At 43.1% G+C, this 288358-nt stretch overlaps 2 protein-coding genes across 2 annotated transcripts; one reads left to right on the top strand and one right to left on the bottom strand.

Moving 5' to 3' along the window:
- The first annotated feature begins 20179 nt into the window (after window positions 1-20179).
- On the top strand, window positions 20180-31251 carry DYNLRB2 (dynein light chain roadblock-type 2). Its single transcript, XM_008139689.3, has 4 exons — window positions 20180-20270; window positions 22429-22504; window positions 29970-30137; window positions 30998-31251. The coding sequence occupies exons 1-4, from the start codon at window positions 20268-20270 to the stop codon at window positions 31039-31041; spliced, it is 291 nt and encodes a 96-aa protein (XP_008137911.2). The 5' UTR covers window positions 20180-20267; the 3' UTR covers window positions 31042-31251.
- A 43938-nt stretch (window positions 31252-75189) lies between these two features.
- On the bottom strand, window positions 75190-235130 carry CDYL2 (chromodomain Y like 2). Its single transcript, XM_054711032.1, has 7 exons — window positions 234873-235130; window positions 124641-125229; window positions 100128-100345; window positions 91810-91982; window positions 85477-85687; window positions 83033-83176; window positions 75190-75906 (listed from the first exon to the last, which is right to left on the bottom strand). The coding sequence occupies exons 1-7, from the start codon at window positions 234894-234896 to the stop codon at window positions 75748-75750; spliced, it is 1518 nt and encodes a 505-aa protein (XP_054567007.1). The 5' UTR covers window positions 234897-235130; the 3' UTR covers window positions 75190-75747.
- Window positions 235131-288358: the final 53228 nt, after the last annotated feature.

Here is a 288358-nt window from a genome sequence, read left to right as displayed (position 1 = left end):
CTAAGTGAAGAACTACATTGATCCTAATTATAGCTTATCCTAAATCCATGGCATAGGCCAAAGGTTCATCAGAGGGCATGATGACATCTGTGGGGGCAGTGTGCGTTGTCATGTGATTGGGAGGGGCATGTTATTTAGTGGGCCGGGGTTTGCACGTCTAATAGTAGATAGAACTCCCCCCACCCCCGTGCCATTCCTATAGGTGAAAAGATATGTTTAGACATAACTAGCCAGGATTGAATTCTATTTTAGTTAAAAATACAGGGGAGTTTTTTGCATGAGGTTAATGTAAATGAATTATCTAAGAAAGTAACTACTGTGTAAATCAAAGGAGAGGTGTGCTTTGTCTTATTCAAAACTTGAAAAGCTGTTCACCATTCTAGAAAATCACGTCATGTATCACAGTGCCACTGCTGCTGGTGTTTGAGTCCAATATAAAAGGTGTCAACACTTTTCAGCTGAAGACAGTCTTACTTCTCTTAAATCCAAACTAATTCATTGATACCAGAGGCAAACAACAGTAAAATCAGTTCTGATCTAACACAATATATGTGTTCCTAAAAAGTCACTGCACTACACAAAATTGCACACTGGACCTGTGGGGAAAGTGGAATGAGTGGCACAACACGCAAAAACTTCCCTAGTGACACATTAAAAAAAAAACAAAAAAAGAACCTAGTAAAAATGGTTACTCAGTTTTACATAAGTACTACAATGAAAGGGAAAGACCTGAGGTTTGCTGTAGATGTGGGGGAAATGGAAGGGCTGCAGCTTGTGAATTACTGGGAAGTGGAGGCAGAGAGATGTCTAATTGGGAAGGAAAGTTGGAACAGCAGATTGGGGGAGAGGGACTTCCCATTAGAGGGGTCTGGATGATAGCTGAGTCATGTGCATACTCCAGTTTTGTATATACTACAAGCTGAACTCACCTGGGTGCAGTTTTCTGTGCACCTTGTGCTTCTTGTGGATAAAATCATGCATAAGCAGCCCTAGCTGGTTTGGCTCAGTGGATAGAGCCTCAGCCAGTGGACTGAAGGGACCCAGGTTTGATTCTGGTCAAGGGCACACACCTGGGTTGCGGGCTCAATCCCCAGTAGGGTGTATGCAGGAGACAGCCGATCAATGATTCTCTCTCATCATTGATGTTTCTATCTCTCTCTCCCTCTCCCTTCCTCCCTGAAATCAATAAAAATATATTTAAAAAATCATGCATAAGCAAATACTAATGCTCAAGTTGCTCCCTAATATATCAGTCACGTTGGAACAAATTCACATTTTTAAAAACAAGTATGACTGATAACAGAACTGACTGTACTTCATTATGTCCCTAGTGTAGTTTTATTCCAAAATCACTTTCCTTTTATTTCTCCTTTATATTACACTGAGGGCATTACATATGGAGTTAGGAACTCCATAGGTTATGTTACCTATGATCTTCACTTCACAATAATAAAAGTGAGATTACAAAATATTTCATATAAAGAGGGCATTTGGCCTGAGAGGGTTGAGAACCTCTGTTCTAACCTACTGGGTGGTTGTTAAATAATTATTTCTCTATACATTTGTTATTCCTCTTTAGTGGGTGTTATCCATAGATTTTTGCCATTCACATTATTGTGACATTCAAACTATCAAAACAATTTTTTCCAGGATAGGACTAAAGAAGGAATTCAGGTCATGCCACTAAAAATCATTCTCCAACACTCCCATTAACCAGCACCCTATCAGGCGTCCTCAAACTACGGCCCGCGGGCCACATGCGGGTGTTTTTGCCGTTTTGTTTTTTTACTTCAAAGTAAGATATGTGCAGTGTGCATAGGAATTTGTTCATAGTTTTTTTTTAAACTATAGTCCGGCCCTCCAACGGTCTGAGGGACAGTGAACTGGCCCCCTGTTTAAAAAGTTTGAGGACCCCTGCGGGCCTAGACGTTCATTCAGTCCTCAAATCACCTAACCTTTCGTATCTGTCCATCTTGTTCAGAGCCTAGCAAAAGAAACCCTGCCCAGAGCCATCCTGGTGTCTAGCCAGGCCACACGGCCTTCCCCGTTCACATCGGCCTGAAGTCTACAGTCCTCACCACGGAGAGAAGCGTGCTTCACAGAACTTTCCTTAAAGTGCCAGTGCCTGCCGACGTTCCTGTTGGAAAATGACACCCTGAGTGGAAACCAGTGCTCTCTGGTCTGATGGGCACAGAAAATGTCAACAGATGTGTATGGCACTGATTTTGGATTTTGTTTCTGTTTTTAATAAATGGTTATTTTTAGAAGAAAGGGGAAGTGATTCTTGGCCTGAAGCAACAGTTCTCGAATCCAATCACCTGAGGAGCATTTTAAAATACATAATCCCAGGCCCTACTCCAGATCCACCCAGGTAAAATTTCTGGAGGTGGATCCTACAAGTTAGTATGAAAAATGATTTTTGCAGGAGTTTCTGGTGTGGAGCAGTCATGCTCAGAAGCAATAATCTCAATCATCTATTCCTTCAAGTAAATTAACTTGTGAATGGCAAAATGTGTCAAGTGGTATGCAGAGGCTGCGCTTTCAAAACCTGGTTTTCCTTCCAACTTGTAAGACATACACAGTTTAATACAAAGTAATGATTGTCAAACAAAGGACAAGTGTTATGAAAAAATAGTGTTTCTCAACCATTTTTCATTATCACCACCCTAAAATCAAGCATTTTTTAAGATATATTTTTCCTAATCTTTACACACACACACACACACACACACACACACACTATTAAATTTTATATACTGTATATCTGACTATGTATTATATGTATATCTGTGTTTATACATTAAAAGAATAATTTTTGTTCTAACTTTTGCCTCTTGGGGACAATATTGCCCACATTGAGAATGCATGTGACCGAGGTACAGAGAAAAGATGGTGGCAGCAGAGAAGAGGTGGCCCACCGCCTGGGACAGGGAGGGCCAAGCAGGAAGTAACATGTGAGCCTGGTTTGGTTGGATGAATAAGATTTCCCATCTGGGAAAAGGGAGGGAAGTAGTTCTAGAAGGCACATCTTCCAGGCATGTTTACTAAATGTTTCGTAGCATGTGTGCCCTGAGATCTACACATCTACAGAAGGAGCAAAGAATGTAAAAATATAAATGTTAGTACAATTCTATATACAAACTGACTCTTATAAGGCATCAAATCCCAGAACCCTTTTAGGGGTGGGGGGTGCACAGGGAGCAGAGCTGGAAAGAACGTTGAGTTATTAAAGGTAGGCATTTGGTTCCTTTAATTTCAGTCTATGTCTCAGATAGAAAGACTCCTGAGTAATAAATAATAGAACACTCTTTGGGCATAGTTCATTCACCACACTCCCAGACACATTTCGAATACCATTCAAAGTGAGTTGTGAAAGCTCTGATTAATATACAACACAGAGCTCTCTCTATATACTCTCAAGGGTAAAAATACTGCTGAAAAGCCAGTTCTTTTAAAAGCTGAGCATCTAACACCACCTTGTGAATGATAATAAATGGCAGGCTGAGCCAGAGGTAGACTGCCCTCTGTCTGGGTCTGTGAGTTTCATATACACAGAAATACATACCCATTCTTTGGCCAAGAGAACAGAATGGTCTTCCGGTGAGATAAGATTTCCTGTGAGACTCCTGGTATTTCCCAATCCTAACTTGGTCAGAAATAGCAACCCCAACTCTCCCGGGGGATTTTCCTTTCCTTTTTCCCCTTCCATATTACCCATTCAAACTCTACTAAGAACGTGTATCTATTTGCTATTAAAACAATGTGGCAGTTATTTTTCCTAAGGTCAGAGACATTTAGGATTTTTCAGCAACCTCAGGTCCCTCTCTGGCCCCATGGAGCTTGTCATCCACCAAAAGAAACAGGCCTTGAGCACAAAACTACAAGACTAACTTCAGCTGTGATCACGACAAGGAAGAATTAAATACTATTAGACAAATGCAACAAACATAACTTAGAACCTACAACTTTGTGTACAAATCAGGATGTTTCATCCTGTGCAGGACACCATGACGAATATGAATTTATATCATGGGTGAGGAAGCCAATCCTCATAAAAAATATAACCATGTTTGCACCCTCTAATTATTATAATTAGAACTCCATTCATTGGAATAAGTAATATCCAGCAACAGATTTATTTCTTAATTATCATCATGGGCCAAAGAGAATTAGGCAAAGATATTACAGCATTGTTTGTAGAAAAAGTACTAATCCAAGTGCCCTTCTAAAGGGGATTAGTCACATGCATAGAGTACTTCTATGCACTATTCCAAAAAACGGACTAAGTCTATATATCCTATATAATAAAGAGGTAATATGCAAATTGACTGTCACTCCAACACACAAGATGGCCACCCCCATGTGGACACAAGATGGCCACCACAAGATGGCCAGCAGGGGAGGGCAGTTGGGGGGAACCAGGCCTACAGGGGAGGGCATTTGGGGGAGACCAGGCCTGCAGGGGAGGGCAGTTAGGGGTGACCAGGCTGACAGAGGAGGGCAGTAAGGGGTGACCAAGCCAGCAGAGGAGGTCAGTTAGGGGTGACCAGGCCAGCAGGGGAGGGCAGTTGGGGGGAACCAGGCCTGCGGGGGGGGGGGGAGATATGGGGGAACCAGGCCTGTAGGGGAGGGCAGTTGGGGGCAACCAGGCCTGCAGGGGAGGGCAGTTAGGGGGAACCAGGCCTGCAGGGGAGGGCAGCTGGTGGGAACCAGGCCGGCAGAGGAGGGCAGTTAGGAATGACCGGGCAAACAGAGGAGGGCAGTTGGGGACAGCCAGGCCTGCAGGGGAGGGCAGTTGGGGGAGATCAGGCTTGCGGGGGAGAGCAGTTAGGGGTGACCGGGCTGGCAGAGGAGGGCAATTGGGGGCGACCAGGCCAGTAGGGGAGAGCAATTAGGGGGGGCAGGCCTGCAGGGGAGGGCAGTTGGGGGAGACCAGGCCTGCAGGGAAGGGAAGTTGGGGGCAACCAGGCCAGCAGGGGAGGGCAGTTAGGGGTGACCAGGCCTGCAGGGGTGGGCAGTTAGAGGTGACCAGGCCAGCAGGGGAGGGCAATTAGGGACAATTGGGCCAGGAGGGGAGGGCAGTTAGGGGTAACCAGGCTGAAAAGGGAGGGAAGTTAGGGTTGACTAGGCCAGCAGGGGAGGGCAGTTGGGGGCAATCGGGCTGGCAGGGGAGCAGTTAGGCGTCAATCAGGCTGGCAGGGGAGTGGTTAGGGGGTAATCAGGCTGGCAGGCAGAAGCGGTTAGGGGCAATCAGGGAGGCAGGCAGGTGAGCGGTTGGGAGCCAGCAGTCCTGGATTGTGAGAGGGATGTCCGACTGCCCTGCATTGAGTGTCTGGGATCGGCCTAAACGGGCAGTGGGATCGGCCTAAACGGGCAGTCGGACATCCCTCGAGGGGTCCCAGATTGGAGAGGGTGCAGGCTGAGCTGAGGGACACCCCCTGCCCCAATGCACGAATTTCGCACACCGGACCTCTAGTCTATATATATAAAAGCCTAAGCAACCATTACCACCAATCGACCGAACGACCAGTTGACCGGTCGCTATGATGCGCACTGACCTCAATGCAGACACTCAATGCAGGAGCTGCCCCCTGGTGGTCAGTGCGCTCCCACAGCCAACCTCCCATGGCCAGCCAACCTCCCACGGTCCCTCTCCCTGGCTGGCCGGCCCCGATCGGCCCAAATTAGGACTGGGTGAGACAGCCCCAATCAGCCCCAATTGCCAGCCAGGCTGAGGAACCCCACCCATGCACAAATTTATGCACCGGGACTCTAGTACTAATATAAAACTACAACAACAAAATGTTATTGAGCCTGGCCAGTGTTGCACAGTGGTTGAGTGTCAACCCATGCACCAAGAGGTTGTTGGTTCGATTCCCAGTCAGGGCACATGTTCAGGTTATGGGCTCGATCCCCAGTGAGAACAGTGCAGGAGGCAGCTGATCAATGTTTCTCTCTCATTGACGAATTGTAGAATGACACATAGAGTGTGCTTCCATTGGTGTGAAAATTACAGGTTCTAGTAAGCTTGTGCAGACACAGAATATCTCCAGAAGAGCAGGTAAAACATGGTGACAGTGGTTGCCTCTGGAGAAAACTGGGTGCATGAAGGTCAGGGGTGGTAAAGAGACATATTATTCACTATACTTACTTCACTATTATTGGAAATTTGCCACATCTGATTAGAGAAAAACTATCTCCAACAGCAAATACAGAGAAAAGCAGTGTTAAGCAACAAAAAAAACAAAACTATTTATTTTTAAGCTGCCCTTCATCCCAAGTGTGCTTGCTTTACAGGACTCTCTGCATGTTTAGAAATAAGGTAAGCAGAATCAGATGGGGGAGAGTAAGGTTCAGATACTACTGAGGCAAAGTAAAAGGGGGCCAAAGGTTCATATGAGCAGCACACAAAGACACATGGGCTGTTGATCACCAAGGTTGGAGGAACATGATTTTAGGTGGTATATGGACACTTTGTTGGAGAAAACTGGTCCACATAGTAAAAAAATTATTCCTTTTTCAAATACGTTTTTTACTCCTCAGATGTAATGAAAGAGGAAGTCTCCATTGGTACAAGTATGTCCTCATGACCTCTAGATTTTTTCCTGGAGTTAAAATTTGATAACAATGTTTAGATTTAATTGTATTTCTTTTCACTCATATCCTTAGAGCAAGTGACTCTGGTTTCCCATTCATGATCATGAAACAAAGCTTCCTTCTAAAATGAAGGTATTTCATTTTAATTTTTTTAATGCACCACTTTAAGTGAAAATATTAAGTAACACTAGAGGTATGGGAGGATGTTAAAAATTGTGCATGGGATACATGAATGACAGTAGTTTAGGAAACAGTGACTTGAAAGAAAAAGGATTCTCAGCCTTGGATAGAGAAGTTGTACTTGAGTGGCTGTGATTTCTTTTGATTTCTTATTTGCATCCCACAGAACAAGCACTGAATAAAAACGAAGGGGATTATTTTTAAGGAAACTGCAGTTTCATTCTCATCGCCGATAGTATTTAACCAGAATAGCATTAGTTTCCTAGAGCCAATTCTTTGGGTGACTGAGAACACTTAGAACTAGAAACGCAGCACACACTCACTCGAAAGGCCTAATTAAAAGTATGAGCCCTGCCCCCGTGCACAACACTGGTCCTTTTGTTAGCATCCCAGGAGACAAGGAACACCTCAACTGAAATCACTGCTTCCTACTCGCTCCCTCGCTGGTCCACCTCTTTTTCATTAGCTAATCCCAATTAGAATTTTTGTTTTTACTAAAACCATAAATCTCTGCCACTCTCGATAGCCTAAATTATACAGTAAATAACTGTGTTCTGTGTGTGTCCAGAAAAATAAAAACCTGTTTTTCTTCAGTCCATGGGACTCAGCTGCTACATCAACAGTCACGCCTTTTCATTTAGGGTTTCCCCGCGTCTATCACGCCTCAATAAAAGCAACAAGTCTTTTCTAAAGAAAATTACCTCCAATGCCCTTCTCTTAAATTAATCATAATCAAAGTAGTCTTTTTTTCCTAATTGTGAACACTTTACAGTAGTGGGAAAAGCTTGACCATTGTGTTAAAAATCTATCTTGGCCATTTACTGGCTGATTGACCCGGGACATCCATGCTGGCTCAAATCCAGGCCTGAATCATCCACCCAGGACACAGACAGACCCCGTAGGATTCTGTGTTAAAATAAATGAAGGGACTTAAGAGACAGTGTTTAGCACAGTGCCTGGCACAGGGTATGTGCTCGTTGATATTAGTTGTTCAAATCACATAAATAGGAGTGGTGATTTTTTTTTTTTTTATTGTTGTTCCTTTTGGGGTCAGTAATTCCTTAACCCAACATTTCATGTGTTAAACTAATTAAAAGAAACATACCTTATCCCGTGATTGATTTTCAAATTCATTTATTACTCATTTCTCTATGGTTTAATTAAATTGAGCAGGAGATCAAATATTGATTTTAATGAAATCTTGATTAAGATTTGAGCAATTATCAAACACAATTTTTCATATCATTCCTGCATTTCAAATGGAACCAACCTGAAAACCAATTTACTTTTAAAATAAGTGATTTTTTTATATATATAAACCTCAGGCCATTTTCAAAAGTAAAGGAAAAATGGCCTCCCAATCCTTTTATTAGCAAAGATAAGCGGCAATGTCTGACTTGGGTTTTAAAAAGCTTAATCTAGTTAGTCATCTCGTCTCCAGCCGTGAAAGGGGAAAAACAATAGAATCAATTCTTTCGGTAAACATTAATTTAGCATCTACTATGGACAAGGCACTGTCCTGCACTAACCAACACTAATAAGATAAAGACGAGCTGATCCTACAGCCAGTTTTAATGTGTGGAAGAATTAGGCCACTCTTGAATTTTATTAAATAATAACCAGAGAAGTACATGTATCCCAACTCTCAAAATTACTGTTGTGTAATTTATGTGTACAGGCTCAGTCTTGGGAGAATATCTGTAAATGTGATAGCATAAATTATCAATAGTATCACACTAGCAATTAACCATAAGTATAGACGTTTAATAAGTTAAATATTTGGTTTGATGGTTAAGTGCTAACAATTTCTAGTCCATAGCTATTACAGCAGCACCACCTAGAGGACTCTAAAAGTAACACAGGTTCATTTCCCCCCAACATGCCATTCTTCCCATTTAGAGGAAGAGAAAGGTAACTCCTGAGTTTCAACACCTTATGTCATTCAGAGCATTTTAACTATCCACATCATTTGGCATCTTCTTAAATCCTGAAGTGTTTAAATAGCTAAATGAAATTGAATATTCTCAAACTCACAGTGCAATTGGGCAGAGGATTCCAATTCTCCTCCTGGAAGGGCAGGTGGTACTGGTGTGTGTGCAGGAGTATCCCAGGCCCAGGGGCATGCTGACCTGACCCATGGCTGCCCCCCCCCTCCCATCCCCGACACACACCTCCTTGTTCTGTCTTGATCCAAACTAAGCACATGAGTGCCTAAGCTGACTGGACATCAGGTAACACTTCAAAGTCATATTCCAAAGCTACTGTCCAACATTTATTTAGAGGAGTGGAGAAGAAATCAACTTTCTTTTGTTAAAATGGCTTACACCACATCCACTTACAAATTCCCCCTCCACTGGCCAAAGCTGAATCAATGTTCAGGGAGTGGGGTTGAAAGAGCAATAGCAAAACATTTCCCTTTTTTTTTTTTCTTTAATAGTTCTCATTCTGTCTCCCATTATTTTTTCTCAAGCAGGAAACTGCTTTGGAGGCATAAGAACTAGCACTCCTTGTGTTACTTGGTCTCAGAATTTCAGCAGACTTTGCTGACTCCAGGTGACTGCCACCTTCCAGGGGAATGGCAACAATTCATTTAATACTGTTTGGGGCCAGTAAGGCCCACGAGGAGCGCTCATCTTTATTTCCACGGGAGGGAGCTGTCTGCCTCAGTGACGTGGGACTCACTGGCATTTTGCCTGGCAAGGCATTAAATATAGAAATCTGAGTTAACCTGCACTTTGAAGTCATGGTTCCTACCTGAGCACACTGTTAAAGTTGGGGGGAGGGAGGAGAGAGAGAACAGTAGCTCATTCATGGCAATTCTCTAAATGTTAGGTAATGTATTTGGACCCAGTTTACCAAAGGAATAGTAGGTTTTGCCTAGAGAAATCTCTTCCCCATTTTTTATGCTAAAGCCATCGGTAAAGTCATACCAAACTGTAATAATGTTAGTTCTTTGAATGTCCTCATTTTTTTTTGTACACGCTTTCCCTCTATTCCACCTCCACACTTATTCACCTAACGAGTGTCAGATTCTCCTTTAGGACTCAACTAGATATCACTAACTCCAGAAACCTTTCCAGGACCCCTAACACTGGGTCAAGGTGACCTCCTATGTGCCCCAATTGCAACCTGTATTTCTCACATAAGAAACCCTGATGTACAGTTTTGTAATTACTTATTAACCATACTCCCCCCCCTCCTCCAGGTGCCATGAAAGCAGGGCGTATTTCTTTCTTATTCTCATTCCATACATCTCCATGGTTCTGGCTCAAACACTCTATCAGTATTACTGAAGGCACGCTTGCCCTCTCTCAGTACAACTTACCTTGGGAAGGACTCTGAAGTTCCATACATAGTCTCCACTTCTTTGCCTTCCAAGCATGTGCCTCATTACTCCCATTTTGCTTCCCCACTTACCTTGTTCTCTTAATCCCTGAACTGGTCAGAAGGAAGGTCCATGATTCTACAAGGAAAGCTGCTTCTTGCTAGTCAAGGTTTATGGCAAATTCTGTTTGGCAACCTCTTCAGCATCTCCAGACTCATTCTAGGATCCACAGACAACTCATCTCAATTCCTGAGTCAGCTGCAAGAGAAGTAGTCACCCAAAATGTTTAGAGAAGGGATCTTTCTGGGATGGCTGGGTGCTATTAGGAAGCAGCAGTCAACTGGCAGGGAGATGAGACCACTTCCTCTTTCCACGCAGGTAACAAAGTGCTCTTCTCTCTGGTATGCAGTTGGCATACTAGCACAGAAGGAAGACAAAGGAGTTCAACTTTGTGTCTATTGCGTCCATGGAAGAACTAGAATCTTTGGGAACTAGAAGAGTATAGGGCCATCGACATAACTTGAAGAGTATACAGTAGGCACTCAAATACAGAGTCAGAGCCATCCTAGAATTTCCAGACTGGTATGAAATGAGATTTACCACTCTGGGTCCTTATTCTGTCATTTGACTTCTTTGCCTCAAAGACTACATCTGCAAAATGGAACTAAGTCTGCCAAGCTCAAGGAGCCATTGTGAAAGCAAATGAGACAGGGCACATCAAAGGCATTCAAACTATGCCCGGCTAATAAACACTGAGGGATTATTAAGTGTTAATAGAAGGGCCACAAACTGTTCCCCATCTAATAGCTGCTGTCTTTAGTTGTTAACCGTCTGGATTTATTATTAATTGTTTTATTATTTAGATGACATTTCACTGTTTAGATCCTGACAGAAGTTTAATTAGGGAATAAAACTTATAGCAAAATTATTCTAATATATATTAAATGACAACCAGTAAGTAGATCCTGAGACTAAGAACCAGTTAGAAATCATTAAGGTGTAATCAAGGGGAAGCGATACATATAGCTGTATTGTTTTGCTTATTTTCACACTTATAATTGTGTAGATGGGAATCTACATTCAGAGTACAACAAGTAAACATTTTTCAGCCAATTCCTTTAAATAAAGTCTTTATTCATGCATAAAAAAATTTTTAAATACTGGAAACTGGCAAAACAAAAGACGAGCATGTTACAAAACTGACAAAAGATACCAAGTCCCAATTTCAGGAGGTACAACGAATCCCTAGCAGGATAAATACAAAGAAAACCACACCAAATGGAGCTGCAATGTATGGGTGATCCAGTTTCTCCACATCCTTGCCAGCATTTGGTAGTGTCATTGTTTTTTATTTTAGCCATTCTGATAAGTGTGTAGAGCCATCTGTGTATCCGCTTCAGTAGAAAGTCTTTTGCCCACTTTCTAACTGCATCATTTGTCTTTTTACTGTTGAGTTTGAGAATTATTTATTTTATTATTTAGATATTTAAATAATGTACTTAAATATCATTTATCATACATGGTGTGCGAATATTTGCTTCCAGTCTATAGTTTGCCTTTCATTTTCTTAACATGGTCTTCACAGAGCAAAGTTTTTAACTTAGATGAAGTCTAATTTATCATTTTTTGTGTGTGTTGTGCTTTGTTGCTAAATCTAAGAATACTTTGCCTAACCCTTGAATAAATTTTTTCTTAAAGTTTTATAGTTTTACATTTTACATTTACTGGTAAGTCTGTACCCCATATTGAGTTCATCTGTAAGGGGTGAGCCTTAAGTCAAGGATTTGTTTTGTTTTGTTTGTTTTGTTTTGTTTACAGATGTTGAACTTCTCCAACACCATTTATTGAAAAAGCTATACTTCCTCCACTGAAAGCTTTTGCACCTTTGTCAAAAATCAGTTAGATATAATTGTGTGGGATGATTTCAAGGTCCTCTATTCTGTTGCATTGATCTGTATGTTTACGCTCCACTAATACCATGAAGACAATATGTCTTGAAATTGGGTTCTGAGCTTTCTCCAACTTTATTCTTCCTTTTCAAAATTGTTTTAGCTATTATATTTCTTTTGCTTTTTGATATAATTAGAATAACCTACTCTATGAAAAATCTTGCTGGGATTTTGGCTGAAATTGTGTTAAGCCTATACATCAATTTGGAAAGAAGTGACATCCCCTCATTTATTTTTATCTTCTTCATTTTCTTTGATCAGCAGTTCGTAGTTTTCAGCATATGCACGTTTTGTTAGATTTATACCTGAGTATTTTGTTTCTAGGAGTTGTTTTTGTAGATTCCTTGGCATTTTCTCCATATTCAACCATGTCATCTCCAAATGTGAGTTTTATTTCCTTACTTCCATCTTTTCTGTCTTTTATTTCCTTTTCTCGCCTTATTGCACTGGATAAAATTTCCAGCACTAGGTTGAACAAGAGCAGTGAGAGAGTACAGGCATCCTTTCCTTGTTCTAGGTTTTAGGACGAATTCAAGTAGTCTTTCAATATTAAGTATGTTAACTGTAGCTTTTTTATAGATGTTCCCTATAAAGTTATAGATGTTTCCTTTATTACTAGTTTGCTGAATGTTAAATCATATTAAATACTGCCAAATTATTTTTCTGCATCATGTGATTATTTTTCTTCTTTAGCCTGTTAAAATAGTGAATTACATTACCTGATTTTTGAATGGTAAAACAGCCTTGCATCCCTGGGATAAACTCAAGTTCACAATTGTGTAATATTCTTTTTATATATTAGTAATTCTATCATCAAATATTTTGTTAAGAATTCTACATGTAACTCATGAAGGATATTAATCTGCAGCTTCCTTTTCATTTTTCATTTTTGTATGTATGTGGGGGGAGATACTGTCTTTGTCTGGTTTTGTGTCAGAATAATGCTAACTTCATAAAATGTACTGGGAAGCTTTCCTCCTATTTTCTTATTCTTTAAACATTTTATAGAATTCTCTATTGGGTCTCCAATGGAGATTTCTTTGAGGGAAATTTTCAAACTATTAATTCAATGTCTTTAATAGAATAGGGCTATTCCAATTATGCATTTGATATTGGATGGATTTTTGTGGTGAGTAGTTTTAAGGAATTGGTCCATTTCAGCTAAGTGTGGGATGATTTCAATGTCCTCTATTCTGTTGCACTGATCTGTGTGTTTACCCTCCACTAATACCATGAAGATAATATGTCTTGAAATTGGGTTCTTTCTCCAACTTTACTCTTTTTCAAAATTGTTTTAGCAATTATATGTGAAATTGTTCATAGTGCTCCCTATCTTTTTTATATCTGCAGAGTACTATGGCATTCCATCTTTCATTCCTGATACGGCTAATTTGTTTTCTCCCATTTGTGTATTTGTCCATCTTGCTAGAGGTTTGTCAATTTTAATGATCTTTCCAAAGAACCAACTCTTTGTTTCACTGGTTTTTCTATGTTATTTTTCTGTTTTAATTTATTTCTGCTCTTATCTTTATTAAATTGTATTACTTTATGAAATTACTTTGGGTTTATTTTGCTCTTCTTTTTCTAAGTTCTTGATGTGAAAGCTCACATTATTAAGATGTTTCAACTTTTCTAATGTAAGCACTTAGTGTTATAATTTCCCTCATCATTGTTTTAATTGTAGCTCACAATTTTGATATGCTACATTTTTATTTTCATTCAGTTCAATGTAATTGTTTTTATTTCCCTTAAGGTTTCCTCTGTGACTCATTAGAAATGTCTTGTTAATTTTCCAAGTGTTTGGAGATTTTCCTGTTATGTTTTTGTTTTTTGTTTCTAGCCTGACTCCACTATAACTAGAGAACATACTCTGTGATTTCAACTCTTTTAAATTTATTGAGGTTTGTCTTATGGCCCAGGATGTGGTCTATCTTACTATATGCTCTATGGGCACTTGAAAAGAATATGAATTCTGCTGATGTTGGCTGGAGTGTTTTATATCAACTAGATTATGTTAGTTGATGATGCTGAGTTCTCATCTCTGATGATTTTCTGTCTGATTCTTCTATCAATTGGTGAGAAAGTGCCACTGACATTTTCAACTATCATTGAGACTATGTTCACTTCTTTCAATTCCATCACTTTTTGCCTTACATAATTTGTAGCTTTTTTGTTTAATGCATACATTTTTAGGTTTGCTATGTCTTCTTGGTAGAGTGACCATTTTATAGTTATATAATGTTCTTCTCAGTATCTAGTAATTTTCTTTGATCTGGAGTCTATTTATCTGATACTAATATAACCACTCTTTCTTTAGATTGTTTACATGATAGACCTTTTTCCATAATTTTATTTTCTACATGCATGTGCTATTGTATTTGGAGTCAGTAACTTATACACTGCATATACCTACGTCATGTTTTTTCATCCACTATGACAATCTATGTCTTTTCATTGGTGTATTTGGGCTGTTGATATTTAATATATAACTATTTATATGCTAGAATGGGGGTGGCAATCCAGGCTTCCCACCTGGACTTCACTAAAACTGCTGAAGGAAGTGGGGAAGGTAACTATAACATGCAGTGGGATGAAAGTACTGACTCCTTACTCAGCCTTCTCTGACAATACCCTGGTGGGGGATGGAAGGAGTTTGCAGGGTGAGAGCGGAAGTCTATACTCCCCACTTGGCCTCTGTGGCATTTGGCTGGAGAAGAGTGGTTCTTTTCTAAATTTCCATCTTGTTGGCTATCCCTTCCCTGGCCTTTTAGCTAGAGAATACGCTTTTGTTGGGGCTGTTGGAAATTTCTGTGCCTGCCAACATTTCTGGGTTACCAGATTCTTCAGCTTGAATATATGAAGCAAAAAGAAAACCCAGGTAACTTACAATCATTATCATTCTTTGGATCCAAAGCTCCCTAGGCAATCAGACTGATTCTCTCCATCTTTCAGAGTCTTGTGTTCATATAATTTCCAGATTTTCAGTTACATGTAGTGGGAGAATTAGGTAAAAGTATATCTACTTCATCTTTCCAGAAACAGAAACCACTGATGATTTTTTAAATTAATGCTGACAATCTCTTTTATAAGTGTGCTTAGACTACTTGCATTTAATGTAATAAATGATGTACCAAGATTTAATTTATATTACTTGTTTTTGGATTTTTCCATTTGCTTTCCATTTCACTGCTTTCCCTTTTATATTATTTGAACAATTTTTAGTATGCCATTTTAATTTTTCTATTTGCTGTTTTACTCTGTCTGTATAGTTTCTTATTGGTTACTCTAGGGATTACATACCTCATTCTTCACAGTCTATTTAGAATCAGTACTTGAATTTCAAGTGGAATGTAAGATGCTTACCCTCATATAGGTCTCTTTATCCTCTCTCCTTTATGTTGTTACATGTGACATTTGCATATTTTGAAAACCCAGAACAATGTTATATTTCTTGCTTTCAACAATTAAACATATTTTGAAGATGAAAGAGAAGAGGAACAGTCTATTATGAGCATCAGCAAATTTTTTCAGTAAAGGGCCAGATAATGAATATTTTTACAACAGTGTATTGATTGTTGGGGGAGTGGGGGAGGGAGCAGTGGAAGAGGGAAGAGTGGGGATAAATGGTGATGGACGGAGACTTAACTTGGGGTGGTGAACACACAATACAGTGTACAGATGACATGTTGTAGAATTGTGCACCTGAAACCTGTATAATTTTGTTAACTAGTATCACCCCAACAAATTCAATAAAACGAGATAGATAGATGATAGATAGATAGATAGATAGATAGATAGATAATAAATTTTTTGGCTTTTCAAGCCAAACAGTGTGAGAGTAATGACTGGCAATTGCCACGTGGAATATTCTAGAATGTGGGCAGTGTTCTATTTCTTGAACTGGCTGGGGGTTACACAGGAGTTCACTTTGTTGTAATTCACCCAACTATGCATTTTGTTTCATACACCTAACTTTTGTTAGTAACTCACTGACATACACTTGTTTTGTGTACCTAAATTTTGTGTGTATTATACATACCAGTAAAACTGAATAGATCAAAAAGCTTGAAAAAAATACATCAAGGACCTTGGGACTAGTTTATCAGAAAAAAAGAAGTTGTACATCAAGTGCATGGGATTTATTGCACCCATCAGCCCTTCCTTCTTTGAACAAAACTGATAGATGAAAAAATATTTATGGTTTGCCCCCAATGCTCAGATACTGAGAATATCTATTTAATGCAAGGCACTGAGATGGGAATTGCTTGTGGAGCTAGAAATTTTAAAAAGGGACTTTTTAAAAAAAAGAGATTAAAGGGAGATGAGTTACATTAGGTGAAAATTCTTAGTGAGTAACAGGACAAAAAGAATGAGAGAAGAAAGGGAAAGACGTTCTTTAGTGACAAAATCAACAACACGAATTCTGGGTATTTTTCCTGGGGAGGGCATGAAGGAAAAGGAGGTTGAAGAGAAGGTCGTTACAAGGGAGAGAGGAAAGAAACGGGAGAGAAATAGAAAGGAAAAGGCTAGAGAGATAGAAAGATGATGAGGGAGGAAGGGGAGAAGGAAGGATGAACTAAAGAAAGGAAGGCATAAGAAAGAAATGTGCTTAAATGATCCATACTGGGCACCTGGTACGAACCAGGCATATTACCCATATACTATCAGTTAAACCTCACATAAATCCTTTAAAGTAGACATTATCTTTCCTATTTTATAAATGAATAAACAAAAACCCTGATAATTCATTTTGCTCAAAGAAATACATCTAGAAACATCAACCCTAGCTGCAAGTAATTCCAAATTCTGTGATCTAGGAAAGAGAGGATGCCTTATGCTTATGTTATACTTGAGTTCTAGAAAGAATTACCCTAGAAGGTGTCTTTGCCCTTATAAGAATTAGAAAATCTTTGATCTTCTGAATCCCTAAATCTATAATCTGTATTTCTATGGCATCGGGTCAATCATGTGAAATACTTACTGATATCACTGACATCATCTAATTCTGCCTTACTATTATAAAGGGACATTTTCAAAGAATCTAGTACTTTCTGGAGTGAAACCAGCAGAGTACTAAGAGATGTTCTGTTTAAGTTGGGAAACAATGCCTTACCTTATGAGAGAATGGGCACAAAATATATTCCATTGCCCAGTTTATAGTATTTGCCAAGTAGGAAAGAATACCAAAGACATATGGGGTGGTATAGAAAATTCCAAGAGAAAACTCAAGATTATCAAGTTACCTAAATTTCATTAGGCTAAGTAGAGAGCAGTAGCAAATTATCAGAGAGAAACCTCAGAAGAAAATAATCTTATTTTGACACAATTATGTGAAGAATTGTGGACTTTGTCTCTGTATGTACCACAAATTTGGGGGTCATTTCAGAGTACTTTCCAAAAGTATTATTCATTAGTTATTTCACTTAAATTCAAAGGTATTGAACAATTACCATGGGCCTAAATAAAGGGTGGGAAAAGGAGATGAGAAAGGGATAATTCACATGTATTAAGAATGGGGTAGGGAATAGGTTAGACACTGCCAGGATACTTTATATAGCACAGCTCTGGATATTCATTATAGTCCCAAAAAGGCATAAAAATTAAACCAAGCTACCTCCCAGGAATAATTAGAAGTGAAAATCAATAAGGAGAAAATGGCTCATATTCTCCTCATTGATTTCCTGTGCACAGTGAGTCAAACTTGACTGTTGGTTAGAAGTCGGTGTGGCTACTTCTTATTACTTTTTCAGCAGTTGGGCACTCCTGTCAGGGCCTTTCATGCTGGAATCTTTCTCTGCTCTAATCACAGCTGTCAGCTATCGAACGAGTTTGACACCCTGACTCCAGAAATGAGGGGATTCACACTTCATGCATATGAAGTCAGGTTCCTTCATTAAAGCTGATTGACATCACAGAAATGGTGCACGACCACTGATTTTTATAAGCAAAACAAATGGCTACACAATCAAGTGTAGGGGTCTCCTTGATCAGGAACACCCAGAGAGTGCAAAAATCAGTCATTATACAGTCAACACTGTAAATATCTATACTTTTAGTACTTAAAATTGTATATACATAGCCCTGGCTGGTGTTGCTAAGTGGTTAGAGTCAGCCTGCACACCAAAGGGTCTCAGGTCTGATTCCCATTAAAAGGCACAGATCTGCCCTAACCGGTTTGGCTCAGTGGATAGAGCGCCGACCTGCGGACTGAGGGGTCCCAGGTTCGATTCCGGTCAAGGGCATGTACCTTAGTTGCGGACACATTCCCAGTGGGGAGTGTGCAGGAGGCAGCTGATCGATGTTTCTCTCTCATCGATGTTTCTAACTCTCTATTCCTCTCCCTCTCCCTTCCTCTCTGTAAAAAATCAATTAAAAAAAAAAAAAAGGCACAGATCTGGGTTGCAGGTTTGATCCTGGCCTTGTTGGGGCGTATGTAGGAGGCAATTAATTGATGAGTTTCTCTCACATCAATGTTTCTCTCTATATATATCCCCCTCCCTTCCTTCCACACTCTCTAAAAATCAATGGAAAAAATATCCTCAGGTGAGGATTAACCAAAAAACAAAAAAACAAAACAAAACAAAAGGTAGTTATAGGCAATCAATCAAGAACCAGATGGGCACACACACACCAGACTCCTCCCCCACAATCTTCGCTGCCCATCTTGGTTGGACTTCTAAGTGAGGAGTGAAAAGGACCCTACTCAGCTATTGTGACCTGGATTTTTGAGCATCATAAGTTTCTTGGAGGAAAAAAAAAAAAGAGGATGACAGTGATCAGAATCTCCTCCTCTGTGGGGGGAAAAATGAAACAGAACTAGAGCGTCTCAGGGTGTTTCGGTATATAACTTAATGCCATAAAATGAAACACTCCGGGCTTAAATGGACCTTCTAATCCAAAATTACCAAAAAGCTCAGAACTCTTTCAGAACATCTCTGACAAGGGCCCATTCATATTCTAGATGACATTCCTAGCAGTAAGGACACCTTGTTTGGTCTGAGACTGCTTTCAGAAAATGAGAACCCAGACTGAATCCGTGTTATCGTCATAGCCTGGTCCCTCTGGGGATGCATTCCCAACCTACAACTTGTATCTATAATCAATATTTGCCTTCTCAAACCCCAGGATTTTGACTCCAGACACAAAATTTTCCTGCTGTACCTCACACAACAGTCGGTTCCTGCCTCCCAGGCTACAAAGATATTATCAATGCCTTTCAAGAGGTCAAGTGACTTCTGACTATCCCTGATGTATCTTTAACTTGTTTCCCCCAGCAGTTCCTTAAATACCCAGTACAATGCTCTGTTCTATGGTAATTTGTAGAACTTCCACCACTGCCACCTGCAATTTTTCACCAACTCGGAACTGTTGACAAATATAATGACCACAAAAGAAAGATCCTAAAGGATTAAACAAAAATACTGGTAAGCAGCAGCTCAACTGAGTGAAAAGGTGAAAAGCAGTGCTACAACTAGATGAGAACCCAAGATGTAAGGTGGTGCTTCCCAAACGTATATATGATTGTACTATTCGATGCTGAGATATATTTCTCCTTTAATAAAAACATTGTTTTTAAAACCTATCCGTGCAGGGCAAGGGAACAAACGTTACCAGCGCTGCACAAGGAAGTAAGCAGAATGTCACGAGGCAGCCGGGTCTATTCCCAAGTGTCTAAAGCGGCCCAACCCCAGCGTCAGAGGGCCCCTCCCCGTGCTCGCTCCAGAGCAGGTACCCCATCGGAGAACATAGTTTCTGTTGTTGCATTTTGTCTGCCTCCCGACAGAATGTACCCAGGGCCCTGAGGACAGCCTGGCACGTGGTCGGAGGTCTTGACTGAGGAAGTGGCTGCGACATTAATGCATACCTCAAGGGGCGAGTGAATAAATGAATGAATGGACGAAGGAATGATCCCGAGCCGGCCTACGCCCGGCTCCAAGGCTGCAAGCGGCTCCTCGCCCCGCGGGCGTCGGTGAAATGCGGGCGAGCGCCCCAGGCCACGAGCTCCAAACTCCGCCTACGGCGGCCGGGAGGAGCCAGCCAGTTCCGGGCGGAAAAGCCACCTCTGGCTGCTGCCCCGCCCTTGCGCGCGCAGGCGTGGGGACCGACGCTTCCCGGAGGTCACTTCCTCCCCCGTCTCCTAGCAACGGCTGGAAGCGTTGTTGACAGCCCAGGCAAAGGGAGCGCCGGACGGAGCCCAGAGTTTCGCCGCCAGTGAGATGGTAAATCTGGGGTCTCCGCCTGCGACCCGGCGCTCCAAGGGCGCCCACCCGAGGGGGCCTTCGCCGCCCGGCTCCCGAGGTCCATCCAAGGCCGGACCGGGGCCGCTGCGAAGGCTGGGTATCCAGAAGCTTCTTGGAAGGGCGAGGGTGACCGTGGAGGCGGGAAAGATATCTTGGGGCATAGATACCTAGTGGGGTGATTTCTGGAGGTGATACTTGGTGAGGGGAGATATCGAGAAAGAGGAGATACTGAGGGGAGGATGAAAGATTCTGTGTGGGATGAGAGATCTCCACTGCGAGAAAAGTGTGACAAGGAACGAGATGGAGAGAGAAACCATCCTGAACGGAAGAGAGGGGACTGGGAGCGCAAGGCAATGGATAGAGGGGAGAAGGAGATATTGAGAAAGAAGAAAATTAAATAAAAAGAAAGAAGGAAGGTGAAAAGGGAGGAGAGAGAATAAATAGGAAGAGAGGGGAAGGAGGAGGGAAGGAGGGAACTGGAAAGTTTGAAGGAAGAGCAAGGTGACAGCAGAGTTTTGAGAGGAATGAAAAGATGCTGAGGATCAAGAGATTGTAACAAGAGGGCTCAGAAATCACGAAAGTAGAAAACTGGGAAGAGAAGGAAAATCTGGAAGTCTGGGGAAAGCAAAGAGAAAGGCGTTGGGGAGAGAAATAAAAGAGAAAAGGAAAATGAGGGCAGTGATTTAAGGGGCTGTGAACATTGTAGAGGTGGCAAAAATATAATAAATTATTGATCCCCTCTACAGCTGTTAGCTTTAAATGCAGTGTTTCCCAAAGTGAGATGCAAATATTGTTGCTATGTGAGATGGCTCAGAAACACCAAATAACAGAGTAAATCACATCTGAGAAAGTTATTCCTTTTTCATTTGATTTTCTTTTCAACCTTTAGACCATATCCAGGAGAAAGTTTCTGACAATATTAGGTCGTTAGGCCCCTATCATATCACAATTTCAAATTTTCACTAAAGAATAAACCTCAGGCTCATAGGTTTCAGTAAGGTAGAATATAATAATATTTGCCCCCTTTTTTCTTGGTTATTTCTATTTATGACCAGATTTTCATTTGGTAGTGATGTATAGTTTCCTTTGAAAATACATTCATTTAAGCCTTTAGCAATATAATTTTAAAGAAGTGCTAGATAAGTAATATAGATGGTATCCCTAATGTCAAAAATTGAGAATCTAGTCCATAAATGACTGAAATTCAGAAAACACTTATAGAGTGATAACAAAAGAGGAAATAAGTTTTCCCACCCACATTAGGTGCAAAAGAAAACTGTCCTGCCTAAGTAACATAATGTTCACTTGTATGATGTTGGGAGGGAAAAAAGATCACAAAACCTTATCAAGAGACTCTGCAGAATGATGTTTCAATTCAGAATATCCAGTGATTCCTCCGTTATGAACAATATGCAGGTTTGGAAAAGATCATTCTTGGTTTTAGAATTTGTAGAAGGAAAGAAAACCAATACAATATAGTTTATGCATAAAATTCATTCAGAAACCTGTGTTTAAACCCAATAATGCAATTCCAATGTAAGCATTCATGGTTGAACATTCAGCTTGCACTGAGAACCAGGTCATAGTTACCAAGAGATTCTTGGAATCTTGGAATATGTTTTTACAGAATATCCTCAATTAATCATCTGAACTCCCAAATAGGTAACATTTAGGACTGAAAATAAGATTTCTCATTAAGGGATACTTTTAGACAGAGGACGACAATGATATAGCTCTATAAATATTAAAATACTATAATGTAGAAAGGGAATTTTTTATACAAATATGGAAAGACCAATCAGTGAAAGATGGTCAGGAGCAGATTTCTGTCCAATGTAAAGAATGCTTTGCCAGTAAATAGATAAACATGGAGTGAGCTCTTGTGAGGCAGTAAGCTTTCTGTCTCTAGAAGAGTTCAAGCCAAGAGATTTGTCAAGGTTGTCTGCCAGGGGTCCTATATAGGCCTGTATATGGGACTTGACAATTTCAAAGCTCTCTTCCAAAAGTCTGAGATTAGTATATAGTACCTTACGATAAAGAGAGAGGTGGGGAGCGATCTTTCCAAATATTAATTCTCTTTAGGATTGGGGTCACCACAAAGAATCTTTTGGTTAATTTCTATCCTGATCTCTTCCAGGCAGAGGTGGAGGAAACCCTAAAGAGGATACAGAGCCATAAAGGGGTGATTGGAACGATGGTTGTAAATGCAGAAGGTAAAGACATATGATGAGCTTCCTTCCTGACTTGCAGAAGCCAGCCAAGCCCCTGTTGGTTGTGCCACGCCTAAGACAAGCATCTTAGAATTTGGAAATCAAAAGCACATTTTGTATATTTTAGCTATAACATTTACTTATAAAACATCTATTGAGTATTACATGCCAAACACTCTGCTAAGAACTAGGGATATAAATATGAAGAAGACATGTCTAAAAATGTCTGCATATTGCTAAGAGACACTATTGCCTTGTCTAATTGTGAAGGCTTTGTTAAGTGTCTTTTAACATTTCAGGCATACCAATAAAACTTTTATATTGAAGATAGGGAGAGTATCATTATTGGCAGTTTGTTTTTGTTTTAACATCATAGAGGGTACAGGGTTTCAGTCTTCATTTTAAATGAAATTGTTCCTTTGCCACATTTAATAAAATCTTTGAGAATTAGTTGTAATTTCTAGTATAGTCTTTATGGTTATAGTATAAGAAGGGCTACTACATTTCCACCTTTGAAATCTGTAGACTTATCCCAGAAACCGGCTCTCACCCCACAGTCCATATTAATCCACAAAGCATTTCTCTAGCACAGCACACCGCCTGCCTCAGGCTCAGCTATGGTGTTACCTCTTAAAGGCTCTTGCTCACTTCATTGCTAATTCAAGCATTTGTAAGGGCAATAAATAGGTGCTACAGATCCCAGAGTATTAGTTGAAGTAAGAGTAGTTACTTTATATAATTCATGGTGCAACCATGGGATTGGCACATTGTTAACTCAGTGCTTGGCAACAGAATCTCAAAACTAATCATTGTTTTGGAGCAAATCCATCAATATTTATTGATGGCTTTAAAATTTAAACAACTAAAAGTCTGTTTGAACTCTGACCTTCAATCCCTTATTATTAAAAATGGAAAATGACCCCCTTTACTGGTGGTTGTGATAAGTGAAGTAATAACTGTCAAGTGCCTGCCACAATACCCAACACTTAATAGAATCCTATATAATAAGAGCCTAATATGTTAAGTATCTGACTGTTCAACCGTTCAGTTGCTATAGCATGCACTGACCACCAGAGGGCAGACACTCCAACTGGTAGGTTAGCATGCTGCTGGGGTCTGGCTGATGAAGACTGGGCGAGACAGGCTGGACATGCCCTGGAGCCCTCCTGCAGTCTCTCCCTAGACCCAATCATGCACCGGTGGAGTCCCTCAGCCTGGCCTGCATCCTCTCACAATCCGAAACTTCTCAGGGGATGTCAGATAGTCAGTTTCAGTCCAATCCCCACAGACCAGGCCGTGGGACCCCCACTGGTGCACGAATCCATGCACTGGGCCTCCAGTTATAAATAAATAGTACTGAGAATGCAGGGATTTTTAGTTGATTTGTACAGGTAAAACATATAATGTGTTTCACAAAATAAAGTTAAATTAAACATAACATCAAATGAATATAATAAATACACTCAACTAGAGTGATCAGGAGGGAGTGGATTTAAGATCAGCCCTACAGGTAAGTCCAGATCCATGCCTAATATTTCCAGGAAGTAATCCAACCCTAGTGCATGGTTCTGATTAAACTGATTTTAGGTCAATGCATTTACACAAACTCTGCCACACCCCCTCAGATGGGTTAATCTTCGTCATTCCACAGAGGTACTACTGTATTCCTTTCCTTTGGCTGCCATAACAAAGTACCACACACCTAGTGGCTTAAAAAACCAGACAGTTGTTCTCTCAGTTTTGAAGGCTAGAAGTTGAAATCAAGGTGTCAGCAGTGCCAAGCTGTCTTTGAAGGCTCTACAAGAGCATCCTTCCTTGCCTGTCTCCCAGCTTCTGGAGATTCCCAGCAATCCTTGGCATGCCTTGGCTTGTAGACTCATCCCTCCATTTTTTGCCTCCATCATCCTCTCCATGTCTCTTTTTCTCTTCTTATAAGGACACTAGTATTGGATTAGGCTCCACCTTAATCCAGTGTGACCTTATCTTAACTAATCACATCTAAAAATACCCTATTTCCAAGTAAGGTCACATTTGGAGGTTTAAGGTATACCTGAATTGGGGGCATGGGAGTGCGGCACTATTCAGCTCAATACAGGTGCATTCACCTATGACATCCAGGTCAACTCACCTATGTGTTACTTTGGAAGATCTTAGTCTAAAGTATGCAATTCTGGCAATATGCATCAAATGTCTGAACAATATTCTACCCTTTGATCTGTAATTCCACTCCTAGGAATTTATCCTAAGAAGTGATGAGGGAAATATTAAGTCCAAAGGATAATCAGTGAGGCCTAATATAGAATACCAATAAATAAACACATAAATAAATATATTCCAGCAATTTTAAACTGGTGTGCCTCAGAATTTTTAAAACATGCAATACCTGCTCTTTTCCCTTAGGTTGTCAAATAAAGAAATGACAACAGCCAATACAACAATAGCCATCTGGTGTGAATGAATCAAAATTAGACCTATTTTTTGTCAGATTGGCAAAAAAATATATTTTTTGGTGTGCTGCAGAATTTTTGTAATTAGTTTATATGTGCCATGAGATGAAAAAGTTTGAAAATCGATGATCTCTCCCAACAGTAGGGAAATTTTTTAATTAATTATGTAATATTGATGAAGTATTTCTCTACTTAAAATGTTGAAGAATATTTAGAGTCATGGGAAACTAATCACAATAGTAGATGAAAAAAATCAGGGAACATAGCAGTACCCAGCATTTTCTAATCAAAAATATTGCCAGGCACACATATACATTTAAAATAAATATGGAAGAAAAGGCAGAAATATGGTGATTATCTCTGAGTGATGGAATTAAAAGTGATTTTTATGTTATCTTCTTGGGGTTTCTCAACACTTTTTCTCATCCAGACAACAAAATATTATTTTTAAGACCCATTAACTTTTTCTAATTAACCTCTATTATGATAAGGTTGTGTTAGGATTCAGGGCACTTTTCTGAAATCCAAATTAACCTTTTACCCAAAAATATAAATAGGGGCTTATTTTTATGGTCATATTATTAATAACAGAGTATATAACAAGGATGTTTATTAATAGCATGTGGTATAAGTTGTATGACCAGAATGTAATAAAATACTCCATTTCAACAGCCTACTCAATTTTAGATGAACGGGTCATTTATTATAGTGCAGTGTTGTAGCTTTCAGAAGTCCCATGAAATTTGATTCTGAAAATATTTAACTAAGATGGTGTTTATGTGGTCTTGTATTCTGCTAATGATGTTAGTCCACCAAGTCTAGGAAAATCATTTTAACGTACTTTCAGATGGTTACATAGGCCCTCTATCGTGTTTATGCATTGAGATCTTTTCATGTGACAAATTAAATAGTTTTTTGGTTTCACTGTTATGGAAGCATATACTTCTTATTCATGACAATAAAGTAGACTTACCATTTTAGTCCAATGCTGAATGGTATAGGTTTTTGTTAGAGAAGATTCTTTGGTAACATTGATTTCCCATTTATAAAACCATTCATTATTTACAAGCTTACAGCACTGATCATTGAATTAGATACTAGTGAATATGCCTGTGTGTATACAGGGTATCCCCAAAAATGTATACACACACTTTCAACAATTATAAAGACAGTGTTTATTAAAATACACTTCATTTTCAAAATTGAGCTATCAGCTGTTAAAGTGTGTATACGTTCTTTTGGGACACCCTGTATGTATGTATATCCGTCACATCTGTCATCTATTCTTACGGATATAAGTCTGACTTCTATAGGGTCTTAATTTGAAATGTTCTTGACATTTCTAACAATCTATCCTTTGAATTTCATTAGATTTTATCAGCCATCCAGCCAACTCCTTTTATAAATGTACAGCGGAAGAGTACCAGCTTACTGGGATCAGAAAGAATCTTTTTAAAGTAGTGCCATTTTAGGAATTTATACTATACATATATGCAAATGTGAAATGGCATGCACAAAAACATACTCTGTAGCCTTGTTTATAGAAGTCAAATATTGGGAACAGCCTAGATGCCTGTCAGGAGGATGTATTAGTTATATTACAAAGCATCCATTTGACAGTCACATTACATACTCATTAACATGAATAAACTAGCCTTATTCATACTGAATGGAATCGTTTCCAAAGTGCATTAGATGAAAAAAAAATTAAGTGCAGAATAGAGAATTATACAATTGTATATAATAAAAGGCTAATATGCAAGTAGACTGAACGGCAGAATGACCGGTCGCTATGACAAGCACTGACCATCAGGGGGCAGACGCTCAATGCAGGAGCTGCCCCCTGCTGGTCAGTGTGCTTTCACAGGGTGAGTGCCACTCAGCCAGAAGCTGGCTCATGGATGGCCAGTACAGCGGCGGTGGTGGTGGCAGTGGCAGGAGCCTCTCCCACCTCTGCTGCAGCCCTAAGGATGTCCGACTAACGGCTTAGGCCCACTTCCTGTGCCACTCACTGCACTGCTTCCCTGGGGGAGCAGGCCTGAGCTGTTAATCGGATATCCCCCGAGGGCTCTCAGGCTGCCAGAGGGATGCCTGACTGACTGCCAGCTTAGGCCCAATCCCCTAGGGAGCGGGCCTAAACCGGCAGGTGGACATCCCCTGAGGGGTCTCAGACTGCAAGAGGGTGCAAACCAGGCTGAGGGACCACCCTCCCCACCCCCATTGCACAAATTTTTGTGCACCGGGCCTCTAGTTAAAGAATATAACCACAAACCTACTTGAATAGGCTTAGAGGACCTCTGGAAGGATCCCAAAGAAACAGAGAGCAGTGGCTACCTCTCAGAAGGGGAAGTGGGAGAATTTCATACCATGAGCTAAAATTACTTCTTAATAAATTATCTTTTAATTACCTTGCATGGTACCAAGCAGGAGCTTCATAAATATTTGTTGATTGATTTTTCTCAAGTGTCTATAGGGGATATGAAAAACTCCAAGACTTTCCACAGTGTGCACTTACTATTCAGAAAGGCTAGCTGTTTTATTTATCGCCTTGGATCATGAATAGACTAACTAAATAGACCTGAGCGTCTGATTCATATCTTGTCATCTGCATTTTAAATAATTTATTCTGGTTGTATTTCTTGTTTTGACACTGAGCAGTGCACACTTTAGGTAGTCACTATTTAGGATGCAAAATAAAACTGTTTCTCAAAGGTGCTCTTACAAGGTTGAGTGCTTGCTACATTCCACTCTCCTGCTTGTGCCTTGGGATGTTTCATCAGGTGTGAAAGACAACACTGACTTCTGGGGGAAAGTGGCCAACAAATCCTATCTAATAATAGAGTAATATGTAAATTACCATCACTCCGCTATGCCCACGATTGGGCGGCAAGAGGCTGGGGGGCGGGACTCGGGGTGGCCTATCTGGCCATTGAGAGGCACAGATCCGCTGCCACTGAGGGGGGCTACCCTGCTCTTGAGAGGCACAGGGGCAGGACTCCCGCCCCCTGTGCCTCTCAACGGCCAGATCCGCGGCCGCTGAGAGGGCCTGCTGCGGACACCCAGCTATGCCTCTCAATGGCAGGGTAGCCAGGTGTCCGTGGCAGCCCCCCTCAGCGGCCGATGAGAGGCGCAGGGGACGGGAGTCCCGCCCCCTGCACCTCTCAACAGCCGGGTAGCCCCCCTCAGTGGCCGCGGACCATCAAAAGTGGGGGAGCTGGGTGCCTGTCTGCTCCGGCACCAGGCCTTTCAGGAGCTTCCGCCGTGCCGGAAGCTTCTGAAAGGCCTGGTGCACCAGCGGACAGGCACCCAGCTCCACCGCGAAAAGCGAAAGCGTGTAGGGGACCCTACACATGCATGATTCAATCATGCACTGGCCCTCTAGTAATAATATAAAAATTAACAAGTGTATATAAAACCTGATTCATTGAGTAGGTTTTCCTGTAAATATTGTCCTGGTATTGTTTAGCTAGACCTATTCTAGAGATAATCATTTTCTTAAAAGAGAAAGCAATTAATCTATTTCAGATTCAGAATTAAGGCTCTCAAAGGGTTTCACGAAAAACTAGTAAAATCCCAAGTTTGTAATTCTGGTCCACTCTTGAAGTGCTCATCTTGAGAGTTTCTGAAGTTATATTCTCGGAGGAAAAACCAAGAGTCACTCCAGCCTCTTTTATTGTTTGTCCTCAATTCAGGTACCTGAGGAGTCTGACAATAATCTCTAATTCACCTATGTATGTCCCCCTAAATTAAAGACACATTTGCAATTCAAATTCCTGGGATTCCCTGGCCATGTGGTAATCCTCAAAATTATAAGAAGGCCATTTCTGATTAGATACAATATATGCAAATACCTAGCACAGCACCTGTTACTTAATAAGCACTGAGCGGTGAGTGACCCAAATTAAGCTAGATTGATCTGAACTGAATTGAATTATACTTGCATATTTGTCTGTCTAGACGTTTCCAGTTAAATTAATAGGTTCTGTTTTAAACATGTATCATGGAGCAATAGAGCACACAAGTAGCCAAATTTAATAATGCTTAACCCAAGAATGAGTTCAAACCATGAAATGCCCAGCAAAACTACAGTGTCTTTGTTGCTGTGTTCTCTAATATAAAATTTGTTTTTCTAAATACTGAATGTTACAAAGAATTTTTGAAAATCCCTTTTGATATGCTGTCTAGCATGTGCAGTGATATCCCTTTCTAACTCTGGCCTCAGGAGAAAATGAGCATCATATCACAGACCAAGCATTTCAAAGCAGGCTCTGTAGACAGGACACTTGGGGGAATTCATTTTGTCTAGTAATATGCTCACCTAGTACTGAAATAATCAGTTAACAGCTTCCAAAAGATCTGTGCACAAAAGCATTCATCACACCATTAGCTACAAAAACAAAGACACGGGACCTAATAATCCAATAGTAGGGACTGATTATGATATATTCATATAATAGTAAAGGGTACAGCCATTCAAAAAAAATATTGATGACATGGTCACCAACAAGGACAACCTGTATGCTGTCATTTAAATGAAGACAAAAACAATTATCAAATTTGTAATTATAGTTTGACCCAAGTATTTTTTTATCTTCACTCAAGGTTATATTTAGAGAGAGGGGGAAAGAAAGAGGGAGAGAGAAAGGGGAGGGAGAGAGAGAGAAGGAGAAAGAGCAGGAGAGAGACAGACAGACAGACAGACAGACATTGATGTGAGAAACATAGATCAATTGCCTCCCATATGCACCCTGACCGGGGATCCAAACTGCAACCTTTCGGTGTAGCAGACAACACTCCAACCAACCGAGCCACCCAGCCAGGGCTGATCCAAGTATTTTTTTATATCTATGTAGAAACAAGAAGATTGGAAGGAAATAAACTAAAATTGTTACCAGTGGGTAATACCAGCCATCACTTTTTCTTCCTCCTAACAATTATAAGTAGTTTCCACATTTCTACAATATTCATATTACTTTTAATAAACAGAAAAAAAATTAACCCCAAATTAAATCTTGTACCAGGTATTCCGATTCGAACAACCTTGGACAACTCGACAACAGTTCAGTATGCAGGCCTTCTCCATCAGCTGACCATGAAAGCCAGGAGCACCGTTCGTGACATTGATCCTCAGAACGACCTCACCTTTCTGAGGATCAGATCAAAGAAACATGAAATCATGGTGGCGCCAGGTAATTTGGCATTTTATTTCACATTTCAAGCATCTTCCTACTTTTACCATATAAAAAAGCTTTGTTTCAAAGAACAAGGAGTATAGATTCTAATACGCAATATGACACATAATGTTCTTCAATTACAAAATGAAGACATGTTTGAATCTGAAATTTTCAACTTGAAAATTTTGTGACATTGGTGAGGAATCTGACCTCTGAAGAAGTTGAATTTTGCCCACTTGCATTTATTATTAGTAATCAAAAAATTTAGGAGCTGTAGGCCTCATGCTAAGGTGAACTTAGCACACCGATTTTCTGGAGAGCGAGAGAAATGTCTCCTGTCCAGGGGATAAAGTAGGGATGGATCACAGGCCTGTAGTCTTAAGTGCCCCCTGTGGAGAGCTCACACTCACCTGGCCTACCTAAAGACAGCAGCCACCAAAATACTTCTTTCCCTGAAGGAATTACATTGCCAGTGTTGGTAGATGCCAGTGTAAAACAGGACTCATGCTCCTAGATCTAGTCTAGAATAAAAGTCTCCATAGTAATACACCCGTATGATCAGAATCACCCATAAACTAAATAAAGCTTTTTCTCACCCTGGCTGCACATTGGAATCACTTGGAGAGCTTTACAGAAATAATGATTGATGCCTGGACTTCACCCCAGACCAATGAAACCAGAATCTCGGGGCTGGGCCCCAGGTAATGGTATTTTGTGAAAGTTCGACAGATGATTCTGATGCAACCAGGGTGGAAAACCATTGGTCTACACAAGGTCCAAGTGCTGTTTCAAAGAGAAAAAGCAGATTAGCTAATGTATTCATTTATGACATTTAATTTTTAGAGTCGGTTAATTCTGCCCATATCTTTCCACAGATAAGGAATATCTTCTGATTGTCATTCAGAACCCATGTGAATAGTCCTGCTACGTATGGCCACGCCCATCCTGTGACCCTGGGTTGAAAACACTTTACTCTTTAATGATTACTAAGATTCTATCCCAATAGAACTGATCTTTTTTTGACATTCTTTTCTATTTTTACATTTAAACTATTGTACATGTCTCATTTAGTTCCTTTTGAATGTATCGTAAAGTTGTGTTTTAGCTATATAATAAATAAGTTCTGGTATGTATGTCTCTTTTCTTATAATACACAAACTAAAAGAGTCTAGTGAGAAGACAGCCTTCCTTACTAGTATAATAGCCCTTTCAGTCGAGAAGTTAACTGTCACCAAGAATCAGTAGGAAAGTAGAATTTTGCCCATTTTGTTGACATGTCAGGGGGACGCAGTGGGGCCCTGCGGGAGCCACTGGGCAGTCCCAGCCCTCCCGGAGTGTTGGGTGCTTTCCCAGGTTCGGGGAGGACAGTAAGAGGTCAGAAGGGTTGTCCTCAGCTGGGCCGGCACCACCGCCAAGCACCACCTCCCATCCCTTGCAAAACCCCTCAAGACTGTACTTTGGCCACACCAGCCGGGGGACCAGGAGCAGGTGTTGGGCAAGGATGCACACTTCAAAGGCTGACTAGGTAACCCAGAGGGGTTTGTTTTTACTAAATATTTCAAGCATTCAGAAAATAATGAAAATCAAACCACAGATATAACAGATTTTCAAGACCCATATAGAACAGATATTAATAGTTTGCCATATTTGCCTTATGCCCTCTCTTTTTTAAAATTAAGCTTTTTTATTTTGAGATAACTGAGGATTCAAATCACATTGTAACAGATAACATAGAGAGAGATCCTGTGTACCCTTACCATTTTCCTCCATAGCAACATCTTTCTAAATTCCAGTACAATGGCGCAGGCAGGGAATTAACGTTGATTCAGGCTGAATACAGATTATTCCCATCACCACCAGCGCCTCTCATGGTGCCCTGCACCAGCAATCCACCAGCCCCTGACCCCTGGCAACCACTAACCTGCCCTATTGCTGTAATTCTGTCATATAAAGGAGATTATAGAAATGAAATAATATAGTGCATAGCTGACTTTTTTTGCTCAGCATAATTCCCTTGAGATTGATTCAAAAACATAAGAAATAAAACATTGCAGATAGAGCCGAAGCCTGCTCCTCCTCTGGTTCCTCTGTCCTCTCCTCCCCCAGAGGATTCTTGTCAGAGGCACAAGTCACTCTCCACCAGGGCCCATAAGAGCCCACGCCCGAATTCCCGAAATGCCTCCCCAGCAAGCCAAGCATGAGGAATGGTGCACAGTAGTTTTACTAGTTCAACTAAACCTATGGCCCCAGCTTGCATCCTGTCAGGCACCAGGGCCAACCCAAGCAAACAGTGTTTGGGGCAGAAAGGAAGGGCTGGGGCCAATCCCTCAGATTAAAGGGGTTTACTCTCCAAGTGGGAATGGGAGAGGAGATGGATCGCAGATGGAACTCACTCAAGGCTCAGAGAGAATGATCCCAAGCCTGTCCATGCAACAGGTGTCTGATCCAGTACCGCTGGGGGTGGGTCCCCACATGAATATACTTGGAATATCCTGTCCAGTTAATTGCAATGACCTCCAGGCTGAGATCAGCTGAATGGTGGTCAAGGACAAAGGTTTGGGAGTCACGAGTCCTGGGTTCTTCTCATTCTGGCTCTGCCATTTGTAAGCAAGTTTTGTTGTTGAGAATCAACTGAGCTGCTGCAGCTAAAGAGCACTCACTCGAGTGCCAACAAGCGTTAGCAGAAGCTGCCTTCAGAACAACTCCACAGTGGCTCTCACTGGGGTGGTGAGGAGAGTGGCCCACGACATATAGAAATATGAGTTCCGGGAACAGCCTTGAGGTTCCCATATCATACCAGCCAGCTGAGCCCGAGATTTACAAGGACGATGCTGACTATCTCCAGAGAGAACAGAACAAATGAGGAAATGAGCTTAAATTACAATCGGAGTGTGTTCTTCTTAATGTGTGGGATGGATAAACACAAAGGAAACATTACAGGAATGGAGAACCTATTCTATAGCACATATCTGACTTCCGAGCAATTTTCTAACACTTTATTTTTTAAAATTTCAGACTTGCAGAAGAGTAGAATAAATAGCATAATGAACACCCATATAAGCTTCGCCCACATTCACCAACATTTTGTATTTTACATTTGCTTCATCTCTCTGTGTGTGTATATATATACATCTATAACAATAACCCCAATTTCATACTTAACAATGTAATACTGATATCCTCTAATAGAGTCACTCAGATTCCCCCCCAATATGTCTTTTATGTGTGTTTTTAATCCAGGATCCTATCAAGGGTTACATGTTGCATTTGGTTGTTATATCTCTCATTTTTAGCTGTTTTCAGGACCCCGTTTTTCTCTCTTCTTTACCTCCAGGTGGTATCGAATTTGTATTTGCTCTCCCCAGAGTCCCCAGAGCCACCTGCTCCCCGTCCCCCTAGAGCCCCTGCTGATTAGACCCAGATGCAGCCTCAAGGAGAGGAAATTCAGCTCAAGAGCAGGTCTTAGTCACAGGTGTTAACCTTCCTTCTGCACCTGACTCAGACCAGACATCACCATGGACCCACCTCGTGCTTCAGCCCAGGGAGGTCTGGCTACCATAGTACCCACTCCCCCAGGGACAGCTTTAGCATCTGCTGACAGTTTCCAACATAAACAAGATCTTGTTAGAATACAAACAGCAAGGAAATGCATTATTGCGGGAAAGGCCCACAGAGATCACCTATCCAGCCCCTTGGTTTTACAGGTGAAGATTTCACCTGAGCCAAGGGCTCGGTGTCACAGGAATCAGGTATGTGGGTTTGTATTGCACTGGTCACGTCTATGAGCAGGTGCTTCGGATTTTATCAGAGGGCTCCTCTCTTTTGAGACCCCCCTCCATACCCTCCAAAAAAAAATTAGGAAGTATATATTAGCTCATTGTTATAAAATGTACCAGAGATAACATTTGATTCCAATACCTAAATGTCATCTCCCCACAGTTCCCCAGCCCACCCAGAGCTCATCGGCAGATGCATGGCTGAGTGGGAAAGCCACTTCCTTCCTCCTGGCCCAGCCAGAATTTCAAGCCCCATCTGCGATGCAGCCGTGGGAAATCTCTGGCAGATGCAAAGGACACCGCTAAGTGCCAGGGCTCTGGGTGGGTTCTGCTGGGAAAGACAACCCTTCCATCCCACTGGGCAGTGAATTCTGCCATGGTCCTGCCTGCACTTTTGCATCCAGAGGAAACTGTAACCCTTCGTTGGAGACAGTGAAGGTGGCAGCAAAAAGTAGAACTTGCCAAAGCCAATTACATCGAAGGATGATATGACCTTTGGGAGTTTTTACAACCGCTCTCTGCCTTCCCACACACGGACATTCACATTCCCCCTCGGATGCACAGCATAGTTAATTAGCTCTATTTAAAAGATGCCTGGACTGCCCTGACTGGTTTGGCTCAGTGGATAGAGCATCGGCCTATGGACTGAAGGGTCCCAGGTTCGATTCCAGTCAAGGGCATGTACCTTGGTTTCGGGCACATCCCCAGTGGGGGGTGTTCAGGAAGCAGCTGATCGATGTTTCTCTCTCATAGATGTTTCTGACTCTCTATCCCTCTCCCTTCCTCTCTGTAAAAAATCAATAAAACATATTTTAAAAAAGAAAAAAAAAAGATGCCTGGACTTAAAGATTCACACCTATACAAAACCATTGGTAAAGCACTCGTTTCCTATGAGAAGTACAAGCCTGGGCTCACTGGTGCCTCCCCTTAGTCCAATGTGGTCAGGAATTTTACCTGAACAATAGGAGAACTGTTTGCAGAATGTCTGGAGGAACATATCCCCACCATAAATATGAATGATAATGAACCTGGGAAGGCCAGATTATAAAATAGCTAAAATGTATTTATACATTATTATCATTATACTAGAGGCCCGTTGCACGAAATTCGTGCACGGAGAGGGGGGGGTGTCCCTCAGCCCAGCCTGTACCCTCTCCACTCTGGGACCCCTCGAGGGATGTCCGACTGCCCACCGGGATCGGGCCTAAACGGGCAGTCGGACATCCCTCTCACAATCCAGGACTGCTGGCTCCCAACTGCTCGCCTGCCTGCCTTCCTGATTGCCCCTAACCGCTTCTGCCTGCCAGCCTGATCACCCCCTAACCCAGTGATGGTGAACCTATGACATGCGTGTCAGCACTGACACGCGTAGCCATTTCTGATGACACGCGGCCGCTGAGTCGGCCGCATGCCGAGGATGAAACATTTGCTGCTCCTGAGGATGAAACATTTGCGAAATAATGTTTTTTCCTCAAAGTGACACACTACCCGAGTTATGCTCAGTTTTTTGGTGAAGTTTGACACACCAAGCTCAAAAGGTTGCCCATCACTGCCCTAACCACTCCACTGCCAGCCTGATTGATGCCTAACTGCTCCCCTGCCAGCCTGTTTGCCCCCAATTTCCCTCCTCTGCCGGCCTGGTCACCCCTAACTGCCCTCCCCTGCAGGGTTGATCGCCTCCAACTTCCCTCCCTTGCAGGTGTGGGTCCCTCTCAACTGCCCTCCCTTGCAGGCCTGGTGCCTCCCAACTGCCCTCCCCTGCTGGCCATCTTGTGGTGGCCATCTGTGTCCACATGGGGGCAGGATCTTTGACCACATGGGGGCATCCATATTGTGTGTTGGAGTGATGGTCAATCTGCATATTACTCTTTTATTAGATAGGATAGAGGCCTGGTGCAGGGGTGGGGGCCAGCTGGTTTGCCCTGAAGGGTGTCCCGGATCAGGATGGGGATTCCCTTGGGGCATGGGGCGGCCTGACCTCTGGACAAACACACAGGTGTTGGGTGTGGCCATATTTTGCACAGGGGAGAAGCAGAGAGAGGGGCCTGTGGTGGTTTGCAGGCCAGCCACACCCCCTGGCGACCCAAGAGGAGGCCCTGGTATCTGGAATTTATTTACCTTCTACAATTGAAACTTTGTAACCTGGAGCGGAGCCAAGCCTCCTGCTCACTCCGTGGCCGGCAGCCATTTCTGTTGGGGTTAATTCACCTTCTATAATTGAAACTTTGTAGCCTGGAGCAGAGGCCTGGGCCTGGCCAGGGTGTGCGGAAAGCTTTGCTTTCTCCGTTGCCAGGGGCAACCCTGGCCTGCTCTCTCCAGCTCCGTGGCTGCCGCCATTTCTGTTAAGATTTATTTACCTTCTATAATTGAAACTTTGTAGCTTGAGTGGAGGCTTAGGCCTGGCAAGGGCGGGTGGAAAGCTTGGCTTCCTCCATTGCCTGGGAAACCTTGCTCTCTGTGGCTGTAGCCATCTTGGTTGGGTTTATTTGCATACTCGCCCTGATTGGCGGGTGGGCGTGGCTGGTGGGCATGGTTTAGGTGTAGCGAAGGTGCGGTCAATTTGCATATTACCCTTTTATTAGGTAGGATGCTCCCAAATCTTCGTCACCTAGAAGAGAATGGGTGAGAGGCTGCCCAAAGCTCCCCCAGGTGCCTGCCTCCCACAGCCTCTATTGGTTTTTCTTAACATCTGTATGCACTTCCCTCATATTTGTCAGTGGTGACCTGGTCCAGATAAGGCCAATGAGAGATGCTTCCTTGGTATTTAGAGTTAGAAGAGAGTCAGAGAGCACGTCCCCATGTGGCTGGACCTCTGGACAAACACACAGGTGTTGGGTGTGGCCATATTTTGCACAAGGGAGAAGCAGAGAGAGGCAGTTCTTAGAAAGAAAGAGTACAGAGGCAGGGTAGGATGATGGCCCATGGGCTCTCTGTAGGTCCCCTGCTACATTTTACCCTTGGGTTCATAAGACACCTCTAAAGCCTTCCAGTAGGTTTTCCTCTTTTGTGTACACTGACAGGGTGGATTTCATCTGTTGCCTGAAACCAAAAAGGCCTTACCTAACACACGTGGGCTATATTTGGTTCATCCAGGCTTCTTTAATCAGACACAGTCAAGGAGCCCAGTGGCTCCCCAGGACATGTATATTAATCAGAGGCCCTGGTTAATGTAGGCCCTGGACCTTCAGGAGGCAGACCTCTGGGCAGGAGAGAGGTGCTGAGACATCACCCTCTCACTGGGAATATTATCTCTAGTTCATTTCCACCTGGTGAGTTGCCTCTGCCTCTGTCATTGGCAGGAAAGAGAAGTGACCACCTGGACACTGGGCAGACGCATTCCCTAAGCACCACTCCAGGTGGCCCAGGGTGAATGAATAGGCAAAAAGTCACTTGAGAGATAAAAGGGATAAAGAAATACAGAACAGACTCAGCAGATAACATACTACCACCTTGTCCCTAAAGGCAATGTGGTGCTGAAACAAGGACATTGCTTTGTGGTTAGACAGGTCTGTCTTTGATGCCTTGCCCTGCCATTAATGATGATGATGATGATGATGATGATGGTGATGATGATGATGATACTTTGTTATTTTCAGAAGAAAATAGGAAGAGGAAGGAGGGATGAAGAACAACAGCAGCTAATATTTGCTGATCACTTACTATGTGACAGGCACATTGGATTTTCACAACAGTCCCATTTTATAGACAAGAGCACCAAGGCTTAGAGTAGTCTCATGGTTTGCCCAAGGTCAATCAAGCTTTTAAGTGCCAGAGGAGGAACCAAAACCCCCATAAGTGACTGGGGCACACACTCAACCATTCCCTTAGATTGTTGACTCACCAGACATGTGACAAGGAAATTAACATCTATGAGCCTTAGAATCTTTACCTGTAAAATACAGACCATAACTCCTACATTATGGGTTGTTGGGAGACAAGAATAAATTATACAAAGAACCTGATGCTTAGTAGATGTTTCAAAAAAGGTAGCTGCTGCCCTAACTGGTTTGGCTCAGTGGATAGAGCATTGGCCTATGGATTCAAGGGTTCTGGGTTCGATTCCAGTCAAGGGCACATGCCCAGGTTGCGGGCTCAATCCCCAGTAGGGGGTGTGCAGGAAGCAGCCAATCAATGATTCTCTCTCATCATTAATGTTTCTATCTCTCTCTCCCTTTCCCTTCCTTTCTGATATCAATAAAAATATGTTTAAAAAAATAAAAACATTTAAAAAAAAAAAAAAGGTAGCTGCTATTATCACCATCCCCATCAATACTACCTAGAAGATCAGTAACTGCTGGGAGATGACCATCGTAGCAGTTATGTTAATATAAATATGACCAATGTCTCAAGGTTTACTCGTATATTTGACAATATTCCATGGGGTTCATCAGGTTGAGTGGTTACTCCTAATACTTTCATCAAATCCCTAAATCAACTATCAACTATCCATCTGGTTCTACAGGATGTCAGCCTCCTGTTCTACTCATGAAATGTCATCACATCAGGAATTGCTCATAGGACTAATCTCTCCATCAAGAAAGCATCTACTGTTTCGTGCGTCACTAAGCCTATGTTTTCTCTCACTCCCATTGATTCTACACATAAAACTAGTTTGTACTATGCTTTATTCCCTTCCCATTCTGTCCCACTTGTAACCAGTTTGAACCATTCCTTCTTTCCCGTTCCCCACTCTGCCTACACATAGAAACAGCCTTTCTATTTGGATGGGTCAATTCAACATATCAGACTGATTTTTGGTCTGTTCTAACTCAAAAATCCAACCATGCAACGTTGTGCATTAGACAGTCTGTTAGGCTTACGGACAAAATCTGTCTTAGTCTTACCCCTAGTACCTGGCAGAAAATCTGGCACAGTGTCTGTGTGGTAAATAGTCAACATCTCCATTCCCACCCAGGCCCTCTTTTGGAAACAGTTCCCTTTGTTATGGGATTGGTTGCAGAGGGTCCACCGAGTTAATGTGCACCTTTCAAGTAGACATAATTAGCTACATTCCCCGAGAACACTCAAGACAGGGTTCTGACCAATTAGAAGCTTTAACACTTCTCAATTCAGATTGCAAAATGAAGTTCTCAATTCAGGTTGCAAAATGAATTAAGGCAGGTCATTGACTCCCATGGGCTTCCTTCCACATCTGCTCCTGCACACTTTCTGCTTCCCAAATAGCCCCAAGGAAATATCTGGGGCCGCCCCACCAATGCCAGGAGAGCGGAAGGCCCAGCTCTCAGAATAGGTCCCAGCACTCACAGCTGCACCCTTTGTAGAGCAGGGATTGGGAGACCTATCCCGGCTAGTCCTAGACCTCTGGGGAATGGGCTGACGCCAGCTCCATCAGATTACAATGCCCCAAATGGTGCTGTCAGCCAGATCCTTTATCTAACATGAACTTTAGGTTGTTCACAAACTCTGAACCTTTCGGTTGGGTATTTGATCATATCTAAGGGAAGTTGGGGGAAAGTAAATGTCTACTGTCTCCAGGAGGAAAAAAAAAAAAAAAAGCACACCAACATCAGTGATGTCAGAACAGGATAGAGGATATCATCTTAATGAGTTTACCTGCTCTCGCCAAGCCCAGCAATTTCCGGGAGATGCAAGCAGAGATGAATAACCATTTATGAAATCTCAAATTAATAATAATACTGGCTTCCTCTGAGAGTTTACAGGAAAGGAGGTATGCTTCTTAACCAGGGAACCATTTACCCAGGTGGTATCCCATTCTGCAAGCATCTAACCAACAATTAATTCAGGCCAGGCACACTCTGTGCCCAGGGGCAGACAGGGGTGATGTCATCCCTGCACCAAAGAGCTCCTGGTGAATAATGGAGATAGGTGTGCAAAGAATACATTCTCAAACAGTGAGACAATAGCAACCAAAGGCGTATGCGTGAGGGACGGAGCAACTGCAATGCAGACAAAGGACTGATAAAGGCATGGTGTTCAGGAGGCTGCATTCAAGCAGGCACACCCGAACTGGATGTTAAAGGTGAACTAGTTTACAATGTTAAGAAGAGGGAAACAGGGATCTGGGCAGAAGATGGCAAAGGGAGGCATATTCTCGGCCAGTGGTCGGCAAACTCATTAGTCAACAGAGCCAAATATCAACAGTACAACGACTGAAATTTCTTTTGAGAGCCAAATTTGTAAAACTTAAACTTCTTCTAACGCCACTTCTTCAAAATAGACTCGCCCAGGCCGTGGTATTTTGTGGAAGAGCCACACTCAAGGGGCCAAAGAGCCGCATGTGGCTCGCGAGCCGCAGTTTGCTGACCACGCTTCTAGGCAGTGTCTTCAAACCTTGCTTTAGGAATAGCGACCTCCTTTACACACAACCCTGAGGAGAGGTGAGCAGAGCGGCTTGCTCTCCATGAAGCAGGGTGTCTCCTCTTCCCTTCCACCTTCTCCTGCCCTTCCCCACCCCAGACCTGCGGAATCAGAATCTGCATTTGGGAGGAGTCCCAGGCGACTCTTGTTCCCATTAAATTTGAGAAGTGCTACACCAGGATGAGGAAATCTATTTTCCCCAAGTACCCGGAGGAGAGAGAGGGGTTATGATCAGTTGAGTTAAGAAACACTGCCACTCTACCATTTCTCTCTTCTGGAAACCATCCTCCATCGCCAAGCCCAGGCCACCCAAAGCCACAGTTAACAACAGGCAGGGAGCGATGTAAAGGAGGGTTGCATAGAAGGCAACTGCATCCCAATCCACAATAAAAGAGAAAGGAGACGCACTGTGAAATCCAACCAAAGCTGATCCCTCCACCAGGATTGAGGTCCCCTCGGGCTGCCAGTGAACCAGTCCAGCCAGTTTCCATGTTGCATTTCCATGACCTTCACCTTCGCCTGCTCCAACTCTCTCCCCTTGACACTGCCACGTCCCTAGGATGCTGCTGCTCCTACCAGAACTACTGGGTTCAGAAGATCACGGACACCCTGGGAACCACTATAGTAGAGGCACTGCCCCCTTACCTGCCAGCACCATTTCCTCCCATGCCAGGCACACCTGCCACCAGTGAGATCTGCAGAAGGGAGTCCGACAGCTCGGGCTCTTCCTCTCCTTCCTGGAGCCCGTCAGCTCGAGCTCCTTGTGAAGGCTGCCCTCTCGGTTTGCACATACCACGTCCTTCGTGGGTGCAGACCCCCTTCTCTAACCAGGTGGCTCTTCCACTCAGAGAAGTGAGGTGTCACTGGGTTAATCCTAGGTTTTCTCTTGACTTCCCCTTCACTGAGGGTGAGTGCTCATTCCGGAGGCTCCGAAACACCCATGCAAGCAGGTTTCTGACAACAGCAGCCTACCTGTCGGCTTGACACACCTGGACCCCCGTGAAAGCTGAAACCAGGCTCCTACAGACTTGTTCATTGTCACATACAGTCCTGGAGCCCAGGCTGTGTTCCAGGTTCTGTGTGATCTTACCCCACTGGTCGCAAAATAACCTCCCCAGGTAGACTTTATTATCTCGTCTTTCCTAATAAGGAAAATGAAGCTCACGTGAGGTTATCTTGCCCAGAGTCACGCTGCTTGCTCACCTCAAAGACCCTCAAGGACAGAAACCAATTCTTACTTATCAACCCCTCCCGTGCATTGTTCAGAGTCTGTATCGAGTCCACACTCAGCATAGAAAGCTTGGATGAAGAATAAATGAATTGTGTGCGTATAATCCATAGCACCAGTTTGGGGGGGTGGGGGTGGAGAAAGACGGGCACACACTTTAAATAAATAAAGGAAAATTTATCACTGGAGCACAAGCTGTACACTCTCAAGAGTAGGGTGATTGGCTCCGACACAGTCAGGAAATATGTCACATGTGTTTGTATATGTGTGTGCATGTGTGCACACACATGTGGAAAGATTATTTATTTATTTATTTATTTATTCCTCACCCAAGGATATGTTTTCATTGATTTTAGAAAGAGAGGAAAGGAAAGGGAGAGAGAAAAAAAACACTGATGTGAGAGAGAAACATCAATCAGTTGCCTCATGCAGGCACTCCAACCTGTGTTAGAACCCAAAACCTGGGTATGTGCCCTGACCGGAAATCAAACCCGTGACCTTTCAGTGTATGGGATGACACTCCAACAAACTGAGCCACCCGGCCAGGGCAAAAAAAAAATTCAAATCCACACCAAGACACTAACAATAAAGATTTCTGAGTGAGTAGGATTATGCTCGATTTTATTTTCTCCCTTTTGCCTTTCTTTCTGGTCTGTTTCTTACACTTTTTTCGGCAATTTGAATTGTTATTGAACTATGAGATGCATATTAAAAGCACACGTATCTTAAGTACACATCTTGGTGATTTTTCACAAACTGAACACACCATGTGACCAGCACCCAAATCAAGAGACTAAACACAGCTGCCCCCAAGAAGGACCCCTGGGCTTCCTTCTGGTCTCTAATGCCCACCCTAGGGTCACCAAGAGCCTGGCTTTTGTCACCAGAGGTTAGTTTTTTTTTTTCCTTTTTGTGTACTTTGTATAAGTGGGATCCTACTCATTGGTATCCAGCTTCTTTTGACCATCAGTACACTGGTGAGATTCATCCGTATTGTGTGGGTAGGAGATCACTCATTCTCATCGCCATGTTTGTTTGTTTGTTTTTTTAAGCATAGAAATTTTAAACTTTGTTTCTTTGGTGGCTGGCAGGAAGAAGTCTATATAGAAGGAAGTGTGGAGCCAGATCTGTCCCCCCTGCAGAAGGGCCGGGGTAGCTCAGAGAGATGCTAAAAGAAAGGGGAAAGGCCCATGCTTTCAGCCACTGGTTCCTAGATGCCAACAAGCCCGCCCACCATCCCTGTACAGTGGGAGGACATAGGCTTTGAAAGCTTAGGTTCAAGTCCTGGCTTAGCCATCAACTCTCCTGGGAGTGCTGTTTCACTCCTTTGTTTGTTGGTTAATATATTTTTATTGATTTCAGAGAGGAAGGGAGAAGGTGAGATTAAAACATCAGTGATGAGAAAATCATTGAGCGGCTGCCTCCTGCACGCCCCCTACTGGGGATCGAGCCCCCACCACCTGGGCATGTGCCCTGACCAGGAATGGAATCCTGACCTCCTGGTTCATAGGTTGATGCTCAACCACTGAGCACACCGGCCAGGCCTGCTGTTTCCCTCTTTGAGCCTCAGTTCCTTTATCTGCAAAATGGGGGGTCTTGATTGCTCCCTATAGCAAACCCTGTTGGCTTCCACCCAAGTTCCCTTAAATCCTTTGTATCATTTCTGTGTGCTCTGCTGCTGGCTTCGGGGGTTTTTTTTGCTTCCACCTGTCCTTGGGTTGTGACAGCCACTTTGTAAGCACGCCGAGAGACCACAGGTGCCCGGGAGTTTGCTCACGCTCACCCTGGAAGCCCTCGTCTGGCCAGTGCTGGGTGCCGGATGTGTAATTCCAGCTCCCTTGCACCCAGGGCAGGTGCAGTGTGCCTTCCAGAAGCCCCTGCAGGAGCCGACTGCAGCTCCCCTCCACAGGTCTTGGCCTGAAATGACACCTTGCGGGACTCCTTCCTCTCCGGCTGCCTCCTGTGGGTTCCCCCAGGAGATCTCCCTGAAATAGTTACATGCACAGGAATCCTTAAGCAGGGCCCACTTCTAGGGACCCTGCCCGAAGACGCCCTCGGGGTTGTTGTGAGGGATACATGGATAATTGTGCAAACACCTCCCACCACCCAGTTGGAACTCACACCTGTTAAATCTCTTCCCCTGCTGTTAGCCACAGGCTGGCCTTGCTGTGTGGCCAGAGGCCCCGAATCATAAAATCCCCAGGGTTCAAAGGGACCGTAAATGTCTTGGACGCCTGGAGTCCTGAATTATCTTGAATCACTCCCATCTCTCCCTGAAGAGTATTACAGTAGCTTCTAAATGAAATAACCAGGGACAGTAGAGACACCCCTATTACCCCAGCTTTATTGCGCTACAATCAGCACGGCCATCTCGAGTGGAGATGAAGCTGTGGGGAGCGGATATTAAAGGCACCGGCTGCGCTGAGCTTCCCAGATCAGAGGCCAGATTTTCGACTGGCTGCTCCGAGCAGCATTTGAACCCCCTGGACCCTACCCTGGCCCGTGGGGAGGGGGCTCAGTCCTTGGGCCGTGTTGGCAGCTCTGTGTGTTGGCGCCCACTCTTCCTGGGAAGGAAATCTTCCTGCGTCATCAGCTAAGAAGAGCAAAAAGCTGCATTAAAAAGAGGTGGGGGGAGACATAGCACACGTGGAATTATCCTCTCTTTTGAAAAGAAAATTCATTGTTTTTTAATAATCCATGGCATTGTTCCGTATTCTAAGAGCAGGCTTTAGACTGATTCCCCCAAACAGGAAGGGAGCATGGGGGCCAGATACTGACAAGGAGCAGTTGTTGAATATTAATTGTTGCCATTTGTGCACCAGGCACTGCTTGAAATGTCTAACAGTCTTTGAAGGAGGTATATTCACCTTCGATTGACAGATGAGGGAATGGAGACTCCAAGAAGGTAAATCACTTCTCCTGCCCATGCCACTGGTAGTAATGGAGCTGAGAATCACCCAGGCCACCTGCCTCCAAGGCTGGATGGGTTCTTAAGCAGAGCTATTGCCAGTGACTTGGGTACAAAAGCTGCTTTAGTTCCTAGGGCTGTTGTAACAACAGACCACAAACTGGGTGACTTATGATGACAGAAATGATCTCCTCCAGTTCTGAAGGCTCAGATCCATCCTTGCCTCTTCCTAGCTTCAGTTGTGGCCAGCAATCTTTGGCATTCCTTGGTTTGCAGCTGTATCACTCCAATCTCTGCCTATGTCATCACGTGGCCATCTTCCCTCTGTGCCCCTCCCTCTGTCTTCTCACCTTCTTACTAGTATAAAAACACCAGTCATGCTACCTGAAGGGCCCACCCTACTCTAGTGTGACTTCATCCTAATTAATTACATCTTCAAGTACCCTATTTCCAAATAAGGTCACATTCTTAGGTATTGGGGGTTAGGACTTCAATGTGGGTTTTTTGTTTGTTTGTTTGTTTGTTTGTTTGTTTGTTTGAAACACAATTCAATCCATATGGAGGACAAGCAGCCAGAAACTCTGTTTTTAAACAAGGAGATTCAGAGAGAGCGAGGAGGGGGTTGGCCTTTCTGACAGAGGAACCCCAGGATGGTCACTCAATGCCTTTGATCTCGAATCTCCATCTCCATCTTTGTCCACCTGCTACTAAGCAGATGGCCCCAGAGGAAGAGGCCAGTTCACAACTGCATTGCAGCAGGAATAAGGAGGAAGATAGGTGGTTTCAATCTTTAAAATGTAGCACCTTGCAGTATTCTAGGACAAAAACCTCTGTGAACCTACTCTGGTTAAGACTCTACTTTGTAAAACCCTTCTTATTAAACTGAGATGGCATTCTCAGCTGCAAGCATGGAACTCAACTCTGGATGATTTTAACTTGAAGGAACCCATTTTAAAAATAAGATCTACTCACACAACAGCTGGGAAGGCTGAAGGACCCAGCTGAAACAATTGGCAGAAACAAAGGAATCTGAGAGATAGTCAGGACTACAGTCAGAATCAGAACCAGCCCAGTGAGAACACGGGCACCACTAGCCATAATTCCCACTACCATGGACTCATCATCATGAAAGCCCATAGACCTTGGACATTCTGAGGTCACCACAACTACCCCATTGTACCTGATTTTGGGGGCCTAACTCCAGATTTTAAGTCCTTGGTTGAGCTTAGCTAAAATATCTGAGGTATAGCTGCAAGGGAGTCTGAGAAAACATGTATGTAGCTTTTTTAGCTTTAATAGAGACAGCCTCTGCTTCCTACAATGAGCCACACACCAAGGAATTCCACAAATATAGGAAGGAGGTTCAAATGTTGGGAAAATAATGAAAAATTGCTCTTAGGAAGTATTAAACCTACTTTATCCAGGAGCAAAGGTAAGTTAGGGGTGTCAAGGCCAAAGCTGTTAAAAATGAAGATCATGACTCACAGACTTGAGATATTGGTGTCAGAAGTTTCTGAGGGACCGTAGAGACAGAAATTAGATTAGGGACTGAGTGGGCTGCAGATGTGGGAATGGGGGTGCCTCCTAATAAGAGAAGGATTTCTTTGTGAGTCAAAATAATATTCTGGAATTAGATAATGGTGGTACTTGTACAACCAAATTGTACACTTTATGGGGGTGAATTTTATATTGTGTGAATTATATCTCAATTTAAAAAAAAAGTCTCAGAAAGGGATCCAGACCCTTCAAATCTGCAGGGAAAAGAAAACTTTAGAAAAACAATGGGATGGACACTGGGGCAGGTGTATATGGGGAGAGCTACAGTCCCTCAATTTTCCCATGATGGTAATGCAATTTGGCGGACATGTGTTGGCCTGGGGAAATGGAGCACAGTTGGCCAAATATGTCAGTGGTTCCAAACACCCCATTTTCTTTGAAAATTCTCCACATCTCTACTCATTGGGTCACAATGAAATACACATTCCCATTATTTCTGCTCAGAATCATAGAAACAGAAGCCCAGTGGTTATGGTTTTCTACTTGACATGGAAACTTTTTTTTAATGAACTCCTTTGGGGGCCGTAGTGGGGCAGGCAATATAGAACTAAAATATTGATTATACCCCAAATGTCCTAGATCCTGTGCTAACCATTGCACCACTGAGTCCTCTCCCAAATTCTTTGCGGGGGAAGGGGATAATTATCTCCCTTTTGTAGATAAGAAGAGTGAGCACCAGAGAAACTACGTGATTGTCATCTAGGTCCTCCAACTTCAAAGCCCTACTCCTTATAGCTCCTCAGCTTCCTCGCATATATTTAGACAAGGATGTACATCCCATGAGAGTAATTGAAGTGCAGGGGAAGTGGGGAGGCAAGAGGAGGAAGGAGGGAGAAATAGCTGTAGGAGATAACAAATGACTTTAAGGAGTGTTTAATTTTCAATTTCTAACTTTCTGGGGTATGCCTCCCCAAATCTCCAGCCAAGTCTACTGTACAGACCAAATTCTTGGGTAGGAGGGAGCTTGGGGGGCAAAGTTTTGGCAAAGGCTGGTTGACTGGTAAATTAAAAAGGTGTCTCCCATTTGGACCAACGCTGGCAGAAATAAAGCAACAGAGATAAGATTTAGAGATAGGAACTTCCTAACAGAAGCCAGAAGTCTGATCTAAATTTGAACTTGAGGTTATAAAACTGCCTTGGAATTCACAGGTGTTCAGCTGATCAAAACTAAACCTTAGGGGCAGGGACACCCCCTTCATAATGAGGATTCCACATTTCTTACCTCCCACATTAAACTTCGAGCTCTTTCAGGGCAGAGTCAAAATCTGATTCATTTTTCTGGTGCCTCTGCCCAGCACATGGTATGGACTCAATAAATGTTTGTTAAATGAATAAATTCAAGGGTGAGGCCCCACATGATAGATCACTATATACATCAGAAATTGTACTTGCCTACAAGTAAAAAATATAAACCAATTTCAGTGTTAAAATGGACGAGAGGTCTGAAGGTGAGCAGTTGAGGTGTGTGTCACCATGTCCCAAATGTGCTTCTACTGTTCTGTTCTTTCACCTTTACCCCATCTTCATGGTCTCAAGACTGGATACCATGCCCTTGTCAGGAGGAAGAGACCAATGGATTCCTCCGAGCCAGATTTTAATTGAGGGGGAAGCCTTTCCCAGGAACTCTACATCTCACTGGCTAGAACAGGCTACTAGAGGTGCTGGGAATTTAGGCAGAGGAGAAGAAACTAAATCAGTGGTCAGCAAACTCATTAGTCAACAGAGCCAAATATCAATAGTACAACGATTGAAATTTCTTTTGAGAGCCGAAAACTGATGTCTGCGCATGGGCCACAAAGTTTCCATCGCACTGTACGTGTGTGCCTGCACATGGTATTTTGTGGAAGAGCCACACTCAAGGGGCCAAAGAGCCGCATGTGGCTCACGAGCCAGTTTGCCGACCACTGGACTAAATAAACAGATAATTAGGAGTATCTGAGGGAGAAAGGGTCTCCCGTGTCATTCTTTCCCACGGAACTGGGATTCTGCTTGGAACTCAAGTACTGTTCATGTTCATGTCCTTCCAAGAGTGAAAATAGCGATAAGAGAATGGTAGGAGCCTGCCCAGGAGGAAACCAAGGCTTGGAGAGATTTAGCTGCCTGAAGTTACATGGCTGGGGCTCAGCACCACCTCTTGGGGACTTAGAAGCTCAATGTCTTTCCATTTCCTCCCTGGGCCAGGCCTCTGGGATGCTCAGGGCCCGGGAGAGGATGGCATGGGAGGGAGACTTGCGGAGCCCCTCATTCTCTTATCCTCAGGCTCTGTCGTGTGTGTGTGTGTGTGTGTGTGTGTGTGTGTGTGTGTGTATGTGTGTGTGTGTGTGTGTTTGTGTGTGTGTGTGTGTTGCCAGGCTTCGCTGGCAGTGCACACCATCTGGCGGCAAGTCTTACATCAAACAAATTAAAGGCCTCTCAGGTCTGCAGCCCCGCTCCTGCCTGGCAGCCAGGGATGGAGGGATGATGCCAGGGCTACCGGGACTCTGACTTATCCCAGGAAGCGGGCAGTATTGAATATTACAGCAGATTGGATGGGGCAGCGGCGCTGTCAGGGAGCAGGGGTCGGGACTGGGCTGGCCCCTGAGCTGTGGAGGACTCTTATGGCCTCCCCCTCACTGGCAGCCAGGCTGTGGACCTGCTGCTCTGCCACCCTTCCCCCCACTTCACCATGGAAAACCATCAGAGGCTGGGGGACTGCCTCCTGGGACTCACCCTAGGACCCAGAGTCAGCGGGAGGAAGGGGGCACAGCAGGGTGATCACAGCCTCTCCGAGCAGCGGTGTCCAACCTTGCCTTGGCCAAGACCAGCCACAAGAAGCAGGTTTTAAATCACAACCTGGGACTCCCATCTACAGATATGCCTATGAAATGGAAACATCTACACGCAGCTATCCTTACCTTTCCTACATACAATACCCAGTGCTATATTTTCTTCTATCTATCCTGGTCCCCCCTCCCCCGTTTTTTGTTGTTTGTTTTTTTACAAATGCTGGCTGTGACCCACAAAAAATGATGTCCAGAATCCATGAGGGGGAACCTGCAGTTAGAATTCAGTGGCTTAGGGCATGGGCTTTGCAAGACAATGGAAACTTGCTGGGTTTGAACTTGCTGGTGTGGGAACTCAGCCAAGTGGCTTAGCCTCTGGCATCCGACCAAAGTTTCTTAACTAACACCGTGGTCCCATGTCCTGAACCGCCTCTGGACCGTGTCATGGTCTCCTGATGGGTCTCCCTAAAATGCATCCTGGAAGCCCCTCCTTACACATTCCGCATGCAGCCTGGGGCACATTTGTAAGTGTGGGCAGGCCAGCCCCTGCTCGGTGCCTTTCCCCTGCCCCTTGGATCTCTGGATAAAGACAAAGCTTCTACCTTGGCTGACAAACCCACAAAGCCTAGGTGGTTTGGCTCCTGCCCACCTGTTCCACCCCCTCCTCTCCCTTTTGTCTCCTCCCCACATTCCCTCCTACCTTCCCCTCCCCACCTCCCCTCCAGCCCATTCTCCTGGCTCCAGCTATGCCCTCTCCTCCTGGGTGCCTTGTCAGTGTCCTTAGGCTCCCTCTTGCCACAGGGCCTTTGCACATGCTTTCCATCACCTCTTTACCAGGTTCACTCCTACCCGCCTATCCTTCAAATCTCAACTCAAAGTCACTTCCTCTGAGAAGCCTTCTTTGACTTCCCAAGCCAAGTCAACCCCTCAACTATCCCCTCTGGACTCCACTCCCCACCACCATGGCACTTGTCAGGGTGGCCGTGTTATATTATTTAGAGTTGTTGGGTTAACCGCCTAGACCAGGACCTCTCAGTCCCAATGGGCATTAGAACCAACCAGAGACATTTCAAAAAGTGCAGAGGCCTGACTCCCCATCTCCACCACCCCAAATCCAATTCACTTGCTCTGGGGCGTGGACATCTGTACTTTCCACCAAGAACAAGAGCCACAGGACTTGACTCTCAGCTTCATGATGGCAGGGTCAGGTCAGCTTCCCACCCCACTGCGCCCGTGTCTAGCTCTGCTTATGCTGTCTGTGGAAGAAGGGGAGGAAGGAGAGATGAAAAAATGGGAAGGAGGGAGGGAAAAGAAGGGAGAGGGAAGGGGGAAGGAACGACAAGCAGCCTCCTTATGGAGGACACAAGTTTCAACACCAAGAAGCAGAGGCTTTGCTTTCCTCGGTACCAGCCCCTGGGAGGCTGGCAGCTGACACTGTGAGGACCTGAGCTCTCAGGGGCCCCAGTTTACTGGGGAGCATCAGCTGGCCTTGAAGCCTCCCCCAAAGCAGAGAATGTGTCCCCACAGCTGGTGTAGGGGTGCAGGTGAGGTGGGGACATAGTTCTAAACAGCTATAGGAGAGGACAGGATTTCACCTCCATCCTCCTTCGACCTCACACAATGGGGGCGCCACAGCTCTGACTCCTGTCTGAGTCAGGGGGTGCCCGGAGCCTGGGGTCCTGGCAGGGCAGGGCACCACCGGTTATGGACAGAGCCAGTCCCTCAGCTAGGGTACTGGGAACAGAGCACGCGACAAAATGACTGTCCTCCTGAGCCTTGCAGAATGGCAGGGCAGAAATATGTCAAATATTCTATGATAACCAATCAATTAAAACATTATAAATAAAATGTAAGTATTGTAGATAGACAAAAGCTGCACAAAATGCTGCCCAGGGAGGAATGAGGAGCACAGGCTTTGGAGCCACTCAGACCTGGAGCTGGGACATGCCTTCCAGCTGCAAACCCTTGGACAGGAAGCACCATCTCAGCCTCACTTTTCCTAACTGTAAATGGAAATAATCATATGTCCTCAGCAGACTGTTTGGAGGTGAAATGGAATAACGTGTTTAAAGCCTGAGCACTTGTCTGGAGTGAGCACCCTGTCAGGGTTAGTGTTCTCTCTGTTCCCAAGTGTAGATGTCAAAACTAAGTCTCAGAGAACCGGGGTGTATGTGGCACATGGTCAGCTCTGTTCTAGAAGCATAATTCTTTCAATGGCTCCTCCTCCTCAGCTTCATCTTTAAAAGTCCATCCCCACCAGGCTGGTGTGGCTCAAGGGTTGAGTGTCGACCTATGAACCAGGAGGTCATGGTTGGATTCCTGGTCTCGATCCCCAGTTTGGGGCATGCAGGAGGCAGCTGATCAATTATTCTCTCTCATCATTGATGTTTCTATCTCTCTCTCCCTCTCCCTTCCTTACTGAAATCTATAAAAATCCTATATAAGTGTAATATGCAAATCGGCCAAAGGGCAGAATGACCAGTCGCTATGACACTCACTGACCACCAGGGGGCAGATGCTCAATGCAGGAGCTGCCCCCTGGTGGTCAGTGTGCTCGCACAGGGGGAGCGCCGCTCAGCCAAAAGCCCAGGAACCCGGCTCATGGCTGAGCGCAGTGGCAATGGCGGGAGACTCTCCCACCTCCATGGCAGCACTAAGGATGTCTGACTGATGGCTTAGGCCCGCTCCCTATGGGGACATCCTTGAGGGCTCCCAGACTGCAAGAGGGCACAGGCTGGGCTGAGGGACTCTCCCCACCCCCAAGTGCACAAATCTTGTGCACTGGGCCTCTAGTACATATATATATATTTTTTTAAAGTGCATCATCTCTGCTCTTCCTGACACTTTTCCTAGGTGGCCTCATCGAGTCCCACAGTTAAAATTTCATCCACAGGCTGATGACTCCGCATTTATATCACCGTCCCTGGCCTCTGCTCTAACCTTACACTCATCCACCCAGCTGCCTGCTTGATAATTCCACTCGACTGTCTAGCGGGCTTCTCAAAATAAACATGGCCAAGAAAACCTCTTGACTGGCACCCCCACCCCCAAGCCTGCTCTCTTCCAATCTAGAAAAGGGCACTCCTCAAGTCCTGGGTTTCCCTCATAACCCACAGACCACCCATCAGCAAGTCCTATTGGTTCTGGCTCTAAAAATAAATCCCAAACCCATTCACTTCTCTGCATTCCCACTGGCATCATCCAAGCTGCCATCATGCTCATTTCCTGCAATCAGCAGAATAATAGCCTCCAAAGGTGCCCATGTCCTAATCCCTGGAATCTGTGCACATGTGACCTGACATGACAAAAGGCACTTTGCAGATGTGATTAAGGATCATGGGATGAGGGGATTATCCTGGGTTATTTGGGTGGCTCCAATGTCACCAGGAGAGTCCTGTGACAGGAGGGTCAGAGACATGACGGTAGCAGCAGAGGTCAGAGAGAGACTGGAAGATGCTACAGAGCCAGCTTTCAGGATGCAGAAGGGGCCACAAGCCAACAAATGCTGGCGGCCTCTAGAATTTGGAAAGAAAGGCAAGGCCTGGATTCTCCCCTAGAACCTCTAGAGGAGCCAGTGCTGCCTAAACCTTGATTTCAGCCCAGGGAAACTCATTTCACATTTCTGACCTGCAGTCTGTAGGATAATAAATTTGAGCTGTTTTAAGCCACCAAGTTTGTGGTAAGTTGTTACAGAAGCAAGAGGAACCCAATCTGCCTCCTCACCACCCTCACCTACCTGGTCAGCCTGGGTTCACTCTGTTCCCTTCAGTCTACTCTACACAGCAGACAATATGGACTTTAAAAAGCATCTCTCAGATCACCTCATTTGTATATAATGCCCTCTAATGGCTTCCATTGTACTTAGAATAGAAGTTCATGGCCTTTGCCAGACTCTCTGATCACCTACCTGCCCCTCCTGGGGACCCCCTGGAACCCCCTTTTTCTCTGGGCTCTAGTCTCCCTGGATGCCTTTCTGTTCCTTGAGTTATTCAAGTTCATTGCTGTGGCGCCTTATTTGCCTAGCCAGCTCAGCCAGGTTCAGTGAGCCTGAGTGGGGGCGGTGAAGGATTGAGAAAAGACAGACAAGAGAATGAAAGCTGGGTTCTCGGTGGGTCGTTGTCCTCTCTTACGGAGAGCTAGGGACAGTGCCATGGACTATAAGCCTTGTCTTTATTTTATAGACAGATTCCACGACGCAAAGTAAGGGCGTGGTCAAGATGTTCACAACATTCTTGAGAGTTTCAAGCCTACTCAACTACATGCACCTGAACTCTATCAAGCCCATATGACCCAGACACGTGGGGCCACATGTTCGGACCATAAGTTCAAGCTTACAACTATAGCTGTTGGTTATAATTGTGCTGGGAGGGCTCTGCCCTCCAAGCTGGGACTTGCACGTGGCCATGAGAGGACTGTGCCCTCTCATTAGTCCGAAGCTTGAACCTGTCCAAACACTGTAGCCGCTCTCCACACATTGCCACCTCAAAGCATTTGCTCTGCTATTTCTCTTCCAAGAATTCTTCCATCACTTGTCATTAGGGCTCAGTCTGAGGGCTTCTCACATTGAAACCCCTTTCACTTTAGCAAATCTCTGCCATATTCCTCCACTTTATTTTCTTCCTAGCCTTTATCAGTAGCTGAAATGCTCTTGTTCATTTATTTATATTTTTGCTTGCCATTGTGCAGTTGTGGGGGAAGGGTTGTTTTTTTTACTCCCCTCTTTATCCCCAAAACTGTCAGCTCCCTGGGAGCTGTCTAATTGCTTGTCCAGTGGTTTCTCACTGCTCCGGCACTATAATGATGACTGGGGTACAGCAGTGCTCAGTATTTGTCTGTGTTTATGTGTGAATGCATGAACGAGTGAGTGAATGAACTGTGCAGCGGTGGGCAGAGTCAGTGCTCAACGAAGGTTGTTAAACTAACTTTATCACCAGGATCACCGTGAGAAAGCTTGTTAACAGCAGAACCTGCACACGTGTGTGGCATGCTCGTTAACGTCATTAGATCCCCTCTAGGGGGGGTCAGCTAGCTGGGATTGCTTTGGGTCTCAGCAACCCCCAAGAGTCAAGTTGAGCCACAGGAGCCTGTGATGGGGTGCCAGCTGGGCTGGCCAAGACCCAGTCTGGTGGCCAGATGTGAGGACAGAAACTTCCTTGGGGGAGGCCAAGTGTTATTACAAGTGCTAACTCAGAGAGGCAACAAGTGGCCACTCTCAGTGCATGGATTCTCTCTCTCTCTCTCTCTCTCTCTCTCTCTCTCTCTCTCTCTCTCTCTCTCTCTCTTTCACACACACACACACACACACACACACACACACACACACACACACACTCTTCCACCCCTCCAAGGCCCTGCCAGGTAGATGCAGCAAATAAGGAACCCCTGGAGGATGGAACCCCCGGGAGACGGCAGCCACCCTCCCATATCTAATACCCCACACAGCTGAGCCCATGCTTTTCATTGGGATGGGTATAAATAAACAGCAACAGGGTCCTTGAAAGAAAATGACCCCCCAGAGGAAACCTGATCCTGAGGCAATTAGAACACTTCTGTTCAGATAATTGCCTGCTGAAACCATGAGCTGGGTGCCAATCCTCAAAAGGCTCCTGCACTGCCACCCCGGGCTGATGGCAGCCCCCTCGCCCCCCACCCCCGTCCAGCCATGCACTGGACACCCCGCCGTGTCGGTTGCATGGTGAAGGGAAACAGGCAGCGCTCAGGCGTGAACTGCACCTGTGCCACTTCCAGTGAGTCTAGGGATGAGTGTGGCGAGAGCAGGGTTTCTCACCCAGAGGTGCGGAGGGGAAGTTTTAACCCCCGGGGACAATTATTTTTGGTTGTTCCAACTGGTAGTTAGTGGGTAGAGGCCAAGGATTCTGCTAAACATCTTGCAGCACACAGGACAGCCCCACCACAAAGAACTGTCAGCTCAGATGTCATTCGCGCTGAGGCTGAGAAGCGCCTGTCTAGGGTGAGGAGACAGCTGCAAGGCAGAAGTTTCTAAAGTGCTCCGAACACCCACTATGGGCCCCTTTGTCAAACATGGACCTCGGTCATTGAGTCATCAAAACATCTTTTATGAGGTTTAATTATCATCCTCTTTTTACAGATATGGAAACCGAAACTTAAAGTGGTTTGTGAAAGCTCTTAAGCAACTTGTTCAAGATCCCCCTGCTAGTCAGCACAGAGCCAGATTTCAATGCTAAACGGGTGCCACAGAGCCTGAGCTTCCACCACCACACTGGACCACCGCCCACAGTTAGTAATCCCCTACACTGTGCCTGTGAGTCTCACGTAATCATCCCCTGGACCCAAGGGAAGTGTGGAATGCTGGGAGAAGCATGGCCTTTGGCTTCCTATAGACTGGAGTTCAATTTCCTGCTCTGCCATTTTCACCTGCCATGAAACCTTGGGCATGTGAGTGAAACTCTATGGGCCTCAGTTTCCTCATCTGTAAAATGGGCTGACTGTGTGACCCACCAGAGGGTTTTTCCAACATCGCATATCAATACCATCAAACACTGCCTAGTGCATCAAGGACCTCAAGGATTGTGATTGGTGTTGTTAAGTTTGAAATTCAGAATCACAGAGATGCTGCTTTTTTATTAGGAAAGTGGAGCAGTGTGGGGCAAATAGGGGAATCTAGGGGTGAAGGGTGAGAAGGGAAGGAGGGGTGAGGGAATGGAGGGAGTCCATTCCCATGAAGGCCAGAGTCTTGCCTCTAACTCCCTTCTGCACTCCTTCCTTGGTGGGAAAGTGTTACATTTTGTTTACTGGTGAAGGTATGATTCTCTGTCTCACAAAATGCCAAAACCTATAAAAAATAAGGTTCTAAACAGGACCAACTTGGTCTAGAAGAGTATGCTAAGGAGAGGGTGGGAGAGCTTCTCTGGGCTGCCTGGCTTTGACCTTCGCTCACCTGGTCTTCTCTCCGGTGGAGGGAAAGAAGATAAACACTTCTTCACAACCTGTTCAGTGCAAGTGCTTTTGACTCAGCTTATCTAATTTTCCCAGAAGGCCCTGTGAAGTTGCAGCATCCCCATTTCACAATCGAGGAAACTGAGGTAGCCCACAGTTGCTCAGCTGGGAAATGGAGGTCTGAGCCCAGATGCCAATGGTGATGCTTTTAACCCCGTCACCTCAAGCCCAGTGAGCCTCTACTTTACACGATGGTTATAAGACTGATGGGCCCACAAGAAGCTTCTCTCTGGGTCCTCTCTCCATCCCACTAGTGTGTGTTGGCCACAGTGAGCATATTTCCAAAGCTCCAGACCAGTCCCGTGGTCTGAAAAAGTTAGTGTACTCAGAAGGCACAAGATGACTGAAAATCAGAACCTTCTAGAATGGCACCAATAGAACTTTCTGCAGGGATACAAATGTTCTATATCGATGCTATCCAATATGGTAGTCGCTAGCCACAGGGGATGGACTATTTGAAATATGGCTAGTATACCTGTCAAACTGAATGCTTCCTTTTATTTCATTTTAAATAATTGCATTTTTAATTTAAATATTCACAAGTGGCTAATGGCATCCATATTGGACAGTGCAGGGAAAATTTAGGACTCTTCACCTCTGGGCTTTTTGCCAACCATGTGCTTCCCAGAGCTCCCTTCCATAGAAATGTCAGGTTTAAGATCCACTAGCCCTTGACTTTTCTGAGCACAGGGGTGAGAAAGCCTCTTGGATGAGCTGAGTGCATAGAGGATCCCACCATTCATGTTTCCAGTCAGACATAAGTCATTCAAACAATCCACACACACACACATACACACCGTGTTGAGATCCTACTGTATCCCAGGCCCGAACTGGGTGTGGGTACCATCCCTACACTGAAGGAGCTCAAGGGCTAATGGGAGCAGCTACAGAATAACAATAGTGAGGATCTAATAGTAGTGATGATGATGAGGGTAGGGATGATGGCAATGGTGATGGTGAAGGTGATGATGAATGATGATGCTATTGACGACAAAGGCAGTATAGATGAGATAAGAATATGAACTTGGAGTCACTCTGGATTCAAATCCATATTCCACCGTGTACTATTAGCTATGAGATCATGGGCCAGTCATTTGGCCTCTTTAATCCTTAGATATCTCTTTGAAAAATAAAGTTAATAAAAGCATGCCTCCTTAAGGTAGCTGAGAGCATTAAATAAAATAGTAGTGTGCATAGCATAGCCTGACATGTAGGAAGGAGTGAATAAATGTTAGCTCTTATTATTACTCACTATCATTTATTCTGGGCACACTATTTCCCAAGTGCATGTCTTAAACAATCTCAGTCTTCAAACTGACTCGGCTCCCATTCCCATTTGACAGATAAGACGACTGAGGCTTAGATAAGTTTAGAGAATTTGCTCAGGTTCTTAGAGTAGTGCTGTGATTTGAGCCCCAATCTACATGAATTAAAAACATGTGAAATTGCTTAACTGCCCAGTAAGCTACAAATTAGAGATGATAGAGGCTCTCAACATGGCACTGTGGGAAGAGAACATTTTGGTGTTTACCATGCACCAACTGTGCGAGTCCGAGAGAGAAGTCACTTCATTTCTTGGATCCTCAGGACAATTTCAGCCCCTGGGTCATTGTACAGATTACGTAGAATTACATGGGTGAGCATATAAGACAGTCCATGTAAAAAGTGTCACGTGGAGCTGGCATACATGGAACACTCAATAGAAGCTCACATTACCAACATCAAATTATTAGCACAAGCCTGGCACACAGTACTCTACAAATGCTCCCCCCCCCACCTTTTCTCCATGCCCCGCCCCTTTAATGACACACAGCACTAACCTCCGAACCCCTTTATCTGAGTGGGACTAAGGCAAGTGTGATTTTCCCCACTACAACTTCTGACTGCCTGGCAAGGCCCTGGTGAGGAGGGAAGCAGCTCCGAGAGCTGTGCTCTGCAGGGTCATGCCACGCCTCTGCCACAGACCCTCCCTGGGACTGGGGGTGCAGAGACTCCCCCAGAGACTCTGAAACTACTGACAACCAGCTGGGGTCAGAAGCGCCAGGGAAGAGAGAGGGTATTTATAAACCTGGCACCGGTGACTGAGCCCTCAGGAACCTGAGAGGGGAGCAGCTTCCCCACCCGCGGGGAAATCAAAGAGGAAAAACACCAACACATTCCAAGCTTAGGCACCCGGCAGAAGCCACAGAGGGCGCATCCAAGTCCCCTTCTAAATTTAGAACATTCGGCCAAACCAGTCCTCCAGCTCACCTGACATCTCTCCCCATGGCTGGACCAGGATGTTCTTCTGAGAGCCAGGGACACAGATGGGAGCCAGATCCCAACCCACGCTGTCTCCATTTCTGTTCCATCAAACTGAGTGCCAGGACCTCCATGGCTTTATCACTCACACCTGAGACAGCACCTGGCCATAGGAAGGGATCTGAAGTCGGAGATGGGAGTTCAAATGTGGGAGCTGGCTGCTGACTCAAACCAGCCCAACATCGTAGACCAGTGTCTCAAGCTTCCTACGTCTCAGTGACCTCATTTGCAGTGTGATAGAACCTTCGACCAGCAACTTCATTTCATTGTCTCTTTCAAGGGAAGAACAAGATTTGCAAGGGAATCTCCCAGTCCATAAGCCTCAGTTTCTCTACCTTTCAGAGGGGGAAATTGCACCTCAGAAAAATTCTGTGAGGACTGAATCCAATGGCAAGGAAAGAGTGCCCAACACAGGGGCATATGGTGAGCCCCCAAACCGTGTGGCTGAACCAATATGCAAAATGGAACCAGCAAGTTCCTTTAATGAGTCTCTTTCTCCATGTTTTTGTTTTTTTTTTTACTAATTTAAACCCATTTATTTAAATATTACTTATGTGTTTCAGGCTCTATTTTTAGTCTAGGAATAAAACCAGGGGTCATGTCTAATTGTAATCAAAAGGTATTTCTCTATCCTTGACCCCATCTGCCATTGAGTACAATCTAGCCCATCTTTAAACACTTCCTGCTATTCTAGCACCACTACCTCCATTAATAATTGTAATAATAATAGTTAAAAGCACTTACTATGTACAGACATTGGCTTAAAGGTTTTACATGAATTATATAATTTAATTCAATTCTTAACAGTATATATATATATATATATATATATATATATATACATATATACATATATACATATATATATATATATATATATATATATACATACCAAGGTTCATTTGACACAACAAAAAAATATAAAGCAGCAATATCAATACCAATGATTATATTCTCTCATTTAGTCCTCATCTTCCTAGTTGGACCCACAGGGGGACTGAAGAACACGCCCCTCTTGGATACTGCATGGAGCCTGCCATGTACCTCTCCTGGCCAGCTCCAGTTTAATCTCTCTATGGGAGGGTCACTAGTTGCCCTGAACTCTAGCGTGACATCACTCTGTGCTCCAACAGCCACCCCAACTGGGAAAGTACCTGTTCCCATATGTGCTACATCCTGTTTCCTTGGGTACAAACCACTGTAACTGTGGGCACTCAAGGCCTTCCCAAGTTAATTGTGTAGCAGTCCTTGATTCTGTGTGCAGGTTTTGTTGTAGATGCCTTGCCCGAGGAGTTCAGCGAGCATGTGCATCTCACATACTGACCCTTGTGCATGGACCAAGCTTCTTGGACTCGGCTCAATCTTCCCTCAATGTTTCTTTCCCACAGACCTTGAGCAAATAAGTCCATGAGTCCCCTACCATCCTCTAGACTTGTCCGGGCATTTTTTACTTCGGGATGAACATAACAGTTTGCACTGCCCAGCTGGGACTTCCACTCAGAAGATCCAGCTGCAGACCAACCATGTCGAGGCTCAAGTCTTTGGGTTCGTTTCTCAGCATTAGCTTGGTTTTATAATGCCTCATCCAGAGTCCCTCTCTGCTATTGTGAGAAACCTTACGTACTGTTGAGACAACTGGTTGGCACTAGGAGTGCTTCTCTGCTCAGGATGATGGTTCTGTAAGTACTTGATGACTTAGACTCGCTTCCCTTCATGTGCCATGCGCTCACCAGGTAGGTAAAGGATTCATGTGAGGTCAGGCTCACCACTTCATCTCTCCAATTCCATGTCCCAACAGCCTGGGCTACTTGGAAGGAAGGTGAGGTTCTGAGCCAGGAACTCCAAAGATGCGCTTGAACTCTGCACATATTTGAAATGAAGAAGTGTCCCCCGGCGTGAACCGACCATCATAAACTGTGAAAACAGCCTGGCCTCTGAGACCGACAAACACAGCATCGCCAAGATGACAACTGGCTGATGAAGTGTTCTTGCAGGAAGCAACCCGGGCCACTGGGCTCCCAGCTTATGAGTCAGCAGCCCTGGCTACTGCTTCGTACTCACCACAAAATAGTACGTGTTTGAAAATTTGGTGACATCTGGAGTTTCAATCTTAATAAGACTGCTTTTGGCATTTCCCTTCCTGGCATGGAACTGTTTCTGGGTATTTTTCAAACTTGTATATAGGGAATTCCATAGAAAAACCCCTAAGCTGAATCCTACCAAAGCCACAGCTTGAAATTCCATGCGTTGCACACTTGTCTCACAGTTTGAAGGGTATCCACCCCGGGAAACACTGACCAGAGACCGTGGAGGTATGACACTAAGCTGTAACTAAGCAGAACAATCTCCCTCCGCCTGCTGCCTTCAGACCCAGCTCTGCAATGCACCAGGTGTGAACTTGGCAAATTACTTCTCTAGGTTTCTCTTATTTCATCTTAAAAAATGGGGTGAGGAGAAAGGGGGTAGGAGATCAAACAAAGGACTTGTATGCATGCATATGAGCATAACCAATAGACACAGACAGTAGTGGGGTGAGGGCATGTGCTGTGGGGTGGGAGCAGCCAGGGAGAGGTCAATGGGGAAAAAGGAGACTCATGTAATACTTTTAACAATACAGAATTTAAATTTTTTAAAAATGGGGGGAATGCTGATTTTCTGATAATAGCCATTCTGACTAGTGTGAGATGGTATCTCATTGTAGCTTTGATTTTCCTAATGATGAGTGATGTTGATGTTGAGCATCTTTTCATGTCTATTGGCCACTGTATGTCTTCTTTGGAGAAATGTCTTTTCATGTGCTCTGTCCATTTTTGATCAGATTGTTTATTTTTTTATTATTGAGTTATATGAGTTTCTGATGTATTTTGGATATTCACCCCTTATTGGATATGATCTCTCCCAGTCAGTAGGTTGTCTGTTTTGTTGATGGTTTCCTTTGCTGTGCAGAAGCTTTCTCTTACTTGAGGGGATGTATCCAAAAATATATTACTCAGACTTATGTCAAATAGTTGACTTCTTATGTTTTCTTCTAGGAGTTTTATGGCTTCAGGTCTTACATTTAAGTCTTTAATCCATTTTGAGTTTATTTTTGTGCTAGTGTATGTGCAAGTGAGTGGCCTCATTTCATATTTTTTTAGCATGTATTAGTCCATTTTTCCCAGCACCACTTGTTGAAGAGACTGTCATTACTTCATTGTACATTCTTACCACCTTTGTCATACATTAGTTGACCATATAAGCCCGGGTTTATTTCTGTGCTCTCTATTATGTTCCTTTGATCTATGTGTCTGTTTTTGTGCCAGTACCACACTGCTTGATTATTATAGCTTTGTAATATATTATCAAAAAGTCAACAAATAACATGTGCTGGTGAGGATGTGAGAAAAGGTAACCCTTGTGCACTGTTGGTGGGACTGCAAACTGGTGCAGCCACAATGGAAAACAGTATGGAATGTCCTCAAAAAACTAAAGATGGATATACCATACAAATCAGAAGTTCCACTTCAGGGTATTTATCCAAATAAAATAAAAACACTAATTTGAAAAGATATATGCACCCCTGCGTCCATTACAATAGCTAAGATATGAGAGAAACCTAGGTGTCCATTGATAGATGAGTGGATAAAGAAGATGTGGTGTATATATACACAATGGAATATTACACAGCAATAAAAAGGAATAAAATCTTGCCATTTGTGACATGGATGGATCTAGAGGATATTATGCTAAGTGAAATAAGTCAGGCAGAGAAAGACAACTACTATATGGTTTAACTTATATGTGGAATCTAAAAACAAAACAGAAACAGACTTATAGAAACAGAGACCAAAGGGATGGTTACCAGAGGGGAAGGTTGGGGGATGAGTAAAAAGGGGAAGAGAAATATAGTCAGTAATACTATAATAAGTTTACATGGTGACAGATGATTACTAGAATGAGTGGGGTAATCACATTGTAAGGTATAAAATTGTCAAATCACTATATTATACACCTGAAACTAATATAACCAACATAAGATTGTATACCAACTAAATTTAAATAAAAAAATAAAATAAAATAACCTTCAAAATGTAGGAAATTATATGAAAACTAGTGCCCCAGTGCACGGATTTGTGCACATTGAAAGGAAATTAATTGGATGGTGGCTGGTGAGGCAGGACTGGGTGAGATGGGCTGGACCCACCCTGGAGCCAACCTCCCACAGTTCCTCCCCGGCAGGCCACACCTGGGGTGGTGCCTTGGCTCAAAGGGCGGGGTCCCTCCATCAGGTGGGGTCCCTCAGCCTGGCCTGTGGGGATAGGGTTGAAACCAGCTCTCCAACATCCCCTGAGGGTTCCCAGATTGCAAGAGGGCGGTTCTTGGGTGATGGACCCCGGAATTGGGCTCCCTCCTCTCTGGTTCTGGGGTACATCACCAGAGAACTGCCACTGCCCAGTCACCACAGTTCAGCAGCTCCTGCATTGAGCATCTGCCTCCTGGTGGTCAGTGCATGTCACAGCTACCTGTCGGAGTGTCTGCCCCCTGGTGGTCATTGCACAACATAGCTATTGGTCAGATGGTTAGACGGTTATATATATATCACTTACAAATTAATGAAATACTTACTTAGATATTTCTAAAATGTAAGAACTTTTTGTTTGTTTTGTCTTTGTTAATCCTTACCTGAAGATACTCTCTCCATTGATTTTTTTTTTTTAGAGAGAGTGGATGGGAGGGGAGAAAAAGAGAGAAAGGGAGAGTGAGAGAGAGAGAGAGAGAGAAGGAGATTGGTTGCCTCCCGTTTATGCCCAACGGGGGGTGGGGATCTAACACGAAACCCAGATACTTGCCCTTGACCAGGAATCAAATCCACATCCTCTCTGTGCATGGGCCAATGCTCTAACCACTTAGCACACTGGCCAGGGCACCTAAAATATAAGGACTTTTAAAAAGCATAACCACAGTGTCATCATCCCATAAAAACATTACCAACAATGCCTTAATAATTGACACACACAGACACACACACACACACACACACACATTGATTTTTACACACCCAGGATCAAAGCAGACCTAACTTTTATTTAGAAAAGAGAAATAGTTATTTAAAAAAAACTTTTTTTTTTTTTTTAGATAAAACAGCCATTTCTCCCTTCCTCCTACAGGAAGGATTTAGTTTCATTCACTTCAACTTCATTGAGCACCTACTCTTTGCAGGCACCATGGAAAATAAAGGGACAAATAAGGTATATTTTCCTGAGAATCTCATTCATTCGTGCATTCATTATTTTATATATTTACTCATTCAAAAAACATCACCTTAGCTTTTTCTCTGTGGGAGGCACGAAAGTGCTGAAGATTCAAAATTGGTTTTGCCATCCTGTAACCTCACAGTGTAAAATCAACATTTTGAATTGCAATATCATTTAATATTATTTCCAACTGCTTTAATGCTAGTATCCATTCTGGCAGTGTGAGTACGGTATACAGAAATCAGAATGTGGGTAGCACGCTGTACTTGAAAGAATCTAAGCCCAAATGACTAAGTGAATGTCACCAGCAGGGAATGAATGGACATGATGTGCCTCCTGATATGATGGGCTGGGAGAGACATAACATCGCTTCTGCGATTTTCTTGCCAAAACATGTAGCTTGAATTTAATAATGGGCATAGATGACTCAAACCCAAATTGGGGGCATTTTACACACTATAACTAGCCCGTTATAATCTCTTCAAATTGTCAAGGTCAAGAACATCTCCTAAAGGTGAAGACGCTCTTCCATATTAAAGGAGAATACGGAGAAGGAAATGTGAGGCATGATCCTGGGTTGGATTCTGGACCAGAAAGAAAAAGGACATTTGTGAGATGACCAGTAAAATCTAAATAATTAGATCATAATATTGTTGTTAATGCTAATTTTCTGATTTTTATAATTGTGCCATCATTTAGGGGATCTCGGTATGTAGGATTTTTGCAACTTTTTTTGTAAATCTGCAACTATTTCAGAATGAAAAGACAAACACAGAGACACTAAGCTGGAATTCCTGCTCACCGCTTTACCACTGTGTGTCTTGGGGTTAAGTCACTTCACCTCTCTGAGCCCATTTTCTCTCCGATTACATGAAGGCATTAATAGAAATTGGGCATAAAAATACCTTTTAAGTAAACTAGCCTGAAATAAATATTCAATGCTGCATGTTATGTCTTAATCCTAAAAAACAAAACAAAACCCTAGAAGAGGTATGTGAAGCCAGGAGGAGCTGTGTCACCACAAAACATCACAGGTGAGGGAGACAGAATTTGAACCTAGCTCTATTTGATTCCAAATGCCATGCTCTTCCTGCTGCCCCAGGGCTGTAGCTATGAGGATAATATGATGAACAACACAAGACTCTGAGAGAGAAGACTCGCAATCAAACAGGAAATGTGGCCAAGAGTAGATACCATCTTACAGACACAACCAGAAGACTTCTAAAAAGAATTGTCAACCACAGATCTATTTCACCAGGAATTGGTCCACCAGGTCTGAATTTTCCCCTCTTTGTCAGGAACTGCTTGTCACCATCCAAAATGGCTGTGAGAGCAGCTCACGGCCTCTCTTTGAAAGTGAAAGTGTAAACAAGTGTGTCTGCACAGGTGGCATCCTGGGACAGTGAGTGTGCCATGAAGCTAAAACCCTTCGGGTCCCCTGGTCACCTCGAGACAGCCCATTTGCCATCTGTCCTGGCAGAGCCAAGGGCTCCATGTTCAACAATAGCTGGAAAGTCTCAAGGACCACCCTTCCCCACCCTTGCCCCACAGGCATGGCCCTGAGTGTCCTATTATGTGTGCCTGAGAGCGTGTTCCTCTGCCCACAGTGGCTAAACCCGGGGACTCCAACCACCCTACAGCCACAGATCATTTTTAAGGCACTTAATCCATGAGGTTATTAAGTTACACCCCACAAGTCACCATCTGGCTTGGGGGGGGGGGGGGGGGTTTCCCACGTGGGTCTGGTCTCCTGGCACTACTTGAATTACACCAGCTTGAATGTCAGTCCCTGAAGACAGTGTAAGAGACCCTCCCTTCCTCCTAGTTCCCTCCCTCTTCCCCCAGGTTTCCATTGTTTTTAAGGGAAAGGTGAGGAGATGGATATCAGGAATCAGCATTTATGGGACACCTGCCACGTGCCAGCCCCTCTTCTGGGTACGTTCTGCATGTAGCTCACAAAAGCTTCATAATAAACTGTTGTAGGAGTTAGCGTGCCCATTGTACAGATTAGGAAATCAAGATCATGTCATTTATTGAAGCCAAACCAGAGATTTAAATGCAAAGTTGTCTGACTTCACATCATGATCTCTCCAGTTGCTTCTCTCAGCAAAATCTCCCCACATTTCTTTACAAAGTGACAGCCCTGGAGGAGGAATTAGCATTGATTCATACACACCTTGGCCCATCCCACCTGGATGGTCCCCTCCCCATCCTTGGACAAGATGGCAGCTGCCCTCTAAAAGTGCCCAGAGTAGCCCTGCCCCCTCCATCCTGAACCTCCGACAGTGGCCCTTGTCCCTGTTGTCTACTCTGTCACGGGGTGCTGGCTCTTGGCTAGTACCCCAGGCTCCTCTGCTCCTGGATGCTGATCTCGACTTGGCTCGGTGCCCAAAGGGCTCTCATTCTCAGCCCAGCTCAAGGAGGGTCCCACTCCATCCTGGTCCAGTGCCACCACATCTACATCTCCAGCAAGGGCTCTGGAGGATGGAGAAGTGTAGACCTCAGTGGAAACCTCAGAACTCAGAGCGTCTGATGGGGCTGCTTTATGGAATCCCCAAGGGGAAGTGCTCCAGGTCTCAGACACGCACAGTTAACCCTCACGGTCACCCTGAGAGGCGGTGTGAGCCCATGTGCAGGCAGGACATGGAGGGCAGCGAGGAGGAGCGGAGGACGTGCCAAGGCGGCCCGGCCAGGGAGCTTCTCTGGAGATGACGCTCCGGTTGGCTACCAGCAGAGACGGGTTCTCATCTGAGACCAGAGGGTCTTGACCGCATCCTGCCCAACTTTCTCTTGAACACAGGCTTGCGTGTGCTTGCACCAAAACACACCTGTGTAGAGTCCCTTGACTGGCATGTCCCAGCCTCTTCCCATGACATTTGCCAGCGTTAAAGTACTAATATGGCTACTATTGATGCAACAGCAATGCTGTGCCAAGACTGGTCCTAAAGATGTGTGTGTGTACGCATGCACACGCACGTGTGTGTATGTAGGTAACCATCTAATTCCATATTTTCAATAAGTCTACACATATAATCTCATACATATATGTAAAGCTCATTTCATCACTAAAGAGTGATGATGTGCTCACAACTGTTCTCGACATTTCATATGTAGATAAAATAACATTTATATATCTTTCATAGATTTGTATAAATCGTTTAAAATCTCACATACATATACACATATGTAGAAATCACATTAAATCATTAAACAGTTACTATCTGCCCCAAGATTATATATAGAAAACTGAAACACCAATCATAAAGAATGTATGCACCCCTATGTTCATAGTAGCACAATTTACAATAGCTAAGATCTGGAAACAGCCCAAGTACCCATCAGTAGACAAGTGGATAAAAAAACTGTGGTACGTTTACACCATGGAATACTGTGCAGTAGTAAAAAAGAAGGATCTCTTACCTTTTGAGACAGCATGGAGGGACCTGGAGAGTATTATGCTAAGTGAAATAAGCCAGCCAGAGAAAGACAAGTATCACATGATCTCACTCATATGTGGAATCTAGTTAACAAAATAAACTGATGAACAAAAATAGATCCAGAGACACAGAAGCACAGAACAGACTGTCAAATCTCAGAGGGAAGGTGGGTTGGGTGGGAGGGAGGGAAGAGAACAAGCAAAGAACTTGTCTGCATATATGCCTAACCCATGGACACAGACATTAGTGTGGTGAAGGCCTGGGGCGGCGGGTGGGGGCAGGCTAGAATGGGTCAATGGGGAAAAAAAGGAGACATCTGTAATACTTTCAACAGTAAAGATAACTTTAAAAAATATACAGTACATGTCTATTGTAGTGTTTATAAATAGACACTTTAAAAACAAAAAGGATATGAAATGTAAATGAAAATTTAACAAAAATGAAAGGAAATGTACAGTAACCATGAAAATTTAACAATAGTTATAAGCAGCAACAAAAGCAAAAACACATGAAAATATTCAGAGCACAATATCCTGAGATTTTAGCAGTGGTAAACTGACTCATATTCTCGCATTCTCCCCTTTGTTTGTCACCTGAGAGATGTGTGACTCATCATACAGGGATCAGCATGAAAGGGTTGTCAGGTTGACATTAGAATTGTTCAAGATGGGAGACATTCAAGAAACGATGTTTCCGTGTGTGTGTGTGTGTGTGTGTGTGTGTGTGTGTGTAAATCTTGTTTAATTATCTAAAAATTCCCTACGAGGCAGACACAGTTGTAACCCCAAAAGGCTGAGGGAGGTGATACCATGGATGTGATACAAGGTCTCAGGTGAGCTCTTGTCACTCCGACTCAGACCTGCTCCCCCAGAGTCCAGAGCTGTCCCTGCCTCAGTTGGGGACAATTCCAGCTTTCCAGCAGCCCGAACCCCATGTTGCCTTACCACCTTTGACTTCCTCTGACTCCACAACCAATCCACCAGCAGATCTTGGTCTGCCTTCAAAGCACACTCAGACTTCACTCCTCACCACCTCGCCATCCCCTCCCTAATTCAAGCCTCTGTAGAGGACAGAGGGACAAGTGGGAGAACCTCACGTTAGTCTCCTCACCCTCACCCTGCTCTCACCTGGAAAGTATGTGAGGAGGCCACCTTTTCATCTGAAGTCAAAGGAGAAGGGGACTTCAGTAGAGATTTGTGTGTACCTCCTAAAAAGTAGGGGACATTGTGGGTTGGCATCTGACTCATGCCTGAGAAATGCACTGGACAAGGCAGGGAGGCAGACTGTACTCCACCAGTGAGGCATTCGCTGCTGTTCAGAAGTCATCTGTTTGGGCTGAGGGGGTGAGTGTTTCCCATGAGCCACATGTGGTCCAAGGCATGGCAAAGAGCTGGCTTGGGGATTGATTGTCTTGCCCTAAAGGGACCAATAGACCTCAATTGGAGGAATTAGCAGTGGACCACTAGACTCCTAGGGGCTGAAGAGGGAGTAATGGGCTCACAGAGTTCGTTTGGCGATTCTGAGACTGGCCACCATCAACTGAGGGAAATCGCCAAGAAACCCATACAAGTTGAAAGACACAGAGAGAGAGACATCTATGAGGCCCAGAGAATGAAAATGCCCATCTGCCAACAACAACATTTGGTCCTTGTAAAATCAATCTTTCTTGCTTCCCTCAATCAAACCAGAAAAGGCATCTAGGGTCAGCAAGAATGAGGAGAGCCTTCACCTGAATGCAGTTGGAAGCATTGATATTTAAATAGAACATGACCATTTTTGATTTTTGAATTGAAGCTGTGTTTGCGACTTTAAGGAACTATTATTTACCAAAAAGGTCCTGCCGCCTACATGTCTTGTCATCTAGGGTTAGGAGAGGGCTATTCCATTAAGCAGACTTCACGGGGTGGTGAGAGAAAAATAAAGTTGCTTTTGGAATTACATTCACCATTGTTCAGCATAGTGGTGAATCACTTAGTTGTTGATGTATCTGACTAGATGGGCATTTCAACTCACTTCACTCTTTATTTTCTCGCTGTTGGGCAAGGGTCCTTCTAGCATGATATCACACCAGTTAGCCTCGAGAGACAAAGGAATGTGGTTTTTGTCTTACAGATGTCCCACTCTGAAACATCCCCAAGGCCTCGTCCAGTCTACTGGAAGGACCAGAAGCAGTCAGGAGCAAAGGACTTTCCAGGTGTGACCTTGACTACTCAGGATGGAACCAGGACCCTGGAGAAAGAGCAAAGAGGCACACTAAATGACAACTATGGCAACCACAATGACACCAAGAATAATAAAGAAAAAGGAAAGGGAGACCAGCCAAGGCTAGCCCACAGACTGAAAGGGAAATGAAAAATGAATGGGGCATCATATCCTAGACCCTGAGGGTGTTTGTGCCTGTGTGTAAGGTGTTCCCTCCAGGACTGCCTCGAGGGCAGTTCAAGAATCAGGACAGGATTACCTGCCTTCTCACATTCCTGGACCCCGAGTTTCTTCACAACAGGGACTGAGTAATCCGGGCCTTTCTGCAGCTGTGCAGCACCCAAGACAGAGCAGTGGGCTGACTATGGCTGCTGGATGGATGGTAGAGCAGACAATGACCTTATGCAAATCCCTCTCCCAGGATTATTCATTGCCATGAACCCCTGAAAGACTCCTCTTCCTCTTTCCTGCAGCCCCTGCAAAGTCTTGGGAAGCCAGAGGCCCTCAGCAGTGTGCCTCTCATAAGAGCCATGCTGCGATGGTCCAGGCAATGAGAGAGTGCGGCGGAAGGACTTTGCGTAAGTCCACAGTGACAGATATCTCTGTTAGCCATGTGTGGCAGTTCGGGTTGTACAAGATGGAACTCCATGAAGGTGTACTCCTGTGCAAGGAAATTTTCTGGGCATACCAGGGAAGAGGTGAATGCCCATTTCACGCCCCCCAAAAAAAATAATCCTGTGCTCCCCTTCCAAGGTCTTCTGGAATCAAGCTGGTGCTGCCCAGTGACAAGTTGCCTGAGTAAGTAAAGCCTCAAGCCAGATGTGGCTGGGCAGGCCTGTGCTACCCAGGAACCCAGACACAACCTAGAAGCATCAGAGGCCTCAACCCCCTGGAGGCCCCAGAAACTTCTCTGTTCAGAAACCACAGAACCTGTTTGTGAATTTCATGCACAGGCTGCAAAAGGTGGCGGGGGGGAGAAACAGGCAAACACAGACGAAGTTTCAACCTTTTTATTCAAAGCAGCTTTTCACAATGTATAAATACTGCATATTAGCACACATGAAAATACAACTTCTAAGGCACCCAGAAATGTGTTCATACACGTTACAGGACCATTCACAAAGAGAGTGTACAATTTGCTCTAGACAGTCAGCATTTGATAAATCAGATTATTATCCCCCAGTACTGCACCCAGTCTCAGGAAATATTTACAACATGGTGAGAAAGGGTCAGCTGTACCTGCTTGATAATTCTATGAAGTACTCATACTTACAATATTCAGAACTAGTTCAAGACTCTCCCATGACAAAAGAAAACGAGTAGCCTAATTTGCAAAGGTCTCCTTGGATTTTGGTGTGTGTGCTACATCCAGGATCAAACCCAAACACTCCTAGGGTGGGCTGGATAAGTTTTTGGTAGCCTGCTTCATTATCAGAAGTTTGGTAATAAGCCTTACCACTAGAATACCACTTCTTCAGCATCAAGCATTTCTCAACCAGTTAAAGGATCGATGATTTCATCATGAATGAGAATGGAGAGCATCACCTGGTGTGAGAATAGAAAGAAAATTCTTCTCACGTCATCAGGAACTGGAATGGGTCAATGTAGAACACAAGGAAGTGGAAATTTGGCAACTGTAGGATGGCTGTTCAGTGTAGTCACATCTGAAAAACTCGCCGTAGGGGTTGTTATTCAGATGGAGCCGTCCACACTGGCCAGAGAACCTGGAAGAATGCCAGACCTCCACTTTTGATCGTAATGGATAAAGGCTGGGACTGCACAGCAAAAACACCCACCTGAGATAGCGAGTTTCCATCTGAGAAACTCATCTTTCAGAGCCTTCTCCAGATGACAACACACCCCTCTGTATGGCCAGCCAGGGGGAGCATGCAGTTGGTGGAAGCGAGCAGTTTCTTTGTGCCTTGAAGCATGCACACCTCTGTCTAGATGTGCCTACGATCTATGAAACTCATGCTTTGTTGAAATAATGAAATTCTTTGGTCCTTGGTTTTATGAAAGGCAATATTTTCACAATCCTGTCAACATGGGCATCAGCAAATGACTTCAAGCTGGGACTAATGGCGCAGGGACAAATTAAATAGTAGATGGAAAACTCTACACCCTCCAAACTTCCCAGAATCCCCTGAACTCCAGCATCAGGTCAGGTGTGGGGCTAATGAGGCATGGTCAAGCCAACAGATGCCAGAGCTGAAGCTTAAAACTAGATGTCAACTTTTCATACTGCAAACATTTGAAGCATATCTCCATCCCAGTGGTAGATAAGTTGACTTTATGAATACTATTCAAGATGAACCAAATAGTAACTTGACTTTAGCCAGGCTGTAGTCTTGGTCTCAAAATCATCTTTAAAGCCTAGGTAAGGAGAATCAGTTGGTGCTGTGACCAACTGAAAGGAGTCATAATTTTAAGGGAATTTAAGTCCAATTTTTAGTTGGTTTTACTAGGTCCCAAGCACAGTGGACACACACCACCAATGAGCTCCATGACTCGCGCTCCATTAAAACGGCCTGGGTTGGATGGACTCAGCCATTGCGTATGTTCTGCACCTAGTTTGCCTTTGCCCTGCTAAACATGGGTTTCGTATGGCTTAACACACACAGTTCATTGATAAGACGCTCAGGACACATGGGAATGCTGATTGTATAACTGAAATGAACTTCAGATTGTCTACACAAGACTCACATGTAAACTTTATTAACATCTCTCAAGGAATGCTGATCTCAGCCAGGTTGGACGTTTCCAAGTCACCCACAAAGAACCTGGGGTCAACCACCAGGGTCAGGAGCAGGAAATGCCATTTGTTCAGAACAAATGATGGACCAGCAGCCCTCCCTGTGACCGTGTCTAAATCAGTACAAAGGTGGCTCCGGAAAACCTGTCCTTGGTCTATGTATATGGCCAAAGACAATCACCAAGGTGCCTTTCTGGCCCCTGCAGCCATCAACTCAACCAAACTCTTCAGATAAGCCATAACTTACAGACTGCATGGCGTCCATCAACATGGCTTACATTGCTTGGAAGAAACAACCCGTATTACCCTTTTTTTTTTTTTTGCAACAAGCTTAAGGCTCTGTTCACAAACTCCATCAACTGCCACACAGTGAGAATTTATGGGGAGATCTTAAACTACATATGTAGTTGTAAAGGTTGGAAAATTTACTGATCCTAATGGTAAGGCTTATTCACAAATGCAATACATTTTCAAATTACACTTCAAGAAAAAATAATTAACCTGCTCTCTAATAATATAAGAGCAGGAGAGTCTAATGGGAAAAAAAAAAACCACACAAAACCATTGGCACCAAACCAGTATGCTATTTTTTGAAAGAACAAGTGATATTAATGAAAAAGATTGCCTAAAACGCATATTCTAACTTACCACAGAAATATAAAAGTTTATATTCTGAAAATATATACTGTATTAAAGTCTGTAAGCATTTCAACCAAAATTTGCAGAAATAACTAAGAGACACTTATCTACAACAAAAATATACATGCAAGACAACCCCCAAATGGTTTCCCTTAAATATCTACAAAGGCAAAGTGTAGATTTTTAAAGATTATACAAAACCATTTACAGAGAATAAAATAAAATACTTAAGAAATCTCATTTAGAGTCTTAAATACTGTGTATATTAGTGAGAGTGTCTAAACTAATATATACAACAGACCTAAGTATCTGAATATAGAAACACAAAGGAGAAGCAAGTCTGCATTTTAAATATTCACGTAGGAACATTTGAAGATGTTTGTATGTGTTTCTCTTTGTTTAAAAAAACTTCCACAGAAACTAGATTGTAAAACTGCATGAATGTAACTAAATTTCAAATTTTAAAAAGTTTACAAATTTTTAAGCCAACAGTTAATAATGGGAAATGCAATTCAGCCTTCAGTCAAGGCTATTTTTAAATGTGGAAATTCAGAGATACAGTTGCATTGATCAAAGTCTATTGTGATTATTACTTTTCCATCCTCATACTAAACTTTATATGAAAAAAAACAACATATTTCCGTGATTCAGAGAGAACATTTCCTAACTTAATCTAAATTGAACAAGAATAACATTTTAAATCATTTCTCTACCACCTTCTCATAGTTATCCAATTTCATCCTTAAAGGGTAATTTTTGATGTTTTTTTGCCCACGGACATTATTCCAAAGCCAGAAGAGACACGTGGGTACATCAGCATTAGTCGGTGGCTTCCAAATGGTGAGGAGCTCTGACCACCTTCTACAAAAGGCCTCTTGGAATGCGGCCGTTAACTCACGTGTTTCCATTACAAGACGCTGATACCAATCTCCAGGGACTGGAGCAGAGAAGAGTTCTAATGCATGGCTAACAAGATGGCAAGCAGTGGGTTGCCTAGAAGGTTCCTTGACTGAAGAGGTACCCTTAACTTCCCACCCACAGCTGTTTTTCCAACCCCACAGGTAATTCTGGAATGTGGCTGCCAAATCAAGGCACAATTCCTCAAAGACTTGCCCAGGAATTGCAGACACAGGGTGGGGTAGGGTGGAGTAAGTTGGGGCAGGGTGGGGTACAGGCAAAGCAGGGTAGAGAGTGAAGAAAAGGACCCTATGGGTAAAGAGAGGGTTCTGGGATAAAAGATAACAAGTGGAAACCTAAGCCCTATTTCAAGAAAGCTATTAGACAAACCCCGACACACCCACAGGTCTGGTATTTTCCATCACAAGTCAATTTGCTATATGTTACCTGGATTTCACCTACACGTGATCGAAACAACTACCCAGAAAGTGAAAAGATCCAGAGCTTCAGTCTAAACAAATTTAACCAACTTTTGCCCAATTTGTGGAACATCCTTCTTGAATTGACAATATGGAAACAACCAAACACAGACCATCATTTGAAACACTTCCTGTTATAACCAGAACCTAGAAATTAACGGGAATTCCACCTTAGTAATGGTTTCACATTCCTACCTTATCACCAGAGATCCTTGAAATGTTTATAAGCTAAAATATTTCTGGTGTTTTCAGCAAGGAACAAAGATGGACACTGATTGAAAGAAATTTCCAAACATTCTCTTCCATCTCCAACAAGAATACTGACACTGCTTCTACGGTAAACACGTCTGCCCCTGGAAGGTAAACAGAAAGCAAGGGTCTCTTTCTTTAGGGGACTTAGCAATGCTACACAGGTTATCTGCCACAACACACAAGAATGAGGTTTGTCTAGGGGCTTCGGAGAAGCATACACTTGCTTTCTCAAAGGAAGAAATAAAACCAAGTGGAAATGTGATAATAGGCATTTAGGCAAAAGCAGGTGTTTCTCTAGAATAATTCCCTATAGTCTAGGTCTGCAGTTCCTACAGGATCCCATGTGGACAAAGGGAAGGGCACATAGGACTTCAATTTGATCTTCCTCTGGCTAGACTCATCCAAGGTGACTGTCCCCTGCCGGCTCCCCATGGCCAAGACAGCCCTCGATGGAGAAAGGTGGAAGATAAGAAGCTTCATGAAGTCATGGAGAAACTCAAAAGCAGAGATGCTGTCTACAGAGGGAACCAAGGCCATCTTAAGGATCAAGAGTCCAGATAAACCTCAGATTCACTGTCTAAAGGACCATGTCTCTAGTCATAAGACTAGACACTCAACGTGTCTCTGAAACACAAAGCTCAGAGCCATGAGCCTCTCTATCTGCCTGGTCACCTTCCAGAAAGAAAAAGGACCAGACAGAGGTACATAACCAACTGTAGCAATGACCCTTCTTTGCTCAGCCCACCTCCCTGTCCCCAGCTATGCCCAGCTCTCGCTGCTTCACTCAACTCTCCAAGGAAGGGTCATGAGAGACGGGTGACTAACATAGGAAGAGAGAAGACAAGTGAGCAAAGAGCCTCTGAGGACACTCAGGGGCTGCAGAGTGAAGATAAAGCTCATCCCTGGTTTCTCCTAAGAACAAGGATTCCCTCATTACACCAAGAACCATTCTACAAGCCGAGGACCTGGCACAGAGCGATTCCTTTCAGCCACAGACATCCTCCCACTTTTATCTCTCTGAATTTTATTTCTACATGGTTCCTTGCTACAGTGCACCAAACAGCATAAACCTCACATGGGATTTGGTCCAGGGCAGTATGAAAATAGTATCTGTGTGAAGACAGATATCATAATATATAAACAAAAATAAATAAATTAAATAAGTCTGATTAAAGAAAAAAAAACATTTTCCTAGGAGTTTATGTTTTTGCAAAACTAGCTTTACATATAATACACATAAATTATCAGAATTTCCACTTACATTGTTTTAAAAATATATATATTTAACAAAACATTCCTAAATGTACAATATCTAGTTTTGTAAATCACTCGGGTGGATTTTAAGACCAAGCCCTAAAAGTTATACAGATTTGCATCAGAGAGGAGACTGAGGCTGGCTCTACACAATTGTTTTGCTCTTCAGTCTGGAAATTCCCTAAGATGGACCGTCTCCCTTCCCCTGATCTGCACTTAACCAGAACGAGCATGCTGGCCCAGTCTCCAGAAGAGGCACTGTGCAGACGCAGTCTGAGTCAGAAAAATGGGGAAACTGGTCTTCCCCTTCCTGGACTTGGATGGTGCATTTCAACAAGTGGGGACAGAACAGTACCTGGCAGAGGCCTGGGAAGATATAGCCCTCATAGCTCTCTAGCCAGGGGGGTAGGGACACTGGGGAGGCCAAGTATACTGCGTTTCCCATCTGTTACACAAAGTCAAACCAATGAAGAACAACCAACACAAACAAAGAAATTTACACAACCCTAGGTATAGAGACACCTTGACAAACTCCTTGGCCGGGCTTACACTGGGCTCCGATTTCTGAAACACAGGGCAAAGCTGGAAGTCAAGTGCCCTTGATCATTGTGGCAAGTGAGCCAGGGCCCTTTAGACTTCGTAAATTTTGTCCTGCAGGTAGCTGAACAGGGAATCCAGGCCTTTGGAGGAACTCCAGAGCTGCTTCAGCATGAGGCATTCTTTCTCATTCACATCTTCAAGCACCGATTTCAGGAAGCTGCGGACAAGGCATTTCGACTCCTCCAGTACCTGAAGGGAAAGGCACAGGCCTCGTTAGCCAGGCACCAGGGACTCTGCTCCAGAAGAACACACTTGGCCTGTGAGGCACCACTCAACCTCCTGATGCCCAAAGGCAGAGGAGGCTGCCTACTGCAGTCTGGGTTTCCCAGGCCCGTGTCCCCAGCAATGCCAGGAATGGGTTCCAGGTGTGCTATGATGTTGAGCCCACAGTCCCTGGGATGGCTGAGTGGAGCCCACATGATCCCCAACCCCAAGAGCTTTGACTTTTACCCAAGGGCAACATAAACTCAGTATCACTTTCTATGGTGTCATGAAAAAGTTTAGAAAACACTACTTTCACCTCCTTCTTCTTCGTTCTCATTATCTGTGAGAGGGCAGTAATGATACCTAACTCAAGGAGGGTTGGGATCACAGAGTAAGGTAATGACATGAATTAAAGGTTGTCCAAGCATCCATCTGAGCCACCTCAACAGCAATGCCTCTCCTTCAAGCTTAGTAGTAAGAGCAGTGGTAATAATGGTAGCAATCACTGTAATCCTATCTAATAAAAGAGTAATGTGCAAATTAACCATCACTCCGCTACACCCAATGGCCATGCCTGCAAGCCACGCCCACCAGCCAATCAGGAGCGAATATGCAAATAAGCCCAACCAAGATGGTTACAGCCACAGAGAGCAGGAGGGAGGCTTGGGTTTCCCAGGCAATGGAGGAAGCCAAGCTTTCCACCTGTCCTTGCCAGCCTAGGCCTCCACTCAAGACTGCAAAGTTTCAATTATAGAAGGTAAACAAATCCAAACAGAAATGGCGGCAGCCACAGAGCTGGAAAGAGCGGGAGGCTAGGGTTGCCCCTGGCAATGGAGGAAGCCAAGCTTTCCGCACACCCTGGCCTGCCCAGACCTCCACTTAAGGCTACAAAGTTTCAATTATAGAAGATACATAAACCCCAACAGAAATGGCTGCTGCCACTGAGCAAGCAGAAGGCTTGGCTCCACTCCAGGCTACAAAGTTTCAATTGTAGAAGGTAAACCCGATACCAGGGCCTCTGCTTGGGTTGCCAGGGGGCGTAGCTGGCCTGCAAACCATCACAGGCCCCTCACCCAGGTCGCCCCAGACCCCAAAGGAACCCCCACCCTGATCTGGGACATCCTTCAGGGCAAACCAGCCAGCCCCCACCTGTGCACCAGGCCTCTATCCTATCTAATAAAAGAGTAATATGCAGATTGACCATCACTCCAACACTCAAGATTGCTGCCCCCATGTGGTCAAAGATCCTGCCCCCATGTGGACACAAGATGGCCAGCAGGGGAGGGCAGTTAGGGGTCACCAGGCTGGCAGAGGAGGGAAGTTGGGGGTGACCGGGCCTGCAGGGAAGGGCAGTTGTGGGGGGACCCAGGCCTGCAGTGGAGAGCAGTTGGGGGGGGGGGGACGAGGCCTGCAGGGGAGGGCAGTTAGGGGTGACCAGGCTTGTAGGAGATGGCAGTTAGGGGCAAACAGGCTGGCAGGGGAGTGGTTAGGGGGTGATCAGGCTGGCAGGCAGAAGCGGTTAGGGGCAATCAGGAAGGCAGGCAGGCGAGTAGTTGGGAGTCAGCAGTCCTGGATTGTGAGAGGGATGTCCGACTGCCCGTTTAGCAGGCCTAAACAGGCAGTCGGATATCTCTTGAGGGGTCCCAGATTGGAGAGGGTGCAGGCTGGGCTGAGGGACACCCCCACACCCCCGTGCATGAATTTCGTGCACCGGGCCTCTAGTAATGAGTATAATTACAATAATTGTGATAATGAGTGAGAATAGTGAGAATAAAAATAGTAGGAAAACTGTAGTATTATAGAAGTAATAATAGTAGTAATGTTGTTAAAGGAGCAATAGTAGTAATGTCAGTAATATAGTAGTGATAATGGTGATGATACTAACAATACTATAGCATGATAGCAGTAATTGCAGTAATGATTATTAGTAATGCAGTGGTAGTAATAGTAACAATAATCATAGTAATGAATAGTAACAATTATAGTCATCATAGTATTAATAATAATACAAATGCCACTGCAATCACCATTAACCAATAAGGTCTATGAGCAGTACTTTTCCTTCATTCTGTCATTTCTTGCTCATGATAGCTCCATGACTAAGTAGTCTCCACAGGATAGATGAAGGACCTACACTCAATAAGTGAAGTTGCCAGAGTTGCCTGATGGACATGGCTGCAAACATCTGGCTGATTCTAACAGGCTTCATTGCTGCCTCGTTCTGGCAGAGGCTCTGCTGGGAAGTGCAGCATCCGAGCATCACTCCTTTGGCCTCCACCATCTTCTGCTGATGTCAGAACTCCAGTTCCCATTCTCCAAAAGCGTGTTCACATAGAAAAAAGCAAGACAAGAGCTCCCTTGCTCAAGCAGGCTGGGAAGGGGCTGTGATCTTATTCTTCAGCCTGGGCTAGAGGCTAACAGGCAGTGAGGATGGGCTGGCAAACCAAGACTGCCTCTTTCCTCCCAAGAATTCCTCTGAAGAACACCATCTCCCAGAGGCTGTGGGTAGATTCCTTTCTTGGGGAAATCAACCCGAAGCTCCTGAATTCATAAACATTAATAGGAGAGATTTCCTTGCCATATTTAACAGCTGGTTTCACCTGAAAACTTTTATTGCCCAAAGACCCAACTCCTCAGTGGGGCTTGGAGGCCTTTCTCCCACCTTCCTTTTCCTACTTTGTCCCTTGATTGCCCTGGGCACCTGCTCACATCACCATGAGTTGCTACTTAACCTCCCCATAGGTTTGGAACTCGTGTGCTCTAACTCACGCTGCTGCTGCTTCTTAGAATTTCTACCTGCCTCTCCAAATTGGAACAGAAGAAGTAAAATTGTCATTATATGTGGATGGCCTGATATTATATATGAAAAACCATAAAGACTCCACCATAAAACTGTTAGATCTAATAAATGAATTCAGTTAGGTTGCAGGATACAAAATTAATATTCAGAAATACGTTGCATTTCTATATATGTAAAAACAATCCCATTTACAATTGCATCAAAATGAATAAAATACCTAGGAATAAATTTAACCAAGGAGATTAAACACCTTTACTCAGAAAACTCTTAAGACATTGATGAAAGAAACTGAAGATGACACAAATAAATGGAAGGATAGACCATGCTCATGGTTTGGAAGGATTAACATTTTTAAAATGCCCATACTATCCAAGGAAATCTACAGATTTAATGCAATCCCTATAAAAATGCTAATGACATTTTTCATAGACTTAGAACAATAATCTTAAAAGAACTTTTTAAAATATTTTTATTGATTTTCAGAGAGTGAAGAGAGAGAAAGACAGAGAGAGGGAGGGAGAAACATCAATGTAAGAGTAAAACATCAGCTGCCTCCCCTACCGTGTCTTCAGCCTGCAATCTGGGCATGTGCCCAGACCAGGAATCAAACAACAACCCTATGGTGCACAGGATAATGCCCAACCAATCAAGCCACACCAGCCAGGGCAATAATCCTAAACTTTATATAAAACCACAAAAGATCCCAAATTGCCAAAACAATCTGGAGGAATAAGAACCAAGTTGGAGGTATCATGTTCCCTGGTTTCAAACTATACTATAAAGTTATAGTAATCAAAATAGTATAGCAATGGCACAAAAACAAATATTTCAATGGAACAGAACAGAGAGTCAGAAATAGACCCACAATTCTATGGTCAATTAATCTACAACAAGGGAAGCAAGAATATATAATGAAGAAATGACAATTTCTTCAATAAATGGCGTTGGGGAAACCGGACAGATACATGCAAAAAAATGAATATAGACCACCTTCTTCCTCCATATACAAAAATAAACTCAATACCATAAAACTCCTAAGAAAAAACTTGGGGTGTAAACTTTCTGACATCAGTCTTAGAGATTTTTTTTGGATATGTCTCCCTGAGCAAAGGCAACAAAAGCAAAAGTAAAAAAATGAAATTACATCAAACTAAAAAGCTTTTGCACAGAGAAGGAAACCATCAATAAAAAGACCACCCACTGAATGGAAAAAGATATTCATAAATGCTACATCTGATAAGGGATCCAAAATATATAAGGAACTCAGTTTAACACACACACACAGAAAAGACCCTAAAAACAATCCAATTAAAAAATGGACAGAGGACCTAAATAGATATTTCTCCATAGAGGACATACAGATGACCAAAAGACACATGAAAAAATGCTCAACATCACTAATCATCAGGGAAATACAAATCAAAACTACAATGAGATATCACTTCACACCTGTCAGAATTGCTATTTTTAAAAAGCCAACAAATAAGTGTTAGTGAGGATATGATGAAATGGGAACCCTCATGCATTATTGGTGAGGTTATAAATTTGTGTAGCCACTGTGGACAGTGGTATGGAGATTCCTCAAAAAATTTAAATATAGAACTGCTATACAGCCCAGCAATTCCACTTCTGGGTATCTATTCAAAGAAAATAAAACACTAATTCTAAAAGATATATGCAGCCCTATGTTCACTGAAGCATTATTTAAATAGCCAAGATATTAAACAACCCATGATTCCATCAGTGGATGAATGGATAATGAAGATTATACACATACACACACATACACACATAATGAAATATTATTCAGAAATAAATAGGATGAAATATTACCATTTGCAACAACATAGATAGACTTACAGGGTATCTATGCTAAGTGAAATAAATCAGAGAAAGATAAATACCATATGATTTCACTTACATGTGGAATCTAAAGAAAAAAATAAACAAACAGAAACAGACTCATAGATACAGAGAACAAACTGATGGCTGGCAGATGGGAGGAGGGCTGAGGGACTGGGTGAAAAAGGTAAAAGGATTAAGAAGTACAAATTGGTACTCACAAAATAGTCACAGGGATATAAAGTATAGCATAGGGAATACAGTCAATAATCTATATAATAAAAGCATAATATGCTAATTAGACTGGACAGCGGTCCTTCCAGACGTCCTTCTGGATAAAGCCGGGGCTGCGAGGGCTTAGGCAGCTGCTGCGGCTGCAAGGGCTGAGGACCTTTGCATGAATTTCGTGCATCAGGCCTCTAGTATTATAATAACTATGTATGGTGCCAAGTAATTATCAGGGGAATCTCTACATAAATTACATAAATGTCTAACCACTATGCGGTACACCTAAAACTAATCTACACTAATAAAAGAGAAATATGCAAATTGACCATACCTCTGTGACACCCATCAGCCAATCAGGAGCGAGTATGCAAATTAACCCAACAAAGCTGATGGGTTAATTTGCATACACAGGCACGGAGCAACCGGGCGGGGCGGGACACCTGCTATGAGGAGGAGGACGGGAGGGGAGGGGGCAGAGGGAGCTACAGGAACAGTGCTGCGGCTAGGAGCGAGGACTTGCAGGCTCCCGGGCGGCCAGGAGCGAAGCCAGGGGAAGGAAGGCCTATTCTTGCACGAATCTTTGTGCAACGGGCCTCTAGTATAAAATAATGCTGAATGTCAAAACTAATTAAAAAATTAAAAACACAAATAAAAAATAAACAAAACCAAAGAATAAACAAAACACAATAACAACAGACTCAGATCCAGAGAACAAACTGATGGTTGCCCAGAGGGAACGGGGTAGGGAGGTCAGTGAAAAAAGTGAAGGAGATTTGAGGTACAAACTTCCAGTTATAAAATAAATAAGCCATGGGGATGTAATTAATGTACAGCGCAGGAAAGAATTAATAATATTGTAATAACTTTGTATGCTGACAGATGGGGTACTAGACTTATCAGGGTGATCACTTTGTAAGATATATAAATGTAGAATCACTATGTTGTATACTCAAAACTACTATAATATTGTATGTCAACTATACTTTAACAAAAATATTCTTTAAAATTTCTACCTGCCTATGCAGCTGACTCTAGGGTCATCAACCATCCCCGTTTGCCCAGGACCAGGGGGTTTCCTGGGAACAAGGGGTTTCCAGTGTTAAAACCAGGAGAGTCCTAGACAAATGGGCACAGTTGGTCACCATAATCCTCGGGAAGATTTAAAGAGAATCCATAAGTGTTCATGAGCAATTCAGGACTATCACCACCCATCATCACCACTGGCATAGTCAGGCTTCCAGGGAGCAGAGTTTACATACAGTAGGTGCCAAATAAAGACTGGTGAGTCCAATCAGGAGCGCACAGCAGCTCAGTGGGGGTTCAGGATAGGCAGGGAGAAGGAAGGGAGGGTCCCAGGTCTGGCCCCATAAACCCAGCACAGAAAGCGTCCCCTGGCCTTATTCTTCAAAGCTTCTTTCTCATTTCCTGAGCAGGCCCTGTGGTTGCAGGGGTGGCCTTTCCTCCACCTCTCAACAGGATATTTCCCCACGGTGCTCAGAGTGACTTTTATGAGATAAAATCAACACTTAATTAAAAATCGGCGCCTCTGAGGAGGTGTCATTTATTTATCTATTTTTCGGTGTCTTCAGAGTCCAGCGGCCAATGCTTGAAGGTGCCAAGTGCTCAGTGGGCAGGGAAATACAAGGAACGTGTGCGCTGCTTTCTCTCATCCCTCGGCTGGTTTCATACACTCTGCCCTTATTTGCCTTTGCTTATTGTTTCTTTGAAAACTATAGATGTTTTGTGTCTGGGGAGTGTTGAGGACTTTCTTTTAAGGCAACACCTTCTTCCCCAGAGTATAAATCTCTTCTGTGAGGTTTTTCAAATTGGAGATGATGGGGAATATTAATAATGCTGGCCATCTCCCTCCGGATTTAAGCTCTCAACACTGAGACAAGGCATCTGGTAAATTACACAGGGCCTCTCAAGTGCTCCCTGCATGGCCTGTAGCAAGTCCATTAGTCCCTGTGAGCTCATTGCTTTCATCTGCAAAATGGATCTCTGTTTTTTTAATGACATCAGAGAGGAAGGGAGAGAGAGAGAGAAACATCCATGATGAGAGAGAATCATTGATTGGCTGCCTCCTGCACGCCCCCTATTGAGGATCAAGCCCACAACCCGGGCATGTGCCTTGACCAGGAATCAAACCATGACCTCCTGGTTCATAGGTCGATGCTCAACCACTGACCTACACCGGCTGGGCTCTTGCACTGACAAGAACACAAGAGACACAGGACTCACCAGTGCACTGCAGGACGCCATCTCCTTGACGCGCAGCATGACCTCCTGGCTGAACGTCGTTGGCCAGAAGACCTGGGACACCAGTCCTCTACTGCAAGCCTCCTGGGCAGTGAGCTTCCGCCCACAGAAGAGCATCTCATTGGCCTGAAAAAGCAAAGGCAGGGGAAGGCTGAGAGCCCGGAGCCCCTCTCGTGTCTGCTAGCGACGCCCGCACTTGCTGTCAGTGTTCCAGGTCTGGAAGGCCCAAGTCTCAAGTGGGTCCAATAAGCTTTGGAAACTATAATCAAACACTGTGTTTATGTGCATCTTTCTGAGCAAAGAGTCCACGGATTTCATTAAATTCCCAAAGAAGCCATGTACCTACTGTAGCTTTGTTTGCCCAATTACCCCCCACCTATATGTCTGGCAGCAGACCCACAGAAGTAGGCACACACCTCCAACTGGGTGCATTTCTGTGCTGCATGGTGACTGGCCTGGGGTTGACCAGATGATCCACCCTAGATAATCAAGCTCTCTATGGGGTTTCCAAGCTGAAGGCCCTGGGGAAGAATCTTTCTCCTTCTCTGGTTGCCGGCAAAAGTCAATGAGCCCAGGCCACCGACTGCTGTGTCCCCGCTCTGTGGGGTACTAGACTTATCAGTACCTGTTTTCATCACAGGCAGCCAAAAAGGTCTTGTGTAACTAACCCCATAACACCAACACAGAGCAGTGTCTCTCCTGGTGGCCCAGGGCTGTGCACAGACACTGCCCAGTCTTGAAAGGTGGGAAGTAACCCCTGCCTTCTGAGGACTCCTCTGAACCCCACTCCCCAAAGAACTTCCTTTTGCTTTGAAGTTCACAGCTGTCACAGACTTCTGGGAGGACTTCCGTGGATAAGGTCCTGGGCACAAACAGAGCATAGTGCTGTCACCGCTGAAATTTACCAACAGGTGACTCTCACACTGGTAATTAGGGCGTGATGGTCATGGCCATGTGACAGGGTCCTTATCTCTTTCAGGATGAGTCCCTACATCCTTCACAGGGCAGACAACCGCTCCCTAATCGGCCATCCACCTGCCTCCCCTTCTTCCTTCCTGCCCCATATGCTTAGCTGCTCCATGATAGACATGGAAATGCCAAGCTCCCTGAACCTCTGCTTCCATGCCCGGCTTCCCCCTTTGTTCTGGTTGTCACTGATGGGTCATGATGACCCATAGGACAATTTTTCACGCCAGAGTGGAAAACTTGGTCAGGTCACAAGTCCATAGAATGCATCTGGTTAGAGGTTGGAAGACAAATATATATATATGTCATTATACTTATTTAGGGACACCTCGGTCTCAGGAGAAATGAAAGGAACTCAGTAGAAGGAGCCAAACAGGATGCAGTCCACAAGAAGAACATGTCTCAAACAGCCACATTCTTGGAGTTTCAGAAATGATTGCAGTGAAGGAGAAAAAGAGATAAGACTGTACAAAGTTAACATTTCTGTGACCACAGAGGACGGGGAGGAACTGGAGTGGCAGTGAGCTGGGGCAGAACACAGTGGCTGATATCAAAAGGGAAAGCGTTGCTTCCCAGGCTCCCTGCCTGCCTCATTTTTCTGCCACCCATGAGACTGAGCGGCCTAGAGCAGCCCCCAGGGAACTGCTGAATCCGAATGGCCTTATCTGTCCCCACGGTAGGCCCTGCTGCACAGACGTGGTGCTGGTGGGTTTGAGGGCTGAGGGTAACCTCTGCTGGTCTCTTGGTTGCTATTCCTGCTTCATGCTACCATCAAAGAGAGACAGCCCACCCAGAAGCGGTGGGAGGGGGCTCCCATCCTTCTAGACTCATTCAAGCAGTGCCCCTGCTGGGAGCCTCCTCACCTGCCCCTGTGGGGTTTGGCCCTGTCATCTGGATCGTGACTCTTTGGTAGTTTTCTGGGGTCTCCCAGGACCACCAGCATCTGCAGGCAGAATGCTCCCAAGCAGTCCTGGGGGGTCGAAGCAGACCTTGGTGAAGCCTGCACCACATCGAATCCATCTCAAAATGCTACCTCTCGGACCGAGTAGAACCACCACTTTCTGAACCCTTTCTATATCCTAGTGGTGCTAGTCGCAGACTCACTCATCAGAGACGGGTTCCGTTTTATAGCATACTGGTTAAGAGCACAGGCTCTGTGTTCATATTCCACAACTTCCATTTCTACTGTGTGACCTGAGACAACTCACTTAACCTCTCTGATTCTCAGTCTCCACATCTGTCAAGAGGGGATAACAATAGTCCTACCTTGCAGGTGTGTCTTGAGGATAAACTGAGTTAATGGCTGTCAAGCACTAGCCCCAGTGAGTGCTCTCCGAGCTGTTATGACTCACCCCTGCCCAGACTTGCTTCTGGCTGCTGGTGTTGAGTCTGACCACAGCCTACAGTGGGTTCTATGACCTTGCTTGAACACCACTTTGCCTGCTCACGAGGAGGCTTACCAGCGCGACACCCAGGATCTGGGGGAAGGTGTACGAGGAGCAGCCGGCGGGCGTGAGGCGGATGGTGGCATAGGGGGTCTGAAACCAGGCCTTCTCGCTGGCCCACACGATGTCGCAGAGGGGCAGGATGGAGGCACCCAGGCCCAGGGCGGGCCCGTTGATTGCCACCACGATGGGCTTCTTAAACTGGATAAAGGCCTTCACAAAGTCCCTGGGGAAAAGAGAAGACCCTCTTTAACAGGTGGCCAGGCTTGCTGAGACCATGTGACACCCTTGATTGTAGTGAGGCTGAAATAAGCTTCCCCAGGTGCAGTGAAGCACCTGTAGGTCCTCAGAGAAAGAGCGGGTGCCAGGCCAGGGTCTCATTCTCCCAGACGCTGGGCCACTGAGCTGCAGTCACAGGCCTGCCACCCCCTGAGGTTGGTGCCAGATTCCCAGAAGGGACCTAATGGGTGACCACATGTCGGGGTCTGCCCAGATGGCCCCAGGTTATGCCCATTGAGCCAACACTGCCCTTCCACTCCCTACACACTGACAAAAATCGTACACATCCCTAGAAAGACAACCTGAATGTTAAGATACAGAACCAGAACTCGAACCAAAAAGAGGGTGTTACAAAGAGGCATATTTGAACTCAAGGAGAGAAGGAATGTCCCAACAGCACTGGCTGAAGGTGGGGTGATGGCTCCAGGAGGTGTGAACTCCTCATTATCAGAGATAACCTTGGCTCGATGATAACTTTAGGTGAAATTATAGAGAATTCAAGCTTCGGATGGTGGGCATGGGTAGGGATTGGTGACATCTAAGATTTCTTTCAATTCCAGGAAAATTGTGAATTACCTAAAGGGATGCCAGATTCTCAAGGGTAGTTCTAGAATGCTGACGAGGGTCTATGTGTTAGGGTGACCAAAATTGAGGAAAGATGGACTCCCCTGGAGGCATGAGGCAATTGGAATAATGGCTACAGGATTAGGCAATATTTTTTCTCCATGACCTTCTGCATTGAGCAAGGTTACAGCTTGCATCTTTATCCATTATGCAGAGCCACCCGAAATAACCTCTATTTCCTTTTCCTTAGACACTTTTTGCCTCCCTGCTACTTGCTATATAAGACCTATAAAATTTTAATATTCAACCTGACATGGAGGAAAGATCCAAGATGTCTAGAAAATCTGCATCCTTCATTATTCTCTGGTGATATATTGGAAACTACCAAGAACTCACAAGAATAAAATCCAAACTCCCAACCGTGACCTTGGTCTACCTCTGCTTAGGTCTCCAGGCTTATCTCGTGTCTACGTACCCCTGCTCTCTGTGCACGAGCTGCACAGCCCTTCTGAGAGTTCTTGGAAAATAGCATTATCGCAATTTGCAATTATCCTAATCACTTGCTTACTTACTTGTTTTTAAATTCTCCTCCCCTCCAGCTCCATAAGAAAATCCATAGGTCTGCTTTGTGCACGCTTGGCTTCATACATATTGAAATTAACACTCAGTAAATAGCTGTTGAATAGATACAGGGTTCTCCCAGAATGAGAGCAGACTGCGGATGTGTGGCAGTAACATACTATTTCTTCACCAGACTTTATCCCCCCACTTCCCTTTCCCTCTTCTTCCTGAGTCTACTGCTAGAACACATTTCCCAGCCTCCCTTGAAACTGGCTGTGGCCAAGTAACCTAGTGCTAGCCAAAGGAATGAGAGTGGAAACCATATACACACTTCTAAGCCTGGTTTGTGGAAACTTCTCACCATGCAGTCCTCCCAGTCCTTTTCATCTTGACAGGCATGGCAATCTTACTGAGCCACAAGATAGAAGGAGTCTGGATTCCTGAGTCATCACTTTGAGGCAAGCCATGGGCTCATCAGTAACATCTATTTTAGGTTTACATATGCTAGAAGTAAATTTCTATCACAACTGAGCCATCATATATATTTGGGTTTATTTGTTACAGCAGCTAATACTTAACTAATACAAACGTAAACCTGATTCATCCCTGCTCAATGGTTACCATCCTCCCCAATTCTTATCAAAATATGTGGTTACCATGGTGATATGTTGGGACTTAATTCAATTGTGAAAAGACTTCTTAATATTCTGTTGGGGTTGGGGATGCCTTATGACCCATATGTCTTCATGAAAGAATGCACCCTTGACCCAGGCTTGAGGCATCACATTTCCTGACTCTTATATGATTCTGGAGTAGATGATGGACTTATCCCAGCCACTTCTGGCCCCACTGCAGCTGACCCCAAAAGGACACTGCCACAAAGAAGAGTGCTGTCACCATGGCCTTCTGATTTCTGATTTTCCAGGCCCACTTTCTGGCTTGATTTCTCAACCTGATGGTCTCAGTCACTGGTTTTAACAAGTGCTTTTAACCAAATGCAATTTGGAGTCTGCAGGGATATGGGGCTTGTTTACAGGATCCCTGGACCCACAGGGTTTGGGTGACTTTTGACAGACATTCCATTCCTAAAGATACTCGCTCAATTACAGGATCCTGGATCTCAGAGTGGGAAGGACTTCAAGAGTCATCGAGACACATCTTCCACTTGGTACAGAATTCTCCCCACAGCATCCTGCGGGTGCATCCTCTGGCCTCTGTTGGACATTTTCAAACAAGAGGGCCCTTCCCTATCAAGACGCCTTCCTATTGTGACTTCATGTGGTCTTTCTGATACTTGCATTCACTCTGCTCCATCATCCACATGACAGTCCTTCAGGAATTCAGCTCCATTCTCACAACCTTCCAGAAGCTTTCCCTTCCAGACCCCAGAGCCTTTTACTTGTTGGTTTCCAACCTGAGCTCCATGCAGGGGCATCAAGGGCCCCAGAGAAGGGCTAAGGGGACTAAATGTGCATGGCTCCCCGCGACCCCTCCTGCAGTCCAAGCAGTTCATTTCCTTGACATAAAAAGATGATGCACAGACCATCTCCCCATCCTTCTCCTCTCACCTCAAGCAGATCTCTATCACAAGGGCCCAGAGGGTGTAGAAGCCAGATAGCAAACAGGATATTGCATTACAGACGCTGCTCAGATATCTGATTCTGGATGGCGGGGCTGCGCTAGGGAGATGACTCCCCATCTTCCCCAGCAGCCATGTCTGCCACGCTTACCCTGGCCCTTGAAGCTTCCTCCACTCAACCTGAGTCCTGTGGCTTTTGCTTGCCTGAGCTGCTGGGCTGTTCAGAGGCAGCAGAAGGAGCAAAAACTTTGGGATCTGAAAGACTTGCGGTCAAGTCTCAACTGTGCCCGTAAGTAGGGGTGAGATCTTGGATGAGTTACAAGGTCTCTGCAGCCTCGTTTTCTTACTGGGAAAATGGGAAAGCCACTGGTGCATCCTCACAGGAATTGCATGAGGCATCCACCCAGGGCACCGGCACAGTGCCTGACACAGAGGCACCCGTGATCGCTGCTGCGGAGCATGGACGCAGCTTTCATTCCACATTCAGTGGTCTGTGAGCCACCTTCCGGTCTAAAGGACACTCAGAAGCAAAATTCTGCTCACAGGGGTGTCTGGATTTTACCAGGAGCAACTGGCATTTCTTTTGTGAGCCAGTTATTCATTCCTTTTAACCAGAGCCACGGGGTGCAGCCCTCCCACTGCCAAGTCTGCTGGTCCAGGGCCTGTGAGCTCCTGATATACATACAGGGCACTTTGGGAGCCCACTCCATCGTCAGACTCAGGCTTAGCTAAAACTGGGAATAACATGAAAATAATTCTTTAAACTTCTTCCAAGTACTTATTACGTGCAGGAACAGGCCAAGTATTTCATGTGGGTCATCTGATTTCTCTTCGTCCTAGCACCTCACCAGCAGGCCACCGCCTCACCTGTGAGGAGTTCAGATGTGGGCAGCCTCTTTCAAGATGGGGCAGACGGCTTTGTTTGGGGCTCGGGGAGAGGCTTCTGCAGAATGAATCACCCCAGCTCTCCCCACATCTGCTAGTTCATTCAGCAAACATCTGCAGAGTGAGCGCAGTACACCGGGTCGTGTGTAAGAGCGCCGCTGGGGGAGTGATGGCTGTGGCTGTGTGGCATGCTCAAGATCCTGCAGGTCAGCGCAGCCCAGCGCGTGCACTTCCCAAGAGAATTGCAAAGCATTTAAATAGATTATAGGTTCTATGGCTAAAATATGTTTCAGCCATGCTTGAATTTGAACAACGTTCTTTCCCAAGAATCTTCTCAGATTGTAAACATGTTAACATGCCTGGGAAGTCTGTGTGAGCGGGGACAGAGCTTGTAGCGTGGCCCAAACTCAGTTAAGACAGTGCCCTTTGCTCACGATGCTCCTCTGGAAATCTGAAGATCGTTCTCTGGGAAATGTTTCTCTGCCACATCGTGTCCTCAACTCTGGAGTGTGGCTGCTGGAAGGAGCACTGCAAAGTCAGCGGAGCTGGGCCTTCCTGGGGGTGTGTGGTGGTGATGAGCAAGCCACGTCACTTTCTGACCCAGGGACACCCTTCTCTACTAGGCGTACAGTCTGCACCCCACCTGTCCCTTCTTGAGACTCCTCACCCTCCCTGTCCCTTCTATCACCTTCCTCTGCACCTTCTGCTCTTACAGCCAACTTTCTTCTCTTGCACAAAAATAGGGGCCTTTTTGTTTCTACAGCCTTTAGTGCTCTCAGTCACTGGTGCTCTCGGGTTACCCGCTTGGTGGGGATGGAGCAGGGGTTCTCAACCCTGGCTGCACATGCGAACCACAGAGGGAACTTTAAAACCAAAGACATGCTGGCCCCACAACATGCTCATTAACTCAGAATCTCCTGGGGGTGCTGCCTAGCAGCTGGGTTTGGAAAAGCGCCCTGGGGAGTCTCTGTGCTACTGGGGCTGAGAACCTGTGGTCTAGGGGACACCCCATTCCCCATCCCTCCCGCGTCCCTGGCGGCTCACGCATTTCGAGCTTCTGCTCCCTTTGACACACTGGAAAGAATTCCCGCGGCCCTCTCTCCCTCCATTCTGCCTAAGAGAAACTCACCTTCCCGATGAGAAGGCAAATGTTTGAATGCCACTGGCCGCCTTTCTCCGGCGGTGAGCTAATGTGCTCAGCCTCTCCTCAAAATTGGGACCTCTAGAAATCAGCTAATGCCTCCACAGAAATTCATAAACCAGACGAAGGCTATGGCCAAGGTGCTCCTCAGCTATAGAGATGGGCACCCCATCTCCAATGGTCCCATAAATGAGGAAGGAGGCTTACTGGGGACCCTGCTGCTCCCCTGCCGCCTGACAGGAACAGAGAACAAACCACCATGGCTATGGCCAGGGCTGTCTGCACCCGGAGAGCCTGAGAGCTGCATGAAACCACATGCTTTTTCTAATAACATCATTGGGATTTTCGTGTCTCTTTTGGGGGAGACCTGAGTTCTGCAGCAGGAAGCACATAGGTGTTTGGAGCATAGACTCCAGTGAGTGCATCACCCTGATTGGGACTCAGAACCCCACGTGCGTGTGAGGCCATCCCCGTGCCATCTCTTGGAGACTCTGTATAACCTGAAAGCCTCCCACAGCCTCATGGGAATCAGCCTCCGTGTGACGATGTCACAACACAGTGAGGCTGGGGGGTCCAGAAAATCCCTAACCTGTGGCCCAAGGCTCCCTGCCAGCCTGCGGAATAAGTGTTCCTTCTCAAGAGACCAGGCAGCATTACTGAACTGTGACTCCTGTCCCAGCACTTTGCAAGGTGAGCAGTGAGTGAGGGTGCACTCTGGCAGCCCTTGCTGGAAATCACACGAGCTCACCTGCTTTTGATAAATCTCTAAAGAAGGGGGACATAACTACCCATTAGTGTCCCAAAAGAGATACTGATTGTTAGGATCAGATATCACCCCAAGATCCCAACTTTTGCCCCAAAGGCAACAAGAGAGGGGAAAATACTCCCCACACTGCCCAGGGAACCCATCCATCCTCCTCCCCGGTGCTGAGCCATGTCAGCTCCAGGAACAGAAATGCCCAGAAAGTCAAAGATTTCACCATCAGACAGAGGGCAGGAGAAGTGTGGATAATGATGGGCATTACCAGATGCTGGGCTGAATATGAGAAAATAAAATATTTGGGGGATCAAAAGAATAAAATGCAATCTTATGGAGTAAAGGCGTCCCTAGTTTGGGCTGGAAAATACGGGACGTCCATCAAACTCCAAATTTCATATAAACAACAAGTATTTTTTACTGTAAGTATATCCCAAATGTTGCATGGGACATACTTATGCTAAAAACAACAACAGCATTATTTGTTGTTTGAAGAGTTTAACTGAGCAGCCTGTATTTTTATGTGCTCAATTTGGCAATCCTAGGCGGGTCCCCTAGTGTCCGAACAGGAGCAGAGCTCACCTGATGGATTCTGCAATGCGGGTGCTCTCCTTTCGCCGGTCACTGGACAACCGGCCAATTAGGTAGGAGTAATCCAGGCCGCTGCAGAACACGCTGCCCACCGCACTGAGGAGTAGCAGTTTGCTGTCATCTGTGGCCGCGTTGCAGAGAGCTCGCCGGACCTCCTTCATGATCTGTGGGCAGACATGGATTTGCGGAGATGTTAAATGTCTGTCTGGAAGCCGGGGCAGAGGTGAGAAAACCTGCTCTGTCTGAGCAGGGAGCCTCCCCTGATTATGAGCCATGTCCAGACCTCCCAAAGAAACAGCAAAACCGGAGCTTCCCTACACCCTCCTTGAAGTAGGCACAGAAGGCTAAGGAGGTGGCAGAGGGGTCATTGGCTGCAGACTTGGAGGCCTGGCTTGGAGTCCTTTAAGCCCTGGTAACTGCAAATCTTCCAGCATTTGCTTGGTTAGCCCTTTTCAAGGCAAGGGGGAAATTCCTGCGCACAGCAGGTGAGCTATGTAAGCCATCTCTAAAAAGCCAAATTAATTCTATACTCTTGCTCATCCTTAATTCAACAAAGACCCTTACACAGCTTATGGGTGGGAAGTGGGCTTTGCCATCAGACCCATAAAATGTTCAAGGTACCAAGAAAATAACCATCCAACATAAATTCTGTATCTAGCTAAACTATCATTCAAAAGCAAGGGTAAAAAGTAGGCATTTTCAGTAAGAGAATGTTTCTCACTGAAAGAACTAAAAAAGGATGCACTTCAAGAAGAAAACTATATTCAGAAGAGAAAGAAAAAAACACAAAACCTCACATTCAAGGAACAAAGCTGCCAAAGAAATGTGTTAATAAATCAATATAAGAACTGATGATAAAAATCACCATACTGATATTGACTAATGGGGGGTGCACAAGGTAGATCTATGGTCCTGGGCACTAATATTGTGTCCGATGCGAGAAGGGGTGACCAGAGTTAGAGCATACCTAGGTTATGTATCTGGGAGCGATGGACAGGTAACGATTACATTTGGGTTTTACTATGTGAACATAACTTATGGATAACTTCTTCAAAGTACATAAGGAAAGCTCAATCACTCAATCCAACAGGAGTTATGGGAAAAGAAAAAACAAGCTCAGAAAGAGTATGGTAAGAGAAAACAAGGCGTGCACTTACCTGGGTAAAGCTGAGAGTGCCTTGGGGGAGACAATAAGTGAATAGGCTTTTATTTTATTTTAAAGATTTTGATTGATTTTTAGCAAGAGGGAAAGAGAGAAGGAGAGAGAGAAACATCTGTGTGAGAGAGGAACATTGCCTTCTATCAGGGATCGAGCCCACAACCCAGGTATGTGCCCTGACCGGGAATTGAACCAGCAACCTTTCAGGACATGGGATGACACCCAATCAACTGAGCCACACCAACCAGGGCGTGAATAGGCATTTAAGGAATCATTATTGATTATTCAATAGACATAATCATAGGATACAGTGTTGAAATGTTCTGAAAGTATTGTTTTTTAAATATACTTTTTAGGGAACCTCCATTTGTTAAGCACTTAGAGGTACCAGTGTAATTTCCACACAATATTTTATTCCAAACAGAAATCCTGGAAGAAATGGAATAATGGAATAGCATCCCGATTTTGTAGGTAGAGCAAGGAAAACTCAGAACAGTGAAGTTCTCCAAGGTCACCAGGAACAGGCAGAACCACGATGCGAATCTCACCCCAACACCCCTTCTCTTTCTACTGCTCCACACTGTAGAATGACTGAAATAAATGGATGGATTTGAGTGAATAAACAGAGCTGGACGTCCATCGGAATCAGCATCTGCCGGCCTACGCATGCTCTGTGAGAGGGACGGAGAAGCACTTTCCACTCTCACAGGGTGTGAGCCACAGGTACCCATTTTGAACTTCAAAAAAGGTAACAGGCCACTATCTTGTGGGTCTTTTCATGTATCTGCCTCCAAAAGCAGACAGTCTGACCCACACGTGAATCTGCTGTAAGGCGTGATTCTACTCATGACCCAGAGAGTAGTCTCTCTCTGAGGTCACACTTGCTTGTCAATTAGTAAAAAAACAAAATCAAACGAAGCAGCCACCTCCTTTGTGAATTAAATGAAAAGCAAATTTGTGTTTTGTTGATGCAACAAATGTACAAACCACATTTCTTAATTTTTTTAAAAATCGTGTCGAGTGAGTATACTATCTATGCCTTTGCCTGTCTCATGTTGATAATCCAATATGGACTGACGGCTGGGGACCTTCTTGAAGGACCTGACTTTTATCATGTAACTGGTTTGTTTAAAGTAAAATGTGTTAAAAGCATCACCGTCCTTTACCTTCTTACACAGAATACACTGCCCACTGTCACTACTCGGTGGCCACTTGCTGGCCTGAAACAGACCAGTCCCCTCAGGGGCTCCTGGGTTTGCCCCTAGAACAAATGCTCCCAGACCTCTCTACATATTAAAGCCCTAAGTCTGTTTGTGAGAATTATTCCCCTTGCCACTCACTCCTGCTGTTAGTGTCCACTAGAGAAAGCACCCTCCTCCCCTGCTACTTCTAGCTTCTGACCTGCCATGGGTTGGAACCAGATAATCAAATGCATTCGAAGGGGTGTGAAATGAGAGGAAATCAGGGTCCCCCTCTCCACTTCATCTTTACTTGCTGAGCTCAGTCACCCAGGGCCACCTCCACTGCAACCACCTTCCGGAAGGCCTTCCCACATATACCCAAGTAAATGCACACTCTTCCTTCTCCTGACAGCCCAAGTATTTAAACTCCCCGCTCTGACACTCTCCCTTGTCGAATGTGTGCATCCTTAGCTAATCCTGCCTCCTAGCTAATTTAAATCCCTGTGTGGGCAGCCTCAGTGAAGGCCCTCAATGATCCCTGCCTCTGGTATTCACGCCCCTGGGTAATCCTCAACCCTGGACTGTAGCCTGGACCCAGTGACTCACTTCTAGCCACGAGAATACAGCAAAGTGATGGGATGTCCCTTTCACAAGAAGATTTGGACACAAAAAGACTATAGCTTGTCCTGGCTCTCTGCTCTTGCTGACTTCCTTTTTGAGCTCTCAGTCTGGGGGAAGCAAGTAGCCAGCTAGTGAGTAGCTCTTGGAGCAGTTACTCATAGTCCACGTGGATTAGCCACATAGCAAGGCACTAATGTCTCTGGCCAGTGAGGACCTGAGACCTGCTGACACTGGGGAAGCTTGGAAGTGGATCCTCCTCTGTTGAGCCATTGGTTGAGGCTGCAGCCCCAGCCAACACCTTGACAGCAGGCTTGTGAGAGAGCCTGAGCCAGAAGCATCAGCTAAGCCACGACTGGATTCCTGACCCACAGAAACTGTGAGATAATAAATGTTTGTTGTCTTAAGATGCTAAGTTTAGGGCACTTTGTTATGCAATAACAGATTAATACAATCCCTTAGGAGCTGAAATAGTATTCTATTCATCTGAATAACCCTTGTAACACCTAGTCCAGAAATTTGCACATACTAGAATTTAATAAACAGTTATTAAATTGAGTGAATGGCACAGTATCCAACCTTCAAAAAGTTTATAGGCTAATGGGGGGAATGAGACATTTAACAAATTATCAGACAATTACATGTACACTAACAGCTGCAATAAGTTCTGGTAGGCAGGGGTGCACAGTGCTAGGAAGGCATATGAAAGACCTGATCCAGTCAGGGAGGTGAGGGAAGACTCTCTGGTGGAAGTGATGGCTGAGCTGAGATCTGAATGAAGAGCAAAGGTCTGCTAAGTTAGAAGGAAAAGAAAAAATTTTCGGTCAGAAAGACAAGTATATACAAAGGTGCTGGGGCAGATGTGAGCATGGAAAAAGGCCAGAGTAACTGGAATGCAAGAGGAGAGAAGAGTGATGTGTGATAAGAGATGGAACTGGAGAGATGGGCAGGGTCAGAATGCATCAGCCCCCCAGGCCACATTACGGTTTTTGATTCTTAACAAGAGTGATCAGAAGCCAATGATGTGTGTACGTGTGTGTGTGTGTGTGTGTGTGTGTGTGTGTGTACAAAGTGTATCTTGATCAGATTAGCTCTTCCAGCTGATCACTCTGCCTACCCTGTGGTGAATGGATTAAAAGGCAGGACACGTGAAAGGGGGCAGACTTGTTAGCAGTTTATTACAATAGTCCAGAAGAGATAGCCTAGTGGTCTGGACTATAAGTGTTATAAAGGAAACTGAGAGGAAACACATTTGAGAGCTAGTCAAGATACTCAAGTTAACAGGCCTTGGGGATGGTGTGGGTACGGGGTATGACCAAGAGGGCCGAGGGTTGGCTCCCACATGACGGGTGTGCCCATGGATGCTGGGGTGTGTCTCTGAGCACTGGAGAAAACCAGTTGAGTGAGGGCTTGGGGTCCTCTCCTAATGGGGTAGCTGATGAGCTTTGAATCACTAAGATGTTGGGCAATCTATGTTGCTGGCTCTTTCCTTAAGGAGCATTCCATTATTTTTCCTGGTTCTTTGCTTTATTCCAGAGAGGAGAATTATTATAACATACCCACTGGCCTCAGAATCTAGTTAACAAACCTAGTAATGTATGAATTTTTGCCCATGAGGCCACTGAATTAGAAAAAGAAATTCAATGATGACCGTGAAGGTGGCCCTGCTAGTTCCTCCAAGAGTGAGCAAGACCGAGTCTGCTGGTGGCCATTAAATTGCCTCTGTTTCCTCTTAACAATGATAGGAACACCCATTGAATACCTCCTATGTGCCAGGTACTCTGTGAGCCTCTTTGCAGACAAGCTAGACACTGTATAACTTCTATAAATGAGGGAGCTCAGGGAGGCAAACTAACTTCCTAAGGTAACAGAAGTGGTGAGTTGGTGCAGGCAGGACTCAACACCCAGGTTGGCTAGAATCCAAAGTCTGCATTCCTCCACTAACACCACCTCTTCATTTCAACAGGACCTTTCTCCGGGACTACTTTACCCAGTTGCCGGGTTATCCGTAGTCAATCCACACTGGTTGTGAAGACAGCTAAAAACAACAGATCAATGTGTTGTTGTTTTTTCCATTTTTCTACCATTCTGTTACCAACAGACACCAATTAGAAATGGACCTCTAATTAACCAAGCCCACAGGAGGTAAGAACCGATGCACCTTACATCAGTCAGAAGCAACACATTTTCCATGATGAGTAACAGTTAACACACAAAGCTACTCCAAAGGGACAGGATGAACTGGGAGACTTCGCACTTACTCGATTAATCGAAGGAAAATGCTGTGTCTTTTAAAGCCTGCTTTTAAAAAGCAGTGAAGTAGGAAAAAAATCCAAGAATTGGTCTCAGTTGGATGCTTTATGATGAGCTTAAAAATAACAAGGTTTGCAGGTGTATAACTTGTACAGAGCAGCCTTCGAGGGAAGCCACGCTCTGGACTTCTCTGAAGCCGACACAGAGGTCTGCCCAGCACAAAACCCCCAGATGGTTCCTGAAGGTGGAGGAGGGAGAGAGCCCAGAACACCATGCTTAAAGGAGGGGCAACAAGCAGCCACGAACCCCACAAACTGCACAGACTTTAGCCACATCCCTTCTCTTACACTTGGCATCATTCCTGAGGGTCACACCCACAATCCCATAAAACAGCCCTAGCCTATGATAAGACATGTGACTGCAAGGTCAAGGACTCAGCAATTGCCACCCCACCCCACCTGGGCCTCCCTAAGTGTACTGGATACACTGGGCAATGCCAGACCATCCTACCAATCCCAGTCTGGGTGGTCAGCCACTCCTTGACCCTTGATTGTGTCCCCTCAAACACACCCCTATGTTAACCCTCCATGTCTTCATTGCTACTATGGAGATAAGAGTGCAGGATACTGCAGGGACAGGAAGATACCACGCTAAGTGCGAGAAATGAAATGGGGGCAAACCTGACAACAGTCCTGACCTTCTGAAGCGAAGCTGTGTGAGCCTGGGCCTGTGAATCTCTCTAAGCCTGTTTTCTCATCTGTGAAGAGGTGGTCACAATAACCCTACATCAGAAGGGTGCTGGTGGGATGGAATGGGATAAAGAGCAAATACAAGGCCTGAAGAGTCGCAGCTAGCTGGAACGGCCCTGGTTTTTGTCCTTTACCACTCTGCTGCCCCAGAGCTAGAGAGGACGGTGGAGCTAGAGAGGACTGCTTGGAAGAGTGCTTCCCACATCTGCACCACTAAGAGTCTCTCAAAAATATATATATATATTTATATCTTCTTTGTTCCTCCTAAGTACTCCTTATTTTGAGTGATGTTGTCTCCCTAACTGCATTAAGTCGTCATTGTTTCCCTGTTCTGTTCACCTAGGATGTCAGAATAAATAGCATTAAAAAAGTTACCTAGAAAAAATAAATTGGACTTCATCACAATTTCAGAACTTGTATGTCCAAGGACACTATATAGAGAGTAAAATGACAACCCACAGAATGGGTGGGAGTACTTTCAAATCATATACCAGATAAGGGTATAGTATCTAGAATATAGTATAAAGAACAATAAAGACACAATAATAAAAAACACCAATTTTAAAAAAAAAAAGTATTGGGATGAAGGCTTGAGAAGGGGTGGGGGCTACATGGAGGGGGTAAAGGAGAGAATGGGGGACATCTGTAATAGTTTCAAGATAAAAAAATATATAAAAATAAATAAAAATAAAAATAGGCAAAGGATTGGAAGAGAAATTTCTCCAAAGAAGACAGACAAATGGCCAATAAACACATGAAAAGATTCCCATTAGGAAAATGCAAATTAAAATCATAAGATACCACCTCACAACTAATAAAACCTAATTACCTAGCATGACTAATAAAAAAGATACAATAGCCCTGGCCAATGTGACTCAGTGGTATGAGCATCGGCCTGCGCACTGAAGGGTCATGGGTTCAATTCCCAGTCAAGGGCATGTATCTGGGTTGCAGGCTCGATCCCTGGCTCTGGTTGGGGTGAGTGTCAGAGGCAACCAATCAATGTCTCTCACATCAATGTTTCTCTCTCTCTTTTTCTCTCCCTCCCTCTAGAAATCAATGGAAAAAATATCCTCAGGTGAAGATTCACAATAATAAAAAGATACAATAACAAGTGTCAGGGAGGATGTGGGGAAATTCGAATCCTCACACACTGCTGGTACAAATGTAAAACGGTGAGTACCTGTGGAAAATAGTTTGGCAGTTCCTCTGAAAGGTAAACTTAGTTACCTTATCACTCAGCAATTCCACAATTAGCAATATACCCAAGAAAACTAAAAACGTATGTTCAGCCCTAACCGGTTTGGCTCAGTGGATAGAGCGTCAGCCTGCGGACTGAAAGGTCCCAGGTTCGATTCCGGTCAAGGGCATGAACCTTGGTTGCGGGCACATTCCTAGTAGGAGGTGTGCAGGAGACAGCTGATCGATGTTTCTCTCTCATCGATATTTCTAACTCTCTATCCCTCTCCCTTCCTTTCTGTAAAAAATCAATAAAATATATTTTAAAAAATTTTTTTAAATGTATGTTCATATAAAAACTTGTACACAAATGTTCATAGCGATATTATTCATAATTGTCAAAGTGGAACCAACCCAAATCTCCTTCAGTTGAAGAACTAATTCACTAAATGGAAAACATCCATGCCATGAATATTTTCATGCAAAGCCCTGGCACACGCTGCAGCACGGGTAAACTGTGAAAACGTGATGCTGAGTGAAAGCCTGTCATGGAAGGCCACCTACTATATGATCCATTTCTATGAAATGCCCAGAACAGACAAATCTACAGAGACAGGAAGTAGACCAGTGGTTGCCAGGGGCTGGAGGGAGAGAGAATGGGAGTGACTGCTAATGAGTACGGGGTTTCCATTTGGGGTGATGGAAATATTCTGGAATTAGTGGTGATGGTTGTGCAACTTCGTAAATATATTAAAAATATCACTGAATTGTTCATTTTAAAAGGGTGAAATTTATGGTATATGAATTATATGTCAAAAAATGTAAGTGAGCTGAGTAAATATCATTCCATCTGCAACAATGAAATTAGACTTGCTTATTATAATGCAGCCTGAGGCCTCCTCTGGCTAAGTTCTGACCAGCTGACTGAATCTCTCCATTTACCAGCGTCTTCATCTGTAAAATGGGACAATAACGTTACCTAGTCAGAAAGATCAAATGGAAAATGCACGAAAGTGATGAGCAAATTGTGTCCTGCCATCAAGTGTCTGTGTGCACACTGGCTACTTCCATCAGAGGCTCCCTGAAGGAACAAAGAGAAGCCAGCACCCCGAGCTGATGGATGAGAGGCCCTCCCCAACCTGACCCTCCCCTCTGGTCCTGCCCCCTCACCTCGGGGGTCAGCGCGTTGTTGTCTGAGGTCTGACTGGACAGCAGGATGTGTGTGAACCCCTCTTCCTTCCGCACGACAATGTCCCGAAACCGACAGTTGCTTTCATTCTGGCGGACGCTGTACCTGAGCCTCTTGTCAAAGACGTAGTCCTTCTCCGTGTCCAGCTTCCTCTTCACCGAGCTGTGCATGTTCAATCCCCCGTTGGTCAGAGCAGAGCCTTCCAAAATCAGATAAACCAAGTGAGACACTAAGACAGGAACCATCGTGCAAGAGCAAGCTCAGAGAGCATTCAGATTGTCACTGGAAGGGTCGGATGTGGCTGGGACCCCCAAGCAGCCTCTGCTCTGGGTGGTGTAGGGCCTGGGCCACACTTGCTAGATCTCCAAATTCAGAAGAGAATAGAGAGGGCTCTCTGAAAAGAACCCCATGTGATCCTTGATTCCCCTCTCCCACACACAGGCCTGCTTCTGCTTGGACGCCTTTTAGCAAAAAGGAACCACCGCTTTGAAAGCGTACGGCCACAAGACAAAACAAAAGACTTGCAGCTCTATTTGTAACCATCAAAGATTGGGAGCAACCAATATGTCCTTCACCAGGTGCATGGACAAACAAACAATGGTCCATTCATACAATGGGGTATCATTCTACAATAAAACTAAGTTAGCTATCAAATCACAAAAATACAGGAACGAATCTTAAACGCAGACTAAGTTAAAGAAGCTAGTCTGAAAAGGCTACACATTGCCTGAATCCAATTATACAACATTCCAGAAAAGGCACAGTGTAGAAACTGTGAAAAGGTCAGTGGTTGCCAGGAGTTCGGGTGGAATGAGAAGAGGTGGATAGGTGAAGCTCAGGGGATTTTTTTTTTTTTTAGGGCAGTGAAACTGTTCTGTATGACACCATAATGGTGAATACGAGACATTACACATTTGTTGAATCCCAAAGAACTTTACAGCACAGACAGCGTACCTTACAGTATACAATTTTTTAAAAAAATGAAGAAACTGGGAGATTCCCAGGATGGAATGCAGCATGTGATCAAAGAATGTAACTGTATTACAAATGTAGGAAACCACCTCGCTGAAGGGGGTGGGGAAAGGGAAGCCTAGGGCTGAGAGGAGTCTGTAAAACTACTGGCAAAATAACCTGTACAGAAGTGTGTACTCAGTTGACAAAGCTGGTTCCCATGGGAGTAGGTAGGAGTTAAAATTTTTGATACCATGATACATCTGTGCTGGAAATGAACAGCTAAGTAGACAGTGAAGCAGATGACGGAACAAGTTTTCTCACTGTCAGCGTGAGACTTACAGATAAGCAAGGGAAGGAGGTTAGAATGATCCACGTGATGACGGATTAGAATTAAAGACATCAACGTGAGCTCAGATTTATTAGCTTACTACAGTTACAGATGACTACATACAGAAATATTTATAGATAAGTGTATGTACACAGGTTAATATATACGCATGTATTTCCTTATTCTGTCAGCTGAGAGAATCAATGACATGCCAATAGCAGCAAGCACACCCAGGGCCCAGATCTCGATGTCTGATACCGTTCTCAAGAAAAGGAACCAGGGCTCCCTGGAGAAATGGCTGATTCTAGGAAACACATCAGATAGGCTTGTCATGGCTGAAAGAAAGGAAGCACTAAATTTATTTTTTAATTACCTTACGATGATGGGGTTTTCTAAAAGGACACAGAGCAGTTAAAGAGCTCATGATGGCCAAGGATGGAGCAATTTGAGCAACAAAATCAAGTAGTATTGCATTATAACTGAAAGGGTAAAACCAAGATCCACATGTCCACACTGATATAAATACATGACGGAGTAAGTGGGTAAATGGGAGAGAAGAGACAATTCTCCCATACACAAAAACTCGATAGTTTGTGCAGACACTCTGCCTTCAAGGGGGAGGAGCGTAACATCACACTTCCTAAGTGTGGGCTGCACACAGTGACTCCTTCCAAACAGTACAATATGGAAAGTTGGGGGCTGGGGTGAGTAACTGACAGCGGAGAACCCTGATGGACAGTTGGAGAAGCCAAGACCACCTCAGCCAGATGATCAAGGTCAACATCCACAGTGATAAGTCAAGGTGACAGCATGTACCCTTGATTATGATGGGAAGAGAGTGGCACTTCACCTCTGTGGTCTTCCTCTCAGTAACCCACATCATGAGGCCATTGTCAAACAAATGCAGATGGAGGGGCGTTCGGCAAAGGACCTAATCAGTTCACTTCAAAGCTGTGAAGGAAAGTCTGAACCTCGCCATGATGACTAGAAAGCCAGGAAAGTCTGAGAAACGGTCACAGCCAGGGGGGACCAAAGGAGATGTGGGGATGAAAAGTAATGTGGGATCTAAGAAAACCTGACTGATGTATGGACTTTAGTTAATAATAATGCATCAATACTGGTTCATCAACTGTAACAAATGTACTACACAAATGCAAGATATTAATAATAGGAGAGGCTGAGTGTGGGCATATAGAAACTCTTTGTATTAGCTTCCAAATTTCTCTGTAAACCTGAGCCAGTTTAAAAAGTGAAGTTTATTTGCCCTGGCCAGTGTTGCCCAGTGGCTTGAGTGTTGGCCCACACACTGAAGAGTCAAGAGTTCGATTCCTGGTCAAGGGCATGTACCTGGGTTACAGGTTCAATCCCCGGCCCGGTTGGGGCACATGTGGGAGGCAACCAAATGATGTGTCTCTCTCACACATCTATGTTTCTCTCTCTCTCTCTCTCTCTCTCTCTCTCTCTCTCTCTCTCTCCTCCCTCCCACTCTCTCTAAAGCAATGGAAAAAAAAATATCCTTGGGTGAGGATTAACAACAAAATGGGAAGTATATTATAATGAACACATTTCAACAGTAAGTTAATAATAAATTTTTTAAAACCACAACACACTTCTCGGGTGATTCTGACATGCAGGCAAGTTTGTCGTGGCCCAGGAGTTCTTACACTTGAGCAGGCATCAGGACCCCCTGGAGAAAACCCAGCCTGCCGGGCCCACCCCACAGTGCTGCCATCACTCCCAAGACCAGGCTCTGAGAAGCAGGGTCCAGACAACCCAGGTATCCTCCATCACCAGGCAGTTCCCCACCCCCAGGCGTGAGAAGTCTCCCTCAAGCCCTAGACTTGGAACAGTGATGAAGGCCTGGAAGTCTTGAGTTCAGCATTTCTGCTGGGGGCACGGGATGGAGCCCCATCTCAAAACAACCTCACTAGGCTGCAGTGATGTGGGAGGAAGACTACAAGGAAACAAAGAGAAGGATTTTACTCTGTGCTAAGCATTACTGGACCTTTCATTTCATTTTTGGCAAGGAAGGGAACGAAGTCACGATGGAGACGGCAATGCTGCATCCCAACCAGGAGCTGGTCCCCTGAGGCCAAACCTGGCCCCCTTAGGAAAATTACTGTGGACAGAGTGGACTCGTCCTGGCTGCTTATCCTCAGAGAGCAGGATCGAATGACATACATATTTAAAGGACCCATGATATAAGTAAACAAGGAATAAATGTTAGCTTTTGTTTTCTAGTCATCGTGGACCGGCTCGACATAAAAGTATTTCAATGATCCTCTCTCTCCAGCAACATTGTAAGCATTGTGAGGGCAGGGCCACTGTCACACACAACGCAGGCCAGCATATCACCTGTGCACCGGAAGTCCACGGGAATTGTTCCTTGGCCTCTGGAGCCCTGGGTCCGCCTCTGGGTGGACTCAGATCCTTAACTAGTATTGGGGGTCCTGGAAGCTCAAGAAGCAAGCCAAAGGCAGAGACCAGGAAGTACTTCACCCGACCCCTCCTCGGGAATGCTGGGTCTCCCCGAGGTGAGCGCCCAGCCTGGAAGGGGCACGAGGCAGCGGTGCCTGTGTCCTCCCCGCTGCCCCGAAGCTGCCTAGTCTTGTACTTTTCCATCACTCGAAGCAACTGGGCTTTGTCAAACACCACAATGCCGGTAAAGTGATTCAATGAACTCTGGAAAGTAAACTTGAGCATTTAATTAAAAGGCTTGTGTAAAGGGAGCTGTGTCTTCAGGGTAACCTCAAAACCTTCAGCTCCTAGGAGGGACCTCCTAATTGGGGCTGGCCACAGTTTCTGCAGGAGCCCAGGCGGATCCGGATCCATGGGGCGGTCCTGGGGGCAGAGGTGATCGCGTTACGGCCTGGGGAGAAGTCAGAACCTCAGGGTGCTGGTACATAAATGCTTTCCAAGGCTGGGAAGGGTCTGAATAAAATCCTCTCATGCCCCAACCAAACTAAGATGCTAATTAACAGTGATATCAAGGAGGAGGATGGGAGGGTTAGCTGTGTTGAGCTCTATATGTTGTCTCTAAATTTCTCAGCAGTCTGATGAAATCACCACGGTGAGTCCATTTTGCAGATAAGGAAAAGTGAATACTGTGCTGGAAGCCACAGAGGTAAAGCCAGGATAGGAGGTAGCTGTCTCTCATTGGATTCATTAATTCACTTAAAATCTATTATCACCTCCCTATGGGCTATCACAGTGTCCTGCAAACTCATTAGCCAACAGAGCCAAATATCAACAGTACAACGATTGAAATTTCTTTTGAGAGCCAAAGTTTTTAAAACTTAAACTTCTCCTAACGCCACTTCTTCAATATAGACTCGCCCAGGCCATGGTATTTTGTGGAAGAGCCACACTCAAGGGGTCAAAGAGCCACATGTGGCTCGAGAGCCGTGGTTTGCCGACCACTAGTATCATACTAGAGGATGGATATCCAAAAAATAACTGAAAAAATAAGATCCCTACCCTTACGGAGCTTGCTTGGTGGGGGCAGTGAAAAGTAAAAAAGTCAATTAATACTGCATTAGATCCTGTTTCTGATTGTAAGTGGCTACAACGGGCCCTGTGTTTTAGAAGGCCCAGAGGAAAGTCATCCCAGAGCCCAACAAACTAACTTCACACAGAGCTGCCCTCAAGCCTCTCCCCTTCTGGGGCATTGAACCTTCGAAAAGACTGCAGCAAGCTGGCAGGGAAGACGCCATGGGAAATAGAACATTCCAGAAGCATGGAAGTCTAGGGCTTTGCTGCCAGACAGTGTAAGAAGCCCAGCCCTACATTTGCTAATTGGGAGAAGCTATGAAGAAGTCACATGAGCTTCTTGAGCATTTGTGTCCTTGATTATTAGATGGGGTCAATAGTACCTGCTTTTCAGGGTTGTTGAGATATTTCAATTAAAGAACTGATATGGGATTTAACAAGTGCCCAGCTCATCCCAGGCACTCCGTAAGTGTTAGCTGAAGGACACTAAGTCATTTCACAAAAGAGGAACTAACTGGTGAGTCCTCAAAGCCTGACATGCCTGTTCCCAGACCACACCCTCCCTCTAAGCCTGAGGCACAGACCCAGGCCAGGCGATGGGGCATTCCAGGCACAGGGAACTGACCGCCCTGCTGAGCTGGAAGTGAGGGTGAACCCAGTGACAGGCCAGCGTTCAGGCCTCCCCATTCCCTCTCATGAGCTGTAAGGCTGGTGGCTCAATATCCACTCTGTGCCCCCCACTTCCCACGTGTGGAATGGCAGAAACCATTCCTGCCTCACAGAATTGTCGTAAAGTAAAAGGAATGATGTGCGCTGCACTTCTGGGACATAGGAAACCCTCCATCATGCTCCCTCCTTCCATTTCCTTCGAACCTTCTCACATGCCTTCCTTCCGAATACAAAGGACTATCTGCCATTAAGAAGACTAAAAAAAAAAAAAAAGAAGGCTCCATAACATCAGGCTCTGACACAGACCCTCTGCTCCAAATACACAGGTAAATACTGGGCTCACCAACACGATCACAGTCTGTGCGTATGAGAGGGAGAACATCAACACAAAGTAGGAAGTGAGGCTGAGAGCGGGAGTGGTGGGCAGGGGGTAGATTCAGGGGCAGCAGAGAGCACATTTCCCATGAAAGATGGCAGAGGGGACCCAGGCCCTCGGCCTGACACGAGGGGGTGGCATGAGGCCCTGCCAGGAAAGCACAACCACAATACCAAACCATGTGTTGCCCAAGGCTAAGGCGTTATCTGGACCAGGTGGAGGCAAACACAACTATTAGAGAGAGAGAGAGAGGGAAAAGAAGAGAAAGCAAAGAATAACAAAACACTTCCTTCTTGAAACAAGCCTGTACTCCAAAATTCCAAAACACGAAGCTATCTAATGCTTAGAAATCTAGCCCACAAAATCAACACTTGTGACATGAAATATTCCAAATAAAATAAAATGAATATCATAAAACAATCTGACAAGGACTTTAAAACAGGAATGTTTAGAATGCTCAAAATGAACATGGGTAAGGTAAAGAATTAATTAAAAACCAAACAAATGGGGCAAAAAAAATATTTGCATATCACAGATAAAAGACAAAGGTCCCCAAATTGTAAAAGTATAAACACTAAAGACAAAAGGACCAAAATGTCCTCCAATAAAAAATGAACAGACATTCTTATTAAACATAAGAAAAGATTTCAGCCCTAGCCAGTTTGGCTCAGTGGATAGAGCGTCGGCCTGCGGACTCAAGGGTCCCAGGTTCAATTCCAGTCAAGGGCATGTACCTTGGTTGTGGGCACACCCCCAGTAGGGGGTGTGCAGGAGGCAGCTGATCGATGTTTCTCTCTCATCGATGTTTCTCACTCTCTATCCCTCTCCCTTCCTCTCTGTAAAAAATCAATAAAATATATTTATTTTTAAAAAGATTTCAACTTGACTCAATAATGCAAATTAAAAATCATAGGAAAAGAAATAAAGATTAAAACTATACTGAGATACCATTTTACCCACCAACTTGGCAAAAGTTCAAATTCTTGACACAATACTCATCTAGAGAGGATGTGGGGAGTCAGGCATTCTCTTCATTGTGGGTAGAATGCAAAATGGTACAACTGCTAAGGAAGAAAATTTGGCAATATCTAACAAAACTACTATGCACTTATTCTCAACCCAGCAATCCCACTTCTAAAATTTTAACATGATAATATGCTTCTAGCAGTATAAAATATATATGTGCGTAATTTACACTGCAAAATATGGGAGGAGGAGAAGTAAGGAAGTGATCAAAAGAATAACCATTCAAAAGGACATAAGAGGCAGCTCCAAGGGCCTCCCACTAGCAAACTCTGGGATAATTTGAACATAAAAATAAGTAAGGGCAGTAAATGGATCATAAACTGTTGCACAAAATAAGAATCCTCAAGTCTGCAATGATAATAGATGAGATGACAAACAGACAGACAGACAGACTGACAAATGATGGATGGATAAGTGAGAGCAATATCATATTAAGTATTTCAGTTAATCTTCAGACAACATTAGACAAACCCAAAGTGAGGAACACTATGTAAAATAACTGCCTTGTAGTCTTCAAAAATGTCAGAGTCATTAAAGACAATGGAAGACTGAAAAATTGTTCCAGATTAGAGACTAGAGACATGACAACTAAAGTGATCACAGGATTCTGGACTGAACTCTATATTGGAGGGGAAAATTATCTAAAGGACATTATTGAGATAATAGAAAAAATTGAAATATGGACCACAAATTAAATAAAATTATTCATCAATGCTAACTTCTTGAAGTTCATAACTGTACTATGTTGAGTTACGAGAATATTCTTTTTCTTAGAAAATACCCTTACTAAGTATTAAGGGGTAAAGATGCATGACATACACAATCTACACTAAAATGGTTAAGAAAACAATAACTTGTATAACCAAATGGTTCAGAAAGAGGATAATCATTTGTATAATAATTTGTATATGAAATATAAGTGTGTATGTATGTATGAGTATATTTACACACACACGTACATATGCACACATAGAAAGGGAGCAAACATGGCATAATGTTAAAAACTAGTAGATCTGAAAAGGATTTCTTTACAATGCTTTCTGTAAATTTGAAATTATTTCAAAGCAAAAGGTTAAGTAGATTTAAAAACAAATATTCTGCAAATAAAAATGAAATTAAAATTCAATACAAGGGATAATTCTAGGAAAAGAATATTTGAAGAGGTAACAGCAGAATATTTTCCAGGACTTAAAAAAAAAAAAAAAACAGGTTCTTAGCTTGAAAGAGCACTTTGAGCATGAAGCAGGATAAAAGATAAATGATAATAAAACTGCACAATGTCATGGGGAAAAGAAAAGATCTTAAAATATAGCATGGAGAGAAAAAATTATCTAAAAGGAATGACAGACTAATAGCAAAAGCAATAACAGAGTGCTAAAAAATGAACTATCATCAAAATGCTGAGAGAAAATAACTATAAAATTCTTCAACCAAAAATGTCATACCCAACTAAAACAGCATTTAAAGGTCTAAGTAAATGGGCATCTTCAGATATCCCACAACTATGAAAATTTATCTACTGCAGCCTCTAAAAGAATTATAAAGAAAAACTTCAGCAAATCAAAAAATTAATTCACGGAAAGACAAGATAAAAGAAAAAAAATAATTTTTACAAATGTAGTGAATATAATTACTGGCTGCAAAAGATAATAAAAATAATGTTTGGTATTTAAACAACATTGGGAAGACAAAACAAAATCAAGATGTACAGAGAGAAGTTAAAGTAAAAAAAAAAATCCTCCTTGCTATATTCAATAGGAGGACATTATATTTATTAGAAAAAAATTACAGTTAAGTATGTATGCTAAAAGTTAAGAATCAAAATACAATCTATACCCAGCTTTCAAAACAGCCCAGGGAGAGGGAATATATAAAACATATCAACACAATAAAAAAAGCATAAAAAGGTCAGGGGATAGGGACGGGAGAGGGAGCAGGGAAATAGAATGATAAAAGTAAAATGCAAAATAGGAGAGAAAAACCAAAATAATATATTAATAGATCATTAATCTGAATAGATTAAATTCATTTATGAAAAGATAGAGATAAGATTGGACAAAATAATAAAGGATCCAGGTGTATTGAAGATTCCCTAAGGAGAGACTCTTAAAGACAGAAAAAGGCATCTTAACTCAGGCAGTGGGGGAAAGACACCTGCCCAATGCGCCAAAAATTGGCAGAATAACTCCAAAATTGTTAAGAAATGGTACATGGCTGTCAATGTGCAGCAAGAAAAGCTGTGTGAGGAAATACACTACAGTTGGTAGGATACCCAAGCACAAAAACAAACCTGTTATCTAACAGACAAGGGGCAGCTGCCCTGAGACTAGGAGGGCAGAAGGTAAAGGGCTGAAGGAGGCCACAGAGGACTGGACAGACAAGGGACAGATCACAGGACACTTCTGCCACGCAACCTCAGTTTCAGGAGACACGGCCACTCTACACAGGGCTCAGAGTCCGTGCTCATGTACCACCCAGAACATGTCACACCCCCAGGCACAGAAGAGCATCAAGCTCCCTCTGGACAGGGAAGAGAGGAGAAAAAGCTTAGACAGAGGATGCTATCCCCCAGTTGAGAGATGTGTTGTCCTGCTGGTTCCACATGTACAAAGTCTTTCTTTTATTATCATGGGCAACAGGAGCCATCTACACATGCCCAGAATAATCCAAAATGGTGACTTCCAGGGCCGGTACAGCATCAATCTCAAAGTCTTTTCTCTCAATTGCTCACCATAATGCAACAATTCTATTTTGTTGAGTGCTTACTGTGTGATTCACATTGCTTACCTCATTCAACCCTAATAAAAACCATGTAAGGCACTATTCTATCCCAATTTTACAAAAAAGAAAAGCAAAACTCAAAGTCATGCCACTAGAAAGTGCCTGGAAGGGTCCACACCAGCAACTCTAAACTTGATGTTAACTTGACTCAAGCATCAAGACTCTGAAACCTAACCTGTTCTCAGGCCATGCCCCTGGTGTTGGCTCTGAGGGATCTTTTGCTTTTCTTCCTAAGATCCCAATCTTTGCTAAAAAAGAATGAAAGAAGATTTAGTCATTACACCTGGCTCTGGTGTCACATGATATTGTTACCAAGCCACACTCGTTTCCCGGCATTATCATCATCTGTACACCTGCCTGATGCCCCCACTAGATGCTGGGCTCTTTGGGGAAAGACTGAGAGTTATTCATTTTTGTATCTGAAGCACTGAGCTCAGTGCCCAGAAGATAGAAACTACTCAATACACCGTTCAATCAAGTGAACGAATAGGCGAATAACAAATGGAGGAAACTACAGTTTATGATCCAAAAAATGACTGGTGTGGTATTGTCCTGTGCACCAAAAGGTCACCAGTTCAATTCCCAGTCAGAGCACATGCCCAGGTTTTAGGTTCTGTCCCTGGTCAGAGAGTGTGTGGAAGGCAACTGATCAATGTTTCTCTCCATCTCCCTTCCTTTCTCTCTCAAATCAATAAAAAAAATTTTTTTTTAATGGAGGAAACTAACTTATGCAACACATACTGTATACAACCTTATTGTACTTTGTACCAACCTCATAATTAACTCTCCTGAGGTTGGCCATTCTGTATTCATTTCTCAATGTGTTGATCACACTTCCAAACCTTTATATTGGTTATATCAGTGGTCAGCAAACTGGGGCTCGCGAGCCGCGGTTTGCCGCTCTATTGACTAATGAGTTTGCCAACCACTGGGTTCTATGTATGAAAACACTGGTTTTCTAAATCAGGTTGATCTCACACCTAGATGACACTGTACTCATATCACACCTGGCCCTCCTGCCTCACAACAGCTGAGTGAGATATCACCTCTCAAAGATGCCCCGGGAGAGAACACAGCGTGAGTGCTATGAAGTTTCCTTCCCTCGAGAAGAAAATAGTAACACCTTGGGTGGTTTGAGCTACTAGAATACAAAAGGGAGAAGTCAAGATCCCAGAAACATTCTCTCTCCTGGGACGCTCTTCCTCTCTTGCCCTCATCCTCCTCACTGCAGCTCCACTGTTACCTGCTTAGGAATTCTTCCAGAACAGCTCACCCCTCTTCTCGTGGCTGTTTGTACATCCTTCTCTTTTAACAGCCTTTACACTACAAGTAATCATTCTGCAGGATAATTATCTTGCAAATCCTGACATAACTTTTCTCACATGTTTGACTCCCTCCTCACCCTCACACAGATTCTTAAAAGCAGGGGCGCCCTGATGGGTTTGGCTCAGTGGATAGAGCGTCGGCCTGCAGACTGAAGGGTCCCAGGTTCGATTCCAGTCAGGGGCAAGTGCCTTGGTTGGGGGCACATCCCCAGTGGGGAGTTTGCAGGAGGCAGCTGAATTGATGTTTCTCTCTCATCGATATTTCTATCTCTCTCTCTCTCCCTTCCTCTCTGTAAAAAATCAATAAAATACATTTTTTTAAAAAGCAGGGGCTATGTTGGTCATTCCTCTATCTTTAGAAACAGTGCAGCCCAGCACATAGAAGGGGCTCCATCACTACTGAATAAATAAGTGAGCAGATAAACAAGTAAGTGCTACATGTATAATGGAGGGCCTGCAGAGGTTCCTACCTCCTGGCCAGAAAAGGCCACGTGAGAGTGAGAAGCTGGAAAGCAGGGTAAGGAAAGTGCAGGGAATCGGCTCCCAGCCCCATAAAGGCCAAGAGCCAGGTGCTTCCCTTCCTGTCCACTCTCCTCAGCTTCCCAGTCCTGATCACTGACTTAGGAAGCAGATACAATTCGCAGACAGAAGTGGGGACTGGGACCACCCTGAGGGTTGGGTGAAGGGCGAGCTTAAAAAAGCAAGAGAAGACCCATTGGGGTTAGGGTTTTCCAGCTGCAGTTCTCAGAAGAGAGAGTGATGGCTCTTGTGCCTGAGAACTGTTCCCTAGTCTGTGATTGACTCACCAATGATCCCTAAAGCATGGCCAACCGTTCTGGGGGGTGTACCAAGAGGGGAAGTGAGAGGGTGAAACGTTTACATGTCAAGACTATTTTTCTGGCCTGGCTGGTGTGGCTCAGTGATTGAGTGATGACTCACGAACCAGGAGGTTACGGTTCCATTCCCAGTCAGGACACATGCCCGGGTTGGGGGCTCAATCCCCAGTGGGGGGCATGCAGGAGGCAGCCGATCAATGATTCTCTCTCATCACTGATGTTTCTTTCTAGCTCTCGCTACCTCTCCCTTCCTCTCTCTGAAATCAATTTAAAAAAAAAAAACATATATTTTAAAAACAAGGCCCTTTTTCTGTCTCAGCATATCAGATTCAGCAGCTGGGACAGCAGCTTCTTTCAACAGGAGCCAGCTGGGTGGTCAGGATCTTTAGAGGTGGGAGAAGGGAATAGAAATTGGGAAAAAAACAGCAGTCACTCCACCTACTTATGTCATGAGAGTTCAAAATGCCTAACCTGCACCTGAACTCTGTGTTTCATGGCTGCTCACTGTCACCATATACAGAATCCCTGATCTCGGGGCTGAATTCAACAGCAATGCTCAGATTTGCAGGTAGATTTTTAAAATCTTACTTAGCCATGTTAGCCATCATCTAGCATGTTATAATTATGCCTCCTGAGATAATTCACACACTACAAATTTCAAGGAAGTTTAGGTTCAAGGATTATTTAGAATTGCTAAGAGTAGCGATCATACATCTTATGATGTTTATTGTCAGGCATCTAAACAGCAGAGCAAAGCATGAATTTAAAATGCAAAGGAGACTGATTAAAAGGACCGTTTTCCATGGGTTAAATGTCTTCTGTGTTATAACCCTCCAAGGCCACGCCAACCCTCAAAGCACTCCGAGGCCAGAATCCTTGGCTCACAGAGAAAGATCCCCTAGGGCCGTGGTCGGCAAACTGCGGCTCGAGAGCCACATGCGGCTCTTTGGCCCCTTGAGTGTGGCTCTTCCACAAAGTACCACGGCCTAGGCGAGTCTATTTTGAAGATGTGGCATTAGAAGAAGTTTAAGTTTTAAAAATTTGGCTCTCAAAAGAAATTTCAGTCGTTGTACTGTTGATATTTGGCTCTGTTGACTAATGAGTTTGCCGACCACTGCCTAGGGTCTTCAAAGTATAAAGCAACCCTACTGTAAATTCATTTTCTCATCTCTTCTTGCCACTCCTCTACTCACAAACTCTACCTTCTGACCTTATCCTGTTCTCCAGACTGAACTCCCTCTCCTGCCCCTGAAATACCCTAATTTCCAGGGCTGTTCCAGGTTCTCTAAAACACTGCACTTTCCTGCTTCTGGAGCTTTTGCTTCAGCTGTCCCCCGGGCCTAGAATGCTATTGCCATTTACCTTCACACATCAAATCCTCAGGGCCACCAGCATTGCTTCTCTTCCAGACAGCTGTCTCTTTCTCCCCAAGAGCCCAGGAATGGGGCACCCCTGGGCCCCTGAGGCGGTCTGCCCAGGCCCTTCCGGAGTTCTCAGCACACTCAGCTCTGCAGCTGGTCATTGGGACCATCTGATCCCTTAATTAGCTTAATGAGCTTCAAGTTCTTTGGAAGAGAGGCTAGTCCTCTCTCTATTCCCAGGTGCCAGCACCCAGTGGGAGCAAAGTCAATGCCTCTTTGACTGTATTGTAAGGGGGGGAGGGAGGGATGGCAGAAATGATCTCAAAAGGCTAAGGGAAGAAAAGGGTTTCCAACCATGAGGCGGCTCTCCTCTGCGCATGCAGGTAACAGCAGCAGGTAAGAATATGGGCCTGGAGCTAGAGACCACTAGATCTGAATCCTGGAATAGTCACCTACCAACTGACAGACCACAGCACAGGTGGGTTACTTGCCTCCATATGCCTCAGTTTCCTTATCTGTAAAATAAGAGAAAGAGACCCTACCTCCTAGGACAAACTGAGTTACTGTGGCTTAGAACAGGGCATGGCTCCTGGCACAGGCTCAATAAATAAATGTTGGCTTTTTCTGACATGGTATGTAAATTGTTTATTTATCTGTCTTTTCCTTATTTATTTGCTTTCTTCCCTAAATTGTGAGCATCTTGTCTCATTCATGGTTATATTCCCAGAGCGACGCACACAGTGACTCACTTCTAGATGCATAGAGCTGGCTTCTAGCAGTCACTAAATGTTTGATGAAACAAGCATAAATGGAGTTTATTGGTGATGTCACATACTTTACACAAACATTTTAATAAAATACAGTTCTTAGCATCCAGAACATTTCCCCTTCTCTTTGCCTGACCAAACGCTTCTCATCTTTCAGGCCTCAGGTTAGACGTGGGCCTCTACCACCTGGAAGTCCTTTCTCTAACCTCCTAATTCCAGTGGGTTCTGCACTCATGCAGGGCACTCGCTCGCACATCACTGTGTGCTGTAAAGTTCAGCCACTTTCTCAGGTTTTCCCAATGGAGTGTGAGCTGGGCAAGGACAGCAACCATCTCTTACACACATCCATGGCCTCGGCACCCAACACCATGCCTGGCACACACGGGTACTCAGTAAACCTGTGGCCAATTGTTTCTCTTTCACCATCAAGTGCCAGGAGGAGTCGTTGGTGGGAAGCCAGACCAGCAATGGGACGTCGCGTTTAAACTCCAGGGGATCAGCACAGATCCACTCCTCACCAGTGTGAAGAAGTGCGAGAGAATTGAGAAAGGGGCCAAAGGTGGGAAAAACCACCTGACTTCTTTTTTACAGAAGAATTAAGAACTTGGAGACAGGAACCTCCAGCCCAGTAGCACTGTCACCAAGATGGCAGGTGGAAGACTCAAGACTGACTTCCGTCGAGGACAGAAGTGACGGGGCCAGTCGTCCCGCTGCCCAGAAGTGGGGCCTCTTGAATTCACTTTGCTGGTTTTCTTAAGCAGATTAAGAATTAATATCCTAGTATTGATGGCAAAGCAACAGGGCATATGGTGGGAGGGTAAGAAAGCATGCCTCTGAGGAAAGCAAGGGGCTCCATAAGCATCGCGGTCTAAGAAGGGGGGGGGGGGGAGAGAAATTAACATTCTCTCAGCACTGACATGAGCCGGGACCCATCATTTAATCCCTTGTGGTAAGTACTGTTATTCCCATAGTGCAGAGGGGAAAGCCGAGGCCCCAGAGCTGGTGAGAGCTGCCCAGTCAGTGACTCAGCCAGAGACAGTTTGCACTTGAATTCAAAGCCCACACTCATGCCTTCCAGTTTCTTCCTCACCACGCTGCCTCCAAAGTTCACAGCAAGTCTTTGTTTTTGTTTTCACAGCAAGTTTTAAAGAGAAATCTCAAAATCCTTTCTGTAGCTGGGACTTCTACTAAGAAATCCACTGCATTTCCTCTTCCATCGCGAGGGACTACACCAAGAACAGAAAATACTACCCAAATGAAATGCACTCTGCTGCACATGATCCCGCACAACCCTTGATGGAGCGCAGTGTGTGTGTGTGGGAGGGAAGGGGGGCGTGGGGGAGTGGAATGAACCCAGGAGCTTAATTAAGATCTGGTGAGACTGTGTGAATATTAAGGGTGAAGAAGCGTAGCAAGTCGGGCCTTCATGGCAGATGGTGAAAACAACTCTCAGATGAGACAGGGGAAAGGGAATCCTTCAGCTGCTGCAAAGAGCCCTGACAAAACACTAGCTCTCCATGACAGGCTCAGGAGCAGGAGCGCAGTGAGATGGCAAAACAAGCCCAGGTGGAGGGGTGATACCGCGACAGTGCGGGGAGCATTTAGCAGGTATGAGGAGAATTCACGGTGGGGCCTCAGGACCCACATCTGAAGCAGGGAAGGCTTCTTGCTTCCTCTTTTGTCCATTCATTCATTCACTCCATCATGTGGCGGGTATTTCTTAAGCACCTACTCTATGCCTGGCACTGTTAGGTGCAGGAGATGCAACTGTGAGGGAAAACAGAGTCCAGGCCTGCCCCAGCGGAGCTCATGGCCTAGTGAGGGAGGCAGAGATTATCCAGGTAATCAGGCTGTGGCCATTTCAAATGGGGGTGAGCGCTGTCAGTGAAGTAACACGGTTCTACGTGTGCAAACGAAACTGGAGGCTGACCTACAAGGGGGGTCAGGGGAGGTTTCCACTGCTTGAGCGAGCCATGGAGGATGGAAAGGTGAAGTACTCACAAGTGGGCTGGAGGGGAGGGGAACACAGGGAAACGGTGTGGGGAAGGGTGGGAGGCAGACCTGGAGAGTGCAGGCTGCATGAGGGCTTCCTTCCGCCTTCCAGAAAGAATCTAAAACATCATCCTGGCTCCATCTGTCTGGTTCTTCAGCCGACCCTGACGTACAGGGAATTCCCCGGGGGCCTCCAGTCTCCCCTGGGGGTGGTCTTTGGAACTGGCTGGGCTCCCACAGTCTTTGTGACCTGGTGTCACACACCCACATGCGGACCCAGGCTCTGTGGCCCTGTGCATGCTGTCATCTGTCATCCCACCATTCATTCTGGCTCATTCTATCAGACTCGGCTTGCATTTCACCTCCTCCAAGGAGCCCATTCCTAACTCCCCTCCCAAGGTGGCTTAGGACTCTGCCTACAGCTCCCTCAGTGTCTTCTGCATATCTCCATGATGGCATAAGGTATTTCAATGATTTGTCTGCACAGTGTCTGGCATACAGCAGTTGCCCGGTGAGTACTGGTTGAGTTAACATATATAACAAAGGATAATATGCACAATATGTAATGTGCTCTAAAAATCAAATAGGAAACTACAAAGACCCAGGTAGAAAAATGGGCAAAGGACTGAAATAACAATAGCTAATATTTATCAAATATCAATCATATGCCAGGCAATATGCTAGGGGCTTTTTATGAATAAAATCACTTATACTTTATCCCAACTCCATGAGGTATGAATATATCTGCATCTTATGAATGAACAATTTGGCCCAGAGAAGCTAAGCAATTTGCCTGAAGCAATATGGCCAAATGCCCTTGTCCACCCATCATACTGAGTGTCACCTTCTCTATACTTGGCCCAGCTATGCTTGGGCCACTCCCAGGGAAAGAAACACAGCGGCGGGAACATGAGAAGATGCTCACCCTCGTCTGCAAACTAAAATCAAAACAGCAGAGGCTGGGGAAGCAGGACAATGACTGGCAATGCCAGGGCTGGCAAGAGTGTGCGTCCTTGGAGGCAGCCTAAATGCCCATCAGAGAGAGGACCACTTACCTGCACACTATAAAACCCTGGGCCGCTAAAGGGGGGAAGCAGATCCACACGCCTGACACAGACAGGTTTCTGAGTTTAAAGCAAGATGTTCTCACCATCTCCGACCTTTACTCAGATGTCATCTTCTCAGTGGAGGCCTTGGTTTCTTACCTGTGCGCGTGTGTCTGTATGTCTTTTCATCTAAGGCCCAGAGAAAAATCACTCAGGACCGGAGGGTCCAGCCGGCACGCCAAGTCGGCATCAAAGGAAGGCTGCCAGAGCTTCCTCAGGACCCAGGGAAAGGTGTGCTGATTTGAACCTAAATCCTGGAAGTGCCTTTTTTCCTGTATAAAATGGCTCACAGACCTCTGACAGCTTCAGCATCGCCAGACCTGACACCACATCCCAACGCCTCGCCTCGGTGTTCTGTGTCTACCCTGAGCCTCAGTTTCCCCACCTAGAAGCAAGACCATTCGTAGCTAACCCTGTTATGATGCTATGTAGTTAAGTTGCTAAACCCGCAAACCACTGAGGAGATGACGTAGTATCCGGACAGCAGACACAAAGAACGAGGCTTAGACTGTGGAAGGAGTTCAGCATCACCATAATCATCGGGGTGGGGGTGGGGGACAAGCTGTGAGTCTGGGGGTTCACCCCAATGGAAAGGAGAAGCTTTTCACTGATGGTGGCAAACTGATCTTTAGTACTGTTTTGCAACCCTCTGCAGGCTTTTACTGCTTGCACCTGGGGGTGGACTTCTACCCCCCCCCCCACCCCACTTACGTTGGTTTACCACTGATGATGAATGGCAACTTGGAAACAGCTCCTAAGGTGTTTTGTTTTGTTTTTTGGTGTGCTGCTTTTTTTTTTTTTTTTTTTTATGTGTTTGAGAGAAGAAAACTATCTGAGCTGGCAGGGAAAGTAATTAGTCCATTTCCGAATCTTGACAGTGGTCAAGATTCCATCTGCCTCTTTTGGATGCCAAAATCAAATCCAGGATCGGGGAACCAATTGGGAGCATGGATTTCGCCCCTTGGACCTGCCATGGGTCAAGTTCGCAGTCAGATTTTCCATCACAGCCTGGCACTTTCCTCTCAGAGGCGGTGGCCAAGTTGGACCGGTCTTCACATTACCACATAAAAGGGTTTCATTAGCACAAGTCACTTACTTGCCACACGTTGAAAGACAAAACATAAGAACCCCTTAGTTTTTTGTTGTTGTTATTGGTTTGGAAAATGACCCACTTTTGAAAAAGAAAAAGGTTGGTCAAAGTCTGTTGGCTTGGGAGTGGGTGTTTGAACTGTGTTAAAAGAACAGCTGTGCCCAGGGAAACACATACCTGTGTTAACAGAGGCCGCAGCATGGACACCCTCTGTGGACTTCCTGTGATTTATTAGATGTCTTGGGGCCGCTGCCCATGACACATGGGCTGCCCTGAGCCAGCTTCCCCTAGGCCTCTTCCAGGGACAAGCTGGGCACCATCAGAAGCAGTGGTGATTCTAAAGGTCATGAGCTGGGGTCCAGTTCAGGGCACAGAGTGAGAAGTTCCTGGCACAGTCATGATTTTGAGGAAGTATCGAGGATATGGTAGCAGGCCCGGGAGGGTTATTCAGGACTTTGACAACCATATCTTCAAGTGAAACTGACCTATAATTTTCCTGGCTCCTCCTCCCGTCTGGTCTGGAAATCCAGGTTATACTGGCCTCATCAACGGAGCTGGAGTGCTTTCTCTTTTTCTGTTCTCTGCAACCATTTGGATAAGAGAGGGGTTATCTGTTCTAGAATATTTGGTAGACTTGCCTGTAAAACCGCTGGGCCTTCTGAGCCTTCTCCCCTGCTTTTTTATGAGAGGTCTATAATGGCTGAGTTAATGACTTCTTCAATAGTTACTGCTTTATTCAGGCTTTCTAGTCCTTGTGTCTGTTTTGTTAGTTGTATTTTTCTACTGACCATTTTATCAGGTTTTCAAACTGAATGACATAGAGTTAGTCATAGTATCTCAGGCTTGGAAGGGTTACATGCATCCAGGGCAAACGCAAAAGGGTGAGTGAGCCCAAGAAGTGGCTCCTGCCCCACCAGCACTCCCGGCCCCATTCACGGCACGTGTGCGGAACCGACTGGGCAGTGATCTGGGGGCCAGCTCTGCCTGGGTTTCTCTTCTAATCCCAACCTGAACCTTTGTAACCTCAGTCTCCTCGATGGAGTGGGTACATCAACAGCTACCATTTAGGACTGCTATGAGGATCACGAAAAGTACTTTGTAAACTCCAAGGCCTCATCATTCCCATACTCTCAAACTTTCAATTTATAAATTCTCAAGAATGCAAACTTAAGGTCCAGCCCAAAGGCGCTTCAAATCTCCCCAATGCCACCAACTGGTATTCTCCTTGTTTTTCTTGAATTTATTGGGGTGACCTTGGTTAATAAAATTATACAGGTTTCAGGTGTACAATTCTGTAATACATCATCTGTATATTGTATTGTGTGTTCACCACCCCAAGTCAAGTCTCCTTCCATCACCATTGATCCCCCCCTTTACCCTCTTCTACCTCCCCCCACCACCTTTCTTCCCTCTGATAATCACCATACTGTTGTCTGTTTCTATGAGGTTGTTTTTTTTTTTGTGTGTTTTTTTGCTTAATCCCTTTACCTTTTTCACCTAGCTCCCGAACCCCCTCCGCTCTGACAGCTGTCAGTCTGTTCTCTGTATCTGTGAGTCTGTTACCACCAACCAGTATTCTCAATCACTGTCTGGAGCAGTGGTTCTGAAACTGGGTCCCTGGCCCTGCAGCAGTATCTGGGAACTTGCTGGAAATGCAGATTCTCAGCCCCCCTCCCCCAAACCTACTAAATCAGAAACTCTGGGGTTGGCACAGCAGTCTGAGTGGGGGGTTTGTTTGTTTTCTTATTTGTTTTTTCAATTTTAGTAATCTGTGTTTTAACCTCCCCCTCCGCCAGGATCTGATACTGGTTTGATGTTCCAGAGCCCTATATTCTTGAAAGTCCCAGGGCATGTCCCAAGCTCATGCTCAGTTCTGAAGTGCTGTTAAACTCCATTATGTTCAACAAAGAAAAAAAACTATAATCATGTTGAAAGAGTGCGTAGGAAGAGATAAATAAACATTATACAAGTGAAAGCTGAGGTAATTTTAAAGATCAATGGAGAGAACATGACGAATGCTGCACGTTGGTGTGGGATGACTCACTCGATGATAGGAACAATGCTGAAAACACGAATCAAGCACAGTGTCTGGGATGCAGTGCCTGCGCGACAGACAACAGTCTCGGGACACAGGGAAAATGATCTCAAATTCATAGAAATGTGAACACAGGGCCACAGGCTCAGCACCAAGAGTGGAAACTCACTGGCTTCATGGGAGCCCAGAGAATGCTGGGCATCTGTGTGTTGTGCTGGGGTTTAGAGTGACAGGTTGGCTCCTAGTTAGGGATGTTTCCACAGGTGAAAGGCTCACCTGAATCCGTAATGTGTCGATGCTCTAGCCCAGGGGTCCTCAAACTTTTTAAACAGGGGGCCAGTTCACTGTCCCTCAGACCGTAGGAGGGCCGGACTATAGTTTAAAAAAAACTATGAACAAATTCCTATGCACACTGCACATATCTTATTTTGAAGTAAAAAAACAAAACGGCAAAAGCACCCGCATGTGGCCCGCGGGCCGTAGTTTGAGGACGCCTGCTAGCCTATTTACTAGTAGGTCAGAGAGCACGAACCAGTCTTCCTGGACCAGACCACGGGAGTTAGCTAACCGAAAGTTTTCCCATACAGATGAAACTGCTCTGTTTTAGAGAAAAAGAGATGCCTGGTAGGAAGTGCATCAGCAAGGAGAAATTATGTCAGGTTTTAAACTTTGAAGGACCAAATCACATTCCCATTTACAAAGTGAAAATCCAACCATTATCTTTTGGATCTACCCCAATGGATCGATAAACCATCACTTACAACCAAACGCATCCACAGGAACTAATGGACATACATACCCAGGGCCATTAAAATTCAGCATTTAAAATGCAGAACCCCCCACCCTGTCTCCTGAGATCCCGATTCATTCAATTGGGGTGGAGCCCGTTTTTAACAAGCTCCCTAAGGGATACTGAGGCAGATGGTCCCCGGACCACAGGGCCGACTGCCATTGTGGAAGAAAAATTGGAATCAAGAGCCGTGCTGAGTCGCTTCACAAACACTGCTGGGGAGAATGCAGCCTGAAACCAAAACACCACCCTCCGGAGCCCCGATTTAGCACTTGTTCCCACAGCACAGATCAGGGAAGTCAGCAGTAAATGAGTAACGTGTTACATAATTTGCTTCTCTGTATGCAGAACCTTAATCCACCAAAGAGAAGTTAAAATCATATAAAAAGCAACAGCCCACCCCCAAAACAAATGTTGGGAAAGCGTAGCCAGGATCTCCCCAGCCACCTTCTGCGACACAAAGATGAGTCCTCGGTGCTGAAAACCCCATCAGCTCGCCCTTGTGCCACTGGGAAGTGGACCCTTTGGTAAAGGTGGCCAGGAACAGCGGGGGGAGAGGGGGTAAAAGAGGAGGAAGAGGACGTTCGTTCCACATGAGCACTGACATGGCATCATCAAGGCTTCCCTCTTGTTGAAAACATAAGTGGAAACATGTACTTGAGTATACCTCTGACCCGTTGCTGGAAATTTCTGGAACCACAACACACCTTCTGCCTTGGATCTTGTCCAAGAACCCCAAACCACCCTCTCTCTCTAGAAAGGATTCCCAATCTTTTGCTCTCCCCAGTTACCCCAAGACCTGAACAATAAGCTAGTTCTCACCGGAGTGTTAAAGGCTGACAGTGGTTGGGGCATTTATCACCCCAGCGACCACAGAAGATGTCCAGGCGGGAATGGCAAAGGCACACCATGTATATAACGTATGTATCACTCCTAATGAGCCAACCTCAGGAGTTCTCAACTGGTTCTAGACTGAGGTAGAGACATCCACTTTGAACTTATTGGAGCATATACTGTAAGTTTCAGAGGAATTAGTCCTTATCTATCTTTTTATTATGCTACTCCAAGCAGCTAAATAGTGACTAACCCTTAGGAAGTTTTCAAAAAAAATAAGTATTGAATTGACTTACACTGACATCTGATATAAAACTTAATTGCCACCCATATTGCCACAGTGCACTAGAGTTACCCAGGGTACTTGTGAGAAAAACCATCTTCTCCCTGGCCACTGTGGCTCCGTTGGTTGGGTGTCATCCTGTGCACCACGAGGTTCCCAGTTTGATTCCCAGTCAGGGCACATGCTTGGGATGTCGGCTCGACCATCAGTGGGGAGCGTGCAGGAGGCAGCTGATCTATGTTTCTCTCTCTCCCCGCCTCCCTCTCTCTCTCTAAAAAAAAAAACAATAAAAATATATTTAAATAAACAAATACAAATAAAAGCCCATCTTCTGGGCTCCACCCCAGACATAGTAAATCAGACTCTCTGGGACCTGCTTTCTTAACAAGGTGCCAGCCAATCTTACACGTGTGCAATCTGAGAACCACTGCCTCCACCTTATGGGGAATCTCCAGGACACCAATGCTATGGGATGTAATTAAACAACAGGGCCCTTTGGGAACACTCAAAGCAGAACACAACAGAGGCAGGCAGCTTCCTCCTCTCTACCAGGGATGGGCCCCAGTGGAGTACAGAACGCAGGAAAAACTGGGGCCAACAAGACACCCGAGGTGAGAAAGGTCTGGAGAAGCATTCTGGAGTTCAGGCTGGACATGAACAAGGCCACCTCTGATCCCAGCAGGCTTGTCCTTGCCCATTTCCCCCAATGTGGGGTAGCATGCCCATCACCAGATCATGAACCAGGGGGCACCGACTAGGTCAAAGGATGGAGAGCAAATGGCTAGCACTCTGCCCCACTTGGGAAAGTTGCAGAAGACGAGAGGTACACCTTCATCTAGACTTCTCCACTGCCTTCTCTCCTTCATGCTGCAGTGTGGCAGCTTAAGTGAGCAAACTATCCTCCCTCATGCTTCTCCCATCTCTCTGCAGCCACATTTTGAGCCAGGACAGGGCACTTCTACCAGCCAGGGTATGAGGAATCATGCCCAGGTTTCTTCTGTCTGCATCCCAGGAGCCTCAGAAGCTCCCCTCGCCAGCCACCCTCCCCAAGACAGGGAATGCCTTTACTGCCAGCAGTTGTCACCGGAGCATCAAACACGGGTGTTTGTGCCAGGCCTCATTTACACGAGCCCACTCCTCCTGGAAAGGTGAATTTTTTAAGCAAACAGCGTTTACATATGGTAGCAGGCAGAGTCAAGTCAGCATCAGGAATCCCCAGTCGGAAACGGGAATCAATCTGGGGCAGAGACTGCTAAATAAATCCTGACTGGGTGAAACTCCTCTCTGGAGAAGGTGGAACCTGCAAGCGATTGCTCAGATTCCCCGGCAAGAGTCCCTGAAGACATCACACTCTCCCCAGCGGGACAAGCTGAGCACTCGGAACTCTGAAAGCACCATCACCCATCCCTCCGGGAGCTCTTCCAGCCTGTCCCACCGGTGTCCACGCACCCCTGTTCCCACTCACACCCTGGTTCCACCCAGGCCATTGAGGGCCCTACACTGTTGGGCGCAGGCACTCCACACTCGTGCAAGATTTCCTGACATCCCAAGGCTCAGGGTTCTGGCAGCTAAGGAAAAAAATGCCACCACATAAACACACAGGTATCCAAGAACTGGGGGAGTGCACGTAGGAGATACACACAGCTAACCTGGAAGACTCAGCCATAAGGACTCAGTCTGGGAGCAATTTGACTATTAGAGAAATGTCCGACTTGGGAGTGTGAATTACCTGGGTTATTGCCTCCTCTGTCTTTAAGTTTGCCTTTGGGAACTCGGTAAGGGGGAGGAATTCTATCATCTTTGCTGTTACCTCCAGGATGGAGTAAGAAGTTAGGGGCCAACAAAAAGAATGTGCACAGGATGGGACAGGGCAGCATGTAGGATGTAACTCAGAAATGGGAAAAGGTCATGCATGTTAGCTATAGATGAGGGGCAAGAGGCTCCAGCTTACAAATGAGTTAGTAGAATCCAAGTCCAAACTGGGTCTGAGGAGGACCAGACCCCAACCCAGACCTCACCTCTGTGGGCTACACTGCCAGGCACCCCAGGAGATTGAAAGCAAAGGGCTCTGAGAGGTGTGTGCCACCCCGAAAAGGCACTGGCCCTCAAGGGACATGAGCCTCAGATCCTGGTAGGTCAGGACTTTGAGATACCCTCACAGGAGAACATCTAGGATGGTTACCATGGCCTCGGGTGTCTTCAAGTGCAGTCAGGAATTTTGGACCCATTCCAGCCCTTGGCTGGAGTACCACTGGCCTGCCCTCCCCTACATGCATGGGTGTCTGTAACCAATGTGAGCACATGCCCAAGTCCACATGGCCCTAGGTGAGAGAGACGAAGGGAGAATTACTGCCTAGCTAAAAGTCAGGGGCAGATGGGGGTCTTGTGCACGCATGCAAAGCCCCCACCGCCATGGCTGGAGCCAAACGCAGGAGAAAGACAAGCCACATACCGAGCCCGTTCTCTGCCAGTGCCGCATGGGTAATATCACACTCGCCCAGGTCTTGCTCGCCAATGTCATTCAAATCCAAGCCGGGCTGGTGGGACCCGTTTCCAAAGTGCCTCTCGTCCTTCTCGGATCCAGTGTCCCCATTTTCCATTCCATTTTGAGCCTTTTTCAGGGGCATAATTTGCAAACCACTGGGGGTAGTCCTGTAAGACACCGTCTTGGCGGCCCTGTCGCCTGCCGCAGGGGGCTTGGCTGGATACCCTTTCTTCGGCTTGGACAGGGAAGGGTTGATTCGCTTCCGTTTATGAGAAGTCCCCTTGCTCTTACCAGATTCTGAAGGTCTACTGGAGAGTTTCTCCACCGATGGGCCTCGGCTGTCGCGCAGGAGCTTGGAGGCGCTGGCCTGCTTCCCTGACTTGATCCTCTTGTCCTTGGACACGTGCAGCCCGTTGAATTCATCGATAAACTCCTCACAGTGCAGCAGATGGTGCTCTGGCTCCCACGTGTCCTCTGTGCTCCCGTAGCCTTTCCATCGGATGAGGTACTCCCATTTTCCTTTCTTGTTCTTTCTCTTGTCTACAATCCTTTCGACCTGGGATACAAGATGAGAGCCAGGAAAGAGAGAAAGGAAAAAATCAGTCCCAGTCAACAAGGACAGCACAAAGCCCTCGGGACAGAGGCTACGTCCTGGCCAGGGGCAGGGGGCAACGCTCCAAGGGCACTTTCAGGAGCGGTCAAGGTGGCTGGTTTATTTTAGGACATCACTGAATGGAACCCAAGGTACATGGTCATTTCCCATGATTTACTGATGCTATGCCTGGCTGGTGGCATCTGTCTGTCCATCCATCCAAGGCTCATTCTTGCTTGAAATCACATTGCAAGTTTTCATTAAAGATCTTTATTCTTTTCATTGCACCAAAGTAGAATCAGACTTTTAAAGGCCAATTTGCTGTTGGTTTTTCACCCCTACTGCTGCTGCTGCTACTACTACTACTACTACTACTACTACTACTACTACTAATAATAATAATAATAATACATAATATTTATTAAGCATTTATATGGTAGGCACTACTATGCTGATGTATCCTTACTTATAATACTAATGATTAGTAACATTCATTGGGCACATATGAGGCAGACATTACACTAAATGCTGGGCATGGGTGTCCCCATTTCCTTTTGTCCTGACAACAACCCAATGCGGTAAGTATTCTTTCTAACCCCATTTTACAGTAAGGAAACTTGGGCTCAGAGAGATGAAATCACTCACCAAATTCCAATCTGGTAAAGGTAGGGCTGGGATTGGAAGCACACTCTCCCGAGATGTATTTTCTTAATCATTACGCCATACCAACTCTCAATAACAAAAATCTTCCATATTGAAAAAAATGAATTGATTTGCCAAAACCCAATTCCCCCCATTCAGAGTCCCATGCTGTAACACAGGGGGTGAAACTGAGGCAAGGTGATAGGTAATATTTGCAAAGACCCTATTATGTGCCTTGTATAACCCCATGAGTGTATTCATACTATTATTACTCCCATTTAATAGAAGAAGGGATTGAGGATGGGGCAACTCCCCTACAATGCAGGGCTAAGAAGGGTGAGATCTGAACCTAAATCCATCTGGCTGTAAAGCCATGTGCTACTGTCTTCATACCTTCAAATGTAAGATAATCTCCTCTGTCTTCAAGTAATCCCATGGAAAATCACACTTAGGAAAATGCCAGTCCTAACGCTAATAACCAGTGTATCTAGGTGAAGGGTATGTGAGGGTCATTCATTAACCTTTCAACTTTGCTATAGATTTGAATTTTTTAATTAAAAAAGTGACAGGAAATTTTAATGCTCTACCCCCAACAAGCAAAATTTTAAGGCAAGATTAAAAAATTATATTCAAACATTTATTATATTTCAATGTCAACATAATGTACTTTTCTAGAATAGAAATTTGACATTAAGTAATAACCTAGAAATTTATAAAAAGAAAAAATAATATGAGAGGGGGAAAGTGGGTATATAGTTGATAATTGTTTAAGGTGGAGAATGGGTATGTGGAGGTTCATTATATGACTGTTAACATGTTTAAATTTTTATGTTTAATTTTTTCCATAATAAAAAGTAAGAAAATTTTGAACACTGAGATTTTTGTACCACAACAGAGACTATGAAAAATAATTAAATGACTTTCATTGCTTTGCACTAAATAAATAAGCAAATAGCTAAGACATACTGCTTCTTCATAATACTGCTTCTTCATAGACAATTTTAATTATATCCTTAATTGATTAATCTCCAATCAAATAGGCTTACTTCTATTAAAATTTCTTTCCTTATAAAATGCCCTGTGAACATCTGTTTTAAATTTAGTAAATAATTTTTAGCAGTATAACACAAACTCCAACAGTTTTAAAAAGTAAAATCATACAAAACTAATATAACTTCCAATCTTTGGGTCAGGGAATGGGACTAGCTAAGCATTCATTTATGACAATGTTCAGGAAGTCAAGAGTGTTTCTGGAAGAGCCTGCAGTTTGCACATTTGGAGGATGTTGGAGGGGGAAAACCTCCACAGGTTGACAGAGGGAGGAAAGTGAATAAGCAAACAGCAGCATTCCTGAGAACACCAACCTACGAGAGTCAGGAGCAAGCCCAGATATGTCTTGGGAGCTAAGGAATTTGTGTTGACAAGAGGGTCTCCAGCTCCAGAAAGTATACGCTTGGCCCCCAGGATGGAGAAACTTCTTCCCCAGATGAAGCAGAAAACCACGCTAGACAAAGAGCCAACACAATGAATAGGTTTGTAGGTGGATGGGTAGGTGGACGGGTGAATGAATGGGTGAATGGAAAAATGGATGGTTGGTGGAAGAATAAACAGGTGGGAGGATAGTAGAATCAGGATGAATAAAAGGATGGGTAAATGGACTGATGATGGATGGGTGATGGGTAAAAGGGTGAGTAAGTGAATTCTGGAATAAATGGTGGCTGGATAGCATTCATTCAACCAAATGAGTGTGGCATAGTATTTAAGAGCACGGGCCATGGAGCAAGACTATCTGGCTTCAATCTCCTGCGAAGCCTTCTATCATGTGTTCTTGAGCAAGTTACTAAACCTCTTTGGGCCTCAGATGACTCATCTAGCAAGGGGGAAATAACAGTACGTCATAGGGTAGTTGTGGAGAGTATACAAATAAGTAGTTTTGCATTCCAAAGTAAAGGTCACTTAATCTTGCAAATTCTCCTGTGAATACAAACCTTGATGGTAATCTAAAGACAGATTATTTCCCTATCCTGCAGAATATGACTCTCTTAGAATACACAATGCCTCCCGGGGAAGAAGACAAAGTCCACCCACTTAGATGGCTCTCAGAGTAGGGCTGCTGGAGAAGCCTGGGGAGTCGGCAAGGGTGCAGTGTCAACACCCCTAAATGGAACCACAACAAAGGTGGGGAAAGCTTGGTTTTTCCCCCTCCACATTACTGGAGGATTGAGTCACAGAGTCACAAGTGACTTTATAGGTGACAGAAAGGTCACTGCTGTCATCTCTGGTCCCATGCACAAATCCACTGCATGGCTTGACCACCATTTCTACTCAAATTAACCCAATGCCAACAATGAACCCTATTAACAGGGTTGTCCCTAATAGTCTGATGTGTGGGGAGGAAAAACTGTGGGCTCTACCACTTTCTACCCACATGACCCTGGGCAAACTGCCCAACCTCTCTGGACCTCAGTGTCCCCCTCTGTAAAGAAGTAATAGCAATAATAATAACAACAATAATAATAGCAATGGCAGCAGCTACCTGAAAGATTATTGGAAGAAAGAAAGGAATACAATGGGGAGAGTAAAGTGCCTGAACACTACAGAGCGCAAGGAGGAGAGTGGAATTGCTCTAATACGTATGAAACTTCAGAGGACAAAAGTGCTGTTATATACATTATTTCCTCCACACTTTAAATGTTTTTTTAAAGTTTTTTTTCAGGTTTAGAAAAACAATTGTTTTTTTCTGAAAGACCAAAATGCCCACAAGGAATTCATACCCCATCATACTCCGAATGTGCCATCTCCTGGGACTTATCTCCTCCCTCACATACCGTGGAGGTTTTCTGACCCTCTTCTCCTTGTTTTCTCAGGAGCATCACAAATAGAATCAGAATTCTAATTTGTTCTGTTGCTAACCAAGGCCCATGTTATTCATGATGTGACCTTGCGAAGGATTGCAAACTTCTCTGTCCGAGAAATTCTTTCTTCCTCTTAAGCTCCCCCAATCTCCACCACTATCTCCTAACTACACACACCTGCTGACAACAGGTGCTGGGGGCTGGTTCCTGATGCCCCCACCCCCTACCTGCACAGGACCCCCTCCACATAGTGACAACCCCATCAATCCCCTTCCCTTTTCCATGCACTTGATAACCACCACGTGGGTGATATTTTAAAACTTTATGCTCACACACACCCGCCAGCTTCTCTTTTCAAAGACAAGCAATCTGAGACTATGGACTATTCCTTAGAGTTCAATCAAATCATTAATAACATTTACTCTCTGTAATTGCAGCTAATATGGCATGCCATTCTACTGCAGGTGGGGGCAGGAGAATTCTGATGCATTATTAGTGGTGCCACAATGACGAGTGGATAGCTATCTCATTAGGAAAACTAATGATGGCAATCACCATTATTAGAACACTAGTGGCCTGGTGCACGGATTCATCACATTGAAAGGAAATTAATTAGAAGAAATATTTTAATATCGCTATTCACCCTTTCTCTATAATAGAAGTGTCAACCAAATTCACGATCAACAATGACAGATCAAAACACATGCATGCGATTGGTGCCAGCAAGAGCTTTATATGTATCATGCATGCGTGAGTCAACTTGGCCTTTTATATATACAGAATAAACTTGCTTAATTAGACCTGCTTCCTGATTTAACTGAACTTTTTCCAGCCCAGTGAAGCACCCAACTTCTCTTTCAGGTAATTGTTAGCAAACAGCAGTAAATATCAACATGAAGCAGATTATTATTGTAGATCACGCAGGGAGAACAAAGGGTAAAATATTTAACTGCAGCAGTGTTTTAACTATATTCTGCGCAGTGAGAAACCCTGAAGTCATTTTCAAGGTCACCATTTCTTACTTCTTTTCAGTCGGGTCAAGTTTCTGAACTTTCTAAATCTGTTTTCTGGCTAATGAAAAGAAAATAGGATTCTACTGAGTCTCCTATCTACATACTCCAGGACTTCTGTGTGGATCAAATGAGATGAGGCACAGGAAAACACTTCACAGACATTTGGTTAAACACTTCACAGACATTTTCACCTGGCTATAAAGCAAGTCAGGTTCCTACAAGGAGGCCAGTAGCCAGGGAGAGGAAGCCAGGCGTTGCTATGTAACGTCATTACCCAGCGCCCACAGTGACTGTTTTGGGCTGGGCTGGGCTGGGGGCCGCATTTTGCGCCATGGGGGTCTCAGCAGCGTTGGCTGCAATTTGGTGGACTGTCGCTCCAGGGGGCGGCAGGGCCTGTGTTCCATTTGGGGGAAGCCGAGTATTGCTTTGTCGGTGCCAGGTCCATAGTGCCGTTTCTTTGTAAATGGCCAGTGTGCATCATGGCAGCTCCTGTGTTGAGCATCTGCCCCTGGTAGTCAGTGCACATCATAGTGACCGGTCAGATGGTCAGAGGGACACTTAGCATAGTAGCCTTTTATATATAAACTAGAGGCCTGGTGCACAAAACTTTGTGCACTGGGGGGGAGGGGTCCCTCAGCCCAGTCTGCCCCCTCTCACAGTCCAGGAGCCCTCAGGGGATGTCCTACTGACAGCTTAGGCCCAATCCCCGAGGGGAGCAGCTGCTGCTGTCACTGCCGGCTGCCGCAGCCGCCAAGGTGTTTTCATCAACACAGACTCTAGTCCCTTCACCACAAAAAAATTATAACTTTCTTTAGGCATTTTCAAGATGTCTCTTTCATAGGATATGACATTTCTTTCTTTCTTTTTTATCCTCACCTGAGGATATTTTTCCATTGATTTTTAGAGAGCACAGAAGAGAGAAGGAAAGACAGAGAGAAACAGCAAATGTGAGAGGGACACTTTGATTGGTTGCCTCCTGCATGAACCCTGACCTGGGCCCCAGCCAGAAAAGAGCCTGCAACCTAGGTACATGCCCTTGATCAGAATCGAACCCAGACCCTGGGTCCAAAGGGTGAGGCTCTATCCACTGAGCCAAACTGGCTAGAGCAGGATATGACATTTCTTAGCCACTCCAGCAGCAGACCTTCATTTTTTCCTCCAGGACTGCAGTGGAAAACCCCTAGATCACCTTTTTGGATTCTTATTACCCAAGTTACCAAGAACACTGCGAGTGGCGTACTGGGAGCTTAGCCAATGAGCGGTCAGAAAAGGTGTTTCCTCTGCAGCTCACGCACAGAGGCGGGACTGCTGGCGCGCCGCAGCTGGCAGGCCCCCGTATCTCCACTCTGGGCCTGCTCAAGCCACTGCGGAGGCTTGGGCAGGCCCCGTCTCCGCTCCAGGCCTGCAACATCCGTGGCTTGCCTTACCTCGCACACAGTCCCCTCCCGCCCACCTGCGCGCGCGGCCTCCTCCTGAGTGGTCATGACATTACAGCGTCCCGGACAATTTGTTTATTACCTCTTTATATATAGATAGATAGATAGATACTAAGTTCCAGGAACTGTGCTAAGCACTTACCTATAAGGTGTTAGATTTTGCCTCCACACCCAGGCTTTAAGCTATTATTATTCTAATATCATTTGACAGGTGAGGAAATTGATGCTCCAAGAAGGTAGGTAACTTGCCCTGGGTCACACAGTCAGTAGGTGGTTAGCCAAGATTGAAACCCTAGTTCCGTGGTTGGCAAACTGCGGCTCGTGAGCCACATGCAGCTCTTTGGCCCCTTGAGTGTGGCTCTTCCACAAAATACCACGGCCTGGGCGAGTCTATTTTGAAGAAGTGGTGTTAGAATAAGTTTAAGTTTAAAAAATTTGGCTCTCAAAAGAAATTTCAATCGTTGTACTGTTGATATTTGGCTCTGTTGGCTAATGAGTTTGCCGACCACTGCCCTAGTTCGTCTGATTCCTCAGCCCAAGCTTTTAGCCACCTGGCCACACTGCATCAGTGAGAAACCATCAGGCTGGTAGGGGACACAGCCCTTAAATGAATGATCACAAAATACCACATAGTAACAAAGGATGGAAAGTGCTCTGATGGTGAAGAAAAAGGTGCTGTGAGAAAGAATGGCTTTGGGGACAAAGGTACCTCATATAGGATAGGCAGGAAGGTTCCTCTGAGAAAAAAAACAATTTGAGCTGAGACCAAACTGGGCCTTCAGAGATGGAGCAAATTTGGACCAACGAGAGGCCTGATCAAGCAGAGAAGGTCACTCCCCACCTTCCTCCTCAGTTTCCCACTGGTAGACTAACCAACCACCTCTACCACCTAACATGTATTCCACATATACCAAGTGCCAGCCACTTGTATGTGATCCCTGCATATTAACTATCTGTTACACCAGGGGTCCTCAAACTTTTTAAACAGGGGGCCAGTTCACTGTCCCTCAGACCGTTGGAGGGCCGGACTGTAGTTTAAAAAAAAACTATGAACAAATTCCTATGCACACTGCACATTTCTTATTTTGAAGTAAAAAAACAAAACGGCAAAAACACCCACATGTGGCCCATGGGCCGTAGTTTGAGGACGCCTGTGTTACACACATGAACTCGTTTGATCTTCAGAATAACCCAATAAGGCAAGTAATTGTATTCTCTTTTTTATATGATACAATTGAGGCACCAGAGGTGAAGAGCCTTGGCCAAGGCCCTGTCTCTAACAATCAGCAGAGACCTAAGTAAGACTTGATCCAAGGCATCTTGGCTCCAGACCCATGCCTTCAATGACCTCACTATACGTAATCCTGTCCAGTGGGCCCAACCTGATAGAGGCTGGCAGCATATCTGCAGCTTCAGACGCTCACCTTCAACCCTTGCCAAGGTCACAGAAAACCTACTGCACCTTTACGTGGCCTCCTGAGCTTGACTCTCCTGAGGAGCATGCCATGTGGCTCCTTCCCCTTCTGCTCCAACTCTCCATTGGCCCAAATGGAAACAGACATATCATCAATCATATTTCCTATCCCAGCTTCCCACAAAGCGAAACAGCATATCTATAATAATAAAAGCATAATATGCTAATTAGATCAGACAGCCGAACAACCTTCCAGATGTATTTCCAGATGACCTTCTGGATGAAGCCGCGGCAGCGGGGGCTGAGGCAAAGGCGATTAGGGGTGATCAGGCAGGCAGGTGAGTGGTTAGGGGTGATCAGGCAGGCAGGTGAGTGGTTAGGGGTAATCAGGCAGGCAGAGTGGTTAGGGGCTATCAGGCAGGCAAGTAGTTAGGGGTGATCAGGCAGGCAGAGTGGTTAGGGGTGATGAGGCAGGCAGGCGAATGGTTAGGGGCAATGAGGCAGGCAGGCAGAGTGGTTGGGGTGATCAGTCAAGCAGGTAGGTGAGTGGTTAGGAGTCAGTGGTCCCGGATTGCGAGAGGAATGTCTGACTGCCAATTTAGGCCCCATGTGGGATGGGGCCTAAACCAGCAGTTAGACATCCCCTGAGGGGTCCCAGATTGCGAGACAGTGCAGGCCAGGCTGAGGGACCCCCACACACACACACCCCCGTCCTGTGCACTAATTTCGTGCACCGGGCCTCTAGTAAAATTATAACAACTCAGGAGCCCAGGATACCAAAGATTTTCCAGACTTGAAGGAATGCCCGCACACCAAAAAAGGTTGGGTTGAGAAACTTTGGGTTACTAGTACATGTCTGAACCTCTGAACGCAAAGAGCAAGGCCATTAAAGAATAAAGGAAGATGGCCCTGGCTGGCATCGCTCAGTGGTTAGATCACCGGCCCAGGCACCAAAGGGTTCGATTCCCAGTCAAGGGCATGTACTTGGGTTGCAGGTTTGATCCCTGCCCTGGTCAGGGCACGTGTGGGAGGCAACCAACTGATGTCTCTCTCTCTCTCTCACATCAATGTTCTCTCTCCCCCTTCTTCCTTTCTTTCCACTCTCTCTGAAAAAGCAATGGGAAAAATATCCTCAGGTGAGAATTAACAAAAAGTAAAGAAATGAGGGAGGGAAGGAGGGAGGGAGGAAGGGAGGGAGGAAGGGAGGGAGGGAGAGAGGGAGGGAGGAAGGGAGGAGAGAGGGAGGGAGAGGAAGGAGGGAGGGAGGGAGGGAGGGAGGGAGGGAGGGAGGGAGGGAGGGGAAAAAGAATAAAGGAAGATGACCATGCCTACTGTCTGCTCAGACATATACCAGAGCAGCCATCCCTAGACAATCCCTGATTCTGGATCTCAAGCCACACATCCACCGGACCTCTCTTTGTGTATCCTTTCAACATCCTGGGATGGCTCCCTTGGGGGTAGAAGGGTACAGGGACCACATCATTACAATTTGAAGTTTGAAGTCCATGGGAAAAATAAAGACAAGAGAATTTGGGGAGCAACTAGGTATGGGCTGTGTCAGATCTAGAGGACTGATTGCTTCAGATCCTCTAGTTAGAGAAGGCAGTACAAAGAGGTGGCACTTCCTGTTCCATCCAGCAAAACTACACCAGGAAAACAGACCAAGACACTCAGCTCCATGCCATGTAGTTCAAGCACCTCTGGGTGAGAGTCTGAATGGGAACTCAGTGGCATCCAAATAATGAGGGGCCAAGAAGAATCCCACACCCACTCTATTGGAAAATGCAAAACCAGAGAGACCTTTCTTTGATCAAAACCACACAGAATAAATACTGGTAATAGTAATCTCATTGCAGGACATATTTATAAAAACTCCTAAAGCATATAAGAATATAATCCTAACTAAAAATTTTCAGTAAAATCTAAGAAAAGTATTACTATACATTTAATGATAACATTTGTGTCATCTTTTCAAATACTGCAGAAAATATAAGCTCTGTTTTTGAGAGAGGCAAAAAGGATAAGTGATGAAATAAAACCAACAGGTAGATAAAGAAACGGAAATAAAAGAAGACTCATTTACATAAGAAAGGATGCAAGGAAACCACAGGGAAAAATGCAAGCGAAGAAATAAAATGTCCATTGGAACCAGGAAAGGACAGAATCCAAATGCTGAGAATCAAATCAGTGAGAAGGACAACATACTTGAAAAGCTCTCCAAGAATGCAGAAGAACACAGATTTTTAAAGAAAACATTAAGGAAAATGAGAATAGGTATCAAGAGAAGTTAACAGACACTCTGCCAATGTAAGTCTAGCAGAGGGAAAAATCAAAATGGAGCGAGAACACTAAGAAGGTATATAGAAGAAATCTCTGTATCTTGAGTCTGTCTGTCAAAAAAAAAGATCTCTCTGGTGGAAAAGGCAGAGGTTGAAAGTCAATCAACTTTACCTCTACTCTTGCAAAACTTCTTCATTTCAAAAAATTAAACTCCACACACACACACACACACAACAACCCTACCCCAACCAAAATGGTAGGACAAAAGCAGACAGACTTCAGAGAGCATTAAATGCCAGATCACAAGTTGAAAAAATAAATATTGTAAATTTAAGAATTTTAAAACCAGTTCAATGAACCTTCAGATGAGAAGGAGGAAGACAACGCATGTGTAAAGGGACAAAATAGTAAGCTACTCATTTGAAAAATGAGCTTGGAGGATCGCAGAGTGCCAGAAAATAAGAAAGTGTTCAAAAATAAGTAAATAAATAAAGTCAATGATGGGGGAGTGCCTAAGGAGCCCAATGAAAATGTTCCCAATGGCAAAAGCTAAAAAATTTGAATAACAAAATAAACAGTTGTAGTACTACATTTATAACCCCAAGAATAAAATAAATATCTGTGAGTTCCTCTGCTATAAAAAAAAAAAAAAAGAATGAATGAATGATCAGAAGCTGGCCTGCAAGCCAAATCTGGCCTGATGCCTGTCTTTAAAAAATGAAGATTTATTGCCCTGCCCTTGGCTCGGTTGATAGAGTGCCGGCCTGTGGACTGAAGGGTCTCAGGTTCAATTCCAGCCAAGGGCATATACCTGGGTTGCAGGCTCAGTCCCCAGGCCTGGTCAGGGCATGTGCAGGAGGCAACCAATCGATGTGTCTCTCTCACATCGATGATTCTCTCTCTGTGTCTCTCCCCCTCTCTTCCACTCTGAGAGGATTAACAACAACAACAAAGATTTTTTGGAAGATAACCATGCCCAGCCATTTATGTATCTATGGCTGTTTCACACTAAAGAGCAGAGTTAATCATGTGACAGAGACCTATGGCCCACAAAGTCTAAAATATTTGCTATCTAAAGACTGCTTATTCTGGAATAATTAAATAGGGAGAAGGGTTGGACAGTCCTTATAGAAGTATTCCAATAATAAATTTAAAAAAAAAAGGGACACAGAGAAATCAGCATTAGAATACACAGTAATAACTGGTACAGGCAAGATTCACACAAAAAAATGCTAAAAATAAGTGGTAAAACTTGAGAGATACTCACAGTATCTCCCCTGACATATTAATTAACCACCATGATAGTTTTAACAGATGCCCACCAATGGATATACCTCCCTTTAGGAGGCAGAACTTAATTCCTCTCACCTGAGTGACTGCACTTGAGTACTTTCTAACGGAGTGGGCAAAGGAAAAACAGTAACTGTACAGCTGAGAAATCAGGCAAACCCCAGTGATCAAGGTAATAGCACTAGTGATAAACCATGCTGATGTCATATATACTCTGATCTGATTCACTGAGAAGGCCACTTCCCCTTGGTGATATGATCCCCAAACCCATAACCTTATGGGAAAAAAACATCAGACAAACCCAAATTGAGGACAGTCTACAAAATACTTGACCAGTACTGTTGAAAAGTGTCAAGGTCATACAATGCAATGAAAGACCAAAATACTGCCTTAGATTGGAGGTTACTGAGGAAAAGTAATAACTAAATGCAATATGGATTGGATCCTGAAACAGAAGAGGATATTCAAGGAAATACTGGTGACTCCTAATTAAGTCTGTAGTTCAGTTCACAGTGCAGCACCGATGTGAATGTCTTCGTTTTGATAAATGTACATGGTATTGGACATAAAGAATCATGAAACCTAGTTAAGGGAATATATGGGAACTCTTGTGTACTATGCAACTCTTCCGAAAAATACATAATTATTTCAAGAGTTTTAAAATGTACAACTATGGGTTGTACTACAACTTTTTTACTGTAAAAGCATCTGAGTAATAGTAACAACAATCATAAAACCTAACAATTGTAAGAATTCATTACATACTTATTCATTTATTTTGTCAAGAACATCAAAGTAAAACGGAGGAGCAAAATGCATTCAATTAGAAAGGAAGGTTTTTTTAAATTAAAAATACTCGCTAAATACATAATAGTCATGAACTTTTCTGCATTGAATGGATAAAAAATTAACTTTAAAAAATTCAACAGAAAATGGAAACAATCTGAAGATTTAAACTCAATACTTTCAGACTGAGACAGATCAAGAAGATAGAAAATATGGATATAAAGAATCTGAATTATACAAAGATGATGGTCAATCTGGTAAATATGACACATATTTGAATCAGAAATTAACTGAAAGTGATGTAAGAAAATATTCTCAATCAATAACTTGATAGCCAACAAAAACTTTTTTTTTAATGAAAAAGAAAAAATTCCTCAGGCAAAAACTAGGGGAATTAATCTCCAGCAGACATACTCTATACAAAACGTTAAAGGAAATTCTTCAGACAGAAGGAATATAATACCAGACAGAAACTTGGGTCTACACAAAGAAATAAAGAGCACTGAAACTGGGATAAATGAAGGTAAAAATAAACTCTTTTTTTCTTACTTTTAAATGCTCTAAAGTTCAATGCCTATCTTCAACAAAAAGAGCAGCAATGTATTGTGTGTTCGTGGCATATGCAAAGGTAACATGAATGACAACAATAGGACAAAGGCAGGAGGGAAATGAGAATATACTGTTGCAAGGCTGTTCAATTATATGTGAAGCAGTATAAGTTATAAGAAGGTACACTGAGTAAAGATATGTAAAGTAAGCTCTAGGACAATTACTTTTTAAAATAAACAAGAGATAAATAATTATACAGATTTTTAAAATCATGAGAAATGCTGAATTTTTAAAAATATTTTAAGTCAAAAGAAGGCAGGAAATTGAGCAAAATGTCTGTGCTAGGGATCAGTGAAATACATCAGGGACACTCTCTGAATATTCACCAACTCCCTTCTTTCCTTTCTTTTCTTACACTTCCCTCATCCAAGCCAGACATTGCTACTCAATCACAGCACTTGCCTCAATCAGTCCAGACCAACCCAAGATGCTCAGCACAGGACCCAGTCCACAGAAGCACTTGGTAAATTCTTATTTTTTAATATAATACTCTAGACAGCCACAGCTACTCTCTCAGAAGATATAAAAGAAGGCGTTCATTCATTCATTCATTCATTCATTCAACAAATAATTACTGAATGCGTAACACACACCACTGTAGTAGACACCAAAGGTGCAATGGTGAGTAAAAAATAAGTGTGGTCCTTACTCTCATGGAACATAGAATCTGAGTGGGAGCCGGTGGGAGGCAGATCCTAATCAATAATGTCACCAATCAATACATAATGCAAAATGAGATAACTGCCCTACACAAAAGGATGATGTTCAATGGTAGCGGACCTGTTCTTGGAGGTCAGGAAAGGCTCCTCTAAAAAAGCAACACTCTAGCTGAGAATGGAAAGAGGGGCAATAAAATGCCTTTAACTAAAAGGGAGTGTGGGGGCGGGGTGCAGAGGGAAGAGAGTGTCAGTCAGAGGGAACAGAATGTGCAAAGGCTCTGAGCCAAGTAGGAGTGTGGTCAATTTGAGGAATAGAGAGGTGGTTGCCTAAAGTGAGGAGAGGGATAGGGGTAGGTTGATAAATGAGACTGAGAGGTGGGCAGGAGCCAAACACTGCCAGGTCTTCAAGGGCATGTTAAGAACTCTGACCTCATAGTTATCCTAAGAGCAAGAGAAGCCACTCCAGGGTGTGACAAATAAGGGAGCAGGAAAAGGCGCAGTGACGTTTCCCTGGCCCAGGCCTGATATGCTTATCCTCTAGGTAGGCGCTTTCTTGCCTCCAGCTTCGTGGAAAGTGCTCATTCTTGTCTACTCTGTATCTTTCCCTCAGGATCACACACAACACTCAGCTACCAAAGATCAAATACCCAAATCAAAAGCTAATAAAAACTTGTTTTACTCTTACTAGTTGCCCCTGAACCACAGGCCTAGCAACCTCCCAAGAACTTTCAAAGGGTTTATGAAAAGCAAATGCCCCTCCACCCTCTCACCAGAGCATGAGCTCACAAATCAGACAGCAAAGCTGGACCCATCCTCTCAGAGCTGGTGGTGCAGGGCTCAAGCTCAAAACAAGATCAACCTGAGCCTGGATCCGGGCTCTGATTCATGGGAGCAGAGGTGAGTGTTGAGGGACTTAGATGAATCACACCTTCAGATTCATCTTCTGGATGACAGAGTGATGGTCTGAACCGCAGCCGTCACAGGTTTTCCACCTGTGTTCTAGAAAGCCGTACAAATGGATGGAGGGGTCCCAGGAAGTCAACTCGGAGCAGAGAGGGCTACTAAACTCCCCACTTTCAACTCCCTTCACTAGGAGCCAGCCACTGTGCTTGGGTATAGATATTGGGAAACTGCCTGGCATTGCATTTGGTGCTAAAAAGAACATTTTTAGACAATAAAAATAAATGTGAAACGCCTTGAACAAAATGATCCTTGTTCAAGGAGCCTTCCACAAGTTTCCTTCCAGTTCTATAATTTTAAATGCCTTGTTAGGGGAAACAACCTCAAAGAGACCAGAACACAAAGATTTTCAGGTTGGCGTCTCTAAACTCCAGACACTTTAGTGGTATCATTCGGATGACCAGACCCAAAGCTGAAGTCATAACCCTTTCCTAGGTTTTAACAGAATTAATGTTTGTACAAAAAAAAGATCCCTGTTTGTAACAGAATGGTCAAATCCAGCACTCCAGATTGGCACCCCATAAAGTTAGGGGCAACCAGGCCAGCGGGTGGGGGCAGTTGGGTGGTGACCAGGCCATCAGGGGAGGAAGTTAGGGGTGATCAGGCAGGCAGGCAGGCAGGTGAGCAGTTAGGAGCCAGTGATCCCACATTGAGACCACTTTGTGAGATAGGGCCTAAACTGGCAGTTGGACATCCCCCAAGGGGTCCCAGATTGGCGAGGGTGCAGGCTGGCTGAGGGGACCCCCCCCCCCCCGGGCACTAATTTCATGCACCGGGCCTCTAGTGGAAGAATAAAAGGAAACCGTCATTTCCTCAACTGGAATTAGGGAAGTTGTACCTATTACCTCAGTAAACCCTCCATATCCCTTATGAGGATGCCAACTTCATCCCATTTTGAGGATGCAGTTCAGAGAGGATTCCCATCAAGGAAAAAACTCAACTTGTCCCATGAGACTGTAAAGAGCCTCACTTTACCCAAGAGGTAATCAATAAATATTAGCCAGTAGTCAGACTTCCATGTTTAAATGAATAAATGAATGGGTTGTTATTTAGGAATGGAAAGCACTAGAAGCCCATTGTGTAGTTCAAATTGTCCTCAGTCCCCAACTAAGAAAACAGAACAGATGGGAATTTGATAATGATGGAATCTTTATCATACATAAAAACTGATGCAATCTTTATTTATTATAAAGCAAAGTGAAGCAATTATCTATCTTCGTATTTTTAAATACGAAGAAAAAAATGCTCTTTTGGCAACACAGTTCCTGTTTGCAAACTGAACAGGAGCGTAAGATGCCAGTCAAACAAAAGGCAATACAAATAGAAAGCATGGTGAGCTCTGCTGTAACTTGTTTTGAAAACACAAATTTATTCCAACGCAATTGATATAAGGGAACAATCTGAGCCTAGCACAGATTCCGCACTGGCTTGTGCATGATTTTCGTCCATCAGAAACACTGGGTGAATGCAGAGACAATCACCCAGCCGAAATGAGACACGTAGGGTACTCAAAATGTGCACACACCTCACATGTTCACCACGTGTTCTGAGCCACACCTATCCACATCTTTCCTGGACTCAGACAACCATCCTTCCTCACGACACAATCACTCAGAAGCTGCAATCCTTCTCACACTCACTCGCACAGGCCGACTTCCAGTCACATTAATTGTAGCATGTATGTGTTTGTTCCTTAACCACTTAGCCTGTGCAGAAGAGTGCTACCTACTTTTTTATTACTGTGTCACTGGTAACGTTTTTTAATGTTGTGCCCTAACCCCACTTTCCCCATAAGCCCTGTGGGTTTTTTAATTGCATGATTCTGGATAGCACAGTGAATTTTAGGAACACCCAAGTCACAGGATAGCAGAACTTACTGTTCTCCCACAGTTGGTTAAATTTTGAAAAAGGAAATCTATAGCATTATTAATTGGTACATCCTTCTAGCAGTCAGGTGGCAATACAAGGTGGTGCGAAAGCAGGTTTACAGTTGTGAGTACGTGAAACAGTTTATTCCTGTATTATCATTTACTAATTATTATATTATTTTCATATGAACAATTGTAACCCTACTTTGGCCCCAGTCTATACTGATCAAGCTATGTCCATAGTAACCCCATTCTAGGAAACACAAGACATAATTCAACAGGGATTATAGACATAACTCAATAGGAAAAAAGAAATGAGATGAATGCATTAAGATGTTCATTGTAACATTGATGTGTGTGTAAAGCCACCAAACTTTAAAATTTATAAATACTATGTAACCAAATAGTAAATGAAATGATATATTATACATTAGGTGAAAAGGGGGGGGTTATATAAACCGATTAATAGTATGAAATAAAGAGAAAAAATATTTGTTTATACACACATATATAGAGTTGTGTTTTAAAAATATTTTAAAGCTAAGTTACCCAGAAGGGTTTTAAATATGCTAATTTTCCATCTTTTTAAAAAATCAGAAATAGTTCTTCACTGCAGATCACATACCCAGCACACTATTTCTAGATGTGAATGAAGTAATTTGAAATTTTAGTTTCATGAATACATATTTTTGTAACCGTACAAATCTGAATTCTGAACTACAGCTGGTTATCTTCATTTGTCACTAAAACTAATTTGCAGCCCTGCTGCTTGCTGTAAATATGGACACAATAGTCCCTTTGCAACATGCAAACACACAGGGCAAAGCATGCCAATAGAAAGTAAAGGTTTTATTGAACAACAGGTAAGCTGTTGCTTGCACACTGATTGTGTCGATGGGGGAAAAAGAGGTGGTAGAGTTTGATGCAAGCAAGGCCACTGCCAGGAAGGCTACTTTCTGGACAAACCAGATGGTCAACAGGAAGTGGGGCATTTTCATGTTTAGCACAGAAGGTACCGCCCAATGGATTCTGTGAAAAATATAGAGTCCACATCAGAGTCTCCAAATCTGCCCAAACTCTTACGCAGGGAACCAGACGTTCACATTGCATGTGGGTCTTGGGTTGGGCAGACACGCCTGCCTGCACACTGGGGAGGGGATAAAGATGGGATTACTTCGAATGTTTTTGAGTGTTTTTACTGTGTTTACTTTCTATTGGTATGCTTTGCCCTGTGGAAAACAGTATGAAGATTTCCTCAAAAAATTAAGACCGTATGATCCAGTAACCCCGTTCTGGGTATCTACCCCCAAATTTTTTTAAACAAGACATATGCACTCCTACGTTCACTGTAGCATTATTCAGAGTGGCCAAGACATGAAAATGATCAAAGTGTCTTTTGTTAAATTATTGGATAAAGAAGATGAGATACATATATACTATGAAATATTTTTCAGCCGTAAGAAAAGATGAAATGTTGCCATTTGCAACAACATGGGTGGATCTTGATAATACCATGCTAAGTAAAATAAGATGGAAAAAAAAAGTCAAGAACTGTATGATTTCACTCATATGTGGGATATAAAACTGAAAGCAACAAATGATCAAACAAGATGAACAGAAAGTCATAGATACAGTAACAGTATGGTGGCTACCCGGGCGGAAGGGGAGGTAGTAAAGGGCAAAGGGAGTCAAATATATGGTGACAGAAAGATATTTTACTTTGGGTGGTGGACACACAATGCAATATACAGATGATATGTTATATAATTGTATACTTGAAACCTATGTAATTTTATTAAGCAATGTCACCCCAATGAATTTAATTTTTAAAAAATTTTTAAATCACTTTATCATCTGGAATCTGTTCCTATAACCATTGGTGTAAATTATCACTGCCTGGTGTCCTTTGTCTGCCCTTGAAATTCTCTCTGATTCATTTCTCAGCATCATAATGATGTTGGTTGCTGGCTCTGCTACATGGCAGCTAGCCCCTCACGTCTCTCTGTTGCCTTGCCGCAGCAGCAAGAAATTGAATACTCACAGATAGGATCCCCTCCCAAACAGCAGCCCAAGGGCAGCCATATCTCCTCCCTCCACTGTGTGGGAACAGGTGGGCTACTGCTAGGAGGACTCAGTAGGTCTGAGCAGAGTGTTTAGGAAAAAAATCATAATGCCGCACCCCCTCCAGCCGGGTGTATATGGAGCTGCAAAGCAAGAGCTCTGAGATGAAAGGGAAATATAGTGGCTAAGAGAAAATGCAATTGCTAAGAAACACATTTCCCTTCATCTGATTTATGTAGTATGCATAGCTGGCTCTGTCACTTTGGTATACCCACTGGCTGTCACTAGATAAGTAACACCCAGCCCAAAGGGGCACTGCCCTCCTTAGTAGCAAGCGAGTGCTTTCTGCTGATACCTAACAGAAAAGGACAAGAGGAGGAGGCCACCGGATATTGCAAGCCAAGGGCACCATTGTCCAGGGGTGTGTGGCTTCATTAATAAAGTGTTTAGATGCAAACAAGCGCCTTTCCATGGCCCCCAGCTACGCTACTTACTTGTACAAGAGTAATTCTTTACGACGTTACATTCCTTGAGCGCATGGTCCCTGATCTACTGAGCTCCGTATTCTCCTCCTTCTCATACCGCCTCATGCAATGCCTGGCACACCATAGGCACTTAATAAGGGCTAGGTGGATGGGTGGTTAGGTGCATGAGTAGGCAGAAGCATGGATGAATACATGGAGGGTAGCTGGATGAAGTTTTCAAACAAGCTAAGAGGAGCTGTGAGTTCAGTGCACTGAAAGGGAAATTCTAAAATCATTCAGGTGGCAATCAGATTGCCATCTGCTATTTGTAGACAAACATTCAGAAGATTGGCAGCATTTTAATTAAATCAAATGGCCATTGAGATGCACTGTAACAACAGCCTGGGCTACTGTTCAAGAGGTTCTATTGGAATATTGATGCTTAGCCCAGAGCTCAAAAGATCCCTCTAAACCTTTGATTAGCTTCAATCAGAGATTCAATAGACATCTAAGGATGACCAAGACCTTGACATTTGTTCCACCATCCTGCCTCTATCAACAGATTTATGAAAGTGACCCCATATGACTAGATCATAGTCATTCATTTACACCATGCTCTCTTGGGACACTCATTCTTGGAACCCAGCAGCCATGCTGTGAGGAAGCCCAAGAGAGCCCAGATGGGAAGAACACATGTACGTGTTCCAGCTGACAGCACAGCTCAGGTCCCAGCCAACAGCCAGGACCAACCACCAGACATGCAAGTAAAGATGCTTCCAGATGATTCCAGCTATCAAGTTACCCCAGCTTTCAGGCCTTCGTGGTGGAGGCCCTAGACACTGTGGAGCAGAGACAAACCATTCCCATGTTCCCTGCCTGAATTCCTGACCCACGAGCATTCATGTTTTCCACCAGTAATTTATGAGGTGGCTTATTTGGCAGCAACATTAATTGGAACACTAAAACTGAAACACTGTCCCCAAATCCACGCCACTTAGCTGGAGCCTTGACACTGAGCCTCCATCCTGTTGGCCCCAAAATGGCAGAGGTGACCCTTTCCTCCTATACTTTTAGATATCTGTTAAGGTCTTACTATCTAACACCAATAAAATAAATAAATCAAGAGGCTGCTGCTCACCTGGTTTACTGCCCATTTTTTATACATCTGTTCCTGTGTCTCATGCATTAGGTAGGACTTCCTTGTATTTGCCATAAGTTCTGGCCACTTCAGTAAAGTCAGTTACTCTATCCCTGACCCCAGCTCTCTTTGCTTCTCCAATTGTTCTGGTCCATAAAATCCAGCATACTTCACATAGATGCCAACCTGGGAACCCTCAAAAGGAAATATCACCTCCGCATTTCACTCTCAATCTAACTCCGAGGCTCACCTGAGGCTGGCAGTGAAAGGTAAATTACTGTAAAAATAGGTTATTGTCATATCTGATCAAAAGCTCCATTTTTAGATAGACATGGAAAGGTAAGCATTTATAAAGCTCCTTAGTGGACAGGCAGATTCCACAGAACCGCATCAATATGATGTTTCAATCCATCCTGCCAAGTGGGACATAACCAGAGCCTCAAAGCATACTCAGAGCCCATGACGTCACTCAGGATCAGAGACATAATCCCCAGGCAGAAACATCAGTAGAAACAGAGGGGGTGGTTAAGGTTATGCAAATCAGTAACACATCTTACTCACCCAGAGGAGCAACTGAGAGGAGATCCAAGTAAGTGTAACTGAAGCATGACACACAAACACAACTAGGGCCTCAGTCTTAGCCATGAACTTGGCTGTGGCTGCAAGAACCAGAGCAGTAGAGACAGGAAGAAATGTATGGCTCAAGCCCCAAAGAAGGAGAAGCTGGAGAGGACATATTGCACTCCTGTATCTTGGCAATGGCCTGAGGATACAGGAAACCTTGTGGAACCTCAAGTTATGACCCTTCCAAAATCAACAGTGACCGATGGCTTTGGAAGACCATAAGTACCACCAACACCCTGACTAAGCCAGCCATTCAAGAGGAGAAGTTGAAAACCAGAGGGTTTTCCTCCTTGCCTCCCGTATCCAACACCTACTAGTTTACTTCCTCAATTTCCTCCCAAGACACAGTTCTCCACTGGTACTGCCCTAGGGCAATCCACCAGCAGCTCACAGCAACCTCCAAGTGGAAAACCCTCCATTCTCCACACTACCTCCAGATTTTTTCATAGTGAAATATAATCATGTCACACACACACACACACACACACACACACACACACACACACACAACCCTTCTTAAAACTCTTCGATGGAGTCCCACAGCTCAAAGGAGAAAGTGCAAAATCCTTAATATGGTCTTTAAGGCATTGAACAGTTTGTCATCTGCCTACATCTCCTGCTCAGTCATACCCCTCCCCCCCATACACACACACACACACATTCAGCTTCCACACACTCTCTACCCTCCAACCACTTTCTGGAACCATCTATGCCCCCAATCCTCACCTCAGGGCCGACCTGATGCCCTGAAAGGTGCTTTCCTTTTCCATCCTTCTTCTCCTAATTAACTGCTACCCACTTCTTAGATGCAAAAAAAGAAAGGGGGGCAGGGAGGTTCCGAAGCAGACTTCCTGGATTCAAATTCCAGCCCTGTCACTGACTTGCACAGAGCTAAAACTCTAGGCATCTCGGGTGGGATAAATAATCATTCCTACTTCGTGGGGTCCCTCTGAGAAGATAAAGAATTAACATATATAAATTAAGTTAAAATGATCATAAGTGGGCCTAACACATCAAAATCACTAGGTAACTATAAGCCCCTTATTTTTATTCCAGCTGAAATGTCACTTCCACAGAGAGAAGCTTCCTCTGTGGCCCCACACACTAAGATTTATCCATTAAATGCTTTCCTTCAAAGCATTTAGTGCCTCATAACTTTAGTGGGACTATTTGATTAGTATATGTCTCACCCACTGGTCACAAGAGCAGGGTATGTGTCTGGTTTTGCTCACATTATATGCCAGTTCTTAGTATGGCTCCTGGCATACAGTAGGTATTCAAATTAAAACCACATGAATGGAGTGATCAGTGGGTGGGTGGGTGGATGGATGGGTGAATGAATGGGAGGTTGAACGGATAGATGGATGGATGGATGGAAGAATGCATGGGTGGATGGACAAAGGGATATATAGATGCAGGGATGGATGAATATAAAGACAGCCCAGATGACACAGAATGCAGAAGCTAGCCACTCTCACTATCCAACATTATGCCCAGCAGCTTCACCTTCATGAGCTACCATAGCCCTGGACTGTCTGTGTATCTTCTATGATGACCTTGAGTATCATCAATTCTCTTTCCCACCTCACTGTTTTTGGTGGACTCCATGTTACAAAAAGACAGCAATAGGGCCAGAGGGAGGTGAATTTCCTCATAGCAATAGAGTAAGGGACTCCAATGATGATGCACTGAACACGGCCACTGCAGCAAAGGAAGGTCGGTGAAGACAGTGGTATCCTGAGACGGGGTGATCAAGAGCCCCCAGGCCTTGTCCAAGATTCCACCAAGGCAGCTTCAAAGGAGGCTGATTTACCTCCTTGGGAGCGATGAAAAGAAAATCCTGTGGAAAACTGGAGATTGAGCCAGATCCCTTCTCGGGTCTCCTCCACTCTCAGGGGTACAAGAAGTATTCATGAGAACTGCTGGGGATGTGGAGCAGTGAAGAAGAGAGACGAGGCCCCTTGGGGGTTACTGGGATACACGGAACACAGAAAATAAATAATTAAAATAAATGATTAGTTAATTGCAAGTTTGTGAGGTGCAAAGCAGGCAAGGGGGGCAGGGAAGTCTCTGTCATATACTAGAAATCCCTGACATGTAGAATGTGACATGGCTCTTAAAAGAGTTATCCCATACCCTAACTGGCTTGGCTCAGTGGATAGAGCATTGGCCTGCGGACTGAAGGGTCCCAGGTTCGATTCCAGTCAAGGGCATGTACCTTGGTTGCAGGCATATCCCTAGTAGGGGGTGTGCAGGAGGCAGCTGATCGATGTTTCTAACTCTCTATCCCTCTCCCCTCCTCTCTGTAAAAAAATCAATAAATATATATATATTTTTTTTAAAAAAAAGAGTTATCCCATGTGGTTTTGTGGAGGCAAACCAGGGGTGCATTGAGCAGGTCTGCTGCTAATAAGCTTCTCACTTGAAATGCCAAACAGTGCTGTAAGGCCCTCATAGAGAGGTGCAGAGGTGCCCAGCTCTCCCTGCATGTGCAATGTGCCTCAGCTGTCCGGCTCCTGTGCGGCGCCTTCCCAGGCACTTCTGGGAAAGGCAATTATCCCCCTTAACAGATGTAGCAATTGAGGCTTGGAAGTGTTAAATGACTGGGTCACATGCTGAACCAGAGTGAAACCCAATACTTATCTCCTAAGCCCATGCTCTTACTGCTGTACTGGGCAACACGAGGCGTGAGAAGTGGGTTTTGTTTTGTCTTTGCACAAAATGAGGGGCCTAATTTAAAATGAAATGTTAATGTACAATAGTCATTGTCAAGATAATCTGTAAGTAAAACTCACAACTTGTTTAGAGATAGATGGCAAACTGTCACATAGTTAAAACAGTGATAAACTCATGGCCACCTTGACACTAAGGTGGCTCAGAAGCCACTTCTTGCATCCAAGGAATGGGTAGATGTTAATTAGGGGAAGAGAGAAGGGAAATAAAAGCACCTTATATGCACAATTCCACCTACTCTTCACATCTCCCCACTGAAGGCGAGGTTAGGACCATCATACCTAATTTACAGATGTGGAAACAGAGGATTTAAGAGTTAAAGTGCTAAAGGGTTAAGAGTTGAACCACTCCAGCACGTAAGATCACCTAACCACTTGTACAGAGGTGACTTACTGCTCTGAGGCAAGGCAGGCTGGAAAGGTTGGCCAGGCTCAGGTGTAGAATCGGCCACTCTGGAGAAAGGATACATCTGAAGGAACCGGGCATCCAGTCTAGCTAGTATAGCCTAACACCCAAGGCCCCAGCAGCAGGTGGTAGGTGGTGCTGCCTGGCAGGATGGGGAACCCAGAATAGTGGGCCTGCAGGCGTCATCAGGAAAGGCTGCCCCAGTAAGAGAGTCCCAGTGGCCAGGCCTGTATTGGAGACAGAAGCCCAGTATCTAAGAAAGGTACTGACAGAGCAAGGGAGGGCCTGGTATCCAGAGATATGGGGAGGGTACAAAGGAGGCAAGGATTGGGGCCAGGAAACAATGTAGGTTCCAGGAGCAAAACCAGGAAACCAGACAGAATTATTCTTGGCAATGAGACCAAAGTTGTCAGAGCACAAGTTCTGGGCTTGATGACACAAGGAACTCCCACCGGACTCGTTTGAAGAGAACAATCTTTCGTTCCTTCAGTGAGTATTGACTGAGCACCTGTTATGTTCCTGGCCAAGGTGGGACCCCGGAGATACAGCTTTGAACATGACAGACACACTCCTGCCCTGTCCCCCCAACCTGAGTTTCAGGTCCAGGGCAATGTCTCTGAAGCCAGCAGCTGAGGGCCCTCTGAGGGGGGGGAGGGGGAGCGGGTTATACAAATGCAGATTCCTGGGCCCTGCACCAGAGCTGCTGAAGGAAGTTAGGAACAGGAGTCTGGACTTCTCAGAGCCTCAGTTTCCCCATTTGTAAATAGGACTAGGAATAAGACTGGTTCAGGGTAGCTATATTAAATGATTATACCCTGCACGTGGGTAGGGATTTGACACAAGCCAAGATCATCATGATCTTCATTTTAATTCTCTGCATCATCATCATCTAGGAATAGGGTCTCTTCATTTCAATAAGACCAGGAATCATTGGCACGCACTAAATTTTGAGAACCCCGCATTGTTTTTAGCTCTACAGGCAGTTCCTGCTTTTCCAACATAGGGACCAGCCAACAACTCAGAATTAAGACAAACCAGCATCTGCACCCAGGCTGCCTGGACTAACACACGGTTATCTGGGACCCCAACTCTGAACCACCACCACCACCACCACCCCCGCCCAGACGTAACAACAGGAAACAAGGCGGCCATCCAGATGAGCTTCACGCTGTGCAGTCAGGGAGGACAGGAAGCACCTTGCTCACAGCTTGTTTCTGTCTGTGCAGAGATTATAACAGCAGAATCAGCCCACGGGGAAACCAAGACGTGGCCGAGGTCTGCCTTCATCACCTTCTTTCCCACCCCAGCCCTCCCCTGGCATCTCTGCCTCTCAGCCCTGCTAATTGAGGGAGGAGTTTCAAAAGCATCATCCATATTACCTGAGCTGAATCCTTTCGCAGAAATGTCCCTGTCTCCCGGCCTCTAATTATACAGCAAAGGGACATTTAGGTAGAAACGGGCAGGTCACAAATGAAGGTGGGAGGAGAGAAAATATGGGTTTCTCCAGGGCCCTGAAACTGTGCAGACTAAAGGGGTGAAGGCACTCAGCCTGTTCAGGGAGCTCCCTCCACTTCCCTTAACCACTCCCCTCCCTGTGGACACCCAGATTCCATGCTGGAACCTGGTATTCACTGAAGGTCACCTGACCTCTAAGTGCCAGGAAACCAAGGAAGCAAGGAAACAAAAACTAGGGACCAGGTTGGCCCATGCAGATTTGATGCTGATTCGTGCCACCTTTGTGGACAGTCACTATTTAGGACCAGGCAGTGCAAAAACAACCCATGCATATCGATGACTCCAAGGAACTTGGTGGTTGCTTTCATTTGCTCCAACAGGAAATACTCTGGCAATGAGTGAGCGCTCTTCTACCAGAGAAAGGAACTCGGTGCTCTGCTGATTTCTTCAAATGTTAAGGGCACTTTGCTCAGGACTATCTACCCATCCCCTCAACGTGGCCTCTGAGGGAGTTGTTGCTGCAGGGAAGGCATATTCCTAGCATTTCTACCTGGGATCTGAGATGCATCTTCCTCTTGGGCCAACATACAAACAAAGGTAGGCTGCAGCCCATACTATTAGCACTATTATTATGTGTCAGCAGTGAGTGAAGACCTCAGTGGGCTGGCCTAGGAATACAACTTGGAATACTATTTCTAGTATAAATTTAAATCTTGAGAGCCCAACCACTTCATAAATTGCGCATGTGTGGTTGCCGAAAGGCTTTCTTTAGAGTCATCAGTGGGGTAACTTTTTTTTTTATTATTGATTTCAGAGAGGAATGGAGAGGGAAATATAGAAACATCAATGATGAGTAAGAATCATTGATCAGCTGCCTCCTGCATGCCCCCCACTGGAGATCGAGCCTGCAACCCAGGCATGTGCCCTTGACCAGGATCAAACCTGGGACCCTTCGGTCCACAGGCCGACGCTCTATCCACTGAGCAAAACCAGCCAGGGCGCTATCTTTTCTTAAGAGAACAGACTAAAATAACCAACGAGAACCCACATTATATCATTAGAAGGAAGTGGCGGAGAAACCAAGATGGCGGCATAGGTTAAACACCTAACCTGCAGCCGGGCACAACAATTTCAAAAATACAACTAGAGGTCAGAACGGACATCGTCCAGAACCACAGGAGAGCTGGCGGACTGAAATGCCCACAGCTGGAGGGAAGGAGAAGGCCACGGGGACAGTCGGGGAAGCCGTAAAAGCCTGAGGTATGGAGAAACGGGCGGAGACACGAGCACACGCGCCTGCGGGGAGGATGGAACCGGAGAGGAGGGGGCGGCTGATGACCTGGCCGGAGTTCACTGGCAGGAAGGAGATAAAGGCTCCGGAGTGCGCTGAGCACCGGCGCCGATTGCACTGAACCCCATTCCGGGCGAAACCCTGGGAAACTCACTCACTTTCGCAACTCCGCCGCCCCCGCAGGCTGCCCGGCCCGGGACGCTGGGGACGCCGCCGCAGCGGCGGCGCCCGGAGCCCGGCGGCCTCCCAGCACCCGTCCCCGCCGCAAAGCCCCCCGCGCGCCTGGTGCCGCGGGCCGCGCGCCCCGCACACCGGACGGAGGCCCGGGCGCCCTCTCCGTGCACCTCCCGGCGGCGCTAGACTTCAGTAGAGTTGACTGAATTCAAGGGATTAAGAAGTATAAATTGGGGGGACGCCGCGGCGGCGACGTCCGGAACACGGCGATGGCGGTGCCTGGAGCTCGGCGGCCGCCCAGCGCCCGTCCCAGCCGCGCGGCCCTCGCGCGCCTGGTTCCGCGGGACGTGCGCACTGCGCACCGGACGGAGGCCCGGGCGCCCTTTCCGTGCACCTCCCAGCGGCGCTAGACTTCAGTAAAGTTGTCTGAAATGAAGGGATTAAGAAGTGCAAATTGAGAAGTTTGAAAAAGATGGCGACGGAGGTTAAAGGCTGTTCTGTTGCCTCGCACCCAGCGAAATCGGAGGGGATGAGGTGTGGAGGTGCGTGGGTCTGGCTGGTGGCGGGGGAAAAGGGCTTTTGTTCCAAACCTAAGGGAGATTAGCTCTCCATCACCCTGAAACCCATCTTCTGGCGAACTCCGGGAGACCCAGATGCCTGCGGGGAGAGGCGGGACTCTTGCAGAGGTGCGCCCAGCAATCAGTGTTTGCTGCGCTGGAGTGCGGAACGAGGGGACTTAGATACATGGAAGGCAGAAGGACCAGACTCACAGCCATCGAGGCTCGCCGCACCATGGCCTGTTGGCGCCCTGAGACCCCGCCCCGCCCTGGGACCCGCCCCGCACGTCTTGAAGACCTGCCCCGCAAGTCTTGCAGGCACACCTGCGCCCCAAGCAACGGCTTATGCATGTGGGTGGACTGCCCTCTGGCAGCGGACCAGATGATCTGCTGTTCTAGTCGGACTGCTCCAGGCCACTCAAACAGGAGGAAGAAACTACAGTTTTTGCTGTAATCCTTGCTGAGTGCCTAAGGCAGTAGCTGATCTACACCCCATTGGAGACCCAGAAACGAGGGCATCTAGTGGTCTGTGGGAGATGACACCAGATTTCAACCACGTGCATAAGGGACACATTCAACGGGAATATTCAGTGAGCGCCAAAGCTTTGCTGCACCAAGACCCGGCCCATAAACGTGTCTCCTGCACAGCAACTCTTCCTTTATAGACAAAGAGAGCCCCCCCAGTGACACCAACAACAATCAAGACTTAACTATACAAAGGAGGACCAAGATGGAGGCATAGGGCGGAAGCCTGATTGTTGCCTACCACAACAACTTTGAGACTACGACAAGAGAGCAGAGCAGACACCATCCAAGACCACCATAGGGCTGGCTGAGTAGATGCTCTACAACTAGAATAAAAGAGGGGGATGTGGGATGATGCTGATGCCGGTGACCCAAAGACCACACTTTAAGAACTACAGCTCAGGCGACACAAAAGAACTATGGCTCAGGCGATACAACAGCGGCCTGGAACGTGCTCGGCGCAGTTCCCCCGGCGGTCTCCGGCTGAGGGGACGGCTCCACTGGCAGCCAAGCACGGACAGACGAGCCCCTATGAGACATGGGGTGGGAGACTCCGCGCTTGCTGACCTCTGAGTCCGTCAAGAATCTCAACGCCCCAGAAGCGGCCAGGTGCGCATGCTCGGCGACCGGCCACCGATGCAGACCCAAGGGCCGACACAGCGACGCCAGACTGGCCCACCGCCATGCACCGGGTGCACTGGAGCTTCGCCGAGCCGCCGCCCAACGAGTTCTGCAGCAGCCATACTGGAGCTCCGGAAGGATGGCCAGGGGAATTGCTGAGGGAGGATTGACCGGCAGGAATTGGGATCGGGAAGACGGGGCCCCGCTGAGACCCGGGTGCAGGCGGGGTTGCGCGCCTCTGGGCTCGGGTGTGGTCACACGCCTCTGGGTATAAGTGAGGCCTCACGTCCCTGGGTCTAGGTGAGGCCACATGCCCCTGGGTCCAGGTGAGGCCGGACTCTGGGTCCGGGTGAGGCCAAGTGCCCCTGGACCCGGATGACGCTGGATCCCGTGCCCAGGCGAGGCCAAGCGCCCCTGGGTCTGGGAGAGCCCACACACCCCTGGGTCCAGGCGAGACCATGTGTCCCTGGATCCGGGTGAGGCCGCGTGCACCTAGGCCCGGGTGAGCCCAAGTGGCCCTGGGTCTGGGAGAGGCCAAGCACCCCTGGGTCCGGGTGAGACCATGTGTCCCTGGATCCGGGTGAGGCCTCGGGCACCTAGGCCCGGGTGAGGCCACGTGCCCCTGGGTCTGGGAGAGGCCAAGCGTCCCTGGGTCCGGGCGAGACCATGCGTCCCTGGATTGGGTGAGGCCTCGTGCACCTAGGCCCGGGTGAGACCATGTGTCCCTGGATCCGGGTGAGGCCTCGTGCACCTAGGCCCGGGTGAGCCCAAGTGGCCCTGGGTCTGGGAGAGGCCAAGCGTCCCTGGGTCCGGGTGAGACCATGCGTCCCTGGATCCGGGTGAGGCCTCGTGCACCTAGGCCCGGGTGAGCCCAAGTGTCCCTGGGTCTGGGAGAGGCCAAGCGTCCCTGGGTCCGGGTGAGACCATGCGTCCCTGGATCCGGGTGAGGCCTCGTGCACCTAGGCCCGGGTGAGCCCAAGTGGCCCTGGGTCTGGGAGAGGCCAAGCGTCCCTGGGTCCGGGTGAGACCATGTGTCCCTGGATCCGGGTGAGGCCTCGTGCACCTAGGCCCGGGTGAGCCCAAGTGGCCCTGGGTCTGGGAGAGGCCAAGCGTCCCTGGGTCCGGGTGAGACCATGTGTCCCTGGATCCGGGTGAGGCCTCGTGCACCTAGGCCCGGGTGAGCCCAAGTGGCCCTGGGTCTGGGAGAGGCCAAGCGTCCCTGGGTCCGGGTGAGACCATGCGTCCCTGGATCCGGATGAGGCCTCGTGCACCTAGGCCCGGGTGAGCCCAAGTGGCCCTGGGTCTGGGAGAGGCCAAGCGTCCCTGGGTCCGGGTGAGACCATGTGTCCCTGGATCCGGGTGAGGCCTCGTGCACCTAGGCCCGGGTGAGCCCAAGTGGTCCTGGGTCTGGGAGAGGCCAAGCGTCCCTGGGTCCGGGTGAGACCATGCGTCCCTGGATCCGGGTGAGGCCTCGTGCACCTAGGCCCGGGTGAGCCCAAGTGGCCCTGGGTCTGGGAGAGGCCAAGCGTCCCTGGGTCCGGGTGAGACCATGTGTCCCTGGATCCGGGTGAGGCCTCGTGCACCTAGGCCCGGGTGAGCCCAAGTGGCCCTGGGTCTGGGAGAGGCCAAGCGTACCGGGGTCCGGGTGAGACCATGTGTCCCTGGATCCGGGTGAGGCCTCGTGCACCTAGGCCCGGGTGAGCCCAAGTGGCCCTGGGTCTGGGAGAGGCCAAGCGTCCCTGGGTCCGGGTGAGACCATGCGTCCCTGGATCCGGGTGAGGCCTCGTGCACCTAGGCCCGGGTGAGCCCAAGTGTCCCTGGGTCTGGGAGTGGCCAAGCGTCCCTGGGTCCGGGTGAGACCATGCGTCCCTGGATCCGGGTGAGGCCTCGTGCACCTAGGCCCGGGAGAGCCCAAGTGGCCCTGGGTCTGGGAGAGGCCAAGCGTCCCTGGGTCCGGGTGAGACCATGTGTCCCTGGATCCGGGTGAGGCCTCGTGCACCTCGGCCCGGGTGAGCCCAAGTGGCCCTGGGTCTGGGAGAGGCCAAGCGTCCCTGGGTCCGGGTGAGACCATGTGTCCCTGGATCCGGGTGAGGCCTCGTGCACCTAGGCCCGGGTGAGCCCAAGTGGCCCTGGGTCTGGGAGAGGCCAAGCGTCCCTGGGTCCGGGTGAGACCATGCGTCCCTGGATCCGGGTGAGGCCTCATGCACCTAGGCCCGGGTGAGCCCAAGTGGCCCTGGGTCTGGGAGAGGCCAAGCGTCCCTGGGTCCGGGTGAGACCATGTGTCCCTGGATCCGGGTGAGGCCTCGTGCACCTAGGCCCGGGTGAGCCCAAGTGGCCCTGGGTCTGGGAGAGGCCAAGCGTCCCGGGGTCCGGGTGAGACCATGTGTCCCTGGATCCGGGTGAGGCCTCGTGCACCTAGGCCCGGGTGAGCCCAAGTGGCCCTGGGTCTGGGAGAGGCCAAGCGTCCCTGGGTCCGGGTGAGACCATGCGTCCCTGGATCCGGGTGAGGCCTCGTGCACCTCGGCCCGGGTGAGCCCAAGTGGCCCTGGGTCTGGGAGAGGCCAAGCGTCCCTGGGTCCGGGTGAGACCATGCGTCCCTGGATCCGGATGAGGCCTCGTGCACCTAGGCCCGGGTGAGCCCAAGTGGCCCTGGGTCTGGGAGAGGCCAAGCGTCCCTGGGTCCGGGTGAGACCATGTGTCCCTGGATCCGGATGAGGCCTCGTGCACCTAGGCCCGGGTGAGCCCAAGTGGCCCTGGGTCTGGGAGAGGCCAAGCGTCCCTGGGTCCGGGTGAGACCATGTGTCCCAGGATCTGGGTGAGGCCTCGTGCACCTAGGCCCGGGTGAGCCCAAGTGGCCCTGGGTCTGGGAGAGGCCAAGCGTCCCTGGGTCCGGGTGAGACCATGTGTCCCTGGATCCGGGTGAGGCCTCGTGCACCTAGGCCCGGGTGAGCCCAAGTGGCCCTGGGTCTGGGAGAGGCCAAGCATCCCTGGGTCCGGTTGAGACCATGTGTCCCTGGACCCGGGTGAGGCCTCGTGCACCTAGGCCCGGGTGAGCGCAAGTGGCCCTGGGTCGGGGAGAGGCCAAGCGTCCCTGGGTCCGGGTGAGACCATGCGTCCCTGGATCCGGGTGAGGCCTCGTGCACATAGGCCCAGGTGAGCCCAAGTGGCCCTGGGTCTGGGAGAGGCCAAGCGTCCCTGGGTCCTGGTGAGACCATGCGTCCCTGGATCCGGATGAAGCCTCGTGCACCTAGGCCCGGGTGAGCCCAAGTGGCCCTGGGTCTGGGAGTGGCCAAACGTTCCTGGGTCTGGGTGAGACCATGTGTCCCTGGATCCAGGTGAGGCCTTGTGCAACTAAGCCCGGGTGAGGCCACGTGCCCCTGGGTCTGGGAGAGGCCAAGCGTCCCTGGGTACGGGTGAAGCCAGATCCTGGGTCCGGGTGAGGCCGTGCGCCCCTGGATCCATCCTGGTGAGGCTGTGTCCCAGGCCTGGGTGAGACCACGCGCCCCTTGGGTATGGGTGAGGCCACGTGCCCCTTAGTCCAGGTGACGCCGTGCCCCTGGGTTCGGCTGAGACCAAACCAGAGGGAGTCGGACCTCCATTACCACCATTTGTCCACCATCCAGAGCTGAGGGGTCAGTGTTGACATGTACACATAAGGAACTACTGGACATCGAAATTGGGTCTCAAAAGAACTGTTGGTCCAGGGGGAAGCTCGCTACAGATTGATTCATTTGCCTGTCAGCATAAATATTATTGCTCGTCTCACATTCAGTTCTTATTAGTATATATCTAGTGACATTTGATCTCATTCATCTAGAGGAAATGATGAACAACATAGACTGAGGAACAAGAACAGAACCAGAATCAAGGAGGCATCGATCGGACTATCGGGCCTCAGAGGGAGGATAGGGGAGGGGAGGGGGAGGGGGGGGGGAGGGGGAGAGTTCAACCAAAGGACCTGTATGCATGCATATAAGCCTGTCCAACGGTTAAGTTCAACAGGGGATTGGGGCATGCGTGGGGAGAGGGGTGGGATGGGAATGGGGGGATGAGGACAAATATGTGACACCTTAATCAATAAAGAAATAAAAAAAAAAAAAAAAAAAAAAGAAGGAAGTGGCTACAGAGAGATGTGCTCATTCTGAAGAGACTCTAAACACAGGCAACACAGTTTCTCTAAGACCCCAGGGGGAAATGTCACCTCCTCCCAGGCGGTATGGGCTTCCTCCTCAGTGTCCCCAATACCCGTTCCAAACAAGGAGCACAACAAATCACAATGAGAACAACCCCCAAAGTACAAGAGCACTAAGAAAAGCCATCACTGGCTTTGGCTGGCTGTCCCATGGGCCTGACTCCTGCGAACCACTTCACCTGTGGTAACTTGCTGGCTCTGCACAACAATCCTCAGGGGTACCTACTGCTATCATTCCCATTCGACAGGTGAGCAAACTGAGGCTCTGAAACACTAAGGGGTCTGCTTCAACTCGTATAGCTAACACGTGCTGGAGCCAGGATTCAAAGCCATAACTGACTCAGAAGCCGGGGCTCTTTCCCAAGGCACAAGCAAGGCTGAGCAGAGAAAACACTGCCCCTCAGGAAGTCCTTCCATCAGGAATATTGGGTAGCGGTGATGACTGTCCAGGCTGCTCCTAGAGCTGCGAGTTCTTCCTTGTCTGCTGGAGTCAAACACAGCCCTGGCGCCTGCTGCCCGGCTGAGACACCGGTGACCACCTCCTTCGAAGCAGGTTTATCATCTAGCATAAAATCTGCCATATTTCAGCGATTCTAAAAAGCACACCATTCTCCATTAGATCATCTCTGCAATCAGGACTGAAATCAAGGCCGACCTTCTGCCTCTCCAGGACTGAGCTGAGAAGCACCCCCAGGGCAGACTCAGCTGTCCTGTCCCCTCCCTACCATTGAGCCTGAGTCCAGGAGCCCCTGACTGCACGCTTGGGGACTGTGTACCGGGCAGGGCAAGGCAGAAATCTGACATCTCCCAGCTGCACCAGGGGCCCTAGAGAGACCCTTCTGATGAAGAGGTGGGTGGGGAACACCTCGGGAGTTAAGAGAACTTCTAAAAGGGCTCCATAAACAAAATAAAACCCAAAAAAAATGCCAGTGATAAGGATGCACTGAATCATCATATAATGAACGGAGCAGTATTTCTTTTAGTGCAGTGGTTCTCAATTTTGACTACACACTGGCTTCATCTGAGGAGTTTGGTTTTTTTTAATACTGATAAAAAATAAATAAGGTGGGAAATGAATGAATGAGAAAATGAATGTATGAATAAAGCCCATGCTTAAATCCCAACTTATTGGTGTAATTGGTCTGGGGTATGGCCTCGAAATCAAGATGTGTGAGAGCTCTCCTGGAGATTCTAAGGTTTAGAGGTACATAAAAGAAGAGAGAACCTTAGCATTAATGGTGTTTCAGGTTACAGAAAACAAATGCAATGCTGAACTTTCAGAATTTGTCCAATGAACTCAACCACACCCCCCAAATATGCCCCAGCTCCTTTTAATGAGATACTTTATCAAGTCAGCAATGGCCAAGCTGCCAATAATAGCATAGGTACGCAAGCTTCATGTCTATTTTATCTGTAATGATCAGGAGATACCTACGACTAGTTTTACTAGGCCCATTTTACAGATGAGGTTATTGAGGCTCAAATCAGTCCAATAACTTACCCAAGGTTACAGAGGAAGTCATTGGCAGACCACCAAAACATATGTCCTTTGCAAAATATCAGGCTGGCTGGCCGATATATTGTGTTCCCTCCAGGAGCTAGAATCTAAGGAAGGACAAACCACCATATGTTCTAAGAGTTTATAATGCACTCCAGGAGGCAGACTGGTACCCTAGTCATGGTCATACAAGCTGCCTTGAGCTCTCCAAGTACAAAGGGCTGAGGAGGTCCACAAGAGGGGAAAATATTCTTGACTGGAAGAGTCAGTCTCGATAGAGAACACTGGGCTTGGTCCTTGGAGGGTCAGGATGGTTTCCATTGGCCGAGCAGAGGAGAGGGCTCAGGCATAGAGGGACCAGGTGTCATGACCCATCCTGCTGCAGGAAAAAGGCCTCTTCCCTGCCAAGGACAGCAGGAGCGCTCTATATCCATCCTCCACGCCCCTGTGAGCCACAGTACCCATTTCAGGCATATGTTCAGGCCTACCATTTCCCTCCAAGTGCATTTAGGTGTGTGGTATGGGTCCAGGAATTCCTGGAAAGAGAAAAAGCAACCCCGGGGAGCCATCTCACACCATCTCCTTTTAGAAGCTGTTTCTCTGGGCACAAAGGCTGCATTCCCCAAAGCGTGAACCTAAGAGCAGGGAGCTTTGCCCAGAAGGGCTGTAGTAATTAATCGCTGGCCTGGTATCAAGTCCAGCTTCCGCCTCACAGCCCTGAGGAACTGAACTGAACATCTTACAATTCGCATTCTGCCTGTGGCTAAATCTGAGGCTGGAAGATGGGACATCTCTAAGTAAGGACCTTAACTCCAAATGTCTCTGCACCCCAGACTCCCCAGATGCAAAACTTCCAAGTGCCAAGTGCACCTTGGTCCCAATGGGTCTCCCTTGGGAAGGGCCACCACACTCCAGTGCTGTGACCTCATTGGGAGGCCTGGTGGGGCAAACACCAACCCCCAGCACACTGACTTTATCTCAACAAGCCCTCCTCCTTTCTTACTGATCCCAAATGGGTTATTCTCCTCTGTTCCTCAGAACAGGGGTTGGCAAACCACAGCCTGCAAATGTGGCCCACCATCTGTTTTTTTAAATAAAGTTTTATCGATAACACAGTCATGCACATTTATTTACATATTGTCTATATGAGGTTACTTTCCCCTCACAAGAAACAATGCCCCTGAAACCAGTGCTGGACATGTAGAGTGAATGAGAAATTGACCTTTTTTAATTCAGTCCACTGAGAGTTGAAGTTGTTAACCACAGCATAAATTAGCCCATAATAACAGTTACACTCCATCCAGGGATGGAAAAAAAAAAACACAACACACATACACGTAAGGTGTAAATATAGGTTAAAAGGTAAGAGAAGACATACTGAGAATTATAAACACATAAAATGAGTTGAAATATGACAACAAAAATGACACTTTTAATGCTGAATATAATTGGTTGCCAATCTGTTTTATCAGGAAAGTAAAAATAAATATGTAAATAACCTTTTTCATAAACAAAAAAAAATCTGGGATTCAAATTCAATAAGTCACTTTAATCTACTTTGAAAATTTTACAAGAGAATTTTATGAGGACTTTTATTGCCCATCTTACTAAACACATATGTGCTGAGGTAAGGATCATTAAAGTTTTCAGCACACTAATAAATTTAGCATTGATCTAGTTGTTAAAAGAATGGAGTGAGAGTTGAAATATTGGGCACTTTCACATTCTTCGTTTCATATTTTTGAAATACATTTATTTTCATAAGAAGTGTCTGCTTTACTATATGCAAGGAAAAATAAAGATGAAAACAAACAAAGGATTACGTTTTTTAAAGAAGGTTGCCAACCCCTGCCAAAAACAAATAAGGAGGAAAAAGGAGAGACCTGGAGAAATTATTTGTCTTATGTCCCCTGTCAAAGAGCTCTTTTATTTTTTAATTGATGAGAGACAGAGAGAGACAGAGAGAGAGAGAGAGAGAGAGAGAGAGAGAGAGAGAGGAGAAACATTGATTTGTTGTTCCATTTATTGATGCAGGGTTGCTTGTATGTGCCTTGACCAAGGATCAAACCTGCACCTTGGCATATCCAGACAACACTCTAACCAACTGAGCTACCTGGCCAGGACACGGAGCTTTTTTTCTATGCTTTTTTTCCCCCTCTCAAATAATAAATTTACTTCAAAACTTTGGAGATATCCCATTTTGTACAGGACAAAGATCCTGATTCCTCAGCATGGTTCTTAAATTGCAAAACAGTCTCTGCCAACCTCAACCACATGACAAGCACACATAGCATGGCATGACATGGCATGAAATAGATCAGTGTGCCTTGCCAGTAGTAAATGCAGCACTGTGTAAAATTTTTATTTCCTACACATATACACACACACATATTTGTGCACTGAGCCCACGATGCAAATTATATTTCTTTCAGTAGGTAAGAGTCAAAAAATTTTCGAAAGCCACTGGACTAAATTCTATGGATTTAATCTCAAATCTACCCACTTCTCTGCATCACCAAGTCACAAAACCTCTCATCGGAGCCTTCCCTGTAAGCCCCACCTGGTCTTCCTGCTTCAGTCTTGACCTCTACCAATGGGCTTACACATGGTGACCAACTCTGAAAAACCCTGTTCTGAAGCCTTGTGGGGTTTCCCTCCATGTTAAGAATAAAACCCAGGCTTCTAACTACAGCCTAGAGCTTAACCATGGTCTGGAGCCTGCCTGCCTGCCTCACTCCTGTACCATATTCCAGCCATGCTGCCTCAGACATGTTCGGCTTGTTCCCATCATAGAACATTTGTGAGTAGCATCCCCTTGAATACTGGGGTTGAATTGATCTTAAGTTAAATTAATATATTAACCAAATATATTGAGGATATACTGGACGTGGATAGTCCCAGTGCCCGTACACCCACCCCCAACACACACACCCACCCCCAACACACACACACACATATACACACACATACACACGCCTTGCTTCACCAACTCCAATTTATCCCATAGATCCTACTTTAATATCACTTCCTCTGCACATCTTCCCTGACACCCTAGACCCGTGGTCGGCAAACTGCGGCTCACGCGAGCCACATGCGGCTCTTTGGCCCCTTGAGTATGGCTCTTCCACAAAATACCACGGCCTGGGCGAGTCTATTTTGAAAAAGTGGCGTTAGAAGAAGTTTAAGTTTAAAAATTCTGGCTCTCAAAAGAAATTTCAATCGTTGTACTGTTGATATTTGGGTCTGATGACTAATGGGTTTGCCCACCACTGCCCTAGACAAAATCAGGAATGCCTACATTTTCAGTACCCTTTTCTATCCCTTAAAACATCATTCAATTGTAATTAGCAATTTGTGTGATTCATAGTGACTATTCCCTTTTACCCTTGGATTGCAAGCCCCATGGAGCAGGATCTATGTGTATCCCATCCAACACTGTGTCCATAGCAACCCCCTGGCCCACAGTAGGTGCTTAAGAAACGTTCATTGAATGACTGAGTCCACACATCTCATCCCACAGTCTGCAAATCTCAGTCTACAAATTTCAAAGTTCCATCATCACGTCATTCATTATGGCCTAAACCAGATGCAGAATTTTGAGACATTCGCAAGAAGTTCTGGCAATGGGTATTTTTGACTGATCTGAAAAACCAGAACCCAGACAGAATTCGAAAATACTTGACATATTTGGCTCCTGAAAGCCTGCCAGCCCCAGTGTGAGTGGGCATGCTTTTAAGACGAGCACGTGCCTGCTATTCAAAAGTGGGATCTGAGTTCTATGGCCTGGATTAGTGAGCCCCCACTTTTTTCAAATTCTCACTTGTCACAAACATTCTTGGTGTCATTCTACCCACAGGCTTCTCATATTCTGGGGCATGTATCTTTCATCTTCTGAAGAAGAATGACAATTAGTCACTCATTGGCCTTTAAAAGGGCCACTTGTGAAATGTTCCTTAGCATTTATTTAAGCTTCCTCCATTATGTGTATCTGAGTCAAACAAAAAGCAATGAAATCGACTTCAAGTTCAAAAATGATTTGCTAATCAAGAAAAAAAATGTCAGGTTCAGATGAATTAAGATTGGACATGAGTTCAAACTGTTGAAGCTGGCTAATGGGTTCTTATAATATTCTATTTTTGTGTATGTTTGACATTTTCCATGTGGACACTGAAAAATTATTTGATGAGCATTTGGTGACTCAAATCAATATTCATCCATATTTTTGCTCCCAATAATAAGCATTTGTTATTATAATCGGCAAATGAAGGAGTACATAAAAAAAAGAGAATGATTTTAGCCCAGCAAACAATAATTGTATGACCCTATCTCCAATTTAATTATAACACTTTACTAAAATAACATTAAATTGTGAATGAATTTCTAATTACTCTGCGTAAAAAGTTAAATTCCACTTAGATGAAGTTTTAAATAACTGAAAACATGAACCTAAGTACAGAGCTTAGCATTCAATATGTATTTACTGAATGAAAGACCAGCTGAGGCAGCTTTCCCAATTAAACTACAACTATTTTTAGCTTAAGCAAAGAGAAAAAGGAGATTAATAATGCCTAGGGTTCATATCTTGGTTCTGATATCATTCTCTAATAAAAGCAAAAAGGGCTCCTTGGAGAAATAACTGATTCTAGGGTGTTGGGGCAAGGATATACAAAATGAGCCTGGAGCATCTTATAATGGCAATGTAAGAAAGTGACATTAAAATAATATTTTTGTAAACGCAGGCATGTCAAAGGCACAGAGGAGCCAACATGAAAAAGCTTCCAACGGCTAAAGCTGGAACAATTTGAGCAAACAAAATAAATCATGTAGCACCCAATTTATAAAGTAAATATCTATTAGTCTGATTATGTAAATTTGTGATTAAATAACTAAATAAATTAGGGAGAAGAGACATAGCTCCCATACAGAATTCCAAATAAAATTTCAAATGTAGATTTCCCCATACGAAGGTGGAGCTTAACTCTTCACTCTGGAGTATGGGCTGAGTTTGTCACTTGCTTTCAAAGAACAGAGTATGAAAAGAGGAAGGGGAGTACCTTTACAGTGGAGAAATTGAACAGACATGACTTCAGTCAGGTGGTCAAGGTCAACATCAACAGTGATAAGTCATGTACCCTTTTAATATGATGAGAATGGCACTTTACCTCTGGGGTATTCTTGTAAAAACCTATAACCCAATCCCATCAAGAGAAAAACATTGGACAACCCTAAATTGAGAGACCCTATTCTACAAAATACCTGCCTGTTACTTTTCAAAACTGTCAAGGGCAGTGGCTTGAGAGTCTGAGAAATTTTCATAGATGACAGATGGCCAAGAAGACATGACTAAGTGTGATGTGTCATTCTGAATGGAATCCTGTGTTCTAGAAATGAGCCACAGATGCCCCCTATAGATTGGCCCCTAAGTTGTTTACTTCTTCATAACAGGTTGTGAAGCTTGCCAACACGAAACTCAAAATTTCACTTACCCTATTATTTTAAACATAGCCCAAATGAGCAGATTTTTAGCCACTTAGAACCTGCTTGCTTTGCATACTCTCAAAACTGCACCTAACATCTGCCACTCATAGATTAGATTAACTCCGTAACTACAAAGACCCCAAGCCCCTGCTGCCTTTCACAGCTCTCAGAACCAGACCTTCCACTGGCTGCTGAGCAACGTCACCTAGACATATAAGGCCCCTGTCCAGTCCTTAGCCCTCCCCGGGAGTTCTTTTGTCCTCCCCCGTTCTGAGTAGTGGCCCCTTACCATAGCCTCTGGATGACTGTGACCAACATACCATAGTAATCTAAGATGTTAGCAATAGATAAAACTGGGTGAAGAGGATAGAGACACTCTCTGTAGTATTTCTGTAGATTTTCCATGAATCTAAAACTATTCTAAAAGTATATTTTAAAGTTAAAGCTTAAGCAAAGAGGGAAAATAGTATATTTAAAGTTAAAGAATGATAAGAAGAGGCAGAACTTCTGTAATAGCTGTGTGAGCACAGCAAATTCTCTCACCCAAAAAAACGACCATGTAACTGGTAAAAATTATAGAAGAAAAAATAACATTTTACATCTCTGGAAATTGTCCTAAGTGCATATAGAAATAATAGAAACATTTATCAAATAATATCTACTAAATCTCAATAACAATAGCGAGAGTCTATGGCACTTGATTCATGACCTGCCCAGTTCTAAGTTACAGAAGCTCTACTGTAAGAAGGAGGTCTCCCCAGCTCCCAGTCTAGAGCTACAATTCTTCCCTAGGGAGGGGCAAGCCCCCAGAGTCTTCATCTTCCCTTCCTGCCCCACCTCTCCACCAGCTCCGTGTTGAAGAAACTCAGGTACAAGTGAGGGACTAGGAATTCCCTCCCTAACACAGATCCTACTAATAGGATGAGGGCTCTACAGATGCTTGACAGGGGTCAAGAAAAATGGGGATTCAGTCACCTCCCTCCAACTCACATTGCTTGCACAATAGAGGCTACATGCATGGAGAGGAAAACTGAGAAGACCAGGGGCTACCATTCTTTCCCCAGTGCCCATGCACAGAGTGGAGGTGTAGCTCTGGGAAATGTGAGCTTCTGTCCCCACCTCCAACCTTGGTGCAGTGGTGGAAAGGTTCTGCCCAAGGGGAGAGAAGCCATCAGAGAACCAATGTTGTCTAGAACAGAGCATGGAGAAAATCATGACTAAGGACATTGTTGAAAACAATGAAGAACTTGGTGGCAAGCAGTTAAGAGAGGATGGTAATTCCATGAAATCAGTAGCAACACACAAAATGGCACCCGAGTCTTAAGTTTAATAGAGAGAATCAGGGGAAGGGACAAATTCACAAAGTCCCTGGGAATCCAGAAGCCTGGCGCATGTGTTAGGCACCACCCACTGGGAAGAATCAAAGCTAGATATGGAGCATTCTTAAATGCACTCCCCGACATGAACCCATCAGCAAAGGGCCTTACTGGTTGTAGGAGTTTAACCATAACATCAGACCAAACATTGACCGAATAATAAACTACAATGATCCTAGGAAGCTAGGCTTAAAATCACATTCCTCTCTGCTGGTCTGGAAGACTGTGCACATGCCCAGTGCTGCATCCTCTCAGGAGTGACCAGAGAGGAAATATCTCAGATACCAGTCACCAGCATAGGACAAAATTGTAAACCCTCTGAACTGTGAAAATAGTCTCCTAGCCACAGGCAAATTCCAACAGTAAAGAGTGAAAATCTAACTGGCTGAAAGAGTATAAGCACAACTTTTGACCAATAAGTGGCTTATGTTGACCTAGGAAGCCAAGCTCATAGATAAAAACAAGAGGGAAAAGTGGAGCAGAGACATAAACTGCATACTGCAAAGAAAAGAGACTTCACAGAATTAGTTCAGCCTAGTCATTAAACACATATAAATGACTATATATAAACAAAACAGGCCCTGGTTGGGGGTGGAGAGGGAGAATCAGTATCCATATTTGCTACATGCATTATCTAAAATGATCAGTTTTCAACCAAAAATTATGAGATATACAAAGAAACATGAGTGCACTGGGGGAGGAGGTGAAAGCAGACAACAGAAACTGTCTTTGAGGGGGCACAGATGTTAGACATAGTAGACTGAGACTTTAAAATAGCTATTCTAAAGATGTCCCAAGAACTAAATGAAACCATATTTGAAGACTTAAAGGCAAGTATTATGACTATGACACATCAAATAGAAAATATCAATAAGATGGAATTTTTTTAACAAAGAACAAAATGGAAATCCTGAAGTTGAAAAATACAATAACCAAATTAAATTTATCATTAACAAGGCTCATTTGAGTTGATAAAAAAAAAAAAAAAGGATCAGTGAACTTGAAGGTAAATAAGTAGAGATTATGTAATCTGAAGAACAGGAAAAAATAATAAATAAAAATGAACAAAGCCTTAGAAAAATGTGAGACACCATTAAGCATACCAACATATACATAATGGAAGTAACCAGAAGGAGATAAAGAGAAAATATATTAAAATAAATAATAGCTGAATATGTCTCAAATTTGATGAGAAAAGCTAATCTATACTTCCAAGGAGCTCAATGAACTCGAAGTAGAATAAACACAAAGATATCACACCCAGACCTGTCATAGTCAAATACTGAAAGCCAAAGATAAGGAGAAAATCTTTAAAGCAGTAAGAGAAAAATGACTCATCACATACACGGGAACTACAAGATTAACATATGATTTATCATCAGAAACAATGGAGACCAGAGAGCAGTGGGGCAACACATTCAAAGTACCAAAAGAAAAATGCTGTCAACCATGAATCCAATATCTAGCAGAGATAACTTTCAAAAATTAAGGCAAAGTTAAAGACATTCCAAGATAAACAAAAACAAAGCATTTGTTGTAGAGCTAAATAAAATAACAAAACAACAATGTATAGCTAATACTCCAACAATGGAGATTTACATTTTTTTAATTATTCAATTAATAAAAAAGAAGGTAGAAAAGAGAGTGAAAGAAACAATGTTCATATAGGACAAATAGAAAACAAACATTATGATGAAAGAACTAAGCCTAACCACAATAACATTACATATAAATGGTCTAAAGACCCTAATCAAATTGGAAAAAAGAAAGAACCAACTATATTTTGGCTACACAGAACACAATTTAAATACAGATACATAAATTGGTTAAATGTAAAAGGGTGTGAAAAGATATGTCAATGCTAACACTCAAACAAAACCAAAGGCCATATTAATGTCAAAGTTGATTTCACAGAAAAGTATATCACCAAAGAAAAGGAAAGACATTCCACAATGAGAAAAGGGTCAATTCATCAAAAGGATATAAATTTAGCATTTATGCACCTAATAATAGAGCCTCCAAATATAAAAAGCAAAAACTAATAGAAGTGGAAGGAGACAAGCCCACAATTATTGTCAAAAGCTTAAATATAACTCTCAAAAAATAGTGAAATAAGAACACAGAAAACCAATACATATATAAAATCAGAATATAAAAAGAAAAATCTGAACACTACTATCAACCAATTTGACCTAGTTGGCACGCCATCATTACTAGCAATTCCTAGGTGACGTGTACGCACTAACCAGTAACAGTAGAATGAACATTATTTCCAAATGCATAAAGCATAATTGCCAATATAGCTCACAGACAGAGTTATAAAACAAGTCTCAATAAGGTTAAGAGGACTGAAGTCATACAAAGTATGTTCTCTGACCAAAGTGGAATGTGGAATTAAATTAGAAATTAATAACAGAAGGATATCAGAAAAATCCCAAAATATTTGGAAATTAAACAATGTACTTCTAAATAATCTATAGGTCAAAGAAGAAATCAAAAGAAAATTATAAAGTATTTTAAACTGAATAAAAATAAAAATAAAGTATATCAAATTTGTGGTATGCTGTTAAACCTACATTAGCAAAAAAGTAAGGTCTCAAGTCAATTACTTAAGATTCTACCTTCAGAAACTAAAAAATAAAAATAAATTAAAAACAATTAACCCAAAGCAAAATAAAGGAAATAATGAAGAGGAGAAAATAATGAAAAGGAAAACAGAAAAATGATAGCAAAAAATCAATGAAACCTAAAGCTGGTTCAATGAGAAAAATCAATAACATTGATAAACCTCTATTCAAATGGATCAGAAAAAGAGAGAAACTATAAATTCATAACATTAATTATGAGAGAGGTAACATCACCACAGAGTCTATAAATATTAAAAGGATAATCAGAGAATGTTATCCTTTTAACTTTTTTTCCAATAAATTTGGCAACTTTATGAAATGAAAAAATTCTTCGGAGAGACACAAAGATAAGACGCTTGAATTCGAGAGGAAATAGATAACAGGGATGAATTTGTTTTGTAGTTTAAAATATTTTCACAGTAGAAACCCCATATTTACCAAACATATACTACCACTAATAATAACAACAACAACAATAGCTCCAATTCAACACAAACTCTTCTAGAAAACCGAAGGAACTCATTTGATCAGGGCAACATTATCCTGCCACCAATATCATATAAATATATTACAAGAAAAGATATCAAACTACAAACCAATACCTACCATCCACATAAATGCAAAATTTCTACAATTTTAGCAAACAAAATCCAAAAATATATAAAAAGGATTATATATGATAACCAAGTGGAATTTCCCCCCAGAATGTAAAGTTGATTTAACATTCAAAAAGAAAATCAATGGAATTCACCATACTGACAAACAAAACAATAGAAGTCATACAAATAACTAAGATACAGAAAAAAAAAAAAAAACACTTGACGAAATCTAATATCCATTCTTGATTTTAAAATTTCAGCAAATTAGGGACAGAAGGAGATTTCCTCTACTTGATGAAATGCATCTACAAAAACAAAACAAAAAACACCTACAGTTAGCTATCACCACACCTAATGCTGAAAGACTGAATGCTTTCCCCCTTACACCATGAACAAGTCAAGGATGTCTCTCACCACTTCTAGTCAATATTTAGTAGAGGTTCTATCCAGAGCAATCAAACAAGAAAAAGAAATAAATGGCAGCCAGGTTGAAACAAAGAAGCAGAACTGGTTTTATTCCCAGAAAACACTGTCTAGGTAGATAATCGAATTGAATTTTTAAAAAAATCTACTAGAACTAATGTTTCATCACTCTGCATGATACAAGATGAATATATAAATATCAAATGTATTTCTACATGCTAGTTATGAACAACCAAAAGTTGAAAAGTTTTTAAATACCATTCACAATAGCATCAAAATATGTGAAATACTTAAAGATAAATCAGATAAAAGATGTCAAAACTTATACACTGAAAACTACAAAATACTGTTGAGAAAAATTAGAGAATCAGGAAATCCAGCATCTAAAAAACAGGAGTTCATGCCCTGGCTGATTTGGCACAGTGGCTAGAGTATTGGCCTGCGGACTAAAGGGTCCGGGTTCAATTAAGGTCAGAGCACATGCTTGGGTTGTGGGCTCAATCCCCAGATGGGGGCATGCAGGAGGCAGCTGATCAATGATTCTCTCTCATCACTGATGTTTCTATCTCTCCCTCTCCCTGCCTCTCTGAAATCAATAAAAATATATTAATAAATAAGAAAATAAATAAACAAACAAACAAATAGGAGTTCAAGAAAGTAAAAACAGCCCTGGCTGGCGATGCTCAGGGGTTAGAGCATCAACTGCGCACAAAAGGGTCACAGGTCCAATTCCCGGTCAAGGGCATGTACCTGGGTTGCGGGTTCAATCCCCAGCTCTGGAGCTCTCTTGGGGTACGTGCAGAAGGCAACTAATTGGTGTGTCTATTTCTCTCTCTCTCTTTCTGTCTCTCTCTGTCTTTCTCTCATCACCCCCCCCCCTTCCTTCCTCCCTCCCTTCTGCTCTCTCTAAAACTCAATGGGAAAAAATATCTTTGGGTGAGGATTTTAAAAAAATGAAAAAAAAAAAACAGAAAAATTAAAAGGGAAGAAATCAATAAGATAATTCTGAAAAATTCACAACAAATAATATAAAGTTTCTAGACTCACAGAGCCCACTAGGTATCCCATACAATGACCAAAAGCAGGCTAACCCAAGAACTGAATTTCACAGATAAGTTCTGGAATCTTTCAAAAAGGAAAATAAAGTTTTGCATCCAAAGGACCAGGAACCAGAATAGCTTCAGATTTCTCAAGAGCAACCCTGAACACCAGAAGCAAGAGAGCAATACTTTTAAAATCTTAAGGAAAAAGATTTCCAACCTAGAATTCTATACTAAGCCAAAGCAACAATCAAGTGGTAGAACAGAAAAAAGGCATTTTTGTAAGTGGACAATCTCAAAAAATTAACCTCCCATCCATCTTTCTCAAGAATCCTTTTGAGAATATGCTCCACCATTACAAGTGTGTAAATTAAGAAAGAGAACACATACAAGATGCATCACAGTTAAAAAGGCAGAGACTCTCCAAACTGATAGTGAAGGGACTCAGGATGACAGCTGTGCACTAGACCTTGAGGGAAATCAATTCAGACTGGAGCAGGTGTGGCAATATTTTTGGCCAACAACAGCACAAGGCTCTAGGGCAGTGGTCGGCAAACTCATTAGTCAACAGAGCCAAATATCAACAGTACAACGATTGAAATTCCTTTTGAGAGCCGAAAACCGACTTTCAATCGCACTGTACGTGCGCGCCCGCACGTGGTATTTTGTGGAAGAGCCACACTCAAGGGGCCAAAGAGCCGCATGTGGCTTGCGAGCCGCAGTTTGCCGACCACTGCTCTAGGGACCCTTTCTCTCCAGAATAAACAGGCATAATGAAAGTCACTAGACCCATCACTTTTAAAATTTTATTTTTCAACTATAGTTTACACTATTTATTTTGTATTAGTTTCAGGTGTACAGCATAGTGGTCAGATAATCATATACTTTATAAAGTATTCCCCCCAATATTCCCAGTACCCACCTGACACCACACATAGCCATCACTTATTATTGATGAGATACATAATGATAACACGTGTACGAATGGCACTGAATGATGAGAAAATAAAGTACCATATTTCACTGATGCTGACACCACTTTTTTCACACTTTAACATCCCTGAAGTCAAGATATATCTTACAAGTGAGGGAGTGTCATGGTTTAACTGGCTGCATATTTTCTGTCTTAGTGGTCAATCATTATCATTGACAGCATTTTAGAGTCAATGAAATACAGGATGTTCCCTACAAGACTGGCTACACTCATCTGTAGGCCCCTTCCAATCAAAACCATGGCAAGAGCCTTCTTGCTCTCTATAGGCTGCAATACCAAGAAAAAACACAAATCTGTTTCATCAAGAAAAAGTCTCCTCCATACACATACAAGCCTGAATATGCACAGAATTTCTTACACCAAGCTAGTAACTCATGTGGTCATGTCTGGGAGATGTTTAAGCAGTGCGACTTTCCCTATGTACCCTTTTGACCCTTTTGAATTTTGTACCATGAGTATGCTTTGCCTATAAAAAAATAAAAGTTCAAAATAATTTAGTAAATGAATGTATGAAAAATATTTAGAAGGAAGTCTAAGATTCTGGGCATTAGCTGTGATGAAGATGACACTGAACTGCCAAATAGTGATACAAGGACTTCCTTTTGTTCCATTTGTTATAAAAAAAAAAAAAAACTAAACTAACCTCTCTCTTACTTATTTTTTATTTAAGTATAGTTGGTATACAATCCTATATTAGTTTTAGGTGTACAATAAATACAGTAGGTCCTTGGGTTACGTCGGAGAGCCGTTCCTACAGCGCGACGTACCGCAATTTCCGCTGTAAGTCGAAACCCACCTACATAAGCACCTATGTCACTCACATGAAGCACATACACAGCAGCAATGAAGTGAAACAGTAAAAAGAATTTTAAAGAAAGATAATAATTCCTGACCTTTACTTATGGTAAATAAATAATAAAAAACATAAAGCACATATGTACATACGTCGAAATGACGGAACTTTTTTTTTTATAAATACTGTAAATGGGAGATGGCGACATAACCACGAAACGATCAGCCCACCCTAAGTAAGAGTCAAGTTGAGAATGCTGAGGAATGATAAACCACACACATTTTCATTCTGTCGCCTGTCTCAAGGTGTGATGATCCATTCAGTCTATCAAAAGACATGAAAAGGCCATTGAACAAAACAGACTCAAAGACATCTTTAGAAAAGGGTGAAGACTGTAGCAACAAGCCCATGTATCCCATGTCTCCCGATAACGTTCCTCCCACAGCCACTTCCACCCACCCCCACGGCACTGGCATCTCCTGTAGGAAGGGTTAAGGTCGTTTACTGGGTGGGTGTGGAGTTAGGAGGACACTGAGGAAGCTGAATTCATAAAATCAGTTGTCAAAAATGTATAAAGCTTTTGATATTATTCCAGAATTTCTGCTGCATGTATTTTAAGTTACCCTGAGAATATCGAAGGGGCCATAGCTGCAGCCTGGTTGGCGAGTGGGATGGGCTGAGTAGGAAGCCAACTTCTTTATGTGCTGGAAGCACTCCGAATAGTTTCATAATGCCATTTTGGCTAAGCAGTGGCCTCACCCTATTCCAACATTCTGAAAATTCTGGGCATTCTCCAAGGCTCCCTGGACAGGTTTACGGCAGCTTCCTGGAAGGCATTTGTGACCTCTCTTCATAATCAGTAGGATGTGGCAGTTTCTAAACTCCCTCTGGGGACATCACCACTATGCCAAGATGGAGAAATGCCTGTCTGAACGAGAGGAAATGGAGTGTCCTGGATGTGCCTCTTCCCCAGTGCTTTGTCAAAAAACGCAAGTAAAGCAGTTGTCACCACAAAAAAATGAGAAAGAAAATAATCCCACTACCCTGAGGATCAAGTATGCAGTAGTGAAACTGGGATTTTAGATGCTCCCATAACAGATCACAGACACAATGACTACCTGTCACCAGAACTACTAACTGATCTTCTACCTACAATCCCCTGCCTCCAATCTCATGGCCACGCAGACACCAGGCTGGGCTTTCTAAAATATAAAACTCTGCAATGGCTCCCCAATAGGATTGAGTCCATTCCTGATGGCAAGACAGACAAGGTCGCCCATTATTCTGAAAGGGAGACTGGCTTAGCTAAATAATTATGGCCAGAAATAAAGACAACAGATAAATTAGCATATAAAAAAGGTATATTCAGTGAACTTAATACCAAACCATCATAATTTATTTAGCTACCTGGGTGGACATTTCATAACAGTTATCTTCTCATAGACTACATTAGGAAATGCCACCATGCAAGATGTGGTATTTCAAGAGTGTTGCTTTGAGACTTTATTTAGCCAATGTGTATGTCTTGTTGAATCTAATGGTGGGGCTGGGGGCAACTTTCAAGGCAGAACCACGGTAGCCGGGCTACACAGAGTAGAACTTTGGGTCAAAACCACTTACAAGTTTGTACCATGTAGTTTTTGGGAAACATTTTACCTGGGCACGAGGTTATAATGGTTGGAAAGTAGGCCAAGAAGACAAGAGTATGCCAGAGGCACTGGGGGTGACGTCGCAGTTGGAAACCAGACATACTGTGAACAGACAGGACATCTAGGTAGAAAGCAACTGGACAGAAACTCGGAAAGGGAAGTCGGCTTGGGAAATGGGATAAGAGGAAGTCAATCTGTCTGTCAATTAGAGGTATGGGGTTTGGACTCATTCCTTCAACAAGGTTTATTTCATTAGTACCTACTATGTGAAAGACGCTGTGCTGGGCCTTGGGGATATGGACATAAATTCCAGGAAACAGATACTGAATGACTCACTGCCACATGCACATGCCCTCCAGAGCTGGTCCCCAGTTTTGTAACCCAGCACTAGTTTCTTCAATTTCAGGTGCAGGAAGTCACGATAGATCTTCCACCATAGTATGTTCCAGCTACTGATAATCATTGGACATCTAAGGCTGTGATACTGCGGATGTCCTTCCATTCAGAGGCTTTCCAGCAATCCGCAGGTGCTGAGCTCATCCTGTCTCCTCCACCCATCTTGCCTAAGTGCACCTGCCGCCAGTCACCACAAAACTTGCATTTCTCTCCAAGCTAGAGCCTCTTTCCTGGTACTTGGTTGGTTCCTCTGGTCATGCCTCTTGTTTGCCCTCTCTCTGCCATCAAGGGCAAGAACTCTTCAAAAGAGCATGAAATAATATCAGGAAAAAAAAGTGAGGAGCCCTGACCGGTTAGGCTCAGTGGATAGAGCGTTGGCCTGTGGACTGAAAGGTCCCAGGTTCGATTCCAGCCAAGAGCATGTACCTTGGTTGCAGGCATATCCCCAGTAGTGGGTGTGCAAGAGGCAGCTGATCGATGTTTCTCTCTCATCAATGTTTCTAACTCTCTATCCCTCTCCCTTCCTCTCTGTAAAAAAATCAATAAAATATTAAAGTATATATTTTTTAAAAGTAAGGAATATGCTAGACCCAGCAGCCAAAGAGATAATGGTGTCCAAGCTACTGAACTTGCCAATAAGCCATGGAGAAAATTACATTGATTGTACTCTTCTGCATTGTAACAGGTGTGTACATAAATCATTAAAATATCTGAGATGAAATGGTGTTGCATAGGGAAATTCTAAACAAAATGTAGTCCTTACAGACTTCAGCAAGTTTCCCCCGACTCTAAGCATCAGTTTCCTCATCTGTACAATGGGGTTAAGAATGACCTCTTCACTGTCAGAACTAACTGGCCTAATTCATATAACCACTTAGCTCTGTGCCTGGCACAGAATATACCCTCACTGAATGGGGTGATTACCGTTATCACCATGGCTAATATCATAAGGTTCCAGAGGCCCGGGGGGTGGGGGGGTAGGGGGAGGGCTGACAGGAATTCTCAAAGGCAGCACAGACCCCATTGCCACAGATTCCAACCAGAGCTCTGGTGACTTGGTCTGAAGGAGCACCCCAGAATTTTTGCTCATAGACATCACAGAAATAATTTTTCTCAGGGGCCTCATAGAAATGATCACGGGTCTCTTACAGAGCGCTCTGCAAGTGCACTGCTTTCCGTCCACTCCTTCCATCTGAACAGTCTCCAAAAAAAAACCTAAGCCAGGCAGGGAGCTTTGATCAACACCTACCTTTGGACAAGATATTTGTCTCTCACTGCCTCCAACACGGCCTGTCCACAACAGAGTCTAGAGAAAGTAGTGAAAAAGCGGGAACTTTGGAATCACCGAGCCTGGGTCTGTATAGACCAGCTCAGGGGCCTTGGCAGGTCAATAACCACTCCCAACCTCAGCCAGCTCTGGCCTCTGGACTAAAGGTCTCCTTCCCAGCCTGCTCTCAGTCGCCAGCCCTTCATGGCACAGGACAGTGACCTTGAGACTGTGGAACACCCAGCTGTGACTGCTGGCCACAGGCCCAGGGGCAATGTGTGTAAACTTCCGTCTTTGGGGCCATTCGGAGGCTCCCAAATCTGATTGCAAATGGTGACACATCCCCATCATCAATACGCTTATAACTCACATTGTTTCCAGGCCCTTAATGAACATTTTCTCATTTGTCTGTTCTTGTTTCTAATGGCAAAATATGACACTTAACGGTCACGCACAGAATACAAATACGAATAACCCCTTGAGTGAGTTTAGTTTGCAAAACTGTCCAAAACACAGCATTCAACAAATTAGGCACACATTGTTACTTTACTAAATGCTTACTATGTGCCACAACATCAGTGGGAAACAGAAGTGCAAACTGAATGCCCATCTAGTGCTGTGAGGGGGAGCTGGGAAGATACAGCCGGACAACATAGCCAGCGTGAACTTGTGTGTTGAGGGGAGGCAGAGTAGCAGTGTGGCTGAAAGCTGGGACTGGGTTCAGGTTTCATGCACTCAAAAAGTAACTTGGGGCCCTAAAAAGGAAAAAGTACTGATACTTGCTACATTATGGCAAGTGAAAGAAGCAAGAAACAAAAGACCATGTGTTATATGATTCCATCTATATGAAAAGTCCAGAATAAGCAAAATCCACAATAAGACAGAAAGTAGATTTGTAGTTGCCAGGGGCTGGGGGTAAGAGGGAAAAGAGGAGTGACTACTAATGGGTATGAGTTCCTTTTTGAGGTGATAAAAATGTTCTAAAATTGACTCTGATGATGGTTGTGCAAGTCTGTGTATACTTTGTGGTGGGTGAATTATATCTCAATAAAGGTATTATTTAAATAAAGTGACTTTGGGAAAATATACTAACTTCTCCAAGCCTCAGTTTCTTCATCTGGAAAACGGAGATAATGATAGTGGCAAGTTTTTAATTATTGTGAAAAGTCAGAGTTGGATAACTTCATTAAAATTGCTCCCTGCTTTAACCAATATTATTATCAGCTATGAAAGATCAGGGGATCATTCATAATAGGCAAAAGGTGGAAGCTACCCAGTGTCCATCAAGGGATAAATGGATAAAGGAAGGTATATACATATCATCAAAAATTATTCAGCCTTAAAAAGGAAGGAAATCTTACAATATGCTACATCATGGATGAAACTTGAGGACACTGTGCTCATTGAAATAAGCCAGTCATAAAAAGACAAACACTGTATGATTCCACTTACATGAGGTGCTTAGAGTAGTCAAATTCATAGGGACAGAAAGTTGAAGGTGATTACCAAGAGCTGAGGGAGGGGAAATGGGAAGTTAGTGTTTAAATGAGAAGACAATTCAGTTTTGCAAAATGAAAAGACCTCTGTAGATGGAGAGTGGTGATGGTCATGCAACCATGTGAATGAACTCAATACCACAGAACTGTACACTTAAAAAAGGCTAAGATGGCAAATTTTATGTTATATGTATTTTATCACAATTTTTAAAAATGCAGAAAGTGGGGGGATATAGGAGATGCGGAAATGGATCGTTGTGCAGTGGAGGGAGGAACGTGGAGAAGGCTTCATAGGACACAAAGCAAAGCAGACTGAGCGAGCCCCTCAGTGCCAGCAGTCCCAGGACAGAGCCAGGACAGAGCCAGCACACCAGACGGACCCCGGTGCTGCCTTCCAAGTGCTCTCTGCCTTCCTCCCACTCTGCCACCTAGCACCAGGCCACAGAGCACGAAGTACCAGCTGAGAGCTCGGGGGCATGGGAGCAGGAGTGAGTCACTAGAGCTCTGTTGTCAGGCAGACTGACTCCCTGCCAGTCAAGGACACTCCCCAGAAACAGAAGCCCCACACCTGGGGCGTCCTAGCCACACACAGGCCCTACAAGTCCAATGATCCAGAAATGCTGATCTGGATACTCCCAACAGAACAGCTCAAATCTGCTCAGAGTGAAGTCCAGTCACACGAATGTTCAGGAAGATAAGGCTTTGGCATTATTCATGGTTTTCCTTTGTTAGATGTCCCCCCATGTGGCTGTGCCGGGTGTGGGTACAGGAGGGTGCTGGGGAGAAATTACAGAAGACAAGGGAGTTGTTTATAGGACTCTAACTCAGAAAAAAAGAGACTGACTAAATTGGGCAGAAATAGCAACCACAGTCCCAGTTTGTCCCTTTAGTGTCCCGTGTCACTCTGGTGTAGCCTGAAGAATAAGCATGTCCAGGAAGATGCAGAATAAAAACAAACAGTTGCCTGAAATTTGGCCCTTATGTTCCCTACTGCAACCTCCATCACTTAAAGGCCCACACACACTCATTTTTTACCTTTATCTTCTAAAGTGGTAGAGGTTGGGGGAGGGAAGAAGGGAGTACAAAAACAGCCAGACATAAGCATGGACATATGTATCTGGGAAGTACTTGGACGGCCTAATCCAGAGGTACACTATGACACCCACCCTTTCAAGTTCTATAATGCATGAAACTCCACCATTAAAAATGCAGCCCTGATGTCCAAAACCATTATTTTAAGTATTATTTTAGAAACTCTAGCCAATGCAATAAGGCAGGAAACAAACATATAGAGGTAATCTATAGGAAATAATCTAAAAATATTATTTTCATACATCATCATAAATCTAAATAGCTCAAGAGAATGAATTGAAAAAATTTTAAATGTATAAGAAAATTCAAAAGACATCTAGTTACAAAATAAAGATATAACCAACATTCAGCAATAACTAGTTAGAAAATATATTAGGCAAAAAATCCTATTTATGGAGGCAACAAAAAATAAAATGCCTAGAAATAAATTTAACAAAAAATGTGCAAGATTAAATGAAGAAATCCATAAAACAACTGTGATACATAAAGAAATGATTTCACCAAGTAGAGACACTTCTATATTTATGGATGGGAAGTTTCATTACTATAAACATGTTAATTTTCTTAAAATTAACTTTACATTTAAAGCAATTTCCATCAGAATCCCATCTGGATATTTTAAACCTGACAAATTTATTTTAAGTAAATAAGAAACAGTAATAGCCCAGAAATTTTTTAAACAAATAGAAAAATGAATTCAGAACTTGCATCACGATTTATTAAGACATAAAGCTACAATAAAGTAGTAACTAGTATAAGCACAAAAAATAAAATTGCACAAAAAGCTCAGAAATGGACTGATGTATACGCATTTACATGATTAGAATTTTGAATATAATAAAAATGGCATTTTAGATTCTAGATTCAGCAAAAAAAAGTGGGTCATAAGTACAGTTTAATTAAAGAATTAAATGTAAAAAATATATGCACATATATGGGATAGAGAAAGGTCTTTTTAAGCTTAAAGGGAATTTTAAAAGCATTTATTACATAAAGATTTTAAATTTTTATATATCAGTGTCATAATCTAAATTTAAAAAACATTCTAAAGTAAAGATGTATAACATAAATTGTAAGTAAACATTTATTTCTAATATTGAAATGAATCTTATGATTCAGTAAGACACAGATGAACACATTTATGGAAAAGAAAAAAGAAATGTGGGAGGGTAAAGAAATGTGAAATGACCAGGAAACAAACAAAACATATTTAAACTCACCAGTAATAAAAGTTTGAAAAACAAAACAATGAATTGGCTTTTTTTCCCCCCCATAAAATTGGCAAAAGTTAAAATAACTGACCAGCACTGGCAGTTATTTGACTCAATGGGCACCCTTACATATTATTGGGAAGGTTAATTTACAACATTCCTGAAGGGCAATTTTTTTTTTTTTTTTGCAATACCCATTAAAAAAACCCCTTTGAAACAGTCACATCTTCTGATCAGTAATTCCACTTTTAGAAAATAGCCTGAGGAAATAGCAGAACTATGTGCAAAGTTTCAACATCATCATCACATGCTATGGACACCATGTGCACCTACTTATTCTGCACAGTTCTATGCTCTAAATGGATTGTGTAATTTAATCTTAAGAAAATAATATCTAGATCCTGATGTCATCTTCATTTTTACAGATGAGGAAGCTGAAGGATAGAGAGATGAAGAAAAACATCCAAGGTCACAAAACTACTATCTGGTACTAGTAAAGCCGATATTCAAACCCAGGCAGTGTGACTGCCTAACCCCAGACTCTTAAACACTAAGACATCATTGGGGACGCATCAATATCAATAGCAAAACGTTTACATCACCTAATGTCAAACCACAGGGGAGTGATTAAATATATTCTGGCATGTGCACATAATAGGATGGATGGATGAATGGATGGCCCAAATCACAAAACATTTGTTTAGGAATCTGTCCTTATTTTTATTGCCACTTCTATGTATTGAACATTAACTTCATGGCAGGCAAAGTTTCAGGTACCATTTTAGCCCTTAACCAAAACAGGCAAGAGACAAACAGTAAAACCCAAGGCTTCTGCTCCTAGGAGTAAAGAGTGGGCACAGACATTGTGAGGAAGACCTGGGGCCAGAAGGTGTTCTTTCCAAAGTTCTTAAAAACTCTTTGTTTCATAAGATAGGGAGAGTTCAAAGAAAGTCACAAACTGTGAAAGTCTTTATTTAAAGTCTGGGTCTCAAAAAAAACAACAACACACTGAGATCCCAACAATTGTCTACATTGATACAATAGGGCTGATAGAAGGAGGCAGCACCCCGGTGAGGACGGAGTGTGTGGGATACAGAAGAGTTCCAAGGACGCTGTAAAAGTGAGGACAAGATGAGAGGATGCGGATCAAACCAAGAGAGATGTGCCCTACATCCTGCTCTCCCCCAGGTCTCTCCCACGCCCGACCGAGGAGGAGCAGCATTAACCCCCAGAACCGTATGGCACTGTGAGCTCTAGGCACATTATTTGTTGTTACCTTAATACAGGGAAGATTATTTTCTACAACAAAAATTATATTAGGTTGAACCTTTCTAATATTTATTTTTTAAAACATTTAATCCCTTCAAATACAATTAAGTATGAACACAGGCAACTGAAGGCAGCATCCTGGTGCCCAGAAGAAACCAAAAGAAATATAAAGTGCCTCTGCCGAAACCGGTTTGGCTCAGTGGATAGAGCGTCAGCCTGCGGACTGAAAGGTCCCAGGTTCCATTCCGGTCAAGGGCATGTACCTTGGTTGCGGGCACATCCCCAGTGAGGGGGTGTGCAGGAGGCAGCTGATCGATGTTTCTAACTCTCTATCCCTCTCCCTTCCTCTCTGTAAAAAATCAATAAAATATATTTAAAAAATAAATGAATATATACATATATATATATATGTGTGTGTGTGTGTGTGTGTGTGTGTGTGTGTGTGTGTATGTGTATGTATATATATATATATATATATATATATATATATATATATATATATATATATATAAAGTGCCTCAACACGTGAGTGGCACCTACTAAGTGCTCAATAAATCAGAGTGGTTGGAGTGGTGGTGGGACTATGCTTTTCATACTGGCTTCCTTGATACCTCTAAGGGAAGAGGGAATATTCTACTTGAGTCATGTAAATACTTCACACCCACTGACTCATTTAATAACTCATTTAATACTTCAAATCCGAAAGTTAGGTATTATTATTCCCATTTGAAAAATAAAGAAACTGAGGCATAGGGAAATTAAAGCAACTTATCAAAGTCACACCCTTAAGGCAACAAGAGATTCAAATCAAACCAGCGTGCTTCTAAGTCCAGAGATGCAGAAAAGGCCGGTGTCCTGGGAAACTCGCTCCAGGAAGCTGTCAGCACATGTGGGCAGATGTTACCCTGTTCTCCATGCTTCCCTTTCCTGCCTGATGTCTCCACATCCCCATCCCCTGAGCAACTCTGGTAAACCACAACAGAGCTCCAGACAGTTGTCGAGGACTCTTCCGCCCCTCCACATGCTGAATCCTTTAACGCCCACTTCACAGTGGACACCATGAGAATATCTTTCCCACAGGAGCCCCAATTCTGTAGTCCTGATCTCAGAAGGCAACAAGGTAATGACCAAAGAGGAGAAAGAAATTACCACGTAGGAGCACCCTACACTAAGTACTTCACATCCATCATTTTATTTAATCCTCCCAACAGCCTTTCAAGAAAATGTCACAGTCCCCAACTTACAGGTGAAGAAACTGAGGCTCCGGGAGGCTGAGCCACCTGCCCAAGTGATAGGTGTCACAGCAGCTTACTAAGACCTGCAGTGAGAGGCCACACGGGGGTCTCAACCAAACTAAGGTTTTGACAGCATGTGTCAACACAGCAAGGGACTTTCTAGTTAAGTGAGCTCCACAGGCTCTCTCCCAGTTGACAGGGTGGAGAAGCAGTGACTTTGTCCTGTGACCACCAGCAGCACACTCACTCGTGATCAGAAAGGTGACAATCTTGGACCACCACCCACCCTCCTGCTATCCTATATAATAAAAGGCTAATATGCAAATAGACCGGAACAACCAAACAACTGGTCGCTATGACGTGCGCTGACCACCAGGGGGCATGTGCAGAACATAGCAGGCTTTGGCCATGGCGGGATGGTGGAGAAGGTGAGTGGGGGCACCAGACCAAGGTGGGACACTGGTCGCTGTGAGCCTCTGGTGGTTATTGGGGTGAGCCTCTGGTGGTTACTGAAAATTCTTTGCTCCCGCACAACACGGTGCCTGGTGCTGGTCCTGATCACTTGGTGCCATCAGCGGGTGCGAGTGGCAGCTGCTGGCCCTGATCACCCGAGGGCTTCCTCACCTCCCTCTGCTCCTGAGGGGCGATCGGGGCAGCAGCCGCCACTCCCATCTGCTGACAGCACCAGCCCCACTCACACCCGCTGCTGGCACCGGCCCAAATTGCTCCACGTCATCAGCAAGTGCAAGTGGGGCCAGCGCCGTCAGTGTGTGGGATCAGGAGCAGCGGGAGTGGGGCTGCCAGCAGATAGGGAACCAGGGGCTGCAGCAGGAAGGGCCAGGCAGGGGCGCAGAGGATGGGCTGAGACCCGTCCCGGAGTCTACCACAGCCTCATGGCCCACAGATCCTTTCAAGGTGCACAAATTTGTGCACTGGGCCCCTAGTAAGTTATAGAAGACCAACAGAAGGAAGCAGGGGCACTGAGCCACCTGCCCCTCTCCCCTCAGGAAAGCTCTGCAGACAGGCACCCCAGAAGCCCTCTGGTGCCATGCACATGCAAAGCCCTACAGAGTGGGCGATGGACATGGAAAACTAAAAACACCACTGCTAGAGGCCCTCCAGCTATGAAATGCTTTCCCAGAACTTGTTTCCTTCACCTGCACAAGTATCTCAAGAGCCAGGTGTTGCTAGCAATCCTGCCCCTTCAACAAAACAACCAAGGTAAGAAGGGCCCAGGGCCCGCAGTTTCAATATTGGGGTCTGGGATTTGTACCCAAGACCCTCTGATTCCAAGTCCCATGGTTTGTGCATGACACCAGGGAACCTCTTTCGTATGAACTGAGCATCTGAAAGCCAGATGTCCACTCCTTTATGACGTTAGTGACCCTGCACCCAGGAGTCAGAGGAAACCCTGTCACAAATACTCAAAACCCCCAACGCGAAAGGCAGTCCGCAGTGGAATCAAGAGCGCCTGGGGTGCATAATCCCAGCCAATCACTCACTAGCTGTGTGACCTTGGAAACGCCACTGTGCCTCTCCGGGCTTTGGGTTTCTCACCCATAAAAGGAGAATAATAACAGCAACCACCTATTAAGTTGGTCTGAAGATTAAATGAGCTAACACCTACAATACACTTCAAATAATGTCTGTTACTATAAGCACTCAGTAAATCAATATAGGTTAGCAACTATAATTATTACTATTGTTACAAACCGATGACAGTGCGCAAGTTACCGGCTTGTAACAGGAGGTGACACTGCTGTAGATTTGGCTTTCGGGAGCAAAACAACACAATTGTAACATTACTCAGTGATGGCTGTGGGGGATTTTTTGTTGTTGTTAAAAATCCTCACTGGAGGCTATTCTTCCATTGGTTTTGAAAGAGAGTAGAAGGGAGGGGGAGAGACAGAGAGAGAAACATGGATGTAAGAAAGACACATCAATTGGTGGCTCCGCCCCCCTCCTCCCACCCCTTGCCCCCACCACTCCCCGCCCCCACCCCCACCTCCACACACACACCGCAACCAGGGCCTGGGATGGAGCCTGCAACCGAAGTACATACCCTTGACCAGAACTGAACCCGGGACTCTTTAGTCCATATTCGCTCGGAAACGTTTCTGCACTGACCTTTCATTCGTGCTGCCCTCTTGCCTCAGAGGACAGGGGAGGGCAGGGAGGACCAGTGACCCCACTGGCTTCCCCAGAACAACTAGCACGTTGCCTCCACCTGGTTATATAGCCCTTCGGGTGTGAGGATACCCTTCCTACTGTTGAGCAGCATGCCTGCCCCTGAGCCGCGTCAGCTCTACCCCCACCCCATTCCTTGGAATCTGAAGAGTGGAGGGGAAAGGGAATGAAATACACCTGTTCCCAAGGCCTCCCTTCTACCTTCGGCTCTGGGGATGCGGCACCTCTCCAGCGGGTACCACGCAGGGTGTTAGGCTGCACCTGGGTGAAAAGGAAGGGCAGTTATCACTCCCACCATCATGAAGACTGCAAAAGGCGGGAGGCTGAAATTGCACTCTGTCTGTCTGAGTGGAGACATGGGCTGAGAGTGTGACAAATTGACACAAAATTATGCTACTCCGCTGACCAGGCAGATCTGACTTGATCCCCAGCTCTCTGAACTCAGCAGTGACTTGTGCTCCAGGAAGAAAAGGGCTTCTTGAAACGTGCTCAAAACGTTCCATTTGGCACTGACTCCAGTAGTGGCCACTTGTTTCCTTCTCAAAGCCAGATTTTTAAAGTGCGGATCCTAAGCAATTTTCCTTGCATCCTCTCAAGTGTTCTGGAACCTTCTGACTGTTCAGAATTGGTGTTGAAGACAGGAAAAGTAACCCCAAGAATGTAGGGCTCAGGAAATGAAGTGCCCAAGACAGACTGAGAACCATGCCTGGCTCGGTCCAGACAGGATCTTCACGGGGCACCAGACCTGCCCGGGAAGAACCACCTCTCGCAGGTCAGCAGGTCCCCTCCCCCGGGTGGGAGGGAGACCTGTGCGGTTGCAGGAGGGTCTCTGCAGAAGGGCACAGCTGGGAGGCAGGCTTTTCTTCACAACCGTGTCACTGTCGACTCGGGGTCATCTGAACATTGAACATTTAAAAACTGGCTGACTTCACTTAAAATCCAGATTCCCAGCTTCCCTTTTAAAATAAAAATAGTAATAGCAGAAAGAAAGAAAGAAAGAGCTGGCAGCCCTGTGTCTACATTCCGACAACTGGCTGGATTTTAACAACCATTACCCTTCCTGGGTGTGCCACAGCCCCTACTGCTGCCTACGGTGTCCCAAAGCTGAGGGTCCGTCACCGTCTACTAGCAAATGTGGACTTGTCAATATACTTATGGCATCGAAATACTTATGGCATCAAAAAAAAATATGAATAAAACGAAAGGTAGACAAACAGGCCACATTTCAAGAAAAGTGGGGAACGGTCCACCACAGGGCATTTTCCTCATTTGTACTGCCAGCCTGGACCCCCTGGGGAAAAGCATTGCCTCTCCTGTCGGAGGGGCCTGGGACCAGATCCTGGCTAGGCACCTTCTCAGTGGTGGGACCGTGGGTATGTGCTTAACTCTCCAAGCCTTGGGCTCCTCAGTATTAAAGTACCTAGGCTCCACAGGGCATGGGAAAGGGTTTGAAAAGATAATGCATACGAAGTGCTAGACACGGGGCCTGGGACCCAGTAAGGGCTCAATAAACGCTGGCAGTCCTTGTTACTGATGTTGTCAGGAGCAGCAGTGGGGTGGCGTGGGAGCTGGTGGGTGCAGGTGGAAGTTTTCCAGTGGGGTCCCTTCTTCCATCAGGCATGGGCTTGCTCCCCTCCTAACTTTTGAGGCTGGAGAAGCATGCGCCACTCAAAAGAATCATGGCCACACCCCAGGGCTGCCCACACCGACTCCTCTAGACCACTGAGCATGCCCCCAGTTTCTTTGCCTTGCAGCTTCATCTGTTTCCTGCATGTACACCTTTTATCCGGCCTCTCCTGCTCGTCTGAAAGGAACACCCTTCCCAACTCTGCCCACCTGGCAGGCCCTTACTCACATTTAGACTCTGGTCAGACATCAGCACCTAAAAGCCTTTCCTGAATTCTCAGTCAAGATTCCTGAATCCCAAATCCTATTTTCTATCTGTTCATCTCCCCACCTAGACCATGAGACCTTTAAAAGCAGGGCAGAGTCAGCTCTGTGACCCCAGCCCCAGGCCAGTGCCCAGCACAGAGTGTACACAGCACCCAAGCTCAGCCCCAGAGCTGTTCACACCACTAGGTGATTCTGGAAAGACAGCAGAGTATAAAGGAAAGATGCGGCTTTGGGAGCCAGAGCTGTCTCCTGGCTCTGCCATTTAAACACAGGGTAACCCTGAGCCAGTCCACTTAATCCTCAGAGTCCTGGTTTGCACAAATGGAAGGCTGGATTAACATGAAGGATCTTTGTGAAGAACAGATAACATTAGCAAAACAACACAGTGCATTATTATCAGCAACCACCAATCACTATCAGATCCCAGCACCACAACCACCAAGAACAAATCCCTCCCTTCCCCATCCCCAACTTAACTTGTGGTCCCTGAACTTGAACTGTCCCGTCTCTCACTCTCCTAACCTCCACCTCTGCACTGAGAGCTCTAAGGAACATAATGTGGCCATGGGTTCCATATAAGCCCACCCTGACATAAAGACATCCATCAAAGAGGGGAATGTCACAGAAGGGAGCTAACTGTATGTTCTCTCTGTACATAAAGAACATTTAAGATACAGGCTTCAGATATAAAGTGCATGTAAAGCTGTATGTACAATGTGGTCCCAATTGTGTAAAATATGTAAAGCAAAACAGACCCAAAGAAACTTGCCCAAATGTTGAAAGTGGAGAATGATTATGGGTCCCTAGTATTTATTATTTATACTTTTGTTTTCCAAATTTCCTCTAGTAATCACATTTTATTTTATGACTAAAAAGTTAAAACTCTATCAAATTCCTAGCAGTGTTTTATTTAGAGCAAGTAATTGATTAATCAATTGTTGAAAAAGTAAATTATTAAAAATATATAAAGCAATTGGTGATCTGTCTATAGTAGTCTTACCAGTGGTCGGCAAACTCATTAGTCAACAGAGTGGCAAACCGCGGCTCGTGAGCTGCATGTGGCTTGCGAGCCGCAGTTTGCCGACCACTGTCTTAGACCATTCACAATAATAAATGCAAAACATAGTCTTTTTAAATGTCCATGGAACATTTACAAAAAATATTGAGCAAGTATTAGTCCACCAGAAATACTCAATAAATACCAAAACCCAGAAATTAAATTCTGTCTACAAAGCAATAAAAAGAAAAATCAATAGCTAAAAAATAAGCAAACCTCAGAACACCCCGATAATTAAGCTTTGGCTAAGGAAGGTAATCCAAACAAATTATGAGCTATGTATAAAATTATGGTAACAGCTCCAACATACACCAAAATGTACAGGATTTCACCAAAGCTGATCTCAGAGGGAGGAAAATTAGCTTTACATGAAATTTGTTTAATAAAACAAGAATGAATGAAAATTTGGGACGTACTTAGTACAAAAAGCTGAAAACAACAACAAAAAAAGATCCTAATCAAAGCAAGAGAAAGGGATTAATTTTTAAGTACAAAATAATTAAGAGAAATAAACAGTAAAAAAGATAAACTGGGTCAAAAAATTTAACTATTAGTGCCTTTTAAAGGGGCTGATAAAAAATATAAACCTCTAGCAAACCAAACAAGAGAGAGAAACTCAAAACCCGAAACACTATTTATGAGAAATAGGCTATAAACACAGAGAGATTCTCAACTATTATATTTCCTCTGCAACCAATAAAATGGGAAATACAGAAGAAAGTAATGATTATATTTTTTTTAAAAAAAACATCAATTTTCAAAAGACCTGACTAAACCAATAACCAAGAAAGACATTCGGAAAAGGTGCCATGAACAACTGGAGCTGGGGGAGGATGAGCCATGTCCAAGTGACTATGTTAATAAATTCAAACTGTCCAAGGATAATGTAAAAGCTAGTCAATAGAATTTAGATTATAGAAAAATACGGGAATCCCCCAATGGATTTTGGAATCATCATTCTGGTTCCAAAATCAACATAGACAATGCAAGAAAAACAAAACCAAACACAAAAAGACTTTAAACTCCTATCCCAGCCAACACAGAGCAACTTTTAGGAAACCAACGTCTCTGCCAAGAACAACTAGGAAAGCTGCTAAGATACATCACCTGAGACATTCGAGTGCTGCCGAGGCAGCCAGGATGTGAAGCACCACAACCTCAGAGAAAAAATTCATGGAGGTGTGCCTGACATTCTGCATTCCTGCCGCCCCCTTGGGTACTTTGCCAGTCTTTAACAGGTGGGGTTAGATGCTGCCAAGCTTGGCGGAAACACACACACACAAAATACAGAAAAGCACATGGAAGCTAACGGGAACTTCCCACAATCTAACAGGGCTAGGAAGACAAAAAAATATGGTTATTAGCACCTAGCAAGGGCTTGAGAGGCCAATCAAGACTTGCGGGTCCCAAAGATGGGACAGAAGGGAGGCAGAAAGAAGCGTGCCTATACTCTGTGCCTGCTTTCCTTTCAAAGCAGTTGATGATTCCTAACAAAAATAAAAAATGAGAGACTAAAGTGCTGAGCAAAAAGAAGCTGAATAGCTGAGCTTAACTTTCAGGAGGCTTGTGGTGCTGGGGAAAATTCTCTTTGGAGTTCAGGATCTACTAAGGCAGAAATAAACACCAAGGCTCTCAGGGAGAGGGGGGTAATCAGAAGTAGCCAAGCCTCACAAAGACTGCAAACCAGCCTCAGTTTCTGATCAAAGTGAGGTTATCTGCCGCTTCCCTGCCCGATGGAGGACAGGGTAAATCCTCTCAGAAGACAGGCTGGGTGAATCCTCTTTGCAAGAAGGGCACATCATCCAGGCCCTGAATAGCTGACCAGCATTCCGACACACCAAGAAGTAGGACCACAGGGGATACAAATACTGGAGTTATCAAACGCCTTTAAAATATCTGCCCCCAAAAATAAGCATGTGAAGAATTTAACCAGAGCAGAATTACTCTAAAACTAAAAAACAATAAATGAAATTAAGAATTCAGCCCGGCTGGAGTGGCTCAGTTTATTGGGCGTCATCCTGTGCACCAAAGGGTTGCCAGTTTGATTCCTGGTCAGAACACATGCCTGGGTTGCAGTTCGATCCCTGGTCAGGGTGCACGTGGAAGGCAACTGATCAATGTTTCTCTCTCACATCAACGTTTCTCTCTCATTCTCCTTTCCTCCCTCTCTCTTTCCCTCTCTCTCCCCCTTCCTCACTCTAAACATGTCCTCAGGTGACGATTTAAAAAATAGTAATTCAAAAATAATAATAATTCAATAAATGAGTTTAACAGCATATAAAACATAGATTGAATCAGTAACTATATTAGAAGAAAATATTCAGATGGGAACAGAGAGCAAAGACAGGTAGAAATGGATCAGAAGAGAAAGTACTGATTTGTAGTTTCCGATTTCTGTGACATAAATACACCCACCATCGCTGATTTTAAGCTGCCAATGTGACATCACTGAATGTAGAGTTGGAAAGAGATGTGCACAATCAGCTCTCAGGAGCACACCATCATTACCAACAGAATTTGAAAAAGTTAGAAAGAAGAAAATTTCTGAAATTTGGAAATGTAAAAAATAATGAAAATCAACAGAAAAAAATAAATACTGGGAGTAAATATAAATTAATATTTAATGTATAAAACAGTAAGAATGGCATGTGGTCTTTAAAATAACTGTAGAATTAAAAGCATGACAACATTAACAAAAGAAGAAGAAATGAGGTAAATGGAGTCAATGTTTTCTAAGGTCTAGGGAGTGGTAAAATTCTCATTTACATTAGTCTTTAATAAGTCAAAGGTCAATCAATCCTATATGATCCTATATAATAAAGATGTAATATGCAAATTAACCCTCACACCATCACAAGATGGCTGCACCCACAGTGGAGGTGGGGGTTCCTGTAACACAAGATAGCTACGCCCAGAGCGGAGGTGGGGTTCCCGTAACGAGTGATCAGCAGGGACCTGAGGCTGTGTGGCACCTGAGGCTGCACCCCCCACCTGGCAGGGCTTGACAGGGGACCTCAGGCCATACCCCCTTCCCGGCACCAGGCCAGAGACCTCAGGCCATGCCCCCGACCCAGCAGGGCTTGACGGGGGACCTCAGTTCACGCCACCCCCCCCCCCGGGCGCCAGGCTGGGGGACCTCAGGCCGAGCCCCACACCCCAGCGCCAGACAAGGGGGCCTCAGGCCACACCCCCTGCCTGGTGGGGCTTGACAGGAGACCTCAGGCCGCGCCATTTGCCCCAGGCTGGGGGCCATGAGACCTTGCCCCCCGCCCCAGCACCCACCTGGGGGACCTCAGGCTGTGCCCACCGCCCCGGCACTGGCCTGGGGAACCTCAGGCCGAACCCCCCGCCCGGTGGGACATGACAGGGGATCTCAGGCCTTGCCCCTCACCTAACAGGGCTTGACAGTGACCTCAGGCCACGCCCTTCACCCCGGCCAGGGAACTTCAGGCCGTGCCCCCTGACCCAGTGCCGGGGGACCTGAGGGTGCACCGGAAGACCTGAGGATGTGCCCCCCACCTGGCATGCACCAGGGGACCTAAGGGTGCACCCCTCCACCCAGTGGGGCTTGACGGGGTTGGGGCCAGCCGGGTCTGGATCTCACCCAATGGGGGTGGGGCCATCCGGGTCTGGGTCTCACACAATTTCGAGGCGTGCGCAGGTGGACGGGGACTTGACTCTGGGTCCTGCGGCATGCCCCAGACTCTGACAGGAGGAAGATTTTCATATACATTTTACTAATTTTCTTTCATCTCCAACACTTCTATTATAGAGAAAGGGCAAATAGCAATATTAAAATATTCCCTCTAATTAATTCCCTTTTAATGTGCATGAATTTCATGCACCGTGCCACTACTTTATTATAAAGGGAACACTGCAATAGGGAAAGAATGGCCTCTTCAAGAAATAGTAGATTCCCAATTTAAAAAAATTTTTTGACCCTACCTCACACCATATACAAAAAAGTCAATCCAGATCCATCACCTACCTAAATGCAATCGGTAAAACAATAAAAATTCTAGAAGATAACATAGGAGAACAGCTTCAGAACCTTCAGGTAGAAAACCATCTTAAAATAGGACCCAAAAAGCATAAAGGAACAATATAAACAGAAAGGGCTGATCAACTGAACTTCATTAAAACCAAGAACTTGTACTTATCAAAAGGCACAATTAAGAGAATAAAAAGGTAATCCATAGATCATGCGAAGATATGCAGAACACATATTTCTGACAAAGGATTTATTTCCAAAATATATAATCCACTTGGTGAAAGCCAGGATTTTGAGAAGAATAGTCACAGGAGAGGGGGTTATAGTGAGATAATGATGAAAAAGGCATGTCTTATACTTCATCATATTTAATCTTCACAATAATCCTTTGAGGTAAGTGCATTTTTTTTATCCCTGTTTTATAGGCTTGTCACAATCCTAGTCTCCAAAATGCACCCAAGAGCAACTACCACTGAGATGCTTGGCTAGACACAAATTGTAACCAATCCTTGCCAATCTGTAATATACTAGGAAGGGGGTGACTATATCACAGGTCCACCTGGGCAGAGGGGCTGCAACCAATATATGGGTAGACTATATTAAATTTAGACTATATGGCTTTCTGAGGGCTGTGTAGACAAGAGTCTGGGATTCAGGACAAATGGAGATTAAGCCAGGAGCAAAGGCCACCCCAATATCAGATATTAGAAGACACTGCCATTAGTGAAAAGGATGTTCTGCAAAGGAACTTCGTGTGGCTTGGAAAATATGCCAGAATCTGAGAGCTGTCACATCCCTCATGATCCATAAAAGGTGGCCTCATGTGGCCAAGAGTAATACCGTGGGAAGGGCAGTCCAGTGTCGGCCCAGGTGTCTCCATGGCCTGTCTGTGGTGTGACTCTGGACAAGTCAATTTGTCATTCTAAGCCTTACTTCCCTTATCTGTACAATGGAGAAGATAACAGCCCCCCATCAGAGAGGACTCAGCAGGGGAAGCCGCATGGAGCCCTGGCATACAGTAGGAGCTCAATAAATTACTAAGTTGGGGTTTTAAAGTTCATTTGGGAGTGTGATGGGATTTAGCCTCTGTCCTTCCAAAGATTAATGACCTGCTGATTGGCCGGGGAGGAGGGGGGAGTGGAGGCATCCTCAGAACTTCACTCCTGCACTTGGGAAGTGGCCCACTTCATGAGTGGGAAGAAAAGAGGTTGGTTGGTAAGGGGCTCAAACTCTTACTGGCTGCCTACCTCACTTCCATTCTCAGAGTCTGTCTTCTCATCCACATCCTACTTAATGTGTGTTTTTTTAAGATGGCAAAAATATGTTAAATGCCTGAGATATCCTGTTTGCTCAGCAAGTGTCAGTACACTTCTGTGTGTCAGCAGGAATGTGTGGAGACTCCTTGCAATTGGAGAGCAAAGATAACTGTGAATTCTTCCCCTTAATCTACCAAGGAGTCTAGGTATCTCAGATCTATGTGAGGATGAATAGGAAGGCTTCCCAACCCCCTCACCCCAGAGCCCTCCTCAGGAAGAGGGGAAAGCTGTGGGGAACCAGAGCCCATACTCAGCACTTCACCCTTTGTCTACAGAGAACTGGCATCTGTGGGAAATGGCTTTTAATACCTACACCAAGAAAAGGCATAGCTGTCCTTGATGACCAAAAGGGCCAATAAAGGATCTGGCCATAGAAAGCAGAAGCCTGGAAAATATTCTTACCCTTTGACCTGCTAATCCTGCTTCTGGAAACCTATCCTAAGAGGATAATTTCAGGCACAGAAAAATGCAGAATATTCATCACAGAGCTATAAAGAAATTTCAAACATATAAACAAAAGCCTCCACCATGTAGGAAAGACTCTCTTAAATAACTATTGGGCCAATGGATAAAGAAACAAAATTACAAATTAATTAGAAAATAGCAATAGTGATAATATAGCATGTAATGATCTAGGAGAGAGATATGGCAAAAACTATAATCCTAAGAAAATGATTAAGTAATTTTATTATTTAAAAAGAAAGTAAAAAAATTAATGTAGCAGAAATCCAATTCAAGGAGTTAGAAAGAGAACAACAAAATAAAACCTAAGAAAAACATAATCAAGGTATTATTAAGGTTAAAAGCAGGAATGGATTCATTAAAAACTAAAAAGCAGAATTCAAGAGGTGGTTCTCTGAAAAACACTACTATAAACAAAAACTACCACCAACAGGCAAACCTCTATCTACTCTAATGAAAACCATAATGAAAAACACACAAATAGGCACAGTAAAGAATAAAAAAATAGTATTTAACAAAAAATATGGCAGCAACTCACAAATGAGGGGAAATTATTTAAAATTTAATAAATTTGAAAATGCTCAATAAAATGTAAGATTTTCTGAATAAATACAAAAGAACACAATTTACTTAATAAGAAATAAGAACATCAAATTAAGCAAAAGCTATAGATGAATTTGAAAATGTTGCTAAAGAATGCTCTCTAAAGCTTTATAAAATGTTCCCAGCAGAGTAAAAAAGGAATGTTTCCCCATTCATTTTATGACATTTAGTGACCTTGACAGAAAAATCTCTCACACACACACAGTAAAACCACAGCCCAGTATCACTTATGAATATACATGAAAGAACTCTAAATAAAATAATTTTGAAATCCACTAGCATAATAAAAGGAAATACACATCTATTAGCAAGAATTTGTCCTAGAAAAGTATAAAAAATTAATATAATCATCATATCCATTAGTTTTAAAAAATCACATTACTTCAATAATTTTTAAAAGGCATCTAATACCATTCCCTATTTTTTAAAAACAGCAAACCAGGGCCAGAAGAACATTCTTAGCCTTAAACTAATAGCCAGCATCAAACTTAAGCTGATATAATATAAGCATTTCCATTAAAATCATGGGTCAGGATCCTATCACAACTACTATTTAATACTGATAAATAAACCTAAAAGTATTTAACACTGGTAAACAAAGCAAATAAAAGACATGAGCTCCCATTGTCAGGAAGGGCAGGGAAATTGACCATTATTTGCTTAAGATAAAATGGGAGAATTAAGCAGAAGACTATAATAATTAATAAGAGAGTCAAAATATTGCAGGTTATAAAATAAGTATTCAATAACCAACAATTTGCCCTATAGAATTAATTTTTAAAAACATAACAGGGAAAGATGTATTCTCAATAATAAAAACAAAACTGAACAGAACAATATGCCTGGGGGGAGGGAATATAACAAGAAATATATAAAATCCAATGAGGAAATAAAAAAATTATTGAAGGATATAACTGAGGCCTGGGCAAATTAGGAAGAAAAGCCAATTGGTCTATTATAAATAAGTCAGTTTTTCCCAAGTTTAACAATAAATTAAACACCATTCTAATCTCAGCTACTAAGATTTTATTTTACTTGAAATTGATTCCACAAATCCATATGGAATATAAGTTGGCAATAAAATTTTGAAGTACAAGAATAAAATTGTTATATATATTAAATAGAAAGTTTAGTCCACAGTAGTATGATTTCTTTTTATTTATTTTTTTTTTTTTGGCAAGCCCTTCATTATGAGCTGGCCTCTCATGTGTTCTCTCAGGTAACTGAATGATTCTAACTACTGATTAGAGTCATGACCTATATACCAACTGAATATTATCTCATTTAAAAATAACATGCTAAAAGAATAAATACCTTGCTAAAAGAATAATGAGGCAAAAATAATAAACTATAATCATTTTAAATATAGGAGTACTTTTGTGATGACGGCTATGAGCACAGCAATCAAATCATTCTTTTTTATTGATTTAAGAGACAGAAGGGAGAGGGAGAGAGAGAGAGAGAAACATCAATTTGTTGCCTCCAGCAGGCACTCTGACTAGGGATCCAACACACAACCCAGGCATATGCCGTGAATGGCAAACAGATTGGCGACCTTTTAGTTCATGGAATGATGCTCGACCAATTGAGCCACACCAGCCAGGGCCTTTTGGTCTTTGGATAGTGTTTACTGCTTATGTGGATAAGAAGAGGGTGTTACAACCTCCCCTTGCCCTGAAGGTAGCAAAACAGACCCCACTTAAGAGTGTAAGACGATACCTGGAAGTTGCATAGGTAAAACTGCACTGAAAAAAAACCCACAAATAGTAATAACAAATTCAGGGATTGCACAAACCACTTCAAGTCTAACCACATTTGCACAAGTTTCCCTAAGACCAGGAAACTCACGGGGGAATTCTAAGATTCCCTGAAACATGTGGAAAGCCTTGAACTATTTTTTTTTTTCCTTTGAGGTCCTGTCCTAAATTCTAAGAAAATGGACTCAGACTGTTTTGAAATTAATAGAGCTATTACAATTACTAGAAATTACTGTCTTAGGGTAAATTAACTGTAGAGGCACAAAGACTCTATTTAGAGATTAGTGCTTTCATTTTAAGGAAAAGGTAAAAATCTACATTTACAAATGGAGTGTCACTATTCACTATACAAAGATGGTTTAAAGATAGCAGACTGCCCTCCTGCAATTACAATATTATGCAAATTGGTGATGCATTCATCTATTGTCCAGGCACCTGGGGTAGGCAAGAACTTAATGTCAATAGCAATTGCCCCTAAGAAAGCATCCTGCTATATATCCAAAAAAGTCCATTGCCTCTGGTATGTTAAAAACACTGTCAAAATAGTTGAATTCCTTGCAAGCATCTTCTCACCTAGGCTTCTATTATTGGTGAGAGGATAAAAAACTTATAAAAGTAAATACATCACTAACTACAACACTGGGTATTTAATGCAGGAAGAATGAAATGAGAGCAAGAAGACTCGGAGGTGACCAGTTATCCAGGGCTGTATTCTTGAAATCATTGAATACGAAACCGTAGAAATCATAATTCCAATCCATCTCCTAAGGCTATGTGACTTTGGAAAAGTTACTTAGCCACTGTGAGCTCCTGTTTCCTCATCTGTAAATTTGTGTTCATCAAAGCATGTATCTATGCCCAGGGGTTGTATTAAACACACAAACAGCTTAATAAGGAACCTGACACCTGGTAAAGGTACCATAAACATTGACGGTGGTAGTTTTGATGGTTATTATTTTAATCATTGGCAACCTTACCACAGCTCTCAATACAACTGGCTCACAAGCCCCTCCCCACCCACAGATCAGAATCACCTGTGGAAAGTTTTTAAACACATCTATACATAGACTACACCCCTGGCAATTGTTGACTCCGTTGGTTTGGGGCAGTGGTCGGCAAACTCATTAGTCAACAGAGCCAAATATCAACAGTACAACGATTGAAATTTCTTTTGAGAGCCAAATTTTTTAAACGTAAACTTCTTCTAACGCCACTTCTTCAAAATAGACTCGCCCACGCCGTGGTAGTTTGTGGAAGAGCCACACTCAAGGGGCCAAAGAGCCGCATATGGCTCGCGAGCCGCAGTTTGCCGACGACGGGTTTGGGGCAAGGCCAACATCACTGTGTTTTAAAGACCCTACAGGTGACTTACATGTGCACCTCCATTTGAGAACCCAAACTTTAGGAAAGCAGACTCAAAACACTTTTGAGATTCAAAGGCTATGTCCATTGTCCAGGGATGCTAAGAAGAAAGATGATTCAAATGAACTTAAGAGCCCCCAGAGTGAAATTCTGACGGTGCTAGTGCAGATGATCCCAAGAAAGAAAAGGGAAGAAAAGTTACCTGAGGAAGAATGTGACTGTGCAAGGAGGTGAGCGTGGGCTCCAAAGGGACATGAACCAAAGGCAGAAGAAGCTGAGTAAGAACTACGGTCAAAAACAGTAGGCAATGCTAAGACCCAAAAGGAGCTGACAACTGTCAGCCTGTTAGTATCAAGTCATTTCAGACCACAGGGTAATACAGGGAAGGCCCCTCCACTACTTGGAAAAGATACTAGTCACACCAAATGAAACTATGATTCGCAGACTCTGTATTTGTAAATTTGTTTACTAGATAAAATTTATTTCTCACCCCCTCCCCCCCAAAATCAATACCCAAGGGATTTTGTGGTCATTCAAGGATGTGCAAAGAGCAGGAAAATTTTTGAGACGTCCAACATGCACGTGTTTCCAGCGGAGGTTGAATTAGGCAACATCTGCCTTCACAGTTCAGCTCTCATACTGTAAACAAGTGTCCTTCTGTCTATTTAGTACCATGTTCTTTGCATTTTTGTGCTTTTTGTTGGTAATTTCACTGTTTAAAACAGCCCCCAGGTGCAGTGTTGAAGTGCTATCTAGTGTCTGCAAGAGCAAGACTGTGAAAATACATGAGTTAGATGAGCTTTCTTCAGGCATGAGTTCAATGGTAATGAATCACCTATGTGTATTAAATAAGCTGTCCTTGAACAGAAACACAGATAAAACGAGGTTATGTATTGATCAGTTGACAAAAATATGACCAGAGACTCGCAAGAACAAAACCATGTATTTCCTCCAGGGAAATGATTCAGTATCGGCTAATCGCATGTTCGCAGTGACTTTATAAAGAACCTGACTATGACTAAGAAGCACTGCAAATATTGAAAACCAACTGTAGCCACTCAAAACCTGATTTGCTTCCATCATCTCCAACAAAGACTAGGACCCTGAGTAAAACAAAGTCAGAGTAAGGGAGCACCAATCCACTTTAAAAGTTTCAGACCTCTGAGCTCAGATTAATCACAATCTCGAGTTCCAAAATAATGCAGATTCTTCCATTCAACAAATATTTACTGAGACATAAAGGCAGGTGCCGTATGAAGGGATACAGTGGTGAAGAGGAACAAAAATCGCTATCCTTGGGGAGCTTACATTACACTATTTAAAAACTTTTTAAATAAGGTTAAAGAAAATATATAGTATTTCAAAGAGGGTTAAAAACTAGGAGAAAGGGAAAAATAGAGAAGGGAGTATCAAGTGAGAAAGGAGTGTTGAAAATGAAATACGGTACCCAGGAAAAGCAGAGATAAATAAGAGATGTAAAAGAAACGACTCATAGGAGAATCCAAGATGGTGGCATAGGTAAACACCTAAACTGCTGCCTCGCACAACAATTTCAAAACTACAACTAAAAGACAAAACGTCTATCACCCAGAACCACGGGAAAGCTGGCTGAGTGGAAGTTCTACAACTAGAAGGAAAGAGAAAAGAGCATTGAGATGTGCACAAGCGCTGAAAAGCTGAGGTACGGAGGCGCACGAATCGGGCTGGCGGCGGGTGTCTGGGTGCACTGCTTCTTTCAACCCGAAGGGAGACAAGCTCCCAATTACTCTGAACTCCAGTTTCTGGGGAGACGCTGGGGACCCAAACTCCTACAGGGAGAAGCTGGACTATGTGCCATCGGGTCGGAAAGTGAGGGCGGCTTTCTTGCAGAGGTGCACCCAGCAATCATTGTTTACTGCGCTGGGGCACGGGACATGGGGACTTGGAAACGCAGAGACGGCTGACTGGCAGCCATCACCGTTTGCCACGCCCTAGCCTAGTGACTCCTTGAGACCCTGCCCTGCACAATCTACAAACCCATCAAAGCTCCATGCAGTAGCTTTTGCATATAAATGGCCTGCCCTATTGCAGCTTAACCAAACAAACTGCAGCTCTAGTCAGACAGCTCCAAAACTTCCAAACCCCAAGCAAAGAGGAGAAAACTGTAGTTCTCACTATAGCTCCTGTTGGGTGGCCTCAGACAGTAGTTGACCTGCAACCCATTGGAGATCCAGAAGCTAGTGTATCTAGTGGTCAGTGTGAGACGACACAGATTTTAACTACTCACATCCATTTGTGACACAATCAAGAGGCAGACTCAGTGAGCACCAAAGCCCCACTGAAGAAAGTACTGCCCCATAAGCGTGTCTCCAGCGCAGCAGTTCTTCCATTATAGACACAGCGGGTCCTCACAGCCAATTGGCCTGGAGGTCAATTCCTCCCAGTGACACCAACAATCAAGACTTAATTACAACAAGGCTGTACACACAGTCCACAAAGGGGTGCACCAAGAGTGTCCACCTCAGGTAACGGAGGCAAACCCACTGGCCCATATAGGACACCTAGCACACAAAGCCACCCTACCAACTCAGGGAAGCAGCGAAAATGCAGAGACAAAGAAACATCACAAACGAAAGAAATGGAGGAAAACAAACGACTGGATATAGAGTTCAAAACCATGGTTATAAGGTTTTTCAAGAATTTCCTAGAAAAGGCCGATAAATTCAACGAAACCCTCGAGGATATGAAAAAGGACCAACTAGAAATTAAACATACACTGACTGAAATAAAAAATATTATACAGAGACCCAACAGCAGACTAGAGGAACACAAGAGTCAAGTCAAAGATTTGAAATACAAAGAAGCAAAAAACACTCAACCGGGAAAGCAAAAAGAAAAAAGAATCCAAAAAGTTGAAGATAGTGCAAGAAGCCTCTGGGACAACTTCAAGTGTACCAACATCAGAAGTATGGGGGTGCCAGAAGAAGAGAGAGAGCAAGATACTGAAAACCTATTTGAAGAAATAATTACTGAAAACTTCCCCCACCTGGTAAAAGAAACAGACTTACAAGTCCAGGAAGCACGCAGAACCCCAAACAAAAGGAATCCAAAGAGGACCACACCAAGACACATCATAATTAAAATGCCAAGAGCAAAAGATAAAGAGAGAATATTAAAAGCAGCAAGAGAAAAACAGTTAATTACCTACAAGGGAGCACCCATATGATTGTCAGCTGATTTCTCAACAGAAACTATGCAGGCCAGATGGGAGTGGCAAGAAATATTCACAGTGATGAATAGCAAGAACCTACAACCAAGATTACTCTACCCAGCAAAGTTATCATTCAGAATTGAAGGTCAGATAAAGAGCTTCACAGACAAGAAAAAGCTAAAGGAGTTCATCACCACCAAACCAGTATTATATGAAATGCTGAAAGGTATTCTTTAAGAAGAGGAAGAAGAAGAAAAAAGTAAAGATAAAAATTATGAACAACAAATACATATCTATCAACAAGTGAATCTAAAAATCAAGTGAATTAAAAATCTGAGGAACAGAATAAACTGGTGAATATAATAGAATCAGGGGCATAGAATGGGAGTGAATTGATAATTCTCATGGGGGGAAGGAGTGTGGGAGGTACAGAAAGAAACTGGACAAAAATCTTAAACCTATGGATGAGGACAGTGGAGGGAAGGTAAGGGCAGACGGTGGGGTGGGAACTGGGTGGAGGGGAGCTATGGGGGGAAAAAGGAGAAACAATTGTAATAATCTGAACAATAAAGACTGATTAAATTTTAAAAAAAAGAAACGACTCATAAATATTGAAAAGGACAAGACAAAAAGTAGTCTTTAATGTGGTATGATTTAATATGTTAAAAAGTGGGTGAAATATAAGCATCTAATAAAAACAAGCATTTATTGTATATAATATAGTAAGTCCTCAATGTCGTCAGTAGGTTCTGCAACTTTAAGCAAAACGATGCATAAAGAAACAAATTTCACCACAGGCTAGTTGATATAAACAAGAGTTAAGTTCCTATGTAATCTCATCAACATTATAAGGAAATGATATTGAATAAAACGACGTTATTTGAGGACCTGCTGTATATAAAAATCACTTACTTTCTCATATTCCAGCAATCTATATGTATAAAAGCCTAATATGCAAAGTGTCCTCTCAGGAGTTCGAACAACCAGGAGTTCGATCACTCGCTATGACATGCGCTGACCACCAGGAGGCAGCACAGAATGAAGGAATGCCCTGGTCGGCAGCCAGCAGCCGCTAGGTACCCTACCCGTGCATGAATTTCATGCACTGGGCCTCTAGTAGCCTCTATAAAACACAATTTTAAAACATTCTCTACTCAGTAGCTTGAAAAGCAATATACAACCTAAGACTGGCCTTAAGAAATACCCATGACCTATATAAAGACAACTGCAAAACGAAATGTAAAAAGCGATTTAGAATTAATGGAGTTAGGTGTCTTATTCCCGAGAGGAACACTAAAGAGAAAAAAGGATCAAAATCTCCCCAAATTACATTTTAAGAATGATGCAATTCCAATCCTCATTCCAAAGGGAGAATAGAAAAAATATTTTCCTATAAGAATTAGAAGAGACAAGTATTATCAATACCAAAATATTTATAATGAATAAAAGGGTATGTTGCTGAGACAAGAACAGACAGAGCTATGGAAAATAATAGAGATTGAAAGCTAGAGCATTCACGCACTGTAGTGAGACACCAGTGAGATAAATGGTCTTTGATATATACTGCAGGAGTCATCTCCATCTGTGGGAAAGGAGTTTAGTAAATAAATAGACCTGGGACAATTGGTTAGTAAGATGGAATGGGTTGAATTTAGCTCCTCGTACAATATGCCTGAATTAATTCCATACCAATTATACACCAAGAAAAAACTAAATAAATGTTGCATAAATGATTCCTTAATGTTCTCCTATTTTTATCTTACTCCAGAGGATAAGCAAAAGGGCAAAGCATCAGTCTGGTAACAAGGAATTGTCCACATTATTATTATGATTATTTCCCTTCGGAAATAGAACTTAAAAAAAAAAAAAAACCCTGGCCGGTATAGCTCAGATGATTGGAGTATTGGCCAGTATACCAAAGAGTGCGGCTTTTACTCCCAGTCAGGACATGCCCAGGTTTGGGGTTTGATCCCCTGTCGGGGTGCATATAGGAAGGCAACCAATTGATCTTTCTCTTTCTCTCTCTCCTCCCTTTCTCTATCTTTCTCTCTTTCCCTCCCCTCCCTCCTATCCCCCTCTTTCTAAAATGAATAAGCATGTCATAAAACCAATAAACAAGAGTTAAAACCAATAAACCAATAAACATATCCTTGGGTGAGGATTTAAAGTATTTGCACCTCTTCCACAAAATGTTAAAATAAGGATAAGATGGTGCTCTGACTAAATATAAATTACCAAAAATTACTCAAGGAGAAATATGAAAAATTCAACAGCCATTGAAAATACTATCAAAAATTGTCACAGAAAAATAATCTAGACAGAAAATATAACCAACTTATTTGTTTCCAAATACATTCAAAAGAAAGTTTAATTGACATGTTGTATAAATTATTTCTAAAAACAGATAAAAATAAAAGGTTAATCAATTCCTTTCCTAAAACCAGCATTATCCTGACATTAACAATTTGACTAAATTAGCACACACACATTTATCAGTATCAATACTAAAATTCTAAACACACACAGCAGCGAGCTAAACTTAACAATACTAAAATAAAAACTGCATTATCACCACATGTACTTATTTCAAAATAAGGAAAGTTAGCCTTAGAAACTTGGTTACTAAATTATATGAAGAGGTAAGGAGAAAGATTATATGATCACCCCAGTAAATATGAAAAAACATGTAACAGCCATTCCTTGTTAAAAAGAAAAATAGTAAATGAGGTATAGGAACTTTAACAGAAAATATATCTGCCTTTTATCAGTAACCACTGCCTTAATTAATGATGAAATAAAAGGCAGTTTTATTAAATCAGAAACAAGGTATAAGACACAAATGCTGGCTATCACACTACTAATTTTCATAGTGCTTTCTGAAAATTATGGCTAATAAAATAAGAGTAGAAAAATATACAAGTGTATAAAGATGGGTGAGGTAATATAATCTGAGGATGATGTGACCACATAAAATTCCAAAAGGAACTGAATGAAATATATTAGATTGATAAGAATTCAGAAGGTGAATAGTTAAACACAAATATTAAAAAAAAAAAATGTACTCTTCTAATGTACAGTAGTCTCTCTGTATCCAAGGTTTTGCTTTCTGTGGTTTCAGTTACCCACAGTCAACCGAGGTCTGAAAATATTAAATGGAAAACTCTCCCTCACTTCATCTCATCACATAGGTACTATGTCATCTCACATCATCACGAGAACAACAAGACATTTTAAGAGAGACCACATTCACATAAGTTTTATTACATTATATTGTTAGAGTTGTTCTATTTTATTATTAGTTATTATTGTTAATATGTTACTGTGCTAATTTGTAAATTAAACGTTATCATAGGTATGTACAGGGTAAGACAAAAGTAGGTTTGGTTGTTTGTATGGAAAATAATACAATTATAAATAAACTAGAGGCCCATTGCAGGAAGATTCCTGCAATAGGGCTTCCTGCTTCAGTCACCGCCCTGCCTGCTCCCTCCCTTCTCCCCTGCCCCGCTTGCTTGTTTCTCTGTAGCTTCACTCCCTTCTTCAGCGCTTGGCTTCTTTCTATGCTGTCTTCAGTCTTCACTCTGGCCTGGATATGCAAATTAACCACCATCTTGATTGGGTTAATTTGCATACTTGCCCCGATTGGCTGGTGGGCATGGCTTGTGGACATAACTAAGGTATGGTCAATTTGCATGTTTCTCTTTTATTAGATAGGATATATATATATATTAGAGGCCTGATGCATGAATTCGTGCATGGGTGGGGTCCGGCCAGCCTGGCCAGGGGGAGGGGACATGGGCAGTTAGCCGGCCTGTGTGCTGGTCGAACTTCTGGTTGAGGGAACAATTTGAATATTAGCCTTTTATTATATAGGATAATTATACAAGGATAAACTCTGTGTTTCATGTACTCACAACTGTAAACCTACTTTTGCCCCACCCTGCATATATAGAAAAAAACAGACATTATATATAGGGTCCGATATTATCCGTGGTTTCAGGCATCTTTTGGGGGGTTCTGGAATGTAGACCCCTGTGGCTAAGAGGGGACTACGGTATAAACAATAATGAATTATACATAAAAACATACTCACACGAGCAACACATTTTTAAACTACCTAGTAATAACCTTAGGATCTGAATCTCAAAAACTTTACTAACACACTTAAAATAAGTTTTACTAGGGAGAAATGTTTTATTGAATGAGAAGACTCTAATCACAAAGAAGTCAACTTACCTCAAAGTGATCTGTAACTCTAGTGCAATTAAAAGAAGAATCTCATTGGAATTTTATTTTAAAACTTTATCAACAGAAATAATCAAAAGTACTTTGAGAAAAGAATTATGAAAGTGAACTTGAATTACCAAATAAAATATTTTTAAAAGAACAATAATTCAAACTGTGAAAGACAGTGGAATGTCCATAAACAAAATCATAGTAATATATGAAATAATCCCATCAATACTAGATATGATATTTAAAATCAGAGGAAAATAATTATTCAATAAATAGGCTGAAACAATAGATTAACAATGGCAGTGACCGTATCCCTACTTCACACTATACAAGCAAAACAAATTACAGCTATAGTAAATGTGCATTTTAATGTATAAAAATTGTGCCATAAAAGACTAAAGATGAATGGTTAGATACTTTGACATAAGGAAGACTTTGTCCTTACTTCAAGAAAAGAAATTAGTAAGAAAAGAAGGAAGAGAGGAAGGAAGGAAGGAAGGAAGGAAGGAAGGAAGGAAGGAAGGAAGGAAGGAAGGAAGGAAGGAAGGAAGGAGAGGGAAAGGACAAATGAGAAGGAATCATAAATATGAATATATTTAATCTGGTATAAAATTAAAGTTACTTTCCATATTTAAAAAACACAATAGGCAAAATTCACAACTAATCAGAAAAAAATATTTTTGTTAATGTATGCTATAGACAAGGATTAAACTCATTAACAGTTTTTTGAGTCTTTACGTATCAATAAGAAATGAAAATACCTCTCAAGTTACTACCAGTAGTGCTGAGAGCCTAGTGAAATAAACATACCAGTCAGCACTGGCAATATCTGTTCTGGATGGCAAGCAAATCCCTTCTGGAGAACAATTTGGGATTAGCAAAAGTCTTTATAAAGGGCATACTCATTGATCTTTCACACCTAGAAACTGATCATAAAGAAATAAAAGCAACATGTACCAAGATTTCTAAAAAAAAAAATTGTTACACTACCATTTAAAATATGTAATGAAAATTTCAAAACAAACTAAGTAAATAATCTAATATACTACAACAAGGTGATAAATTATATGGTATAGCACATTGAAATTATGTCATAGGCACTACTGAAAAAAGTAAGGAAAACATAAAATATCACTAAAAAGAGTTACAAGCTATTCTGCATAGTATGGTCATAATTTTGTATTATATAGCTATTACGTATGTATTTAGATATCCCTTATGTAATTAGAAAAAGAGATTAGATGGATATACATCTATGTTAACAGATGTATACTACTAAATAAAAGAACTGGTTTTTCCTTTTCTTTTTTAAAAAAATTTGACAGGAAATACGTATTTGCTTTATATCTGATTTTTAAAATATATTTACAAAACATGAAATAGGGAAAAGGAACTGAGTTAAGATAGTTGAGAATAAGACACCTGAACACCTATTACTGCAGCCAATTTCAACCCTACAGACCCAAATTTACTATAATCTGAGGACTTGACAACAATCTTGTAAAGAAAGTTTTAGAACAATGACTGGCAATTTATTTTTAATCCTGAAAAATAAGAATTGCATGGAGAAGAGTTACACACCCTGCTTTTCCTATTCTATAAACCGCTAACTCAGTAACTTTCTGTAAATTCTTGGTAAAAATCCTAAAATGGATTTTTGAAAAGTCAGTTTATAGGTCTATATGAAAGTATGAAATTATTTATCAACTAGAGGCCCAGTGCATGAAAATTCATGCACTGGAGGGGGGTCCCTCAGCCCAGCCTGCCCCCTCTCACAGTCCGGGAGCCCTCAGGGGCAGGAGGCGACCCAGCTATCAGGGGAAGGCGATGCCCCATCGCACCTCTGCTGCTGCCACTGCCAACAGCGCAAGCCTCAGCCGGCCCTGGTTACCTGCGCCTCGGGCCAGCCCTGGGCGGCTGGGAAGTTGCCATCCGAGGCTTGCCTGCACCTCAGGCTGGCCCTGGGCAGCTGAGGGGCTGAGGGGACTGGAGGACTCTGAAGGCAGGCACGCCAGCAGGGCTGAGGGGACTGGGAGCCGCCATCTTTGAGGGTGTGACAGTCAATTAGCATATTCCCTCCTTATTGGCTGTGGGCCCCACCATCTTTGAGGGCGGGGCAGTCAATTAGCATATTCCCTCTTTATTGGCTGTGGGCACTGCCATCTTTGTGATGGCATGAGGGTCAATTAGTATATTCCCTCCTTATTAGATAACAACATTGAGCCACTATAACAAGCAAGACCCTCATACCAATCTCATTTCCTCCTTTAATAGGATTCACATAGTTGACACAAGGAAAATTATGCAGATGTATATCTTAAAAGCATGTGACAAAATTTTCAATATCATTTAGATTAAGACTGAAAAATGTTACTAACAAAGGTAGTGTCAGTAAAAAAAATAGTAAACTAAGGACCTCCAAAAATTCTCTCCTCCATAAAAGCAATAAGAAAACTTGCAAAAATTATCAGAACCAACTTTTTCAGATCCCTGGAAATTAACCAAAGGCTTGCAGCAATCCTAGGAGTATTTATTCAAGAAACATAGCTTAACCCTTTGCACTCGCTTGCTTTTTTCTTGATTCCTTTATTCTACTCGGGATTTAATTTTTTAAATACCCCAGATTTTACAAAGCGCAGCAGTAGAATAAAAAACTGGAGTTTCTTTTCATACAAATTTATTTGGATTTTTTTATATTTCAAATTATTGATACATTCAAAGAGTATAAAAAGAGCTGCTACTGATGCTAACCGTGTCGAGTCACACTTGATATCCGAGTGCAAAAGGTTAATTTCAGTAAGAAAAGCTCTGTGATGTTTTAACTTGCCCTATTTTATGCCTGGTATTCACTTGTCCAAAACACTTCTCTATTTTATCTGTGTTAAAGCCCAGAAATTAAAAAAATAATAATAATACAAACAGGAGATAACATCCAATCGATTTTCAAAATAATTTCAAAAAGCAGAAAAGTGGCAAGGTGCTCACTTAACAGAAATAATTGTAATATACATATTTAGGTTAGAGAACCAAAAGAGAAGAACAGGCTCTAGATCCATTACTGGGAACTGTTCGTGTTAAAAGAAATTTAGAAGGTTTTCAATGACCTCAAGATTCATATCACACAATCAAGTAACAAAATGGCATTTTAAAAATGCCCATTCTGTTCAATCCATAAAGAAAATATAATGATTATATACATATGTACACCTAACAACGCAGCCCCAAAATATCTATATGAAGCAAAACAACAGAATGGAAGGGAGAAATGCACAGTTCTACAATAGCTGAAGACTTCAATAACCCATACTTAATAAGGAATAGAACACAGAGATCAATAATGGAACAGACGATTTGAAGAACACTATAAACCAATTATACCAAACATACACATAACAGAATTCTCAACAGCTGAATATACAGTACATTCTTCTCAAGTGCACATGGTACATTCTCCAAAACAGACCAATTGCTAGGCCACAAAACAAGTTTTAATAAATTTTAAAAGATTTAAATGACACAATGTCTCTTTTCTGACCACAATGGAATAAAGTTAGGAATCAATAATAAGGAAATTGGAAAACACAAATACTTGAAAATTAAATAGCACTCAAACAACTAATGAGTTGAAGAAAAAAAAATCAAAGGGAAATTAGAAAATATTTTAAAGCAAAAACAAAACATATCAAAACTTAAGAGATGCAATGAAAACAGGACTCAGAGGGAAATTTATAGCTATGAACACCGACATGAAAAAAGAATAAAGATTACAAATCAATAACCTAACTATTTACCTTAAGGAAGTAGGTGGGAAAAAGAGCAAATGAAGTCCAAAGCAGAAGGAAGGAAATAATAAAGATGAGAGTGAAAACAAACAAAATAGAGAATAAAAAAAGATAAATATCATATGATCTCACTTATATGTGGAATCTAATGAACAAAATAAACAAAATAACAAACAAACAAAATAGAAATAGAGGCATGGATACATGGAACAGACTGACAGCTTTCAGAGGGGAGGAGGGTGGTGGGGACTGGATGAAAGAAGGTGAAGGGATTAGCCAAAGAACATATAGGCATAACCCATAAACACAGACAACAGTATGGTGATGGCCAGTGGGAAGGGGGGCAGGAGCTGGGTAAAAGTGGGCAAAACGGGGTGGGGGGATGGGGATATAATAGTGTCAACAACAACAAAAAGAAAAGTACAAAAAAACAAATTTAAATAAATAAAGGCTAAAGATTTTAATAAAAAAATAGGAAAAATAACAAAACCAAAAGTTGGTTCTTTGAAAATATCAAAAAAATTGCCAAATCTTTACCTAGACTAAGCAAAAAAGAGACTTAAATTGCTAAAATCAGAAATTACAGGACATTACTACAGACCTTACAGAAATAAAAGAGAATTATGAGAGAATGCTATAAAGAAAATAGCATTGTTCATGTAGGTTATACAATTTGTTGGATACCTACTTACATAAAAAAAATTGAATAACCTACATGAAATGGAAAAATTCCTAGAAACTATCCAAACTGACTCAGGAATAAATAGACAGCATGTATTTGAGTGTTTTTTAGTTTTTTTATTGTAGTTGATTTCTAACTTCATGCCATTGTGATCTGAGAAGATACCTGGTATTATATCAGTCTTCTTGGAATTTGTATAGACTTGTTTTGTGTCCTAACATGTAATTTACCTCTGAGAATGTTTCATGTGCACTTGAGAAGAATGTATATTCTGTTGCTTTGGGGGTGAAATGTTCTGTAAATATCAGATCCATATGATCTAGTGTGTCCTTTAAGGCCTCTGTTTCCTTGTTGATTTTTTTGTCTGGAAGATCTACCCAGTGATGTTAGTGGGGTGTTAAAATCCCCTACTTGACTGTATTGCTGTCAATCTCTCCCTTAAAGTCCATCAAGATTTCTTTTTTTCTTTTTTTATATACTTAGGTTGTCCTATAGTGGGGCATATATGTTTACAAGGGTTATATTTTCTTACTGAATCATTCCTTTCAATATTATATAGTGGCCTTCTTTGTCTCTTGTTATGGCCTTTGTTTTGAAGTCTATTTTGTCTGATATCTCACGTAGCAGAATTTTTGCCAATGCATCTCCTAGGGCAAAGGAAACTAAGGAGACAAATGGACTACATCAAAATAAAAAGCTTCTGCACAGCAAAAGAAACCACCATCAAAATGAAAAGGAAACCCAGTGTATGGGAGAACATATTTGCCAATGATACATCTGATAAGGGTTAATATCCAAAATATATAAAGTACTCATACAACTCAACAAAAGACAAACAGTACAATTTAAAAATGAACAGAAGCCCAGCCAGAGTGGCCCAGTGGTTGAGTGTCTACGTATGAACCAGGAGGTCATGGTTTGATTCCTAGTTGGGGCACATGCCCAGGGTTGCAGGCTCAATTCCCAGTGTGGGCGTGCAGGAGGCAGCAGAGACATATGAAAAAATGCTCAAAGCCACTAATCAACAGAGAAATGCAAATTAAAATCACAATGAGATATCATCTCATACCTTTCAGAATGGCTATCATCAAAAAAAAAATCAACAAACAAGTGCTGGCAAGAATGTGGAGAAAAGGGAACACTAGTTCACTGCTGGTAGGAATGCAGATTGGTGCAGCCACTATGGAAAACAGCATGGAGTTTCCTCAAAAAAATTAAAAATGGAACTTCCGTTTGACCCAGCAATCCCACTTCTGGGAATATATCCTAAAAACCCCGAAACACCAATCAGAAGGAATATATGCACCCCTGTGTTCACAGCAGTGTTATTTACAATAGCTACGATTTGGAAACAGCCCAAGTGCCCATCAGTAGATGAATGGATAAAAAAGCTTGGGACATTTACACAATGGAATACTATGCAGTTGTAAAAAGAGAGAGAGAGAGAGAGAGAGAGAGAGAGAGATCTCTTACTCTTTGGAACAGCATGGATGGACCTAGAGAATATTATGCTAAGTGAAATAAGCCAATCTGAGAAAGACAAATATCAAATGATCTCACTAATTTGTGGAATCTAATGAACAAAATGAATTGACCAACAAAATAAGACCCAAAGCATGGAGGCATAGAAGAGACTGACATACCTTAATGTGGCAATGGGGGGGGGGGCAAGAGGAGCTAAACCAAAGAATGTATATACTTATATTCATAGCCCATGGTCATGGGCAATAGAGTGGTGAAGACCTGGAGGGGTGGGTAGGGGCTGGGAGTAGAGGAGTATCAGGGGGGAAATGGGAGACTTCTATAATACTATCAACAATAAATATATATATATATATATATATATATATAAATATATATATATACTAGAGGCCTGGTGCACAAAATTCATGCACAGGGGAGGGGTCCCTCAGCCCGGCCTATAATGATGCCAGCATGCCACACCCCGGCCAGCCTCTGGCCAGAGGCCCACCGGCCCCCTCCCTCCGTGGGCCAGGGCACGCGGGATGCTAGGGCTCATTGCCAGGGTGACACCACCAGCATCCAGCACCCCGGCCGCTATGGGCGCTGCCATCTTTGTGATGTAGTGATGGTTAATTTGCATATTACCCTTTTATTAGATAGGAGGGTATTTAATTAATTAATAACAAAAATGTCCTAACGGGTTTGGCTCAGTGGATAGAGCATCAGCCTGCAGACTCAAGGGTCCCAGGTTCGATTCCAGTCAAGGGCATGTACCTTGGTTGCGGGCACATCCCCAGAGGGGGGGTGTGCAAGAGGCAGCTGATGGATGTTTCTCTCTCATCGATGTTTCTAACTCTCTATCCCTCTCCCTTCCTCTCTGTAAAAAATCAATAAAATATATTTTTAAAAATTAAAAAATAATAATAAAAATGGAATATACCAATGTGATTTTTTAAATATATATTTTATTGATTTGAGAGAGGAAGGAGAGGGAGAGAGACAGAAACATCAATGATGAGAGAGAACCATTAATGGGCTGCCTCCTGCACGCCACCATCCTGGGGATCAAGCCCGCAACCCAGGCATGTGCCCTGACTTGGCATCAAACCATGACTTCCTGGTTCATAGGTTGACGCTCAACCCCTAAGCCACACCAGCTGGGCACAAGGTAATTTTTTAACAATAATCTTTATTTGTGTTCTTTCAAAGGTACATATATTCCTGAACATTTATATAGTTATCATTTACTCTTTGAAGTTGTTTACATATATTTTCTTCCAAACTGTATAATGAGTACATTTTTGTACTAATCTGAAACATAAATTAAAATATTGTTCTTTAAAAAAAGAATAAATAAAATATCTGTATAGACCTATAACAAGGAGATTGAATCAGTAATCAAAAATTCCAAAAAAAAAAAAAAAAAAAGGCCAGGTCCAGATGACTTCACTGGTAAATTCTACCAAATATTTAAAGAAGAATAAACACCAATCCTTTTCAAAATCTTCCAAAAATTTAAAGAAGAGGAAATACTTCCTAATTCATTTTATGATGCCAACATTACCCTGATACCAAAGCCAAACAAGACATAGCAAAAAAACTAGACCAATATCTCTTATGAATACAACTGCAAAAATTCTCATCAAAATACTAGCAAATCAAATCCAGCAGAATATTAAAAGGATCATAAACTATGACCAAGTGAAATTTATACCAGGAATGCAAGGGTGGTTCAACATATAAAAACCAATAGATATAATATACTACATTAATAGAATGAAGAAACACATGACTATTTCAAGTGATACAGAAAAGGCATTTAACAATATTCAACATCCTTTCAAAATAAAAAACATCCAGAAAACTAGATACAGAAGAAAACTTTCTCAACATGAAAAAGAGCATTTATGGAAAATCCACAGCCAACATCATACTCAATGGTAAAAGGTAGAAAGTTTTTCTCCTAACCTCAAGAACAAGACTGCAATGTCTGCTTTCTGCCCTTCTATTCAAACTGAATTTCAACTCCAAATCTAACACCAAAACCACGGGCAATGAAAGAAAAAATAGATACTGAATTAAAATCACAACTTTTGTACATCAAAGAACATTGTCAAGAGAGTGAAAAGACAACCCATAGAATTCAAGGATATATTTTCAAATCATTTATCTGATAAGAATTTAATATCCATCTCAACAAGGTGGGAATAGAAGGCTCATACCTCAACATAATAAAAGCTATTTATGATAAACCCACAGCAAACATCATACTCAATGGGCAAAAACTAAAACCATTTCCCCTAAGAACAGGAACAAGACAGGGATGCCCACTCTCACCACTCCTGTTTGACATAGTACTGGAAGTATTAGCTATCGCAATTAGGCAAGAAGAAGAAATAAGAGGCATCCAAATTGGAAAAGAAGAAGTGAAGCTGTCCTTATTTGCAGATGACATGATATTGTACATAAAAAACCCAAAAGATTCCATCAAAAAACTAATAGACTTAATAAATGAATTCGGCAATGTAGCGGGATACAAAATTAACGCCAAGAAATCTATGGCTTTTCTATACACCAATAATGAACTTACAGAAAGAGAGACTAAAAAAGCAATCCCATTTACCATCGCACCAAAAAAATTAAGATACCTAGGAATAAACTTAACTAAGGAGGTAAAAGACCTATACGCAGAAAACTACAGGACACTGAAAAAGGAGATAGAGGAAGACGTAAACAGATGGAAGAACATACCATGTTCCTGGATTGGTAGAATCAACATCATTAAAATGTCCATACTACCCAAAGCAATCTACAGATTCAATGCACTCCCCATCAAAATACCAACAGCATATTTCACAGACCTAGAAAGAACTCTCCAAAAATTCATCTGGAATAAAAAAAGACCCCGACTAGCCTCAGCAATCCTCAGAAAGAAGAATAAAGTAGGTGGGATCTCAATACCAGATTTCAAGCTGTATTACAAAGCCACTGTTCTCAAAACAGCCTGGTACTGGCACAAGAACAGACATATTGATCAATGGAACAGAATAGAGAACCCAGATATCGACCCAAACCACTATGCTCAATTAATATTTGACAAAGGAGGCATGAACATACAATGGAGTCAAGACAGTCTCTTCAATAAATGGTGTTGGGAAAACTGGACAGATACATGCAAAAAAATGAAACTAGATCACCAACTTACACCATACACAAAAATAAACTCAAAATGGATACAGGACTTAAACATAAGACGGGAAACCATAAAAATACTAGAGGAATCCACAGGCAACAAAATCTCAGACATATGCCACAGAACTTCTTCACTGACACTGCCCCTAGGGCAATGGAAGCTAAAGAGAAAATTAACAAATGGGACTACATCAAAATAAAAAGCTTTTTTACAGCAAAAGAAACCATCAACAAAACAACAAGAAAGCCCACTGCATGGGAAAACATATTTGCAAATGCTATCACTGATAAAGGTTTAATCTCCAACATCTACAGGCAGCTTATGCAACTCAATAAGAGGAAGATAAATGATCCAATAAAAAAATGGGCAACAGACCTAAACAGAATATTTTCAAAAGAAGACAGAAGGAAGGCCAAGAGACACATGAAAACATGTTCAAAGTCACTTATTATCCGAGAGATGCAAATCAAAACAACAATGAGGTACCATCTCACACCTGTCAGAATGGCTATCATCAACAAATCAACAAACAACAAGTGTTGGCGAGGATGCGGAGAAAAAGGAACCCTCGTGCACTGCTGGTGGGAATGCAGACTGGTGCAGCCACTGTGGAGAACAGTATGGAGTTTCCTCAAAAAACTGAAAATGGAACTCCCATTTGACCCAGTAATCCCACTCCTGGGAATATATCCAAAGAAACTAGAAACACCAATCAGAAAGGATATATGCACCACTATGTTCATAGCAGCACAATTTACAATAGCTAAGATTTGGAAACAGCCTAGGTGCCCATCAGCAGATGACTGGATCGGAAAACTGTGGTACATCTACACAATGGAATACTATGCTGCCATAAAAAAGAAGGAATTCTCATCATTTGCAGCAACCTGGATGGAATTGGAGAACATTATACTAAGTGAAATAAGCCAGTCAATGAAAGAAAAATACCACATGATCTCACTCATTTAGGGATAGTAAAGAACATTATAAAGTGGTGAACAAAAAGACAGATACAGAGACAGTAAAGCATCAAACAGACTTTCAAAGTACAGGGGGAAAGTTTGGGAAAGGTGGGGGAGTTATGAAATCAAACGAAGGACTTGTATGCATGCATATAAGCATAAACAATGGACGCAAAACTCTGGGGGGGGAGGGCATGTGTGGGTGTGGGGGGGGGGGGGTAATAGTAAGATATGTACACATATAATACCTCAATAAAAATATAAAAAAAAAAAGAATTTAATATCCATAATATGTAAAGAACTCCTACAGCTCAACAACAGAAAAACAACCCAATTTAACAACCGACAAAGCACATGAATAGACATTTCTTCAAAGAAGATACAAATGCCAATAAACACATGAAAACATGTTCAACATCATTAGTCAATTAAGTAAATATAAATAAAAACCATGAGATACTATTTCTTAACTATCAAGATGGCTACAAATTTTTTTAAAAATAAAACTACCAAAACTGACTCAAGAATAAATACATAAATAATCGGTATAGACAACAAGGAGACTGAATCAGTAATCAAAACTTCCCAACAAAAACGGCCACACCCAGCCGACGGTGACTCCGTGGTTGAGCACCAACCTATGAACCAGGGGTCGCAGTTCGATTCCTTGTCAGGGCACATGCCTGGGTTGTGGACTCAATCCCCCCGTGGGGGGTATGCAGGAGGCAGCCGATCAATGATTCTCTCTGATCCTTGATATCTCTCTCTCTCTCTCTCTCTCTCTCTCTCTCTCTCTCTCTCTCTCTCTCTCCTCCCCCGTCCCTTCCTCTCTGAAATCAATAATTTATATATTATTATATATATATTATATATATATGTGTGTATATATATATATATATATATATTAAAAGGCCAGGATCAGATGGCTTCATTGGTAAATGAAAAGTAACAAGTATTAGTGAAGATGTGCATAAATTGGAACCCTCAGTGCATTGCTGGTGAGAATGTAAGATGGTGCAGATGTGGTTAACAGCCAGTTTTTTTCAAAAAGTTAAAGATAGAATTACAATATAACCCAGCAATTCCACTCTTTGGGTATACGTATATCCAAAAGAATAGAAAATGGGTACTCAAACAGATACTTGCAAGCCAAGTTCATAGCAGCATTGTTTACAACAGCCAAAAAGTAAAAAACAAACCCAAGTGCCCATCAACAGATGAACAGATAAACAAAATGTGGTGTACATATATACTAGGGTATATTATTCAGTCATAAAAAGGAAATTCTGATGGCATGCCACAACACGCATAAACCTTAAAAACACTATGGTAAGTCAAACAAATCCAGATACAAAAGGCCATATATTGCATGATCCTATTTATATGAAATATCCAAAATAGGTAAATCCATAAAGACAGAGAGTAGAGTAGTGGTTGCCATGAGAGGGAGAAATGGGGAATGAATACTTAATGGGCATGAGGTTTCCTCCTGGTGTGATAAAAAAGTGTTTTGAAATAAGATAGTGGTGACGGTTGCACAACATTGTAAAAATATTAAATGCCAATGAACGGTACACTTAAAAATGTTTAACATGGCAAATTTTATGTTATATTTTACCACTATAAAAAAACAGTATACATATGTATGTAAAACTTTGTCATAAAAAGCTAATACAACTTTTAGTACACTTATTCTACTATTTTTATCTTTTATACTTTATTAACCTTTTTTGCTTTTATTTATATTTATTCCTTCCTTTCATTTGTTATTCTTTTTGTAACTTTTTGAGATGAACAATTAGTTTATTCCTTTTTGTTTTTATTCCAATGTGTTTGTTATAAATGTTCCTCAAACCACCAATTTACCAATCGCACAGAAGTTCCAAAACTATTGTTTTCATTCATGTTATTTTTTAAATATTTATTCTGAAATTCAGGTTCTGGTTTTTCCTGAGATTAAATTAATTTTTTAAAAGTCCAATTTACAAGAAGTGAACTTTGCTGATAAAGCAAGAACTATTCTAGGTAATACATTTAAAGTAGGGCATTAAACAGATGAGAAATATCCATGAAAGAACAACCAGGAGGGTGGAAGGACTAGGAAACATAGCTGATAAAAGCAGGAAGGAAAAAAAGATAGGGATACTTACTCCGGAGGAGAAAAGAGTCCTAGTTTCTAATAGCCCAGAACTTTCTGGAATACTTGAAAAACTTCCACAAGCACCTGTTAGGCTCTAGGTGCTGTAGATAAATCACTGAAGCAGAGGTGACCCTGCCTTCAAGAAGACAGTCCTTAAATAAGTACAAAAATAATGGACTGATTACCAGCACCAATGTTGTGAAGGATAAGCACAGGGTTCTCAGAGAATACATAACAGGGAGGTCTACCCTGATCTGGGGTCAGGGAAGGCACCCTCAATGAATCAACTTCAGAGCTGAAAAGTGAGGGACGAGCAGACCAGGCAGAGTCAGGGGCCTTCAGACAGGAGAAACAGCATGAGGAAATGTCCTGAGGCAAAGGAGGTTTGAATGGCCTGAGAGGAGGCAATGAGCGTGGTACACTGGGAAGCAAAGGGAGCCTGGTGTTAGCTGAGCCTGGAAAGGCAGGCAGGTGTTACATCTTGTTAAGTATTTGGGACATTTGCCCAAGAGTGATGGAAGGCCAATGAAGACTTTGGAAAGAGAGTGACATGTTCAGAATTACCTTTTTAATCAATCACTTTAGATATGGTGTGAGAACAGAGGGTGGCAAAGAGGAAATGTTGGGGAGTCCAGTTAAGGAGGCTATTGTTTCTTCCAGAGGGAGAAAGGAGTAGCATGGACTTGGATGGCAGCAGGGGAAATGGCGCTACCTAGGAAATGAAACTGACAGTTTTTGGTGACTGAATTTATCACCCTTACCAACAGGTAGAAATTGCTCAAGAAGGCAGACTTTGGTTCACAAAGCATTTTCCAACAGCGAACACCCTATGCCAAAATAAAAGATTCTGTCCTTCAAGACAGAGAACCCTATTTTCTTGGAAAGTTTCCCAGGAGGGTAGGTGATCATATGTGAAGGATGTATGTGCTGGGTGAAGAATTAAAACTAGATGACATCTAAGATATTCCAACCACTAAGACTCTTTGCTAAAATCAATATAAATGTCAGGCCATCTGGACAACTCCATGTAAAACACCTAGGACAGAAATAAATCATGTCTGTTTATGTATGTATATGAATTATCTTATATTTCTGTTTTCCTCTCTATTCAAACTTAGTTTTGTACAGAAAAATGCACTGATAAATTACCACCAGTACTTTACAGCTTATCATGCAGATGGTGAAAAAATAGTATTATACTAGTATAGCTCTTTCTGGTTCCTTGTATTTCTTTATGTATTGGTGTAAATGTCTCTACTCCTTTGTGCATTTTATCCTAATTTTAGTAAATATCAATAATGTGTATGCTCTGCCAATTCTTTTTTAAAGCCAAGTGAGCAGACCCATTCGACAGAATCTGAGATTATTTGCTTCACCAATAGGAAGCCAAGTTGTTTTGAGCACAACTCCATATCAGGCACTATTGTCCACCAGGCACCAAACTGTAAGTACAGTATCTGGTGTAAAGACATTTTTTCAAACACACTATACTGCCATTTCCAACCACAAAGGATACAAACACCATGCCAACCAGAAGGAGGGGATGTGTGTGTGGGGCGGGGGAAGCACATGGAAAAATGCATCGAGGCTCAGAAATATACTGAAACAATGAGACTAAGAAGGGTTACTAACTGCCTTCAAAGCCAGTGTTCTCCTCAATACTAAAGTCTGAGTGAAGGTAAACCAACACAGACCTGACCGGTGTTGTGAAGTGGTTAGAGCACAGGCCCTTGGACCAAAGGGTCACAGGTTTGATCCCCAGCCCCAGCGCATGCGGGAGGCAACCAATCGATATATATCTCTAACATCAATGTTTCTCTCTCTCTCTCTCTCTCTCTCGCTCGCTCGCTCTCTCGCTCTCTCTCTCCCTTCCTCTCTCTCTAAAATCAATAAAAACATATTTTTTTAAAAAAAAAAGGTCAACCAACACCAAGACCCCTGAAACTGGTTCCTCCACAAGCACCTCTTGGTAATTACTAAAACAATATGGGTTAAAGCATGGTTGACAAATATCTACTCAGACAGCTCAAAGGGGGGGCTTTCCCATTCCAAAAACTCATTTCACAGGCACTCCTTCACATACCAACACATAGACTGGCCTATGCAATCCCTCTCTTGAATGAATGATACAACATACACAACTGTGTGTTCATGCTATAAGCATAGAGAAGCAAGATTTCCTTGTTCCTTTTCTTCTTAGTGCAACCCTCACTGACCTATACCTGAGATTCAGTGTAAAGCACAGAGGCAAGAGAGTGTGAAGGTAGAAGTACCACCTACCAACAAAAGGAGGAAAGTTAGAAGGGAAAGATGAGTAGTGGTGCCACAGTTTAAATCTTGGCTCGACCAACAGCTTCTAAATCATAAAATGGGGATGCTACTAGTACCCCTCTTGCAGGAAGAACTAAATGAGATCGTGTACGTGAAGAATTTATACAATGTCTGGCACCCAATAAACACTCATTAAATGCTATTATTACTGTTTTTCCTATTATTGTTAAGATTATGTTATACAAGAATCATAGCAAGTTGCACTTCAATAACCTCTTTATTCAACAACCAGAATCAGAGAGTAGATTTCTTCAAAAGGCATACCAATTCATTAAGTCAAAAACTAATGGGATTTGCATCAGCTTCCCTCAAAAGTCAATACTGGAGACGTGGCCACGCAAGACTGGGCAAATAATACAACACAGAAGTGCCTCAACATATCAAACACTTTGCCATCTTTGCCATGCTTGATAACCAAGGTAAGAAAACAATCCATGAATTTCTACATAGTACCAAACCATAGATCAATTCAGAGATAAAATTAGGTCTATAGTTGGAAGAAAGTCCTTGCATCCCAAAGGCAGCCACTGTGTCGTTCCCTTCCTCATTCTATTAAAGACAACACCCTTAACAAAGTTGTTTCACGGGGCTCCATGTGTACCATATTCTTCAACGTGAATGTGGTTTTAGGTGGCAACACAGACAAGCAAATCTAGAATGTAAATATCAAGACACAAAAAGTTTTACCCCTTCATTTTTTACGGCAGCAGGTGCTTTGGATTTCCATTAACTTGATCTGACATCCAACAGTTCGTAGATGCGTTTGGATTTCCAAGAAAAGTTAAGACATGGAGTGACCCCCATAATGTCAAGGCCTGTGATGTCAGTCAGTCGAGGCAGGTCCTGACCCCGCTGTCCGTCAACAAGAGAATTAAACAAGATTCAAGGCTGTGCTGAGCTTCCCTGGCCTCCTTTACTAAGTCTTGCATAAGGAAGCAATAATGACGTCAAGATTTTCAAGGCGACTCTACAGAATAGCCCAGGAAGATACTGTCTCTGTCTCATGAGTGATTTTAGTAAAGGCAAATAGCCAGCATTTGTATCCTCTAATGGAGTAAAAGAGGCCAACACTTGTCCTAGTTGGTGTGCCTCAGTTAACTGAGAATCATCCCATGCACCAAGAAGTCACTGGTTTGATTCCAGGTCAGGGCACATGCCCGGATTGCAGGCTCAATCCCCAAGAGGCGGCATGCAGGAGGCAGTCAATCAATGTTTCTCTCCAATCAATACTTCTATCTCTCTCTCCCTCTCTCTCCCTCTCTCTTTAAAGTCAATAAAAATATTTTTTTAAAAAGATGCCAACACTTTATCTTTATTTTTTCCTTGTTATTGAATGTATTGGGGTGACACTGGTTAACAAAAATATACAGGTTTCATGTGCACAATTCCACATCATCTATACACTGTACTGTGTGTTCACCACCCCAAGTCAAGTCTCTGTCCATCACCATTTGTCCCCCCTATATCCTCCTCGCCTCCCCGATCCACTCCCACAGCAGTCACCACACTGTTGTCCCTGCCCATGAATTTTTTCTATTTTTCTCAATCCCTCCAGTCCCACCCCCCAACCAACAACAGCTGTCAGCTTGCTCTCTACCCATGAATCTGTCACTATTTTGCTTATTAGTTCAATTTGTTCATTGGATTCCACATATAAGTGAGATCACATGGCACTTGTCTTTCTCTGACTGGTTTATTTCATGTAACATCATGCTCTCCTGCTCCATCCATGCTCTCGTAAAGGGTAAGAAATCTTTCTTTTTTACAGCTGCATAGTATTCCATTGTGTAAATGTACCACAGCTTTTTTACCCACTCATCTATTGATGGGCACTTGGGGTGCTTCCAAATTTTGGCTATTGTAAATAACATTGCAATGAACATAGGGGTACATATACTCTTGAAATGGTGTTTCAGGTTTCTTTGGATATATTCCAAGAAGTGGAATTGCTGGGTCATAAAGCAGTTCCATTTTTAATTTTTTGAGTTAACTCCATACTGCTTTCCACAGTAGCTGCACCAATATGCATTCCCACCAACAGGGCATAAGGGTTCCCTTTTCTTCACTTCCTCACCAACACTTGTTGTTTGTCGATTTATTGATGATAGCCATTCTGACAGGTGTGAGGTGATATTTTATTGTGGTTTTAATTTGCATTTCTCTAATGATTAGTGACATTGAGCAACTTTTTATCTATCTATGGGCCATCTGTATGTCATCTTTGGAGAAGTATCTATTCAGGATTGTTTGCTTTTTGGTGTGGAGAAGAGGCCAACACTTTTTTTAAAAATACATGGGGTGTTTTTTTTATTTGAGAGAGAGAGAGAGAAAGAGAGGAAACGAGCCAATAACCTGGGCATATGTTCTGACCAGGAATTGAACCAGCAACCTAGAGGTACACAGGACGTCACTCAACCAACTAAGCCACATAGGCCAGGGCGAGACGAACACTTTTAATCACTTGCTGGAGATGTTAGTGAAGACTAAAAAGATGACTTCAAAACTCCCATCCAACTCCAAGTTTCAGCAACCCTCTGAATACAAGACTGCATTAGCTTTATTGATAGTACAAAGCTGGATGCTGTCAGTGAGTTTTGCTTATAAGAAATCAATTCCACTGATTAATTCATCAATAAAAACATAGAAAGTAGACTCAAAGAGTTATAAGCCCGTAGGAAAACTGAAATGTTGAAAATGCCTTCAAGTTTCATACAGAACAATTTGTAGTGATATTGAAGACAATTTCAAACCTGACTATGTTAATTCTTTCATTCAACAAACTGTTTTTTTAGTCTTGCACTATGCTAAGCTAAAGATGGAACAAGACACAGAGATTTACTGCCCTCAGAAAACTTACAATCTGGTGGGAGATTTAGAAAATAAGATAATATATTACAACATATCTGAATGCTATAATGAGAGAAGAACACGGTTCCACTGGAGCCCAAAGAAAACCCTTGATGAGTCAGGGAATTTTTGCCAAGAACATTAAAGCTGAGACTCAAAGGATAAATAGAAATTAATCAAGCAAAAATGTGGCAGGGCTGATAACGGAGAGTGCTCCAGTCATTTGGAAGGGGATTAAAGTAGAGCACCTGGCACGCAAGGAACGGGGGACAGGTATCCCCAGATAAACTATATGCTAAGTGGAGAACTTAGTAGGATGTGAGAAGAGGTCAAATCACAAAGCACCTAAATCAATTAAAGGTATTTCATCAAGAGAGAGAGACATGGTAAAATGGCGGGTTTAGCAAGATCCTTGTTATGGAGAAAAATTGGACTACATGCAGAGATATCACCTGAGAGGTGCTGGAGTGACCGAAACAATGGGAGTTGTCTCTTAAATTAAAGTGGTGAGAATGAACATGAAGAAAAAAGATGATTAAATATGCAGGATGCTGATTCAACAGAACATACACTGTTTCTGGGTCAAAAAGGAGGCCATACTTCTAGCTACGGGACAGGTGGATGGCTGATCTAGGAACCCAGAAGGAAAAGCACATTTTACATAGGAAGATCCTAGGTACAACTTTGGATATTTTGAGTTTTATGAGAGACCAAGTGGAGTTGGATAGAGAGCTCTGGAGCCCAGGAGAAAAATCCAGACAAGTGTCAGAGTCTAGGAAACCATCCATACAGTCACTGTAGCACAAGGAGGGAACAGAAGAGCCCTGGGTCAAAACCGTAAGAAGCTCCAAAATGTAAGGAACAGGCAACAGAAGATGAAGACACAAAGGCAACTGATGAGCAGAAGAAACATTTGGGGAAAATGTCTCGATAATAAGGGGCTGGTCAGGTGGGTGCAAGACTTACCAGGTGACCACTTTGTAAGTTATATAAATGTCTAACCACTATGCTATACACCTGAAACTAATATTGATTGAATGTCAAGTGTAACTGAAAAATTAATGGAAGAAAAAATTTTAAAGAATAAGGGGCAGGGACCCAACAGCCTCTGAAATATGCCCCTACAGGTGGTCTTGTGTAACATGATATATGGAGAAACAATAGAATCATAAGAGAGACATGATAAAATGGGGGAGTTAGAAAGATCCTTGTGAGTACCTACCATAGTTCTAGATCTGTTGAAACATAATTTTTAAAAACACTGGACAACCACCACCATCACCCAACACATGGTTGTCTGTCAGTACTCAAGACCCAAGATGACCCAAGAGGCTGTCAAATGATAAATGTGTGTATCTTCAAAGTAGGCACTGATAACCTAAAATATAACCAAGGTGACATATGTGTATTCTGGAGGATCCAGAGCAGAGAGACTCACCAATGAGTGAATGGCAACAATTGATGGTGATATTCCACCAAGGTCCCCTTCAGGGTCGATGTGCCCATCCCCTCAGCTTCTAGAAACATTCTGCTGCTCTGGGTTCACAGATATGTCCCTCAAAGGGAACTGTCCTCCACCCCAGGAACCATCCCTGCTCAAGAACATACCCTCTCCCATAGGCTGCCTCCCAGCAGTGACTGGCTGATGCAGGGATTGGAGGACCCAGTTCCCTTGCCTTGATCTGGGACATTTCTGAAGGGCCATCCCAGCTTCAGAGCTGCCCATAGGATCAGATGAGACCTCAGCAGTAACCTCACTGCAGGTCAGTTTCACCATCTGTCCAATCCTACTTTCCTCACTTCCTTACAGGTGTATCTCTAGAGTGCATTCTCTAAATACAATTCTCCATTTCAGAGTCCATTTCCAGGCAACCCAATGTAAAATGAATGGTGTACATCAAACTGGGCTGAGCCACTGAGGCTAAAGAAAAGAGGCAGAGTTGCCAATGCAGAGGCAGCTGTAAACCTCGCAGCAGCCTCTGTGTCTGTCGGCATGAAAGGGACTCTGTCACAGGCAGGACTTCACAGAGATGGGTTACTCTCCATCTAGTCATCAACTGTGATGAGGGACAATGGCTTGAATGTTTCCATTCATTTTATGGGACTGTTATTACCTAATAAATCTATACAAGATCTGCTAGAAGGCAAAATGGAAACTTGAAGTTCAAGGGCAATCTGAAGGAATCCTCTTAGAAAAGGGAGAGAGTAACACGAAACAGGAAGCCTTAAAGGAAGTTCACTCAAGAGAAGGCCAAGGTGTCCTGGAAGCATAGGCTTGATCATTTTCAATGAGTCACTCAACAAGTATTTGTTAAAATGCTACCATGTGCCCAGCCAAGTGCCACGAGATGGGAATACCATCATGAATAATGCAGACATGGTCCCTACCCTTACAAAGCTTAGAGACTAGCAGAAAATGCTGGAGCTCAGCAATGCAAGCCTTTCCCCAATCAAAATGTTTCTAGGAAACCTAACATAAAATCAGAAGCATGTGGTAATTTCTTAGTGCAGATGTCGTTTGTAAATTTAACTTATGACACTTTTTTTATCACTGAGTTAACTCAGGAGCTCAGTAAAAACTATTTTCATTAATAGCACCATTTTTAAATGAGGTCCGAGGATGATAGCTGTCTTCCTAGAACAGCCTGGGAAATGTATACCTGCATTTGGTTAGTTTTCAAATAAGAAAATGATCTTGATTTTCTCTGAAACATGGTTATAAGAGGCAGCAGGTTTGGTTTGGTTTGATCATCCTGTTTTGCAATCTCAGAGCATTCTGCATTCTAACTGATCCTGAAGTCTAAAAGAAGAGATGAAGGAAATGTCTGTTCCATGGTTGAACATCTAACATAGAATAACTGCTCACATTCCTTCTCTCAAATTTAAAAGTCAGGGCAGAAGGACCTAGAACTCTCAGTAAGCCCAACATTACATTTTTATAGCATATAAGAATACAAGGTGTTAGACATTTAGTCATTATCACACACTATTACACCACATCTAGAACATTCACCAACTACCTCAACCTGAACTTTGAGTCATTTATAATTAGAAACAACCAATTAAATGCATTGTGCTATAAAACATGTTTGCTTGTACATTTAGTGTGAGGAGTTATGAACAGGCCTGAATTTTTTAAGACCACTGCAGAACTACAACATTGCTAAAACAATGTATATACCAGAAGTTCAAATATATGTCCAGACATTGCAGGAAAAGCTGTATTATTTTTTTTAATTTAAATTTTGTTGAAATTATTACATATGTCTTCTTTTTCCCCCATTGACTTCTCCCTGCCCACTCCCACCCCCAGCACATGCCCTCACCCCCGTACTGTCTGTGTCCATTGGTTATGCTTATATGCATGCATACAAGTTCTTTGGTTAGTCTCTTACCTGCCCTCCCCACCCACTCCTGCCTTCCCTCTGAGGTTTAACAGTCGGTTCGATGCTTCTATGTCTTTATTTTTGTTCATCAGTTTATGTTGTTCATTATATTCCACAAATTAGTGAGATCATCTGATATTTGTCTTTCTCTGACTGACTTATTTCGCTCAGCATAATGCTCACCAGGTCCATCCATGCTGCTGCAAATGGTAAGAGTTCTTTCTTTTTCACAGCAGCATAGTATTCCGTTGTGTAGATGTACCACAGTTTTTTAATCCACTCATCTTCTGATGGGCACTTAAGCTGTTTCCAAATCTTAGCTATTGTAAATTGTGCTGCTATACACATAGGGGTGCATATATTCTTTCTGGTTGGTGTTTTGGATTTCTTTGGATATATTCCTAAAAGTGAGATGACTAGGTCAAATGGGAGTTCAATTTTTAATTTTTTGAGGAAACTCCATAGTTTTCCACAGTGGCTGCACCAGTCTGCATCCCCACCAGCAGTTCCTTTTCCTCCACATCCTCATCAGCACTTGTCATTTGTTGATTTGTTGATAGTAGCCATTCTGACAGGTGTGAGATGGTATCTCATTATCATTTTGATTTGCATCTCTCAAATGATTAGTGACTTTGAGCATTTTTTTTCATATGTCTCTTGGCTTTCTGTATGCCCACTTTCGAAAAGTGTCTATTTAGGTCTTTTGCCCACTTTTTTATTGGATTATTTATCTTCCTTTTGTTGAGTTGTAGGAGTTCCCTATAAATTTTGGAGATTAAACCCTTATCAGTGATAACATTTGCAAATATGTTCTCCCATACAGTGGGCTTTCTTGTTTTGTTGGTTTCTTTTGCAGTGCAGAAGCTTTTTACTTTGATGTAGTCCCATTTGTTTATTTTCTCCTTAGTTTCCATTATCCTAGGACCTAGGAGATGTGTCAGTAAAGATATTGGTATGAGTTATGTCTGATATTTTGTTGCCTATGTATTTTTTAAAATTTTTTACAGTTTCCTGTCTTACATTTAAGTCCTTAATCCATTTTGAGTTTATTTTTGTGTATGGTGTTAAGTTGCTGGTCTGGTTTCTTTTTTCTTTTTTTTTTTTGCATGTATCTGTCCAATTTTCCCAACACCATTTATTGAAGAGACTGTCTTGACTCCATTATATGCTCTTGCCTCCTTTGTCAAATATTAATTGAGCATAATTGCTTGGATCTATTTCTGGGTTCTCTATTCTGTTCCATTGTTCTATATGTATGTTCTTGTGCCAGTACCAGGCAGTTTTGAAAACAGTGGCTTTGGAATATAGTTTGATATCTGGTATTGTGATCCCTACAACTTTTTTCTTCTTTCTCAGGATTGCTGTGGCTATTTGGGGGTTTTTATTATTCTGTATAAAATTTTGGACAGTTTGTTCTAGGTCTGTGAAATATGCTATTGGTATTTTAATGGGGATTGCATTGAATCTATAGATTGCTTTGGGTAGTATGGACATTTTAATGATGTTAAGTCTACCAATCCATGAACACGGTATATTCTTCCACTTGTTTATAACTTCCTCTATCTCTTTTTTCAATGTCCTATAGTTTTCTGAGTACAGATCTTTTGCCTCCTTGGTTAAGTTTATTCCTAAGTATCTTAATTTTTTGTTGCAATGGTAAATAGGAATGTTTGTTTAGTTTCTCTTTCTGTAAGTTAATTATTAGTGTATAAAAATGCCATCGATTTCTGAGTGTTAATTTATCCTGCTACATTGCTGAATTCATTTATTAAATCTAGTAGTTTATTGATGGAGTCTTTAGGGTTTTCAATGTACAATATCACATCATCTGAGAAAAACGACAGTTTTACTTCTTCTTTTCCAATTTGGATACCTTTTATTTCTTCTTCTTGTCTAATCACTATGTCTAGCACTTCCAACACTATGTCAAACAGGAGTGGTGAAAGTGGGCATCCCTGTCTTGTTCCTGTTCTTAGGGGAAATGGTTTTAGTTTTTGCCCATTGCGTATGATGTTGGCTGTAGAGGTTTGTCATAGAAGGCTTTTATTATGTTGAGGTATGATCCCTTTATTCTCACTTTGCTGAGAGTTTTTATCAAAAAAGGGTGAAAAGCTGTATTCTGAGGTCTGCTCACCAAAAAAAAAAAAAAGAGAGAGAGAGAGTTGACCTGGCTGTCATTTTAACACACTGAACGCGCCAATGTGTTAAAAATATGGTCTGAAACTACATGTGGGTGTTAGGTCTTTTAATGATCACATTCTGAACAACAGTTTAAAAGACATTCATGGCTGCAGCCTCAGCCCTTACCATAGTTCTAGGCACATAGTTGCCAAACAATAAATATTTGGTTGATGGATTATTGAACAAGACTATTTTTAAATAAAATAAAATCCAGCATTTGTATAAAATTCACGGTTTGTTAGTATTGAGACATAATTTTTAAAGCACTGGACTAGAAGACAAAGAAATGAAAATCAAAGAGGAAAATTCCTTCATTGAGGATCTGAGAATATGGTGGTGATCTTTGGCAGGGGAATTCCTGGCGTGGCGGCGTGTGGCCCAGAGCCCCAGTCCCACTGATGTGTCCTTAAAGTTTCCAGGCTGACAATCCTCTGAGTCATTTACAAAGCAATGTAGTGGTGGGTCAATGCTGGGGATTCTGAGAGAGATGGGGTCAAGAGGGAATAACTAGGAACAGCATCCTTTATAGTAAGAGAAAGCAGGGTGTACAATGACAAACTAATGGCCCTCCAAGGCTTCTCAGGAACCAGTTACTTTATTAGTCCTGGTCCACTGGTGGGGCTTTCACTGGAGCGATGTGACCTTTGGAAGCTGCAGCTTCTATCCACTGTCTAAGGCTAACTGGGCAATGTAAGAAGGAGATGATGCACTAAAAGAAGGGGCAATAAGGGTTGGGTTGGGACAAGAGGAGCTACTCTTCATCATTTGGTCAACCACCAGAGCCAAAGGCTGACTCAGGGCAGAACCAGGAGAGGGCTACCCTAGAGGTCTAGCACTTACCTATGCCTGCCATCCCAAACATGGCTCCACTGGAACAACTCTAGTTGATACCAAGGCTGAGCAGGGTTCTTAGAACTCTAGGCTTACCCCTCTTCACACATGTATACAAATAAGATGACAGCTACTAACAAATAAGGTGTTTATTGAAGAAGTAACAGACTCAATCAGGCGAGTTTTCAAAAACAGAAGAGATCTCATTTTACAGCAGAGGCCACCAAGGTTCAAAAGGATTAAAAGAATTATCTGGCCCTAGCTGGTTTGGCTCAATGGATAGAGTGTCGGCCTGTGGAGTGAAGGATCCTGGGTTCGATTCCAGTCAAGGGCACATGCCTGGGTTGAGGTCTTGATCCCCAGTAGGGGGCGTGCAGGAGGCAGCCGATCAGTGATTCTCTCTCATCACTGATGTTTCTATCTCTCTCTCCCTCTCCCTTCCTCTCTGAAATCAATAAAAATATATATTTTTTTAAAAAGAATTATCTGGTCACACAATGTTATCAAATGGTGATGTGTGAATGGGAACACTGTTTCGATCAGGATTCATCCAGAGAAGCAGTACCACTAGAATATATGTATTAATTTATTGCAAGGAATTGGCTTACATGGTTGTGATGCTGGCTAGGCAAGTCTGAAGTACACAGGGCAGGCCATTAAGAAGGACAAGATGGAACTCTTCCAGGCTGAAGCTGGTGTCCACAGATGGAATTTCTTCTTCAGGGAAGCCTCAGTTCTAATCTTAAGACCTTTCAACTGTTTGAATCAAGTCCACCAAGATAATCTAGGACAACCTCCCCTGGTAAAGTCAACTGATTATGGACTTTAATCATATCTACACAATACCTTTACAACACCTGGATTAGTGTTTGAATGAATAGCTGAGGACTGGAGCTAACCGAGTTGACACATAAAACTGACCATCACATTCATTTATCAGTAGTGTTCCACCCAGTCTACCTCTCCTCTCACAAGAACGCTAGTGTGGCAAAACCTTAAGGAAGAATTTTATCTTCTTGTTCTCAACTTGCAAGATCTCTTTCTTGAACAAATTTTACTTAGCAAGGTTCTGTATGACTACATTATACATGTCCTACTATTTTTCTCCAGGCAAAGCCACTGAACACACCAGACTGTCATAGGTCAGCGAGAGAAGAATATGTAAGGTTTATGAAAAATTATTTCTTCTAAGCATGTAGGGTCCAATAACCCAAACTCTATATACACTACAACATTTTTATTACCCAAGTCATACAAACTAGCAGAGCATGTGTAGAAGTAGGAGAATGGAGATGGCTGATCCATTCTCCCACTCCATCCTTGGATAGCACATTCACTCACTCCTCGCTATCACACCCAAGATTCTTAAGTGTCACCCAAATAAGGAGTCTTTACATGCACATTCCTCACACACCCCCACTCATCATCACACTGCAATCAAGTCCTCCCCCAGCTGCCAATACACTGTATGGAACAGATGCTCCCCCCAGGTGACGAATGACTTACTGGTTATGAAATCCAAAGGACACTGGTTGTTGACCATATCTTCTTTCTTGAAATGTAATTTTTCACTCTCTTCCGTAACAACAAAGCCTCTTGTTTTTCCTCTTCCTCTCTTGCTAGTCCTTGTATATCTGATCTTTCTCTTCTTCCATTCTTTAAGTGTCCATTTTCTCCAGTACTCCATCATTGGACCTTCCTCATGTTTATACACTGTCATTGGCTTTTATTATAATCTATACATAAATGATTCCCAATCTCTATCTTCATGCTAAATAATGCGTCTGAGCTTCAGACTCACATGACCTGCCACTATGGACATCTGTATCTGGATGTCCCACAAACACTCTGAATTCATTGTTCTTTCCGCTGCCTTCAATCAATGTGTCTTCCTAGGTTCTCTATCTCCATGACTGGTCACACCAGACATCTAATGGACTAAAATAGAAACCAATCCCTACATACTGTCAATAAGGTTTTATTTGAAAGGGAGAGGGGAGAATGCAGCTGAAAATCACACTTTCTAGCCTCCTTTGTAGCTAGATGACCACATAATTAGGTTCCGGCCAATGAGCTGAAAGCAGGGTTGTATGGAACTTCTAAACAGCTGTCTATAGAGGATGACTCAACTTTTTCCCTTCCCTCCTTCTTGCTTCTTCCTTCCCTTTATGAAAAAGATGGCTAGGGCTCCATGACCATCCTGGAACAAGTAGTGACCTTGAGGACGGAGGCCACAGCTGAAGATGAAAGAGACAGAGGGAGCCTGGTACCCTGAGAACTTCATAGAGCATAATACCAAGCTGGAACTCCATGCTTATTTCAATTCACATTTGGAAAAAAATCTTGTTTAAGTTACTGTATATTTTCTATTATACGCATCCAAACATAATACTGACTGATATACAAATTGTGTTCTTTTTAAATCTTTCAATTCCATCCAGGTGTCTCCATCTCCACTACCACTCCCTTAGTTCAATCCACCAACACTGTTTGTTTCAATTACTGAAACAGCATATTAACTGGTCACCCTGCTTCTAGTCTTCTTTCAAACTAATCCATTGTCCATTTCTGGAAATCAAACCAACAACCTTTCAGTGCATGGGACCACACCCAGACAACTAAGCCACACTGGCCAGGGTGTAACTTGCTTTGACTCTATCTCCCACCAAACCATAGGCTCATTGAGAGCATCATCCCTCTAGTGCTTGGCATATATTTGGTGTTCTATTAATGTGAAATAAATTGTGATGGTGCTATGAATTCAACCACATCTATACCTCTCCTCACCATCCAAAAGATGCAGAATAATCCATATCTTTAGAATCTAAATGTATGTCTCCAATACATATGATTTTCAATAGTAACAATGCCTAAGCACAAGGCTGTAAGGGATGGACTGACCTGTTAAGGGCAAACACTAGCCAGGTGGAGACTCAAGCAAACTGTATTTTCATTAGATTTGTTTTGGGGTTTGATTCTAGTTATAAAGTTCAATAGATTTCAACAGTCTGCCTCAATCCATTTTTGCGAATAAGCCCTGCTATTTTTTAGTGCATGATTTTTCTAAACACAAGGTGTATACATATCACTATAGCAGAAATCCCTATGCTCATCCCAGCAGCAAAGTCGATTTTTAACTAAATTTCTTTTAACAAAACTAAAATTATCCTATTATTATTGTTATTTGTTTCGTGTGTTTTTGGAATGAAATTAAAGCAGTATTTTTATACACACACACACACATACGCACCCACATAATCACATGCACGTATACATTAAATAAGTATCAACGCATGCATCACTCCCAAAAAAGACATATGGTACATTTCATCCTTTTAAAATAGACTTTGGGAAGTATAAATAAACTGAATGTTGACAAATACACAAGGAACTATCACTGTCAAGCCCATCTCTATAAATTGATTTTAGCATCAGGTATCTGTCTGGATACAAAAGGAAATCTCTTATCCAGGTGCTCTGGTCTACATTCTGCTAAACATAAGGGTCATAAAGTGGTAGTCTATGAACCAGGTCTAGGCTGACTTACTCTATAGAAATACAGCATTCCCTTTGAACATTTTTGCCAAGTGCAGACCTCCTCCACAATACTAGCTAACACAAGGGAGGGGGTGTAAAATACTGCCCAAAATCCACATGAAAAGCCACATGGTTGAAGCTTAGATGCATTCAGTCCTTCTAATGAATAACAGTGTAGTTCTCTGGAAAGGGATTCACTCACTTCCTTCCAGAAGGAACTGACAGCCACCCCTACACATGGTGTTAACACCACTAAGAGACCATGAGCCAGGGAAGAAAAGAGAACAAAGAGTAACACCACAAGGATAACAAAGGTCACCCAACGTACTTTATATATACTTAATTCAGTCTTCTGTTCACTGATTAGGTCAACAAGTATCTGAATGTGCAAGGAGTTAGGGACACAGAGATGGACAAGACAAGAGAACTGGGTTCCTGATACCCAAACATCTTAACAAATGATTGGCTAGAATCCTGGTATTGCAAGCTCTAATGCTTCCCGAAGCCAGATAAGCAATGTCAGAGTGAAGGAGAATGGGCACATGGTAATAGGGAGTGTGGGACAAGGACAAACTAGAGATCACATGGTCCCTCTAAAGTTACTTAAATCCATTTTTCTTATTTATAACCTTTGAGATAAAGCAACATACATAGGTAGCCTAGACCTGGTTCATAGAATACCACTTTATGACCCTTATGTTTAGCAGAATGTAGACCAGAGCACCTGGATAAGAGATTTCCTTTTGTATCCAGACAGATAACCTGATGCTAAAATCAACCAATATTTAAGATCATTTTTCTGTAAGTGATGGCTATAATACAACAAATGATAACTCTACTATAGGAAAAACAAAGTAGAACAATCTACCAAGATCCAAAATTTTGAAAACTGAGCTTGAGTCCATATTTCTTCATTATGATTGAAGAGTGCTATTACATAATCAAAGTTTTCATTTTCTGACCTAAAATCTACTATTTGGAGTTCAAGGTTGGTATTATGCTCTATAAAGTTCTCAGGGTACGCTTTACAATTTAGTTATCTGAAATACCAAAGAGAAGATGAAGAATCTCTATAACTCAAATCACATCTTCACCAGAAAGGGTCAAGAATAATGTCAGTAGATACACAAGTGAAATATATCAATTACAAATGTAATAGTTCTCAGCCCATTCAAAATGTGGTTTCTTGGTTAGAGGTTACAAGAAGCCATTTTATAAATACTCAAATATATATTTAATGTAATACCAATATTGAGCATTAGATCAGTTTCCTTCTCTTTTTTCTTTCAAGGTCAATCAAAGTACTAAATCCAAGTGTTATCCTTAAGTAAACATCCTATTTTTTACACACACAACAAATTTACAGTTAAAGCTACATATGTTAATGTACAATTAGCACTTCTTAATTGTTTTTAAAGCTCAATTTGGACAACAATTTAAATTCTTCAGTATATGTTAAGTGTTGTAGACACAAGCTATAAAAATGTTGACATTGGTTATAGTCTCATAATTCACTTTAGCTTTTTAAGTAATGTCCATGCAATAAAGCAGTCACATGAAAATTATTTTACATCTAGTACAATTACCTACAGAAGTAATTATTATTATTGTCCTGTTTATTGAATTTCAATAAGAACTCTTGAGGTGCTAAGACAGTTCCAAGGACAGTGTGAAAACTCCCCTTTTAACAGACTCATCTGGCAACTATAATTACCAGTGTTAAGGAGGGCAGTTTCAGATGAACATTAAACAAGAAATTATCCCCTGAAGATTCATAAGTTCCAAACTTTACATGGGTAAGTACTGACAGTTCCTAATATGTTCTCTTAACGCCTTCATGATTTAACTTTTTACTCAGGCGTGGTCAGCAGCTCTAAGATGACTCAATAACAATGGGTAGAAAAATCCACACTCCCAACAAGATGAGTTTTGCCCCTGAACAATATCTACTTTTGGCCAATGCACAAATAGGGCTAGTTATACTTCAAAAAGCTCAATCAAACCTCCCAACTTTACTGTGCTTCAACTTTTGATTTCAGAAATTGCTCTGCCATCTTAACACAGACCAGAGTGCTTCCTGGGTGACCCATTGGCCATAATCTGACAGAGTTTTCCACCAAGTTTCTACCCAGCTTCGTCTTCCTTATTAGCATAGGGGTGAGGAAGGCAGTAGAGCAGAGGTCAGCTCGCATCATTCTCTCAGTGAGTGCTAAGATCACCCATCCATCCCACCTGAGCCCACCTGCTAGTGGTCCATGACTAGGCCTCACCAAGTCCAGAATCATTAAAAGACCCTAGTGGCACAGGAAGCCAAGATGCTAACTTTCTTGTTCTCCATTCTTCTCATGCCAGCCAGCAAATCCACCATCTTGAAAAAACTTCAGCTGTTCAGAGGGCCAGAGAAAAAAGCTCATCGCAGGTGAATCACCCCTTGCATTCTCTTCTGGGTGAATCACCCCTGCCGTCTCTTACCCACGAGGCCAATTCTACCTTTTCAGAATTTGACCAAAAACTTTTACCAAAAGCCTCGAGAACCAGGGTGAGTGTTAATGGAGTCAAGGTCCAAGCTGACTGATGACGCTTGTTTCTTGGAGGACCAACAGGCCTTCGGGCTGAAGATGGCTGGTCTCTTAGCTTCCTCATCCTGAACCTTCTCTTGGGGACCAATACCTCTTCGGGGGCGCTCTCCCCAAGGAGTAGAAGTTGTTCTCATTTTGTCCACTCGTGGGGAATCCAAACGCATGAACAGTTCTGTCCAGAGCTAGCTAAAACCTAGCTTCCCATAGGCCATGGCTGTTTACTGTTTCCAAGATGACAGATTAATGTATATCTTGACCCCTTTTGAGACGCTTTCGAAGTATCAGATGCGGGCCACGACCTGCGTGTACCTGGAGACAGGTATCCACTGAAGACGACAGAGTGTTGGGAGCACAGCTCACATCCCATGTCTTCTAGCAACGTGTTACCACCCACCTTCCACGTTCTCTTCCTTCCACCGAGGGCCGTCTGCAGCGCCCCCTTCCGCCCCCAGTGAGCACCACACCTGCAAGGCCCGCCCCCCACGCCCCGGCCTGGAGGGCTCCTCGCCCTGTCTGGGGCAGCAGGTGGGGGGAGGGGGCGCCGGCCTGGTGGCCCGGGAGAGCGGTTTGACGGGGCGTCTCCCGAACCCCCCACCCTGCCGCCTCCTCCGCACCTCCCCCACCAGGACCGCGCTTCGCCCGGGCTGGGCTCCGCTCCCACCGCCCGCCCCCCCCCCCCGCCGCCCCCGCTCTTCCGCGCCCCCGGCCCACCCCGGGCCACGCACCTCCCGCCCCGCACCCGCTCTGGCCGCGATGCGGCCCCCCGCATTCCCGGCACGTCCGGCTCTGACTTTTACCTGTACTTTCTGTACTCGAGGCGGCTCGTCGGGCGAGAAACACCTCCCCGGGACCGCTACCTCCCCCGCCCCGGCTCCGCCCGGCTTCCTCCTTCCCCTCCAAGGCCGCAAAGTAGATGGAGTAAGAGTGTGTGTGCGAGAGAAAGAGAAAGAGGGAGCGGGCGCGGGCGCCGCGGGAGGGCGGGCGGGAGGGAGGCGCGCCCGGCCCCCGCCGCCCTCCGGCCGCCGCTGCCGCGAGCTCGGCAACTCCGGCTCGCGCCCGGCCCCGGCTCCGGCCCGGTCCCCGCCGCCCGCCGCCCGCCGCCGCCCACGGGCTGGGGCCGCCCGAGCCCCCGCGTCCCCGTACCTCGTAAAGGTCCCCAGAAGCCATGCCAGGCTGCGGAACTTGGCTCGCCGGGTGTGCGCGTCGGCTCCTCGCTCGCGCCCTCCGTGCGTGTGCGCGGGGGGCTAGGGTGCGCGTGTGTGCGCGCGTGTGTGTGCGAGTGTGTGTGTGTGTGGTGTGTTGAGTAAACTGTGTTTTTGCAGAATGACAGGCTTGGGGGCTGCCTATGCGCAGAATCAGAGCGGGCGGCGGCGGAGCTGGCGTAACCGGCAGCGGCGGCGGCGGCGGCGGCGGCGGCGGCACTAGCGCGGGCAGCAGCGACGGCCGCGCAGCGCGCCCGGGTGGCACCGACGCGGCCCGAGCGCCGCGGCCCCCGCGACCCGGCGGCGGTGGCTGCAGCGGGCAACGGCTCGCCCCGGCGCCGCCTGCAGGAAGCCGCCCCGCGCCCGCCGCCGGCCCGGACGCTGCTGCCACTGGGCGAGTCCCCGCCCCCCGGGAACCCGGCCCGGCCCCCGGGGCGGGAGGGGGGCGGGGGCGACTGCGGGGCCGCGCCCCGGGGGACCGGTCCGGTGTAGGGGAACGCTTGGGCCCGCCCCGCCGCCCCGGGCCGGCTCTCGAGGCGGCCGGTGGAGCCCCCCGGGGGGTGACGGGCCAGGTGCTCGCCCTTCGAACCTGGGCCCAGGCTGCGAAGGGGCGGCCGGGAGACAGGTAGAGGGCTGTGGTGACAGGTCGCAGGACAGGGGCCCCAGGGGGGCTCAGCGAGTCCCAGGTCCTCACCTCTTCCCCCACCCCAGAAAGGGAGTGGGCGCCGCCCTAGAAGACCTGGCTCCGCCGGACCTTGGCTGCATAACCCTTCGTCCAGGCTGGTTTGTAAGATGTGGAGGCCACGGGGAGGAGGGAAGAAATGGCTCATCCAGAGGCGCCAGGGAGAGCTAGGACAGCGTCCCATAAACCCTAGAAACTCTTGAGAGCCTGGCTTGGCCTTCCCTCAACACCCCCACCACCACCTCAAAATTCATTCACTCATCCATTATTCAACAAATGGTTTCCAAAGTCTACCCAAACTGCACAGTGTTCCTGGAAAGACACAGTTGGGACCCTGCCCACAAGGGACTTGGAATTCAAAAGGAGAGACTAACCACAGCACGTGAGGATTCAATCCTTCAACAAAAAGGAGTTCCTATTACGTGCCAGCGCCAGAGAGGGAGGGACTGGAGAAGCTTCCTAAAATCCAAACTCCTAAAGTCACCTCTTTCTACTAATATCATGGATATCCGGTCACCCTTCTATTTAAAGGCTTCTCTCTACAAAAGATATAGTTAACTCAGAACCTGAGAAGGCAAGGTGTTCTGAAATGGGAGGAACGACCCTCTTCATCCCAGTCCCCCAAATGCCCCGCTGGTTGGTTTCTCCAGAGTTGGATGTCACTCACATCATCCCTCCATTATTTCCCACTTGGGACACCTTGAACAAGTCATTTTATCCATCTGAACCTTGATTCCCTCATGTCTAAATTGGGGATAGTGTAAACACCTAAAATGGTGTGAAAACTAGAGGATCTATGTACGGATGAAATGAACTATACCAGCAGATCTCAATAAAGATTATTTGCGTCTGGATCTAGTCCCTGAACTGACCTTGTGAAGAGCAAGATGGCAAAGGGGTATGTCTGACAAAGGGAATGGGCTTAATTCCATCCAGAGGATGTCAAACTTAAAGGTCATCAATTTTTTCAATTTAAAAATTCCACAGAATCTGGACCACAAAGTTTTCATGTCTGGCTCATTCTAGGATGCAGGAGTTTGTATATGCTGTTCCCTCTGCCTAACATGGCTTTGTACATGGAATCCATCTGGAAAACTCTTCATCTTCTGGCACGGGCTTATCTTTGTATCACAAGCATCTATCACTATTCCTGCCAGAGAGTCGATACACAATAAATGTTGGTCCAACTATTCCAACACAACAAAGTGTATACCAATTTCTAGTTTCAAATCCCATCTTAAAATGGTGAGAGGGGGAACAAAGGTGAGGTATGGAAAACTATAAATAACTAAGTATTTGTTTTAGAGACTGTGGAAATTATTACAGCAGTTCTCTTTCTCACACTATTTTCCCAATGGTCATGGTTTTAAATAATAACATTAATAATCAGTTCTCTATCTGTACGTCGCAAAACAAATGTTAATGGTCCTTAATTTGTACTTGGGAATACATGCACCACCATAGCATGAGGATATCATTTGGAAGTAGAAGACAAGAAAGAAACTGGGTTTGGAAATAATATGCTCAGCCAAATTTGAATATATAATCAGTAGTTTTACAAAAACACCAAGGCTTGACTTGTGCTGGCCAAATACTCCCTAGAAATGTGAGCACAGTTTGTAAAACTCTAGTCTAGACAACAGTTGTTTACAGAGTTCACAGAAAGGGGTGTTCACTGTGGATTGGCATGCTAAGGGAGTATTTTATAGAATAATGGATTGAAATGGATCTTGAAGACTCATAGAAAAGGAGTGTTTTAATTTGAGGGAAGAGATAAGGGTAGATGGTAAGCGCGCTGCCATGGGAGGGTGTGAGAAGATTGGAAAGTTGATTTGTGGATGTCACTGATCAGTGTATAGCAAATGCGGGTCAGTTCATGAAGAGTTGTAAACACCAAGTTAAGAAATTTTTAGTGTGTCAGCAGTGGAAAACTGAAGACTTTTTACTTTATCAAAAGCATGTGGCCATCAAAAGTGTGCATTAGAAAACAAATTCTAGAAGAAATATGAGAAATGGACTACAGAGGGTGAGGTTAGAGGCAAGGAGACCAATTGCAATGGTCCACGGTGGTGGCCGTAGAAACGAAGAAGAAAAACTGGATTGGCAAGATGTCCAGAGGAAGAGTCTGCTGGCCACCAACTTTCATTATAGTTACTCCACCCACTTCCATAAAGCGTTTGATCCAAATCAACAGGACTCAGTGACTAACAGGATGTCTGTGTGTATGCTAAGAACTGGGGGAAGGGGTGAGCAACTAAGGAAAGAAAGGATAGAGAAATGACTAAGGTTTTCAACGAAATGACTGAGCTACCCATCCATCATAACACTGTTTTATTTTGCTTCCCCTCAGACCATCACTGGCTTCCAGAAAAAGCCAGATGCTTCCTGAAGGATGAAGGGAAGGGTCTTCACCCTCTGTGGGAAGGTCAGCCCAATCATTGGACTGTTCTCCAGGTTCTTCTGGTGACATAGGACCACTGTTGCTCATGGAGAATGGAAGGTTCCTACAAACGTTCCACAAACTAGAATAGACTCTTCATACACTCATAATACAAGGGCAAGCAATAGAAACTCAACTCAAACTAATTTAAAACAAAGAGAGAATTTATTGACTCGCAGAGATGAGGAAGGATGGAATTGCTCTCAGGGTTGGCTGTATTCAAGTTCTCTCTCACTCTCTGCCTTTTTCTGCATGCTGACATCTTTCCTGTTGAAGACCAGCTTCCTCCATGCATCTCACATCATCTGGCTTAGAGACCTCATACAGTATTTCTAACTTCCAGAGAAGGGCTCTTCTTGGCTGATGTACCTCCTGTGCACTGGTTTTGAACCAATTACTGTAGTCAATCACTGATAGTACTCTATGATTATCTAACTTGTCATACTCCCACCTATAGGACAGGAAAAGCACAATGACTGGCAGCTTTACCAGAATTACATCATTGCAAGTGGGGATGAGCAGAAGCCCAAAGGAATGGGTGAAGGGATACTGGTAAGATAAGCGTCCACTCTATGCTGGATCAAGCCTGGGGCAGATGGGAAACCTAGAAGCAAAGGCAATGGCTGCCTAGAACATAACCTTGCAATGGTGCTAGCTTAATAGCCAAGGTATTCTCTGCCCTGACGGTGGCATTAGAATGTGACAATATTCTCCTTCTAGTATTACTTGAGACATCATCTTGACCTCCTGTATAATGTGGTGGTTGAATATATGGGCTCTAGAGTCAGATTGCCTGAGCCAATTTTTGCATTATCAGTGCTATATGCTATGGAGTTCTTGGCTTAACCTATCTTTTCATTTCCAATTTTTTTTCCTTTTTGCTGCACAATAAGCTATCTGTAAAACTTCGTGACTTAAAACAAAAGGTATTATCTCACAGTTTCTGTGTGTTAGGGAATCAGGAGCAGCTTAACTGAGTGGTTCTAGATTACAGTTTTTTATGGGATTTTAGGCAAAATGTTGGCTAGGACTGCAGTTATTTGAAGAGTTAACTGAGACTAGAGGATCTACCTCCAAGATAGTGCCCACACATGGCTGTTAGCAGGAGGCTTCAGCTCCTAGCCATGTGAACCTCTTTACAGGGTTACTTGAGTGTTCTCTTGTCATTATCATCTGGTCCCCCTAAATAAAGCAAAACGGTCAAAGCTTCAGCTCTGTAATTAATCTGATGTCTTAGTCAATACTAAGAGGTGATCTGCAGCATGTCAGACTGAATGACTGGAGATATCAGCTGATCCACATCCCTCACTTTAAAAAAGAGAAAACTAAAACTCCGTTGGGTGAACCAGGAGAGAGAGAGCAAGGAGGAAGTCACAATGCCTTTGACCATCTAAGTTTGGAAGCCAACCACTGTCATTTCTACTGTATTCTATTCTTTAGAACTGAGCCTCTAAGCCTACACCACACTCAAGGGGAGGTAAATTAGTTCCCGCCTTTTAAAGGAAAGGCTGTCAAAGAAATTGTGGACATATTTTATTTTTTTAATATATTTTTATTTATTTCAGAAAGGAAGGGAGAGGGAGAGAGAGATAGACACATCAATGATGAGAGAGAATCATTGATCAACTGCTTCCTACATGCCCCCCACTGGGGATCGAGCCCATAACCTGGGCATGTGCCCTGACCTGGAATCAAACCATGACCTCCTGGTTCATAGGTCGACATTCAACCATTGAGCCACACCAGCCAGGCGATTGTGGACATATTTTAAAACCATCACACCACATCTGTAAATTGAGATGATAGATAGCCCATAGCATCATTTTGAGAATTAGATGGGATAATCCATGCAAGGCAACAACTGCCACTAATAACAGCTGAATAATGGCATCTGCTTTAATTACTATAACAGCTACTATTACCAGTTTCAAACTTGATATGTGTCACTAATAACCTTGAACAGTTAAGATTAATATTGAAATGCATTAAATCAAATAAAACCTTCAAAATGAATATTGTTCTCAAGCCACATAGAAACTTTTATTACTAATTTACTTTATTTTATAAAAGTAATAGAAGTAAAGTTGTACTTATTCAGTGTCTATAAAATGCTAGGTATTATTATCATTGAACAAAACAAAGAATACCCTGCCTTCATGGAGCTCATAGTACAGTGGAGGAGACAGAGAACACAACAAGAAAATATACATATGGAAAGAGAGAGAGAGAGAGAGAGAGAGAGAGAGAGAGAGAGAGAGAGAGAGAGAGAGAGAATTACTTTAGTTATTGATAAGAACAAAAAATCAACTAAGTAAAAAGACACAGTACCTATGCCTGGGCCAGGTACTGATTTATATAAGGTGTTTAGGCAAGATGTCACCAAGTTGGTGACATTTGTGCTGAAACCTAAACAAAGTGATGGAGAGCACAAATTAAATCAGAAGGCAGAGAATGTCAGGAAAATAGCAAGGGGAAAGCCCTGAGGCTGAAGGAGCCTGGTATGTTCAAGGTCCAGCAATTAAACAGGTGGGGTTGAAGCTGAGCATGAGAGAGCATGGGAAAAGGTAAATCGAAAGCTATGCCAAGGCCAGGTATTTGTAGGGACTTGTAGTGATATGAGAGGGCAAAGAATTGGGACTTTAGTGTGTGAGCGGTCATTGGAATAACACTGAACAAGGGAATAAGATGATTGGATCACTTGGCTCCTGGGTAGAGAATGGAATGAAGACGAACAAGAGGAATACTGAACGCCATAACAGAATCCAGGTGTAAGACCCTAGTGTTGTGGACTAAGGAAGAAGGTGTCAAGACCAAGAGGAGTGGTTAGATTGGGGGTATATGGGAGGGTATGTAGGATATGAGGAAACTAGAAGAATCCTAAAATTTTGGTCTGAATGTCTGGATGAATGGAGTTGCCATCTACTCAGGTGGGAAAATGGGGCTGAGGGAGCAGCATATTTGGCAGGTGGTATTAGGTCTGGGTGAGGGCAAATCAATAATACAGTTTTAGGACATGCTAATTTTGAGATGTGTGTTAGACATTCAAGTAAAGATGAGGGGGTGTTCAACATGCAAATCAGGAACTCAAACTGGGCATACTGGGAAGGATCAGCACATTAATAGTAAGGAAAGGGACCAGTTATGATCACCGATGGAGTGGGCACAGACCTAAAAAAGAAGAGGACCTAGAATGGAGCCCTAAGACAGTTGAGCATTTAAAGATCAGGAAGAGAGTGAGGAGCAGAGGAGTCTGAGAAGAGGTGATTGAAATTGGAGGAAAACAAGAGAGTGTTGTGTCCCAAATCCAAGTGAGAGACAGAGGACTGAAAAATACCAGTGGAGGGTTGGGTAAAAAAAAGACTGATTGCCCACGGGATTTGGCAAGGTGGAGATCTTTGACAGGACCAGTTTCAGTGGAGCAGTAAAGTTGGAAGCTAGACTGAAGAGAGTTATAGGGAGTTTGGGCAGAGAGGAAGTGCAGATGGCAAGTGCAGGTGACTCATTCCAGGCCTTTTGCTATAAAGAGCAGAGAAATGGGTCAGTAGGTGGAGGGGGCGTTGGATGCAGGAAGGGTTTTTTTAAATAGATGATATGACAGCATGGCTATAGAATTATAAGAATAACTCAATAAAGAGGAGGAAATGGCCATGGAGAACAGAGGAGAAAGAACTGCAGAAACAGTTCTCTCTCCGGAGTGGGAGGGGACAAAGAAGGCCAAAGTGGAGTTAGGAGCACAGAGTCTACCTATACTGGGTTGAATGGTGTATCCTTAAAAATCCATGTCCACGTGAAACCAGAATGTGACTTTATTTGCAGATGTGATTCGTTAAAATGAGATCATAGAGTATTAAGGCTGGCCCTAATACAGTAACTGATGTCCTCATACGGAGAGAAAATAGAGGCAGGCACACAAAGGGAGAATTTCATGTGAAGATGGAAACAGAGATTGGAGCAATGTGTCTACAAGCCAAGTAATGCCAAGGATTGTCAGCCACCCCCGGGAACTAGGAAGGAAGAATCTTTCCCGCAGCCATTGGAGGGAGTGTGGCCCCGCCACCACCTTGATTTCAGACTTCTAGCCTCCAGAACTGTGAGAGAACACGTTTTTGTTATTTTTAAGCCAACACGTTTATAGTGAACTTTTGTGGCACAGAAAACTAATACACCCTCCACTGGAAGAACAAGGAAGGCCAAGTACAAGGCTGCAGAGGAAGTCGTTGGCAGATTTGGAAATCTCTCCTATTATTTCTATATTCTCTGTGAAATAAGCCATGAAATAATCAGGTGAAAGTGAGGAGAAAGGTAAGGTATCAGATAGGGCAGTGGTCGGCAAACTCATTAGTCCACAGAGCCGCAGTTTGCCGACCCTGTGATAGGGGAATATGATTTGCCTGAAACAATACTGGTTTAGCCTGTTGTCCCCCAAATCTATTAACAGCAGCCCCTTTCACTCCCAAGGATATCTGGATTTAGACATTAAATGTATGGTTTTTCAAGTTTACAGATGTCTGAGAACAGATTTAAAAATAAGAAAAGTCAACTCAGAGAAGAGTGGATTGACTAGAAAAATATAATGGCCTTGCTGGGAGGTACTGAAGGTCCCCTGGAAATGTGTGGTCATAAGTTAATCAGACCAGTCAGACCAGTAAGCATGGTTGCAATTGATCCAATTACATCCAGTTCTTCAGAGAACAAGCTAAGCGCTGGGTTTAGCCCAGGGCAGGATTTGCTATATCAGTTCAATGGAAGAAGAGGGAAAAGGGAGTTAGGAATATATGTAAGGAAGTGATTATAATGATAGCATGATGGTTGCTCAAGAGAAGTGTGATGACATGGGGACTGGGGTAGAGGTAATACAAGCAAAATTGTTGATCAATGAATTGGAGCAAAGATTATTAGAGTAAGAAGGATTCTTGAAATGGTACAGTTAGTAAGAGGCCCCCACTCAGTAGCAACTACCTTGGGCTCCATGCTTTGCACATGTGGTTATTTTTTGTGTCCTTCAACTCCTTGTTGCTTACCCTACTCACACCGCAAGGACCTGCCCTTGTCCCAGCAGGAAAGGCAGGATCAATGTTCAAAACCTTGAAGATGTTAAGAATAGAGGGTGAATTTGAGGTGAAGACGGAGGGATGGAAAAAAACCTAGATATTGGAGCTGGGAGAGGGGCTGCTAAGTAAGAACAAGAGAGCAAAAAGGAAGGACCTCCTGGAAACCCAACAGAAATATTCTTTGAATGACCTCAACTGAAGGAAAAATAATGAAATGTGTTGAGATGTTTATGAGCTCCAATGATTTTTAATGGAGTGAACCTGCCATTCCTTCTTGGCATTGTAGGCAGAACTCAATTATTATATGCATGTTGTATCATTTTATCTTTTCAACAAGGTAAGAACCATTGGCTTCATTTTACAGATGTAAGAAGAAAAGGCCATGGCACCTAGCATATACTTTTGAAGTGGCAGGTAGAGCTTCTGTTATGTTAAGTTGGCCCAGACTCCCTCTGGGCTATGTGCTTGGCAAAAAAAAAAAAAAAATGATTTCTTGCAGAGACCACCAGGGGAGAAAGAAAACCCAAGTGTTCGGCCTTGAACTTTGACTAAGAATTGATCCCGTGACTTTGAAATCTCAGGGTAGGAGAAGGGTGGATTCTGGGAAGCAAACTATCTTTTTTTAGGGGTGTGTGTGTGTGTGTGTGTGTGTGTGTGTGTGTGTGTGTGTGTTTTGTAAGAAGAAGGGACTTAATTTTTTTGGCCCAACACTCCTTTGTCTAGAAAGATCAAATACAATTTTTATTTCTACATAGAAAATGAGTGACATTATTGTGAAACAGGTGTACCTATCAGTGTGGTTTCAAATGACTACACTGCCCTGTGCACCAGAGGTTCTCATTTTTCTTTTATCTCAAGACCCATTGACACTCATGATAAATAGTAACTACAAAGAGTTTGGTTTATGTGGGGTATATCTATTGATAGTCAGTGTATTTGAAGGAATTTTAAACATGGAATTTATGCACATAAAAATAGCACACAAACACACACTCCGTTAGTTACCAGAGGGATAAAGTTATCTGGAGTCATGCAACTTCTAGAAAAGTCCTTGGCACATTGGTGAAAGAATGAGAGTGGAAAAGGCAAAAACATCTCAGCATTATTATGAAAATTGTTTGGACTGTGTGGATACCTGAAATGGTTTCAGGGGCCATGAGGTTGCCTGAACCACTCTGAAAATTGCAGCTCCACAGAATCATGTAAAAGGCTGTCTTTGTTGTGCCTAAAATTGCATCTTTGATGATTATATGAAAATGTTTCTTTTCTAAGTAGACTTAGACTGCATTGTTCTTACATCTTGGGAGGTGAGTGCATGTTCTCATTCATGAAGGTTCCCCCAAAGGAGCGGGGAATAGAGGCCCAGAGTTCCCTACACAGGACCTGAGCACATCCTTCTTTACCATAAGCTTCTGGAGGAACCTAAAAGGAACACAGCTAAATGTATAGGTGAAATCCTATAGGGAGGATTCTCCTCCACCTCATCCTCCTACTCCTTCTCCTTCTTCTTTCATTTAACCTTTTTGAAAAATTCCAAACCTATGCAAAAGTAGAGAGAGAAAAATGCAGTGAGCCTGCATGTGCCCATTACCCAGTTACAAAACTCACCAGTCCAACGCCATTCTTATTTCATCTTTACCACCTCATTTCATCACCCCACAAACTAGATTATTTTGGTGCAAGTCTCAAACATCACACCATTTCATCTGAAACATGTCAGTATGGATCTCTATAAGCACTGGTCTCTTAAATGTAACCACAACACCACCATCACACAAATTAATATTAATTCCATGATGTCATCAAATACTCAATTGATGTCCAAATTTCCCCAGTTGTCTCATAAATACTTTTTGACATTTGGTTCGTATAAGTCAGGATCCAAACATCCATACTTTGCATTTGTTTGCAATCTCCCTTAAATCTTTAGGTATCTCCCTCCTCCCACACTCCTGTTTTGTTTTCTTGCAATTTATTAGCTAGGGAAATTAGATCATTTGTCATCAATGTCATTTAGCATGTGCTTCTGTACCCAGTATTTTCTATGTGTTGGTAGCTAGATCTAGATTAGGACTTATTTGGGGGCAAAAATATTTCATAGTTGGTACTAGGTACACTTCCACCATAAGGCACATGTCTGCTTGTCTTTCTTTTTGTGATTTTAGTAGCAAATGATGATTTTTGCCTAGATCCATTTCACTGGGGTTGTAAAGTGGTGACTGTCATTCCTTCCTTATTTATCAGCTGGATACTTCTATGAAATCTTCCCTGTGCAACTCTTTGGTTGCTCTAAGATATATTTGTACAAAAAAAAAAAAACTGGCTAAATGTTTCTTTCTTTCCTTTTATTTCTAAGTTTTTTAAATCATGAGTTGGTTCTCTAACATCTCCAAAAGATCATGAGGTATTCGTTTTAGTGTCATTATAAACTCATGAATGTTAATATATTTAATATGTTTCATCCCATTACCATTGTTCCTCTTCTTATGGCTTCAAATAGCTCCTGTTTTGGTCAGCAGAGCCTCTTCCAGTTGGTTCTTGAGTCTTTGAATGCATCCTTGCTTTCTGTTATGAGAAGATGCTTGGACATCTTGACTGCTTCCTGTACCAGACCTACTATCCAGCATTTCACCAAAGATCCCTGTGTTTGTTTTTTACTGAGAAATGGCATTAAGATACCATAAAGTGAACACCAGCTGGTGGCTATCGGTTGGTCATTATTTCTAGGCTGGACAAAGCTAGAAATGTTTTGTAGGCATTTTAGTTCTTAGAGTATCTCACAAGGAATGTCCAATCACATTCCTTTGCTTTAAAGTAGCTTGAAATAGGTTTTCTATGATTGGTTAAGTCACCAACTCACTACACATTTAGATTCATTTGTTTTCATTTTGAATTTGATTTTTAGGGACTGCATTTTTATTTAGTTTTTTAATTGTGTAAATATTTACATGTTTCCAAAGTTTAATCTACAGATGGGGTATATATAGGTAGGTCTAGCTTCTATAATTTTTCTTCTACTCTGTTCCCTCTCTCCCCTTGTAGGAAACCATTTTATTTCATGGTTTATGATTGCATTTTTAATATAAACAAATATATACATACTCCCTTTTTTTAGGTAAATGTAAGTATATTATGCACACTTTTTTGTCACTAAACATATCCTGGAAATAATTTAACATTATTTAGAATTATTATTCTTATAGCTGCATAATGCTCCATGATATAGCAGTATCATAGTTTATTCATCCTGTTGATTGGACAACCATTTGCAGTTACAAATAGTACTGCAATGATTAGCTTTGTCTTTTTGAATTTACACTAGCCTATAGGAGGATTTCAATTTTATGCTGAAAAATTGGACTTCAGAAAATGTATTGATCATTACAATCTGCTACAAGACAGGGTGCTCAAAAATAAGCCCCACCTATGGGTAAGGCACTAGCATTACTTTTATTTCTGAGAGGAGTGGCTGCTGAAACTGTCAATCATCATGGCAGGAAACCAATATGGAGATGACAGAGGCATACTTACTTAGGGAGGGAACCTGAGTCTCCACGAAAGAGAAAGGCGGTAGAGGAAGCCATTGGAGAATAGAGGCGAATAAAGTGGACCTCCCCAAAATTACCCAGTCTAGGAAGTGGCCCTGGCACGTGGACCTGTGGTCTCAGAGAACAACCAGTAATTTGTTTTAACATTCTCTATGCTCAATTTCTCTTACTTTATCTCAAGTTCTTTAGACAAGTTTTGTAAAACATGACAGCGGCATCTCAGTTGTCCAATGGGAAAATTCAGAGACAAGCCTGTATATATGATTGGAATGCAGCGATAAAGCACAGAGTAGCTGTCCTTCCTTATGCCCTGCCCCCAAGGCTCAGAGAGAGGCAGCAGCAGCAGCTCAAGGGAAGATAGTGGCTCACAGTTCCAGAGAATGGGTGAACACTAAGCCTGTAGAAATCCTTGTGGCACAGAGAATGGTGCCATGGAACTAGGAGATGGTCCAAATTCGGGTCCTTATCAACTTTTGAGTGGAGTCAGACTCCCTGATGAAGAAAGGCCACAGAAAAGAGGCATAGATGCATAGACACTTATTCTCAAGAGGTCTTTCCGTTTAAGTAGAAAAGGACTGTTGTGTGTTGGCGGAGGAATATTAATGATATAAAATTAAGTGATTAATAAGCAGGCTTCAAACAAGGAGTTCATTTTTCTAATTAACCATATATACAATGTAATATATTTATTTATGGTGTGTAAATAGACACATCAAAATGAAAATGATAGCAATAACATCAGAACTAGCTATGAAGTCATGGGTAATTTTTCTCATTGTTTTTAAATATTTTCCTTATTGAGTATGGGTTTATTGTGAAATTAAAATGTTATATTAAGATAATAAACAAAAATGGGCAAGAACATTCATAGGCAATATAGAAATGAAAAATATGAATGAGCAATGAACTTATAAAAAGAGTATTCAAACACACTTGTAATAAGAGAAATCCAATGCAAAATAAATAATAAATAAATAAATACGTAATTTTTAAAAATCCAATGTAAAACAATAGCAAGCTGTCATTTTAATTAATTGATTGATTATTTATTTATTTATTTATTATTTTCTTTTTGTTAATCCTCACCAGAGGATATTTTTTCCATTGATTTTTCTAGAGAGAGGGGAAGGGAAAGGGAGAGACAGAGAGAGAAAAACATCCATGTGAGACACATCGATTGGTTGCCTCTGGCACATGCCCCGACTGGGGCCAGGGATAGAGCCTGCAACAGAGGTATGTGCCCTTGACCAGGAATTGAACCCAAGACCCTTCAGTCCACGAGTCAATGCTCTAACCACTGAGCCAAAGTGGCTAGGGCGATGATTTTTAAAAATTATTCCAATACCTAGTATTGCTAAAGATGTAAAGAAAATAGCACATATACAATCTTGGTCAGGAGCTATGTTAATGCTGTCTTTTGTGGAAGGAAATTTGACAGTTTATCATTTCCCTAGGGCCTAGTAATTTACTACCACAAAATATTCTGAATAAAAAATCAGATATGTACATAATGACTTCTGTTTAGGAGTATTTATTATAATTTTTTATAATACTAAATATCATTAAAATGTAAATGTCCAAAAGGTTAATATTCAGCAGGTAATTAAAATCACGACATTCAAGAATAGTTAATGACATGGGGGAAGCTCATTATACATTGTTGAGTGGAAAAGTCAAATTATAAAATGGTATATCTAGTATAATTAGTTTTGTTCATAAAAGGCCACAACCAACAAGATAAGTCATGCTGATAGTATGAAAATTGCACTTTTTACCTATGGTTTTCCTCTCAAAACCCCATAATTGCAGTGTAAGCAATAGAAAATAATCAGATAAATACCAACTGAGGGATAATCTACAAAATATCCAACCAGTGCTCATCAAAAACAAGGAAAGTCTGACAAATTGTCAAAGCCAAGAGGAGTCTAAGGTAGCATGATTATTAAGTGTAAGGTGGTATCCTTGAGGATATCCTGGAACAGAAAAAGGATATTAGGCAAAAATTAAGGTAATGTGAATAAAGTATGGCGTTTACTTAATAATTGTGTATCAGTATTGGTAGCTAATTGTGATAAATGTATGATACTTTTGTAAAGTATTAATAATAAAGGAAACTGAATGAAAAGTATATGGAAATTCAATATACTATCTTTCAATTTTTGTAAATGAAAAACTATTTTAAAATATAAACTTTATTAAAAAAAAAAAACAATAGTCTGAAACAAAATATAATGAAAAGCATTCTCAGACATTATCTCTACAGGATAGGTAGGAGATAACCTAAAGGCAAGGTGTATGTGTTTTTCTAGAGAAAATTATTGTATTGATTTCAAAACAGCATGGCTAAAGATCCACATAAAGAGGAAGAAAATTTTTTTATCTTCATTAATAGAAGGGTAAAATGGTACTTTTTTCTGAAGGTATAGATGTCAACTATAATTTCACTCGTCTTTATCACAAAGTAAAAGCGAAAACTGAATTTATCTGAGAAAAAGGCAGACCAAAACAGTAAGAAGCCTGGGAACAGGAAGAATCTAGGGAAAAACCTGCCTCTGAAGGTTAGCTACTTCAAAATGCAGAATAAATTTTTCAAAACCTGGTTGGGATTCTCAAAAAAAGGACAAAAAATAATAGGTTACATAAATAATGATAAAAGTGTCATAAGAAAAAATAGAGGTAGCCCGCCAGCAAAGCTCAGTGGTTGAGCGTCCACCTACGAATCAGGAGGTCATAGTTTGATTCCCCGTCAGGTTATAGACTCAAACCCCAGTGTGGGCATGCAGAAGGCAGCTGATCAATAATTCTCTCTCATCATTGATGTTTCTATCTCTCCTCCCTTCCTCTCTGAAATCAATAAAAAAATAATTTTTTAAAGATAGAGTTAAATAGGCAAAAGAGGCAAAAGGGAAGATGAGTGACAGAAAACTTAAAATGAAGTAGCAGAGTTAAAGTCAACATTAAAGCGAATAAATGGCAGTATGTGATGTGAACAGCTAATTTAAGGATACCTCCCAGAATTTAAAATAAAAGGACAATGATATTAAGTTAAAGAGAGAAAATATAACAATCATGGGAGATGGAGGATGAGGAACAATGATGTGATTTTTAAAAAGTACAACTGAAGAAGAGAAAAAAATAAAACAAAATCTGAAAATATAGAAGAAAACAGCGATGAGCTAAAGTCTTACCACTTTATAAAAATTTAAAATGTTAACAATTTTATACAAAGCAGTAGTTTATATGTAAATGCAATGCAATAACATTCTCACATAACAAGAACTCAGAAAATGTACTTTTGTTTTAAAAAATTACCTTACTATTTTCTTCACTCAAAATAAAATCCTCAGAAATAGAACAATCATAAAGAAACGAGCAATAAATACTAAAATTAGAAAGAATACTTAGTCTAAATAATTGTTGTAAGTCTAATTTTAAAACTGAAAGTGAATGTAAAAGTAGCAATGTACAAATATCTGGTACTAAAACCCTAACAATAACCACTACTAAAATTTACATGATATACCAGTATTAGCCCCTAAAACACAGACAAATATAAAAGCAAAGTCAATATAACCCACATAGCATAAGATAGAAAATAAAGGAGATAGAAAAAAAAAAAAACATAAAAAATAGAAAACATGAGTTAAGATGACAGGGTAATATTTATTATAATGACAAAAGTAAATGGGATAAATGCCCATGATAAAGGCAAAGAATCTTAAATTAGGCCACACAATCTAATGTTAAGCTAAAAGCTACATGTTTTTCATAAACATAAATATAGATAAAAGTGATATAATACACTTAACAAACAAAAGAATTTGAGAAGACATGGTATAAAGGTAAAATGAATATTAGATGAAAAAGAAATCTAGGCAAAAACACTAAATAAGACAAAAAGGGACATTTTATAGTAATAAGGGATATAATTCAAAATGAAGACATAGTACAATATTCAGCAAACACTTATCAATTCCTATAGCTTCTCAGGAATAAAAAATGCATGTGAAGCATTTAATGCTAGCTACTAAAATTTAAAGTAAGATATATAACTTCTTTATGTTTATTTTCTTTACAATATTCCATTTAAATATATAAAGTAAAAACAGTTGGAAAAACTGCCCCAAACACTGTAATTTTATAAAACATCAAATACCATTATCATTTTGGGTACATAAATAAGCCAAAAAATAAAGATATAAAGGATCTCAATCATAAATTTAGCACTTTAACTTTTTAAGTGGGGTAAAGAGAAAGTACATTTTCCCAGTAATTATGGAAAATTTACAAACATAGAACACATAACAATAAAATGCAACAGTTCAATACAATTATATATTAGTAGCTGACATTAACTGAGGATAATTGATTCTGAGAATAATCTATGTAAAGTAAACCTCCTTAAAAGAAAGTTAAAAATTGTACAATGACCACTGAAGAAAAGTTGGAGTGGAACTTTATCTTGAAAAATGAAACAATATTATTAAGATATATTTACTTATTGCATAGTTAATAAAATTAAAGAACAAAAATGTTGATTCTGGCATATTCAGACAAAAGTTGGGATCTCATGATATAATATACTTCATGTTTGAATAATAGAGTAATTTTCTGAAAAAAAATTAAAGCTTTTCTCAGTTTCCTATTTAGATATTTCTCCTCAGAAGCCATCATGGTATCATCTTGTAGATTTTTCCTTTTCTTTCATTTGCATTATGCTAGATCCTTATTTGTCAAAGAAATTTGGTGATTCCAGCAGTTTTCCAACATCACCTTCAACCTTCTTTTTTAAATATATTTTATTGATTTTTTTTACAGAGAGGAAGGGAGAGGGATAGAGTTAGAAACATCGATGAGAGAAAAACATTGATCAGCTGCCTCCTGGACACCCCCTACTGGGGATGTGCCCGCAACCAAGGTACATGGCCTTGACCAGAATCGAACCTGGGACCCTTGAGTCCACAGGCCGACACTCTATCCACTGAGCCAAACTGGTTAGGGCCATCACCTTCAACCTTACGAAACTGTACAGACTCTTTTTTAAATCAAATATAATGTGTTTGCTTTGTTTTGTCAGGAAAACATCCAACAGTCAGCTGGAGGTAACTGGACAAAGAGACCAGATGGACAGGTAAAGACCCTGATTTTATGCTCGGCCAGCATGGCTCAGTGATTGAGCATCAACCTATAAACCAGGAGGTCATAGTTCAATTCTCAGGGCACATGCCTGGGTGCGGGCTTGATCCCGTGTGGGGGTGTAGGAGGCAGCCAATCAATGATTCTCTCTCATCATTGATGTTTCTATCTCTTTCTCCCTCTCCCTTCTTCTCTGAAATCAATAAAATTAAAAAAAAAAAAGACCCTGGTTTTACCACCAAAGGGACCTTTCAGGTGAGATTGATTTCATAGGTGGTTAATTCATCAGGAAACATTTCACGTTATGAGAATTTTGCACCCCTATACAACTTCACAACTTTGGGGAGTTAGATAATGAAATCTCCCCTTCATGAAATGTAAAACACTGTCCTACCAAATTATGTACAAGAAAATATTAAAACTGCAGTGACATTATTTAGAAGTTACACACAACAAAAAATAGATAATATCAAAATTAATGGAATACACTCAAGTTGTTTATCAGTGGGAAATTTATGGAGTTAAATTTTTTCATGATTAAACAATACTGAAAATAAATAAACTAAGCACTTAACTTTTAAAAAACTGAAAAAAAGATGTGAAATTTTAAAATATGGAATTAACACAGATGAAAACACCAACACTTTCCAAGGCTAGTCAAAACAAAGAAGGAAAGAAACTATGGAAAAAGGAAGGAAGGGAGAAAGGGAGAGAGAGAGAGATGGGGGTAATAACATGAGAAAGAAGGAAATGAGGGAAGGAGAGAGGAAAGGGAAGAATCATATAATGTTAGGAATGGTAAAAAGGTCTTGCTCTGAATAGATCCGGTTCTGAAAGTCTGTAAAAGTCCATTTGCTTCTACAACGAAGGTAACAATATAAAGTGATTGCTATTTTCTCCTTAGTTTCCTTTGCCCTAAGAGATGTATCGGTAAACATATTGCTATGAAAGATGACTGAGATTTTGCTGCCTAAAATCTTCTAAGATTTATGGTTTCATGACTTACAATTAAGTCTTTTATTCATTTTTAGTTTATTCCTGTGTATGGTTTAAGTTGGTGGTCTAGTTTCATTTTTTTGCATGTACCTGTCCAATTTTCCCAACACCATTTATTGAAGAGAGTGCCTTTACCCCATTTGACCCAGTGAGCCCACTTCTAGGAATATATCATAAGAAACAAGAAACACCAATCAGAAAGAATATATGCACCCCTATGTTCATAGCAGCACAATTTACTATAGCTAAGATCTGGAAACAGCCCAAGTGCCCATTAGCAGATGAGTGGATAAAAAAGCTGTAGTACATTTACACACTGGAATACTATGCAGCTGTAAAAAAAAAAAAAAAGAACTCTTACCATTTGCAACAGCATGCATGGACCTGGAGAGTATTGTGCTAAGCAAAACAAGCCAGTCAGAGAAAGATAAGAATCACATTATTTCACTCAGATGTGAAAACGAATGAACAAAAAAAATTGATGAACAAAATAGATCCAGAGACATAGAAGCAAGGAACAGAGTGATGGATTTGAGAGCGGAGGTAGGGGTGGGGAGAGATTAACCAAGGAACTTATATGCATACTAGAGACCCCGTGCACCAGTGGGATCCCTTGGCCTGGCCTGTGCCCTCTCATAATCCAGGACCCCGCAGGGGATGTCGGACTGCCGATTTTGGCCTGGTCCCTGCAGGCCAGGCTGAGGGACCCCACTGGTGCACAAATCCATGCACCAGGCCTCTAGTATGCATATAAGATCTTTGGTTAATATCTGTCCGCCCTCCCCACTTCCCTCTGAAATTCATCAGTCTGTTCCATGTTTCCATGCCTGTGCATTGAGCGTCTGCCCCCTGGTGGTCAGTGCGCATCATAGCTAAAGATAGAATGGTAGAACCGTCTCTTAGGCTTTTATATATATAGATATGCATAGCCCATAGACACAGACAATAGAGTGGTGAAGGCCTGAGAGGGGCTGGTGTGGGATGAAGGGGGTCAATGGGGATAAACAAATAAACAAAAGGGACAATTGTAATACTTTTAACAATAAAGATAAATTTAAAAATAAATAAATATAGTGACTGCTATCGCCATATCTGTTGGTGGCAGACAGAACTGACATCTCTGCTCTGGTTTTGTTCATATCTAAGAAATCTTGTAAATTGAAATTGAAATTTCAAAATTGTTTTAAACTTATAGCTTCTGAAGTATTTTAAATGATACAAGATACTTTAGATGTTATGTCAGTTAATTTAAAAATCTTGATTAAATGTAAAAATGTGTTAAAAATTATGAAAAGCTAACACTGATTTAAGACACATGTCACCATGCAAATAGTAAAAAAAAAAAAAAAAAAAAAAAAAAATTTTAAGTTTTCCCCAACATGTTTTAGGACCAGGCAGTGAGTACTTTTAAGAAAGGGATTCATTAAAAAAGGAGCGGGGACAGGGAGACTCATTCCTATACTCTTGAAATTGTTCCAAAATGTACAAAAAGAAGGTGACTCTCTAATTTTGTAAAATTAGTATAACTCTGATACCATTAAAAATCTAGCAAGGAAATTTAAAGGCAAGTTAAAATATTAGATATGGATTCAAAAGTCATTTTAAAAATTATATCAAGATAAAATCATATTCAAAGAATATCACAGTGTGTTCAGTTAGCATTATTTTTTAGATATGCAAGGATATTTCAATATGATTAAATCACCCATCTAATTCATCATGGTAATAGATCAAAAGAGAAAAACCCTGTCAAGATCTTGAAGAATAAAAAGAAAATACTTTAATAAAGTTCAACTATATGCCAGGTTAAAAATCCTACTACACTAGGATTAGAAGAATCGCTTATAAACATCAATTAAGACTTCCTCTCCTAAAAAATAGGAGTAAGAAAATACCTAAAATAACCACTATTATTCAGTATTGTCTTGGTATTTTCAATCAGTGCAACAAGTTAGAAACAAATGATATGTAAATTATAGAAGGATATATAACTATTTGGTTTAAACCAAAGAGAAACTACTAAAAATTATTAAATACATAAATAAGATCATAGTTCTAATTTTATTTAAAAATAAATATGAAACAACAATGGCTTTCCCATATGCTAATTACAATCCTTTACAAAATATCATGGGGGAAATTATTTCACAGAATTATCAAAAACTCTGAAATTTTTTGAAATAAATTTTAAGTTTAAGACACTTTTTAAAAATCTACAATGCTCTAAGAAAAATAAAAATAGTTTGGACAATTAAAGTAACTATGTTCATGGATGGCTTACTAATACAAACAAATCATTCCCCCCCCTCCCCAATTAATTCAAAACATAAAATGCAATCCAACCAATATCTCAATAGGACTGCTTTTTGGAAATAAATACATGTTTTCAAAAATTCAGCTGGAATAATAAACACAGACATTTTTTAAATGAAGGGAAATAAAGTGGGCCTTTCCCTAGCTGACTTTAAAAATACTACCAGTCCTGATGCAGGACTAGAAAAATAGATCAAGGAAACCCAGTAGAATATCCAGGAACTATAAGAAGGATGCATAAGAACATGGTATCACAGAGCAGCATAGAGAATAAGACTATTAATAAATGGTATTGAAACAATTGGTGAAGTACTTGGAAAATATAAAGTTAGACCCTATCCAAACATATGGTAGATTGTACTTACTAGTAGTTCTGAATTATCCACTGTCCTTCCTATGAGATTATACTTCCGTGTCCCATTGATGCTGACTTAGCCAAGTGACTTGATTTGGCCAATGAATGTGAACAGAAGTGAATCCTAGAATTCAATGTGCCATTGTATGGTTCCATCATCATTCTTTATTCCTCTGGCAGGTGACAGGGATAGAGGCTGCTCCTTGAGGCTGGGTCCCAGAATGCGGTATATCTGGAACAGCATCAAAACTAGCCTGCAGCCAATATGGAAAGTGAGTGATAAATAAATATGCATTATTCTAAGCCACTGAAATCTTGGGGTCAGTTGTTACCATGAACAACCTAAAGAAAAGTTGGATGACACAGAAATAGAAATATGAAGTGTAAAAAAGAAACCATGATGTCTCTAGAGGAAAATACTGATGAATGTTTATATAATCTTATGTCTAGGTAAATATAATATAGAGGAACAACATTTAAAAAAACAATTTAAAGCTTTGGCTACATTTAAAGCTAAAATTTATTTTGTACAAAATACTCAGCCAATAAAAAAAACTGGGGAATTCATGTGCAACGTATCTGTCAAAGGATTCATAAATATAAACTTCTTACATGTGAAAAAAAGATTAATGTTCTAAGGAGCCAAGGGTATTAATAAAAGCCAATTCTCAAAAGAAAGGATTTAAATAAGAACAAGTGTTAAAACATATTTGACCTCACAAATTACCAAATAGGTGCTAAAAAATATTGAGATTTCCTTCTTAACCATCTTATTAGCAGAGATAAGATGTATGATCACACCCAGTGTTGGGAAAGGAATAGGGAAAGAGGCACTCTTCTATGCTGATCTTTAAAGTGTAAATGTTTTGGAAAGCAATTGGGCAAAATATTAGCAGACTTAAAAGTGACTCAAAAAGTCTACTGTCTGGAATTTATCTTTAAAAATATTGGACAAATCTGCAAAAATGTACATACAGCTCAGTGCCATTTATAATAGAAAAATATCTTTAAATATCTTAAGTGATTAAGTAAATTAGGATACACCTATACAATGGAATACTATACAACCATTAAGGCTGATTAGGTAAATATATATTTATAAGAAAAGACATGCACATAAAAAGGGAAGAAACAATTTAAAAACATTTGGTTACTTCCAATTATTTTATAACTAATATTTATATGTGTATATTTTAATTGTGTGTTCATATTTGTAAACATATATAATTTTTAATATCTAAAACGTGAGGAATAGCTAAATAATTAGTCTTTGGTGTGTGTTTTTTTCATATGCAGTTTCAAAATCTTCAACAATGTATTATTTGTGTATTAGAAAAGAATAAAATTTTAAAATCCTAACAGGTTGTGTTGTTTAAGCCCCGTTAGGGTCACAGATCTCTGAGGATATATTGAAAGCTATTGATTGGCTGGCCTTGACAATGCACATTTACAGCTAGACACAGAATTTTGTATAGATGTCCAGCGACTTCTCATTCCTCTTAAATATAAACCCATGGACATCTAGATGAAAACCCTGGACATAGAAGTACTGTACACCCAATTTCTGTCTATTCTAGATGTCATGACCATTCAGTCCAAGTATCCTATCTAATAAAAGAGTAATATGCAAATTGACCATCACTCCAACACACAAGATGGCCACCCCCATGTGGATACAAGATGGCTGCCACAAGATGGCCAGCAGAAGAGGGCAGTTGTGGGCGATCAGGCCAGCAGGGGAGGGTAGTTGAGAGGGACCAGGCCTGCAGGGGAGGGCAGTTAGGGGCGATCAGGCCTGCAGGGAGGGCAGTTGCGGGGGGCGGGGGGGACCCAGGCCAGCAGGGGAGGACAGTTGGGGGGGGACCCAGGCCTGCAGGGGAGGACAGTGGGGGTGACCAGACATACAGGGGAGAGCAGTTAGGGGCAACCAGGCCAGCAGGGAAGGGCAGTTGGGGGTGACCAGGCCTGCAGGGGAGGGCAGTTGGGGGCAATCAGGCTGGCAGGGGAGTGGTTAGGGGGTGATCAGGCTGGCAGGCAGAAGCAGTTAGGGGCAATCAGGCAGGCAGGCAGGTGAGTGGTTGGGAGCCAGCAGTCCTGGATTGTGAGTGGGATGTCCCAGATTGGATAGGGTGCAGGCTGGGCTGAGGGACACACACACACTCCCCCCCACCCCGTGCACAATTTTGTGCACCGGGCTTCTAATGTATAATGAACAAGAGGTGGAGTTGTTTAACTTAGTGTTTTATTAAGATGACAAACATGTTTTGACAATGAATGGTCCCAAGTTCTGTCATGAGAAATACTTCATCTGTCCTCCGTCGTTAGGAACATCTTACTAGGAAGTATAGACAGACTTCTTGACTGCCCATCTTCCCAAAGTAATAGGTGAATTCAACTTAACCGGGATGGCCAAAAGAAATAAAGAAACATGCTATACTCTGGTCTGGTCTGATTTTCCAGAGTTTGAGGTTCCTCAAACTGAGGTCCATACTGAGTCTCTACTTCTTTATCCAGGCCGAGTGATGTTTTAGCTTTCTCACCTGAATTTTGTCCTACATCTGTGTCCATTTTGCCTGTTCTGTTTTCTCCCCATCTTATTCTCTCTAAGGGAGTGAAGGAGGCTCTATGTTCCTTCCTCTACCTGAAGGATACCGATGGTTGAGTTCCAAACTGGAAACCCATCACCTCCTTCCAACTGCCAAGGCTGGCACAGAATAAGCCCCCTGGGGTCATTATCTAGCCAATTCACACTCTGTAATGTGGGGCTCTGAAAATGTACTGATTTCCTTCACAGACAAGGCATTCCAAAGGCTCCTGAGATCCTGCGATCACCCAGCCAACCACAACAACTGCTGGCACTTGAATTCCTTCTAAACTGAAAGATTAAATGAATGAAGTTATAACACCCAACAGCTTCTACAAGTAAAGGTAAGTCAAATCAATAAGCTTTTATTTGACCTCTGTAAAGGTTTAGCTCTGTAGGAGGTCTTAGCAGAGATACAGAATAAGAAGAATTTAGGATGATAATCTTTAAACATGTGAAATGTCTAGGCAACAAGATAATCTGTTAATCCAAATATTTAAGGAGGAATGCTGCAGAAATGGGAAGCTGTTTTCAAGGAAAACCTTTAAAAAACTGGAAATTTTTAAAAAGAAGCTGAAACATTTTCCTGCCTTAGGCAGAATATGTGGAGCATAGATTAACCTTTTCTATACATCTCTAGATAGGTAAGAATGTCAACTTTGACACTGTGCTGTGATATAGGGATCCCCTTAGGGATTTTCAAGTGTATGGGTGCCTGCAGCTATACTAAATGAGAGGTACTACAATGCTCACTTCATATTTTTGCTTTTAATTGTGTGTTGTTGTTTTGTCTCCTCCTATGTTGTCATCACTATCTTGCTTTGAGCAGGATTCCAACCATTTAGCCAAGTTTTGATAAAAATTATATTCAAAGTAAGAGTATATAATCTATAGTAATAAAAGCATAATATGCTAATTAGATCGGACGTCCTTCTGGACGACCTCTGGATGAAGCTGGGCATGCTAGGGCTGCGAGGGAAGCCCAGGTCCCGGTTGCCATATGGAAGCCGGTGCCAGCAGCTGGGGGAAGGAAGGCCTAATCTTGCATGAATTCCGGGCATTGGGCCTCTAGTCTATATATATAAAAGGCTAATATGCAAAGTGTCCCCTCAGGAGTTTGACCGGGAGAATAGGAGTTTGATTGCTCGCTATGATGTGCGCTGACCACCAGGGGGCAGTGCAAAACATGGTGACCAGCAGTGGTGGAGCACTGAGGAATAGAGGGAAGGAGGAGGCAGAAGGAAGGGGAGGCGGGGAGGTGGGAAACCTGACCGGCCCTGATTGCCGGACAGGCCTAGGGACCTACCCATGCGTGTGCACTGGGCCTCTAGTCTATGATAAAAGCTGAGAGGTGCTCTGATTAGATTCTATCTACTTTCAGATTTATACTACTTATAGAGTATTATGTTCCTGCATCTAATTTTCTGCACAATTGCCATTAATTGTTGCTGTTTTTCCTAGATTCTAAACTACATTGAAAAAGGTAGGTTTTGTGGATAGGTGACTTTGATAGGTCAAATAAGATGTTATTTGAAAAAAATCAAAAGTGTAATGAAGCGATGTATAAAAGAAAGAAATGGGGTCATTGGGAAATGACACTGGAAAAGCAAAACTTACACCAAACCAGAAGAGAGGAGGGAAGGGAAAAAGGTCTTGGCATTTACTGCCTTTCACTATTGCCAAGTACTAGGATGATTACATATGGTTTCACACTTAGGATTCACAGTTAGGATTGCATTTGTCTGCAGTAGAAAATGGGAATTTATTTAACTTATGTAACAAAAAGCCTAGCAACTAGTGATAGCTACCTTTCGTTCAGCTACTCAGTGATACTATCAGTGGCTTGGGCTCTTTCTCTTTCTGCTCTCCCATCAATCACAAATTGCCTATATCCTTGTTATTACAGGTTGGCTGTTGCAGCCCCAGACATCACATCCAATATTCAGAGCAGAATAAAGAGGAAGGGGCAAAGACTATCACTGTGAGACTTGGTCTTTTTATTTGGAATATCAGCCTTCTTTGGGAAACTCATTTCACTTCTTTATCTAGATCTAGGTCACAGAACCCCAGGCTGAGATAAGATTCTATTATCCTGAAATAAATTAAAATGCTGTCAGCAATCTATCCTATATAATAAAAGGCTAATATGCAAATTGTCCCCTTGGGAGTTCAACCGACCAGGAATTTGACCAAACTAGGAGTTTGACCAACCGGGAGTTTGATCGCTCACTATGACATGTGCTGAGCACCAGAGGGCAGCGTGGAACAAAGGAAGGCCCTGGCCGGCAGCCGGCAGCCAGGGGAAGGAAGGCCCTGATTGGCCCTGATTGCTGGCCAGGCCTAGGGACCCTACCCGTGCAAGAATTTTGTGCACTGGGCCTCTAGTATATAAATAAAGATGGCTGCTGAGTAGGCCACAAACGATGTCTGCCATGTACATGTTGTTTCACTTAACCTTTTGCACTCGGATGTCGAGTGTGACGGTTATTGTATGTATCAATAATTTGAAATATAAAAAAATCCAAATAAATAAGTTTGTATGAAAAGAAACTCCAGTTTTTTATTCTACTGCCACGCTTTGTAAAATCTGGGGTATTTAAAAAATTAAATCCCGAGTAGAATAAAGGAATCGAGAAAAAAGCAAGCGAGTGCAAAGGGTTAATCCTAACAAAAATAACTTTTTTTATTCTAAAAGGGAAATTGAGGCTCAGATATGTGACTTATCCAAATGCACACAAGATTAAATTTGGATTTGAACCTACTGATCTTCCTTTCTCCATGATTATGCAATGATAGTGAAACCACACTACTCATCTTTAGAAAATATACTCAAGCATTAGGGGTTACGCTATTTCCTGAGTATATAAGGAATCTTCCAATGCCCTCACCGGTTTGGCTCAGTGGATGGAGCATCGGCCTTCGGACTGAAAGGTCCCAGGTTCGATTCCGGTCAAGGGAATGTACCTTGGTTGCGGGCACAGCCCCAGTGGGAGGTGTGCAGGAGGCAGCTGATCGATGTTTCTCTCTCATTGATGTTTCTGACTCTCTATCCCTCTCCCTTCCTCTCTGTAAAAAATCAATAAAACATTTTTTTTTTAAAGAATCTTCCAAGAAGTAGTATCTTTATCTTTGCTCTAATTTGTAAGGGCAGAGTGGCTATTGCCAAAGAGCTGGAGGGAAGGTGGGGTCCCAAAAGGTGGAAGGCCCACTCAGTGTGCTGTCTCTTCTTTAGGCCCTAAGGCTAACATCACTCTTCCTGCCTCTTGTCAGAGCTGCTCAGTCAAGGCCACAAACCTCATCAGGTACCTGCCTTGCCCCAACACATTGAAATTTCAGCAGCAGCCTCACTTCTTGTCCCAGAAGTCACAACATTTAACCATCCTATCCACCTCTCCCTTACCTCTCCACCTAATTCCAATGAATTGGGACAAGACACTGTTTTCTTAGGGGTGTTTTTCTTCTTCACATTGGTACCATCATTTTATTTTGTTTAAATCTTCATCGTTGAAAGTATTACATATGTCCCCTTTTTTCCCCCATTGATCTCTTCTAGCCCGCCCCCACCCCCTGCCCCAGGCCTTTACCACACTATTGTCTGTGTCCATGGGTTATGCATATCCTACATAATAAAAGCCCAGCAACCAAACAGTGGAACTACCAGAATGACCAGTTGACCAGTCGCTATGATGCACACTGACCACCAGGGGGCAGAAACTCAACGCATGAGCTGTCCCCTGGTGGTCAGTGTGCTCCCACAGTGAGAGCGTTGCTCAGCTGACCAGGATGAGCAGTGCTCCCACAGTGGGCCGATCCCCGCAGGCCATGTCCCCCACCAGTGCACAAATCCTATGCACCGGGCCTCTAGTATGCATATAAGTTCTTTGGTTGATCTCGTCTCACCCACCCACCCTCCCCCACCTTCCCTCTGAGATTCAACAGACTGTTCTATGCTTCTATGTCTCTGGGTCTATTTTGTTCATCCGTTTATTTTGTTCATTAGATTCCACATATGAGTGAGATTTCATCACTTTCAAGTACATTGCAGAAATTAAAAATTGTTCCTTTTTGTTTTATTAAAAATCCTGCTTTGGGTCACATGATAAGCAAACTTAATCATTTTCTTTTGTATTTAAATATTTTGAGTAAAATAATGCAGTATTTTACAGATGTGTGAAAAGGGAAGTGACTGCACTATAATTCTTTCCCGGTATTTAAAATCTCCCTTAGATCCTATTTATCTCTATGTTGCTTCCACAAGAACTGTTCCGACCCAATTGCATCTATGATGTCCCATTACCTAGAGCAGTGATGGGCAACCTTTTGAGCTTGGTGTGTCAAACTTTGCCAAAAAACTGAGCATAACTCGGGTAGTGTGTCACTTTGAGGAAAAAACATTATTTCGCAAATGTTTCATCCTCAGGAGCAGCAAATGTTTCATCCTCGGCATGCGGCCGCCTCAGCGGCCACGTGTCATCAGAAATGGCTACGCGTGTCAGTGCTGACACGCGTGTCCTAGGTTCTCCATCACTGACCTAGAGGAAGAGTTCTTAACTTCGGTACTCACAAATGGTCTTCAGAACATCCAAAATTGTAGATGAGTGTGCATACATAATGTCTTTTTCTGGAGAGGAGATCCATAGATTTCATCAAATCCTCTAAGAAATTGGATTAGTTTCCTAACGTAACAACAAATTATTTTTTTAAAAAAAACTGATGGCTTAAAAGAATAGTTTCATTCTCTCACAGTTCTGGAGGCCAGAAGTCCAAATTCAAGATGTTCAAAGGACCACATTCTCTCTAAAGGCTCTAGGGGAGAATTCTTCCTTGCTTCTTCCAGCCTCTGGTGGCTTCTGGCATTCCTTTGTGGTCACATCATTCGAATACACAGCCTTCTTCCCTGAGTCTCTTTGTGTCCTTTCATGTCTGTTATAAAAACACTCATTAGGTTTAGGGCTCACCCTAATCCAGCCTGATCTCCTCCCGACCCTTATCTTAATTATATCTACAAAGACTATTTCCGTATGAAGTAAAATTCTGAAGTTTGGGATGGATGTGAATTTGGGGAGGGTGGGGGGAGGAGGACACTATTCAACCCACTATGGATTATGGCCCTAAATAGTTTAGAACAAATGATACACCAAGTTCCTGGGATGACATTCCAGGATTTTATGGATGACATTCCAAGGCCTTCAGACTCTGCTGCCTTCCCATACCTCTAATCTCATCTTCTGCAGCCACCCACACTGGCCCCAGCTCCCCACACACTGCACTGGTCTGCTTCATACCCTCTCTGGATACCTTCTCTCTAAGCCTTTTCTATCTTGCTGTGGGTGCAATACACAACTCAATCTTTGACCATCCACATCTTTGCTCCACACTCATCCCACTAGATAATGCAGCCACACCCATGACTGACTTTTTATTTCCCAGAAAAAGAATTTCAAACTGAAATCTATTCATTTTAAAGAGTGGTTTCACTTATTCATTCACTTGTTCATTTACTAAATGAACATTTACTGAGAACCTTTTACATGCAGAACACAATTGTAATAGTGGAGCTACAGTGGTGAACATATTAGAAGAGATCTTAGTCTTCACTGCGCTTATATTCTAGTAGGAGAAAGACAGTAACCAAGAAAGAATTAAACAAGCCTGTACAGTGGTGATAAGTACTATTTAAAAAACTATTATAGAATGGCATAGAGGTGGGAGAGCAATACTCTAGACTTGGCGGTCAGTGAAGGTCTCTGCAGGGAGATAGAATTTGAACTAATGTGAGCAATGAGGGATCAATGAAGTGAAGATTTAGGGGCAAGATTCAGTGGAAAGCCAAGGGGAGAAATGGGGGAGTGAAGGAGAGAGAAGAAGGAGAAGAAGAAAAAAAGTGATTTGGTGGTAGAGAAAGAGGAAGAGGAAGAGGAGGAGAAGGAGGAGGAGGAGCTGGATGAGGAGGAGGAGGAGGAGGAGGAGGAGGAGGAGGAGGAGGAGGAGGAGGAGGGCTGATTTAATGAGCAAATCTCCAGGGAAGAGAGAAGTTTATGGGACCCAAAGCACATCAATAATACACAAACATTACAATTTCTATCGTTGCATGTAAACAGCCTTGGTAGCACTGGGGGGAAAGGTGAATTACTGTCATTTGGACCGTCTGTAACTGTTCATTAGTTCTCCTGATTAATGGAAGATGACAAAGATTGGGCAAGAATAATGACTGCAGCAAATGCCTTGGCATCTCCAACTTTTCACCTTTGGCAAACAGCTTCTTCAACAGCCTCTTGTTCTCTGTTTGGCAGCTGCGCACTTCCAGAACTGCAGGGAGACACAGCAGATGTGATCTTTGCAATGCAGCAAAACCAAGAGATCTTCAGGGGGCAGGCTCTAGAAGACAACGTAGAATTCATCTATCATCTGAAGCTAGTGATGCCATCAGAAAGCCTAGCCTCCACCCATGCAACCCCAGGCTGTCCCATCTCAGAGCCATTCCTGTCACACCTCCCTTCCCCTCTTTCCTGTAGCCAGGTTACACAAGAAGGATTAGACTCCAGCTGCTTGGGAGAGCTTCAGGCTGCATGTGTCACCAAAAAGCCTTAAGAAAACTATGAGAAAATTCCTAGATATCTGCATAGAAAACATTTTCCCAAGAAGACTCATGAAAGGGCAGGGCCTGCTTTGAAGATCTGGCAGATGTCACCATTGCTTGACAATTCTCATTGACTCAGTTCTGTAAACCAGATGTCCTCAGCACTGTCTAGCTTGCTGAAGGCACATATTCTTTTATTATCCAAAATAGAGGCCCAGTGCATGAAATTAGTGCACTGGAGGGGGTCCCTCAGCCCCACCTGTGCCTTCTCGCAGTCCTGGACCCCTTAGGGGATGTCCACCTGCCAGTTTAGGCCTGATCCTCGCAGGAAGCAGGCCTAAGCTGGCAGGCGGACATCCCTGTTGCAGTCCGAAACCCCTCACTCCTTACCAGCTGCCTGCTCATTGCTTCTTAGTGCTGCCATGGAGGTGGGAGAGGCTCCCCCTCACCACCGCTGCGCTCGCCAATCATGAGCCCAGATCCTGCATTGAGCATCTTCCCCCTGGTGGTCAGTGCACATCATAGCAACCGGTTGTTCTTCCAGTTGCTTAGGCTTTTACTATATAGACTAGAGGCCCAGTGCAGGAAATTCATGCACGGGGGGTGGGGGGGAAGCGGTGTCCCTCAGCCCAGCCTGCACCCTTTCCAATCTGGGACCCCTCAAGGAATGTCCGACTGCCCGTTTAAGCCCGATCCCACTGAGGATCGGGCCTAAACGGGCAGTCGGACATCCCTATAACAATCCAGGACTACTGGCTCCCAACTGCTCATCTGCCTGCCTTCCTGATTGCCCCTAATGGCTTCTGCCTGCCAGCCTGATCACCCTCTAACCACTCCCCTGCCAGCCTGTTTGCCCCTAACTGCCCTCCCCTGTAGGCCTGGTCACCCCTAACTACCCTCCTCTGCAGGCCTGGCCACCCCTAACTGACCTCCCCTGCTGGCCTGATTGCCCAAAACTGCCCTCTCTTGCAGACCTGGTCCCTCCCAACTGCCCTTCCCTGCTGGCCATCTTGTGGCAGCCATCTTGTGTCCACATGGGGGCAGCCATCTTTGATCACATGGGGGCAGCCATTTTATGTGTTGGAGTGATGGTCAGTTTGCATATTACTCTTTTATTAAATAGGATAGAGGCCTGGTGCATGGGTGGGAGCCAGCTGGTTTGCCCTGAAGGGTGTCCCAGATCAGGGTGGGGGTTCCCTTGGGGCGTGGGGAGGCCTGGGCAAGGGGCCTATGGTGGTTTGCAGGCCGGCCATGCCCCCCGGCAACCCAAGCGGAGGCCCTGATATCTGGGATTTATTTATCTTCTATAATTGAAAGTTTGTAGCCTTGAGCAGAGACCAAGGCAGGCCAGGGCTGCGGGAGCTTGGCTTCCTCCATCACTGGGGGCAACTCAAGCCTCCTGCTCTCTCCAGCTCCATGGCTGCCACCATTTTGTTGGGATTTATTTATCTTCTATAATTGAAACTTTGTAGCCTTAAGTGGAGGCCTGGGCCAGCCAGGGTGTGCGGAAAGCTTGGCTTTCCTCCATTGCTGGGGAAACCCAAGCCTCCTGCTCTCTCCATGGCCACAGCCATCTTGGTTGGGTTAATTTGCATACTTGCTCCTGATTGGCTGGTGAGTGTGGCTTGTGGGTATAGCGGGGTGATTGTTAATTTGCATATTACTCTTTTATTATATAGGATAACATGGCTCCAGCCCCCATCGCAGTACTAAGAGAAGTCCTGTGACCTTCCTAGTATCTGAGAGAGTGAGAATGAGGAAGAGAAATGAATAGGGTAAAGCTTATATTTCTACTGCTCATCCCTTTTCCTTCCTTTTCTGAATCCCACTCATCTTCCTTCCTCCTTCCCCCAAACAACAAGGCTCTTGTGTATGATTAATTTTTACTGAGACTCTTTTTTAATCCTCACCTGAGAATATGTTTATTAATTGATTTTTTAGAGAGAGGGAAAGTGGGGGGAAAGAAGGACAGAAAAAATGTGAGAGAGAAACATCAATCAGTTGCCTCTGGGACATACCCTAATGGGAGATTAAACCTGCAACCTAGATATGTACCCTGATCAGAAATCAAACCACAATCTTTTGGTGCATTGCATGACGCTCCAACTGACTGAGGCACCCAATCAGGGTTTTACTGAGGCTTTTAAAGATAATAGAAGTGGTTTCTTCAAAATCACGTTTTCACAACCAGAAAAATAATAATAGATTCAAGTAGAGCTGGATGTTACCAAAGCTGGATGTTAAAGGTGGATTAATTTACAATGTTAAGAAGAGGGAAACAGGGATCTGGGCAGAATAGCAAAGTGAGGCATATTCTAGGCCAAGCATGTCAAACTGAAAGACTAACATGGGCCAAATAAACAAGGTTTAAATTTATGCGGGCTGCAAAACCTTCAATTTTCATAGAAATGTAGGTTTATTTCAATAGAGACATGCTGAATACAAAGGGCTGAAATAAATGAGTAATCGTTAACATGAAGTAATAGAACATTTTAATGAAAATTAATATTTTTTCTTGAACATTAACTTACCAGACACTGAATAACTGCACAAATTAATAAGTGTAACGCAAGTAAACCTATTTTTCTTGTTCTCCGAAAGCAAAATATTTCCTGTTGCACACACCAAACAAGTCAGTCCAAGACTAATGACGTGACAATCGACTGCTAAAATGTTCGCTGCTAGTATTAGTGGAGAGAAATGGTGTGCCTGCGCATAAGGTGCATAAGGGAAATGAATGCAACACATGATTACAGTAATCAATCATTAGCGAGAATTGTAGTTTGTTATGAATAATTATGTATAACAGGATATTATAAAAATTACATTACGAAATTTTTATTAAAATGTTTCTTACATACCATTATATTGGCTGGGCCACAAAAATATTCGTTGTGGGCCACATGTGTCCCGTGGGCCATGAGTTTGACATGCATGTTCTAGGCAGTGTCTTCAAACCTTGCTTTAGGAATAGCAACCTCCTTCACACAGGACCCTAAGGAAAAACGAGCAGAGCAGCTTGCTCTCCATGAAGCAGCGTGTCTCCTCTTCCCTTCCACCCTCTTCTCCTGCCCTTCCCCACCCCAGACCTGCGGAATCAGAATCTGCATTTGGGAGGAGTCCCAGGCGACTCTTGTTCCCATTAAATTTGAGAAGTGCTACGCCAGGATGAGGAAATCTATTTCCCGCAAGTGCCCCAGGGAGAGAGAGGGGTTATGATCAGGTGAATCAAGGAATACTGCTGCTCTACCATTTCTCTCTTTTGGAAATCATCCTCCATTGCCAAGCCCAGGCCACCCAAAGCCACAGTTCACAACAGCTTGAGAAAGACGTAAAGGAGTGTTGTATAGAAGTCAACTTATGCCCCATCCCCAAAAGCTGTGGTACATTTGGAGAATACTATGCGGATGGAAAAAAGAAGGAACTCTGACCCTTTGCAACAGCATGGATAGATCTGAAAATTATTATACTAAGTGAAATAAGCCAGTCAGAGAAAGACAAATACCATATGATCTCACTAATATGTGGAATCTAATGAACAAATGAAACTGATGAACAAAATAAAAACAGAGGCATGGATACATGAAATCAGTGCATTGCAGTTACAATGCACTGATTTCATGTATGAAAGAGGTGAAGAGATTAGCCAAATAACATATGTACATACCCATGGACACAGACAACAGTGTGGTGAAGGCCGGGGGGAGAGGGGCAGGGGTTGGGTGGAGGTGAGCAAAGGAGGGGGGAAATGAGGGATATCTTGTAATAGTATCAAAAATAAAAAAATAAAAGAATAGCACCTGCCCCCAAATAGTCTTCACCATATTAAATAAAAAGTCCAGTAAAACTTGAGCTTCATTGTTTTTGACAGTTCATAGTTAAAGCAACTGTGGTACTTAACGGACATAAATAATCTATCATCAGCAAGTTTAATTCAGCTAGTCTTTTCATACAAAGAAAGAAAGAGAAAGAAAAAGAGAGAGAGAGAGAGAGAGAGAGAGAGAGAGAGAGAGAGAGAGGGAGAGGGAGGAAGGAAGGAAGGAAGGAAGGAAGGAAGGAAGGAAGGAAGGAAGGAAGGAAGGAAGGAAGGAAGGAAGGAAGTGGGGGAGAGAGGGAGAGAGAGAGGGAGGGAGGAAGGGAAGAAGAGAAGAGAAGAGAAGAGAAGAGAAGAGAAGAGAAGAGAAGAGAAGAGAAGAGAAGAGAAGAGAAGAGAAGAGAAGAGAAGAGAAAAAAGAAAAGAGAAATGCTTTGTGAAATCCAGCCAAAGCTGATCCCCCCACCAGGTTTCACTCTAAGCATTTGGGGTTCCCCTCAGGATGCCAATGAGCCAACACAGCCAGTTTCCACATGGCATCTCCATGACCCTCACTTTTCCTTGCTCCAACTCTTTTCCTGACACTGCCACGTCCATGGGACAGTGTAACTGCAATGCACTCACTGACAGAGGCTTGGTGTTTCAGGAAGGCTGCATTCATTTTTGCACAGTTCCCCATATTTCCTCCTCCATAGGGAATTTCTCACTGCCATGATTTTCCCCAAGGTGCTGCCTACTGTCATATGACTGGGACCCTCTTCTCATACGCTGGGTTCCTCAAACCCACCAAGTTGAACTGGCTGCCAACACTCACAATCCTTACTTTCTTAGTGGAAGCAGTTGAGCTTTCTCACTCACCCTCACAAGTCCAGGCTTTGCCTGCAAGTTAGCAAAAAAGCTAGACAGAAGCTCCTCTTTCTCAACCACACAATCCATCAAAGTATTTTACTCCATCAAAGAGCTATTTCACCTCTGATGTTCATGCTGTTCTTCTCCTCAAAGGCAGAAACTTGAAACTCTTTAACTAAATAGCAATGTTTTTCTGCCATCCTCCTATCAAGATATATCAAGACAAACACCATTAACAAATTCACTTCCCTCCATAGGACACTGACATGAGGAAAATGAGAAGACTTAGATAGTCAAGTAGAATATTAGATGGAGACATTCTTTAAGGGGGGCAAGGGAAAGCCTTGGCCTCCTTCTATGCTGGCCAAGAGCAGCCCTGCTTTTCTTTATTCACTTGCCTGGGCTACTTCTTTCAATTCTCCAGACTCTGATTCATTCATCCATTCAATAAATGTTGGCCAAGGACTACTTTGGGCTATGACCTGTATTAGTGACTGGAGATGTAAGGATGAATAAGTCTTGAGGAAGCAGAGTATCATGATGAAGAACTCGGGTCCCAGAATCAGATATATCTGGGTTCTAATCCTAGCTCTTTGCCACTTAACGATTTGTGTAAGTCATTTACCCTTCCCGGCTTCCGTTTATTCTTTTGTAAAATAATTATCAAATTTAAATGACACAACAATATAATACACTAGCACAGGCCTTGGAACAGTCAATGATCTAGAAATGTTAGAGATGATGATGATGGTGGTAATAATGATATTTCTTAACACTATTCTCAGAGAGCTCAAGATCAAGTGTGTATCAGGGAAAGAGGGGAGATCAGAAAAATAGATGGGTAATTGAAGTCAAGTGTTCTGGGGTGCTGGAACATAAATCTCAGCGAGTGCGGTGTTGACACACAAAAGAGAATGGTCAACCATCCTACAAGAGAGGACGAAGAAGGAAGTCATCCTAGAGAAAGCCCTCTGTAAGATGGCACTAGGACTGTCATATAATCACCCCTCTCCTCAGGAGTGTTGCCCTTTGACCGAGGTCTCCAAGTAATTCTACTTGAGAACCCAGGAGGGTGACCATTGGAAGAACACGTACCGGCTCTTGTCCGACAGGAAGGAGGATGAAGTCACACATCAGCTGTGACAAAGGAAAGAAGTCAACACCAAGGTGGAGAAGAAGGTCGAGAAAAGGCCTGGGGACAGAAGAGCGAGTTCCTACACAAGCCAGAAGGCTTACCTGCCACATTACCATTCTTGTGCCCACCCCACAACTGTTTTAAGGTGGCCATGTTTACAAATGTTCACAGCCCAACAGTGATAAGATAAGGGAGAGAAGACAAGGAGCTACTCTGTTTCCAGCAACTAATATGTTGTGCTTACATAGCTCTCAGTCTTTCAGGAAAGGAGACAGTCTACAGAAGCATTACAAGGGTTTTGCAGGGGAAACCTATTATTGGTGTTGTAAGGATTCTTTCATCTCCACAAATTATAAAAATGCAAAGCTGTCATGCTCGTTCCTCCTTATAATTTAGATGCCTATTTCATACCCAAGGTGGAGAATTTATGAAGACTATAGAGTTTTATTTAGGCATTGAAACTCAGGGCACCACATTTACTCAACTCCATGATGAGAAAATGACACCCAAGTCACCATTAAAGCTTTCATAACAAGTGGAAAGGTCAACAGGGAGATTACTGGGCTATTTCTAGAGCTTGAATGTTGCCTTGGGAAGAAATATTTTGTTCTTTTAAAAATAAAATGCATCTGCTTTGAAGACTTTCCTGTTTTGAAATCCTATCAGTTCTAAAAATCAAGATGCTTTCTTCAGCTTATTTATTCAAGAAGAAGGTTCCTTGATATTTGATATTGATATTTCTTCCACAAAGGCATTGAGAGTCCCAAGATAGGAAGTTATTCACAAGCTGCCTGTTTTGGCATATGCTTGGCTATTTACCTTTTTATTTCAAGTCCTTGAAAATGAACTTTAACACCTCTTTCTGATTGCTAAGGTACACAGTTAAGCTGTCAATGGAAATGTAAAAGACTGCTTATATTTTTTAAGATCCTTATTATTTCTTGTGTAAATTTTGGTTATTATTCAAGATTAAGTAAAATTGAGGTTAGTTTTTTCTTTTGCAGTGTTCCTCTTTCTCTGTGCATCCCCCTTAAATTAGCACACCCTATTCCCTATTCACCATAAACTTTCATGAAGAGATTGGTTCACAAAGAGATTTAAAAGCTTGTCCTCATTTTGAAGGAGGATGCTTATGCTAAAGATTTATGGACATTGTGCTCTCTGATTCTTTGATAAGAAAAAGAAAATTCATTGTGAAATGGGTTTGTTAAAACAAGCATCAGATTCCTCAACTGTGTTTTGGTGAGTTGTTTTTTTTTAGCCTTAACTCCCGGGTTATTTATGAGCCTGTATTCTTTCCCAGACACTATTTGAAATGAGTTGTAAAATTTGGTGACATTTGGGGGTTCAAATATATAAATGTAAATGAAAAATGTTCTTGCCTCCAGGGGCCAAGCTCTTATTCCTTGAAAGAATAAAACCCATTTCATATACACCTATAAACAATAAACTCTTAGTTTTTTGTTAATTTAATTTTCCATTAAACTAATTTTTGGTTGCTGTTGTTAATCCCCATCTGGGGATATTTTTTCCATTGATTCTTAGAGATAGTGGAAGGGAGGGAGGAAGGGTGAGAGAGGGAATGAAAGAGAGAGGTAGAGAGAAACATCAATGTGAGAAAGACACATCAATTGGTTGCCTCCCATATGCACCCTGATCATGGTCAGGGATCGAACCCACAACCCAGCTACATGTCCTTGACCAGGAATTGAAACCCCAACCCAGCATCTGAAAACCTTGAGGCAGAGGTTGTAAATGACAGATCCCAGAAAGAGTGTGCTCCGTAGGGATACAAGGACTCCTGAGGTGAAAGAGAGCATCCGTTCTGTCTGAGGATTATGGTATGCATGGCTCCTAAGAGGCCATGGCGATACTAAACAGATCTTTGATGATAAACTAACTCAAAGGCCCCTTGCAATGAGATGTTCCTTCTCAGGCCCTCAGCAAGGGACTGCTGCCCACCTTCTGCCACCCCCAGCTTCCCATTATAGTAGAAATTCCTTTATCTTCCACCAGTCAGAGATCAGCCTCTACTTGAAATCCTGTAACAAGCTGACCTATGGCTGTTTTTAAAATAATGTATTAAAGGAAGCACAGCAGTTAGAGAAAGGAAGGCCAATCAGAACACAAAAAACATTTGGCCAGGGAAATAGAGCTTCTAGAAACAACAAAGGACAACCTGAACAAGCAAATAACAAGGGCAGTTAAGGAGATTAAAATTCAGCACACAAAAAGGATGTCTGGACCGCATAAAAAAATATAATTTCTTCATTGAATAGGGTTTCCAAATTTAGCACACAAAGGGAAAACTACAGGGTGGCCCATTAAATCTGAATTTCACACCCTGTCTGGGTGGCTCACTTGATTGGAGTGTCATCCCATACACCAAAAGGTTGTGGATTTGATTCCCAGTCAGGGCACATACCTAGGTTGCATGTTCGATTCCTGGTCAGTGTGCGTACAAGAGGCAACCTATCTATGTTTCTCTATCACATCAATGTTTCTCTCTCTCTCTCTCTATCTCTCTCTCTCTCTTGCTCTCTTTCTCTCCACCCCCCCCCCCTTTCCTCTTTCTAAATCAATAAAAACATCCTCGGGTGAGGATTTTAAAAATCTGAATCTCACATAAACAAATAGTGTATTATGACCTATGCAATATTTCAACATATTTATACTAAAAGATTATTGTTTCTTTGAAATTGAAATTTAACTGGTTGTCCTGTATTTATCTGGTAGCTCTACAACTGAACTCAGTGGATGAATTGAAAAGAAGTTTGGTCATTGAAGATATATGAACTAGTGACTGGGAAGCACACAGAAAAACTCTCACTGCACAGAACAAGCAAAGAGGTGAACCAATGAGAGAAAAGATGAGACTCGGGGCTGGATCCAGGAGGCACACTATTAGCAATAATATGAATTCCAAGAGCAAAAGGAAACACAGGAGAGAAAATAATTTTAAAGTGTGTAATAAAGGAACTTGCTTTCTCAGCTGAAGAGACCAGAGTTTGGAGACTGAAAAGACCCCCAGAGTTCTAGACTTGATAGATAAAGAAAAACATTCATGTGGGTAAGTCCTGGTAAATTTCCTGAATGAAATTACAAAACAAAAATCTGACAAGCTTCGAAACAGAAATAACAAATTACCTGCAAACAGAAAAGCATGCTGTTGGCATCTGACTTATTATCGGCAACACTGGAAGATAGAAGATAATGGAATAGCATTTTCCAATGACAAAGCTGAAAACCACCAGGAATCCTTTGCTTAGTTGAGATGACCATCTCTGGCCAAAGTGAAATGAGAATTGTAAACACGAAAAAAATTTGGAGAGTATATCCCCCACAATTCCTCCTTAAGGAAAATAGTCAAACGTTTTAAAAAGAAAGAATTTGATTAAAGAATTTAAGATATAGGAAGATGAAGAGGAGATAAAACAGTGATGAACAATGAACCCAGCATAGACAAGTAAAGGTAAGTAGATATTAATGGACTGTTGGGCACTGTATGATTTAAATGTTACTTAAGGTCTTTGGAAACAGGAGGGACATATGGCAAGAGAAACTTAAATAATTACCCAGAACTGAAGTCCTGGAGAAGCCCAGGCACTAGAGGTAGAAAGGGAGTGAAAAAGTAAAATATCCCAAAAATCTCACTTTTCAGAGAAGGAAAGGGGTGATGCGAAGGAGGCAGGAAAATAAAACTTTCTGTAGCAGCAATTTTCAAATTGTGCACCACAAGAATTTTAAAAACATGCAATACCCAACTATTTAGTCAGGGGCACTGACCTCCTTTCCCTTAGATTGTCAAATAAAAAATGACAACAGCCAACACAACCGTAGACATCCAGTGTGAATGAATATAGATTATACCTATTTTTTGTATCAGATTGGCAAAAATATAATGTATTTTTGGTGTGTTGCAGAATTTTAGTAATTAGTTTATATGTGCCATGAGATGACAAAGATTAAAAATTGCTATTCTAGTTGTTTCATCTACCTCAGGGTTGAGATGTACAGGGAGCAGAACAGCATGGTGAGTGAACAGTGTGCCTTTTTTATTTTCTTTTTGAGAGGAAGGGAGAGGGAGAGAGAGATAGAAACATCAACAATGAGAGAGAATCATTGATCAGCTGCCTCTTGGGGATCGAACCCACAACCTGGGGGTGTGCCCTGACCAAGGAATTGAACCATGACCTCCTGGTTAATAGGTTGACGCTCAACCACTGAGCCATGCCACCGGGGCCAGTGTGCCTTTCTTGAGGAAATAGTTGAACTCTTGTTTGCAAATAATAGTGTATAGATATCTTATTAACAAATGCAAGAGTAGGAAACAGACTAAAACAGAAATGTTCAATAGAACACCCAAATAACAAGGGGAAAAACAATGAAAAATACAATGAACAGCAATCCAATGAAATCAGAAAAAAAATAAGTTTAAAAAAAGAAATACTCATTAAATAAATAATTTTGAAATAATTACCAATCTTAGAACATGCCATTATTCCCTCTTCCACATTTGTGCCGCCCCTCTAGGTTTACCCTCCATGCCTTTCACTGTGCCACGAGGCTGACCGGTGTGGATTGCATCAATGGGTTCTCTTGCTCTCTGGCTTCTTATTGGGTGCAGCCAAAGGGACCAGCAGAGATTGGAGACAGGGAGGAGAATGAGTTAGGGCAGTTATTCCCTGGGCTCCATACCTGATTGCTGCTGTTGCTGTGTCTCTCTGTAGAAGCAGACCCATGTTTACAGCTTCCCAATGGTGTTCCCATAATGGACTCCTCACCTTAACCTTTCAGGTCCAGATGGTAATGCCTCAGGTTGTCACTGTCCCCAGTTCGGTTCTCTTGAACTCTGCCCAGGTCTACATAAGTAGTCACTATATTGATTTCTCTTCAAATGATCCAGACTACATGTGCCATCTGTTTCCTGCTAAGACCTTGACCGTGTGCTTCTCTCTGCCTACATGCCTCCCTCTGGCCATCGCTGCCTCATGAGCTCCTACTGATACTTGAAGGAATAAAGTAGACATCAACTCCTCTGTGAGGATGTGTGCTCAGGAAGAAACAGTGTGAACTGAAGTCTTACAGACTGGGGACCACATTCTGGCTCTGCCCTGCGACCAAAAAAAAAAGGTATATCCATTCTCCGAAAATAAAGATGTTGGCACTCACATCGCAGGCTCTCCTGAGGATTATGCATTCTGTAAATGCTAGTTCCCATCCTCATGACATTGGCAGGGGTCTGTGTATTTCCTTTGCTTTCATAGCATTTATAACAGCTTTATTGATATATCACTCACATATCATACAATTTACCTATTCAAAGCGTGTAACTTGAGGGAATGGGTGAAAAAGGTGAAGGGATTAAGAAGTACGATAGTTACAGAATAGTCATAGGTATGTAAAGTGCAGCATAGGGAACATAGTCAATAATATTGTAATAACTATGTATGGTATCAGATGGGTACTAGATTTATCAGGGTATTGCTTCATAAGTTACATAAATTGTCTAACTGCTGGTTGTACAGTTGAAACTAATATAATATTGTATGACAACTGTAATTGAAAAAAATTTAAAATTATTTTTAAAAAGATCACACTAATGTAATACACTATTAATTATATTTGCCAAGATCAGGGGTCTGCAAACTGCTCCTGTAAAGAGCCAAATAGTAAATATTGGTCTCTGTCACAAGGCTACATGGTCTCTGTCACAACTACTCAACTTTGCCATAGCAGGGGGAAAGCAGCCATGGGTGTGGTTGTGTTCCAATAAAACTTTATTTTAAAAAATAATAATTATGTGTGTAACTCAATGGCTTTTAGTATATTGAGAGTTGTGCATCCATCACCACAATATAATAACATTCAATCAATATAAGAACATTTTCATTATTCCCAAAAGGAGCCTGCTCCCATTAGCCATCACCCTTCCCTCCTCCCTCCCCCAACTCCTAGCCCTAGGCAGCCACTAATCTACTTTCTATCTCTATAGATTGGCTTATTCTAGACATTTCATGTACATAGAATTGAACAATATGTGGTCCTTTGTGTCTGACTTCTACCACTTAGCATAATGTTTTCCAGGCTCGTCCATTTGGTACCATTAGCACTTAATTACTACATTTCATTGCCAAATCATCTCTATTTTCTTCCATTCATCAGTTGATGGACATTTGTATTGTTTCCACTTTTTGGCTATCAGAAATAATGCTGCTGTGAACATTTGTGCATCCCATAGCATTCTATACTACACCATGCCATAGTCACCTGTTGGCTTGTCTGCTCTTTTCCCCATTCTCCACTCGTTCACCAGATAGTAAAATTCCTGAGGGCAGTGTCATGTCACAGTCACTCCTGCTATGCACAGGAATTAGCAGTGTCTGCCACTAATAGACATTCTATAATGTCTATAAAATAATGAATACAGTAAGTCCACCATCTTTGACAAGAAGCAAAAAATGGCTATGGCCATATCTATATTCAGCAGTTGAACAAGCAAGGAGGGAAAATTCTTGCGTCTGAAACTTCCACCTCCTTTTAGCCTGGGACCTCAATAATCTCACCATCAGTTTTTAAAAGCCATTGGTCTCATGGGAGCATGGAACAGAGTGCAGAATCTCAGAGGGGAGGCGGGGGTGGGTGGCTGTGGGGGAGGTAATCAACCAAAGACTTAGTATACATGTCCCATGGACACAGACAATGGGGTGGTGAGGGCCTGGGGCAGGGAGCAGAGGTGGACTGGAGGGGGTCAGTGGGGAGAAAATGGGACATATGTAATACTTTCAACAATAAAGAATTATTAAAAAATAAAAAAGGAAAGCCATGGGCCTTACACTTCTTCATTTCCTAAAACATAACACTACTTATAAAGGCCTTTAATCTTGCCTAGATTGTTTTGAAGTTTGGGAACTTACATTAAATGTTTACGCTGCACCAGTAACAGATAGACACACTACACAAAAAGCTACCATCAAACTCAGATATGGAAGGGGTATCCATCAGCATCCGCATCCCTAGGAGAGAACTGAGAACAATACTAATTGTTCTTCAACACTGGATATTGATGTTATGGCACATTCAAGAAGGAGTAGACAGAAAATAAAAATCAAGAGTCTGGTTGATCATAAGGATCAAGAATGAAAATAGTATATTAAATAGGAAGACATTTGGACTGATTAACTAGAACACCTGAACGTGGACTTCGTATGAGGTTCGGTATATGGTGATGAGTGTATGGGATTATTTAGAATACAATATAGCAATAATTGAAAGAGAATTACTGAATTAGAATTAAACAAACATCTCAGTTTAAAAAAAAAAATCATGTCTTGGTTAGAAAACCGCTTCAGCCTGTGGACCCGATAAAGACTGTAAATGTAAATGAAGGAGAGAAGTTGGAGAGAAAGTGTGGTACATTTTGAGAGGAGCTTCTGCAGCTGACAGATAAACTGCTTTCTGGATGAGTAAAAAGGATACACTGAGACTACATGCTTGAGAGCAACTTAGTGTGGTATCATCCTGCCATCTTTTTCCATCTTTATGCTTGCAAGCATGAAACCAGCTACATTGCATAAAAGCTGGGCTGTGTGAAGAAAAAAATAGACAATAAGGTAATGAAATTACTTGTCTGACAATTTCTGAATGTTGACTGGTGAGGCCAGCTACTGTGGTGACAAACAATCATTCTTCCTATTTCTTACCACGCCAAAATGGCAGAGTCCACCTGGCGATGTTATGATAAGAAATCAAGAGAGATCATAAAATGTTTTGAAGTTCAAGAGAAAGAGGTGAAATTCTAAGTAAAGTTCAAAGAAGATTTTCCAGTAAAATAGTTTTACAGTGGAAGCTTATTTAGCCATAATATCCATAATTTGACCTCGCACAGAATAATGTAATATTTTCAGATTTAGATGTCTTAGCTTCAAGTGAGCAAAGTAATTTTTAAAGCATTTGAAAATATTGTGTGGTACCTGTCACATAGTAAAAAAAATAAACTAGTTTTAAAGGTATATATCCTTTATATCCTAAAAGAGTTTCATCTAATATAAATGTATTCATGCAAGCTAACTGAAGAATGTGTTAAACATAAGTCATCTTTCTGTGTCCATGAAAAACTGGGTTAAGTTGAAAATGGAAAAAAATAACATGTAACTAAATATTTAATAATGGAAACACAGCAAATATTTTCTTTAAAAATGACAAATACATAAGAAAATGACAAATGAGTTTTTTAAATGAAGTTTTATTTCCCAGGAAATCCTTGTTGATCTGAACAGAGAGATGTGGCAAGGATTCCTTATCAACAGGATTTGATGTAACGTCAGCACAGAAACTGGAGCTGGAACAGTGCCAAAGCATTGGTGACAAGATCCATCATCTGCTTTTCCTTCCTCCGCTTTTCTTTTTCAGGTTTCTCTTCCAGCCTCTATATCTGAGCCATCTCCAGTTCAGTAATAAATGATGTCTGTCCCATGAAATGTATGAGCTTTCACAGTATAAAATCGCATTGGATAAAGGCATTATTCATTCATCCATTACAACTCTCACCACCACAGACCCAGTTCAGTGGTGCTCACCATCAGAATGAACCATGAGCTTCAGAAAATTATTCTTCAATTATTATAATAAATGATATTTTAAGTAGGCAATCATTTTTTCTTTTAAAAAATGACTATGTAATATAATTCCATTATGTACTCTTATGTTCTGGATAAATGACCTTCTACTAAAGTTCATGAAATAATAGTTCATAAAATATCTACCTCTTATCTACACTAATAAGAGAGTAACATGCAAAATAACCATCACTCCACTACACAAGCCACACCCACCAGCCAATCAGGAGCAAGTATGCAAATTAATCCAACCAAGATGGCAGCCAGCCACAGAGCTGGAGCAAGCAGGAGGCTTGGGTTGCCCCAGTAATGAAGGAAACCAAGCTTCCTGCCTGCCCTGGCCTGCCCTGGCCTCCGCTCAAGGCTACAAAGTTTAAATTATAGAAGATAAATAAATCCCAACAAAAATTGTGGCAGCCATGGAGCTGGAGAGAGCAGGAGGCTTGGGTTGCCCCTGGTGATGGAGGAAGCCAAGCTTCCCACCTGTCCTGGCTGACCCTGGCCTCCGCTCAAGGCTACAAAGTTTCAATTATAGAAGATAAATAAATCCCAGATACCAGGGCCTCCTCTTGGGTCACTGGGGGGGCGTGGCCGGCCTGCAAACCACCACAGGCCCCTCACCCAGGCCACACCATGCCCCAAGGGAACCCCCACCCTGATCTGGGATACCCTTCAGGGCAAACCAGCCAGCCCCCACCCATGCACCAGGCCTCTATCCTATCTAATAAAAGAATAATATGCAAATTAACCATCACTCCAACACACAAGATGGCTGCCCCCATGTGGACACAAGATGGCCAGCACAAGATGGTCAGCAGGAGAGGGCAGTTGGGAGGGACCAGGCCTGCAAGGGAGGGCAGTTGTGGGCGATCAGGCCAGCAGAGGAGGGCAGTTGGGAGGGACCAGGCCTGCAAGGGAGGGCAGTTGGGGGAGATCAAGCCTGCAGGGGAGGGTGGTTAGGGGTGACCAGGCAAGCAGAGGAGGGAAGTTGGGGGTGATCAGGCCTGCAGGGAAGGGCAATTGGGGGGGGGGGACCAAGCCTGCAGGGGAGGGCAGTTAGGGGTGACCAGGCTGGCAGGGGAGGGCAGTTAGGGGCAATCAGGCTGGCAGGGGAGTGGTTAGGGGGTGATCAGGCTGGCAGGCAGAATCGGTTAGGGGCAATCAGGAAGGCAGGCAGGTGAGCAGTTGGGAGCCAGCAGTCCTGGATTGTGAGAGTGTCCCAGATTGGAGAGGGTGCAGGCTGGGCTGAGGGACACACACACCCATGCACAAATTTCATGCACCAGGACTCTAGTGTTCAATAAGATACAGGAATATATTTTCTACAAAATAAGAACAATCAGACCTAAACCAACAATAAGTATAAAAAATTGTAATAAAGAAAAAACAGGAGTGGGGAGTGATTAACCAAAGAACTTATATGCATAATCCATGGACACAGATAATAGTGCAGTAAAAGCCTGTGGGGGGTGAGGGGGGTGGGGGGGTGGCTGGTGTGAGGTAGAGGGGATCAATGGGGGCGGGGGGAAGGAAGGCATCTGTAATACTTTCAACAATAAAGATAAATTATTTTCAAAAAAGAAAAACAGTTGCATGGGAAATGGTAGACTTACAGCTGCCAAAAAAATGATTAAATGATGCAGAGAATAAATTTAAGAAACACTAACAGAATTTTACAAATCAATTATCAATTCAATATGAAATGAAAATGAAAATATTACATGAGTTGGCAGATAAATTGGATAGATTACTAAGATTCAACTAATTAGTGTATGTTTTGGCAGAAAACGACAGAGCAAATAGATCAAAGCAATAATCAAAAGTGTAATAAGAGAAAATTTATACAATCTAAGCATTTTTAACTTCTGAGAATGAAATAACTACATTTCAGGCAAAACTGACAAATAAACATCCTTCCCAAGACACATAATTGTCAGATTTTCAAAGAAAAACACAGATGCTCCTTGGCTTACAGTGGAGTTACTTTTTGATAAACCCATCATAAGTTTAAAATAGTCTAAGAAGTAAAAAATGCATTTAATACATCTAACCTACCAAACATCATAGCTTAGCCTGGCCTACCTCAAAAGCGCTCAAAACACTGACATTAACTTACAGTTGGGCAGAATCATCTAACACAATGAATACACTGTAGAGTATACCGAATGTTGTTTACCATGTTGATGATGTGCCTGACTGGGAGCTGTGGCTCTCTATCACTGCCCAGCATCACAAGGGAGGATTATACTGCATATCACTAGCCCATGAAAAGATCATACATGCATAGGCCATGGACACAGGCAATCATTTGGTGAAGGCCTGGGCAGGGTGAGAGGTAGGGAGATGAGGGTCAATTGGGGGGGGGGGGGGGGGTGGCCGGGGAGGGGACATCTGTAATACTTTTAACAATAGAGATAATTTTTTTTAAAAAAGATTAAAACTCAAAATTCAATGTTTGGTGTCTACTAAATGCGGCTTGTTTTTGTACCATCATAAGGTCGAAAAACTGAAAGTGAAACCATCATAAGTCACAGATCATTTGTATAGGACTGGAAGCAGGCTTTAAATTAGGCAACCCAGAAGTCAAGATAAGAGTCAAACTTTTTTTAAAAGTAGTCAATTTCCACAACCTTCATTTCTTTACCACCAACTTAGTCCTCATCCAACTTATTATAACTGCCACCTGTTCCACAGAAACTTTTCTCACCAGGAAAAATCAATGCCTTTTTGTGATTAAATCCAAAGGACTTTGCACCCCTCATCTTGTTTGACCTGCCTGCAACATTTGACACCCCTGACTACTCTTTTTGAGAAATGTCCTTTTCCTTGGTTTCAAGGGTGCCAAACTTTTCTGGTTTCCCTCCACCTTTTCCAAGTATTTTTATTCATTCTCCTTTCTTGAATCTACCTTTTATCCATCCTTAACATTAGTCAGTCTTCTAAGTTCTGTCTTTCTTTCTGACTCCATCTACACATCTCCTATGTACAACCCTATCTTTTTCCCGACTTCCATTACCGCAGATATGCCAACAACTCTCAAATCCATATCCCTAATTCAAACCTTTCCCTGGATCTCCAGATCCATATATTTTATTTCCTGGATATGGCTACACTTGGTCTCCTAATTATTCTCCCTTCCTCTCCAAGACTTGTTCTTGTGCTAGTGTTCCCTATCTTCATAAATGGCACCATCATCTATTCTGTTCCTCAAGCCAGAAATATCAACATTCTCTCCTCTCTCTCTCTCTCTCTCTCTCTCTCTCTCTCTGCCCCTATCTTGCATACAGTTAAAGAACTAGTCCTGTTGATTTAACATGTTAAGCATTTTTCACATCTGTATATCTCTCCCCATTCCTACTATGGGGACAATAGTTTAAGCTACAATTATCTTTCAACTAGGTTCCTATAGTAGCCTCAAATCTGGCTTCCTAGCAACCAATATAGTGCCCCATACCTAAGTCCATTAATAATTCAACAGAAATATCTTTCCAAAATCTACACTAATAAAAGAGAAATATGTAAATTGACCATACCTCCGTGACGCCCACCAGCCAATCAGGAGGGAATATGCAAATTAGCAGGACAAAGATGGCGGCGGCCCCAGCCACTCCAGGCACAGAGAGGCTGGGCGGGCCAGGATGCCTGCTATGAGGGGAAGGACGGGGGGCAGAGGGAGCTACAGGAGCAGCGCTCCAGCCAGAGCAAAGCCTGCAGACACCGGCCGGAGTCAGCAAAGCCTGCGAAGACTTCGGCCGGAGCAAAGACTCTGGCCAGAGCGAAGGCAGAAGTTGGCGGCCAGAGCGAAGGCCTGGGTCCCGAGTGCCGGAGGAAAACCGGTGCTGGCAGCCAGGTGAAGGAAGGCCTATTGCACGAATCTTCATGCAACGGGCCTCTAGTATAAAGATAATTGTGTTACTTACCCAAACCCACCACCTATAGCTATTTAAAACTTTTCATTTGGGCTCTTCTTTTAGAAAAATGTCTCAAATTTCAAATAATCTTATAGAACTCTTATACCTGCATACTTTAGGTATCATTCTCCTTGTGCTTGATTATCTTCCAGTCCCCCTTAAATGTGGCACCTGTTTCTTAACTACTTGCTTTGGCATATAATTTTCTCTTTGTCTATACACTTTTCTTTCCCTCCCACTTCCTGTCTCTCTACAACCTATATAACTCTGAATCATTCAAGTTTGGCAGCTTTTGAGTAAGTGCTTCATCAGGAAAGCTTCTCTTTCTTCTTTAATTGTGTTAAATTCATCTAGCCAGAAAGCAATTTAAAGACCTTAACAGATACCTCACCTAAGAAATACCGATGGCAAACAAGCACATGAAAAGATACTACTCCACATCATAGATCACCAGAAATGCAAATTAAAACAAGGAGATACCACTACACATCTATTAACCCTTTGCACTAGCTTGCTTTTTTCTCAATTCCTTTATTCTAATGCTAACCGTGTCGAGTCACACTCGACATCCGAGTGCAAAAGGTTAAAATGGCCAAAATCTGGGAAACTGACCACTCCAAATGCTGCTGAGGCTGTAGATAAAGAATTCTCATTCATTGCTGGTGAGAATGCAAAATGGTACTGCTACATTGAAAAACAGTTTGGCAGCTTCTTACCATATGATTCACAATCATGCTCCTTTATATTTACCCAAAGGAGTTGAAAACATGTCCAGACAAAATGGATGTTGATAGTAGCTTTATTTATAACTAAAGGCCTGGTGAATGAAATTCCTGCATGGGTAGGGTCCCTAGGCCTGGCCAGCAATCAGGGCTGATCTGTGGGGCAACCGGTAGGGTGATCAGGGCCCCCCGCTGGCACCCACCTTGTCCGGCCTGGTGCCGCCCGCTCATAGCCCTGCCCCCCACTGCTGCCGCTGGTTGCCTCCCTCTGTGGGGTGGCCCGCGGGGTGATCAAGGGGGCCCCCACTTATACCCGCCTTGACTGGCCTGGTGCCTGTGGCTGGAGGCAGCTCCTGTGTTGAACATCTGCCTCCTGGTGGTCAGTGCATGTCATAGCGACTAGTCATTCTGCCAGTCACTCCACTGTTCAGTCAATTTGCATATTAGGCTTTTATTATATAGGACTAGAGGCCCGGTGCATGAAATTCATGCACTGGGGGGGAGGGGGTGTCCCTCAGCCCAGCCTGCACCCTCTCCAATATGGGAACTTTCTCCCAACCACTCACATGCCTGCCTGCCTGATTGCCCCTAACCACTTCTGCCTGCCAGTCTGATCCCCCCCTAAGTACTCCCCTGCTAGCCTGATTGATGCCTAACTGCTCCCCTGCCAGCCTGATTGCCCCTAACTGCCCTCCCCTGCAGGTCTGGTCACCTCTAACTGCCCTCCCCTGCAGGCCTGATCACACACCTAACTGCCCTCCCCTGCAGGCCTGGTCTCCCCCCAACTGCTCTCCCTTGCAGGCCTGGGTCCCCCCCCAACTGCCCTTCCCTGCAGGCCCGGTCACCCCCAACTTCCCTCCTCTACCAACCTGGTCACCCCTAACTGCCCTCACCTGCTGGCCTGATCACCCACAACTGCCCTCCCTTGCAGGCCTGGTCCCTCCCAACTGCCCTCTCCTGCTGGCCATCTTGTGGCAGCCATCTTGTGTCCATGTGGGGGCAGGATCTTTGACCACATAGGGGCAGCCATCTTGTGTGTTGGAGTGATGGTCAATTTGTATATTACTCTTTTATTAGATAGGATTGCCAAAACTTGGAATCAACCAAGATATCCTTCAACAAGTAAGTGGATAAATAAAATCTGATGCATCTAGAAAATGGAATACTACTCAGCACTAAAAACCATGAACTATCAAGTCATTAAGAAACATGGAGGAAACTTAAGTGAAAGGCTAAAAAGGCTACATATTCTATAATTCCAATTATGACATACTGGAAAAGGCAGAACTACAGAGACAGTAAAAAGATCAGTGGTGCCCAGCCAGAGTTGCTCAGTAGTTGAGCATCAACCTATGAACTAGGAGGTCACGATTCAATTCCTGGTCAGAGTACATGCCCAGGTAGCGGGCTTGATCCTCAGAGCAGGACGTGCAGGAGGCAGCCAATCAATAATTCTCCTTTATCATTGATGTTTCTATCTCTCTCTCTCCCTCTCCTTTACTCTCTGAAATCAATAAAAATATATTTACAAAAAAAAAAAAAAAGATGAGTGGTTGCCAGAGCTTAGAAGGGGGAATGGATAAATAGGCAGAGCACAGAGGATTTTTAGGTCAGAGAAAATACTTTGTATGATACTAAAATAATGGATACATTCATTATATATTTGTCCAAACATATAGAATGTATTAGGAATATGCAGTGAGCTTGAATATAGATCAATAGAAATTATCCAATCTGAAAATTAGAGGAAAAGAAATAAATAAATGGAGCCTCAAAAATACATGGGGAAACAAGAACACTAACACATATGTAATGGGAGAGAGAGAGGTAGATGATCTTTTGAAGAAATAATGATTGAACACTTTCCCAATTTTTATAAAAACACTAATCTACACACCCAAGAAGCCTGAAAAAACTCTATGTTTAAAATAAAGACATATACACCTAGAAACATCATAGTCAACCTGTAGAAAACCACAGACAAAGAGGAAATCTTGAAAGTAGCAAGAGAAAAATGACATAAAGTCCAAGGGAGAATAAGACAAGGCCAGGTGTCCAGCCAGCCAGAGATGTGCTGTCACTGGCCTGGTGACACAGATCCATCCAATCCTGGTCACAGTCATGTTGGTTGCATGTACCACTTGCTCACTTTTATATCATTTCTCCAAGCTTCAGCCATCACCAGCCTTGGATAATGTTTAAAGACAATGTTTGAGGCAGAGTTCTAAGAGGTTGGCAGTGATGGCAGAATCACCCTGGCCACAACCCTATGCCACTGCAAAAGTAGTTGTCTCACAACCACCACAATAAAATTAACAACAGATTTTTCATCAGAAACAATGGAGGCCAGAAGGCAATGGGATGACATTGGAAGTGCTAAAAGAAAAGACTGTCAGCCAATAATTTTGTATTCAGCAACACTATCCAAAAAAGAATGTAAAATCATGCCATTCCAAGATAAACAAAGACTGAGAGAAATTGTTGATAGCAGACAACAAATAAGTAATAATAAAGGAATCCTTCAGACTGAAAGGAAATGGCAATAGACAGCTATTTGAATACACAGAAGAAATAAAAATCACTGGAAATAGTAAACATGTAGGTTAAGATTTTTGTAAGCATATTGTGTCTTCTCTTGTTTTAAAAGACATTACATTGCATAAAGCAATGATTATAACATTGTATTGTTGCATTTTAGCACATATATTGATGTAATATATATTACAACAGTAGGAAAAAGAGGGGATAAGAGTAGAGTCATATTGAAGCCAAGTTTCTATATTTTATGAAAATTGAGAGTGTATTAATTTAAAGTAGATTGTAATAAATTGAAATGCATATAATAATCTATAACAACCACTAAAAATATAGTTAAAAAACATCAGCAGGTATTAAAATAGAAATTTAAAATATTTGTGTAACACACTAAAAGGTATTAAATCAATAACTGAGAAATAAAAGAGGCAGGAAATACAGAAAACAAATAGAGAATGACCAATGTAAATCCGTTCATATGAATAATTTCATAAACATGAATAGTTTAAATGCTGCAATCAAAAGGAAAAGATTATCACATTGGAAAAATGTATAGTTTGTATCATACTTAAGGGTAAAAGACTGAATGATTTCCTCCGAATATCAGGAACTAGGCATGAATGTCTGTTTTCAATAAATTTATTTTTTTATTTTATTTTTATAAATATATTTTATTGATTTTCTACAGAGAGGGAGGGAGAGGGATAGAGAGCTAGAAACATCGATGAGAGAGAAACATCGACCAGCTGCCTTCTGCACACCCCCCCACTGGGGATGTGCCTGCAACCAATGTACATGCCATTGACCGGAATCGAACCTGGGACCTTTCAGCCCACAGACCGACGCTCTATCCACTGAGCCAAACCGGTTTCAGCAATAAATTTATTAAACATCATACAGGATAGTCTAGACAATAAAGTAAAGCCAAAAAGAAAAAAGAGAAAAGAAATTAAAGGCATCCAAATTAGAAAGAAAGAAATACAACTGCTTTTATTGACAGACTAGAGACCCAATGCACAAAATTCGTGCAAGAGGCTCGGTCCTCACAGCTGCAGGAGCTTGCCTTGGCCCTCGCAGCCCTGGCTTTGTCCGGAAGCTCATCCGGAAGGACGTCTGGAAGGTCATTCAGCTGTACAGTCTAATTAGCAAATTACGCTTTTATTATTATAGATGACATGATACTATATGTAGAAAATTCCAAGGAATAAAAAACAACCCTAATATTATAATCTGTATATATAAAAGCCAAGTGACCAGAACGATGGAACGACTGGAACAACCAGCACAACTGGAATGACCTGAATGACCGGTCACTATGATACGCACTGTGGCAGCAAATCGGCCCAATCTAACAGTCTCTTAGATTTAAAAATTAAAACCTGGCAGGGCTACTCTAACACTGAAAAAACAGGATGATGCAGCAATGATATGCGTGGACTCTGGCTTGCACATTTTGTGGTCAGCCCTAATTCTGACACTAATAACTGTGTGACAAAGTCAATTACTTAACTTCTCTCTGCTTCAGTCTTTCCACCCATAAGATGGGGAAAATGGTACTACTGTCTCAGCAGGATCATGTTATGTACTACTTTTTATAATCAGGGCAAAAAATGTAGCTGCCCATACAATAGCAAGATGCCTTACACCTGTATGAAAAGTATGGTCACTGGTGTATGCAGCATGTGGATTGAGAGAGGGATGTCTGACTGTCAGTTTAGGCCCAATCCAGAATGATCAAGCCTAAACCGACAGTCAGACATCCCCTGAGGGTGCAGGCCAGGCTGAGGGTCCCCTCCCCCCATGCATGAATTTTGTGTACTGGGCCTCTAGTATAATATATAATAGCATAACTAATAAACAAGTTTAGCAAGGTAACATGATCTAAGATCAGGATACAAATGCTGATTGTATTTCTGTATATTAGTAATAAATAATCCAAAAATAAAATTAAGAAAACAGCCTGGCTGTTGTGGCTCAGTGGTTGAGCGTTCACCTATAAACCATGAGGTCAAGGTTTGATTCCCGATCAGGGTTTCAGGCTTGATCTCTAGTAGCGGGTGTGTATGGGGCAAATGATTCTCTCATCGTTGATGTTTCTATCTCTCTCTCCTTCTCCCTTCCTCTTTTAAATCAATAAAAATATTTTTTAAAAGAAAAA

The sequence above is a fragment of the Eptesicus fuscus genome, chromosome 21 (genome assembly GCF_027574615.1).
Source record: "Eptesicus fuscus isolate TK198812 chromosome 21, DD_ASM_mEF_20220401, whole genome shotgun sequence".
In the NCBI taxonomy this organism is placed as follows: domain Eukaryota; kingdom Metazoa; phylum Chordata; class Mammalia; order Chiroptera; family Vespertilionidae; genus Eptesicus; species Eptesicus fuscus.
Note: the sequence above shows the minus strand (reverse complement) of the source record. Positions and strands in the feature narration are given on the sequence as shown.

Excerpts from the sequence above, each read along its gene's own strand:
- DYNLRB2 (XM_008139689.3), top strand. Across the intron at positions 22,505-29,969 it reads GATGGTTGTAAATGCAGAAG|GTATTCCGATTCGAACAACC; the intron begins GTAAAGACATAT and ends ATCTTGTACCAG. Across the intron at positions 30,138-30,997 it reads TGAAATCATGGTGGCGCCAG|ATAAGGAATATCTTCTGATT; the intron begins GTAATTTGGCAT and ends ATCTTTCCACAG.
- CDYL2 (XM_054711032.1), bottom strand. The coding sequence starts at position 234,896 with ATGGCTTCTGGGGACCTTTACGAG. Across the intron at positions 85,688-91,809 it reads CGCATTGCAGAATCCATCAG|GGACTTTGTGAAGGCCTTTA; the intron begins GTGAGCTCTGCT and ends TCTTTTCCCCAG. Across the intron at positions 83,177-85,476 it reads AGATCCTGGGTGTCGCGCTG|GCCAATGAGATGCTCTTCTG; the intron begins GTAAGCCTCCTC and ends TTGCTTTTTCAG.